This window comes from Apteryx mantelli, chromosome 4 (genome assembly GCF_036417845.1).
Source record: "Apteryx mantelli isolate bAptMan1 chromosome 4, bAptMan1.hap1, whole genome shotgun sequence".
Lineage (NCBI taxonomy): Eukaryota > Metazoa > Chordata > Aves > Apterygiformes > Apterygidae > Apteryx > Apteryx mantelli.
In genome coordinates this window covers 48,159,690-48,442,728 of record NC_089981.1, presented here as the reverse complement: position 1 = coordinate 48,442,728, position 283,039 = coordinate 48,159,690, and the positions used below count along the sequence as shown (strand labels likewise).

General features: G+C 39.9%; 6 protein-coding genes and 2 pseudogenes across 6 annotated transcripts; all 8 read left to right on the top strand.

The window, feature by feature from the left end:
• Positions 1 to 200: 200 nt before the first annotated feature.
• On the top strand, positions 201 to 28,063 carry LOC106498154 (cytosolic phospholipase A2 zeta). Its single transcript, XM_013959296.2, has 20 exons — positions 201 to 311; positions 4,519 to 4,591; positions 6,108 to 6,244; positions 7,647 to 7,775; positions 9,601 to 9,641; positions 10,276 to 10,318; positions 11,932 to 11,998; positions 12,652 to 12,821; positions 14,954 to 15,067; positions 15,576 to 15,613; positions 16,554 to 16,689; positions 17,439 to 17,575; positions 18,732 to 18,954; positions 19,556 to 19,670; positions 20,900 to 21,037; positions 22,895 to 23,002; positions 23,954 to 24,148; positions 24,494 to 24,660; positions 25,301 to 25,487; positions 26,801 to 28,063. The coding sequence occupies exons 1-20, from the start codon at positions 201 to 203 to the stop codon at positions 27,028 to 27,030; spliced, it is 2,559 nt and encodes an 852-aa protein (XP_013814750.2). The 3' UTR covers positions 27,031 to 28,063.
• Positions 28,064 to 30,916: 2,853 nt separating this feature from the next.
• On the top strand, positions 30,917 to 55,327 carry LOC106498104 (cytosolic phospholipase A2 zeta-like; annotated as a pseudogene).
• Positions 55,328 to 60,069: 4,742 nt separating this feature from the next.
• LOC106498105 (cytosolic phospholipase A2 epsilon-like) lies at positions 60,070 to 84,319 on the top strand (annotated as a pseudogene).
• An 8,536-nt stretch (positions 84,320 to 92,855) lies between these two features.
• On the top strand, positions 92,856 to 126,479 carry LOC106498170 (cytosolic phospholipase A2 epsilon-like). Its single transcript, XM_067296474.1, has 21 exons — positions 92,856 to 92,882; positions 93,347 to 93,382; positions 98,929 to 99,001; positions 103,148 to 103,284; positions 104,118 to 104,249; positions 104,875 to 104,915; positions 111,362 to 111,404; positions 112,011 to 112,074; positions 113,431 to 113,573; positions 113,734 to 113,823; positions 114,592 to 114,629; positions 116,361 to 116,496; positions 118,316 to 118,452; positions 119,767 to 119,989; positions 120,878 to 120,992; positions 121,797 to 121,934; positions 122,211 to 122,318; positions 123,128 to 123,319; positions 123,797 to 123,966; positions 125,287 to 125,473; positions 125,977 to 126,479. Exons 1-21 carry the CDS (start codon positions 92,856 to 92,858, stop codon positions 126,183 to 126,185), a joined length of 2,439 nt encoding a protein of 812 aa, XP_067152575.1. The 3' UTR covers positions 126,186 to 126,479.
• Positions 126,480 to 130,143: 3,664 nt separating this feature from the next.
• LOC106498182 (cytosolic phospholipase A2 epsilon-like) lies at positions 130,144 to 156,350 on the top strand. The gene is made up of 20 exons (XM_067296475.1): positions 130,144 to 130,170; positions 131,690 to 131,762; positions 139,597 to 139,733; positions 140,125 to 140,256; positions 142,409 to 142,449; positions 143,390 to 143,432; positions 144,022 to 144,085; positions 145,607 to 145,767; positions 145,999 to 146,091; positions 146,756 to 146,793; positions 147,537 to 147,693; positions 148,215 to 148,351; positions 149,073 to 149,295; positions 149,611 to 149,725; positions 150,423 to 150,560; positions 151,257 to 151,364; positions 153,112 to 153,303; positions 154,066 to 154,232; positions 154,992 to 155,178; positions 156,112 to 156,350. The coding sequence occupies exons 1-20, from the start codon at positions 130,144 to 130,146 to the stop codon at positions 156,348 to 156,350; spliced, it is 2,472 nt and encodes an 823-aa protein (XP_067152576.1).
• Positions 156,351 to 160,831: 4,481 nt separating this feature from the next.
• LOC106498151 (cytosolic phospholipase A2 epsilon-like) lies at positions 160,832 to 195,020 on the top strand. The gene is made up of 20 exons (XM_067296476.1): positions 160,832 to 160,861; positions 163,122 to 163,194; positions 175,786 to 175,922; positions 179,654 to 179,785; positions 180,339 to 180,379; positions 180,832 to 180,874; positions 181,622 to 181,685; positions 182,394 to 182,557; positions 182,841 to 182,933; positions 184,248 to 184,285; positions 184,937 to 185,072; positions 186,341 to 186,477; positions 187,366 to 187,588; positions 188,154 to 188,268; positions 188,792 to 188,929; positions 191,008 to 191,115; positions 191,670 to 191,864; positions 192,399 to 192,565; positions 193,733 to 193,919; positions 194,349 to 195,020. The coding sequence occupies exons 1-20, from the start codon at positions 160,832 to 160,834 to the stop codon at positions 194,555 to 194,557; spliced, it is 2,430 nt and encodes an 809-aa protein (XP_067152577.1). The 3' UTR covers positions 194,558 to 195,020.
• Positions 195,021 to 202,550: 7,530 nt separating this feature from the next.
• On the top strand, positions 202,551 to 242,156 carry LOC106498152 (cytosolic phospholipase A2 epsilon-like). The gene is made up of 22 exons (XM_013959293.2): positions 202,551 to 202,644; positions 202,846 to 202,958; positions 204,260 to 204,349; positions 213,789 to 213,861; positions 218,108 to 218,244; positions 220,173 to 220,304; positions 221,784 to 221,824; positions 222,971 to 223,013; positions 223,826 to 223,883; positions 224,313 to 224,479; positions 224,606 to 224,692; positions 226,754 to 226,791; positions 228,773 to 228,920; positions 229,793 to 229,929; positions 231,040 to 231,262; positions 232,714 to 232,828; positions 234,063 to 234,200; positions 235,912 to 236,019; positions 237,838 to 238,029; positions 238,877 to 239,043; positions 240,597 to 240,780; positions 241,948 to 242,156. Exons 1-22 carry the CDS (start codon positions 202,551 to 202,553, stop codon positions 242,154 to 242,156), a joined length of 2,694 nt encoding a protein of 897 aa, XP_013814747.2.
• A 3,318-nt stretch (positions 242,157 to 245,474) lies between these two features.
• LOC106498106 (cytosolic phospholipase A2 epsilon-like) lies at positions 245,475 to 268,563 on the top strand. The gene is made up of 22 exons (XM_013959215.1): positions 245,475 to 245,478; positions 246,616 to 246,704; positions 247,356 to 247,439; positions 251,030 to 251,102; positions 252,660 to 252,796; positions 253,193 to 253,324; positions 255,932 to 255,972; positions 256,712 to 256,754; positions 257,561 to 257,633; positions 257,830 to 257,999; positions 258,134 to 258,220; positions 259,246 to 259,283; positions 259,953 to 260,088; positions 261,217 to 261,353; positions 261,776 to 261,998; positions 262,712 to 262,826; positions 263,206 to 263,343; positions 264,978 to 265,085; positions 265,732 to 265,923; positions 266,459 to 266,625; positions 267,001 to 267,187; positions 268,355 to 268,563. Exons 1-22 carry the CDS (start codon positions 245,475 to 245,477, stop codon positions 268,561 to 268,563), a joined length of 2,583 nt encoding a protein of 860 aa, XP_013814669.1.
• Positions 268,564 to 283,039: the final 14,476 nt, after the last annotated feature.

Sequence of the window (283,039 nt, the reverse complement as noted above, 5' to 3'; positions counted from 1 at the left end):
CAAACCTGGCCAGTGAGGCTGTGAACGGGGCTGTTTGGCAAGCGCAGGCCACACCTCCACTTCTCGCAGCTCAAGGCAGCCCGGCCCTGCGCAAAGCTTCAGCCGCAGCCTGGAATGAGCAGCCCGTCGTGACCGCCTGTCCGGGGGCTCTTTCAGTCCTCTCTACTCCTGTGTTGGGTTTTCTGCTGGCTGTTTTTCCCATGTTCCACGAGTTGCTGCGGGGCCGGGTGCCATGCAGGGTGCTGCCTCTTCTTGCCGCTGTGCTTTTCCAAAGGAAGGAGAGGAAGGAGACTGGCTTTTATCACCGGCGGGTAAGATGAATTGTAGCGCTTGCTTTGGGACAGCATTCCTTAGCCGCTCTGTTTGGCAGCACCTTCCTGTTACTGCACATGTGTAAAACCAGCCCTGTACCTTTGTGATAACTTATCAAAATGTTTCTCATGGTAGAAAAATTTTGGATAACAAAAATGCTAATGTAGATTCCAGGTTTTTATTTGAGTTGGAGCCTGTGTGAGAGAGAGTGCAGAGGAGGTCTGTTTCCTTAGGTTTTGGGGAACAGAATTAAACTAATAACTGAGTACTTTCTTGGGAGATGCCACCATAATGGCTTTTTTGTCAGTGGAAAAAAAATGGTGCTCATGTGTATTCTTTCAGAATATCCTTGATTACCTTTCCTTTCCTTTTTGCTGTCTACCTTATCCCACAAGACTTTAAAGTATGGCAAAGATTAACTATGATTTAAACCCCTGTTTATAATGCAGTACAACCACAGTAGATAAGGTAGTTATAATGTCTTTGTCCTTCAACTGATTTGTAATCATTCTACTGTATAAGATGGTCTGGCCAATAACCTCGGTTTTGGATTGCACTGAAGTGTTTGTGAAGGAGCCTTCACCTGGGAGATCTGATCTCACAGACCTCTGCCTGCCTGCCTCCCCTGCCCTATGTCTAGAACTTAAGATTGAGGTGACTGTTGAATGTCACAAGATGGCTTGCTGTTTGTATGCCACTGTGCCTTCCTGTTTGCTGGGATATCTTGTTGACTTTGGTTTATTTTTTATCTTTTATTTGGGAAGTCACAGCAGAAGAGAATATTGTTAGCCCACTGTGGTTTTCATTAAGCAGGAAGCAACTGGAATGTGATGTTTTCCCCTTGGATGTTTTCCCCCTCACTTAAAAAAAAAAAAAAAAAAAAAAAAAAAAAAAAAAAAAAAACCAACAACGCTTTATTTAGAAAGCAAAGTGGTGCTGGCTTGTAGAAAGAAATTTTGTATTGACTAATTAATAGCAGTAGAGCAAAGAGTGTGGGGAAGCAGATGATCCTCTTGACTTTGCTAGTGAATTCAATACGATTTAATTTTCCAAAGTTTAGCCTTAGTTTCACATGTGTAAAGGCAACAGAAACTGAGAGCCAAGCCAGTTGTCGCTGCTGTTGTGACCCTGAGCTGTTCACAGTACTTATGTATCACCTGACTGGTTGCAAGACTGGCCTGCAGACCATGGGGGTGCTGGGCAGGTTTCAAGTCTCCTTTCCTGACTGTGGGGAGGTGCCCAGGACAGGCAGGAGTTAGCTTTTTGGGTGTAAAAACAAGCTGTTGTGGCACTCTGGCTGAAATAGAGAGGAAGGGAATCATGGGCAGTATAGTTCATTTGGGAGCAGGAGCAAGTTGGGGGGAAATAAAGCTCTCTTCAATCTGACATTTCTTTCGCTGAGGTAGCCACTTTGCCTTACTACTCCCTCCCCCCATTGAGAACCTTTCTGTAATGAATTTGGTGCATTTGTGATGAGTCCTCTGCATCCACTGAGAGATGAGGGTGGATCCCAGCACTGACATCCCACTGTTTAAAGACAGATATTCTGGGTTATAGTAGAGAAAAGACTACAGGATCCTCTAACCTGCTATACAGTCCCTTGCTACTGCATCAACACCTTCAGCTTAGATGCAAGGTGCAGACAGTTGTTAGTGGGGCTGTGTGTGTAAGAACTCAGTCTCGTACACTCATTTAAGGATTTTAAGGCTTTTTTGCTTCAGATGCACTCTCCTGAGCTCTGGAGAAAGGGCATAAGAATCAGTAAACTGAAAAGTAGAAATTGGTTGCTTGCATCTGTCATGTGTACACCACAGACCACCAGCATATAGATAGAGCTGCTGTTCTACTAGGAATTTCCCATATGCGTTTCTTGCCTACCTTTCCCAGGTAGAGCACATCTGATATTCTCATGCTTCATTACTCTGCAAGTTCACCTTGTCATGTCTTACAACATTGCTATGCCTCAGCTAAAATATAACTAGAAAAGGCAGGAGGGAAGGCTCTGACATAATTGATAGCGCAGGCTTGGGAGCAAAGTGAAACATCTGTTGCATTACATGGTTCTTATGTTCACCACACCCAGATCATAATTTATACTCAGCTGTATAATGACTGGCTACAGATCACCTTTCGTTGGAGACTGTTGGAAAGGATTGTTTCCCACCTGCTGGCATGTGACTCCATGCTGAGGCATGGCGTGCGGCAAGAGGGATGTGCTGCCTGAAGGACAGAGCCTTCATGTCCTGTGCTTCCTCTGCTCACAGTGCCTGAATTTGAGGTGATTGCTTGGGGAAGGCTGACTTCATTAGCGAAGGATGCTTAGACAGTGGTGGGGGTATGATCGTATAGCTTCAGTTGTCGACAGCCTGGAGGGTTGCAGCACCCTTAGGCCATTGGTGCAAATAATCTTTGGAACTTGAATTTCCTTCTGTAGCCCATTTCAGGACTTGGGGAGGTAAAGGGGATGGGGACAGACTTTGCCTGAGAAACTAGTCTCAGTGATTGAAGAAAATAAAGGTGATAAGGAAAGATTTACAAAGGAAGAAAAATTAGCATCAGAGGAGCAGAGCTCAGGGTGAAATTAGGTACAAAAGCATGTTTTGCTCCCAGAAACAAACAGGAAGGGACATTTTCAACATGTTAATGTTGCAAATGAGCTCTTTAAGAGTAATGATAGTGTAACTTCAATTTGTCTGCACAGACTTAATGTGGCACCTGAGTGTGAGATCTCTTAATTAGCCTATGCATGTAATTTTTACCCAGAGGAATTCTTAACTTCATTCAGTGCTCAGGGTGGATGGCACTCACTTACTGTGAAGATGTGCAGTATAATATGTATGTCTTAGTTTTACTGTGCTGTTAAAACCTTGTTTTGCAAAGGCTAGTGAATGTCTTAAAGTGTTAAGAAATGAAGAGAACTCCACAAGTATGTGACAGCTTTACCAATGTTGTGATCTGTCTTTATAATCCTGAAAATACATTTCCATTTATCAGGTAGGGACTGTTTGAGCAAAGTTCACTTTTTTTGTTGTTGCTGTTTTGTTTTTAAATCCTATTTAGTGGTATGTGGGGCCTGCTTTTTCATATAACATTTGGCACTATGCAGCATTCTGCATAAGTACAGATCCTATTGACTTCAATTGATTCTCAGTGAATATCTCGCATATCTGAAAATCAAATTTTGTGGTCTCGAGTCAACCTTGCAGAAAATGAGGAACATACAGTTAATGACCACTTATGAAAAGCATTTTTGAAAAGTGTTTTAAGAATCTAGCAGGTTTTTAGTTGGCCAGGACTGTGCCATAAATGATGGAGCAGAGGCAGGATCCCATTTGGTTCTAGTCTTACACAATATTCAGTCTCCAGTCTCTGCACTAAATACATTCTTCAAGCCGGTTTCTCTTGTGTCTTTCCCTGCCCTTCCCCTGCTGTCATGATCTTCTAGGATTCAGTCTTTTTTTTTCTTTTTTTTTTTTTTCCTCTGCATCAGGGCATTTAGATATTAATATTACCTTCCAAAAATACCATCCCAGAAGCTTTCAAGAACAAGGATTACATTTTGATCTATGCTGGTAAAACGGCACGCACAGTTACGGTGCTAATAACAGTAACAGTCCAGAAGGGATGTGAATTTAAGGATAAAATCTTTTCTTGCTCAAACAGCAATGCAGTATGTATTCCTACAAGAGAGTGGGCCTTTGATTTTTTTTTTTTTTTTTTTCCTTCCCCCTCAGCTTTTAAACTGTGTGTACATCTTCAGATCATGCTACTAAGCTTCTTGGCACATCTGCTGTTGCGCGTATATGTGTCCTTGGCAGGTGCTCTTCAACTAACCAAGCCATGCTGAAAATTATTTGGAGTGACTTCAGTCTCTGTTTATCCCTCAGCAGCAGTGAGTTAATGAAGCAATTGAAAATTGATCTGTAATTAGAGGAAACACTAAATAATGGGCATTTTTTTTCTAAAGTCTGAAGAGTTAGCCTAAGACATCACTCATTGCTGTGCTGAAAGGGAATTAAGTTTCATTCTAGCCTCCCGTGCTCTTCCTCCAGGACATTGAAAGTACTGCTTTTATTCCAAAACTGGAAGTTATTTATAGGTTATTTTGGGCTGGTTGATCTGGTTCATTTCTCTGGACTGACACTAACATGGTTTTAGACAAAGTATTGCAGCTGAGTTGTGCTGAGTTTGTTCCTGTCTTTTCAGTGGGAGAAGCACCCTTACTACAACCTAACAGTGAAAGTTCTCCGAGCCAGAAACATCAAGGGTACAGATCTGTGTAAGTATTTAATCAAGGTGTTACAAAAACTGATATTTTGTTCAGTGAACACCTGCAACACAAGTACAGTAGTATTGTTACAGGAACTTCATAATCCTACACACAGTATATTGCCTTTATTTATATCTACACAAAGGTTTCTCTTGTAAAGCATCATGTCTATTTTAAAGGCTTGACACGAGGCCAAGCCACAGATTAACTCTGTTACCTTTCAGAACAAGATCAGGTAAGTCCTGGAAACCTTTTACTTCCCTGCTCCTTTGCACGTCCTACTGTGACCCCCTCTGTGTTCCTTTGTCTGGATTCAGCGCTCTGGTCACGGTAACTTTCACCCTTGCTGCTGCTGAAACAGTCTTTCTGCAATTGGATGTAGCAACCTTCATTTCAATTCTAGCTTCTAAATGTTTATTTTCTCAATTAGTTATAGTCCTTTTTTTCTCTTGTTTGCTATTTTGTTTACATCCTTGAGGCTTTTTAAAGAGGTAAGGTGGTTGAATGATTCCAAGAATAACTGTTCTTTATTCTTCATCTGTTTCTGATAGCATGGTATATATTCCCTTCCTCTTTACACATCCATGATGAAAAAGCTGTTTGGGGCATTTGGCTTTTTAAAACTTATTTGAGATTTAAATTTTTCAGATTGAATACCATAAGGTAGTCTGCCTGCCTTAAATTTGTCTGCGGCATTCAGCATCAAACTATTTAAATCCCCTGCTGAAATGGTGAGAGCTAGACTCAAACTATAAAGAGAAGTCCTTTTTATGACCTATCTGTTCAACCGGAATGAAGAATGGCTCCCATACTTGCATTGTTAAAGGGGTCCTAACAGCAGGACATTTCTGGAGGAAGGAAAGAATCTCTTAGAATCAGTTGTTTGTGGGGGATAGCAACAGAGAAGACCCATCTCCCAGCCAAACTAGGTGAGAGTATGCAGTTATGTGAAAGAGGCTGAACTGTAGAATGTGGTCAGGTAACAGTTGTGGAGAGATCAAGAAATGGAATAGTGGTAAAGATGTTTAAGTTGGCTCCCTTTCTGTTAATAATACTGTATTAGATTCTTGGCACTGGAAGCAAAACTTTACAAATGAAAGAATTTAGGTAAAAGCTGTGTTTCTTGGGGTAAGTTCATGGCAAATTAACAGCAGAAAGTTCATAAGGGACCCTGTCAAAGGGACTGAATTGTGTGATGGCAAGGGAAGGATTTTGTTTTGGGCCTGATATCACCAGTAACCTTTTCTGAAAAGAGAAGTTCTTCCTTTTTGTACACTAGTCCCTTTTATGAAGGGCTTTATGCTTTGGATGAAACGGAAGAAAGAAATATCAATACGTAACAGTCAGTTTGCTGTTGTTTAAAGATATATTTGCTTCATTATTCTCCAAGCTTTTGTTCTCCAAGTTCAGCTTCAATTTTGAACATTTCTATGATGCAACAAGATCCAGGAAGTGAGGAGCTGATGGGAAAGAGCATGTTTAATTAGAGTAGTTCTGAGATCTATCTCTGTATTCTTTGCTGCAGTGTCCAAGGCAGACTGCTATGTGGAACTGAAACTGCCCACTGCGTCTCCAGTAGTATCACGAACTCAGGTTGTCGACAATTCGGATAACCCAGAATGGAATGAAACTTTCCAGTATCGAATCCATAGTGCTGTCAAGGTGAGGAGTCCATTTTGTGGAGCTGGTTGGGCTACGTGTGCTTGTGTGTTGGTTTGCTCTTGATATTTCATTCAAAACCAAAGGATCTTTGTTACCCTCAACGACGTTTTTTTTGTATCTAAGATGACTCACACAAGGCAGTGCCAGCAGTACCAAAAGCTCTGCCACACTTGTCCAGTGATAACCACAACAGTTTGTAACTGCACACTCTTGCAAATCACAGCTAGAAGAATTTTCCATGAATGTCCTTGTGATGCAACTCAGGAAAGAGAAGAAGTTATGATGTTACTTGATAAAGTTTAAGAAATTTGCTTGACAATGGAAGCTACTATTTCAGGATTGCTTCTACTTCCACATTGTAGCTGTTGTCTTCTTGTAGTTGTACTTGCCCTAAGGTCCTACACAGTAGGTAGCATGAGCAGCTTAGTGAGAAAAGTAGGAACTAAGCAAATTCACATCCGCGTACCACTTAGCAAGATGTGACTGAATGAACTATCGGCTCCAATGATGGAGGAGAAAAGCAAAATACAAATTCCTAGGTTGAGAGACAGTACATGTGTCTGATGCTGTCTGAGCAGGATCTAATGAAGAAATGAAAGTTTTCAGATTGTCAGCATTTTTTCTCAGAGTGGACATTAGTGGCAGAGGTGAGGAAACTATAATTTAAAAGATTATTTTTAGCTTGGCACTGTTGTTTTAAATGACGATCTTTGCTTTGCAAAGAGGTGTTCATTAACAAGAAATTATTTCTCCCCACTGGAGTACCTTTCCATAATGATTTGGTGACAAAGGTGAAGTATTAACTGACTTGTTAGCAATTTTCTTACAATTTGTCCAAAATTTTGGAGCATACAAATCTTTTTTCTTCCCCTGCAGGCTCATGAGGCCTCAGTTTGGCTCCAGCTAGGAGGCTACATCAGCACAAGTCTAAGTTCAGTCTTGTCTCCTTGCGAGCTGGCTGCTGCAGGGCTGTTGAGTGCACTGTGTAGCTCCTGTCTATTTCCATTAGTTTCTGCTGGGCTTACCTGTGTGCAGAGGTGATGCTGAGCAGGAAGCGAGGCGTCGTGTCACATCCCACCCTGACTCATGCCGCTCTGGCCCAAATTGCTCTTCCTTCCTCAGGCGAATCTGTTCGTGGCTGAGCTGATGGAGGGTGTCCCATGCACATCAGCTGGGGCGGCTCTCTCGTTGGGGAGCTCAGAAAAATTTTTAGCTAAACGTTGCTTAGAGGCTTTGTGCTTAATTATACTGTAAGTCCTGCTGGAAGTAGTAAACCCTCTTTGGAGACAGGAAAGGGGAGAGGTAATAATTAATGTATAAGACTCCTATTGCTTACAACTATCAAGATTTTCTTTCATCACTATCTCTTACACGATGCTGTTTGTTTTCTGTTTGGTTTTAGAACATTCTGGAATTGACCCTTTATGACAAGGACGTCCTAGTTAGTGATGAGCTCACTTCCGTGGTCTTCGATGTAGGGGGTATGAAGCCAGGTCAGCCTCTGCTGCGCACCTTCAAGTTGAACCCTGAGGTTGGTCCAGGTCTCTTTCCCAAGTCAGCTCTGAGGAGCTGTAGCTCATCGTTACAGAAATCGGACAGCGCTTATAGTGAATCTCTTGCAATTGCAGTGATCTGGTGTCTCTTTGCAGCCACTTTAAAATTAGCCATATACGAGGAAGCTATTATTAGATGTTGTTCCTTAGTCCATTTGCTTGGGTCTCGTATAGCTAAGGTTGAATGGTGTTCAGGATCATATAGGCTGCCACTTCTGCAGGGGCAGTATAGTTGCTGAATGTCTGAATACCTCTTGCATGTGATCCTCTGTGTGGGATCCCATATCACTAGGAATTCAGACTTTTTATCTGCTTGGACTTCAGTGTAAACAGGAGACTGGAAAACTCTGATCTGGAATCATAAATTCTTCCTAACTAGGATAAGAGACTCTCACTTTGGATGTAGGAGTACTTATGTCGTTTAAGGCAAGGACATAAGTATCTGTTGATTGTCCTGACTAGCTTGTAGAAGCCAGAAGGGGAAAATGTTGCAACAGACAATGACGGCATATATGTGCTTACTGTCATCTGAGATTTTTCTAAAATCTCTAGTGATTTTGTGTTCCACAGTTTTTTGGATGCCCAGCTAAAGGAAACTTGGGATGACTGGTCTCTTTCAGAAGATGCTGAAACACCTTTAGAGGGGATTGGTTTTTTTGGCAGGCAAGAAGGGCGTAAACAAGGCTTAAAATGAAAGGCATTTGCAGTTAGCAGTCGCTCTGGGGATTGTGGGTTTGCTTGCTTATTTGATCATATCAGTTTGCAACAAAGGAGTCTATTGCTGCAAAGGTTACCTCTGTGTTTAAGTCAAAAGCCTAAGAGTAGCTTATCTTCTCTGAGCTACTATGTTCAGTCACATTTAAACTCTGATTTGTGTGGGTGACACTAGCATATATCAGCTACTCTTAGTCCCTGTGCGCCTGCTCATGGCCTTGCAGCAAGATAGCATGTTTTACCTAGCTAAAGTCATATCATGAGTCTGATCATCTAAGCCTGCCTCAGACACCCTGCTCCTGTAGGCCTGGATTAAAGGCGAACCAATGATGTGCTTTCTTGAGAAAGCTGTGCTGTTGGTGGGGTCAGAAGCAGACTAACTGGTATGCGATTAGAAGGGAGGTGTTAGTTACGCAGTGCTATAGGCAATTTAAATGGTTTGTGAGCATGGGAAGAGGCTTAGTGGTTTCTTCTTCCCACTAACTCTGTCCCTTTTCTGGAATGCTAAATGTGGCCCTTGATCAGTTACTGTGGAACTGCAACTTCAGTAAGGAGAATTGCCCAAGTTAGCCTCTACTGAGTTATTTTAAAAGCTGTGTTATGTCTAGTACCAAGCATTTACTGTGAGCTATGGCTGGGGGAGAAGGATGGATTAAAGTCTGTATATGACAGAATAAAGGCTGCAATGAGCTAAGAGTGTAATCTGCTGAAATAACAAATGTGAGGAAGCATATAGCCTGCTGTAGAAGCTGCTCTCAGGTGGCACTGCAGTAGTGCTAGAGCCAGAAGAGGTTTTTTTTTCATTAGTGTAGTGATGGATCTGAGAGCCAACTCTTGCTTGTGTGTGCTTGTCGCCTTGAACACAGATGTGTCTGGTCAGATAAGAGATGACTGGGGTGATAGGAATGTTTAAGGAACAAAAAACCATGGCATAAATCTCAACTTTCAAATTTAACTGGATTTTTTGTAAAAGCAACAAAAGTCTTTATGATAAGTTTTTAATTGAAAAAAAGCTTAATATGTTGGAAGAACTTGTCATAATCATATTCGAGGTCAAAGATGACTTGTGTCCAACTTCTGTTTTTAAAGGCTAATGAAGAGTTGGATGTAGAGTTTTACTTGGAAAAATGGTGAGTGGTAATGAAGAGTTCGATGAACTTGTGCTCTGTGGATATGTTGTCTTAGCTACATTTTCTGTGCAGTGATAGTCTTGTCCATAAAAAAAGAAAAGGCTAATGCCTTACATCTTTCTGTGCCTTTTCTGAGTTGATTCACCAAAGGCTGATCGCAAATGTCCTTATAGCTAAAATCACTAAAATTTTGGAGTTCCTGAAAAAACACAGTTTTGCTTGTCTTTATGGGAATGACAGCACTGCAAAGGAGTGACTTTGACATTTTGGGATGAGCTGATTAGTTAGCGAAGGAAAACTTCCATAGTTAACCTTGCAGTGCAGCCACCTGAATACTTTTATGTATATGATAATCTGTCTAATCTCAGCTTTCCTCTAGAATATCAAAATAACTGAGATGGGGAGAATTTACAGCACATGCTTATAGTTGCAGAGAAATTTTTCCTTCAGTAGTGAATTTTTCACACTTTTCTGTGAAGGGAAATATACTTAGTGTCAGAGTCTAGCTTGCATAGATTTGCTCTCACACTGAGGACCTTCCTCTCCCACTTGTTATTCAGGCAGTTAGTTTGTAAAGTAGGATGAGGCAAATTAAAACCAAAACTGATTTGTATTAAATCTCTTCCTTTAACAGCTTGGATGCCCCTACCAAGGTACTGACCAACGGAGTCCTTGTGGTGAGTGCATGGGAATCAGATAATATATTGGAATTTACTCCTCAAGGCAGGTTTTTTAGTAACAAGGGGGCAGGAATCATTTAGGATTAATCTCCTAAATCCAGACATCTTGTTTCCTCTCTGACATCTAACTATTCTTGTATTTGATGGTTTAGAAGTTTCCTCAGTCTATGCAATTTGATGCCAATTCATAGGAAGGGTAACTTTTTTTAGTGGAGCATAAAGTGGCTGTTTAAAAGGATGCAGAAATTGTCTTTAGAAGGCTACTGAGTCCTGTGGAGTAGCCTGAGTTCTTTCACCTAGATGCTGGTCAGGTATTATCTACCTTCTTTTCTTAAAATCTGTTATTTCCAGGCTTTTCAGAGTGCCATTAGTAATGAGATTCAGTCTGCTTGGGAGTAGGTGATAACACTTGAGTCCTAAAGCAGGAGGCTGCTTCCTGAGTGATTTATCTATTGTTTTGGGAAAATATCAGGCTAAAAAATTGGTGCATTATATGTTAAAAGTACAGGTGCTGTTACCTGTCTTCCTTTCCAAAGGAGAGGGACTGCATTATTTCAGAACACTGTGGGGTTTTTTTGTTTTGTGAATGAAGGGTTTTTTGTTTTTGTTTTTTTTTTTTGATTGATGTTTTCTAGTAAGGAAAGAGGGAAGGCGGGAAAAATTCCATCATTGTTGAAATATAGAGTTTAAACATTTTTCAGGAAAAATTGGTATTTTCATTTCGGTTAAATGCTTGCTATCCTAAAAATGTCAACATCTAAATGTCATGGCTTCATTTGTAACCTTTTTAAAGAATTAGAAAATACTCAGAATTAAAATGAAATGAAATCTTAAAAACTATCTTCCTCGGAACTGCACTTCTGCCTTCCACATTGTTCTTGTATGGAACAATTGTTCACGGTTTTGCTAGCTTAACTTCAAATCAAAGGGTTTGTGACAAGAACTAGTAACTGTTGGAGGCCTGATAAGTGGAAAAAAAAATCTGTGCTGATGTTCTAAATTTAAGTGTTGGAGCTTGCAACAGCACAGTTCTGCAGACTATTTCACAGGAGAGAGCCTCTTGTGTCATATTTCCCTCAGCAAATCAGTCTTATATTCAAGTAGTGGAGGAGTTTCATATCTTTGAGAGCAATTATGGCCAATTAAATCTCTCATCTCCTGCCCCAGAAGGAAGCTGATGACTGGTGTGAGAGACTAAACTGCATGAGGACATGGACAATTCAGGACAGGAAGTCATGGTAGAATTTATGAAGTGCTAGCTTGGATCTGAACAGGTTGTGAATAGGTGCACATGCAGTCATTAAAACAAAACCTTGCCAGAAAAAAACGAAGTGCTGAGACCTGTGAAGAACAGGTTGCAAAAAAATTAGTGTCTGGAATAGGAGGGTGCTTTTGAGTGTGAAACAAGAACAAATAATCCTTTCCTACTGAAACAAAACTTTCTGTTTATTTGAAAGAACACTTTTGTCAGTGAGTGAGGATTTTTTTTTTTTTTTTTTTTCCTGGCAGATTGCATTAGTAAACCTGATTCTACTATAGTAGATGGATTAAGTTTCAACAAAGAAGTGAACTCAAACCTCATAACCAGAGCTGGTTTCTTCTTTTCATAGGTTCATCCTTGCTTGTCTCTGCAGGGCACTGTCAACAGAGAGGAAAAATCAAAAGAGAAGCAGCAAGGTAGGGCTGCCCGCAGAATTTAAGGCAGGTCTGCTTTTCAGCATGTCTGTCCTTTGGGAGAGAGGGGAGACTCGATCCTCTGGTTATACAGTGCATTTTTATTTACTATCCACTAAACTGACTCTTTAATTTAACACAGCATTAAAAATTAAAGCCAAATAATATTGGGTCACTTCTACTGGGCACCACATGAGAGACTTCATAGAATCCCATGGTAGTTCGGGTTGGAAGGGACCTCTGAAGATCATCGGATCCAGTGCCTGGCTCGAGCAGGGTCAGCTAGAGCAGCTTGCTCAGAGCTGTCTCCAGTCAGGTTTTAAATATCTCTAATGATGGAGTCTCTACAACCTCTCTGGGCAACTTGTTCCAGTTCTCAACCACCCTCACAGTGAAGTGTTTTCTTATGTTCAAGTGGAATTTCCTGCTTTTCAGTTTGTGCCCATTGCCTCTCATCCTGTCGCTGGGCACCACCAAGAAGAGTATGGCCTTGTCCTCTTTAACACCCTCCCATTATATATTTGTAAATGTGGGAGCTTGGGAGTCTTTGCTTGTGTCTCAGCTATATTTCTAACCATAGTATCTGGTTTTCAACATTTATTTAAATATTTCCTGTGATCTAAACTTCTTAATCTAATGTCCACATTGTCACACAGGGAGCTGTGAGGTCAAGCTGTCTGTTCCAGGGGCGTATGAGAAACAGTTGTGTATTCCTTGGAGACCTGACAGTGAGCAGGATTATGGAACCTCATTTGTCTTTCATGTGGACAAAGAAATGCATCCAGAACTGCAAGTGGAGCTGGAGCAAACTATATCTGTCCTACAGGTTAGCAGCTATGCTGGCAGCTACTGAGTTGACAGTTCACTTCTGAATAAATCCACCCTGAAGCCAGTGCCTTTGGTCCATAAAAATGTCCTTAAACATAAATTGAGCAGACTTAAGTTCATCATAAGAACTCCAAGGACTTTTTCAAATGTCAGGGACATCAGTTTTTGGTATGTTATTCAAGTAGGTATGGATATCAAAAGCTTGCATTGGAAGCAGGTTTCTTGTTGAATACTGTAGGTATGTGGTGCTGAAGCAACTATCTGTTATTAAAGTTACTCATCACTTTCCAGATACTCCTTTTCAATTATACTTAATGCTGCCATGTTGTAACTTCTCAGGTCAAAATTTTCTAGGCTATAAGCCTGTTTCAAGCTGGTTTATTATTTTCTGGTTATGCATTAGGAATTTTTGTGCAAAGAGTGAAGTTTTTCTCTGTTACTGCTTAAAAAATTTTTTTTTCTTATTTTAAAAATTGAATAAAAACATGGCAGACTTTTCTTTCCATCTTTTACATTGGGTAAGGAGGTGAACTTGGGTTAGACTTGTTCCTTCCCCAACCCTTTAAAATCTGTTCAGACTTGGGGATAAAAAATACCTGAATTTGCACATGCTCACTACATGGAGGTGTTGTCACTTTTAGCTGTTGGAATAGTCTATAACAAATCTTTTATATTAGACATTGGTAGAACACATACCTTAACGATAGGTTTATTTAGTGTTGTCCATCGCCTCAGTTTCTACTGGTACCTGTGTTGCATGGGTATCCCCTCAGAATGACTGAATATTTGCTGTGATGGCTTCTCCCAGTATGGCCAAACACCAAAAAAGAGAGCAAGGAAACTATTCTGTGCTGTCATTCATCCCCACAGGCAGTCAGGCAGCATGAAGGAAGATGCTGGTCTTGACTACAGTGGAGGTGACTAAGGATAAGAGGGCACAAAAAGGAATATGGAATAGTAGCTTTGGAGTGGGATTGATTGGGCAGAGAGCATGAGCTGAAGAGCAGAAACCTGGACTTAAGTAAGCAAAAATTCAGAGATGGGCAAGTGAAAACAGTGCAGAAGTCAACTACAGAGACACGCTCAGGTGGCAAACCTTAGCCAAATAGATGCTTGGTAGCAAGGAAAGCAAATTGCTTCAAGAGCTGGTATAGAGCCCGAGGGTCTTCAGTCTGACCTTTGTTTTCTGGTCTGAGGGAGGAGAGAGACAGTGAAGTAGTAATGTTGCTTCCCTTGTGCCTAAATATTTGTTATTGCGCTGTCAGGGAGAGCATAATGGGCTTAGAGGAGTGTTTGGTCTGATCCTGCTGTTTTTGCCAGCAGGCAGCTGGCATATCTATGAGTAGTTCCTGGTTCTTATCCCTCTTCAGTGCTTGCTCTGAGAAAGGTGACAAGCTCTTGTTTATTTAAGGTGCTGCCTCCTCCCAAGGGGTGAGGTCTATGGTGGGTGTAAAGGCTCTGGCCCTGCTAGTGAGCTGTGCGGGTTTGAGTGTTTCCCTCTGACAAGAGTTTTTTAATATGCCTTTTTAACCTAGAAATTTGCATGCAGCACTATTTTAAGAGAATTTACTAGCCCAATGTGGCTACAAGATTTCCTGATGATAAACTTTCATTTGCTCTGCTTGTAAATATGACGGTGGGTTTTTTTAATTTATTTTCATGCTCATATTTGTCCGTAGGGCTGTTATCTCATTTCCTACTTTGTGGATATTTAGCACTGTGCCTTACTGGTATCTTTTCCAAATCCTGCTCTGAAGACAGAATATTAGTTTCCTTGTGGGCTCTTTGACACACATCACTACAACTATTTTGGGAGGAACACTTCATATTGGGATACAAAAATTTTTGTGTGTGGCAGACACACGTGCACACATATGCACACAAATATATAAGTATAAATATATACATACATTTGTGTGTGTATATGTATAAAACCCAGCTGTTTGAGCTTTGATAAAGCGATGGAAATAATCGCAGCAAAGATCTAGCAAGCAGAGAGCAGGAATGGGGTGCAAGATCTCTGAAAGTCTTAGACTGTTTTTGGAAAAGGTTTAGTTATAATGATCATCATGATGTGACTTTTTTAATCATATGACAGAAAACTGAGATGACATTTTACATTTTTATTAGGATGGTGTGAACCTTGATATTGAAAAACATGCTACAGTTCTGGGACTGGGGACTGTACCGGTTAATTCCCTTCCTATTGGACAAAAAGTTGACAGAATTATTTCTCTGGGAGAGGTAACGTCAACATTCTGCATATGTTTTAACATGCTTGGGATAATTATTTTCCCTCCACTGCCTGTAGGCATTTGGAAAGTTAAGCTGTATATCATTTTTAGGAGTGCTGTCTTCTTGGAGATCTAGAATGAAACACTGAAATTATTCGGTGCAGTTCTTTAAAAATATTGTTTTAATGGTTGGGTCTTGAAAAATAAGTATAATATTTACCACTTTCCAAAGCAAATGGTCAGGAAGTGAAAGAAAAATATCAAAGAAGGGGAGAAGCAAGAAACTTGCAGAAATAAATATTTTCACCTTGCTTTTTGGGTGCATATTTATTCACTGTTTTGGCTCTTGAAAATATGTCTGAAATAGATGGAAGGGAAGGGCATTCCACAGATGTAGTTTTGTGGGTGAGTGCTATTTTGTTTAGTATGTGGTGACAATGTTGATGATGTAGCTTCTGATTAGGAGTTTCACCTGTCAAGTTACTGTTGATTACAAGATTTGTTCTTTCTTTTCCCAGGGACGAAGTTTGGATATGAGTTTGAAAGCTGAAGAGACGTGAGTGAGAAGCTCTAAGACCTCTAAAAATGAGGAAAGACCTTTACTCTTGTAGTGAAGGAGCTGTATGACTATCCCCGGTGTTCTAGGGAGCTCCATTGTCTCAGTCCCTGTCTTCTGGGATTGATCTAAAAACAAAATCTCCTTGGATATTTTTCTTGTGATTTTTACTTTGAAGATAACACTTATTGGATTGGTGTCAATCCTACTGAAATCTGAACAAACTTTCTGTGTTCCAAATACCTAAACCTAAGAAATGGGTAGCTGCTGCTGCTGACATTAAGTGGCTTTATAGATGCAAATAGTTCCCACAATATGCGTAGTGCTGTGCTAAAAAGTAAGAAAGGGCAGCTCAGTGTGAAGAGTTTGAATTATGAAATGGAGGAGGGTGAAAGAAGGGAATGCAAAGAACAGAATAGCACAGAAAAGCAAGCAGTTGGCTAATGAGCTGATAGGGTCACTGTATATATAGTGATTAACTGAAGATCCTGCTCCACTTCCACAAATCTGTAGCAAGTTTGTTTATCTGCTGTCCCCCTGCCCTTTAAATATGGAAACTCCTGTTTTAAAGTTACTCTCCCCTCACTTCTCCCCACTTCTCCCATCCTGTTTAACACAGTGATCTCAATTGCTCCTCATACAGTCCTCTTTCTTCACTTACTGAGAATCTTTTTCTCCTTTCTGGAAAATTCCTGAAGCTTAACTTGAATGACTGTTTGACACAAACTTGCATTTAGATATTAAAGAAGAGACGATAGGGAGGTATTTCATTTTTAATTCCAAATGCTGTTGTTATTCATTGCTAGTGTATGTCTAACAGTTTGATCCAGTGATTAAGTTCAGTGTGTGGAATGTGTGTTCACAGCAACTGCTTTTCCCTGGAAGTTACAAATCCTTCAGAAATCTGTAATTTTTTTTCCCCTTTTAATTTCTATTTCAGTACTTGGGATCTTGATATACGCCTGGGTTTTGATCTCTGTAAAGAGGAGAGAGAATTTTTAGACAGAAGGAAGAAAATAGTTTCTGAGGCACTGAAGAAGGCACTTAACTTAAAAGAATCCCCTGGGAAAGATGAGGTATTGAGCACAGTACTTTAGAGAGACTTGCAAAATCCTTTGGTTGTTAATTAGTTAAACATTTTAGATTTCTTTGCATGTAACCAAAAGAACTTTTCTTAGGCGTGAAACATACTCAGCATGGCCTGAGAGAGAAGCCTGCAGCATATTGGTTCTGGAGTGTCAAGTCTTATTATATTTCTTAAATTTTGAGCATCTTGGATTTTTTGGAACAAAAAATTGAAAATTCAGGATGTATGTTTGTACTTTCCTTAGCTGAGCTCCTGTATCTGGGGCTTTGAATCATGAAGGTGAAGTTGCTTTCAAAATGGTTTAATTGAAGCTCATTCCACAGGAACAGCATCCTAGTTGCTTATCTGAGGACATTGCATTGTACTTAGGTAGCCTGATACCTTGCCCTGTGATCTTTAGGTGCTGTTGTTTTGAGAATGGTTACTTTTTTTTCTTTTTTGGTTCAAATCAGTGTACTGTATGCCACACAATTAAATGTGCATGATAACACATGTAACAATTTCAGTAAGGACCTTTCCTGTGATGTTGCTGCTGTATTATAATAAGCAACATATTTCAGTGAAAACATAGTGAAATGAGTGCTGCTTAGGATCAAACCTGAGATTATGTGGAATGGGGATAGAAATAGGTATTTTACCTCTTATTTATATAAGAATGAGTCTTAAAGAGGATTAGTTCTGTAATTTCTTGGCAAATTAGAAGTCCTCGATTGTGATTCCTGTGTTTACTGCCTGCAGGTTCCAGTCATGGCAGTACTGGGGTCTGGAGGTGGGATGAGAGCACTGACATCGTTCTACGGCAGTCTAGCAGGGCTTCAGCAGCTGGGCCTTTTGGATGCTGCAATATATCTGTGTGGCGTTTCTGGCTCTACTTGGTAAGCTGCATACAATGTTGATTCCAGAAACTTATAAGTGAATACACTAGTGTTGATACAAAAATATGGTCAAAACTGCATTTGTGCCATCTATAGACAGACAGTGAAGTTAAGTGTTTTACCAGTTCTCACCTGAGAGTTCTGATGAGGATCCTAGCGTCTAAAAGACATTGATTACCACTTCTTACCCATACAGCTGTTGGCTAAGTTTATGGATCTGGTGCTTTTGCAAGCCTGGCAATTGAATTCCTGGAACTTATTACATGAATAAAGCTGCTGTGTGCTCCCTCAGAACTGACTTCAAACACATTCCCCATTTCCTTGCTGTTTCCAGGGAGATAACCAAGGTGATGCAAGTCACTGGAAACAAGTTTGTGCAGACACTTGTGTCACTGCCTTCCAAAATGTTGCATGCAGCTGAATGGAGGAATAGCACCAGCTTGCCCCTTGGGTAGGCTGGAGCAATGTGCTGAAATGCCAGACATGGCTGGAACATTTCAGCAGCTCAGTTCTCAGAGTGCGTGGCTGAAATCATCCTTCGTATAGAAATACATCGTTTTTGTGAAGTGATGTCACTGAGGAGCTGTGCAACCTGACAGTGTAATCCTCACTTCTGGAGCTTTGCCTGTTAATCTAACTCCTATGTATGTAGCATTCTTCTGCTAACCTCATGATCTGGCCATCCCTTTTGATTCAAAGCCACACTTTCAAACAAATTTAGTCAGCTGTTTATCAGGACAGCAAGCCTCCAAACTAGTGCTTCTCATTTAAGTAGACCTTTGTTCTGATGGAGGCTGTAGCCTCCATCACTATGTGCAGTAGCATCCTTGTTATCTGCTTGCCTTTCATGGTTATTGTGACCTAGAGTTAACTAATATTTATGAATCAGTTCATATGAGGTATCATATGATGTTTGGAGCATCCTTGAAAGGTAGGCTTGCAACCAAGATGAGGCTGTCTTATAGGTCTCAGGCTTTCCCCCATATTTTAGAATTCAGAGATCCATTGTTATAGTCCCTGTTTTCTCTGCAGTGTTTTGTCTTGGAGCCAGACTTCTCAAGGTTTTAGTTCAGTGCTGCAGAAGCTAACAGTATCTAGCTAGAATTCGGTGCTTACACAGATGTTATTACTGACGGTCTTAATGTAATATTTTCAGGTGTCTATCTACATTGTATCAAGACCCTGACTGGTCACAGAAGGACCTTCAAGATGCAATCAGCAGAGCTCAAGATACTGTGTCCAGCGGCAAAGGAGGGGCGTTTTCTCCTGAACGACTGAAATACTATTTCCAGGAGCTGAATGCAATGGAGAGTAGTGGACGGAAAGTTTCCTTCACAGATTTGTGGGGCCTGATTGTGGAGTATTTCCTACAACAGAAGGTAAAGGAGTTCACATTTGGATGAGTGCTGCTGTTTGTCTTCCAGGTGGGAGCTCTGCATACCCACATGTTGTGTGTCAAGAAATTAAACAATCTCCAGCTTTGTGAACTGTTCTAGAATAGGAGGTGTTACTGAATATGTAATGAGTTCTCACCTCTTTTGGCCTCAGGTTTCCCAACACCCTTCTTTAGGAAAGCATTTTGAAGTCTTCTAGAAAAGTGCTGTTTGGGGAAAAAAAAAAAATCTAAGTGTTTATTTTGAATGACTGTTGTTAAAAATGAATAACTTTTGTGTTGGGCGGGTTAAGCCTGAGAAAATGAAGATGTTGGTTTTGTAAAACTGTATTGCTGTTATGCTAGTTGAAATCAGTAATTACAGTTAGAGAAGTAACTAGCTAGTTAATAACATCTGACACTCTAAATATACAACTGCAGAAATATTCCAGCAGAACCTAACCATCTGCATGGACAGAGGGAGGAAAGGGGACTTTGAATTAGCAGCATTGTTACAGTCAGAGATGCTAAGAAGAGCTTCAGAATATCGGAGTATAGGGACCCCATTTGTCTGACTTAGTGTGCTTTTCCTTCTTCACTGTAACCAGGAAGACCCATCAAAGCTGTCTGATCAGCAAGAAGCAGTGAAATGGGCCCAGAACCCCTATCCCATCTATGCAGCTGTCAATGTGAGACCCAATATTAGTAGTGGTGACTTTGCAGGTATGAACATGGCAGGCTTATTTTTGTTTGTTTAAAATGCATTAAATTCCATTCACCTATGCAGTTCCTGTCCCCTTTTGTTGAAACACGCTACTCAATTAACAGGTAGCTGACAACAGGAAAGTTGGCTCAAGCGGCAGTTGGTTAGCACAAAAGCAATCAGATACAGATTGGAGTGTTAGTATCTTGATCTGCAAAAGCTTTCATCATGGCTGTAAGACTGAGGCATGAGTTTTAACTCAGCCACTCCACATGCTTTGCTTGAAAGTGTCTGAAACTTTCAGGTGCTGAGAGGGAAGATCCCTATAATAAATCTTTGTGTGAGTCAGAGGATTAAAGTGCTTGGTCATTAGTTGACCTGCTTTAAACAGTTAGGATCTTACTTTTGTAGTCTCAGATATTTGATTTGTGTAGGATTCAGGTAAAATGATGCATTGGTAACCTTGCAGCAAGTGTCATCAAAATTGTGCTATGTAACAGTCTGGGTTCTTGCTGGTTGTACAACTGCGGTACAAAATGAAGGCCCCTGTTCCAAGACACTTGAAATCTTAAGTATGAGGCAACAAGTGATAATAGATATAGTGAGATGGGAACACAAACTCTTATGTCCATCTGTGTACCACTATTGGTCTTTTTTTCTTTCTTTTGTTTTGGAGGGTGTGCATGTATGTGCAAGGAACAAGAATTTTAAGGCAGAACTTGGAATACAGTGAATTTGATTAGTAAATGTTTGTGGAAAGCTTTCAAGCATGAGGTGACATTTCAATAAGCAAATAATGGAGCCTGACAGAATGGGTCAAGTGAAATGTAAAGTCAATACTGTAATAGTTGTTGAGAGATAAGTAGCATGATGAAAGGCTGTGAGAGTGAAGTAGCTTTTGTTTGATGTGATGGAAAAGGGAGCCGTCAGAATGGTTTAAAGTGGGGGTGAAATAACCTGCTTATTTTTGCTTTCACAAAGTCTGGATGGAGCAAGATAGGACTTTTTTCCTAAGAGTCAAGAAAAAAGCAGATTGTATCAAATCAATGAAAGCCTGGACAAAAGTTTTTATTAATGATGAATAAGACAGGGGCTCTTTGAGAAGAGTGGCAGGAAAATCCATAGTGATGTTGAAAAGTGGAGACTCTCCTTTTTGTCAGCCTTGTGTGAAGAGAAATTGCACAAGTGTTCTCACTTACATGTACTCTGAGACAAATAAAGCTGCACTGATCTGTTGGCTCATTCTTAGAATGGTGTGAGTTCACTCCCTATGAAGTTGGGTTTCGCAAATACGGAGCCTTTGTCCGAACAGAAGACTTTGACAGTGAGTTCTTCATGGGACAACTCATCCAAAAACGTCCAGAGCCCAGGATTTGTTTTCTACAAGGTATGATTTTACAGTGGTGAATAAGAGGGGAAAATGGAAAGGAGTAACGCTGCTTTTGGGATTCATTAAGTTAAACCCCTGCATTTTTGTCCCTTCTTAAAGAATTTGAAGGGGGAAAAAATGCCAAACCTTTCTCTAAAGGTTAAGGTGCGATTTTATAGTATTATAGACTGATGTTCTTAAGTCTGCAAGCAGACTTTATTAAAGTCTAGTCCTTACTGGTGTACAGAAGCCCAATGAATGTGACTAGATTAACTCCAAAAACTAGTGCTTATGTTTTTATTATTGTTTGCCAGAGACTGAACAGTCAGCCCAACTTGTGCATCATCCCATTCCATTTAGTTATAGTGGTGCTCACAGGGCTGAGGCTGTCCACTCTAGCATGCTGCTTCATTGCATTAAGATCTTTACTCTTTCTTCTCTGCTGTCTGAAGTTTTTTCAATGGTGATTTCTGCTTGACAGAAAATGTCTTACCTTTTGTTAGCCTTATCTTTGTGTATTGGTAAAAAGGCTGCTTAAGATTCCTGGGAAAGAATACTTTATAGGACCTGAACAGAAAGAAATCTTAAGAGTGTCAGTTTAATGTTCAGTGTTAAGCTGAGACCAGTTGGATGTTGCTGAACAGGACATATGTGTCAATTTGAGATCCTTCCCCTCAATTAAAATGAAATTCTTACAGCGATAAATTACAGTACATCAAAATCAAGAGGAAAAAACGTATCAGGGAAGACTATTACTTTCTTCAGAGTCCAAGCAAATCATCCTGTGCCTCAAAAACTCTCTGCTTGAGGTAGTGGTGTTTTTAGCCAAGGTTGACCTCAGAATGATGCTTATGGTCTTTTGGTACTTACCTAAGTACTTTTCTGTAAGTGTGCTATTGTTGCCATGTTAGGCATTAGTCTCTATGGCAGTCTAAAACTAGTGCCGTGGTGTGCCCGAGTAACAAATCAATTCAAACATAATATGCCCTTTACCATGTTAGTGCAACAAGTAAGGCAAAATCTGGTTTGATGCTAGAGATGCTGCTGTTAGTGGGAGTGGTTGTCTAGGTCTCAGTATTAAGCTGGTCTCTCCAACTTGCCTTAGTTGCTCATATGCAGGAGGACTATGGAGAGTCCTTATTTGAAGCATCTTCCTTGCATGTGCCTACAGGCAGTGATGATCTACATATAAAGATGCTATTTTATTAGAATCAGTCAGGCATATGAAGACTATAAATTTTTTGTTTGTTTTTTCTTATTAGATGGTATACACAAATACTGGTGTACAAAAAGGATTTTCTCTCTGTGACTTTAGGGCACAATAGCAATTTGCTTAATGCTGGAGTTCTTCAGCCTTCTGCTGCAGGTTCAGAAGCCCTTTGGGCCCTGCAAGGGCTCCTAAAACTTTCTACTGCTTCAGTCAGGCATTTCCATGTGGCTGAAATACAGAACCTTTCCCATTTTGCTCTTGCTTGGAGTCCCTAATGGATACCTTGCTGATCACTTATCTCAGAATATTTGTATAGGATACTGTGTACTAAATCTTCTCTTCTAGCTCCCTACATCTCTCTGCCCAATCCACTCCTGATGATGCTTGTCATACAAACTTCTGCTTTAGGTCTTGCCATTCCGTTGCTCTCTTTCCCTTGCTGATAGAAGAACTTACCTTTTGTAGGTATATATGCATTAGATTATTGCATCAGAATTTGTCACATGACCCACTCAGTGTATAAACTCAAACATCACCTGATAGAATAGCAATGATAAAGGGGCGGCCCTCTCCTGTGACAAATGGCAGCTGAGTTACAGGGCTTGTAGCTACACTGATTGTGTCAAGCCTTTTGAGAATTAAATTATTCTGTATTTCTCCTGCAGGAATGTGGGGCAGTGCCTTTGCTGCAAGCTTGGATGATATCTGCCTGAAAGTGGTTGGTATAGGACTGGGCTTTCTAGATTCTTTCAAAGATGTCATCAAAGTTGTAGGTAAGAACCTCCTTTAAGTAGCTGGATTTTCTAAAACTTTGTTTTTAGAATGATCATGTAATATGGCATCAAAATGTGCTGCGTAGTTTTCAAGACTAGCATAAAGAATCATTTTAGACAGATCCCTCTTGTGCCATGTATCATTCTTTTCCATCACACACATAGTGAGGAGAGTAATTATCACTGTTCAATACACTTCCTCTTCCTCTTTTTTTCATTTTGTATCTGACCTTGATGGCTATAAACTTGGGCTAGTTCTGGGAGTTATGTTTTGAGCATATAAACTGCAGTTCTGGGGTCTTCCTCATGAAAAAAGAAAGAAGAGAAGCTGGGCTGCTAATCAGGAGGTGGAAAATAGGGTTTCAGTTCCCTTGTTCGGACTGAATTTTGTAATCTTGGATGTCAGTTTTTGTTCTTGATTTGTGTGGTGCCTCACTAGCAGTGAAAGGGAAACGTCCGAAAGGCTGCGAGTTGCTCAGATGCATGGTTCTCACCTCAGAGTAAGTAGTGGGGTGAGAGGTATTTTTTTTCCCCCCTCTCTCCTTTTGCAGCCTTACTTCCCCCTCCCCCCCCTTCTGATATTGTAACTTTAAATGCTGCTGTAAGGAGAGTTGATGACTACTGTCTTTTTATGAAACAGAAGCGATGCTGTCATGTGGTTACAGGAGTTTCATTGTGTGCGTTTGGAATTAATATGGACAATGATTTATGGGTAATGCTATTCATTTTAAATAGGGCACATAAATTATCCAACTATAGAATGTGCAACTGTTTTAAATTTCATTATAATACCTTTTTATAATGTCCAAATTATTAGAGGAAGAATTCAGCCATAGGTCAACTGATTGAACTTGTGAGTGGGGAGGAATCTGTTTAAAATGCTGGAGTTGAAAGTGCTGGAGATGAATAATCATTTGCAATGTATTCTGCCTCCTTCCTTGGCTTCTACAGATGATTGTCGAAGATTCCATTTTCGAGACCCAACATGGCTGAAAACTCGCCTGGTCATACCTGGGGGTCCCTTGTTGCAAATTTTCCAGGATTTCTTCACATCCCGGGTCACATGTGGAGAAACCTTCAACTTCATGCAGGGATTGTATCTTCATAAAGATTATGTCAATGTCAAGAAGTTTGTAGCTTGGAGAGGTAACTGAGTCTGTTTCTGGGATATATAATAATGTTAATATTCTGTAACAGGCAGTGTTGCAGAACATGTATAAGCTTGTCTTTGTTCTACTGAAGTCAGTAAATTTACTCCTTTTTACACCATAGCACAGAATTTTATCCGCTACATATCTTCTATCATATGGGGCAATCTCATCAGATTTTATAGGTCTGTTTTCCACTTTGCTTTCTGAATAACCAAAGATCAAAGTATATGTTGGCATATTCGTTTTCCTATAGCCCCAGCATAGGGTTCATCTGCTCCTTATAAGTAGAGGTATGTAATGAAGCACTGTAGTTACTTGTGTTACTTGGAGTGTCTTCCAGGCACTCATCTGGATGCATTTCCCAACCAGCTGACCCCCATGGAAGAGAGCTTGTTTTTGGTGGATGGTGGTTTTTCTATCAATTCTCCGTTTCCTTTGGTTCTTCAGCCAGAAAGGGATGTGGATGTCATCTTGTCATTCAACTTTTCCTGGGAAGCTCCGTTTGAGGTGAGAGACATAGCTGGAGATTGTTATATGAGGATAAAAGCACAGAATCATACTCATAATGGCAGCAGATCAGTTGTGATGATGAGTACACAAATACTCTAGTGAAAGAGTGTCTTAAAATAAACCCGTATGTCTTTAAAATATTTCTATGCTTTCTACTGTGAATATCATATGAGGAGATTGAAAGTGAGAACTGTAATTGGCTTCTGAAGTAAAAGTTTTGAATCTTAACTAGATCATGTTACCTAAAATAAGAATCTTTGTTTAGCTCATTAGATCCTTGTAACATAACTGTACGCTTCTAATTTAAAAGTGGCTTTTGATAATTTTCTTTATGCAAGCAAGTTATTTCTTGTAAATACAAGTGTTTATTTTTAAGTGCAGATAAGTCATGCTCGATGTGTTTAGAGAAGCAAAACATGTTTCAGCTGCAAACTGCTGATATTTGATAACAGTATTCCTCAGTTTTACTCTTGATTCTTCTCCTGTGTCACTAACCAAAGAAGTAGAGTTTTTTGTCTTGAAGTTAGATTTATGCTGTTTTTTGTGTGAAAGAATTTCTTTCCTTTTGAGTATTGTCGTTAGGCAAGCTTAGAGGTGTTGCTGATAGTCTATTAAAAGGATTTTTGTTTAATAACAGGTTTTAGAGCTGACTCAGAAATACTGCAAGGAGCGGGAAATTCCTTTTCCAAAAATCGAATTGAGTGATGAAGATGAAAAGAAGCCAAAAGAGTGTTACATGTTTGTAGATGATAAGAATCCAAAGGCTCCCATTGTGCTTCATTTCCCATTGGTGAATGACACCTTCCAGAAGTACAAAGCTCCAGGTAAGGGAACTGTTTTGTGAAAGTGCTATTGTTAAAATCTTTTGGGTATGTTGACTGGGGAAATTTTGAGTAGACTCAGTGTTTCTCATGTCCTCCTCCTTAGTGTTCCCCTGTAAATTATTAAATTGTTACTTTCATTTAAGACAGATCATCCTCCACCGTTTTTTGGGAACAAGGAGTAGGAGAAGAGGTGGGAAATTAAAAAATTTAAGAGCTGGAAGAATCAAAATAGGCAATATTTTGCTTCCTTCTGAACCTATTTCTGCCCTGAGAGTTGGCTTTGTTACTTCTAATTGTCCTAAGTGTAGGAGAACACTATAAATTGGAGATTAATTCGTAAGTTGATCAGTTTACTGAATATAAATAAGCCAATAAGCAGCAAAGCCCTGGGGGACCCATATGTATGCCAGATCACATAACTCAATACTAAGGGGCCTGTGCCCTTGTAGTGTAAGGTCAAGTGATAAGGAAAACAATCCTTGCTTCAGTTAACATGATTAATATAGATGTAAGGTCCACCTCTATCTATCAGACAAGAATACTGTATTGGAGCATAGAGTCATACCTATAATACCTGCAGACAAAATCCAATGTCCCATTAGTCCCATGCTGGGAGAAAACAGCATCCTGAAGAAAACCTTTGGAACACATAGACAAGCACATGCAGGACTGTTCCAGGCAGGTGAGATGTAAGGTATGCTGTTGGTAACTGTATTAATACTGCAGTGATTGTCAGGTTCTTGACTCCCTTTTCTTGTTGATGATGAGAAATTTTCAACTGGTGGGTTTAATATGGCTCAAGACAGTGAGTTCTATAATAGCAACAAGCAAAAGTGCTTATAGCAAATGACTTTAATAGTGAGCTTTCAACAGTGATAGTTACAATTAAGTGGCAGGGTGCTAAAAGCATGAGTTAGCATGTTTTAAAGAGTGTATACTAACCTCTTCAAGTCTGCTGAACTCAGGGTGGCAAAGTATCTTTTAGTGTAGGACAGCATTTCTAGGAAGAACTCAGCTTTGTATTTCCTATTTTGAGCATGGTTATCATGGATGCTCTGAATGATTTATCACACTGAAAATGTTCTTTAAGCTTCAACACACAGGACTAGTGGAAGCAGAAAGGGTAATAACACTTTAGCTTCAGTTTTCAAGCACTTTGGAACCTGAAGGAACTGAAATCTCAGAAGAGGAGCTGCAGGGAAACAGTTGAGGTTCAAGAGTTAGCTGTGATATCCTCCTTGCAGAATTCAACTTCAATGGCAGTCTGTCAGAGTTGTTCTTTTTTTTTTTAATATTTTTTTTTATTGCTACAGGAGTTAAACGTGAGTCAGAAGATGAGAAATCCTTTGGCGACTTTGTCATTGAGACAAAGGATTCTCCTTACCGTACGCTAAATTTCACCTATGAGCCATATGATTTCAGCAGGTTGGTGGAAGTGAATCGCTACAATGTATTGAACAGCAAGGACATTCTCTTCAAAACCCTAAATCTGGCTCTGAAAAGGAGAAAGCAGAAAAAGTCTCCAACACGAGTGGCTTCCTAGCTGAGGATCCAGACAGGCTGCAGTGTACCAGAGCTGTGTGATTCAGGACAGAATGCTGAAAACTAATAACTGGAAACTGTCTTCTGGGAAGCTGTATGCATGTGACACTGAAAATTCACTCCAAATAAGAGATGCTCTTGCAAAAACCTAAGGGATAACAGGGCAGCACTGATTGTTACTATGTTTGAAAAAATAGGGGAGAGGGGGGAATGATCTAGCCCAGTATCTCATCTTACAGTGGCTGATACCAGATGGCTAGGGAGCACTATGCAAGCGTCTGGAGATAATCTCCCAAGCTCCAGTCATCAGTGAATGAAGGACCTCTTTTGTCAAAAATGGTGGTGGTGGTTGAGAAACACTGATTTCTTCCATAGCTTTGTCTGTCTTGCTTTTTGAACCTCCATGACAATTTACATTATTAACCATTTGCTTTTGGTGAAATAGTAGTTCCCTTTTTTCATATGTAGCAACTAAAGACATGTCAAGGGATAACTGCTGCTTCCTACAACTTGGTCATCACAAGCTGATGAAATTTAAAAAAAATGCTACAAGTCTCATGCTTTTTTCATTTTCTGTGTAAGAGAAAGGGAGAGTCCTTGGAAGAATCTGAATTAGATATTCTTTTCCTTGCATTTAGGCTTGCAATTCAGCCAGATCCTTGTTCAAGGAATTTTTTTGCTGTTTGAGTCCATGTGTTTTAGAAACACCTATGTTCAAGATAGGTATACCTTATAAATGTAAATGAATAAAATGTCAGATGCTGCTATGTTGTGGGATGGAATTTACCTCACTTTGCAGACAGCTTGGAGAAAAGGACTGTGTTGTACAGTTGGAAAATACCTAATAGATGTAAGGGCTTTTTTCTTTTTTTTTTTCTTTCTTTTTTTTTTTGAGGTGGTGAACAGGCACTGTTTACATATGTAACCTCAACATAGAGCTGAATGTACTTATTTTGTATTTGAAAATCTAAGAGAGGAAGTTTGTCTCTTTTCAAAATGATGTAAGGGCTTATGAACAGGTACAGTTCCTGAATGGAAATTTACTGTATTTCTCTTAATAAAAAATAATTTTGATAATGTGCTTTTTACAATTTTTCTCACTTACACTTGTCTTGATATTTTTCCCTATTTTTAATCAAAGGTAAGCAAAAAAAAAAAAATCATTGTAATACTATAGTGCATAGTTTATTTTATTAGAACTCAGAAGTCAGTATGAGTGATATGTGGGAAAGTGACTTACTAAATTCATCTCAGACTGGTGCAGCACAGCAGTAAAACAGTCATCTCTTTGTTGTGAGACTGCCCTGTTTTGAGGAAGTGTGGCTCAAATATATTTGCTTAAAAGAAAAAAATCTGAATTTTTAGATGTATTTCAAAGAGTGACTTCTGGGTGGTTAAATTCCTAGATATCCATTTATGTCCTTAGCATTTCTTTCCTTCAGCTGAAATAGGAGAAACAGCAACTTAATGTTATCATTTTTCTTTATATTTGGTGCTGGATACCTATTTCCTTTGGATTTGGATATGTTTCATACTTGCTTTTAGCAATATTTTAAAGCATGAAAAGATTGGATTTGTTTTAGTTTTTCCATGTAGGTTTTTCAAGTATTCTAGCTTCAGCCTTCTTTCAGCCTGCAATCATGCTGGGCCTTTGCATGTGTGTAGTGTGATGGGCAATTTGCTTTGTTCCTCCTGAATTGTTGCTTTTCCTTCCAAAGTGGATCTAAATTGAACTGCATGGTTTGATTACTTGCAGATTCTCACTTAAGTTTCTTTCCTGATAGGAAATGCTTGAATACTATGGAGATATAGGTATTTAGATACTGCCTAATAGCTGGGAAGATGGAATGTGTTTTTCCCAAACTGGGCCTATTCAAATTTGCTAGACACATACAGTGGAGTCTTTTAGGACTCCAGCTTCCCTGTAAGTTCTTCTACACTAGCAGTGCTTCTCTCTTGGAACAGGTAAGAGGCCTTAATCATTTTGGTTTGCTAAACTGGTGTGTAAGTAGCCACCACAGTAAGAATTGACTGTGTTGAGATAGTGCGCTCAGCTAATGCCATAGTCCTCGTGTTTCATACCCTTTTGTAATCTGAACTAGCCATGCAGTGTTTTTTCCTTGGTATCAAACACTTGCTTATTTGTAAAAGAAAACTTGGGAGAATATCCCAGTGTCATTGGCAATATCTTCCAAAACTGTAATTTATTATTTGAAAAATCTATAGAAAGAGATTTATCATGTGTTGAGTAACACATGAAAGGTACTTAATGCTGATGCATCTCTATTCTATTTATGATAGGTCTTGTGTTCGCATGTCCAGGTGTTAAAGATTACACTTGGGTAGTTGGAAGATTATCTCATATAATCTTTAAGTTATGTGAAAGTATGGAGACTGACTGAAGACTCCAGTTAGAGGCTCTTCACAAGATTGTGTCTGTGTGGGAGGAGCCCATAAAGGGCAAATGTGTCTGCCTGGCACCTTCTGTTCAGTTACTTACAGTTAAAGAGCTCATCATATTATGACTCGAGGGAATTTCTCAGCAGGTCAAAAATTTTTTTGGTCACTCTTCTATGAGCACAGGACACGAATCATTTCTTAGAAGTGTCATGGAGTTTTATTTTTACCAAATTTCCTACTCTTGCCAGGACATAGAACGTGGTGATGTCCTTGGTCTAGTCTCTGGTATGTTGTGATTGTGGCTTTTGATCTTTATTGCAGGCTAAGTTTATCATGGGGCTCTGGGGAACGTTTGTGGCCCTGGTTTGTGGTGGCTTTGAGGAATGGAAGTTCCTGTAGCCTTTTTGGATTATTCTATAATTTCTTGCAGCTGGTGGATTTGCTAAGCCATGCATCCCTTCCGGTCCTTTTGTTTGATGTAACACAGGGTCAATTGAAATATATATATTATTTTTTAATGAATTTAGTCTTTCCTGAAAAGCTGCTTATGGACAAATTACTGTACTTTTTTTAATATATGTGCATATATATATATGTATAAAATTGTATACTGTGTGTGTGTATGTACATGCATAATGTCAGATTGCTGGGCAATGGAGGAAAAAACCTCAAGTATCTTATCTGATTCAGCAGCCTTAATGAAAGGAACTTGGAGCATTTGAATAGCCTTATCTTCAGGCTAACTCTGTGAAATGATTCATGTTTCCTCTTTCTACTTTAGGGAGAAAGTATGCAGAGGCTGGAATTGCTGTTGCCACCTGTTATCCCACGAGTGTTACCTGGACTCCTTTCAATTTCTCTTATCCCTCCTCTTTTCTGTCTCTTGGACTGTCTCAAATTTCATGAGTTCTTTTGGACAAAAACTATTTTGTGTGTGGTACCTAGTAGGGCCATGCGTGGCCTATGTTGGTGCAACTGCAGTGTTAATACTGAATAGAGCTAATAATTTAATGACTGATTTACTTTAATTCATATGATTAGACTGCGGTAGAGCTGGGTATAGGATCCTGATCTTGGTGGCTCCATCTTTTTCTCTATGAACAGCCATTCACATTAACTTTCAACCTTTCTCCTTCCTTTTCAAATCTCTATATCTAAACCGCGCTGGAAGAAAAACCCAGCCGCCCAGCGGCTGCGTGAGGAGCCCGGTCCCCCGGCGGGTGCCGGGCCGGGGCGGCACCGCGCTCCTCCCGCAGAGCCGTCACTGGCCGCTGCGTCGGCTCCAACGGACGCCTGCGGCCGTTGGCCCGGGGCTCCCGCTGCCTTCCCTCGAGGGGCGGCAGCCTCCTGCCGGGAAACTGCCAAATCCAGTGCTTTGCTCCAAAGCCTGGCTGGCTGCCTAGAGCTGCCGTTGTTCAGGCTCGCAGTTGCGGTCCGGCTGGGTAAGGCTCCCGTGCGGAGTGGGTCTGGGTGGGACGGGGTCGGCCATGGGAGCAGCACGTAGGGCTGGGAAAGACTTGTGTCACCGTGCAGTGGTCGAGGGGGTACCAGCTGCACTGTGGGAATCAACCAAAGACACTAAAGGAAGCTGAGAAGTTGAAAGGTCCTAAATAACAACAGAGAGGGTATTTTTACAGGACTTTGTATTTGTCCTGTGGCAGATCACTGGGGTAATTCCAATTCTTCATGAAAATTCAGAGTGAACTTGTCTTTACAATCTGTGGAAATGATAAGCCTTTAAATGAACTTAGATTTACAGACCAAGGTAGCTTAATTTATGTGCAAGACTAATGGCTCTTCAGAACAGCTTTTTCCTTTAAGTAAAATAAATTTTTGTAACCTTACATAAAATAATTCATTTCTAAAGTATGGAGAACAAGCAAGGGAATAAAGTAATAGAATAATACATATTGCTGTGATAACACAAGCAAAGCATGGCAGGAAGTTAGTACTTAAGGGTGGAGCCTTAAACTATTGCTTATTCTGTAGGAAACTGCAAGTGATGATTTGCAAAGTAGTAGGGCTTGACACCCATTCCTAGAGTAATGAGTTTCTCAAGGGTGAGGGAGGAATGAAGCAGTGATCCAGTCTGAAATGTCCGATGATGAGTTAGTGCATATGGCTCATTTAATTTCTCCTCACATTCCTTAAGTGTTCTGATAAACTTTTATCAATACATTCTTTATGGGCTCTATTATGATAGTATCCAAACACATTATAATCAGAAATGTATTTTTCTTCATAATGTTACTGTCTGCTGGTGAGATGCTGAGATCCATGTTTTGTAAATGAGGAAAAGTCCCAAAGAGTACAGCTACAATACACACCATGCAGCCTCAAGCCCACATGGCAAAGTGTTGCTTGTATCCAGGAAACAGCATGTTTGTCTCAGTGTAATGCCACACAGGGCTAGTTAGCTGTGAATGTAAACAGCTGAAAGCAAAGAGAAAAGTAAATCCTGAAACATCATCAGGGAGAATATCAAGTTGTGAGTTGAGAATTAAGGCATTAGGCAGCTGACATACAAAGCTGACATACAGAGGTATACATATTGAAGTGCCTCAAGATTCTTGCTTTTTTTCTTAAATGAGGTGCTAGCAAAATGAGGTCTCTGTGCTGCATAATATCAACTATCACTCTAGTTTTTAGGTGACAGGCTTGGGACAATATCTTAAATGTTTTGCTGGAAGGAGCAGAGTTGTACTGTGGAAAGGATGTTACATTAAAAGATGTATCAGGAGCATGGTAAAGAAGGGAGAGAAAGATGTTCATAGACAGATGGAGCAGTCAGGATCCTACACCCATTTCATCACCTGGTAAAACTGCAGCATGCAGCTGTAATAAGACATTGTTTAGTTTTCCTTTGCTTCCCCCTCAGGACTGGAAGGTGGCTGGATCTGGTCCTGCATGCTCGGTGTTGTGCTGCTTAGCCGGGGGTCAGCCCGGATTCTCTCCGTTCTGGCTGCCGCCCTGTTCAAGGGGAAGAACTCTCGGGTCTATGATGAGCAGGTAAAACAACCACAGCAATCGCTGGCTGGGCATCTTTGCGCACAACCCAAAACCGCATAGTACTACAGGACTGAACTTGCAAATGGTATGTTAAGTGCAGATTTGAAAAAGTTCGCTGATGTCAGTAAAAGACATACTAGTGGCAAGTCCTGCATTTTCTTGTGCATTGCAGTGTTGGGTCTGAAGTCTGACCTTTCAGTACTGAAATATTATTTATAAGAAATGACAAGCAAAAAAGAAGGTTCTTTTTGTTTTAATGATAGTATAATAAAAGTTCAGTTCATTATTATTTGCCAAAGCTATCAGGATTTCCTACCTTTTCTTATTTCCCAACATTCTTGTTTTAGAAGGAAATTTTGAGAGGAATGGGAAGTTAACTTGTCTGGAGAAAATATGTGGTCTTTTTTATAGCATTTTATAGTTTTGCTCTTCAGGAAAAGGTTTAAATGACTGCTGAAAGTCATGTAACATGCAACTCTGCAGAAAACTTTGGGCTCCTGAGATGGGTGAATGTGTCTGTGTTGGATGTGTTTGTCTGAAAATTCATACATTCCACATGTAATCTCACAAGTGATACTAAGTTATCAAAATATTTGCTGTCAAAATAGTTTTCCACATATATTAATAATATACATGTTGGGGATCGCACACCAATTAACAATTTTGTGCATAATCTGAGCTAAATCCATACAACATTAGTGTATCACAATGTATCCACACATTTTAACACAGTTGGACAAAGACAGCAGATATTTGTCAAGAAAGAAGTAAGCCTGCAGTGTGTAGATAGACAAAAAGTTGATAAGAAATAGGTCAGTTCTTCTGAGACAAGGCTGAGGATGTTCATTTTGTTCATAGTACTCGCACTAGGAATCTCAAATCATCATTTTTCTGAAGTGTTGTCTGAGATTGATAGCTCTCTCTAAACGGCAGATTGGTACCAAATTTCCCTCATGGGCTATTTGTTGTTTCAGAGGGAAACGCATCCTTATTACAGTCTCACAGTGAAGATTCTCAGAGCGAGAAACATCCATGGCCTGGATCTCCGTAAGTCTGATCCACGCTTTGCTTGTTTGTGTTCTTGTTCTGCAGACAGCCAATCTCAGCTTCTGTGGCACGTGTCTAGACTCTGACAAAAATGTTGGTTTTAAGCCTTTTGAGAGTCATGAGCAGAAAAGAATCGGTGTTAATTTTAAAGCTTTTCAGGAAATGTGGAAAACTCATTTCCACTGAGAAATTAAGTTACAAAATTGGCAAGGTGAGAACTGTGACTGTTCCATTGGTAAGAATCAGAAGTTGTGCCGGTGAATTAAATTGACTCACACTGGGATCACAATCCCCTCACTTTGCCCCTACAGCAAAATCACTTTTAGAAAAGCTTCAAAAACTGTTTTGATATGAATTAAGTGAATTAACTTGGTACTTCAGGCTTTAACAACCCTTTCTTTCAACTATGATTGCCCTTAAAAACAAACAAACAAAAAACCTACAAGTATACTAACTGCACCTTCAAGACCCTCTATTCACATAAGCAAGTGTTACAGATAAGGTAGCCACCCTAATGCGGGGTTGCTGGATTGCCTGCGCAAAGGATCTGTTTACACACAAAAACATGTGTTTTTTTTTCCATGGATGGCTTTTTTTTTTTTTTAAGGTAGCTAAGATAGGGGAAACCATAGCTTTTCTATCAGTTTCTCTGTCTGAAGCCTCTTTTCAGGTATTGTGCCTAGCTGCTAAGATTTTGTAATTAAAAACACTTGGTGTTGGTACTACTATATAAGTAAAATATGAACTTTTATGCTTTTTAAATAAAATACATTTTGGAAGATTTTTATATTCAAAATTCTGTTGTGGATGTTCAAGCCTGAAATACTGAAGAGATGATATAATCTGGATAATGGGATATGATAAGCTATGAAGAAAGTATTGACCTAATATGAAACAACTGCTCATTGTTTGTCTTCTCTTCCAGTGTCCAAGGCAAACTGCTACGTGGCAGTGGATCTTCCGACTGCATCTCCAGTCACTTCTCGAACACAGGTTGTTTATAACTGCAGTGATCCAGAGTGGAATGAAACTTTCAAATATAAGATCCACAATGCTGTGAAGGTAAAACTTGTGCTTTTTTTTGTAAACTGGCCTGATGCTACATGTAATACTTGTCTGACCTCTGTGCTGAGTGAAAGCTGAAAAAACACTGATTTCTTGGAGGAGGGTGCGGCTAGTTTTCTGCTGGTTTAGCAGGCTCAGCTGGCTCAGTGCAGCACAGGATGAGCAGCAGAGCCAGTGCCAGGGAGGGAGCAGAGCCCTGTGGCAGGGGGTAGCAGAGGGGACAGACCCTTGGTGGCCTGCTGTAACACTGGGTTAAGTCAGCTCTATGGAGCTCAAGTGTTGGTAAAGGGCTCTGTGTCCTAGGAAAAGCATTGCCTGGGAAAATGCTGGTGCAGAGAAGGGAAGGTCATGTTCTTTTAAGGGTGCTGTACTTTGGAGGAGGACAGACAGAATTTTTTGCATTTTTCTCAGAGGAAATCATTTACAAGTGAAACAAATATTTATGCAGAGCTTTACCTCTTTACAGTGCTGTGCAAAATCATCTTCAGTGTCATTGGCTCTAGTTGGTGAAAGACTTGTCTGGGACTGCACCTAAAAATCTTAAACTAAGGCAGTTCCCATCCATTATTCAAATCACTGGGTATCTTTGGTGCTTTCACAAGGAATAACTAAGTATTTGCTGGTCTGGGGCATGTATTAGGTTATCTTGTCACTGTTTAACAAGGACCTAATTAAACATAGTTTTAGTAGGGTAAATGATACTTGAAAATAAAAGAACAAAGACCAATCAATTAGGAAGAATGCTTTCATTCAGTATGTGGCTATGTTATGTTAGACTTTGTCTTTTAGACCTATTTTGATATAAACTCTCAATTTTTCTCCCTTTACAGAATATCGTGGAGTTCACGTTCTATGATGCAAACATTGTGCTGAGAAGTCATGCTGCCTCCATTGCTTTCGATGTGGCAAATATTACACCAGGCCAGACTTTTAATCACACATTTGTGCTCAGTCACCAGGTGAGACACTACCTAGTTTCTCAACAGGGATCAAGCCAAATATAGGAAGCAATGTATAATCAGAACATGATATTGATATGACACAACTATGAAAGAGGCAAATGGGATCCAGAGGTGTATGAGGTTGAGATATATTTCCAGCAGAAGAAGGGAAATATTAATGCCATTGAACAAAGCTCTGACATGATCTCATGTGCGATAGTGTTTGTGACTGGTCACCTGTGTTTGAGGAAGATGAACTTGTAACAAATGCATGGATGAGGAAGTAGAGAAAAGGAAAACCTGACGTTTGAGAGGACACCAGATGACTGTACCTTAATTTGCTTGTCACAGCAACAACTGAGAATGGACCTGTCTCTTTATGAAAACAATCTGGATAAGAGATAGTTAAAGCTAAAAGGCCAATGCAGGCATGAAAACAAATAGGTGCTAACTAACTAGAAATAAACTTAGGCTGAAAAGGAGAAGAATGTTTCACAATTTATGGTATCTGTGAAGGACTCGACAATGGTTAGGCTAACTTACTGGTGGAAATCTAAACTAGGAGCTGTTGAATGTAACAACTCATTTATAGAAAGCTATGTAAATTTTATTGAGCTATGTTCCACTGGCTATGGAGTCTTATCCTTTCTGCTGGAGTGAAACTTCTCTAAAGAGACAAATATATTTGTCTCTTTAGAGAAATTGTGAAAAAACTTTGGATAACATGAAAATATGGAGGGGGAAAAAAACTGTGAAAAATAGTTTTGCTCAGACAGTGTCACAAACACAGTATATCTTCTGGATTTGTGGTCAGAGCTCAACTGGTTGGGAGAGTAGTGCTAGACTATAAGCAAAGGCATCCCCTACTGGCTTCTTTACTTGAAAAGTAGGATCAAAATATAGTTGTCCAACATGAATTTTCAGAACTAAGGAAAATACGTTGCCTGCTGTAAAAATGTAATGCCATGCTTAGTGACTACAGGTGTTCAGAAACCCGAAGGATGAGATTTTGCTCAGATCAGTCTTAACCCTTCCAGTATAATATTGCACTTGGGAAAGGAGCTGTTGAACCACTCATTTAGCAGTCTTCCCTCTCAGCACTGTATGCATTGGGTTTTTAGCCTCCACTGGGAGAGGTGGGCACTGGGCTATAAAATGAAGTCAGCAGAAGCCTGAATATTGGCCCAGACACCTGCAGCTGCAATGGCTGTTAGGCATAAATCCATCGTACTGGTGGAAATAAAGATGTTTCACCTTTGGGCAAGTCTCCACTTGCTGCAAGATTTGTTCAGTAATTTAAATAAATGTTTGCTTCGCTTCAGTCATGCTGTAACACAGAAGTTCAGTCACAAACTTTTCCTGCCAGTTCTGTTGCTCCTGCTTTGTTTGGCAGCATGCTGATATGGCAAATGGGACACTACAGACTTTCTGGCAACCTGAGGAAATGCTTGCTGTCCTTCTAGTCTTCTCTACCTTAATCCTACTTAAGAATTGTAGCCTTGGGATTTTGGTGTGTATGCTGCTCCTGCAGCACAGTGAGCCATGAGGAAATCCATGCTGCATATGAAACATTAGGTGAAGGTAACCTCAGGAGTATTATCTTTTCAGATCAGCTGGGAGTAGCTTTTTGGTAGAAGTATCATGTTTAGAGGTAGGTGAGAAAACAGGCTACCACCTTTTCACCTGTTAATTCTCTAGAGAAGTTTCATTTTCCTCCTCACACTCTTTCTTGGAGGCAAGGTACTCTGATGGCAACAGGCTGAGACATGGAACAAAGACATGCATGTAAATAAAATGACATATCTGTCAGAACTGTATTTGGCCAGCTGTTGGTGAAGACCCAATATGAAGGCAACTTTGAGAAGTTATTGTCTGGAAAACTCAACTCCAGATGACTCAAGTTATGAAATGTCTCTTCCAGTATTCACATGATCCATGTGTTTATCTCTATCTGTCTTAAGGGAAAGGAGAAGAATGAAGAGTTGGATGTGGAGTTTTTCTTGGGAGAAAGGTGAGGAGCCTGCAAAGTGCTGTTGAATATAGATGTATTTATGACCTAAACTTGCAATTCATGGTGGTACTACTCAGTTTACTTGCTGCACAAAGGAATGTGATCATGCAGTTGCCCATTCTGCTCCCTCCCTTGCCTGAAGGTATAATTAAAGCACTGTTCTGGGAAAGCGTGGTCCTTGCTGTCTAAGGAGCAGATTAGTGTACTCAAAAATGTCTCTTATCCATTCCATTTATATAATTCTATTAGAATATACCTAAAAAATTCTCTTTTCACTTCTGACTCTCCTGGTTTAACAGTAAAAGAGCTCAGTAAGTTGCACAAAAGCAAGAGGCTGCTTCTCTAAGCCATGAAAAAATTCTTTATTGCACAAAGGAATATGGATTTTTTTTTTCTTATTTTCCCCCTCTCCTGTGGAAGACTATAGCTTCTGGCTGCGAGTTTCCCAAATACAGCAAGTCTGGAGGAAGAGGTAATCACAGCAATGAAATTGAATCTTACTTCTATTTACCCTTCATTTTCACAGCACAGATCCCCCCACTGAGGTCATCACCAATGGTGTTTTGGTGGTAAGGGATTGTTTGTGTCCTGTGTGTATTAAAGTGAATGCCTATTGTGTTCTGAAAGTGAGTGGGTTGTACAGTCTGTGCTTTAGCACTGATACGGATACCTACATCTTCTTTCATATCCATAACATCTTTCAAATGCATAAAAAGTTAGAGGCTCACTTCTTGCATGACATTGTAATGGTTCTCTACCTGTTCTGCAACAGGATGTCACCTGCTGTATTTATAATAAAATGACATAGATGAGACCTTGAACTACAGGTGTATTAACTTTATTAGCCTATTGCAAGCATAGGCTCCTGTATTTAAAGGACATGCCTTTAAATGATATTTACTCTTAGGCTATTTCCTGCAAATGTCTGAGCAAGTATCTGTAGAATGAGCTGCACCTCACAGAAGTGAAAATTTCCAGTGCAACTCCTGCAATAGGACATCTGGGGTCTCTCTTAAAGGCACTTTGAAAAACTGCAAGTGTTTGAGATGAAGAGTTTTTTGAACTTCTCTCAAAGAAAGTAGCACTGGTTAAAATTGGAAGCAAAACCTGGAAATAAGCTGCAAAAAGGAGTTTCAGGGGTAGCTGTGAGCACAGCAGAGGAGAGCGTTACACAGTAGGCATATTCTGCAGGACCTAGGGACAAATTGATTGCAAACTATTTTTTCTCTCCTTGGGTATGTCGCTTGTTAACTTCTTATCATAGAAAATAGTCTGTGTGCAGTGAGGAAATAAGCATAGCACTGTAATCAAGAGTTAAGGTCTTACAGCTCTCACTTTTAACACAGGCTCACCCTTGTCTGTGTGTCCAAGGCACTGTGGATAAAAGTGAGAAAAGCCAGTGGTTAATACAGGGTAAGTCTACCTGTGCTTTGTCATGCCCCATCCTCTTGAGGGTCTGCATGCGGAGCAATAGGGAGGAATCTACTTCCCTGGTTAGTGAGTTGTGTGAAAACAAGGCTTTCTCAAGCCCTTCTGCAGATCTGTCCTATATGGCTCTAGGAATAACTTTATTCAACCGGCTGGTTGGTGGCCTACCTACATGGGGCTCTGTTTGGATGTGTGGGGATGACAGCAGGGGGAAGTGGGGCAAATTGGGATTCTTCAGTTCCAATGTTGTGTACCCCAGACTGCCAGATCTGCCCTCAGTGGGCTTCCTCCGGAGCAGTCTGTAGTGCTGGGGTGGCCTGAGCGTGCCTGTTCTTCCAGACTGGGAAGTAGAAAACAAATGTGTGTGTGTGTGTGTGGGTTGGGTGCGTGTAGTGTGGGTTGGGTGCGTGTAGTGTGGGTTGGGTGCGTGTAGTGTAGGGTGCTGGGGTGCGTGTAGTGTAGGGTGCTGGGGTGCGTGTAGTGTAGGGTGCTGGGGTGCGTGTAGTGTAGGGTGCTGGGGTGCGTGTAGTGTAGGGTGCTGGGGTGCGTGTAGTGTAGGGTGCTGGGGTGCGTGTAGTGTAGGGTGCTGGGGTGCGTGTAGTGCAGGGTGCTGGGGTGCGTGTAGTGCAGGGTGCTGGGGTGCGTGGGTGTAGGTTTGGGGGGGGGTGGGGGTGTCTAGGGTGTGTGTGTGTGTAGGCTGGTGGGAAGTGCAGGGGTGGGTGTGGGAAGTGCAGGGGTGGGTGTGGGAAGTGGGGATGGGGGTGGTTGCAAGGTTTGGTGTGGGTGCGGTGTGTGCAGCGTGGGTGTTTGGGTGTGCGTAGCGTGGGTGTGAGGTGTGTGTGCAGTGTGTGTAAAGTGCATGTAGTGTGTAGACTGGTGTGTGGGGCGTGTGGCTGTGTGTGTAAAGTGTGTGCACAGAGTGTGTGCGTGTAAAGTGCTTAGTGTGTGTGTGTAATGGATGTGTGTGAAGTGTGTGTGTGTAGATATATGCATCTATATACTCTGTATGTATGTGTATATATACACACACGCATATATATACATATGCAAACACTTACGTATAGCTGGTAGTTGGGACTGACCCGGAAAGCTTGCTCTTGGGTAGGGCAGTGATGGGTATTTGTTTCCCAGATTGCTCTGGGAGACACAGTATGTTTTGCCAGCTGGGCCTGGGATTCAGGTTGTGGGACGTTTTGTCTAAGGACCAATGGCTGCTGTCAGAAATAGTATGTTACAGCTTTCCCTGTCTGGTTTTGTGCCCTTCACTGTGTCTGAACCTCTCAGAGAATTGTCAGGTCCACTTCTCCTTGCCTGGGTCCTTCGAGCGCTGGTCGTCCACCTCCTGCAGCGCTGAGTCAGAGGAGAAAAGGAAGGTCCCTTTTGTTTTCCACGTGGACAGAGAAATCCACCCAAAGCTGCTCTTGGATCTGCTGCAAACTACGCCTGTTATAGAGGTGAGAAACTGCCTGTGTTTCAAGCCTCCATCAAAGCCAGGTTCCCGGCTCCTGAGCGCGATCCTGTGTCTTAGTAGAGCAACTCTGTTGGAGATTGTAGGTAGACAAATATTGTTAGAAACAAAAATCAACCAGGGTCGATGCAACTCTACTGCTTCTCAAAAATATGTTGTTCAATTGAACTATTTATATCAGCTCCTGCAGTCTTGCATGCTCCTAGTTAATGATAGCTTTCTATTGGTAAATGATGTTAAGTTTGTTTATAACCTTGCTGAAATTTCAAGCTTGGGCTGTGGGATCTGTATGCTGTGCATCCATTGCAGGTTGAAATTATTTTTCAGTTGCAGGTCAAACAGTTCAGAGATTTGCTGGACAAATTTATGGGGGAAAAAAAGGATTGTTTTGCTTGAAATATGGTAATGGATGGAAGCGTTCTCAAACTTGAACTCAGCATGTCAGAAGTTGCACACTCTTATGAGAGGCTTGCTAGAAGCCAACTGCCAGCCTTGGGGAACATTCATACCACTAACGCTGAGCAGGACTTCACTACGATTGCAGCTCTTGGCTGCTGTGGCCTGGGCTTGAGCATTATAGCTCAGATCTAGTAATGGCCCCGCTATTGATGGTTCAGCAATGTGTAAGCTACCTCATCTGAATGTGGATGAGTGAGGGGATCAGGCTTCGAAATTGGCTGATAAAGGAATGGAAAAAATCCTTTCTTCCCTCTCTCACAGTTGCAGATGGTTGTGAGGGAGAGGATTGCCTGTAGACACCCTGCCTTTCTTACAGCAGAAAGAGGTGAATTTAGAATGAATGAAGCAGCAGATGTCAAGAGAAAAAGATGGCTAAGGCATGCTGTTTTGGCTAATTAAAGTCGTCTTTTCTTATGCTATGCATTTCCTGTACAAGATTAGTGAAATCTTTAAATCCAGCCTTGCAGGGGTGATTATTAATTGTGTCTCATTTTGTGTGTGCCTGACTTGTAACTTCTGTGTCTGAGCCCACTGAACAAGACAGTGTGCAAAAGAGGTAATGATAATGTAGTAGAACTGTCAAAATGCATACAGATGAGATATTCAGATTATACATGCACTACCACAAATGCAGGTTCAGAGTTGAAGCTCATTTGTGTGAGGAAGTTTGAGTGCTTCTATAAAGTGGTCTTTCAGTCTGAGCCAGTTAGGTCAGAGAAGCTGAAGTTTATGTAGCCATAGCTTGCCTTATTTTTTTTGGTGTATACTTTCTATGTTGGATAGTTTAAAGGATGTTTTGTCCTTGAACTTCACGTGGCAACATGAAAGTTCTTCTGATTTAACAGTAGAAAGAACAGCTATTTTTACATGTTTTAACACTGAATGTAGAATTTTGACTGCCACAAATTTGTTGTTGACACATATTTGGTGGCCATTGTATTCTGTTTGTAATGATGGGAAGGTGCGTCTGTAAGCGTTGACCAAAAAGTCTGTGTCTAAATTCAGTATTTTGCCTTGAAGGAAGGATGGAGTGAAGACTTGAAAATGCACACTGAGCATTTAGGAATGGCATCCATACCTGTTTCAACACTTCCTCATGGGCAGGAACTAGAGTTTAGTGTCCTGGTAGGAAAGGTAACATTTCTTCTCTTTCTATGTGTGGGGTTTTGGCTGTAGAAAATGGCTATAGCTAATATTTCATTTTCAAGTTCCCTATTGTTGTTATTATTGTCTTGTGAATTGAGGCTAGCAAATTGGCAATGTAGGGGTTGAATCCCAGACTCATTTCCCTGCCCGCCTTCTTACTCTTTTCTCCTCTTCCCCTGAGATGCTTTGGCAAAATACTACCGACAGCTCAGTTCCCAACACACTTGGAAACACGGCTCAGCCACACAAGGGGAAAAGGCATGACTCCTTCCCTTCTTCCTAGCCCACTACTACTTGTGATGAGGCAGGAGCTTGGCTCTGGGCTTTTTAGTACAGAGTGTGATTTTAAGTTTCCCGGCCCCCGTCAGGGAAAAGATAGTGCAGGGTAGAAGCACCTTGCAGGAAGCATTTGCCCCTTTGGACCATTACTAAAATTCAAACTCTTGAGATATAGGCTATTTTTACTGTGTTGGTAAATTTTAAGTTGAAAAGCACAATAAGACCTTATTTTAACCTATTTCAATGATAATGAGTCATAACTGAATAGATACATTGTCTTTTTTTAGTCTTGCTATCACAAAATAGACAAAACTATGCCCATGGTCTTTAATCAATGGATTCTGCTGTGAGACTTTGGAAATGTCCTAGAAATCTTACCTGCACACTTGGCTGGAATAGGGCTGGGAGATGAAGAGTGTGTGTGTAGATTCTCTCAGAGTGGAGAAAGACAGTGTGGCAGTTAAGGGAACTGAGGAGGAGTGAGAGGTAAAGGAAAGGGCTGAATGAGGGAGAGATGAAGGAAAAATGAAGAGAAGAAATTTTTGATTATGATTAGAGCTAAGTAGGTACTGTGGATTGGTTAAAAGCAGTGAGGAGTTTGAAGAATAAAAGTCAAGGGAAGGAATAACTGAGGGCCTTTAGAGAAGGTAGAAATAAACTTACTGATGTCCATTTTCTCTTTATTTTTTTGACTTCATATTACCCTGCCCTTTCCGACTTACCTGGTCCACAGGATGAGTGCTGGGAGTGATTCAGAAATCCCTTTTTCCGGGGATGCTGACAGAAAGCAAAGAGGTGCTTGATAAATACCCTGGGTTCAAATGCTCAAGTCCCCTGCAACTAGCCCCTTATATACCTACAGTACCTCTTAATGGAAAGCCGTTCATATGTCCTCACTGCCTCATAGTAGGATTGTATGCATCATCTCTAAGATGAAAGAAAAGAGAGGGTGAAATGATGTTTTCATCAGTTTAATAATTTGAATAAAAGTAAGCAAAACTGTATTTTAGTTCTTTATTCTTTGTTCCCTTGTGCAGTTCTTTGTGGTTTTGCTTGCTGGTGACCTTTCTTTGTGAAAGAGAGAGATATCTGTTGATTGCTTTTTTAACCCACAATCACAAGAATTATTAGGTATGCCTGTAAGCTCTAAAAGAGAGGGCTTTCTTGACTGGCTTTGGCACATCTCACAGAGGACAAAAGTTAGTGTTAGATGTCTCTCTTGGAGCTGAAGCCAGAACAGAGTTGCCTGTTCAGCAAATGAACATCTCTATTATTTTTCCATTTTTCTACTATTTCTTTATTTCAAGGCCTGAACAATCTGTAAGAACAATATGCTGATGAACACTACGGTTTACCTCCATGGTTTGCTTGTCAGGACTTGCTATGTATTCTTTGAAGTGGTACGAGAATTAAAAAATTTATCATATGAATGCTGATGAACAAAATTCCTGTTATACCAGCTCCTGTTTAAAACCTTCTACCATGTTGGCTCATCTGTGTAAAAAGGCTACATAAATTAATGTATCTAGCTTTTTTCTTTTTGTCAAAATTGTTACAGAAATCAAACTTTTTTGGTTCACAGTAACTTAGAGTAAGATGTCTGCTACACACACTGTTGAACTCCTTAAGAGTTAGATGTTCACAAATCAGTTAAAAAAAAAAAAAAAAGAAAAAGAAAAAATTAGCTTCAGTTCCTGAACATCTAAAAAAAGAAGTAAGTTTTTCACATGTAGTAGCTTCACCAACTTCTCAGACACTAACTTAAATTTTAATTTTTAGTTTTACTGATTTTTTTTTTTTTTTTGTAGAGAATAAGAGCCCTTGATAGTCCAATCACTAGGAAAAATCTTGTACTAGCATAGCCATAGGGCTTCTAGAACAGTGTCCTTAACATCCTCGTCTTTTGTTCTTGAGATATGTCCTCATATCATCTGACTTCATATCTTCAATTCTTCAAGTACAAACATTGAGCCCAACATTATCCAATTTTTGTGCAAAAATTCTACTACTTATGGGGGTAAAGCCTGGAAGCCTCACCTGCTTTTCATTGTATACCTCACTTAATTCTCTAATTAAATGTATTTTACCAGATGGAAAGAAAATCTCCCTTAATCAACCTTTAATGTGCTGGACAGATTGTATTTTGTTTGTGCGTATCAGAGTTGTGCAGCATGCATAGGTTGAAGACTTCCTTAAACAAGTGGCAAACGTTTAGACAGCTTCTGTTATGTTATATCAATTTAAAATTGCTTCATTTCTTTAGTAGTTAAGATTGGTGTCAAAAGACAAAAATGTCATTGCATTGGTATCCCACATGTGTTCCAGAGGGTGCTGGAGTGCTTAGTTCTGTATGAACTTTCAGTAGAGGTATACACCTTAAACTGCTGTTTTTCTTTTCTTTCTCATTCAAGAATAATGGCCATTTGATTGTATTTCTCTGAATCTGTGAAACAGTAAAATGGCTTATTCAGACTTGTTTATTTGTGTCAATATGATATTTTCTTATAAGAAGCTATTAGATGCTGTTGTGAAACTATTTTGGTGGCAAGCTGTTTCTCTTTTTCTAGGGACAAAGTGTGGATATGACTTTGAAGGTTGAAGAATGGTGAGTGAGTTATTCAGAAATTCCTGAAAAAGCATATGGAAAATAAATTCAGTTCTCACAATAATTTTTGTAAATTTGACAATCACTTCAGTTCATAGTCGGGCAGAAAAAATGTTTTAATATAGTGTTTTTTCTCTTGTGTACCACTTTAACATTGCTATTTGAATGAGAGCTTAGCTGAGTTGTCATGTTTTTTCTCATTGCAAAGAAAAGTGAAGTGATCTGACATTTTGGGACTGAGCTAAGGAATTTCTCCTGAAAGCAGTCATTGACAGTAAACTGCCCCCCAAGAAGCGTGAGAAGCTTTTCTAAACAGCACTCAATCCCACTTCATTTCATTATGTAATAAACTCCTTTCGAAAGGAGTTGGTTCTTAAGTTGTTGAGCTTTTTTTCCCTATTTTTTAAAGACTGTGCTATATTAATATTTTCAATTCCATCATGCACTTAATAGGTTTATTTTTTTCAGCTTTCTGATAGCTTACTCTATTTTCTTATCTGGTTTTCAGGGAAAACTTTAAAATCCTCTTGGAGATAATGTATTACATTTACAAGGTTTCACGAACTTTGCTATGATAAGAACCAGGTCTCTGCTTCCATGAACTCACTACCTATACAGGCAAAATCAAGGCTGGGAATATGAGGAAGGAAGAGGGTCACAGCCTGATAATGAAGCAATTGTTTGCATTTGTAATTAGAAGGTTCCAATTACTTTAGTAAGTGTAGTTACTAGAGTTCTTGAGCATTTTTCCAGTGCTTTGCTTGCAACTGTGCTTTTGTAACATGTTTGTATAAAATATTATATTTTTGGTTTTTTGGACTCAGTATGTATCTTTCTCCCCCTATGTCGAGAAATTCTATAAATAAGTGATTAAATAGAGCACACGTCATAAAAAATGTTCAATTATATGATGAGAAAGAACCCACTTAAAAATGCATTTTTATTAAGCTTGCCAAAGAAGTGCCTTCAAAAAGGATTTGAAGTTTGAGGTTGGAAGACTGAAATAATAAATCAGGAGAACTTATTTTCATGGTTCGTCTTGCTATGACAGCATGATTTTTTTAAAAACATACTGTAATCAAAGCATAAACAGGAATATAAAGGGTAGTGAACATATGGTTGACAACTAAAACTTACCAAAGTAAGTGCAACTCCTTCCCTACAGTTTTATTTTATGCAGCTGGTTGTAAGCTATTGAAACTGTAAGTGAAATAAAAAGTATTGTCCTTTTTTTCAGAAAATTTATTTCCTTTTTACTTTTTTCCTACTTGTGCTTTTTTTCCTCGAACGTAGTTCTAAGGATCTCGATGTACGCCTTGGTTTTAACCTCTCCAGAGGAGAACAACAATTTTTGCTCAGAAGGAAAGAGAAATCTTCTAAAGCACTAAAGAAGGTACTCAAGTTGTCAAAAGCACCTTTGAAAAAGGAGGTATGAATCTTCTTTTTCCAAAGATATCAGAAAACGTGTCTTTGTGATTAGCCTGTAATAGGAGCCAAGGACTATAGCAGAAAAGTATTATGGTATTAATGAATTTCAGTGCAATGGGAGTGGGCTAATAGAAGCCCATTGTAGGAATGTTTGTGTTTCTTGCATTTCTACTTTTATTTTTGTGTCTCATAAGAGAAACTGTAAAAATGAACCACAAGCCACAATGACCCCGGGTACATATAGATCATCATTATATACGCTACATTATGCATGTATCATGCTTTTCACTGTTCTTCATTGCTCTTGTCCTGTAGGTCCCTACAGTGGCAGTTGTGAGTTCAGGAGGTGGGGTGAGAGCCATGACTGCTTTCTATGGCAACTTGTTAGGACTCCAACAGCTTTATCTGTTAGATACCTTGACATATTTGTGTGGAATTTCAGGATCCACTTGGTATGTACTATAGAATTTAATTTGTGGTAACTCTGTGATTTGATGACCCCTGTAAGTACAGCCTTGGGAGTTTAATGTTTTCTGATGTATTTGCTCTTATCAATGAGTGTGGTTCAGTGGTAAGCCTTTAAACGTCTATCATCATTGTGTTCAGTAGCTGCTTTTTTGTTTATGAATTTCTTCACATTTCTCAAATATGGCTACAAATTTCCATCTGATACTGTGCACACCTTTCAGATAAATGAAAACTTCCAGCATAAATATTACTAACTCTGTAACTAACTCTGTCTGTAAATGCAGCTTCTGTAGTACTTGCACTTCTTAGCAGTCTTAAAGAAAGAGAAAATTGATGACTAAGAATAATAATATACGTGAGGTAATGGGCAGATGTGAACTGAATCTAAAATCAGTCTCCCCAGAGATCACAGCTTGGCACCTCCCTTGTCTCGTTCTGGGGAAGCTGTGAGGTGAGCCCTTCTGCTGGTCCCCAACATAGGGAGGAAGACATTAAAGTTAAGGATTCCCTTTTGAATCAGGAAAAAAAAAAAAAGACCTGTATTTGTGTCTGTCTCTATCTGGAGAAGGCACAAAGGGAAGCATTGGCAAACTTAACGGTCATGGGTATTTTACAAATATTTCTGCATACTAAGATGTATTTAGTGAGCTACTGAAAACCTGTGTTTTTTAAGAGAACATCACATTCCCTGAAAGTCAGTGTTAACTTTGAAGCCAGATAAGTGATCTACAATAAAACTGAGTAAGACAGCAAATTCCTTTCAAACTTTGTAAACTGCTTTCATTACAAGTTAATGATGGCAGTAAAAAAAAAACAAAAAACAAAAAACAACCCACCCCTACACAATTTTGTTCCAGTCATAGTGTAGGGAGGTTATCAATTTCTTAGATCACTACCTTTTATGCAAGTTTACTGAAAATCTGGTGACTGTTATGCTAGGTGCTTGTGTAGACTCTTTGAAGATCCTCACTGGTCCCACAAAGATCTGCAGGAGACAATTAGCATTGCTCGGCAATTTGTGACCAGCAGCAAAGCGAGAGCATTTTCTGCAGAACAACTGGTGTATTATTTCTAGCAGTTATGGTTGTTAGAGAAGGAAGGACGGAATGTCACCCTGACAGATTTATGGGGTCTCATAATAGAATATTTTTTATATCAAAAGGTAATGAGTATCTCTCTCAATTCCTAGGCAACTTTCTCTTAAGACTTGTAGAAAAGCTGACTGAAATTTTTTCAGAGATAAAACAAAAGAAATGAAAGCCTGAAATGTCAACCAAAGTGATTAAAATCACAGGAGAATCATAAAATACTCAGTGTTTTATATGTTTAAAGCTTACATAAAGGCAGCAAATCTTCATGATATTTTTGAGAGGGAGAAATATTACCCCATTTTGCTAATGGGAGAGCTAGGACACAGAGATTGTTACTTGTCCGAGATCGTATGCTGCTGAGGGACAGATAACATTAGAATTCAGGGATTTCTATATTATGGGGTAGGTGTGTTTGTATATGTCTAGTACTGTGTATCTCCATAAATTTATTGTCTGTCTTAATACCTAGAGGGACTCTTTTAGGAGACAATGATACTTTGTTTTCTTTAGTTATCTTAGTAATAGTGATGCCTGTGTCATATGGAATCTAGCTGTTAGCTCTGCTGATAGCCAAAAACTGTCAGATATTAAAAAACAAAAAAACAAAAAAAACCCCCAAAACTGTGGAAAAGCCAGATTGAGACGCTTCACTCTGTGATACCATTTAATTCATTTGCACAGCTGTTGCTCTCTGTGGTCTAGTGCACAAGTTGCCTTCTGATGAAAATTCATTCAACTATGCATTATGAATAATGTAGTACATCAAAATGATAGTTTTTCTTGCTGTGACCAGGAGAACCCACGGAGGCTGTCTGACCAGCAGGCAGCTGTGAGGTGGGGACAGAACCCCTACCCCATCTACGCAGCTATCAACGTGAGGCCCAATGTTGATAGCAGCATGTTTGCAGGTATTTGCTTAAAATTTGTAGATAACATTTTCTACCTCAGGTTTAAATATTTGTTGTTGTCCACAGGTTAAACTTGCAGTACTTCAGTAATTTAGTGTGTTCCTTTGACAACCTATAGGGTTGATGAGCAACAGTAATTACAAATTCTTGTTCATTTCTGAACATCATAAAATCATGTCCTGCTAAAATTGGAATGGGAGATGTATTTCCATTTAATATTTGTCAGTCTTTTGGTCCCCAAAACCAGTTTCAATCAAGAAAACTGGCATTCAAAAATAAAGTGGTGGGCTGAAACTGTCACTACTAAATTATGCTCTTCATCTGTACCAAATAATTGAGTACTTGCTCTTCACCATGTTCTAACCTTCCTAGTAATATCAAAATGCAGGGCTAGTGAGAAAGTCTTGTATCTAATTACAGTGCAACTCTGATAAATAAATCTCTTTTCAAGAAGTAGAATCCATTGCCATAAAAGATACAGGCCAGGAAATCTTATCTTGTGCCTTAATTAAGGGATTTAGCATCTGATAACAAAGGCAACATTGGTGTGAGGGTTATGAGTAGCTTGTCCTCACTAAATGATTACCATTGTAATAGGGAAAGAATTTAAATTTGAGATAATGATCCTGATTAACTCTTTCCCAGAATGGTGTGAGTTCACACCCTATGAGTTCGGTATTCACAAATATGGAGCTTTTACCCACACAGAAGACTTTGGCAGTAAATTCTTTATGGGGCTGCTACGTGAGAGGCATCCAGAACCCAGGGTTTCCTTTTTGCAAGGTAAGGTCTGAATCATGTGATATGCAACTACTTGATTTGGCATGTGTTAAAATAGATCTTTAAAAATTCAATATATTATTCAATTATTCTTAACAGCTTTATGCATTGTTGCCACTATAAGCAATATATACGAAAACTATTTCCAGCTCACTTAACTGAACAAGGCTTCTCTTTGAATTAGGGTATTAGGTCATCTCCAGATTTTTATCCAGTACACAATAATTCTGATGAAAGGAAGATGAGTTTGTTTCATAAGCAAAAAGCTAGTTAGTACTTGGAATGTCCCTACTGTCATGAATTTCCCTATTCTTTTTTTCAGGAGTATGGTCAAGTGCGTTTGCTGCAAACCTAGAGGAAATTTGGAAAGAAGTGGTTTCATCAAAAGTTGACTTTCTGGACTCTCTGAAAGCTGCCATAAAAAGCTTACGTAAAGATTCTTAAAATCATATGAAAAAGCCATGAACTGTTTTCTTTATTCCAGCAAGTAGTCTGTTGTCATAGCATAACAGTATGCACCAAAGAAGATATAGGAGGGACTTAAAAGAATTGCCCACTTGATAGCTTATTTAGTTCTATTTATAGGAGGTAATAGTATAAGGTAATAGTATAAGGTAACACTGACGAGAAGTATAGAGCAATACAACTCATACTCCAAGGATATATTGCTCATATATGAATGAAAACTAAAAGTGGCCAATGCTATTGCTATAAATGCTTAAAAAGGCTGTATTTACTCAACTGTAATGGAGTCAGGGGATTGTGTAACAATCCATGTTTTTAACATTTTAAGCTTGGATAATATCTATCCGTGGTGCCATCAGGCTCAAATCCTGTAGTGTCCAAGGTAGAAATATTCTTAGTTTAAATCCGTGCCACAAACTATGCTGTAACCAAATTTTAAGCAACTGGTTCTGGATTGGATTTCCACAGGCAAATGATATGTGGAGACCTGAATACCCTTATACCCTTCTCTTTCGAGGCATTACTCAATATTACTCTCATAAAGGCTGTCCCCTTTGTGTCTAAAATCCCAGGTGTTGTAGAGGGGGGGAGCAAAATGATCAGTGGATTGTGAATTTGTCTTGAACCTTGTGTGTTGTTTTTGCAGATGAGACTCATGGACATCAATATCCAGATACTTCCAGCTTTGAGACTCGGATGGTTATGCCAGAAGGAGCTATTTCAAGTTTATTTCAGGATTTCTCTAAGTATCGCTTTTCCTCTGGACAAAATGTGAACTATATGCGTGGACTATACCTTCACAAGGACTACTTGAAAGCCAAGGAGTTTGTGGCTTGGAAGGGTATGTAACACAGTACGAGCAGAAACCAAGGGATTCAGGACAATAAGGAAGAGAAGGTTAGCAGTTGGTAATAGTACATGTATGCATCATCCAAGAGTGTTCATGGAGCAGAATGGCCATAAGGGAAACTCTTCCAACTGTAACTGTCATCTTAAACATGTTTTTAAAAAAATTAGTCTTTTATCACTAGTGTTGTGGGAGCACTGTATCCATGAATACGATAAGTGAAAGCATGAAGAAAAAACACACAGTTCAAATTCTGGCTTTATTTACATCTATGAAACCATATTCATAGCGTTGTCTCATTTCAAGTAAAAACAGAATTTGAGCATGTTTCAAGTGAAAGCACCCTCATCCTATTCATTATTGGAAATCATCATATGTGAAGGTTATCTGCTTTCATTAAAAGTTGACTTCTTGTTCTTGGAGCATAAATTGATGTTTAAGTGAGCCTGGCTTTCTCTGCAGAGAAGTCGCTTAATATTTCCCCTTTAGTTTTCCAGAATGATGTGAGGATGTAATAATAAATGTGTGAGTTACTCAGATACTATTCTATAAATTCCATAAAAATCCTGTAAGGAAACAAGCATTATACTGCTTTTTTTTTTTTTCTTGTTTATTGAATGTCTGCACTGGAGTTGTCTTAATTCAGTTTTGTGGTGCAAATATAGGAATGTCATAGTTTTTAACATTTGTTGTGAACATATTGCATCGTTTCACTTTTGTTCTAACTGCAGGGAAAGTATTTTGTGTTCTTTCAGGTACTCAACTGGATGCACTCCCCAACCATTTAACACCTATGGAGGATAACCTGTATCTGATAGATGGGAGTTTTTCTATCAGTTCTCCTTTTCCTTTGGTGCTTCATCAAGAAAGAGATGTAGATGTCATCCTGTCTTTCAACTATTCTTGGGAAGCCCCATTTGAGGTGAGAAACAACTGAGCAGTTGCACGAAGATGTGTGCTCTATCTGGGATATACAATATGAGGAGGAGAGAGATTTGTTTTCCTCTGGCTGTTTCGTGATTTTTGGCAGTTTCAGCTCATTTCTCAATATACACAATTAATTAATAGTCTCTTCATATGAAACTGCTGTGTCATTTCTTTAAAATGCCACCTGAGGGAGCATTAAATCAATATTCTGTATAGTAAGTACTCTAGATGCTGTTAGCAGCTTAAGAATACATGAAGGGACCATTTCCAAGCAGACTTCTTGTGCAAGTGCTATCATTGCACTTGAATGTGTAGAAATGACCAAGTTGCATATTATACCATGGCATAAAAATAACATTTTAAAATAACACATATCATAACAAATGTTTTTGTGCTGCATTACCTATGTAAACAGTTGAATCCCTTTCTATCCCAAATGTAATTCAGGATAAAACTGTAAACATGCAGATTATTGGCACAATTAGGAGGCGAAGATCCAGTATTATAGCACAAAGATCTCTCTCTCTCGAGCTAAAGAAAAGATTTCTGAAGGCAGTGACCAATAGTGTCAGTGTTAGTAAACTGTTAGTAAAATGGCTATTAGATTTTATTAGAACTGGGATAATGGTTGCTTTGGCACAGCCAAGGAAAATGAGCTTGTATGTATTGACATTTGTTGCAGTAGTACCTAAAGCATCAGGCCAAGGCTCAACCGTCCTGTTAAGATAACCTCTTCTCAGCTGTCTTGTAAATCTGGCTGTAGCAAGACTTTAGGGTTTCTGGCCCTGAGCACTTTCAGAAACCTGGGCTTTATTTGGCTCTCTAGAGAACAGAAATTAATAAAAATCTTTATTACCTCATTGTAGTCTCATTCAATACAGAAAAGGACTTTTCTTCCTTCTGAGTTCAGGTGCTCCATAAAAATGAGAAATACTGCGAAGAACGGGAAATCCCCTTTCCACACATTGTTATCAGTGAAAAAGATAAGCAGAATCCAAAAGAGTGCTATATATTTATAGATGCTGAGAATCCAAAGGCTCCCATAGTACTTCATTTCCCACTAGTGAATAACACCTTCCAGAAATGCAAGGCGTCAGGTAAAGGAGCATGTCTGAGACTGTGATGCTGCATATTTACCACCCACACAACCGCCTACAGATGCCTAACACCCTACAGGGATTGGCCCTGCAGGGGCTACAAAACAAAAGTGGGATTCATAAAAAAGACTGGTCTAGGGTGCCAGAATATCTGTATTTAGTGACTTAAGAAAATGTTTCCTGTGCTGCTTAAAGCTATTATGTACATTACAAAAGGCACAGTTGTTAAGACTTGGGTTTTAAACACAATTAAACAATAAGAGAGTGGACCAAGTTTCTCGTGTGATGGCAAGAATTAAGATATTTAACAAATAATCATTAAGATGTATAACAAATGAACAAAAACAGAACATCTGTGGTTTTGTGGAATGCATTGTATATGACTGCAATTTTTTTTTATTTTCATAATAAATCTGTTAAGGAAAGCAAAACTAGACAATGTGACATACAATGTCACATACTGATAGTGCTCCCTCAAATTGAGGGGGGGGGTATTAAGCATGATTCCCAATACTAGTCAGTATCTTAATGATTTAATAAAGAATATATTAACTTTCATGGGTGACACCAAACTGGGAGAAGTTGTGAGCAGCTCAAAGAGCAGGGCAGCTAATCAAACTGATTATATTAAGCTGAAGAGACAGTCCGAAATCAACAAGATGACATTCAATAAAGGCAAGTGCAAAATACCACATCTAGGAAGGAGAAAATAAATGCACAGATAGAAAATATGATAAAACAGAAGTATAACTTGTGAGTTACATACAGTAGGTCAAAACTGAATGCAGTTCAACATAATGCTATTGCAAAATGGCAAACCTCAAATTTGAAGGTGTTACTGGGAAAGCCATATTTCAAATAAAAAGAAATTATTTCTATTTACTTGGCACTGTTGAACTCTGAGCTTGAACTTTCTTTTTTCTGTTCTTTAGAAAAGATACAAACAGGAGATGAAGAATAAGAATAAAAAAAAGATTGAAGGAATTGGGCTTATATGGGCTAAAAATAAATGTGGTGCCATTTTAAACAAAGTTGTTCGTATTGGCTGTAGAAATAGGGACTGTTTTTTAAGGTTAATTTATCCCCTGTGACTGGAATGTATGAAGAAAATGTATCTATTTAATCTTATTAAAAACTTGTCTGTCCATGCTAACAAGTAAAATTTTTAGACCTGTTTGGTGCCAATTAATGTCTTTAGTAGCTGTACATATTTACCAGTAGCACATATAGATTATGATAAAGTAGAGATATGCGGAGGAGAGAATATCTGCATTTTCTTATGCTTGTGTTGAAACAAGGAATATTGTCAACTGCTTTTTCTCTTTGCAGGGGTAGTACATGAGACAGAAGGAGAGAAATCATCTGGAAAATTTGCTGTCCATGGGGAAACATCTCCTTATTATACTATGAATTTCACTTATCAACCCGCTGAATTTGATCAGCTGCTGGAGCTGTGTCGCTACAACATTGTGAACAATAAGGATGCAATTTTTAAAGCTCTTGCTTTGGGAATGAAAAGAAAAGCACTAAAGAGCAAAGGGGAATAAGGGTCTTTTGCTTGTATTATGAATGGCTGTAGGGTGTTGAGTGAATGGTACCAGGCAGGAATACTCGATGCTAAAAGGATCTGAAAGTATCTGGCAGTTTTGCTCTGTAGTTTCTCAAATATAGGATCTATTAGTAGATTACAGGAACTAGATGGTTCTTGATGAAGTGTATGAACTAAACTTAAAAAATGACATGAAAATGTCTGTGTGGATGTCCGATTTACTAAACTTCTGTGCAATATATGAACAAGTGAGATTAAAGCAGTGATGTTTTTTAGTCATTCAACTGCACATAGATGTAAACAAATCTCTAGCATGCCAGTTGCATGAAGAAGTTCGTTTTCTCTCTATGAAATAGTGTCAGGGTGGCATCAAGATGTGCTAGGATAGGTGATAAAGGGATATATATACTCAGACGAGACAGGGTTGTGTTTTCTTTAGGGCTCTGTATAGTTTAATTTTGGAGTGGTGTTGTTAAATACCTAATAAGATATTAGCTGGAAAAAAAATAGTTTTTGGTGGGACCCTCATTGCTTTTATTATACCCACTCCCTAGGCGAAGTTAATACAGGTCTGCTAACATGTGCTGAAACCATACACCATTTTGCTAGGTAGCCACATCTTAAAAAATTATATGGTAACTGAAGACCCTATATTCACCATCCTGAAAAGTGGATCTCTCTCCAGCCCAAGATGTTATTTGAGTCAATCAGCTAGGGTGTTCTTTGTCAGTGCTTCATGAATCTCAGTTTTTATGGGAGTTGCATCCTGGTTATTGTTGGAGTTCTCATTGTCTTGTAGTTGTAATATCCCTTTACTGAGTTAAAATGGCCTTGAGTTTGCAAGGCACTGGCCAGTAGGAGATTTTGAAAAAGACCAAAACCACCCCATTTTGACTGGAGTGCTTTTTAAGTAGTATGTCTGTCTTTTATAAAAATAAACTAGATTTTTAAAGGGAAATACAAGGATTTTTTCTGCTGCTTTGATACTTTAAGATATTTTTCTGAGGAAGAGTGTACATAGCAGAAATGGTGAAAACTGGGCAGAAAATGCTGTCAGAAACACTGCATAAACAAACTGAAAAATGTTTTGTTGTTAATTTCTTTCTAGCTTAGTGATTCTTGGTGTTATTTGTAACTAAAGTAGGTGCACTTTTTTGGGGTCAACCCTCCATATAAGGAGAATCATCAAAAGATCTGTCTTTAGGGGACTGGAGCACCTCTTGTGAGGAAAGACTGAGAGAGCTGGGCCTGTTTAGCTTGGAGAAGAGAAGGCTGAGAGGAGATCTTATCAATGTGTACAAGTATCTGAAGGGAGGGTGTCGAGAGGATGGGACCAGACTCTTTTCAGTGGTGCCCAGCGACAGGATGTGAGGCAACGGGCACAAACTGAAGCGCAGGCAGTTCCATCTGAACATGAGGAAAAACTTCTTCACTGTGAGGGTGACAGAGCACTGGAACAGGTTGCCCAGAGAGGTTGTGGAGTCTCCTTCTCTGGAGATATTCAGAACCCGCCTGGACGCAATCCTGTGCAACGTGCTCTAGGTGACCCTGCTTGAGTGGGGGGGTTGGACTAGATGATCTCCAGAGGTCTCTTCCAACCTCAACCATTCTGTGATTCAGTGATTTACTTCAGGGCCAAAGAGAGGTTAGGAAATAGAATAAGAGGAGGTCTGTTCTGTGAAGAGGAAGTGATGGCTTGAAATAAGAAGAAAAAAAGCAGATGGGAGCAAATCTGACACTTCTGCTCTGGCAGTAGTGCCTAGACTTGCTAACATGCAAAACTGAGGCCTGATGTTTCCATCTGCATATGACCTTCAAAGGCTGCTCGGAGCTGTCTGAATGCTGAGCCCTATGCGCATGAGCCTGTCAGTCAGTGCTAGAACAGCACTTTTTAATCTTCCATTCTTGGTTATCAAAAATGGTAAGATAAACTAAATCTCTGCTAGTGAAGACCTGAGGAAGTGTTAGGCAATCAAGGGCTTCACTTCATTAATGAGATCTCTGCAAATGGCAGTGTTGCCTGGCTTTATTGTATTTCATCAGTGCTTAGGTTTCCATAAAGCTCATTCCAATTACAACTTTGCTCCATGGAGGACAATTCTTACGCCTTTTAAAAAGTGAGTAAGAAAGTGAATAAAAATGGTACATGTTACACTCATACATGGTACATATTACACTCAGCCGTTTGTGAAAAGCATTATTTTTTTTCTCTCTTCAGTTTGGACCATTCTGAAACCCTCATCACAAATGGTGGTGTTGTGGTAAAGTTAGCCTTGTGGATTGATATCTTCTCTATTTCCTCTTCTTGAAAGATGCAGAGGAAGGTGAATCTAGAGGAAGTGAGTTTGAAGAGGAGGTTTCTGTGTGAAATGACAGGCTTCAGTTGTTCAGGCATCAGGATCTAGTCATCTTCTTAGGGAAGACATTTCCACTGGTACCAATATCGAATAGCTTAATCCATCCAATTTATTACTTATGTTTTTTCAAAACATGCAGCATTTTGGTTATGTAATTTATCTTCCCAGTGATACAACTTTAATGAGCCCGTGGAGTAGCACATGGTCCCAATAGCTACCAGAGTGAAACTTAGAACAAAAGAGACTAGGGAGTAAAATGAGATATATGCTGTCTCAAGTATGTTAGAAATATATTAGAAATAGTCCTAAGTTTTAAGGAATGCGGTAGGGTAATCTTTCAAATTTCCCAAGCCCAAAGCTTTTCCCCAAGCTGTTCTCTCCAAATGAATAACACTATCTCCTTAGCTTTCAGTCTTTTTTTTTTTTAACTGTTTTTGACAATCCCATCAAGTTTCCTGTTTAGAAGTTTGTGCAATCGAGGGGAAGAATGTGAATTGTTTAATAGGTGAATATATCTGTAGATTGATGTCATTACGAAATCACATTCTATTAGGAAAGAAAGAGATTTTTTTTTTCCCTTCCCAACTATGTAGAGGACAATTTCCAAATAGCACTTATGGTAACAATAAAATGTGTATATAAACTCCTTTCTTTGCTCTTTTACTATGTTAATGACTAATGTTACTCCCTTTGGGGAAATCACAGGAAATACATAGGTGATGAAGAAATTACGTACATCTTTCCACTCCCTCCCTCCCTCCCTCCCATTCATGGTATGCCATTGTCCTGAAATACCACTTTTTTTACAATATTTATGGAGGAAAGCTAGACATCTTGCACTTTTTTTTTTTTAAATTCAGAGAAGATTGCAGGAGGGTCCTTTGTTTCTGTTCACAAGCAATTGTTATGTCCTGGTTTTTAATGCTTTGAAACTTGTGAGAGAGTCACATTTTAGCCCTGCTAGACTATGTGCCAGGGAAGAGCTGCAATGTGTGTAGATCTATCAGTTGATGGTGCTGTTTCCCTTCTCTTTTGGTTTTGGCCCACGTTCTCTTCTGGCTTGCATCTCCAGAGGAAGTTGACTTGCAGCTCAGTGTGTGCAAGGATCTCGTGAAGAGGCAGAGGAAGCTGCCCTGGACTCTGGCTCAGTGGGATCCTTTTTGTGCTATCCAGCACAAGGCAAAATGGAATTTTGCAGATGACGTTTCTTGGCATTCAGAAATCTCTCTTGAATTTACAGTCAGTCTGTGACTTACTCAGAACTGTGTTGTAAATGTTCTGCTATCAGATAAATGTGAGGAAACTTTAAAACAGACTACTAAAGTATTAATTTTCAAAACCTTTTTGCCGAGCTTTGAAAAATGGACCTATTGCTGTGCGCAGGCACGCTTACCTGTTTATATTGCAGATTTAGCTGTGGTATGAAATTACTGGGTGAGTCGAGCAGCTGAAGTGATCTTCACCAGAGTTGACTGTGTCTTGGGGAGGGCAGGAGAAATGAATTTTCTGTTTGTTTGTTTATTATTTCTGGAGAAGCTGTACCTATAAAACAATTAAACCAAAAGCTGTACCTATAAAACAAACCAAATTGGCAAAGTGAGTGTGAATTTTTTTTTTCTTTCCTTACTGAACCACGTTTTAAAGTAGTGCATGTTACTTTGAAAGCATTATCATATAATCACAATGCAATAGATACCTATCCTGATGAAAGACTGCTCCACAAAATAAAAAAAACAACCCAGCAACCATACAAAACATGCAGAACTGAGAATTCATCACACTTTTTTGCATAAATAGTAGCACAGCCAAAGGCAGAAACTTTTCTATCTTTAATGCCTGAGTCTGTGGAAAAGAAACTTAGAGTAATCGTTTGAAACATTGCCTAAGACAGCTCTACTCGACTGGAGAGTTGAAATAAGTCACATACTTCCATTAGAAATGGTTGAAAGTCAAAATTTTTATGTCATAGCTTCAGAAAGGGTTTTTTCTCTCACTTAGGAAAAAACTTTGAAATTCTAAAAAAAAAAAAAAATTTAAGATTTTTTTAAATTTTATTTCAACTGCAATTTATCACTATTAAATAGCTGGTTTTAGTGATTTAAAAATAATAATAGTTGACTTCAGCCATATTTTAGTATGTTAGCGATAATACTAGGTACTTCTGTTTGTTATCGTGTATCGGGTGCTATTATGGAAAAAGTAATGTGAAACTGTTCTAAAATAAGTCAGTCAGTCTTGGCAATTTTAATTGAAAAGTTTTATTCTGAAAGATTTTTCATACATAATTATTTGTGTTAAAACTCATATGAGTTTCTAATAATTTAACTTAAAGTAGCACTTTCGCTGAACTATGTTTCAATAAGAAAAGTTTCTTCTGAGTTTGCTTTGCCCATAATATTCCTTATATAACAACAAAAATAAGTGAGACGGTGTGAAGTGTTTTATTTAACAGTTTGCAGTTATACATGAGAGTTGGCCTCCGTTTTGTGGGTGTAATTTACAGAGAAGTTACAGTGAAAACCATTGCAGTTTTCTGTCTGTCAAATCAATTTACGTGGGGCTGCCAGAACACAGGTATGAATTTTGGGGGCTGCAGGGGCCATAGTCGTGTTAGACGGCTGTAGCTGCACTGCTGTTTTAGCCCATCTCCAGCTCACATGAGGGTCCAAACATATTCCTTTAACTATTGTATGGGGTTACTCAAACCTGACAGTGATGAATAGCTATTTTAATGGACTGTATCTTTAAACATAGAAGTAGCTGCTAAAAGAGCAACTTCTGTTTTGTGACTCATTTTAGAAGCTGGTTACTGACGTATTACTGTTCTTTATCTCTCTCACTCACACGTGGAGACTTCATACGCGTTCATACAGCTAGAAGAGACATTCTCGGTCATTGAATCATGTGCCCTCTAATGCCAGTAAGCTTGTTATAATGCAGTCCTTTTTATGTTCTCTCCAGGATCTGCTTCTACCAGGATAGTTCTCCTTACCCCTTTGGGGTTTGCCTAAGATAAAAATGTTTGATCTGTCTCCTCCTTTCCCCTAAATCACTGCAGCTGTAAAAGAAATCATGGCACATGGCACAGAACAAGCACATTATTTGTGCTTTTGAAATCAGTGAGAGGTGAAGCTGAGTCAATTTATACCACTCTGTCACCTGCCTAGGTTGATTGGGAAGTAGTGTGTTCAAGGAACACCTGCCAACTGAGAGGCATACAGACTGGGTCGTTATAGCTTTGCCTTTTATGAAAACAGAGATACCAATGGGATCATCAGCCTATTCACCTTTGGTAAGAGAAAATCAACAGCAGGGTGGGCGGATCTGCCTGGCTATTTTGGTTGAGGTTCACCAAAAGGGAAGGTTTGGGAAATTTTGCTCTTTAAATGTCAAAGGAGTCTGTAGCACACAGATTTGTTAGTACGAATAGCACATAGATGGCCTTGGTGAGATTGGGAGATGCATCCAGTCTCGCCATGGACAAATAATAGGGCCCTTTATTATTGCCATGTTGAATTCAAATGAAAACTGAAAATGAAGAATTGTTGAGTTGTAGGCTTCATCACTGGCCCCTCTCTTGGTTCCTCTTCCCCAGGGTTGGTTCATGCAAACAAATCTGCATGGGAAGACCAGAGTCAGGAGGAGGAATCATGGAAGACCACACAGCACTGTAGACAAGGTACTACCTAGAGGACAGCATCTGGGTTGCATGGGGGTGGCTGCCAGGACATGAGCAATAGCTGTGCTACCTGGAGTCTTCATCAGCCTTTCTCATTTCTCCCTAAGCTTGAAAGTTATGAGAGTTGTTATTTTTAACAATTAGTTAAGGGAATATTTGTTTCTTCTGTGAACATGTTCTCTAGAGTGGAAAGCATTCACTATGACTTGGGGGTTGGGAGGGTGAGGAAGAAGATGAACTTGTGGTTAAGATGCTGGGCAAGGAACCAGGAGAGATGGATTTTAGTCCTGAATTTACAGTGACCTCACTACATGACCTTAATCATACCTCATAACACCCAAGGCTCAGCCTTGAAATTGTTTTTCCTTGGCTTTATGGAGACGGATCAGTGGATAAAATGTATTATTCAGTGTCTCTCCCTTAAAATAATTCTGAACTGTAATTTTTATGAAAAGGAACTGTTGAAAGGTTTTGAAAGGTACTGAACATGCTACATGCTGAATATGTAACACCTTACTCCTTTTTCTGAGTGATCATTGGTTTAAATGTTAATAAATGAGCTGTAATAAAATAACATTTTTACCATCTTTTTTCCTGAGTTTCCTGAATCTGATCCCTAGCTGTACTTATTGATTTCATTTTTTCCTCCCTCTTGCCATCCTGCTGTAATGCAGTTATAATTCTCAGCATTTAGTGTAGAAGTATGAGGCTTACTGTGTTTGCTGCATTTGTGAGAGCAGAGCACTCGCTACCTTTAGTCATATGGAACAGTAGTTGCTTTTGTGTTTGCATGTTTTCTTAGTGCCTCAGCCATTTCATGAATAAACTTTCTCCAAACTATTGGATATGAATGCTACTAAAGCCGTCTGAAAAGTGAATCCTCTGTATTTGTGTTGAAAATTTTTCATTAATTCTCTTGAGCATCTATTCCTGCCATTCTGTCCATCTCCAGTTCAGAATCATTGCTACAAAAAACTCTGCTGAGATTGATGGGTTTCTTCCAAACCTGCTGCTTTTGTTGAAATGTCATTTTCTGAGAGAAAACTCTTGGGTTGAGAATTTTTCCCGTGGGTCTAAATAACATTTAGCCTGGTGACTTACTGCTTTTTAAATGGTTAATCTGGTCTTGTCAAGAGACTGACATGTCAAAAGGGAGAGATACACAAGGAAGTCCCAAGGAAACAATTTCTCAGAAATCACGATACTTTGAAGATTTAATTGCCCTTTTAAATTTAATTAATGGAGCTACTGGATGGAGCTACTAGATGGAGCTGCAGGATTTTACTTCTGGTGTTCTTCAAAATTGTCTTGTTTTTCCTCTGATTGAGTATAGGGTTGTGTGTAGCTGTGACGGGGAGTGGGAGGAGGGGGGGAGGGGGGGAGAAAAAAAAAAAAAAGAGAAGATTGTGCAACCTTCAAGCCATTCCCTTGTAGTGCCCGACACTGTGGGTTGTCAGCACATTGCTATACTTCAGTGCTTTTCCTTGGCAAAGCAATAAGATTGTGTATTTTTTTCATTTGACCATAAATCTATAACAATTTATGATACAGAAGTCCTGGATAAGCCAAGGCATTTTAATTCACCTCTTCATGCTTCTGAGCTTTTTGTGCATGTTCACAGGTAATTGCAGTTTTTATTCTTGCCTCTTTGTCTTTAATTGCATAATCTAGCACCTAGGTTATTTTATAGTATTTCTCTCTCTGCTCTTGTCCTATCAACTTTGGAATCTACTTTGTATTTGCAACCTGCCATTTTCTTGAACTATTTAGAGTTGTTGTGACTTACACCTTCTGCAGGTCTTGCTGGTCTTCCTTCAACACTTAGTTTATGTATCAATTTTGAATTTTCTGGTAATCTGGTTGCATTTCAATTAATGTGGACCTTATCTATGCACGACAGGCTCATTGTTACCTCAAATGTTGCGCAGAACTGAAGAAATACAGCCTCTTCTTCATTACATCATCTCAAATTTGAACTGAAACACTAGAGCTGCCATATAGCTAGATGGTCCATATCTGTAAAATGGAGGAATGACTTCCCGCAGGCCCCAGATTTCAGCCTTCCTCCTGGTGGTGTAATTGTAGTGCTCAGGGCTGCATTGGAAGAGCTCTGGAGTCCCACATTGGGCCGTTCACTCTTAGACCTTCCCCCCACCCCCTTTTTTTTAAGGGTCTTGTATTTTGGTATTGTGAATGATGTTACGAATGACGTCATGTAGCCGGATTAGCTGGCAGCAGTGATAATATCTTGGCTGGGGCATTATGGAAAGGAGGATATCTATCCTGTTCTGCAGCGATGTGCAGTAGCAGCTGTGGGCAGCAGCAGTCGCTGCTTGAGGAGGGAGGACATCTCATGGTCCCCAGGGCAGTGTGGTGGAAAGTGCTGCATTGTAATCTGCCGTGCTCAGTCACACTGAAAGTTAAAGAGCAAACCCTGTAGTTTGAAGGTAGCTGGATTTCATAGGGGCAATTATTTAATGTCTTTTTTTGTGAAAGCTATTGTTGTGATATTTCCTACTACTCCCTGGAAAAGTGCATTAAAACTTAAGAAACGGAAATCTGGAACCTGATAATTAAAGATAATTAAAATGGAAACATATTCACTACATTAATATGAGAATAGCCCATGATTACTTTTTAAAAAATATTTGTCTTCCTCTTTCCTGTGCTATAAGATAGTGTTAGTTATATTCTAGTCCTTTGCTAACAGTTAAGCTTTTTTTCCTCATTGTTCTGCAGGCAGAAGTGCCTCACTTATGCTGGCTCACTGTAAAAATTATAAGGATGAGAAATGTCTGTAAAGCAGACCTGTGTAAGTGTCACTGGTATTCTCAGCACAATTCATTCCCTTCTCACTCTGAAACTGCTAGCATCTTCATTGCTTATTAAAAAGACCGCTGTCACCTGAACCCAATGCTGTTATGTAACTGCTGCTTGGCTTACAGTAGTGTCTCAGGTTTTTAGGCTGCAGAAGTTTTATCTGTGTTCTTTTTTTTTTCCCTTAATCATTTAGGCTCAGTTATTCTGATTTAGAAAACAATTTAAAATAGAAATCACCAAATTCCATATAGGGAAACAAGTCATCCTTCCCTTCACTGGCTGTTTCATATTTCCCATTCCCTAATTCTTCAATGCCCATTTATCCAGAGCCTGTGCATTTTCTATCTGAAAACAGCATATTTGTGAAAGATATTAGGAAAAAATCAGTGGCTGTGTTCTATACTGCTGTATTTGTCTCTGTTGCTATTTGGCTCTGGATGACTGGTCCATTACAATTACAGTCAGGCCCCCAAACCTCCCAAAACTAAATATTTCTTTTTTTTTTTTTTTTTAAGTGAAATTTCAGAGTGAAATCATATATGAATTTGAAATTTAGCAAATAGTTGAAAATAGAGGTAAAAGATCAGAATAGTCAGAATGGTTCAGTTCAACACTGATGAAACTGACTATTTTGACTTTTGTTAAAGAGTAGTATTTTGGGGTTAAAATTGATTTTCGTTTGAACCTGACTTAAATTTAAGAAGAGAGGTTAAATAACTCTAAATCCAGAATTTTTCTTTGTCTAATGAAATATTCAGTACAATTTGGAGATTCTTTTTTCCTCCGATTGGATGAAAGAAATAATAAAAACCTACTGCCATGATAATTACACATCTTTTTGTTAATACAGCGAGTCAAACTGATTGCTGTGTGAAGCTATGGCTGCCAACAGCTTCATTTCAGGAAGCCCAGACAAGAAGTGTACGCAACTGCAAAAACCCTGTCTGGAATGAGACTTTCCACTTCATTATACGAAGTGCAGTTAAGGTAAGATCTACCCCTGTGTTAAAAAGTTGAAGCTTCACATGCTGTGTTCCACACTCAGTGCTTGTGGTGCAAACTGCGCTCTAACAAGAGTGTGCAAATAGAGCTGTGCTGATGGTGGGGATGTTTAGCTACTGAACACCCGACTCTTTGGAAGCACTAATGTGGTGGGGTTGCTCTGACCTTCCTCCACCCTGGCTTGGTGGGTGGTTGAAAGGCTTGGTTTTTGCTCGGTAGGCTGAATATTTTGCTACTAGCAGATTCCAGCGCCTGCCTAAAAGATTTCTGTATGTTTCCCCAGAAACAATTTACCAGCTGTGGTGCAGTGCAGCCAGAGAGCATGGTGCATGAGCAGTGGGGAGCGGGCATTACAGATCTCCAGCATCGTCCCTCCTGCAGTCCTGCATGGTCCCTCCACCTCTCCACCGTGCGGATGAGGTTGAGCATTACCCTCATTTAGCCGTCCATCATGGCATTTGCTGGGCCTCTAACCTCCCAGAATCTCACCCAGTGGAGACTGGCAGGTTAGCAATACCTAGTTACAAATTAGCAAGGTAATACCTGCTGTACCATACATTGATTAAAAACCTTAGAGCATCCACTTCTCCCTTTATTTGCAACCCACCCCATCCGTTTCCCTTGACCCCAAACTTGTGACCCTTTGTAGCCATAGAAGACTGGAATTTTCCAGAGGGATCACTGGGGAAAGTAGAGCTAGATTTCCTTGGCAGCAGCCTAGGACAGCAGCCATCTTGAGCTGTGAGCAGTACTAAAATTCTCCTGGTGAGTATTGGACTTGGTGTTTCTTGGGACTCCAAAGCTGTTTGTGTAGTGATTTTGGATAAACTGTCATCTTTTGGGAGGATCTGTAAGAAATCCTTACCATTTTTTTACAAACCACAAATGTATGAAACTTTTTTCATTGGCTTTTTTCAAGGTGAAAACTCTTCTTTTCCCCCATTGCCCCCAAACAAGGCATCCCATGATAATGTAGGGCATACAGTTCACATTGGCAAAAGAAATTTTAGTGCAGGCCAATGAATGAGTCTCAAAGCCCAGCTGTGAAGTTTGAGAGCAACAGGGGTCCTGTCAAAAGAGGGACAGATAGAGCTGGCCAACAGCTGTTGCAGCAGAGGGGTACAAACCTCCTGTTATCTGCCACATTATCCCTAGAGAGTGGGGTTAAAAGATAAAAGATGTTTTCGCCTCTATCAGGCTGATCTGATTAAAGTTAAAAAAGCAGGTTTGAGTTCATTAGCAGTCTGGAGTGGGTAAGTCAAATGCTCCTGAGTTTGACCTACTCCACTCTGCTTGGGCTCAGCTAACCTCAGTGAAGTACAGACCAGTCTTCAGAAGCAGGTACATGTGATTTTCTTTTTTGCGTATGCTGAGAGAGGTAGGAAGAAATGAGAAGACTTTCCACAGCAGACACTTTACGTGGGCCTAAGGCTTGATGAAGAATAGGATGGTTAAGGGAAGATACAGGTGATATCGAAAAGGGCATGAGTGAATTGCAGCCTCCTGGTACAAGTATGATTGGCTGGAACAGGGGATGACTTCTGTGCCTTAGAAGGTATTTGGCTGGTGGTGATGTTGTTACAACTGTGTATAGTGACTGGTGGGTTTTCTTTCAAAACGGTAGGTGAAATCCTGACCCCATTAATGTTGTTTGACAATTGACATCAAAGGGGCCAGAGTTTCGCCCGTAGCTTAAATCTGAGAGTTTCCTTGGCTATCTGAAAGCCTGTAAAGGAGGCAAGCTTTGTTTCCTACCAACAAAAGCTTGTTTCCTTTCTCAGACTAGTGCTTCTTCATGTGTAATTGCTATTAATCCATGAGCTGTTAGAAAATGATATTCTCCAGAAGTTGAACAAATGCCTCCAACACACATGCTGTCTTATGTACAAGCAAGCAAATCTATAAAATAAGGGGAAACAAAAGGAATAAATGCCCATTAAAATTTACCTTAACATTTCTTTAGTGTTTGGTGGCAAATGACAACAACTTTGACAATGCTGCATAAGAAGGTCTATGGATTTTTTTCAAAAAAGTGCAGGTCATCCTTTAATTATTTAAAAAAAAAAGTAATCTTTTAATTATAAAAAGTTGAGTAAACGCTTTAGACAAAGCCAAGGATGGGAACAAACAGCACAGGCACAACTCTTTCCTACCAGTAAGTAAACTTGTGAGCCTTGCTAAGGCTTCTCTGTTGCCCTGTCTGTCACCTTCTAAGCACTAGAACCCCATGAATTGCATGGGAGCCCTTACAAATTATTTAAAGGATTAGTAATATCCTCTTATATGCAAGCTTGAAGGTGTTATTGCTGTTTATTGCCACGCTTTACCTGCTTTATAGATGAACAGTTGAAGCCATTAATGAATTTTAAAGGCAAGCACAACTTAATGCTGATTAAAAACTTTTTTAATATCAACCATTCTATCAGTAAATGGACAGATTTTCAAAAATCCAATAGGCTATAAGAAATCAAACCTTACATCTGCTACTGACTTCTAGTTGAATAATACTCATCCCATGCATTGAATGAGTGTGAGTTTAGAAGGATTATGGCTCACTTGGAGGAGAGTAGAGTGCTTTTTTTTCCTGTCTCAGAGCAGTGGTAAGAAACTTCTAAAATGTCTGTAATGTTAGCAGAAATAGATTAGAGGCAGAGCACGAATGATACAAGATCTGGGCGCAGTAGTCGGCTTCCCACAGCTTAACAGTACCGTGTGTTCTTGCCCTACTGTGGGGATAATCTGAGCCCAGAGCAAATGCAAGGGAAATCACGGTAATTTAAATCTTGGTAGAAGAGGCTTAAGTTGATGTGTTCTACCTTCCATTCGTCTAAAAGTTTGACCTCTACTGTTACTTTCTACATATATGCTGAAATTTCTCAAGGTAGCAGTTTTGAATACACAGTCAAAGGTTCTTGATGAACAGAATGTGTAATCTCTACTTTATCAAATGCATGTTACCATCATGCCTGTTACGCTTTTTTTTTTTTTTTTTTTTGAACTCTTACTCACTATCAAATCTTCTGACAACTTACTCTTCTAGATCAGTACCTGGCTTTGTAGTCTGAACCACAGGGGAGTACTTAACCTGAACTAAGGCCTGCTGAAGTCATCTGGGTAACTGCACTGCTGTCTGCCTGCATTGAGTGACATGTGGGCTGCATATGAACTAATTCATAGCCCCTTCCTTTGGGGCTCTTTAGTCCCAGATTATGGCATTTACATCCTTTTCTGCCTCTCTTCTCAGAATATCCTGGAGCTGACAGTCTGTGATGAAGATACTTTCATACCAAATGACCAACTTTTGACTGCTTTGATGTAGCTAAAATCCAGCCGGGAGAAAAAGTTCACCTGAATTTTGAATTGAATCTAGAGGTAAGAAATGAAAAGACAAGGAAAATTAGGTAGATATATAAAATAATACTACTGATCAGAATTTTCTCCACAGGTAGTACCTATATTAAACATTACAGTACTCGTACACTAAGACTATATTAGAATAACCTTAATAAAGCTACAAAGTTAAATGGTTAGAACTTAGGAGATGCCAGAAATAGTCACCCCTCTATTGTGATTAGAGTTAGGTGCAAAATGGATTTCCTGTTCTGTTTTTTATGAAATTTCAAAAATGTTTCTGCTCCACATGAGAAAAACAAAGTGACCATTATGGAATTTCTTTTGAGAGAAGGAAAAACAAAAAAAAGTGAGAGGGAGGAAAAAATGAGGAAGCTGATGGTCAGAGCTCTCATCTCTGTCAGGAGAATGATAGAACAGGGATGGGAACAAACTTGCAGCTGTTTCCAGGTGCTGCCCTACCCATTAGCTAGTAGCTACTTAGGGTTGCCATCTCTCAGCTTCACCATAAATTCTATCCTGTGCTTTGAAGTATTGTGTGGGGTAAACATTTATATTTTCTCATGAAAATCCATTTTTTTCCTTCTGGTAAAAGACAGTGTTTTATTAAAAAAAAAAAAAAACAAAAAAAAAAACTCAGCAAGTTGGTTTACGATCTTTTATTACATGATTATATATTGCTTATTCAGAGGAGCTGAGTCTCACTCATTACACAGAATGGATAGTGCTTGGTGAATTAATCTACTCAGTATTTTATTCTTTTCTTGTAGGTCAGTGTGTGACCTGGGAGTTTTATTTGCTGCACGTGATTCAAAGAATATTGTGTGTTTGGTTATATTAAAGGGGATAAAGAGCTTGTTATGAAATGTTTTGGAGGGGGTGAAGTTGTTGAAAGCACAGGTGGTGAAATCACAGAGGAGGCTTGTCATTTAAAAAAGCAAAATATGTACTCAGATTACTTTCTTCAAAATGTGACACCTTTTCTACTTAAAGGCTGCATATAGTAAGATGACTTCAGAGCTTTTTCATAATTCTGCTTAGGGTTTGAATTTACAGTTCTTAGGAATTGCATATGTTCAGTTTCTTTCTAAACCACTATGTCAGATAGGTTGTCTGGAAAATGCTCTTGCCTGTTCTTTATATTTCCATTGCTTTGGAAAGAGTGTGTCTACTAATTACTCTCCTAGAAAGCTAATCACTTCCTTTACTAAGGTTTTCAGTATTCCTGTTCCAGCTGACTATGGCCTTTCTGAGAGAGGCATCATGCGACTGAGAGAGTTTGAAGTATGAATCAAGCCATGAGTTTGCTCTGAGCTTGGTGTGTGCAAAATTGACTTAACCTGTGCTGGACAACCTTAATAATAGACAGTGTTACTACCTTTGTCCATAATGATTTGTTTCATCTGCTAAGGTATCTCAAAAAGAGGGTTGAGGAGGGGGAATGGGTAATGTCAGGTTGCTTTCTACTGTGCCTGTTGCTCACTATGTGGTCTAACAAGTCTTTCCATTACCTTGCTCCAGGTCTTTCACCCACAAAAATTTGAATGGAACTTTTTAGAAAAATAATTGGGGTGTGTGTGTGTGTGTGTACACCAGGATAAGAAGGATGGGAACATAAGATAGGCACCATGTGGCAGATGTTATAAGCCAGCGTCTTCTAAACATTTTCTGCTGCTGTTTGGATAAAGCTGGAACAGATCAATGAGCCTGGATAGTACAGATTTATCAGGATCTGACACTTGATGAAATTTGCCTTGTATCTGTGTAAGGCAACTGCTTCTAAAATCCATCCCTCAAAGTTCTGTGCAAAGGGAGCACAAATGGTGGCCACTGCTCTTTTTCTCATAAAATAGAAACTTTGGGAAAAACAAACAGGCAGAACAACCAGCTGCTTGCTTATATGCCACAGGTCCAGTTCTCAAAGAAGTCACCTAAGATTTTGCACTTATTGAAATGAGCTAGTAAACATGAAAATACTCACTTTCAACTTTACTGTAGTGATGGCTTTTCCTTAGCAATTACATTATCAGATTTGGCCCAGTTTTCACAATCTCTTCCAAAGTTAAAATATGCTGTACAGCCAGACTGAAAGGATGTTTGTCTGTAAAGGTTAGTCTCTTCTGGATATGAATGAAAAAGTTTTCCACATGGAGCTTGTTGGAAAAAGATTTATATCTTCCACTAAATACTGTTTTCCTCCCTGTGGGTAATATAGAAGATATCCATGATACACGGTTTTGTGTATGGTATTTCCTGAACTGTCTGTGTTCCATGCAGGAACCCAGGACCCAGGAAATGTCTGCAGTAAAGTAATTCAGAGAGTTATTCATTGCCTCTCGTATGTTATTGATGTGTTACTCCTGTCTTCTCCTCTTGTTTGGTGTTCTTATTCTTTCTCCTTGTTTCATCCTGATTTGGCCCTTGTGCACTCTTTCCCTCACCCCCCCCACTCCCCCTTTGCAATTTCAGTCTTCTCATCCTCTCTTCTTCCCTTCTCCCTGGCAATTTTCCTCTCCCAGCTCAATCTTTTCTCCCACCCCTTGTTTCATGTTTGGTCCCCATACTCTACAAATTCTTCTTCTGCTTTAACCCAGATATACTCACCACCTGGTTCCTGTTTTTTCTCTCAAGCATGTTCCTCTGTCCACCTGTTTATCTCTCCCTTCCTCTGCGTTTATTGTCCTGTGTCTTGTCTCCACAATATATGAACAGCAGGGCTTTGCCCCTTCTGCCATGATACTCATTTTCCTCTACTCCTTGGGGTGACAGCTGACTGTTTGTAAATGATAGGGCAATGGAGAGGCATTACACAAAAGGGTGGCTTAAAAAGGCTCTGTTCATTTTAGATTATGTCACAAAGGAAGTGGGAATAGTAAAATCCTGTGGGAGAGGGTTATAAAAAAAATCATTGGAGTTCCATCAAAGGCAAAAAGCTTATCTGTTCATTTTCTTAAAAAATCTAATTTTCAGAATCGGGAACAGCTGGAAGTGGAATTTCTACTGGAAAACATGTGAGTAAAGCCTAAATGTTCCAGAATTTGTCATCAGAAAAGTTGCCATTTTAGAGAATGATAATGCAGCATTAGGGAAGTGGCTCCATATACCTAGCCTGAGATACCCTGTCCCTTCCTCTTCCCCTTGTTGCTTTTCCATCCTGAATCTGGTGAATTCCCTTCTTGAGATGGAAGTTACTATTGCAGTTACTTTAACAGTTCCAGTTCCTGTTACTATTTATAGCTGCAGGTGGATGTTCCTTTTGTAACTCAGCCTTAGGAGACATGATGCTGATTGGGGGGGGGTGAGGAGGAGGGAACATCTCTAGCAGCTGTGGGACTGTTATGTGGCAGTGAGCACAAGACTGAGGCGAAAGATGGAAGTGCTGATGGCACTCAGCATGTGGAAAAACTGAGCTCAGAGAGGTTAAATATCAAGCAAATGATTCACATTGAAAAGATAATTGATCACGTACCAACCCTTTAATTAAGCCTTTTTTTCTTGCTTTTCAGTGCAGATGTATCTGAAAACATCATTACTAATGGCGTATTAGTGGTAATCATTTTATTTCTTTTGCTTGTGTTCTGACGATGCAGAAGGACTGAAGGATATAATTAGAAGAAGTGTAGGTGTCCCTTAGGCATAGCCTTTATTCCTTTTCAGATGAGGCACAAGTGTGACTTTAAACCTTTGAACTTGGTCATGCTTGTGTACATGTGGTGCTGGGAGAGTCTTGGGTCAGTGCTCTGCCATGGTGCCAGTGAGCTGCCACTGATAAAATGCCAGTAAAAAAGGAAAACAAGGAAACTCAGAAGTGAGTAGATCTAGTGCCACTGCAAGTTTATTGCTGGGAAAAGCAGGAATATCAGTCTTGGAGCTGAACGCTCTTTTCCCATCATCTCCGAAGTGCTGTATAATGCCCCTGCGCTACTTTTTCCTCCTTTGTGCATCACTGCTCTTGAGAAGTTTCAGTTTCAGCTCAGAAGTTTTAAAATACAGGCCCATCTGTACAGTTGTTCCACAGAGCTCGTAAGCATCCCTCAGCTCACTCTATTGTAGATGGAGGTTAAAGTATGGTCTAGAAGGGGAAAAAAATCCTTCTGTTAACTGTTGGGGATTTAATTATATTTAAGTGTTAAAGGTCATATCCTCAGCTATCCTAGCTCCATTGACCACAGTAGTGCTTCCAGCTTTATGGAAGCTGAGAATCAGCCTCTCCGATTTACCTCATGTTCACAGGACATCATGGCCAAGTCTGGTGCATCCACAGGACCTCTAGATCCTCCGTGAGGATCCTGAACTTTCCTGGGAGCAGTGACCAATGATTTTATTGCTTCTGTCTTCCAGTCTCGAGAAGTTTCCCTTTTGGAAGTACAGGTGGATGCAATAAAAACGAAGAAACTTTTCACAAGTGAGGTTATTGATTTAAATGATTTGTCACTACTTTTTATGCTATGGAAGATACAGCTGAATCTAGAACATATGTGATCCATTTTATTTTCTTCATAGAGGTATCAGGGCTGCTTGGGATTTGAGGGATTTCCTGAATTACCTACTTGCTGCTAGTGAAAATCCTCTGTAGGTGGCCTGATTATGAGGCTTAAGGGAAACTATGCAGATACACTGAGGAAAACTCTGAAATTTGACTGCAATGTGACAGAACATAAATACCTGCATTGAGAACAAAGTAAAAGAAGAGAGACAGCTATCAGGATTGAAAGACTATGGTGGGAACTCAAGGGTTATAAGTTTTCAATGGCATCCACTGGTCTGGCACATGCTCTCTGTCTTGGTCTTTATTCAGACTGCATCTGCATTTACACTGGGAAGCAGAAGTCCTGGTCTAAATTCATGCTGACTGCATTAAGGCTGAAATATGCTCAGGGCATTTTTCGTTGTTATTTTTCAGTGTCAGATACAGTTAAGATTTTTCTGTGCTTTGCCTCTTGTTTTTAGGGAGAGATTTCACTTTCACAGTGAAAGGATCCTATGAAGGAAGGCAAGATGTTTCCTTAGGTCCTGGCTCCAGCTGGAGAGGCAGCGACACAGCCCTGTTCCACTATGTAAAGCACAGTCAACCCAGCCTGGAGATGACGCTGCCAAGAGAGAGTTTTTTCTGTGGTGTATGTCTTTGCTTCTGGACAGTGATAACAGCTAAAGTAACGTGTGGTAAGCATCATGAATTGGCCTTTGTCTGGTAGATTTGTACCTATGCGCTGTAAACCATTTTCTTCTTATAAGTCTTTTTTTCACTTTGATTCGGCATAGCTCAGATAAAAGGGAAAGGAGCGTAAGTAGTCCCCTGGCTGTGCCTCTGAATTCTCTGGACTTGCGAGAGAGAGTAACATTAGCAAGAGTGAGTAACCTTTGACAGCCTTTGGAATTATTTAAATGTAAGCTATATCTATGTGGTACCTGGTTTCTTATTAAAAAATGTGCTAGCTGAGTATGCTTAGTTCTGCTGAGATTTGAAAACATAACCAGTATTCAAGGAAAGAGTAAGGCATTCAGAATCGCTAATTTCTCTAAGATATATTTTAAAAGCAAATGTAGTGATTATTGTGTGCAAAAAGCATGAGAATAGACCAAAGATATATCACTATATATATAAATCTGAATAATTGCTAATACTGTAAAAAATAACCTTTACAAACTTTCAGCTCCATTTAAAATTTATGATGTTTTCACTCTTGATTTTCAGGGTGAATCTTATGATGTGCATGTGAGGGAAGAAGATGGGTAAATCTTTTATTTTGAATGATTACTTAGGCCAGCTCTTATCCTTTCTTAGTATGCCCTGAAGATAAAGGGGAGCTACAACTTAAACTAGTTCGTTATTGCAAGATGATGGAATAAAGGTTATAACTGATTTAACAAGATTAAAATATGAGGAAGAGTTAATAGATGATTGATATGTTTTTGAGCTGGTTGTTAGTTCAGCATAGGATAGGTGGTAGGTAATGATGAGATATAACCAATCTCAATACTTCCCAATATTGATGCCTAAGAATTGCTGTGTGGTAGGTAACCTTTGTCTATAATACATATAGATTTGTGCGTAATGCATTTGTAACATGTTTTTTAACATCATTATTCATTTATCAGTCCTCTGCAGGTCATTTTCAATGAAACAGTAGGACAGTGAGTAATTCACTGGTGGGCTGATAAGCAGTGATTTTTCTGAAGGGCAACATTACCCCCTACTGATTAGTTGGCTACATTGCAAGCAGTAATTACAGGCGGAAATGGTAAAGGTCAGTTTTTACTGAGTAATTACTGAGGATCATGGAACAGATGAAGGAACCTCTTGGCTGAACACCCCCCGCCCCAGAACAGTAGCCCTGGGAAATAAAGGTTTTGAAATTAATGATGCACAGGAAGCTTGTAATCATGTACAAATATGAAGGCAAACATTTAAGAGACATTTTCTGACTCAAGTATTTGCAAGTCAAGTTCCCTGTAGAGAACTGGATTGTGCTGAAGTTTCAGTAATTGCTTTGGCCCACTCTGCTGTTCAGGAAACACTTGCATAGGAAGATATTGCTAAGAGGTAACCTGATTTGAGGGCTCAGTATGATGCAGTTTGAATTTAATTAATATTTCTTGTTTTACAACAGCTGAGACTTTGATTCACTGCATTTCCTAATGACTGCATGGAATAGTTCAGGACACATTTCTGATATCTCTGCAGGAAGGTAGAAATTCAGGATCTGTGATAGCCACACACACTCGTTCTCATTTGCGCAGTGAGATCATCGTGTGTACGGAAGTAGCCTTTCTAGAAACTGGTTTATTATTATTGCTGAGCTTGCCTGATGTCTCAAGCAATAGCTCTAGAAATGGCTTACAGATAATGTTTATCTTGTGTTCTGGCCCTATGCTCTAGATGTAAGAACTTAGATTTGCGCTTGGGGTTTGATTTATGTGCAGAGGAGAAGGGTTTTATCTGTAAAAGGAAGAAAGTGGTTGCTGCTGCTCTGAAAGAAGTTCTTCAGCTAGATGAAGACCTGTGGGAGGACGAGGTGTGTGGGACAGCCTTTGGCACTTGAAATATTCTGTCTTGCTTTGAATGAAGTGGGTGTGAGGTACTTGCATGTCTGCCCATATATCTCTTCTACATCTTTTCGACTAAAGTATACAGACCAGATTCTCGCTTGTCCCCAGACTATATCCTAGAATTTCTGGCACAGAGGGTGGAAGAGGAGCTCTCACGAGGTCTGTTACAGCTCTCATTCTCTGCCAACCTCTGCCCTCACTTTGGTGTGGGTTAAAGCAGCCTGCCTGCAGGACATGAGTATAGTGGGAGCGCGGTATCCACAGGGGCTGCTGCAGTGTGAAGGAGGTGAAACACCACTGACTCACTGTGGCAAAGCAGCCACAGGGCGCCCTTAATGGAAGGGCTGGTCTTGGGGCTTTCTGGGTGCTCTCGTCACAGGAAGGCTTGTGGTGAGGAATCGTTAATGCTCAGAAACCTAGGCAGTTAAGTCAGCTAAGTCAAGTACTCATGGACTTACGATACCGAGTAAGTTAGGACTTTATTTTTTCATCTCTGACTAAATAAAAAGTTCTAAAACTTGTACTGGAATGGAGGAACAGGCTCCAAAGTTAGCTGGAAAAGAGTCACTGGGAGTAAAGGGAGGAATGAAAAAGACTGACAATATGAAGGTCAGAAAGCACAGGCATAAACTGGGAATTGCTACAAGTGAATCTGAGATGGATCCTCAGAATAAGAAAAAAGGGTTATGGGGTCACATGAATTAAAAAAAAAAAAACAAAAAACCCAAATCAACAACAAACCCCAAAGCAAGGAGAGATGGTGAAACACAGTGAGGCTGAGATTAAAGGTAATGGCATGATATATCCCTAAAACTGAAGAAATACATTGTGTCAGTTTTTAAGGACTATGCTAACTATGGGGCAAAGAGAGGATGGATAACAGAATTGCCACATATGTGAGGAAAGTTGAGACTAAGTCATGTAAAGCACTAATGTCAAGGAGAGGACAGGCACTCCACCTGCATGGTGCCTCCAGGCACACCACCTGCCTGGAGAATGGCAAATGCTGTATGTAAATTTTAAAGAAGAATTAAAAATGATCCAGGCAGCCTTTGGTCTGTTAGTCTGTCCTCAGTAATACCTGGGATTTTAAAATGTGTTTTGAGGGAAAGAGTCATGGAAAAGAAGAAATACCCAGACAAGATTCTCTGTGATTCCAAAACCAAATTATGCTATACTTATCCATATTTCTTTGATCTAAAATAGCATATCTAGAGTGCTGCACATGTAATTCTTGTGCTCTGTCAGTGAAGAAAACAGTGCAGAATGGGGTTGGTCACTTCAAAGACTCATGAGCAAAGAGCCATACTTGCAGATCCTGACTGAGCAGAGCACCACTGATCAGAATGATGCTTTCGTTGTAAGCTAAATATCACCAAAATTCATGCAACTCAAACACATGCTTAAGTGCTGGCATAAATGGGGTGAACTGAGTCCAAACCTACCTGAATCAGGGTTTAATGCTACTTTTTCTGAGTGCCAATCACTTATTTCCTCTGTTAATGAACAACTCTACCCTTGCATGCTGAACAGGTGCCGGTGGTGGCAATTGTGACCACAGCAGGGGGAGTATGGTCCATGACGGCTATGTTTGGCAGTTTTTTGGCTCTCCAGGAGTTGGGTGTGTTGGACTGTGTCTCATACCTCAGCGGTTTATCTGCCACAACATGGTAAGGAAAGTTGGGCTTGTGTCTGCTGTTCATGCTAGCAGAGCAGAGCTGGTGAAAGGTACTGCCTGGCTGAGGGATCTCACTCAGCTTGGTGCTGACAGACTCCTTCCACAGCTCCCTTTTGGAGCTCTGCCTGCCACCCATTTCATGGGACCACTTGGTGCCATAGGCTTTGCACATCTCCTCCTGTCGCTAGAGATGAATTGAGTGAGAGCTGCTGCAAGTATTACTGTGATTGCACTGAAGTGTTTATAGGAAGGGAAAGAAGAGAATGACAAGCCTGGATGGTTTATCAATATTGCCCTGCAATTATGTATAGGTGGCAAACCCATCTGTAGTTATTTTGTGGCTTGGTTACATGCCTTTCTAATGTGCCATATGTTTTACATTCTCCTGGGGGCTGTATTTGTTTCTGTCATAAAATCAGTGCCTGGCACAGAGAATGGGGGAAAAAATGTGTTTTTTAATGAACCACCTTCAGACAAAATCTACAGCTTGAAGCAGGACAATCGAAGGGTAATTTTAATAAAAAAAAAAAACTTGTGCTAAGTTTTGGGTAGCACTTTATTGCTTTTTTTTTTTTTGCTTCTGAGAAGAAACAAGATTTTTGAATGTTTTCATGCAGGAAAATATCATTGTATAATCTAAATTCTGATTGGAGCTTTGAACTGCTCTCCCAAGGTGAAAGTTGGAGGGGGAGAGCCTCATGTAATTTGAAGCAAAACTATTTAACATTAAATGTGTCATATAAGCCCATGAATTTTCATAAACCCCAGTCCTGAACCACAGATCTTTTTTATTTTTTATTAGGACCATGGCAAAGTTGTATGAAGATGCAAATTGGTCACAAAGGGATCTCAAAGGGTCAATTGATGATATCCAGCGACGTGATCAAAAGCAAGCTGCACTGTTTCTCACTGGATCATCTGAAGTACTATGAAAAGGAGATTTGTGAAAGAAAGCAAGGGGGCACAAGGTGTCTTTTACAGATCTGTGGGGACTCTTCATTGACTCTATGTTACATAATGAGGTATTACATATACATCCCTTATTTCAGAGAAATTCTAATTTTTCATGTCTAAAATTCTGGATTCAGATATACCCCAAGAGGAAAGGACCAACTGATACTAACACAGGATTTTGAACTAAAGCATTTGTTTTAGGTTGACTGGAGATGCATATACATATATATGTGTGTGTGTGTATATATATGTACATGTATGTGTGTATATACATATATGTACACACACACACATATACACACAAATGCATATATGTATGTATATATGTATTAAAAAATAACATGCAGCATACTTTGTTAAGGATGTTCTAGCTGTATCCAAAACTTCTTAGGGGTCTTTCTTTGACTTTATAGAAAAAAGTTAACATGTTAAGACTAAATGGAAGCATCTTGGGGAAATGTCTGAGCATGTGAAAAGTCAGGGCATTAATGAAACTGATTTTCCATCTTCAATTTCAGATCAAATGTCCATTCTAGCAAAAGACAGAGGAGAGAGGGCTCTGATATAGCTAAGATCAGGCATAGTGATATATAGCCATACCAGCAAACAATAAAACATTATTTAAATGGGCCTTGGTTGACTTTGCTCTGCAGCATCTCCAAGGAAGCCAAGTAGCTTTCTCTTTCCTTAAATTACCTAGGGCCTTACCTTAAATTACCTATTTACAGTGGCTGCAGAAATGAGTTGCCTGCATTCCCCTTTGGTCCCCCGTTCCAAAACAAAACCCTGGAAGCATCAGTGAGGACACTTTGGCAAGGTTCTGGAGTGTCCCAGGCAGGTGAACACGTACATATTCATGCGGTCAAACAACTGAAGTACATGGAACAAAATCTTCCGAGATATAGCAGACATTTCATTAAAGCAGTCCATGCTTAGATGCCTTATGAAGTCCATGCATCATGTTCATGTTTTTTGATGACTTTTGTTCATCATAAACAGGAAAATACTCATAAACTCTCTGATCAGCAACTGGCACTGAATCAGGGGCAGAATCCACTGCCCATATACCTGTCCCTCAATGTCAAGGATGACTTTAGCACTCTGGATTTTAAAGGTAATGATTTTTATGCACATTTTTATACATCTAAGAAGTTTCTTTTTAGGACTGGGTGAATGCCAAATGCTTCTTTTAAGTATCTAAGCTTCTTAAATATCATAAGCTTTTTTAAAAGCTTTCTTTTAATTAATTACTTTCTTTTTTCTCTATCTTCACAACTGGGTTCTGACTTGGAGGAAAAATAAGTGTCCAAATATTGTGAGAGACATTCCTGTGCAAAGATACTGCCCTGCGAGGAGTGGAGAGGCCTGCTGCTTGCAGCCTTGAGAACCACTGCTGCTACTCTTTCTTCCTCCTCTCCACCTGCACCTCCTGGCCTCTTTCCGCTGTTTGGGTTGTTGCCAAGGCATCAGTAGTCCAAGCAAGCCTTGAAAAGCGGGATGAAGGGGGGGGCAAGGAGCAGGGAGAAAGGGAAGGGCAGAGGGTGATGCCAGGCAGCAGCTCCAAGCACCCAGAGATAGATTTGAGGAGTGCCCTGAGCAGCAGCACCAGCTGTTGACCATTTCCATTGTGTTATCTGGCCAAAACAGAACTGAATCTGGTCATCCGCTTCCAGACACAACTTGCAGTCCAGTGTGTTCAGCCAAGATTTGGGAAGGTGTTGCTCAGTACATCTGAGTCTTTTGAGATTCACAAGGCAACAGTTGCCAGAGTCTGAGCCTGAACAGTAGCTGGTGTCGTTGCTGACTCTGGGGAATTAACAATACCACAGCTTGAGTAGGGCCTTAACCATCAGTGGACTTTCAGCCTCAGTTTTTCCTTCTTACTGCCAAACTGGACCTGAGCCCCAAGCTGAATGGATTTTCTCAGTGCTAGTGCAGGAGGTGTATTTAGCTTTTTGACACACAATATATTGAAGGGCACTTACTCTTTTCAAAATGTGATGGTTTGTCACCAGCATACTGAAGCCGCAATTCTTATTCCTCTAGCTTTCGATTTTCTGATTACTGGTCCTTTCACTTGTGCTCAGGTAGCTGCAATAAGTCCTTCTTCTTGATGCCTTATTTGCAGAGTGGGTGGAATTCACACCATACGAGGTGGGTTTCCTGAAATATGGAGCCTTTGTTCATTCAGAGGATTTTGGTAGTGAGTTCTTCATGGGTAGCCTGATGAAGAAGATCCCAGAATCCCAGATCTGCTTCTTGGAAGGTGATTTATTATCCCAGAAAACTGTCAACCTTATAAACATGTAGTTAGCTACACAGAGTCATCTTTTAGTAACTACTTGTCTGCAAGTAGAAACACTAGTACCAGATAACATATATGATTCAATTTAAATCTCAAATGAAATATCCTAAAGTGGCAAAATGAATTGTAGAGGAGGCAAATTCCATGGGCAGATACAATTAATTTGCTAGTTCTTAAATTAGACTAAAACAGAACACACTTGTTAGAACTACCTTTTGAAGTATTTAAAATCGGCAGCTGACTTTTATAAACACCCCTGTTTTTTAAAATGGCCTAATCATAATCCAGACATTATGTGGAATGGCATAGCATTTGGTATTCATACTCCAATTCATAAAATATCATAATTGGGAAGTTAGGATAAAACTGGATGAGTATGAAGTTATGCGTAAAAAAACCAGTGCTCATTTAAACAACTGCAGAGACTGAGTAAGGCTGACCAAGTATGGCTCCAGAGCTGTGCTCTAAAAATGCATAGTAGTATTAAGTAGAGGAGTGTTGTGGTTTTTTTTTTTTTTTTATAACTTTCCAGGCACATGGAGTAATATATTTTTCCAGAGTTTTATGGATGCTGTCTACCTCTCAGGTCATTCAGAGGACTTCTGGCACAGGTGGAGCCAAGGCATTGAGTATGACATTGGTTAGTTATTTGGATTACTTTTTGCTTGCATCTGCATTACCTTCATGCCTTTCTGAAATGTGAAGCCTGCCATTTTGGGGGCATTTGATTTTGTGTCTGGTTCTGGGTCTGGCCAAGCCTTTGGGAGTGAAGGAAAAGCAGGAGAAAAAAAGGTGCTGCTTACTGTACAAAATCCCTGGGGTGTTTTGCTTGTGGCAAGAGGGTTACCAGGAGCCCTATAGGGAGTGAGAGGCCAGGTGGGGAGCAACGGGATGCTGCTGTGAGACCGAGCCCCCCGACACCTGCCAAGCGCAGTCTGCACAACGGCATAAGCACCCACTTGCAGGCAGGGCAGGGTGGTTCAGCTGCCCAGCCTCTGCTCCTCCTGCTTGTGGGTGCCGTCTCCAGAGCAGATGGGGCCTTCCATGAGCTCACCTTTCCCCACGTGCTCGATAAGCTGTGGCAGTCTGCTGGGCACAGAGTGAAACTTTTCAGTTTTTCATTGGAGTCGTATGCTGCTGGAATATACCTGCTCTGTCCATTAGCTGTTCACGATTTTGAGCCTGTTCTTTTGGGATTTGCTGAACTTGTTAATTAGTACTTGTTTTACTTACCAGTTGTTAAAGTGCTCAGAGATATCCTTGATGTGAGACAATCAGAAATTCAGATTCACTCTTCATCATTCTTAGTATCGGAGAGATGCTCTAAACAGCTGCAGATACAAACCCTCTTCTCATCCTCTCCTCAGATGAGCAACCTTCTCTGCCCAAAAGGTCTCACGAGCAGAAGACTTGCTTGTCCATTCCCAAAGGCTGCCTTTCCAATACTCTTTGAGACTTGATGACAGGGAGGCCAGTGGTTTCAAATTATCATAATTTTCTCAAGGGCTTGCAACTACGTAATAAATACTTGGAAAATGATAGTTTCTGCATGTGGAAAGGTAAGGAGACCTCTTTTCAGATGTATCTTTGAAGGTGATTTGAGGGCTGATACAAGCTGAGACCAAGTATCAGATAAGATTTAGTATTAAGGCAAATTTTGACTGATACTGTTACAACCAGTTATGTAATTGCTCATGCTGGGAAGCTGTCTGTGGAGTTGGTTTGTTGAGTCCTGGACAATTTACTTCTGGTCTTGTTTTTGTCTTGAAGAAGCAATTGCAGGCTTGCTTCAACTCTGTTCTTCCCAGGAAAACTCACGAAAGAGCCCACAGGTTCCACTGGAGCTGAAATAACTAGCCACACAGATTTACACCAGCTTAAATTGTCACTTTGGGTGAAGATAAGCCTCAAAGTTGCTCCCTTGTACTGATCTCAGGGCTGAGCTATAGAGGCATAAAAAGACTAATACAGAAAATATGGACTGCCTTTACTTTCTTCCTTTGTTATGGTCATTTGAAAAGAAATGGACTTGCTCCTGCAGTAATTAATTAATGATATAAATTCTTTGAGTTTCATACACAGTACTCGATTCTTCTCCCAGCCAACTGAATGAAATGGATGACTACCTCAAGCTGGTAGATACAGCTTTCTTCATCAATATCAGCTGTCTGCCCATTTTGAGGCCTGAGAGGAAAGTGGATGTCATTCTGCATTTGAATTACAGCGGGGCATCACAGACCCTGGTGATGTTTTGAAGTAGTGATTCTTTATCTCTATGACTCCAGCAGCTGACTTATCACATTTCACTTTTTCAGAAAATGGTCTGCTTTTTTTTTTTTTTTTTTTTTTTTAATTGATCACATTAGCGATGCTATGCAACATTATAAGCAAAATCTTGTTTTCATTGTCAGGGCTATTTTCTACAGCTTTTTGGGACACACACACAAATGGACACACACACAAGTTTACCTATTCTGCGTATCTGTGGAGCTTTGTCACTGTGATATCCAAGTTCCTTTAATACTTCATTAAATGTGTTTAAAAAATATAATTAGTTAGTACATAATTTTGCTATTTTTTGAATGAAAACTTGGAGTTGCCTTTCTTTTACATTTGACTCTTGATGCTTACATAAGCCTCAGTCAGGTTTATTGTTTTGCCATGTTTGAAGAAACATTGAGGGGGCTATAAGATTGAAAATAGTGTCATTTGTTTGCTGCAGGGTATCAAAACATTGATTTCTAGCTGCACTGGATACAAACACTCAAGAATATGTGGTCTGTGAGAAACTGCATTTAACTAAAATTTCATGATCCAAATCTTCTGCTGTGCCCACTAATCTACAAAAATGTCCTGAATTTCATATAGTTTTTAGAATACGGTAATCTTGACTTAAAAATATACAGTGTTAGAAAATAAACCATCAGTCCTGCACCCAGGAAGTTTTAAAATCAAGGGGGCCGACTTGTTCCAGGGGATAATTATTTATATTTGCAAAACATGTAAAACAATCACACATCTGCCTAATGCAACAAAATATCAGTAATAGGCTTTGGTAGCTTTCTTTCAACCTCTCTTTGCGTTGCAGCTCTGTTCTTCGATGACCCAGCCGCTGGACCTATTCTCAGAGTACTGCTCGGAGCAAGGAATCCCGTTTCTCCTGGACAGAGCTGAGCGAGGGTGACCGGGAACACCTGAAAGAGTTCTACCTGTTTGAGGACAACTCAGAGGCACCCGTCTTGGTCTGTTTCCCACTGGTGTGTGACACCTTCCAAAAATACAAGGCACCTAGTAAGTTAAGAGCATTAATCATTTTTTGAGATTGTCTCATCTAGTTTATCCACTAAATGCATCTCTCTTCTCAAATGAGAGACCAGCAAGCTTCTCAGTTGGCTAAGTCTCCATATTCATAGTCCTGCTGTGTCGGATGTCATTTTGGCTAGCTAATCAGGGATTGAACTGAAGGATTTCAAAATTAAAAGCATGAATAGCTATATAGCTAGATATAAAACTCATCTGGAGTCTGGACCATTTCCTTTCCTTTGATAATCAGGCAGCTGATAAGTTGCATTCACTGGTAGCTTATACTAGCACTCAACAGTCTTTTATAATGAGGTATTGCATTTACATTGTTAACAAAGCTAGTATTTTCTCGTTTCTTTGTTTAAATGAAATCGAAAAATCTTAAAATAGAAAGCGCAGACAATGTATAAGAAAATTAAGGATTTGTGAAGACTACAAGCTGCTTTGTTTTCTATGACTTTTTTCAAAAGTTGCCAGGTTATTTTTTCAGTTCAGCAGTAGAATAAATTGTGACTGTGTTTTTCCTCCAGGAAAAATTACTTGATAAATTCAGTTTGAATTTATAGATACTTTTGCATGACTGCACTCCCATTTTCTTGTTCCCAGTTTAGTATGAACCAGGAAAACTTACTCAAAAACTGAACAACCCCCTAGGTACTGGCTTATTGGCAAGACCTCATGTAGTTCCATTATCCTTTTCTTTTGTCCTGTGGCATCTATTTAGGGTCCTGGAAATCTCAGCCACCTGAGCTTTCCACCTTCCAGGAGCTTTCTGATGTCATTCTTCACCAGCTGGTAGATAGGAGCCATCATCTCAATTTACCCAATGGAAAAGTTAAAAATCCTGAATCTGAAAAACTGGAATATTCTCAAGGAAAACTTTATTTTTGAGAAGAAAGCATTTTCCATGACAAAATTGTTCTGCCAGTCAATTCTGTATCAGCTGCAATTGTGCTAAATTACTGAATTTTAGTAGTGTGGCAGGTTTAGTGTCTATATCATAACTAAATCTTCACTCATCTTCCTGAGAGAATTAAGCTTCTTGGGGCTGCTACTGTTATTCTCTGTTGCCTGGTATGAGTCTCCTACCTCAGTAATGTTGTTATGATGAATTTTGCTATGTTTTTACTTCAGATGTGGAGCGCAGTCCCACAGAAATGGAGCAGGGGGGAGTAGATGTGTCCAATTGTGCTGCTCCATGTGGCACCGGTCTACTTACATATACTGAAGAAAATTTCAACAAGCTGCTGAACTTGTGCAACTACAACATCCTGAATAATAAACATTTAATTCTTCAGGCTTTGCGAACTGCAGTGGAACGAAAGAAGCAATTTAAAAGCTGTTCATTACCTCTATCATATAAACTCTGTTAAAGTATATTTTGACCAATGCCATCAGAAGGAGATATAAAGAAGTTTTGGTAACTGGCTAACAGTTAAATAATCAGAAAATACGAATCCATACAAAATGAACATCCACATCAGCTTGTTAAACAGAGAAAATCATGTCTTTTAAGTACTGTGTGTTGTGATTAATGCTGGTTCTGGCATTAAAGTCATTAGCAAATTATGATTTTTTTTTTTTAATTCACTCCACTGCTATAGTGGGTGGGAAGGCAATTTTGGTGTTATAGAGTCCAGTTTGATATATAGCAATGTAGTGGTGAGGCTTCAGCCTGAGAAAAGTCCATGCCACGTTTGGATACAACTCTTAGTGGTATGTGGTCTTTGTTCTAGAGACCAAAGCAAAGATCAAGCAAAGTCCTCCCTTATGTCTCTGCTTTTGACAGTAGCAGGTGCCAAAAGATGCTTGCACCTGGAAAAAAAGGACTGATAATTGAAGAATGGTACTGTAGATAATACCCTTGTTTTTTTCAGTGTCCTCCTTTTAGGCAGAAGTCTCATTTTCATTGAATTTATCTGTTTGACTGCCATTGAATTGAGCCTAAATTTTTGATGAACTACTCCAGGGTGATCAATATCTGATAAGTAGCTTGATTTTCTACGAACTGTTTCATAAAAATCATCTGGCTTCATCCACTTTTGCTGAACTTCTCTCTGGGCTATTGCCCACTGAATGGATTTTAAAACCAAGGAAACAACTAAGATTTTGAATCCCATACTTACTGGTTTTAGAGAAACGGTTTAGCAGCCTAGCCTTTGGCCATAACCTTATCTTCATTTATTAACCTGCTGTTAGCTCTCAGATGGTCATGGTAATGAAACTTGTGACACCAACTCTATTCACTTCTGCAACCTCAGGATGGTCATTGTGTAGCTGCTGCTACAGCTTTATTCCCACTGCCATCCAAACCACAGGCAGGTGTGCTGGAGAGTTTGTTTCATATCTGTTGGAGATAAATGTCTGTTTAAGAAGAAGTGTTCACATGGTTATTATAAGAACTTATTGTATCATGTATAAATTGATACATGTACAGTGTAATAGCTACTATTTAAATACTAAATACCCATGCAAAATCCTGTTAAAAATAGCGGTCTCATGGATGCAACCATTACAATGCGTTATTTTTATTAAGTTCCACACAGTTTGCCTACTGAGTTTATCTGGGAAGAGAGGCTTCTTGCTTCTGATACCAAAGAACGAGATATTGAGGGGACGAAGGCAACCATGAGCTTTGCTAATGACCTTTGCGAAAGGATGAAAGACAGGCTGCCACTTCAAGAGACCAGTTGAAGATGAAGGGTGGAAAAAAATTCTGTTTTTAAAACCAGAGTGCAGATGACTGGGATAATAATGAGCCATCTAGGAGTTTAAATGCCAGTCTCCCAAATGCCATGGTATTTATGCAGTAATACAGATTGCAACCATTTGAAATTGTTTTGCTAGTGTGACTAGAATTCATTGTATGCTTATCTGTATTTTTGTCAGTCCTTTCTGTTCTCCTTTGCTGCCATCTCATTCATTACACTGATGTATGCATAAAAAAATGCATGCATCTGTTTGGCAGTCTGCCATCCTTGCACTGGGAAAGTGAAATCTTGTCTCTGCTCCTGTCACGTGCTCTTCTCAGAAGGTAAATGGTCTCTGTCATCCAGTCTTGGAGACTCCTGTGTATTTAGCAGGAGATAACCATCATGCTTTGTCACCTCTATGGCAGTTCTTTTTCTATGCATCTGTTCAAAATAACATATCCAAACTGAAGTGCTGAGATAATGCTAGCAGATAGCTCCTGTCAAGCTTTGCTGCAATATGAATCAAACCAAAAAAAAATCTCCCTTTGTAAAAGGAAATTATTGCTGGCAGTAACCTTTGCCACTCTTCACAACATCAAGATGGTCCTGTCCCACAACTCTTTTCTTTTTTTCACTTACTGATGAACATCTGTCTTTTTCAACTCTGCCCTCTTAACCAGAAGGCCAATTTATTTCAGCTACTTTTTGTGATCTTGGCTAGGATAATTTGATGTTCCGTCTCACCAGTAAGATGGCAGTAGTCTTCTGTGAGCAGCACAGAAAAGCAAGATGTCACTTTAGCAGTTCAGTTGTGTTCATTATGGTTTAAAAAAATTAGCTCATGATATCATTTTTTTAAAATGTTTGTTTAAATTTTTTTTATTAAGTATCTTTTGAGTATTTTAATGCTTTTTCAAAAAAATTTTTTTTTTTTCTCCCCAGGAAGATATAGCAGAGGCAGTGCTGTTTGTGCCTGGTGTATTCCACCAACTGGTTGCTGGTGGTTGTAACACTTGGCACTGGGCCTTGAGCTTTACTCACGCAAGGTGTGGCGATGTACATATCTAGCAGTAGATTCAGAAAACTAGGGTGGCTTCCAATGTGCTACATAAAGGAGGGAGTCCATTTAAAAAAATGTGGGCCTGTTAAGCTAGCAACTGAAAATCTTCTTTGCCCAAATTGTTTAGGTTACAACTTGATGTTTTGACTTGAAGGAAAGTCAGACAAATACTAGTGTTTAGGTTGGGACCTGGCTCCAAAGAGCCAATGTCACACACGAGGCTAACGCTTTCCTGGGCTTGCGAACTTCAACCTTCTTGGTGGCTGTGAGTGTTCTCCACAACGGACTTTCATTTGATTTCTTGTCTGGGGAAGAAAAGGCCACTTTCCCTGTCCTGTTAAAGGCAACGTAAAAGTACAGGTGCAGAGATGTTTGTTCAAATGGCTTACCAGCTGCTAAGCAAAAATAACAATAGAGGGAAGAAGTTCAGTATTAGTGATGTTATTTTATATGGGAGGAGTTGCAGCCTGGTGAACTATGGGTTGGATTTTCAAAATGATTTAGCAGTGGCATAACTGCTATTAAAGATCAAGGCAGGTCAGCAACAATTTCTTTTTTGACAACACTGGTTTGTGACCTGTCACACAAGCTCTGCCAAATGTGAGGGTGCTGCCCTGGAAGCAATTAGGTGTGAATATAGTCTCTGGCGGGACTCTCTGAGTCTCTCAGGCTGGCTGTGAATGAAGCTTTACCCCCTTAATCACCTGGTGATGTGAGATGACCTCCTTGTATTCTGAGAACTGATTCAATTCAAATTGCTATCAAGGCTGTGGATTTCTCTGTAAAGGTCCTAGGCTGTGAATCGTGCCACATTTGTGCTGAAAGAATTTCTGCAAAGACTCTCCTGACTAATTAGCTGGCACAGAAAGGTGCTGGCATTCCTCATGTCTATGGGCTGACTGGATTAGGGAAGAGCAGAGGTTACTTGAACAGTTCCTGAACTGCTGAATGAAGCTGGAAAGGTCAGAGGGCCTCGGGCCTTTCATGCAGGGAGGAACAGAGATTCGGTCACACATTCCCATCTCCAGAGCACAGGGAGAGTCGGGAATAATGGTAGTGAGCTTCTGCTTTTTGAGAGAAGGGTTGAATTTGAAATTCTTGCAAAAAAACTGAAGCCAGGATTGCATATATTGAGAAATGTTGGGCCAATACTTCACCGATGACTTCTGGATGGAAAAAAAACACCCAGTTCTTTCCTGTGAGGGAGGAGGAGGAGGAGGAGTGAGATCTTTATCTCTTTATCTCTTCAAAACATTCAAGGGCATGTGAAATCATTTCTAATCAAGTTTCTCAATAGACCTTTGAAGACAAAAGTCATCCTTCATACATGTCACAATCAGGATAGTGCCTTAGTAAAAAAAAAGATATAACACCCTGCTCCCAGTCCTGTCTCTACCCATACCTGTAATCTTCTTCTCTAGTTATTATGAAATCTTGTGCCTTTCATTCTTCAGAATTTAGATTCAGATTCAAACTGAAGGTCTCTTCCCTCTTAGAAATGGGTGATAAAAACTTTCAGATTTTTTTTCTCCAACCTGTGCTTCCCGCCCCCTTAAGATCATTTGGAACATTTTGTGAATTTGTTTATTTCAACAAGTTGTATTGGTTAAAGAAGAAAGAGAACTCCACAAAATACTAAAAAATCTAAATATTTTGACTTAAAAAAAACCCCCCTGAAACACTTTGATTTTTTAATGCAAAATGCTTCGTTTAAAGTAACTTCAACTAAAAAAAGTTATACATTAAAAAAAATCTAAACTAGTTTCAGCTGAACAAAACATTTTTTACCTGAAAATATTTTTTGTAGTTTTTACTGATGTTTTAATTGATTTGTTTGTCTCAAAGATAATATCCTTTGCAAAGTTATCTGTTCAGCCAGCATCTCCCCCAAATCGTGTTTTCGCATATTTAGTGCAGCTTTCCTCTCGCTTCCATTCAGATACACCTGTGATTGTAGGCCTTTCACACTTATTCTTTAGACCATGACACTGAAAATTCTACTGATCTTGACAGCTGATTTCTTTTGGCCAAAAGAAGACCTCCGTATCTCTCCTTATGCCTGGACATCTCTGCAAAATTTTGTGCAACTTCCAGTAGAGACTTTATGCTTCCTGCCTGTCAGAACAGGAAATAGTGAGTGAATGGAGTGGTTTCTCTGGAGTCTTGATGCACACTTCTCCAAGAACGGTTTCTTGTGAAATCCTTCTTTGCATCGTATTTGGTTAGCAATACCTAACTTCAAGGATATTGTAGAATATTGAAGAACAGGTATATTGAAATATTGTATATATCAATGTGAAATTAAAATGCCAGACATGTTGATGTGAAAGATAGCTTTTTAACTGGGGTGTTGTCTGAAATTAGTGGCATGCTAAAGAATCACTAGTCAAAGTTGAATCTTTCAGAAACCAAAGTGTGTTGTGATGGGAAAGGAGGTGTGGCGCTTTTGAGCCATGATAAACATTATTTTGTGCAGAGTTTAGCGAGCTTGGTTCCACTGCGTAACTGGAATTTGACTACTTGCTCTCTTGTTTCATTGTCTGAATGAGGTCCGTGTAGTTTCTGTAGCCTGCAGAATTGTTTAAAAAAAACCCACAAAACAAGTGAAAGAGACCTCAGGAGATAGTCTGGCTGTACTTCCACAAATAAAGTTGTGAATAAAGGCAGATCCGTAAACATAGATCTGACACTATCTTTGTTAATTTGCTTTTTATGTTAATTCTGAGTGTTTATTTTCTCATGTGAAACCTGTCTATCATTTTGTAACACCTCTAGCGTGTTTTTGGATAGTTAACTACCCTTCTATTTATGTTCAAAGTGTTTTAATAATGACCAACTCCTGTTGTCATCACAAAGGCGGTACAAGTGTGCTTTTCTCTTGCAAGAATATGAAATCCACCATTAGTCATACATATATGAAAACCTGGATTATCGGAAGGTGACAAAATATTTAAGTGGTATATGGGGTAATTGTAGGATGCTGGATGCACATGTCATTGCTACCTGCAACCGATTGTGCTTAGTTATACAATTGTCTCAGTATCATGTTGGGGAGCTAATGCTTGTAATGGGGTAGTTTAGACGAATTTTGACTGCCCCAGATCAGCAAGATGTTTATATTTGTTCCACTTTGCTTTAATTAAGACACAGATACAAAATTATGTTCATGTAGATGTGACCTATAAAGTAGGTGGAGAGCAGAGGAAAATTATATTTTCCTTTTACTGTCCTTATTGCTCGCACTTTTAGAGACTGTTGGGTATTCCCTCATCAATGTAAATTCTTTCTTGTCTTCAAAGAGAAAAATGAGAGTGTAAGTAGCATGTATGTGTAGAACACTACTGGTTTTAAATTATCTACTTTAGAAATGTGATTACTAAACAAATTGAATAGTCTCAACATACGGCTCATTAGACATTGGGTAACTTCACCCATGAATTTACTTACTGCATGCTTGACAGTTGTCTTTGAAAGCCTTATTGAACTATGGAAGTACTTTTTAAGAAAAATGTGGGAAAAAACAGCATGACACTTAACCTCTGAAGCAGTAATCTTGTTGAAATATAATCTGAAGGATTATATTTCTAGCTCTGCAACACCAGTGGGACAAACTACGAAATCATGATTTATTTGGAAGCAGGTTCTTTACAGACACCAATGATTACCTTTTCCTAGGAGTAAGTGATCAGTTAAAATTTCCTTAGCAATGACAAGGACTTACTATTATGGGTGTTACCAGTATACAGTGCTTAGGTCTATCATTAACTTAGTTCATGAATGAAATACTGCTGAGGTCATAATTTTAGATTTTCACAAATCTTTAAAGACAGTATCTTCTAAAATCTTCTCTTGTGACTTGGATAAGCAATGGTTAAGGGAAGATGACATCAGCTACAAACACATGGTGATCGTGAGCAAGAGAAGAATTATTTTTTAGGGATATGCTTTGGTATGGAAGTAATGAGATTGTTTTTAGAAAAGGAAAACGTAAGCTGAACATTAGGAAAATATCCTGCAAGCAGGGTGCACTGATGCTGAAAAAAATGTTTCAAAGGGTGAAGTGGTATCCCATTTATGGATCTTAAAAGTGATGTGGGTGTACTGTAAGAGAATGTAAGGTCAGGGACAGTCTTGCATTGGCTATGGAATAATTTGGGTGGTATAAATGGCCTGCTCTGTTTCTTGGCTAAGACACGGACAAAGTAATGGGTCTGTTTGCATGAGGAGAGGATAGGGTTCCTCTGAGGGGCTTTCTCCAGGATGGTGTCTGCTGGGACAGGGAAAGGTGAGCTGAATAACCTAGTCCTTTTCATTTGATGTAGAATGTTTTACAGACATTTTTAATAAAAGCTGATTCCCACTTAAAATTTTAATACTGAGATTTTTCCAGGGAAGTATTCTTCTTTCAAAAGCTGGAAAGACCAGTTTTACAAGAAGCACAAGTAGATGATTCTCAGCTGTGACTGCTCCACCTGAATTGGTTCATAAACATTTAACAGAGATATAAATTAATAAAGACAGGAAATGAAGGGAGATATTTTTGTCTTTGGGGCAGAGATATTCATGTCCAGTGGAAATATCTTTTGGTCTTTCTTTCAAGGAATCTTTCAAATGCTGCAAGTTCAGATTAATGTCTGAACCATTTTGCTTTGATTTCAGCTTGGATCCATTTTTATGGAAGTATCAGATAGTACTGCTGTGTATTTTGGACGAGGCCTTATGAACAATCATCACATGTGCATCACAGACATTAATAGAAAAGAAACTGGCTTGTTTGTAAGAAGAGGATTTTATTCTAGCTGTGTTCCTTGGACAACTTTTTCCCTCTTCCTCTATCCATAGCGTCTTTGATACTGGCCTCTGTGGTACAAGGGAGTGCAAGTAGGTGGCATTATCTGTAGTTTGCAAGGTCACTTTCTTTACCCACATGAAGTGAAGTAGCCATCAATATGAATGAGACTGATCTGGAAAGGAGTGAAGGATACAAAACCTTTACCACCACGTGCTCTGTGCCCTACTTGGATCATCTGGTGATGCAGGAGTGAGCACTGGCCCCCTGCTTTCATTGAGCAGCGAGGAGGGAAGAGGCAGAGGAGCTAGCGTCTGGCCTTGCACGCTGCAGAAGCTGCCGGCCTGCACACACACGTGCTACTTCAGGGCTCCTGTAATGCACTGCTGTTCAAGGCAGTGGGTCACCACCTGCCAGAGTAGTAAGGAGCCAGGGAGGACACGGTGCTCAGATGTTTCTCAAGCACAGTTGGCCTGTTGGGCCTGCTGTGAGAGTGAGCACATGTAAGAGCCCTTTGAAGTAGACACTGAGGATGGGTGAACTGAGCTCTCTGGGCCCACGCAGAAGAGCACAACCCTCTCCCTGCCTCACCCCTCCGCCCCCAAGTTCCCATCTCCTGCCTAACTCCTCCCTTCCCTGTCATTGCATCTAAAATCAAACTGTAAGCTTTTCTGAACAGGGTTTATAGTTTTTTAGCTATACTGTAAATACCCAGTGTTCTTTGGGTATGTGGTGAGGTCACTGAGTGTAGCACAGAAATGCATCTTTAGAGCAGTATGGGTCCTGTGAACCGTAGCACAGCAATGAGTTAATTTACCGTGCCTCTCAGGCAAACAGCCCTTGCTGAAGTACATGCTGCTACAGGAAAGCTACTGGAGGTATCAGAGTTCCATGTTTGGAAGGTAGCTGGTATCTCTCCCCACTACCCTGTAACACTGCAGTGGCAGTGTAAAGATACTCGGGGAGCTGTAAAATAATTAGCCACAAGTGCTTTGGTATCCCTTGTGAGTTAGCCATGTTGCATAAATGTAAAAGTTCTCAATAGTAGTAAAATATGAGTAGTATTTTCTAGAAAGCAGCCTGTGGGCAGAAAGAGGTTTTGGCACTCCCTTTCTCCCTTCCCCCCGCAAAATCACAGTAGGTAGAAAAGAAATTGCTCTTTATTCTGCTGACTCAATTGACTTGCCCTAATAGGCTGCAGGAAGCAGGGAGGGGATAGTTTAATGACTGGAAATAACAAAGGGGTGGAGCAGCTGAGCCTTGTCATAAAATCCCTATTCCTCCACCCCTAATCTGCATGAAGAGGTCCTGCCAGCTGTAGGACTCGGTATCTTTTAACATTGGATTTACATGCAACGGGGGCTGCAATGGGATTGAATTTAAGTTCGAATGAGGTAAGCCAAAGGAGACCATAGCTGACAAAGTAGTTAAAATTGCCTGATAGTCCAGTTCAATTGATCGTTGTAGACAACAAGCTGTTTCTGGTATAGGGGCAATCCATGGACAGCAAGTTCGCTGCTCCTCAGATCCCATGGTTGCAAGGACTGTTCTCCTAGTCTAGCTTTATAGAGAACCCTGTGGCATGTCTGCATTTTGGAGTTATGTCTTAGGGTTAGCAATGCTACTTACTGTGCTTCCTTAGCAAATGCTTTGTGTCAAGGAAACCAGAAGGTGGCACAGAATTTTTGTTATGGGGTTGGGGGGAAGTATTAGTAAACCACCTAATGACTGTTGTTAATGAGCATGGCTCTAAGTATGGTTTTGAATCTGAGATTTTTAAATGTCAGCCTAAAATAAAAGTTGAAAAAGCTGTAGTTTAGTTTTGTCTTTTAACTCTTCCTTGTGTTGTTTTTTCTAGACTTTTACCAGCACCTCAGCGCAAGCAGTGAGAGCGGTAGGTAGTTATTAGATGGCTCTTCATTAAATGCTGTCCAGTGCTGAATATAGATCACAAGAAAAAAATGTTAGGAATTCAGTTGCTTGGGGGAAAAACACACTGGAATATTTACTGAATGCTGAAAGGTTGAGCTGCAACTTCAGCCATATAGGTGAAATATTGCCTTGTTTCTCAGTAAACTCTGTCAAGTCTGACCTCTGTTTCTGATGCTTATGACGCTGCCAGTAAATGTTGCACTGTATCTGGGCATGTTCATATTCACATCCCCCTTTTATGTTTTGATTTCTTTGGATGAAAAACCCACTTGTCTTGTGCATCATTGTTTCATAGGAAAGGTGTGTTTAAGTGGATCTTTCAATTATTTTTGCTGCTCTTGTGCTCCTTGTAGTTTTTCTTTTCATTATAATGCTCTGTCATAGAACTTGAGATTCACTATGCAATACTGTGTTTAAAAGTACAATGTCAGAACAAGTGAAGCTGAGGAATAAGCATATTAAGTTCTGCCTTCTGACAGGCCTGATCTCATTAGCCTGGTAGGAGTGTGAGCAGTGCCGGATGAGAACCTTTCTGAATGAACAAGAATGTGAAAAAGAGCAATAAGGTGTTTTGTAAAGACCGAGCTGAGGACCAACTCATCATTCAGACGAATGAAGACTTCCCAGGCAATTAGCAGACACTCATATGAATGAGTATTAGAATAATGGAAAATGTCAGATAGGGTGTTGTGCCCCAGTGAATGGCAACAGTGACAGTGACAACGGGATGGGGCTGTCTTTGAATATTTTTAAATGGGTTCAGTGCTGGCAGCAGCTGTTGCAGGCTCTCTGAGGTGTAGTAGGAAGGTGAGTTCTTGCCCCTGCTTCAGTGACTATTGTGGTTTCTCAGGGTGATTTGTTCTGGGCTTTGGTTCTCCATGGTCCTACTGTAGGGATTGCTGCCATACGGGCTCTCCCCAACAGCAGTAATTTGTCCTTGCTTCATGGAGGTTTGCTGTTATTGGCAGTATCTCATGACTGATTGTGCCTGAAGAGCTGTTTGTTGCCTTCTCTGTTCAGCCAAAGTGAAATGCTATGATAAAGCAAAGACTCCGCAGAATTTTTTTCAGAAGTATCTCTTAAAAATGATACTTCAGGGCTCTGTGTACAGTCCCCAAATCCTAATAAAGTGTGGTAGTATCATAAAATTGTAATTGTCACCCCTGTAAATTCAGTCTGTGTTTAGAAAATCAAGATGTGTTTATTTTTCCTTAGTGCTTTTTCCATTGCTAATGGGTCTCCAGGCTTGAGACCTTTTGCAGTTCACTGGCATTAAATTATACCTCCTGTCTTTAAAACAAAACAAAACAAAACTTGAAGTGGCAGAATTGACCTGAACATAGTAAATACAATATGCAGTAAGACCTAGAGTCCCATCTTTCTGTATTGATTCTTCAAGGCTGATAGAAACAGAAATCACTAAACCTGTTTTTTTTTTTTTTTTTTTTTTGCTATGGAATTCTGTAGTTATGACAATAAGTAGGTAAACATAGTATATCTGATTTTTTTTTTTTTTTTAAATGTTACTCTGTAGTTTAAGGAAACCACAGTTTTTATTATCAGAGTCAGTTTCAGGGCAACTCATGCAATACATATGATTTAAATATCCATCTAGATTAAATGGTTAGTGTAAAACATTTTATGGAAAAATCTTGGTAGTGCTGTTAACCTGAGAGGCCAAAAAAATTACTACTTTTTTAATTACTCAAATATTCAAAGACTACTCATATCAAAATAATATAGGCTGTCATGGTATCGACATAAAGCGATCTTGAACTATGGAAATGTTTGACTCAGTTTCTCTTCTAACATTTGAACTTATTTTAATGTGGAACTGTAGTGGTGGACTTGCAAATAAGAAAAGAAAAGTCATGTGAAAACTGCAATCTGAAGCCACAGAATTTTACATAGCTCTCAAAGAAATACCTTGATTCACTGCTGTTTCCTTTACGTTTATTCTGGGACAACTCTAGTGAGTTCTGCTGATTTAATAAGATCCAGCTACAGGATATTTTAAAATGGATGAAATACTTTCCTTATACTACATGATTTGTATTTGTTTTTTATGCATCTGACCTTCCATGAGGTCAGAGACATGGTAAAATAATGAAATCCTGCCTGTCCTTGAGGCTCCAAAACTCTTTGAAGTTAATAGGTGCCACATACGTGACAGAGGTCAGAAACAAGTCTGTGATCTGTGTATTATAGTTCAGTCAGTCTTTCTGACAAGACTACTTTCTTCATTAGTCTTCATGTTTTTTAAATTAATAGTAAGAATTTTATTCCTTTTCTGAAAAGAATACTAAGGAAAGAGTACTCTGGCCCAAATATTATATTGGACATGGTGTTTTACTTTGCTATGTTTCTCTTGATATAACTTGGAAATGTCTGTGCTTCACTCTGTTCTCCTCATGAAAAAATTGTCTATTTAAGAAGGCTTTTGAAATAGCATAAGCCTGGAGTTTTACTGAAATTGAGCACTTAGAGCCCAGTTAGGTAACTCCCATTCATATGGATGAGTGCTCACATATGTGAACAGTCCCACTGACTTCACTGGGAATAGATATGTAAGGATTGCACAAATCTGCCACAGGACTTAATTGAACTTTTATCTGACGTAGGTAGGATAGTGTGACCAATTCCTGCATTTGTAATCTCATATATTTAAATAGTTTCAACAGTGATTATTAAAATGCCTAGCTTGTGTTTCCGGTTTATGAGGTAACGATCATGTCTCAGACCAAGTAAACACAGAAGCTGAAAGTTGAAGTGTCCCTAACAACTGACCTCAGAGGCTTCTGGCTCCAGAATTTACTTAGCCTGTGATATGGTCGTTGTCAGATTAAAGGGAAAGACACAAAGTCATTGCCTATTAATAGCAGATGATCTAGTTTAAGATGGGCCCCGCTACAGTTTTTGTGTGTGTGACTTTGAGCAAGTCACTGAGAGCGTGATCCAATAAAGTGTTCAGATGTCGAGAAGTTAGGAGCTACGAGGCCTGACCTGTAGGTCCTTAGTGCAGGAATGAGATCTGTAACCCTGCATGAGGCACTGAAGATTGACTTCATGTGCTGGAGAGTTAGGTACACTGGAATGGGAATTGTAACAGCTGAGCAGTGAACTGCATAAATACAGGTAGATATTTTCAGCTAGTAGAGAAAGCTGAGCACAGGAACACCAATCTTGTATCCTAGCTCTGTGTAAACCACTTGCTCGGGGCTTGACAGGAGGTATCACTATTTGAAATGCACAAGCAAAGTAGAGGTCTAGATCCTTCTTTTCAAAGACCTGAGCAAAGGTTATTCGTTTAAAATGGTGTCCTTTTACAATATATCCTGGTATATATAGCACTTCCCTGGGATGGGGGATACTTCTGCTCAAGTCCATTTTTCTATATTCAAGGGATGCAAATCTCAGCTTTCCTGGGTAAAGATATCTTCTATCTCTTCTGCTGAAATAGCACTGCTGGGGACAAAAACATTCAGGAATTATTGGGTGGGAGAGCAGGGACCAAGCATAAACCTAACGGCAGCAAAACGGTCAGTAGGTCTGGCAGGGATAGACAAGCGTTGTTTTTTGGTCCCTGTGCCTATGACTGCTCCTGTGTGTTACCCTGTCCGACTGAATGCACATACAAAAGCAGTACTGGCAGTCTAACTCCTGCATAGCTCTGGGTGTGATGTCTTTTCATTATTTTTGACTGGAAACTAATCTTTCTTCCAAAAGGAGTGTGTTTGTCCAAGTTCTCCTTTGTAGCCATAGAGATGCTGGAGACAGCAGAGCAGGTGCAGGTGTGAAGTGTGTGGGCCAGCTGAAACGTCCCACAGCTGACAGGGTGCTTTTAATCTGTGCTGTGTAAAGCTGGGCCCTGCAGTAGAGTCTGGACAGGTTGAGGTAATGCAGAACAAATGTGCTGGTATCAGTGACTGTTTGACCCTCCTGCTGGTAACTCAGGGTTGCCAATCTGTGCTGTCCTTCAATGCTGCCTCCTCAGGCCCTTTGCTGACCCAAGGGGAAATGTGAGAGGGTTATGCCAGGGGCTACCGATGCCTCCTTAGAGGCTATTTTCCACCTCTGCTTATCAGGGTGTTATCCATTAGCTCTGCTTATCCATCATCAGTAGTTGGGGGCTTCACTAGTGAGGATGAGGATCAGCTTCATTACATTGTGTTAGAATTCAAAGTCGTATAAGGGGCGCATTTACTTAACACTGTGCCATGTGTTGTCAAACACTTAAAAATAAGACTTCTGCTACAGCTGAAAAGATGAATGGTCCTGCAAAATATATAGCATGTATGAAGGAAACGGCAGCGAGGTACATTTTTTAGCAAACATCAGTGGATAGTTTTCACTTTTGCTTCTTATACAGGCATTTCATAAGCAACGTAATAAAACAATTGTATTTGTGTCAGGACATTGTATGTATTCACTTGTTTATTAAGGCATAATATGTCTATGAATATAAGAATGAGAGTTTATAGGCAGAGTTAATATCTTTTCAGAGATCAACTGGTATAGATAGATAATGATCTATTGATAGATATAGATAGATCTAAAACAATCAGGAGATTTCAAAGCTAAATACCAGTTTTAAACAAGTGTTAAGAGATAAATTATATATATACATTTGTATATGCACACATATATATGTTATAGTGAGACTGTTTCTAAAAGGAAATATGGTACCTATGAAACAGAGGAGGTGTTATCATGGGAGAGGAGAGCGAGAAAGGTTTTAAAGTAGTTTTCTCCAAGGCGAAAAGGGGAGAGAGTTAATTTATAGCCTGAGCAATATGAAGACATATTAGTATGGGCCATGGAAGTTACAAGGTATTGTAGAATTAATACCCCTGGTGAGCCCAAGGTGTCTGATATCCAGTAGAACTACGAGTTTATTCCCAGGATCATCTCTGGAAAACATTTTGTAGCTTTTTGTTGGGGATCAGGGCTGAAGATCAGAGATGGATCCAGAGATTCTTCATAAGAAATATTTCCTTGCTGGTAACTCTGTTTCTGTTCTTTTAGATGGTCTGTGAGAGTTTATCCTGTTGTGTGGTGGTCACTCATTTCTACCTACACAATTACTGTGGTGGCATTTGGTGTCTTAGAGACAGAATATTATATTCCAGGCAGTGGGCATGTGAGACCCGGGGATACTGATGCGTGTGCTGTAAGGGTGTTTTTTGTGATGAGTGTGGAGTGGTGATAGGAAGATCTGGTACGTATCTAACTGAACCCTGAGCTTCTGTTCTCAACTGGTATGTGGTTTTGAAACCTGCCACTGCTATTCCAGGCCTGATAAGGCTTCTGTGACAAAAATTTATCCAGGTTTCCCAGCTGCTCCAACTGGTTTGATTAAAAGATAATGGCTCAACCTTAAAAAACTTGTTTTATTCATGTCCTTAGAACTTTAGGGCTACAGTATACATCAGTCTATGACTATAAACTATAATCCTCATATTCATCGCAGTGTTTTTTGTGATTTTTTTTTTTTAAATTTTTGTGCAGAGACCGGTATCTCCTTTCAACTTACTCACTGTAAAAATACTAAGAGTGAAGAATGTCCGGAAGGCAGACCTGCGTGAGTACTTCTGCTATTTTCAGATGTTTCTTGTAGTTCCTTAAAGCAATGAAAATATTTGAAAGTTATTGGCCTTAAATAGTGTAGAAATACCAAGATATGTTGCTGAAAGTTCACAAGACGTATTTTTATTGTGATGTTGAAGCCATGCTTTCTGCTCCTAAATGTGAAGAGGCTAATTCAAGCAAGGTTGATGCATTTTTTCCTCAGGATTTCAGACCTCACTACATAAGACTTATTTCATAGCCCTGTGACATCAGGGCTAGCTGCTCATCAGAAGGCTGCTTTGTACTTTTCAGTAAGAAACCTAAGCTTCCCCACAGAATTCCTGGAGAGAAGATAGGAGAAGACTAAAAATGCAAATGTAAAATCAGTAGTAGTAGGAAAGCTTATGAAATAACAGAAGTACAAGCATGTGCGTTCTATTACAATTGGAGACTCTGTAAATACGCAAGAAGAAATGATAAAATTCAGTATGTCTGGAAATTTTCTTAACCCAGAGTACCAAACAATTTACAAGTCAGAAAAAAAAAAATACTAGTGTACTCCTGTGAAAGTCTTAAAAAGAATTTAAGAGTGGAATAGTGAGGGAAAGTGAGAGAAAGATGTGCAAAATAGAGGCTGCAAGGGAAATGTCACAGCTGCATCATGCAACAAGAGTTAACAGTGAAAGGAGCCCAAGATAGAAGAAATCTCCCCAGCAGGGAAGTCTACAGAGTGCTAACGCTATCTGGCCGAGGAGCCCCTTTTAATGACTCACGTTCCCTTTCACAGCAGCCTAGCGAGCATCAGCTTGTTGAATGAGAGTGTAGCAGCAAATTTAAAATGAAAAGCCTCAGATAGAACAGGACTTGCAATGGGTGGAAAGAGCAATTTGTTCACTGGCCAGATGTGAAGCTGTCTCACCCAGAAAAGGAACTGGTTTCATGCTGAGTTTTGAAAAGTTCCAGTCACTGGAGAGATTTTGAATGGTGAAGCTGCTGTGGAAAAGAGGCTAGAAAGGCATGAAAAAAGGCAAAACAATGACAGGGAATAATAAAATTCCAAATCTAAAGACCACAAGAACAAAATGGAAAGATGTAAAATTGAGGAAAAAATGCACAATATTTTCACCAAAACCATGCTGAACGTGGCTCAAAATTGTTTTGGTAGACTCAGAATTTGAAGTAGCACATCACAGTCTCTAAGAAAATCAAGTGTAAATTTTATTTAAGGTATTATTTATTTTGAGATTTTAACCAGTATGGTGGGTCAAGGGGTAGAGGGAAACTGTATCTGAAGCTGAATTTGGTGGTTGCTGTTCAGAAGAATGCGATTAGAACTTGCAGAAATAGTGCTTACCAGGGAGAGTATTTTTGAATGAATGCTTACTTGTGGTATTCTGTGCTACTTGCTCCTGCATCTTTTGCAATGTAATGCTAGCGTAATTCTGTATTGGTTATCTCTTATTTTCCAGCATTGTAGAATGTGCTACGGTTTGCTGCATACTTTATTTACTCTATAATCTTAATACTTCTTTACTCTAAAAATGACAATCCAACTTCTTTTTTAGAATATTTATAATATTATCATATTTCATTTTGAAAATGGGATTCGATTCATTAGATGAAGTGAGAAAGCCTTATAAAATGTAAAGTTCTGGATTTCTTAGAGATTGAAGACCTGTCTACACATACAGAAACATACGCTTAGTTGTGGGATTATAGTTGCATGCACTCACTTTTATTTCACAAAAAACAGACATTTAAATGCCTAAGTGGTGATTTCCATGAACCAAATATGTGATCTGAGCAGGCAGACACTGCAATTGCGTCTGCAAACCTGCATGCACAGTTGTGTATGCATTTGTGTACTCCAGCAGGCTGGCTGTGTATGCCGCAGTTCACTGTGATTGTCCTCTTCAGAACAAATTGCTCACAATTGCTCCTTACTACAGTGAATAATAAATTCTTTCTTCCTGAAGCCTCCTGGTTTATCTGCAACAAAGTATTACCTTACTTCCTTGTGCTCTGATCTTGGGAACAGATGAACAGCTTCCTTATCTTCATCCCCTTGGCACGCAACAAGTTCAGAATTTGGGGTTGGCTTCCCAGGGATTTGTTTAGAGTGGTTTTGGCAGAGAGATTTGAAAACTCTCCAGCAAAACTATTTTCTCAACAGAAAATTTATTTTCTGAGGAAACCTGTTTTATTGTAAAAATATTCATATTTTTTTTGTCTGCAATAGGAAGGATATGGCAGACAGGCTTTACATTTTCTGAGACTTTAAAATGATATTTCCTCAAAACACCAGTGTTTTCAACTGCAGGAAAAATACCCCTTTTTTGGCTGGTTGTAATGGTCACAATATGCTGCTTGTTAGAATTCTGAGTTAAGATTTTATTCCTGTGGCTCAGCTTTTCTACTTTTCTGATTAAACTGGTGTTTCCTATTTCAATGTGTTTTTCATATTTTCTTGTTAATGAAGTGTTTCTGCTTAATTTATTTAAATGAATCTTTTTTCTCACACTTTGATTCTCACATTCTTATTTACCACTGAAAAATAAATATGCTTTAGAAATATTTATCCCTACTGTTGTTCCAAAGTAAGATAATTTTAATAGATTTAGGTATATGCCTGGAAATCTAGACCATCTTTTGGACCCTGATACTGACTGCATTATGGGATCTTGGGCAAGTCATTCAAGTTTTCTCAGTGTACTTATTTATGTCACAGTGTCAATGTAAGGATTAATTCATCAATGGGTGTCAAATTCTTTCAAAATGGAAGTTCTAGCATTAATCACCATTAATCAGTTACATTTTCATTGCCTACACTTGTGCCTCTGCCAAGTATCTGATTGGTCAATATTGGCTATGGGCATTTTCTGGGAGCATTTTTCTTCCCACAGTCATCACCAAGGTGTTACTGATTGTGATAGTATGATTACTACATGATAAAGGTAAAGCTTGGGAAAAATACAGCTAGTAGAAAAATCTAAATCTGTAGCCATTTATAAAAGATAAAGAGGAAATACATGAAGAAAATTGTACTTAACACCACATAATAACACTGTTACAGATTTTGCGCATGATGCAGGAATTAATTACGAGTTGAATTGTTTGACTACTTCTGACTCACAAGGTTCTGGTGAGAAACAGATGACAGGTTAAGCACTACTAAGGTGAAATAGGGAGAGCATGTTTTGCATTAAACATATGAGACAAATTCTATCTGTAGACAGACACCTGTATTGTGCATATGTAAGTCTCCCTCCCTGGAGATTCTCCCTCAAAATGTGAGGGGTCAAAATATGGAAGGAGCTGATGCCTTTGGTGGCACTTGCAGCTTCCTCTCCCAGACATGAGTGAGAGCAGGGTTTTTCCAACCTGCAGGTAGGACAGTAAGAAACAGCAGGATAAGCAGTAACTTAACATTGGTCCTGAAACTGATTTTGTTTTCCAAAAGACTTTTTGAGAAAGTCAGAACTTCTAAATTTTGTCAAAGACACGAAAGAATTTCTGTTGAAAGTTGCACATTCTGATAAGGAAAAACAACCTTTTTGGCTTTGACAGGGCAGCATTTTGCTTTTTGGCAGAAATTCTTCATTTAAACCAGCTCTTGGCTAAAGGCTTCCACCGAGCTAAGATACTGAATCTGGGGAGGAAATGTTGGAAGACTAGTATCTCTCCAGCCCATGTTGAAGGTTGTGAGGTGGGTTGCCTGAGCTACAGAGGAGCCATCCTAGGAGTGACGTGATTGCATGTGGGAGAAGGTGCATGCTGATAGATACTCTCATGTGTTTGCAGCATTAACTTATTCCCTCCCCCAATCATTTGGACCATCATGAATATATAGCTATATACAGCATTGATAGGTGTGCATGTACTGCATGTGGAATACAGTTTTTTTCCAATAAGAAGTAACATTTTAAAAGGAAAATAAGTCTGATTAAAAGTATAAAAGTGGGAATGAGCATGACAAATATGTGAAGATGTTTTCTGTTTTCCACTAAATGACTCATTGTATTATTTACTCCTTAGTTTGTATATTTTAGGAAGAAATCCCCTCTGTGTTATCTCTGTCTTATTAGGGTTAGATGTGTACACTGCAATAATCCTTTCACTCGCTATAATGTCAGTCTCTGTTTACCTTTTCTTTATACAGTCACCCTGTCAGATTGCTATGTGACGCTGTGGCTGCCTACTGCCTCAACTGAAAAGGTCCGGACCAGAACCATCAGGAACTCCAAGAACCCAGTCTGGAACGAAGCTTTCTGCTATAAGATTGATCGCCGAATCAAGGTAATGAAGATAAACTCTTTTCACCATTCACCATCTCCAGATAGTGAATAGATAATGCACATCTACACTAAACCAGAAGGAATTTGGTTAGTCTCCAAACACTTCAAATGCTAAAGATTCCTCAGAAAATAAGGTCACTTGCATCCTCTCCGGTATTGTTCTGTTCCACTTATTGGTTATTTGAACATTTACTTTTCTGAAGCAGCAAGAAGCAATTAAATTCCCTGCAGACTATGGCCTCACTATTCTATTCCCAGTCTTGTCATGTACAAGTAAGACCCAACGTAAAGATCACATTAAAATTACAGTAAGGTAAATTAGTTCTAGGTATGGTGGAAAGGAAATCTTTTAAACCTTTTTATGTGCGTGTCTGTGTTTTATACACTTGGAGAGAGCCAATGGCCATACAACAAATACAGAAACATGTAATACACCTAATTATCACAAATTTGTGAATGTTCCATATGCCCTGCCCATCTTGTTTCATGTCCCCAAGCACATAGTCTATCATCTCAAGTCCCAGGGCAAATATGAGGTGAAGCTACTTTATTTTCCTGTCATCTTGTCAGAGAAATGTTCCCTTCCCCTAATAAAATTAGGCAACCTGAGCTCTGCGATAGACAAGCCCCCTTCTTTTAGTATGTACAGTGATCATAAGTGTAAAGTTTAATACTCCCAAATCTTTCCCCTTCTTTTCTATTTTACCTGTTCCTCTTTCCCTTGTTCCCTAAAACTGCAGACTAAACATGCCTTTTTCTTGAGATTTTTCTGCCTTATGGAGCTCTTTGAAAGATTGGATAGAGGTCTGAGAAATTCTTAACCTCATTTTGCAGAATGTGCTGGAGCTAAAAGTCTGTGATGAAGACACGATCACCAGGGATGATGAACTCTGCACAGTTCTCTTTGACATAGATAAACTCACTGTAGGACGTACTGTTCGGGTGAAGTTTCAGCTGAATCCACAGGTGAGCAATGAAATCAGTGAGAACCAACACAACTTCTTTTTACCACCTAAATACATCCTTGTACAGTGTTTCATTATAGGAAAAATCTACCTGAAATTTTATTTTGTTGCTATTATAAGACAGACTGTGGTCTATTATAAGAAAGATCCCTGTGGTCCATTCTAGGTTCTTTGGTGGGGTGGGGTGGAATCTGTTATTAACAATTCAGGGTGGAATCACCTAGAAATAATTACCCTGATGGCATCATTCAGGATATTTCTGTCATGGTTTGTTAGCTGTTGGCTTGGGTTCTGAATTCTTAGCCAGGAATATAAAAGTTGCTAATTTTCTAGTACTGGGAATTTAATTCTAAGAAAGGACTGATTTAACAGAATAGCCATTTCCCAAGTCTGTGTGCTCATATAGCACTTAGGTTTCAAAATACTGATTTTAGCAACTTTTTTTTCAGTATCTGAAAGTTTAGTAACTTCAGATGGCACCATGGTTTCTTTTTTGCAAATTATTCAGGGAATTTTCCAAGTGCTATCCTAAATACGTATTTTACAAATGATATGTAATAAATGTGGTGAAAGCTATTAACAGAAATAAGTGATATGCCTTTCTTTCTCTTCTTCCCCTTTTTCAGGCACGTGAGGAGCTGGAGGTGGAGTTCACATTGCAGAACACGTGAGTAGAATCCTAAATTTTATATAAACTTGTATTCAGTAGAAAAATAATCTGGAAACTTGGTTCATCTGTGATAGTGCTTTCTCTGAAAGCATTATCTAGATCTTTCCATTCAAGTCCAGTAAGTTGCCATTTGGAATTCCAGAATACACATTTTTAGATTTTAAATATCTGAAAATGTTATTTTTACCCAGTTTGACTGCTCCCTGCTGGGCACCTGCTTCCTCAGGTGCTGTCTTTGCCATTAGATTTATATGCGACTACAGTATCAGTCTCGGCTGGGAGAAGAGCTAAATATTCTGCATAAAGAAAGGAGCAAAGATCACTGGGGGGGCCTGAGGGCTGAGGAACCAGAAAAACTGGAGGAGCATCATCAACTTCACTTGGTAGGCTTGAAAGCTGTTGGTGGAGCTCAGGTGTTAGGGGACATGTTAGCTTCAGCTAATTAACACTGTGGAGAAATCTGGGAATCTGATATTCTAATTGGAGAGGGAGTCTGATGGAGAATGATGGGTATTCTAGTCCATCCCCATAATAAGCTTTATGACTCTGAGGAAGTTATTTGAAAGGATTGCTGTTAGCAATTTGATCCATGTTATTGGACTGAAAATGTTGTGCCGTTGGGACCTCTTTAAGGCATTTGGGACACTTCAGAAGGCCTAGCATGATAGTATATTGGTGGAGAGTTTGAACAGTGTGTTTATTCCTAACAGAAGGATAAATTAAGAATTGCTGGAGAAAAGGCAATACCTCAATGTTATGAATGGAGAAAGATCTCCTAGGGTTCACAAGCAAAAAGCCATCAAAGTTAACAGAGCAGCCCCAGAATCTCCTATTACAACCCCTGGAAAGTCACCAGTATGGACGGTTTATGCTGTTTACTGTGCATGAAAACTGGCAGAAGGCTCTGTATCAGCAGAATAAATGTGGTGCCTATCACAGCTTAAGAGTGCCCTGAAATCCAAAATGGTAATGGGGAATGGAGCTCCAGGAGATGTCCCAAATAGCCTATCTACAGTCTTTCTTTCCCTGCAAGTTAGAGAATGGCTTATGGAGCTTGTACTTGGTAATCCTGCTTGTTGATGAAGGAGGTCCAGGCAGGTTGTCTGGCCTGAGTATTATGCACTGGTAGGCTTGCATACAGAGATGAAGGCTGGAATCCATCTCAGGATATGCAGGCGCCGGTTCTGTGTCAAACGGTTCTGCTGCACCTTGCAGCTAGGTACCTCTCACTGGGGGCATGCTCAATAGATAGAGATTTAGCAACTTCTTCTGATTCTGAGCAAGACTTTTGCTGGTCTGAAGATGATGGTGGAGACTGCACAAATAAGAAGGATCCTTGACAGAACCATAGTCATGGGTCAGTAGCTACAACAAGAATACTTGTGAACCATTTTTTTTTTCGTTCATAGAATGTGATACCTTAGTGACTAACGTAATATTTGTGGCCTGAAGAAATCCATGCACAAAGGGAAGACTTTGCTGCATCATAAGGCAGTCAGGTCAGGGAATGTAACTCTAAGGGTTCCAGCAGGTTGCATAAAAAGCAAGACTCTTCTCTAAGGAAATGAGTTTTGTGTTGGAAAGTGGATAAACATTTCCCCTCCTCTCTCATTTGCATTTCTTGCATATGTGTGTGAGTTAGTGCTGTTCTGCCCATCAGCCAAGTCTGGAATAAAGGTGCAACTACAGCTGGGTTAATTAAAAATTGTTTTCTGGAGAACTTTTCATGATCTATGATCTTGGAGGAGATTGAGAGGGTTTTTTCTCCTCAACATAGGAAAACCTGACATAAGGAATAATAAAATAAAGGGTTTGAGGACCAAAATTAGAGACCATGTCTTGCATTACTTGTGATAGGTCATGGAAAGGTCTGAAAGCCTGAACTGAAGTAGATGAGATGAGTCACCAGAAAGCTATGTACCAACCCTACCTCTCAAGTTTAACAAGCTCAGCAGGTTTTGACAAAGGAGCAGAGCCCAAGTGGCCAGACAGGAAATCTCACTGGTCCAGAAAGGCGAGCACTGGAAATAATATCCACTTTGGAAGAAGAGCTGGCTACTTCTCACATTGACAGCAATACCCAGATGGAGAATTTCAATCAGGAAAAAATGTGGACATTACACTGTGGAAAGATGGATGTATGTTACTGACTCTGGTTCCCTATTAAGATGCTGAACTGCTGTAGTACTGGCAGAGACAGAAAATGAGACTACTTTGCTGAAGGGAAACTGAAGAAGCCAAGCTCTATAAATTGAGATTTGACTGTTGAAGTCTGTAAGGAAAACTGGTTGCTGCTGAACCAAACCCATAGAGGGGGCACAATGAAGCCCCAGGGAAAACCACTGAGGAAAAGATTTCTTCAGAAAGAAATCACCAGATATCTGGTGATCTGAGAAACAATTAGAAGACTGTTTAAGTTCCTCTTCCCATAACTCTTAAGCCATTTTAATAAATTAAGCTATCCTGAAGGCACTGCTGGGCTGGAGAAGAGTTGGCAGAGTTTAGAAATAATTTTAAGTGGGTGAGAGCCAACCATAGTGCTAACAAGGGGCACAGCTAACCATATGGGACAGTTTCTACAAGTCTGATACTGTGATGGGAACAATGAGAACAGAATTTTTTTTAGGTAAATATGGCATCTTCTCTGAAAATGTAGTTATAATCCCCCTGACATTTTGTCTAAAGCAGTTTACTACCTTTTACTTCCCCATCTTCAGTCCAGGTCCTACTGATTACCAGTCGGAAAACTTATTATATCAGCCTGTTCTTTCTTTTCAGCACTTCAGATATCATACATGAAGTGTAACCCTAGGCCAAGAAAGTTTCCTGGGTTGCACCTACAACGGTAGCTTTGTCACGCTCATATTTTGTTGACCTCACTGCAAAGATTGTATTTTGGGTTACTTTTACCAAAGTACATTATAAATATTTGCTCCTGAATTACCAGTGGGCTGTACAAAATTTGGTTCTTGCATTCGTTCCAGTTATCTTGGATTTAAAATGGAAGAAAACTGTCATTTTGGTAGTTTGTTTTCCACAACTGCAAGATGAGTGCCATGCCTAGTTTTGCCTCACTCTTACGCCATTGCCTGCAGTAACTACAAACGTACACCTCCTTGCTGCCACTACCTGTGGCAGGCTCTGAGAACCCGATATTTGATCTTAACAACACAGACAGGAAGGCACGTTCCTTCCTCCAAGTGCCTTTTCACCAGCAACTGAGCCAAGGGATTGCAAACACCTGCCCAGTGTTTTTTAGGCCCATAACATGAGCCCAGCTGGCGTGAGAGCTGCTGCCCTTGAGCAGCAGTGACAGAAAAGGTAAGTCTGTTGTACACAGGTTGCTCATTTGTATATTTCAGTGTTTTTTGTGTTATTCTGTGATTTTTTTTTCCAAGGGTAATGTGGACTCTCCCCCTTGTGTTTCCCCTGGTAGTGTCCAGCAACAGAACGAGCCTTTACGAGTTGCTGAGGGGACGGGATCCCGCTGGACTAGGTGGCTTCGCTCGCTCAACATCCCCCTTCCCTCTGACTTTTACTGAAGCCTGAACCCTAATATTAAGTGGCCACAAAGGGACTTCTAATGAACTAAAAGGTACTTTGAATTTCCAAGGGAGCTGGAGGGGTTCAAGGGGGCCAGGGTATTGCTGGCTCTGCTGATCATCTTTTTGGCCTCTTCCTGTCTTTCAGATGTCCCAAGTTGAGGAATTTCATCTGAAATAATACCTAGAAGAATGAAGGACTATTCTCATACAACCTTTCATCTCAATTCCCCTTCCCTTTTCTTTTTTTCAAATGTGAAATTGTTTAAAACAAAGCCCCCACACAAATGTAAATAGATGTACAAAAAGTTGTATAAAATTTTAATGTTAATTATTGAAATATGGCAAAAGCATGATTTTTAGAAAATAAAAATCTTTTTCTTTCTGTAGTTCTGCTGTATTCTTTTGAAAAATTCCCCCTGCGTTTATGGGGAGCAGCAGATCATACCAGTAGTTTGGTTTGGGCACTGTTGAGGAAACTCTTAGACTGGGCTGAGGCTTGATCCATTTGGGGGCTAGTGTACTGTTTATATTTACATTTGTGACAGGAAATCACATGGCCTGAAGGAGTTCTTATGGTAAAAGTTTTAAGTCAAGGAAGAGCATAGCCAAAGTGTCTTTGAGGCTAATACAGTTTTCTTGTTTTTCAAAAATGTTTCTCTTTCAGTGTTGAGAGACAGTGGGTCTTTCTGTGATTCTTTTCTGTTTTCATAAAACAATGGCACTTGCAGGAGATGAGAAACAAGTGATCTTGGAATAAGCTGTCTCTGTGTCTGTTTTGGACCACAGAGATTTTACACCATCATCCATGTTTCTCTCTGTGTAACCTGGAACAGGAATCAAGTTGTCAGAAAACTCAGAAAAGTAGCCTATGCGGAAGCCACGTAGTGTGGCTACTTCCTGCTAAGAGGAAGCTGGATCTGACGTGAAAGAATTAAAATGTATACATTTTTATCCAGAAATCTAGATTCCCTAGTACTGTGAAACAGAGCACATTTGCTTACTCTAAATATGAACTATAATGTGAGAATCTGCGCAACTGTAACTTCCCCTATACAATATTAACTGTTTCATTACAAGCCAGCCAAGATGCATGCTGATCTAGCAAGGAAGAAAAGATGGTTCGGCCTATATCAGGCATTGTAGAGGCACAGGATGGGAAGTGATCCTGTAGGTCACTGAGTCCACCACAGTCTTAGGCACCCGTGCAACCTATGATTAGGATCCCCAGGAACTCTGTTCCTGGTTTTCACTGCTGCAGGCTGCAACATGCTCCCAAATTCTCATAGGAAGACTGAGACCTTCAGTACAAAAGGCCGGAAACCGCAAACTGCAATAGGCTTCAAGGAGTGGACAGGAGTGTTAGTATATGTAATGTGGGCTGTGTAGTATCAGGATGTTTGTTAGGGAAATTTCCAGCTAATCCTAAGAAGTGGACTTACCCAGTGCTCCAGAGGTAGGCAAAATATTCAAAGGTCCCTGCCAATCTGAACAGTAAGAGCTCCTCTGCACTGAGCTCAGCTTCATGTCTCTAGCTACAGCTGATTTCCAAAGCTTCAGAGAAAGGTGAGTGCTTTCCCTCTTCTTAAAAGAAGTGTGCATGTCAACAGGGGGAAAAAAAGACATCTTTCTGGTCTGGGCTGTGACCAGCAGAAGCCCTGAGACACAGGATAATAAGAGTTCAGACCACAGTGCAGGGTGTAGCCAACAGCTGGGCTTCCTTATGGCAGTAGCAGCAAGGCTGATACCTGAAGGCTGATAGCACCTCAGCCATCAGTGTTTAATGCTTGTATCATCCTTGCTCTTCCTAGGAGCTTACCAAGCTGTCTTGTGCAATGGTGAAAGGTCTGTAGTGTTCTTCCACCCTGTTTGAAGGTCATGCCTTAGACCGTCTCATTATCCATCTAACTTTATACTTTGCCATTACCAGTAACTCAAATAATACTGCACTCTCCTGGATATTTACCTCCATAAAGAGACATTTTTTCCTGTCTTTCCACCTCAATGTCAGCAGGCTAGGCAAGTTGAGATCTTTTAATATCCACCCATACTGTTTATCTGCTCCCCTTAATTTTTTTTAATAAAGTGTTTGAGAGCTGTCACACCATGTGACACGTAATGCTATAACTTTTTGACTATAAAAAAATAAGTAAGTGCAGAATTTTGGGTCTGGAAGAAATCTTGAATGATAACTGAATCCAGTTCCCTGCAGGGAGGTAGGAACACTGAATACATTTTGCCCTGATAGATGTTCTTTGAACTCATTTTTAATACACTTTCAAAAAGAGAAAATCCTACAAAATTCTTAGGTAACTGCTTCCAATCCTTAACAGTCTTTGTCACTGGAAGTTTTTCCTGAGTGTTCTTTGTGGCATTTAGCCAGTTATTTTTCTTATCTTAAAGGAGAACATTGATTTGGAAATTAAACTTCAGACTGTTTATGAAGTTTAGAATTTTGGGAGGAGTCTTTGTCATGGAAAATTTTGCAAAGTTATTTTCCTGTGAGTTTATACTGAAATCTGATAGTGTGTGGTAAATCTTCCCATGGAATGGGAAATAGAAAATATTTAACACAGCCAAGGGTAGATGTAATAGTCTCCAGCTCTCCTCGGAATCATTACATGATTTTTGAAGTGAAAAGCAGGTCTGAAATACCACAGCAGTAAAAAGCCCAGCTTCATATTCTGTCATGAGAGAAGTGCAGAAAAACAGGCCACTCAGACCACCTGCTGGAATTTTGCCTCCTAACAGCCTTAAAGCATGTGTGAATGAGAACAAATATTAAAATTGAAAACATCAAAGTTGGTGGGGGAAAAACGTGTAACTTGTTAACTCATGGGCTTAAATATTTAATCTGAGTTATTCCAACCATGACATTGTATTTTCCATTTTATTTTTCAGTCTGGACTATCCTGATGGCATCATTACTAATGGAGTACTAGTGGTAATGTTCATTTGTTATGATCTTTCCTATGAAATTGTCATATTTTTAGCTGTGGAAACTTTGAGTTGTGTCCCAAAGCCAGTACTGTCAGCCACACTGTTCTACTGAGAAGAACAGTAGTTCTTCTTTAATTGGCATTAAAGATCACTGGTTTCCTATTGCTCCAGGGAAATGACACTTTCTGCCAAAGGCAGGCAACAATACAGCTGTCAGCTATGATGTGCCCCTGCTTTCTGCTATCAGTTTGAATTTCCTACCAATTATTCCTACATTATGCCCAGAACTAGCAGGGGCTAATGAAGAAAGTGATAAAATGCTAATAAAAAGTCCCATACCTCAAGACACCTGTTATTTTGAATACGTTTCACCCTCATCATTTCATTGTCTCTCACTTCCAAGCTGAAGCAGCTCATGAGCTATTGTTCCTCTTTACTTTCCAACCTGGGAAAAATACCGTGTCAGTATTATCATCATGTCATCTAAAGAGATAATAATAGATAATAATGTTACTCATTGATGAACTAGAGGGGTTGGTTGAGAACAGAATGAATCACTCACAGTGACATTCACACTATTCTTTTCTGTCATTTATCCTCTCTCTTATAGGCACGTGAAGTTTCCTGTTTGGAGGTTCGAGTGGATACAGGGAAGCTGAAGCATCAAGCCACAAGTGAGGTTATTGCTTCATTAACCTATTGTTTCTGTGTTGTGATTCAGTCATTATAACAGGAGTTGAAAAATTAATAATCTGTTGTGCATGTTGCCCTAGCTGTGTCCCGTGATACTTAGTTTCACCATGCCCCACCTTGCAGAAAGATTATATCAGTCAAAAGTCAAATTATTTAAGTATTTGGTTCCCAGGCAAATCTTAAGTTTATGCAAAAATAATGCTATATGTACTAGAATTAAAAATTTGGAATAAGTTATGTTAGTTATCTTTGTGTTTTGCTTGTTCAAAATGGAAATTAATTAATTTGGATCTTCTTTTAAAATTATCTTATGATTACATTCTTGTATAGAAATCTTCCCTGTATGCTTAATTTGGGTTTGAGTATGTACAAGGTTTCTGTACATTGGATTCTGAAAGAGATTTTGAGCTGCTTGAGCAAAAATAATAAACTTAAGCTCTTGAGTTCAAATGCAAATGTCTGCACAATTTACAAATCACTGCCAAATCAGGCTTTTGCTTGTAAAATTAAGTCCTAGTAAATATAATGAGACTTTTCAATAGCCTTTGTAAGTTCATTTGAATGAGCAGTACCTTGTGTAAAGCTGCTTATGAGGTGAATCTTGAGAAATCATGACTGTTTCTAGATAATTCATGAATGGAAAATTAACCATTTTGAAGCAAATGCTAACAATGGCTGAGTCACATTGTGGGAAGGTTCGGTCTGAAATGTAACTTGGTGGGAAAGATGAGTGACCTAAAATGATATACCTGTTACCCCTAATCTTGCAAAAGAACAGCATAGGATCTCTCTGTGAACACAAAGGCTTTTCTGTGCAAGCAACACAGCCTTTGCGTTGATCAGTTGTTCCAGTTTTGGTGATATGATTATTATTGAGCAGTAGTGACAGAAGGCACATCAGTCTGCTCGACTTTCATTTAGAAACATTTGGCTATTGTAGCAAATAAGACATACAATAAAATGTACAAGACTGTATCAGAGCAGACTTGCATCAAATAGATCAATCTCCTGTTCCATTTGAATAATCCAAAACTCCTTTATACTGACACTCCTTTAAATCTAAATCGTGGTTTTATTTATTCATGTAAAGCACCTACCAAATAACATTCTGCAGTATTTCAAAAATATGTAATTTCTGCATGTTAATATTTTATACAGGTCCACCAAGATGTTTTATAGTAGATTTTAATCTGCTCTAGACACCCAAAGTCTATTTAATCACCATGGTGTAAGGAAAACTAGACAAAAAGTTTACAGAGTAGAGGTAGATTTTATTTATTAGTTGTATGTGTTTGCTTGGAAGAGTTAAAATTCTTTGTTCCTGTCTCTATATTCAGATCAGGAACTTAAATTTATAGTGAAAGGATCCTATGAAGGAAGCCAGAAGATTTTGCTGGACTCTGACCCCAGCCTTAGGATCCTGGCATTTCATTGTGTCATAAACAACCAGACAAGGCTGGATATGATACTGCCAAAAGAGGTACGTTCCTCTTTTGTACATTATCATTAACTTTAAAGAAATTAGCAGAAGAAATTAATTTAAACAATGAACTGAACTAATCCTCTTTATGGGGGAAGTTCTAGAGATGACAAACCCTTCACTTTCATTTATATCCCTACCACTTTCCACTTTGTTTCAGCTGACAGATAAAAATGAAACAGTGAAAAATGGAGTCCTTTCTTTGCCTCTAAATTTGCTCCCTTTGCAGAAGAAAATAACAGTAGATGAGGTGAGTGCTGTGAACCCTTTGAAACAGTTTTCCAACAGTTATCATGATTATTTTTATCCTACTAGAAATAAAGGTATTGAATAAACAAAATCTCTGTGTAAAATTGTAGAAACATTCATTGAAAATGTTTTAAAAAATTAAAAGTTTGCTGTATTCGATTTTAAGGAAGCAGATGTTAACAGTCATTATAATAATCTGAAAATCATTGTAAACCTGCATACAAAAATTAGTTTTAAGTGGTTTCAAGGAATAAAGATGACTGACATAAGAACATGCATGTCAAAATTTCTTCTTAAATATTGAGGTAACTCTACAGTGGCTAGTAATTAAAAAAAATTCAGAAGACAAGCTTAATTTCATATCTTATCTTGTATATATATTTTGTGTATATATATATTTATGTATATATAGTGTGTATATATATGTGTGTGTGTATATATATATGGATTAAAAGTGTACTTTCATGTGTAACCTTTTCTCTGGAATGAAGTAACTCATCTGGTTCTTGGTGTTCCTCCTAAGCGTGCCTGCTGCAAGTTAGCATAACATGCAGGCTCCTTGCCCACTAACTGCCCCAAGCAGACAGGCTCATTAGATGAGGGAGAACTTGATTCCAGAACAGGGAGTGAGACTTTGGTTCATCGAACCAAAATAAAGTCCTTAGCCTTTTGAATTATCATTTGAGAACCTGAGCCTTGCCTGAGTTTGAAGGAATGTTTACAAATCTAGTGGTATTTAACTTTATTTCTTGATTTTCTTGATTTCTAGGATCAATCCTTTGACTTGTGTTTGACAGCAAGAAAATGGTAAGATAGCCTCTTCTTGTCCTAGTGTCCAGAATTATTGTAAACTAGTTACCTAGACTTTTTCTGTAGTCAGTGGAGAGAGAAAAACACTCCAAGAGGGTGCTTTATCCTGTGCTCAGACAGGTGTCTAAGGTAAGTCCAAGTCCAAGTGTAGGTGAAGTTCAGAGCATAGGAAAGTTCTGCTTGCTCAATCTCAGCCCAATAACAAACGTAAATCCAACAGAATACAGATATATATATACACACACACATATATACTATGTATACATATACATATGTACAATGAGAGTGAGTGAGCAAGAGAAAGTGTTGTCTGGGATGTTTAAACATCAGTTTTTTCATCTGACACTAAGAAAAAGTTGTTCGCTTTTAGAAGATCAAGCAAATGACCTTATTTTCTTTTCAAAATTGAACTATGATGCACCAAATTTGCTGGAGAAACAGAAGTTACTAGTATTAACCCATGAAACATTTGTGCTTGTGAGCTAATGATGAGAAAAATAATCAGAGTTTACAACCACCAGAGGGTGATGTGATCCAGAAGGTTTGGGCAATTTTGAGAATGAGTTTCTCAGTAGCAAGCACATCTATATTTTTGAAGGCACACAAACATGAATTTCCTTTTGTTTGTTTTTTGTACCTTTTTCTGCAAAATCTTTGGCTTGTGCTTCACATTTCTCAGGGGATAAAACTCAATGTGGCTCCCCATGTGGAAAAAATGGTGGGTGGTCTTATATATTTGTAGGATGAAGCATGTAAATACTTATCTAGAAAACTGTTCAGTGCACAGGTAAAAGGCATCAGAAATCAGCGAAGTTCTGAGGGAGCATAAGGACCTCTTCATACCAGATACCCAGCCAGATCAGGGCTGTGGATTAAAAATTCTTCCCAGAAGAATACATCCTTGGGGGTATTCAAAGTCTGACGGGACATAGCACTGAGCAGCTTGCTCTAGCAGACCCTGCTCAGAAGCAGGGAGGTTGGACAAGGCAATCTCCAGACGTCCCTTCCAGCCTTGACCCTTCTGTGATTCTGCGTATTTGTTCCTGCTTACATATTGGCACACCACTGTGATACTTATTATGTTTGGGGCTATAATGTAATCAAAACAATCATCAGAAGTCCATGCAGATAGACCACTGCACAGTAAAGACTATTCACTGCACCTGTCACTGCTCCCTAGGGCTGTGCACCTATTTGCTTATGTTAGACAAAGACATGCACCTCTGCAAAGCCTCACAAGTTAGCAGAGTTTCACCAAAGTTTGACCAGGTGGTCAAACTGATACCGTGGAGCTTGTCCTGTAGTTCAAGCTTGATCACACAGCTCATTAGGAACTCTATTTTTTAAAAATGTTAGTGAACTGCAAACACGAATTTTAAAACCTGGTGGCATCACTTGAATTTTCCAGGATGTCACAATGAAAAAAACCAGAATGGGTACTGAAAAATTACCCCTGAAATTACCCCTTTTGGTGATCTTTCTCTGCGTCTTGTCTTTGTGCCCATATTCACAAGAAGTCTAAAACACCTTGGAAACTTCTCTATCTTCACTGCTGCTCCTTGCTTGTAATAGAAATACCACTTTTTCTTCTGTTCCTTAATCAGTGTGCAGAATTGGAAATAGCTTGCTTTGCAGGTTATTTATGAAGTTAACTGCCTAACTGTCCTATGTATCCTGAAATAAGCTGTGAATGACATGTACACTTATTCGTCCCATGGTCTATTCCAGCTCAGGAGACCTAGATGTGCGCTTGGGGTATAGCCTGTGCAGGGAAGAGCAGGACTTCCTGCGAAAAAGGAAGAAATATGTTGCTGCTGCTCTGAAAAAGGTTCTTCACTTGGAGGAAGATCTGAAAGACCATGAGGCAAGCCGTACAGTCCCTTGTAACAACACCTCTCCAGTGATCGGGGCCTGGCCCACAAATTGAAACCACGAATAAAAATAAATAGCCTAATTAATCCTGGTGTTCTGGTGCAGGCCTAGCTTCCTAGAAAAAGAGACAGGAGCAAAAGAAGCAGTAGCTGGTCTGCGTGGGAGAGCGGGGAAGGGAGGACATGCCTTCACAGGCCCAGTAATTCCTCAGTAGCACCCCGATTTAGCCAATTTCTGATTGTTCCTGAAATTGCTCATAGGAGTCTCAGGAAGAAAGTTTACAGTGGACATGCATGGAATAATGGGGATATGCTGCTTGGGAAGTAGGGTATCCTACCTTGTTAATGGAGGCAAGGAGACAGTCGTGTCATTTGTAAGGGGACTCTGAATTGAGGTAAAGTTTGCACACAAACATCTGAATAAAAGCACTCTGGGTGGTTTCTGCAGTGCAAAGGTGTATTGTTGGGAAAACTGACTACTAGAATAAAACTCTTGAGTGAATCTTATAGAATCACTGAGATGCATAGATAAAATAGCTGATTAAAAGTGTAGCTTTAACACCTTTAACTCCTGCCTGTATATTTCAGTCATAAGTTTTGTGACTGCTTATGCCTAGTTGGATTCTGAAGACCATGAAAGTAAGAACATACCCACAGTAAGAATCCTCTTTAACAGGCAACTAAAAGGACTAGTGCTGTGGATTGTGTTTAAAAGTACATATTAAATTCATATTTTGAATTTCAGAGCAGAGAATCATATATGAAATTTAGCTTTTCAAGAAAGCTGGAAGGAACAGTTTTACATAGTTGTCTAAGGGTTTCCTGACACATAAAAAAAATGGTTGTGTATTAAGACCAAAACTGTTTTTTAAAAAGTTTACAGGTTTGCTTATCCTGGATCTCCTATTCAGGTTTTAATTCAAAATTGTAAAAAAAAAAAAAAAAAAAAAAAAGCTTTTCTCCCATTTTAGTTCTCTGTCTAAATGTATAATTAGAATTTGAACTCATACTGAAAAAGGTTAGAAAAGGTAAAACCAAAATATAACTTTTTGAAATTATTCAAGAGAGGTATTTCAATCAGGATGATTGGCTTTTTCCCCCCTTATTATTTTATAAAATGTCCTAGATTTTAAATTCTTATCAAATTTAGGATAGGAAATAGATATACCTTTCCATACAGCATATACACATCCATGCTACTCAAGATGTTAAGGAAACAAATGGTGTACTAGATTAGGAAAAGATTAAGATAAGAATAGTCTCTTACACTTGAAACTTGGAGAGAGAGGAGAAAAAAAAAAAAAGCCTTATCAATGAGTATGCTTCAGCACATAAAGTGATTACTGTCCTGAGGTCAGGAAGGCTAAGGTATTGTGCACTTTGGCTGATTACAGGGTGTTGTGCGTTCTTCTGAAACATTAATCATTGTTAGAGCCAGAATCATGGATTTCCTAATCTACTCTGGCATCATAAATCCTGTGTTTTTTATGATGGTTTCTAATAATACACTTCAAGAAGAATTCCAGGGTGATGAGGTTGATTTCCAATTATGTATTAAGTAAACTCCCCTTGCTCCTTTATGTGGATAAAACATAAGCCCTCACTGTCCCCTCAATTAGGTGGTGGCAATAGAAGCCTTCTGCAACAATCACATCTTTTTTCCCACAAAGTTATATCATTGCTTATTGTTTCTATGTAACCTTTTCTATATAACCTTTTACAAGATTTACATGATTTCTGTAATAAAAAGGATTGCTTGTCTCTAATATATGCATGGCTTTCACTAGCTTTTTGCCTTGCTATGTTGAAAAGGTGCCAGTGGTGGCAATCACAACGACTGGAGGCGGGACAAGATCATTAACAGCAATGTATGGCAGCCTATTGGGTCTCCAAAAACTGAATCTATTAGACTGCATTTCCTACATCGCTGGTTTATCAGGAACCACGTGGTGAGACTGATCTGAACAAGATTTATATTTGTTCTCTCTGCTTGATAGTGTTGATTATTTATACAGCACCATCAGTTTATATAGCACTTCCTAAATAGAAGCATTTCCATTTTCCCCATGATCTTCTCTGTGTCCCTCTAGAGTTAAGAAATAAAACATGTCAAGTAAGAGACTGATCATCGCATTCATCAGCTGCTTTTGTCACCACATTAACACAGCCTGTGCCAGAAATTTTCATGTAAATGCTCTATTACCTTTTCATATTTTATCAATTATACCTTAGACTGAATGCAATGAATTTGTCTTTAGACTGGAAATTGAAGAAAGATGGGAAGAAGAATTTATGCCTGCCATTTTCTGGTGATTCTCACTTTCATTTTGGATGTAGTAGAGTGCATCATCTTCTGGTAAAGACACATTTGGGACTAGTGGAATTAATTCTGTTGCAGACAGTCCAAAGAATGATGCTGTGTTACAGGCCTCAGCCAGACTATAGCTATTGTTGCTCATCTTAAACTTCTCTTTTCTCTCTGTGGGCATACACCAGATGCTGTCATATATGAAATATCTTTTAAGTATTTAATCCTGTAGATTCTAGCTAGTTCCATTCCTCCACAGTGTAGGAGATGTGTTGCCAGGCCTTTAGCGCACTATAGCTAAGCTTTTACAGCCAAACAGAAAAGAATATAGATCACCAAAACTACTCATCTATGCCTTGTTGAAAGCAAAGACAACTTTTGCACTGAATTATGTGCCAGTCCAAACCTTAATCTCAGGTTTATCTAAGTTATTTGCCAAAGTTCTTTTAACTTCTCTGCATTTATGTGGAGATCTGAATGTACCTGTCTGTGTTATGATTTCAAGGACACAAACAAGAATAAACCAGGACACGCCAAAGACCCAAGCACCTTTTAGTTGTCTCTCTCTATCGGTAGCCAATAATGGATGCCTGACAAAAAATACAAGACTAGAGCAAACTTGTAGTGACTGTTCCCTAGAATGCACCCCAGCTTCCAAGAGATGGGCTTGGTGATGACTTGTGGTGTCTTTGTATTTAATAGCTTTCTGTGGATCTTTTTCTCACACCAATTTGTTACTTTTGGTTTTTTTTGACCCCACATAAACTTTTATCATCAAAACCAGAAAAGCTTGGGAGGTTTTGTTTGTTCTTGAAATGAAAAGATTTCCGGTGTGCTTAATTTCTGGTTATGATGCTCATATGAACTGAAAAAAGCAAACAGGCTACACCAAGTTCTGTGAGGCCAGACCACAACATTAGTCCTCTTTCGTTATTTTCTTCTAATGTTTCTTCAGGACAATGGCAAACTTATATGAAGATGCTAACTGGTCACAAAAATTTCTTGAGGAGGCAATCAAGGAAGCTCGCAAGCAAGTAACCAAATCGAAGATTTGCTGCTTTTCTTTGGATTGTCTGAAGTACTATTATAATGACCTGATGGAGAGGACTAAAGAAGGACGTAAAACATCTTTCATAGACTTGTGGGGGCTTGTCATTGAATCCATGCTACATGATAAGGTATTAAATATTACTCCTTTTCGCCAGAAAAGTGATGAATCTCTGTACCTATAAAGGGGAAGAAAAATCCTTGGATGATGCTCAGGACTACTAATGCAGATAATTAGTCTAGAGGTTGAGTAAATGCTGTATATTCAGATCCATTGTTAAAACACTCCTCTTGCTTTAAAATAAGGTTGACCTTGAACTGAAGGAGCCATGGCATTCCAGCTCCTTAAAAAAGAAAAAAAAAATTCTGAGGAAAAAAAATATTTTGAAATGTAAACAAATCACTTCAGACATTAGATATTCTGAAACATATTCTGACTAGAAGAGGTGCTTAAAAATCTTAAATAACTTACTTCATTAGCATAATTGAACATATGCATTTATACATTGCCTTAGTTATAGGTTTTGCATATGGAGATGGGTCAAGTGGCAGGAAGGACCATTCTCTGAATATGTTACCAAGGTTTAAGAAAGATTTTTAGAAATAGCAGTACTTTTAATATAACTTAAGTAGTGTCCTTCTGGCTTATGTTCATACAAGGAAGCTTTAAATTGTCATGAGTAGTACAATATATTCTTGCATCTGCAAATACTTGGAACATATATTAAAGTATGCTAAACTCTGTTCCTTGAGCTCCAGCCAAGTGAAGTACCTTACCTTTCATCCAGCCACATATTTATTTCTGGATACTGTTTTCTCCTCAATGAATCTGCAATCAACCTCTTTGCATATCTCAAAACCTGAGAACCCTTATAGGGTAGGTGATGCTTATGGGACACTTCACAAGTCTGGAAAATCTCATGTCAGATATTTCTGACTGAAGTTTGTAGTTCACATTGTATTATTTCAAGTATAAGTTATTTTTCACCTCACTGTTAACCATTTTTCTTCAAAATCAGAAAGATGAACATAGACTGTCGGATCAACGGCAGGCAGTGGATGAAGGTCAGAACCCATTGCCCATCTATGTGGCCATCAACCTCAAGTCCAGCTATAGCGCCCAAGCATTTAGAGGTAATGGTTATGATTTAGATTGCTTCATAGCTTTATGATCGAAGAAGTCTGAACTAAGACTTAATGCATGTAACCAGCTTCAATAATTCTTTCATTTTAATCACACAAAAGCCTTTTTAAATTTCAAATAATTATGAATAACACTTAAAAAGAAAGAAAGAAAAAAAGAAAAGCAAACATCTTTAGTCTTTAGCACTTGAGTTCTCAATATTGCCAAAAGCGAAAGTGTATTTATACCACAGGAGATGCCAAGCTTAAAATTTATACTGGTCACAAAAGTATTAGAAACCTTTTAACAAAACCAGTTCTTATGATGATTCCACGTGGTCCTGTTTTGAACAATTACTTTGAATTTTTGGGTCCAGTGGAAGGAAAATCACTGTCTCCCCTAGTGTTAGTTTTTTGCTGTGTTTGTTTAATATGAACAGTCAAGAGTAAATGATAAGTGTTCTGTCACTGTTGCCCTACAGGGCACAAGTCATGCCTGAACAATATGTGCTTTTGGGTAAGACTAACGGCAGGGAACACTTTTATGGTTTCATTCAGACCAAGGCTTTTCTGCTAAAGGTTGCTGTATCAATAGACCTCACAGGCTGGGACCACTCTCCATGGATGTAAAAGAAAAATCTGTTCTTTCAACTTGTTAGTACTGCAAACAATATTAATACAGGTATAGCTGGTTGCCAGCGTACTATGAGCTAGACAGTGTATTTCTTGAGATTTGTTTCTGTTCTCTGGTACTATTCTTTGTAGCAATAGTTAAAACATTATTGTCTTTTGATGCTCTTGCTGCTGTTACTGTAGAGTGGCTGGAGTTCACTCCTTATGAAGTTGGTCTGTTGAAATACGGAGCATCTATTCATGCAGAACATTTTGGAAGTGAATTCTTTATGGGAAGGCTGGTGAAGAGGATCCCAGAGACTCGGATCTGCTACATGCAAGGTGACTATTATCTAGAGGGAATGTCAGTCTACCCAGGAAGCAGCTGGTGCTAGTGAGCACATGATCTGTGATGGACAGCACTGGGAAGACATGGGCAAACAGGTTGAGCAGGTGTGAGTTTGCATTAGTGAGGACACATGTAGGAACTATGCTCGCAGAGATATCTATCCAGACCATAAGGAAGTATCCAAGGGGAAGGATTGAAGGTATGTATTCATTAAAATTCTTTCAAGATTACTCCATCAATCAATTTCTATACGCCCTTTCACATTACAGGCATGTGGAGTAGTATATTTTCCATAGATGCGATGTATGTGTGGAATTTGGCTGTTGATTCAGAGGACTTCTGGAGTAAATGGACCAGAGACAGAGTAAAAGATATTGGTAAGATATTTTTGTATTTTTTTACCAGCAGCATCTATTACTTTCACTTCTTCTCTCCTGGAACTGTGTTTAATGCCTAAAGAGATGTTCTCTAGGTCAGAGAGAGATGAGAAAAGCAAAGCCGAAATGTCAGTTAAGAAATGTCTCTGCCTGATTTGGAAGCAACGTTGCTTCTTTGGCAAAACTTTGCCATTTTCTAAAGGGTGTAGAGACAAAAACAGTCTCCAGCAATTTCTAGTGGAGATGTGAAGACAGTATTATATAGGAACACATCTTAAGTGCCTAAGTTAGGAGAAAGTCTTCCTTAGCCCCTAATACAGTCCATGGAGAAAACAGGTCTTGCAGAGGTCTGTTCCTGAAAGCAGCCTATCTTATGTGGACTAAAATGTCTGTGGAGAAAGCTCTTTCTTGCCATTAATTGTACAGGGAGCCTGGGCTGACTGGCCTCCTAGCTTAGCTAAGTGTATATAGCTGGGTGATATTCACATGCCTTCTGAAGGTGTCCTGATCAAAGGCCGATGTAGTCCTCACAGATGTTTTGGGACTCAGCTCTCTCCTGTGCCACACATCATGGTAGAAGTGGGTACCTCTTAGGGAAGCCTAGCTTATTGCCTGAAAGTTTGCTGCTTGTGGGTAGTGTGTCATTTAATCGTGCAATGTGTCTATTCTGTATTTTACAGGCCTTAAGGGCTTATAACTATGTTTGCTTTACCTTTGGGGTGGGTGTGGGTGCTGTAGTTACTGCATTGTTTAAAATATTGATTCAGAAAGCTGTCCTAAACTTGAAACTTCTTTTTTCCTTCTTGCAGAGGAAGAACCCTTTCTATCTATGAATCCTTATGAGGTAGACACGTGTCTGCTCACTCCTTCATGTGCTCTGTCTTCCACTCTGCGAGATGTGTTAACAGGACGTCCAACCATTGCACAGTATCCCAATTTTCTCAGGGGCTTACAGATGCACAGCAAGTACCTGGAGAGTGAAGGATTTTCTACTTGGAAAGGCACAGTAATACAACATGTTTTTCCAAAACGTTTTGAGGAGGTTTGGGAATCCGTTTAGGATTTCCAGTAAAGAGGAAGAGACAAGACTGACATCTGAAACTCCCCTTCTCCCTTCCCCAAGCGGAAGCAGCAGAAACCGTATTTGAACTCCTGTTCAGTTTTTGGGGGGCGTGAAGGGGTGAAATTGAATTTGGCCATCTGTGGCCTGCATTTCAGCGGCCAAGGTGACCTCAGCCTGGGGAGACATGAAGGATCTCTCCTTTAGGGTCAAAGCTGCATGAGGTGTCCAGGAAAGAAGGAACAAAAGAGCTGTAGTGGGTCAGTTATTCCTGTAAGTCAGTGCTGCTAGTGAGCCAACAGAAGATGGCAGAGAAAATGCAGGGGCAGAATTCTCCGTTCTTCCCTCTTTAACTTTCTGCAGAGAGACAGTCAATTTCCTCTTCTATTTGTTATGACAAGAAATATTTGTATTTCAGACACAGTGATAGACTCTCTCCCAAATAAACTGATGGAAACAGCAGATGATGCACTCTCCCTGGTTGATACTGGTTTTTTCATCAATACCAGCTACCCACCACTCTTGAGATCTCAGAGGAAAGTGGATGTTATCCTGCATTTAAATTACAGTGGAGGGTCACAGACATTGGTAAGAAAAGCCATGGTATCTTTGATCTTTTTCCTTCATGGTCTTTTGATCTCCAGCATTTGTCAATTTAAACAACTAAACTTTCCAGTACTGAAATGGGAAGAATCAAATGTCTGCTGGTTTCCATCACGAGTTTGACAATGGTTATGACTCTGTATCAGAAATTCTGGCCTACAGTCCTTAATGACATCTGTCTTTCCTTCTAGTCCTCCGCCTAAACTAGGAGTCTGACACTAGATATTCTAACTAAGACAAATTGTCAAAAGAGTGAATGATAGAGTTTTACAAAGTCATTCAGGGTTTACGGAAATATTAGGTAGGGTATTGGTCTGTTTTAAGATAGAAATGACAGAGTTGCCAATATTATTGCTACACCTTCTCCCCCACCAACCTGCTTAATGCATTTTTCTATTCTGTACTTACGAAAAACAGCATAATGGATTGATTTTATAAGATGATGATGAAATGCTTTTTATTTCTTAGTAACTAAGAAGGATGTTAGAAGACAGTGACGGATATAGGCATTTTAAAATAATCAAGGTTCTTCACTGTGGTGGACTCAAGAGTTTTTAAAGAGCTGACTGAGAAGTTATCTGGACCTCTGATACAGATTTTGGTTATCCTTGAACTGAGCAAGCTATAGAGAGGATGGAAAGTCCTGGCAATATTTTAATATGTTAAATGGGAAAATCTGTATATCTCTGGACCTGTTTATCTCATGCTAATCTTAGAGAAAGGGACTGGCTCACATGGGGCTTGATTAGTAAAGTGCTATAATTAGTGTTACATACCTAAAGAGAATAATATAAAAATGAACATAGGCATATAGTAAATAGAGCTGTTAATGAATTTGGGTTTTTTTCATAGATTAAAAAGTTATGCTGTAAATAGGGAGTCATTAACAAACAATCACAACCATGCAGAAGACAGAAAGATTGGGACAGGGTAAATAATGAAGAAGTCAAAACAACACAGAATAATCTGGACTGACTGATTCCTTCTCCATACTTTCAGTATATATACTTTCCTTGCCCTTTTAAACTCATTTACAGAAAACCTGTTAATTGAAATTATGAAATCAGTCCTGTGGCTTTTGGTTCCTTTTGCAAGCTCCAAGGGCTTTCTTCTTTTGCCTAAAGTGGTGCAGAAAATAAGGTAAACTGGACCTGACGGTGTTATGACCATTACTGTATGAAACTTAAGATGTTCCCAGAGGAATATTCAAACCTCAGAGTATCAGTGTTGACTGCTGATGTTTAGAAAATCCAAGTCTCTGGGTCTTCTTTGAATTTTGATTTTTTTCTTTATTTATTCATCCAGCCTCTGGATCAGATTGCAAAGTACATTACCAGGCAAGGAATCCCATTTCCCAAAATTGAGATAAGCGAGGAAGACAGGGAAAATTTAAAGGAATGCTATGTGTTTGAAGACGCCGAAAGTCAGCAAGCTCCAACAGTGCTCTTTTTCCCTTTAGTAAATGACACCTTCAAGAGATACAAAGCTCCTGGTGAGTTATCTGTGGCTAGCAACTTTAATATAAAGCCACTGGCTTAGAGCGTCCTCTCCATTTCGTATCTAATGGCTCACTGTCAGCTCTGCCCTTCTTTCTCATGCCAGCATTATCAGCTTCATTGTTTACAAAAGTAACTGCTCTCACTGTGTCGGTTTGTCTGAACTGTGAAAACTCCAGAAGCTCTCAATTTATCTCTTGCTCAGTATCTTGTGTTCCTTTTGCTGCTGCTTTTCTAGCTTGGGCAACAAAAAATCATGTTGTCCAAGGAGCAGTCAGCAATTGCTGCTGATGATAATGGGTGGTGTTCTCTTTTGCAGCCATTTGGGTATCCACCAGCTGAAGAATATGGTGCTCCTAGACTACGTTTACATCCCTCTGGCAAACCATCTCATTCCCCCAAATATCTCTTTTCTACCTGTAATTACTTAAATAACTGATAAGAACCACATGCTGCAATAAAATCTTATAGGTAAACCTCCTTGTGGTTTTTCCCTCAGGTGTGGAAAGAAGTCCAGAGGAGATGGCTGAAGGCAATGTTGATGTCTCCAGCATCCTCTCCCCGTTTACGACGAGGGAGGTGTGTTTCAGTGAAGAGAATTTTGATAGACTGGTGAAACTGACTGATTACAATGTCCTGAATAATGAAAACTTGATTATTCGGGCCTTGCACATGGCAGTGGCACGGAGGAAGAAACAAAAGTATTAGTCACTGTCCGCTAGCTTTACCCTCCACATGGTATTTCTTGGGTTGTCTACTATCTAGTGAGATAAAAATGTTTGATGCTTGCCAGTGTTATTTGCAGTACAAATTGCATCACCATGAGGACTTGCTGGACTCCATCCCATTTAAACAGCTGTTCAGATGAACAGATTGGAATTTACTAGTGGTTTAATCCTAAATTCAAAGCAGCGAATTCAAGTTTAGTTTTGTTACCTTGCTACTTTACCAATTGATATATGTTCCTTACAAGTTAATATGTCATTGTCTGAAATATTAATGAAATACGTAGCACATTAAAAATGTGAATCAAAACCGTATTTCTATACTTTTTCTGTCTGGCAGAATGGCAGTCTCTTGAATTGGCATCCCTCTGGTAAACAGCTAATCTGTTGTGTTAGTCTTGCTTACCTTAAGTATTGATGCACTGAAGATTGTCTGATTTTGATTGTCTGTCTACTGTGAATTTTTCATTCAGCTGGCCTTCTTTACGAAGCTTTGAAGATAAGATTCTTCCTTAAGTTACCATCACTGATGTAAAAATCTATAAAGTTGTCACCATCCATAAAAAATACCCCTGAATTTGGTGATCTTTGTTTCACGTCATCAAAGGAGTCCTTTCTGCTATTCACAGAACAGTCTGCATTCAGCTTAAACAGTAGTCATGCTGCCGAAGTTTCCTTCTTTTCATTTTCTCCTGGAGTTGCTGCTGACTGTCCTGTCTCACACATCTTCACCTGTTTTAATTTTTCCTGGAACAGACAGCCTTGCAATTTCTCCCTGTTTTTCAGAAGATGGGAAGTGGTTGCTAGCTCTTTGCATTGGATATGACAGTTCAAGACCTTTTGAGCTCCCTTTCAGCTCTATTCTTTACAATTATTCAGCACTATCCTACAAATGGTCTTTTGTTGTTCAGGCTGTCCTGAGAGGTTCCCCACTGTGAAAAATCCTAGAGATGCTCTAGGGGAAGACAGTTGCCCAAGGCTCTCTTCATATGGCCCTGCAACAGCTAGATCAGAAGTTTGCTTTTTCACAGTAGCAGCCCTGCACTGTGGAGCTGTGATACCTGGAGAGACTGTACACAGCAGCTCAGGAAATGCTAGGGATTATCTGGCTATTGATAATAAAAGGCTCATACTATTGCTAAGAATTTCAGAGTCACCAGGGTGGAATTGGTGTTGAGATCAGGAGGGTCTTGATCATAATCAGATATGACCAATTTGTTTATATGGAACAAAGTTCTAAGAAATGGATGGGAGAAAAAGACTTCTGTCCTTTGGAAAAAAACAACTGATTGTGCATCCAGAGCAATTTGGGTGGTGGGAGGAAAGGAATGAGCTATGTTTTTCACCTAGGAGCATATTCATTGTGTTCGTGCTACTGATACACTTGAAAGGACATGGTGTAACCCTGTTTCTAGGTACAGTATGGCATGTTTAAATCTAGATTCTTAGCCCTGTTTGTTGTGAGGCAATTATAACTGTGTGTCAGACCCAGAACACTAGAATCACCTCACTGGATCGCTCTCCCAGGGATATTTTTGTTTTTACTCTCATGGTTTCTAGGCTTTTTTTCTGGATATGAAACACAGCAGGATGGCAGCTATTTGTGTCAGTCCTCCTACAGGAGAAAAGAAACAGCAGGGCAGAAAACCCCCCAGATAGCTGGATAACACAGTCTGAGCCTGATTAACCCTGTTTTTTCATCAGGGCTAATTATCCCATCACCTAACTGGGACTAATTACTACACTGACGTAGCTATGCTGCTTCCCAAGTCAGCCGTGGGGTATGTCTGTACTGTGTCCTGCTGGCCAGCACAAAACCTACCTTTCTTTCTCCCCTATCCTTAGATCAGTCTCACTCTGCAGTTCTTTCCTTTATGCTCTCTGATATTTTAATATCCATTATTTGAAAGAGGGCCCCAAAACTTTATGCAGTCATCCTCCATCAACCTTACCTTAAGAGGTGAATCACATCCCCATGCACTTCAGATGTCTGTTTATGCAGCCTCGGACTGCATTAGCTCTTCCTGTCACAGGCTCACACTGGAAGCTCAACCACTTTTCTGCTGAGACTGTTTTTCAAGTGATAATTTCCAGTGTATGGATTTGGCCTGCATGCCATGTATTTAGACATAAATATATTTCCATTATTTCTGTGCTAAAAGATCTGAATGAACCTGTCTTACTCTATAATGCTGCCCTATCTGCCTTATTACTGTTCTTGTGTTAGCCACAAGTTTATCTGGAGGGATTTTTTTATTTCCAGATTATTGATAAAAACACACAATAGGTTTACAATGGAGCTGTTTGTTTGCACTCCTGTTGGGAATATTTCTCTTTGAGGGTACCTTCCCTTGACTGCTACGTTTTGAGATCTGTTAGATATCCATACTTAATCTGTTTAATATTTGGCTGATACTTGTTGTGTCTAGTTCTTAAGTTAGAGTACCTTCCTGTGCCAAACATCTTATGTATTCAAATTATATCATGTCTGTGAAGTTTCCTTTATCAATTAATTCTCTTATTTCATTGCAAAGTGAAACTCAATTAATTTATGAGCACAATTTTCCATTAAATAGTTGTAATAGTGAGGGTGATGCTTTTTCAGTGCTCTCCTGCTTTGTTTACCTCTTGTGAATAGACTAGTACTCAGTTTGTGAGAAGATTGGTACAGAGACCCCCTCACACGATTCTAGAAGTGACCAGCACAGTGAGGCATTATAAATACCAGTGCAACATACAGAATAATTAAAGCTTCCAAATACATTTTCATTTAGAGCATTCATTTAGCACCTTATTTTAGATGCACAAAGTAAAAACTTTTGAGAAAGGGAATGACATTTTAAAGCTTTCACCTTTACAATGGAAACTCTCTTACAGTCCCGAATGTGGAACAGGTGGCTTGGGAATTGTTTAATGCAATATTTTTCATTGAAAAAGCTCCTGGCTGAAACAAGAAATATTTGTAAAAAACGTTTAGAAACCACTTTCATTTGAAGTTGATCTCAAGTTGAATATGACTTCTTCTTTACAAGGAGAAAAAAACCATAACAAATACATTAACACTTCCAGGTGCTTTGATAGTCAGAACGCTCATGTGGGATGTTGGGGTGCAGATCCCCGGTCTTGCTCTGAATCAGACAGCAAAGCGGCTCTAACAGAGCTCCCTGGGATTCTGCAGTCACCAAGTTCACAGAGAATTTATATACTTGTTTCTCTCCTATTTCTGTAAAAATATCTGCCAAAGAGCTTGTTTTTCTTCCATTCCTGTACGAAAATAAATGTCAAAATCTTAACTGATATTTTCTGCTAGACAAAAATCTTGTTTCCTGGCCAAGACAGCTTATTGCCTGAGAGCAAGATGGAAGTTGGGATGGGGAGAAGAACTGTCTTTTGGATGAATCTGAAAGCCAAGAGCCATCTACTCCCTAAAGGCTACAAAAAGCTACAAAAATTCTTTTGTAAGCACGCTGGTTTGTTTGAATGTCCTTGGCCAAAGATTGCCTGGTTGCCCACAGCCGAGCAGCAAGACGCACTGTGTGGTGTCAGCCTGTGCCATGCAAGGGGCTGTAGCTCGCCGGCCCTGCAGTGTGCAAAAGCCCTAAGGAAGGAACAGAGATGCTTAGAAATGCCCATGCCTGGGAAGGGAAGATCCCTTCCGGTTCTCAGTGCACCTCTCCCTACAGCGGTGAAGAAGCCCCCCCTGTGCTGTGCTAGCCCGGGTGCATGGGGAGTGCTCACCTGCTGACAAGGGAAGAGGAGGAGGAGGAGGAGGGGGTGTTGTGCAAGCGCTGGCCACGGGGCGAGGCGGGCCCTGCGTCAGGTGCTAGCACACCTGCCCGGCCTCTCCTGGCAGCTTAAAGCGTGAGGAGCTGCCTCGCGACGCTCCTGTCCCCGTCCTCCCGCCACGTTTCGCGCCTGGCCTGGACGTGGCGAAGACCACAATGGGGGCGTTTTACAGCAAGAGCCAGGTAAGGGAAGGGAAGGGAAGGGGCGCTAAGGCTAGGTGCATAGAGAGCCAGTTTGCAGCCTTTGTGGCAGAGGGAATGATGTAGGAAGCCTGGTTATTCCTGTATCTTCAGCTCCGAGAAGATTTCTTCTTCAGCACTGGGGCTGATAGCAAGGGGTGGCTTTTGCCCGGGTTTTGTGCCTGCTTTGTGTGTTCAGACTGATGAGCACCAGAACTTTAATGCTACAGTAGTTTAATTATATTTTGAAAATTCCCAGTTAAAAAAAAAGTATCTTGTTAAACGTTGTTGTCCTTCACTCCATCCAATTAGATTAGGCAAGGTAACTTGCTGAGAGAAATTAAAGAGGTATCACTCAGGTCAGTGAGGAAATTCTAATAGTGAAACTAATAGGGAAAGCCAGAAAATGAATATCACGTGAGTTGTTAAAGGTGAGCTCTCTTAGAAAATGAGATGTTTTGGGGACGTGGGGGAATGCATGGTGACACAGAATGTACTCATCTTTATATATAGAACTACAGATTTGTTGCAGCGATATTCCCTGCTCTATAGGTAGTATGCCCAAGCTGTCCCTTATGAATATGTTTGTTCTGTTACATAGTCTTGCTCTTTTTTAAAAAAAATTTTTTGTTCTTTTCAGAGATTTATTCCTTAAAATGAAAATTACCTAGGGAACATACTGCCTCACCTGCAGCCCCCATACTTTTGATTAAGTACCATGTTTGCCTGATCCTTGTTTAGGGTGAGGGAGGATGACAAAAATCAAACCAGTTTTCTGGCAGGACTATTAAATGTCTTTTGATAACCACCTAGATTTCGGTGGCTTCCCAAGCTTTCCAGGATACTCTTATGTGACCTTTGCCTAAAGGAAGATTGGATGAGCTGAATTGCTCTGAGAGAAATAATTACAGATTTGTTGCTTTCATTCCCTGCTTTTGGGAAGTTTGGTATAAGTCCCTGAAAGACATTTTTCAGGTCCTCGTTGTCTACGAGCCAGTTCTGCTCTACGTCAAACGTAACAATGGAGTTGTATGGCTATAAAGCAGCTGGTGAGCTGTATCATTACATCACAATATTGTTACTAATTCTTGCCCTGCTAGATTGTCTACTCTTAATTGTGAAATACAGTAGATATAATGACATCCTTTGAATTTACATAGACCTAGGTGAGTGCCAGATATTTTTAATAACACAACAAGGCTCACTGTCACCTATTTCTCTGATTGGGTTTTAAGAGTCAGTCAGACACCTCGAGTCAAGGGTTTCCACAAACTTCCTCCCAATGGAAAGTAGAGGGGCATCAGAGGTTTGATCTATGACTGAAAGTATGTTTTTAAGTCTGCGGCCATACCTGGCTGTAAACCTTCAGGGATGAAGGAGAAGACGATGCACAAAGAAGAACCTCAGTCCGGAAATGTGTTAGATGATTAGTATTGAAACACTTAATCCAATACTATCACCAATTGTTTCTGTTCTTTCTCCTTGCGTGTTAATCCAATGCATTTTGTATGTTGTTCAACAGACAGAACCCTCTCCGTGCAACTTGCTCACTGTAAAAATCATACAGATGAAAAATGCCAGGAAAGCAGACTTGTGTGAGTATCTTTTGTTTACTCTTAGATCATCCACATGCTTGTAAAACTACGGGGAATTTAACTGAGTGCCACAGACACCACAGAATATTTATTAAAGGAGAGCATGAGAGTGGGACAGAGAAGATGCATGACTGTGGCATGCTGAAGATGAAGTAGCATAGTTAGAGGATATTATTTATTCTTAGATCTTTGCCAGTGAAACTCTGAAGTCCAGCCAACAGTTCTAGTCCAAAGAATATCTGCACAGAATGCATATAATGCAGATTCAGGTTTACATAAGGAAACATCAAACAAAGAAAGACTCTTTATTTTCAGGAACTGGTGCAATAAGAAGGTTAGATGGGGGAATTTATACGATTCTTTCTTACAGTAATGTTCATTCTGTGCATCCCTGGCAATGGCCCAGAATATTTTCTGTGATAGTGATTTTCTGTGGATAGTAGACATTTCTCATGAACTGTGAAACTTAATTCAGCCATAGGAGATGCATCTTTCAAGGTTTAGTTGAGCACTTACGCTATTAGCTGTTTTTATTCTTAGCTATTCTCACAAAATCCCCGGAACTTGACATTTACATGAAACCGTAATACTCCAAAGCTCCATAAACTCCAAAACAATTAATACTCCATAAGTATGTGAACTGAAAGTACAGGAGAAAAAGCTATGAATGGTAATCATCTCCAGTCTGAGGATATGGGTGGTTGTCTTGCATTTATTCATGTATTCAACTAGAAAGGGCCTGAACCTAGAATGTTTCTATAGGAATCAAACCAAACTAAATTTTTTTTCAGTTAAAATTATGCAAGACTGTGGCTGTACGGAAGATGTGTATGCGCCTCTCCATAATGATTTGTTTTGAGTTTTGTTATAACTTCTTTAGAGCCCAAATGTTTATGAAGAAGGGTTTCTTGCTCCCATTTTTGTCAGAGAAGCAAGATGCTTTGTTGTTGCTGAATGTATGGAGAAGAAGAGTCTATATGTGGTTTCCCACTTGCTGACTTCTAAAGTGTGAATAGCAGGTTTGAAGATCATTTATAGGCTGGAGAAAAATCTCCTGCTACAGCTAAAACTTCTTTGAAGGTACTAACATGTGCTCTGAACTGAAAGACAGAGGCATGAAAAATACTGCTATTAGATACCTTTCTCTGAATAACCATACTCAGTTAAGCCATCTGCATGATAATGAACCTACCAAACTTCCTACCCACCTTTTGCTCATCTAGATCAATGCTTTTTGTCTTTGCTTCACAATATTTTTATTCTGAAGGGAACTGGCCTATATTTTGATACTCTTCTTCCTAATGCTAAAAAATTTTTAGGAAAAGGGACAGGTTATTCAAATACTCAAGCACTTCTGTTTCCCAGTCCAATGCACATTCCACCAGTTTATACTGCTGCTCAAAGTAATTGTTTGAATGACAGAGACACATTCAAAACACAGCAGAATGTTACTCAAGGTCTGGAACAGCAATAACAGACACAGCACAGACTTTCCATGCTAAAACTGTTTTGCCTTAAGCTGTTAAGCATAGGCTGGATATTGTCTGCAAAACAGAGCAACAAACAATTTACAATGAACGTCTCTGTAAGCTATTATCCATTTGAAATGATAACAACCAAAATATTGAGGAAAAGATTACAAACAAACCAAATATAATACCTGTAAAGGGAATGTTTTGCTTGTAGGGTACCTCCATCATATAGGAAAAAAATCCCTAAGACAAGTGTCAAATATGCAGAGGAGAAAATAGCAACAGTCTTTTGATATAAAAGAAATGCCTCCCCTGTAATGCAGGACAACTAGTGTTTTGGTATCCAAATTAGAATATTAGGAGATTTACAGATAGGAATCACAGACAACCTGTGAGCAGGCCAGCTTTTGAGTCAAGGTAACAGTCTCAGTGGATCGAAGTGTGGCTAGTAAAGACGGGGGTAGTTATACTTTTGCCTTTATGGTTCACATGCCCATAATTTCCTCTGTGCTACTGCTGGAGGTGAGGACTCCTCCCCTGCCCACTGCACCCCATTTGCCTTTGTACCCAGTACTACTTATTTTGGCCTTTCAAAATTCACAGCGGTCATGGCACTGCCTTGCATACACTTAATTGCTGGATCAAGCTTAGATTGATAGCTGTTTAATTCCAGTGGCATTTGCCTTTTGCTGAGCACAAAATTTGTCGGTTGTATTTATTGATGCATAAGTGCCATCACTGATATCACCTGTGAACGTGGTGCCTCGTTTATGCTCTCTGCCTTCCCCCTTCCCACTGAGCGCACCCACATCCCCGTCCGGCTCATCAGCTCTGTTGATGTTCCTGGGCCTGCAAACACTTGCCAGTTCCCAGAGGTGGGTGTGTGTCCCATCTGTGCCCTGACTCCTTAATGGGCTGAGACTTGGATGTGCACCAATCCAACCCACTCTTCAGCAGGGTTTCCTATTCAGAGAATTTCAAATTTCCCGCTTAGCCTGTTACAGCCCTTGGGCAACCATTGCAGCTTCAGAACAAACAAAAGGAAGTGTTTTCTCGCAGCACGTAGTTCAGCTACAGAGCTCCTCAGGGTAGGATATTATGGATGCCAAAAGCTTACGTGGGTTCAGGGCAGACACTGGAGAAGTTCACAGAAGACAAATGTGGTGAAGGTTGGCTTAGGAATCTCTGAACCATAAATTGTGAGGGCTGAGAGAGTATCATATGATGTTTGCCCTCTCCTTACACTCTTTCTAGACATTCACCAAATGTGGGGCCATATTCTCCTAATAGCATTGATGTCCATCCCTAACAAGATCAAAGATCCTTCCCTCAGAAGGAGAGAGAGAGCAGGGGCTAAAGAACAAGAAACTGGAGAGGAACAAAACAATCACATGGAATTAAAAAAGGAAGAAAAGGGGAGCATTAAGGATTAAAAAAAGAAAAAAAAAAAAAGGTAAAAGTAGGGAGCTAGGGGGACACTGAGCAGAGCACTTTCAACCCATCATTCACTGCTTCCTGAAAACACCCAAGAGCCCTCAGTAGACACTGGCTGGAGGCACTGGGCTAAAAGGACGGTTGGTCTAGCCCAATGTGGTTGATTTTATGTTCTGCATCTTTCCTTATCGACAGCCTTTTGGAAGTACTATAAAAGCATGAGTCCTCATAGTGTGCATAGTTCTTTGACTGAGACCTTCCCCCTTGGTGGGATGCTTTGATATGTTCATTCAGCAGTCTGGTAGCAAGCTCTGGGACACATTATCACAACTTGAATGGTTCTCGGATGCATATATGGAAACATTTGACTGCTGTAATCTTTGAATCTTCCAAAGGTTTATGGGTCTGGAAATAGTTAAAAAATATTCTTCAATATTTGCTTGGTGAAAGAGATTTTTTTTTTTTTCATCCTTATGGAAAGAAGATTATTTTTCCTTAGGCTTGTTAATTTTGGAAACTTCCAAATTTTGGACTTTTTATATTTTATATTACGTTCATATTATTTCAGATGCAGTATTTTATAACATTATATAGTATATTTTATATATTTATTAAAAACATATTTTATAACATTGAAACAGCAGTTCTGCTCAGTATGAGCTCAGTGCATGGAAAGATCTTTGAGATGCTGAAATGAAATATAGCCAGTGAAATACATTATTTTTCAGGAACTATTGTCCAATGTGATACTTATTACCGGAACCCACAGACTTCCTCTGGTGTTTTGTTCTCGCACTATTTTATTGTTTCATTGCTGTTTGTTACTTACTTCACCATGATATTTAAGCAGTTGCAATTATGAACCAGGACTCTATTGTTCTAGGTGCTGCTTGAAATCTAATCATAAAATATGAGGATGTGGACTGATAAAGCATGGCAAGGGAGAAAATGGAAAAAAAAATAAGTTAGCTTGTTTGGAAATATCTCAGCAGGAAACAGCACTAAAGAGGAATGTAAATGAGAACCGTGATATTATTTTAGGGATACTTATAGGGCACTCTATCCAATGTGAAAGGCAGGGTTGGAGAAAGTCTGAAAGTTGTGGGGTTTTTTTGTTTGTTTGTTTCTTTTTATTGAAGTTTAACTATTGGGTGATGGAGATTAATGTCATATGCTGCCTGGAGGCAGGAACTGCTCTTCCAGGACTAAATGAATTCTGATAGTCTCCCTCTGAAGGGCTTTGAAAGTGAAGTTTATTTTCACAGATGTAACACACACTCTTACAAAAAAAAACAAGTTACAATAATCTAAATTATCTAATAATTTACACTCTGGAAAACAACAACAACAACAACACCCTCCCCAGCCATATCTCTACTTAGCTGTGGAGCATCTGAGGAGGAAGAAAAATGCTTTTCTCAGTAGTTAATGATAGTTTATATTTCATGAAATGGATAGTTCCAGGTGGGAGGTGACATGATCAAGGAGATGATCTAGGAGAACTGTGTTTGAGACCACATAGTTTGAATCCTTTCAGTACAATAATAAAAACTATATCTTGACAGTCATAAAAAAATCTACCCCTCTAGGAGTAGTCTCAGTATGGGTGCCCAAAGGCTGTCCAAGAGAAGAAGGATACTCAGGCTTCTGCCCAAGTGACAGGTGAGCTGGAGGTCATGTCTGTTAACATAAAATAAAAAAAAAAAAGAGGAGGTAGTGGGGCGTTAAAAATTTTGGTTTAGCCCTGTTGAATTTGAGTTGCCTATGAGACAGATAAGACTTTAGTTTAAGTCAGAACACCTGGTGTTTCTGCTGTTATCTAGGATGTTATGCAGTACTGCAGCTATGGTATTTTTTAGCATGGATCGTATTTCTGTAATGCTTTCTAATGGTAAAACACAATTAAGATCCAGTCCTGCTGCCATCCTGAAAGATAATTAGAAACTTAGTATAATAGCTGGATGAAGAGACCATGCTCTCATAATACATGCTGCCACACCTGCTTTTGGCAGGATGTTGCCCAATGGTGATACCACAGGCAACACTTCAGGCACGTTGGATGACTGTTCACATGTCATGGTTGAGGGAAGTGACACAGGGTGCTGTTGTAAAGTCCTTCTGTATGCCTCACTTTTCAGCATAATCACTCTTCTTCAGCTTCCGTAGTTAGATTTTTTTATGCTTATGCATCAGGATAATGGTGATTTACATGCCCATGGCTAGTAATGGGAGTCTTGTACGTATGCATGAAGAGGCACCTGATACTTACCTGACATGATATTGCAGCACGAGTGACCAGCTACTGAGTACCAGTCCTCATATTTGCATGTACCTAGAGATGATACAGTAAAATAGGAGGCTGAGGTATCTGAGAAATGTAAAAAAGATTCTTGGGTGTTGTAAAGTGCCTCTCTCATAACATCTTGAAATACCACATGAACAAGAGGTAATGAGGTGACATCTCTGAAGTACAAAAAGCATAATCAAATACATCATACAGATGAGAGCAGCGAAGCACACTTGTTTAGTGACTGTGTCAAAAGTCACCCAGAGAAAGTCAGAGATCTAAAATGAGAAATCAGAGCTCTGACTCCTTTCTGACAAGTGGTTATTTCTGGAATGTATAAGCTACAGTACAGTAGCAGGTAATGATCACACAAATAGCAAAGCTCAGTCACAGAAAAAAACCTGGTGCACTTGTGAAATAAAACTTTGCTCTGCACAACAGATATAGCCCCACAACAGAGCAAATAAAGCATATACTAGTATTTGGGGAATGTAAATAAAATAAACTTTTGATCACTGACAAACAGATTCAAAAGAAGGATAGGAGAGTCTTTCCACAGTCATTTTCTGATCCTCCTCCTGGTGGGGACAAGAGCTAACAGCAATTTGTGCTCATATCAATCTAGAGTTTCCAATAGTCAAGAAAGACGTTCTTAGGGACATTTCCTATATACACAGAAGTTTGGGGCTATTAGAACTATTAGAAAGCCAGGTGATGTCTATGTGTTTTGGTATTTTTTATAGTTCATATATCTTTTATATGCTGAGTTTCACAACTCCCTTCAACAGACAAAGTTATTCTTATTTCAGAAATAGAGGCGAAACAAAGATGACTTAAGTCTCAGGGGAGTCAGAAAAAACCATTGGCTTCGTTAATTGTTTTGTTTCACATAAAGGACCAAGTCATTTATTCTACATTTCCCAAAGTCAGGTTTGCCAGTAAAACTTTGACTTCAAACGTACAGGAAAACCTGAGTGGGACAAGGCTAGCCAAAGTCAGATGAAGGTACGTCTGTCACACAATGGCTGGAACGCTCGAGCAGGTGGCTTTACAAATAGAGGAAATATAATGCTAATAGAGTGATTGGCATTTATGGATAAAATACCCCCTGCCCCTGCTATCTTTAGCACTTCCATAGGTACTCATCCATAGCTAGCAGATTGTGTTTGGTAATCATCCTCAAGTTTTGAGTGTGGGGTGCAATGGATTAGTTAATCTTATGATTCATGTTCACCTTCTGTTTCTTAATGGCTGACAAAAACTATTCACAGACAGATTATTTTGACCTCATAATGAAAGTGCTCAGTGATGATCTAAGCATTGTGCAATTCCGCTAACCACTATTTCATCCTGAAGCCTTGGTCCTGAACATCCCTCACCTCTGGTGGAGCTCAGGTGGGAAGCCAAACTTCGCAGCTAACCTCTTAATCTGGGAAAGGAGAATGAAAATCCCAAAGCAGACCTCCATAACACCTAGACACATTCAAATTCACAAGTCAACTTTATGACCTGAATACACCTCTAATTAAAACAACAAAATGAAAGCAATGCAATCTTGTGCAAAGAAGCAGCTGTCATCTCACTCTGTGCTGGGAAACACAGACAAGCTTTCACTTGCACATCAAGTGTTGCAAACGCCGTTATTGCTCTCTTGGACCAAGGCACAGAGATAGAGGTGACATTAAGCAATGTTATTTATACAGCTTTGCTGGCTAAAATTCTCCCTCAGGACAGCTGCTTCTCAAAGCAAATGTTACACAGTCGAACTGTTCAACGTTTTGATGCCTTTCTTACATGTGCTCATTTTAATCCACTTTACAGTGGATTAAATGTAATCCATCTTCTCCACAGAAATATACATATCTTTTCTTTTCCTCTTGTTGATGAGCTTTAGAGTGTGGGTGTGTCTGTGTTTCCCTCTTCAACTTTCCAAATGGGAAAAAGGTAGATGGAGATAAAGGTGCCTTGACAGAAGACCTGCCATCTGTGACAGCAATGTGAATTCACGGGAATCATCAGTGCAATAAGCTCCAGCTGAAGCTAGGGTGGGAAGCCAGATGTGCTAGAAAAAGGAAAGGATACTCAAAAAGTAGAAGAGGCAGAAGCTATAGCCAAAGAGCCATAGAAATATCGAGGAGTTTCCCTGCCTGCCTGTGGAAAGCCCAATATGTTAAGAAGGGGGCTCTGGCAGCTCCAGTCACGGTTGCTAAAGTTTGCTGTTCCCTGTTCCTAAAGGAAGCTGATGAGTTCTCTGTGGGTCTGTAATGTGTGCCTGCATGCCTGTGTGTGTACAGATGATTTTTCAGTGTTAAGCCCTTTGAAACCTGACACAAGCAGACAGGCTGACCGAGTATCTCTTTGGAAAGGAATGCAATGTAACTGTGTATTTTGAATGTTTATTATTTTTCCAGCAATTAAAAGAAAGTAGTTCTCAAGGAGAGAAAACTGCCTGGCTTTTACAGTGAGTAAAGCAAGCTGTTTGTATATCACTGACTTGATAGCGCCTTATCTAGCATCCTGGACTACATTGTGCATATTGTCCTGCATACAGAGCTTAAAAATTGGGTCAGTGCAACACCTTATGGGGCACTAAATGTTGTTCACTGGTTCATTGCTTTCACACCTTCCCTCTCCTAAACAGTCACCCAGTCCGATTGCTATGTGAGCTTGAGCCTGCCGACAGCTTCGGTCCAGCATTTCCGCACCAAGACAATTCAGAACAGCAAGAACCCGACATGGAACGAAACCTTCCACTTCACCATTCAGAGCCAGGTTAAGGTAGGAGTGGTGGCTCTCCTGCCACCCATTGCTGTTCTCTCTCTAGGTACTTTCAGACTATTGGGTTGCAGATGGCTACTGAGATGTTTCTTTCCCTGCCCATGAGTAAGCCTTTCTTACCACATATCCAACGTAACATATGGCACTTCCATACTGCAAGTCCTTTTGAATTCACTTGCAAAATATTTATGCTGTCTCAGTGCAGTTATTTAGCTTTTTGAACAATTGACAGGGCTCATAGAGGGCAACTGCAAAATTTTTATTTTACTGTTTCCTTTGTTTTCATTCTTGAATTTCTTTCTCCAATTCCTCCAGCTACAATGAACTATCATCTGTAGAATTTTGTTTGTTAAACCTTATACAACCTTTCTTGTTTGTTTTTTGTTCCCAGAACATTCTGGAGCTGAAAGTCTGTGATGAGGACAGTGCAACTCAAGATGACCATCTCCTTACTGTTTTCTTTGATGTTTCCAAAATCCAGCTTGGAGAAAATATTCAGCTATGTTTCCAGCTGAATCCACAGGTGTGGATAAAAATCAAAGACACAGCTAAAAGAGTGTGGTCAAGTGAGAATGTGGTTATCTCAGCTTTCCTCTCACTCTCTGGTATATGTGCCTTTCTTACTGTTCATTCAGCCCCATGAACGTATCCATCAGTTTCAGAGGCTGATGCCCATGATTGCTTTTGTCATTACAATAAATTTCGGATTCTCTTTCCATAGATAGAGTTGGCCAACAGTATCAGATACAGTTAAGCCTTGTTGCTGTCTTTGATGTCAAAATGTTGAGAGTTTACCCCAATAGTTTTAGACATTCCTTTCCAACTGGAGCTTGTGGTTCTGTGCTGTGGATTATGTTCTACTAACATGGAAATACTGATCTGCAGTCATACACTGCAAAATCAATTTTCCTGAGTGAGTTTTTTGGGAGGTCTTGATTTCATATGGTTGAAGCAATTTTATACTGAAGTTTTAAGGACAGTGTTTAGGCATACAAATAGTTTATTTGAGTGAGTGCTTATTTGATTTGATACCTGTTTTTTTGGAAAGGTTGGCTCTCTGCGCTATATTTTCCTTAGTGTTCACTCTAGGAGGCTAACAAAAAGAATAGGTTGAACTGACTAATGTAACGGACTGGAACTGAGAGTAGTGTTAAGACAGTGAGGGTTTTCTAGACATCATATCTAGAAAAATGGAAGCGTCTCACTGTACTTTAATAAAAATACTCTCTCCAAAACTAAAAAGGAGTGGCAGGCAGGACTAATTTTAAAGATTCCCTCTGAAGTGGTGAAACTAACTAACAAGTTTCTCTTTGTTTCTCTGTAATGTGAAATTTTGGAATGATCCATCAGGTCACTTCTAACATTTCAGGACACACCTTAGATTTTGAGAGGTCTGACCCTACTGATAAAATGGGAAAAGCCTTGTTCTGGGGCAAGCATATGGGTAGAATATCTGGAAACTGAAATGTGATGGAGGCGAGTGCAAAAAGTATATGTGAGGAGGAAGGAAGCAGCAGGGTATGGAGAGAAAAGCACTGCAGAAAAGAAGAATCAGAGGACTGGGAAACTTAGGGAGAGAAAAGTACCCAGAGATGAAGGGCTAAACTGAAGATTAGAAGTGGCAGGGACAAAGAGGGAACTGGGTAAGTGGAGAAGCACTTCTGAGGCTGGACAGGAAGAAGCATGGACCTCCAGAGCAGGTGGAGTAGCAGTGCAGCAGTGGTGAAAAAAACAGATCTGAAGAGAAAAACATGGTTGAACAACAGAGCAAGGACCTGTAGGAAGTCGGGCAGTGGTAGCTATGAAGGAAATGGAGCTGCACAGTGCTGATTCAGGATGGATAGGTCTGAAGCTCTGAGGGCAGGATATGAGAGGCAAAGAAATACAGGCCAGGAGGAGTGGTGGGAAAGAGAGAAGAATTGGGCATAAGGGGAACAGTGGTATAGACAACACGCTTGGCATGTGACAGAGGCAGGAATGTGTCCTACTGCCGCGAAGGAGACCAGGGCCAATGAGATAATGTGAGGGTGCACATAGCTTCCACGGTGGGGGAAAGAGAGTTGCACTGAGCCCTGCAAAGGGAAAAAAACTCAGGGAGTTACAAAAGATGAAGGTGAGGACTGTGCACACAATGAGGCTGCAAGCCTGGGCTCTGCCACACCAAACTACATCTTCCAAAACACCTTGGACTTTATATGCCCAAACAAGCCACCACGTTAGTGTGCCACCAGGTCCCTTTGCACAGGCTGTGGGTGGGGATAGTGAGAGGGGAAGTATCATGTGGACACGCCAGAGGAATTTAGTCTCCTTCATGCTGAACATTAATGGGGATCACTGAGAGCTTGTGGAAGGGGGAATGGAAAGGGAAATTGCAAGTGAATGACCAGTAAAAAATAGTGAGGGATGAACCTATGACTGGAGAAGGAGAGAACAACTGCTAAGAGGCCCTGCAGTATGTATTATATTTGGCCTACAAGGTCTAAACTAGCAGTCAACTACTATAATGGATAGAACATGGATAAACCTAAAGAAAATGAAATCCAATGCATATGCAGTAAAAAGAGGTGGATACTACTTTACAGAAGGTCCATGAACAGCACAGATTCCTGCACCCTGTAAGGTACGACTTCCTAGAAAAATCAATGCGCAGAGACTTCATTTATTTTCTTTCCCAGGGAGAAGAGGAGCTGGAGGTTGAATTCACAATGGAGAGCAGGTGAGTAAGGTCAAATATGTGATCGATGGAAATGATAAGTCAGAGGCAAGATGTTACGGATACAAAACATCTGTGTACACTTGTGCCCCCCTAATACTGTAACAGTTTGAATGAAATAGGGGGGTAACCTGGGCATTCAGGGAATGCTTGTGCCTGGCATTTAACAGTGAAGTGGTTGACAGTGCATGGTGTGTATTTATCCATACTGGGCATTCAGATACACTGACAAGCAAGCACAGACACTGACTGAAGCATAGAAATGTCTTCTGATTGCTACCATTCCACAGACCATATTGGGCATCCTACACAGAAGGAAGTTTTAAGAAGTTTTAAAACCCCTCTTGCTCCTTACTGTGTGGTCACGGATATTCGCTTTGCAACAAAAATGTGGGAAACTGATACTTTGAATTTGTTTTAGTTGTGGGAATAGATTAAAAAAAATTTTTTTTACTGTGTTTCTATGCTGACTATACAGTTAATGGAAAGAATGGGCATGTAAATCAGTCCTAGTGCTACTGTTGATTTTTAAGGTAAATGGTAATATTTTTTCCTTTTTTATTAATGGCATGTTGGATGAATTCACCAGCTTTCAGCTGTAGCTTCCCAGGTCTAAATCTGAGCAATATGGGGCAATAGTGTAATTTTGCCATCTCAGTGTAACTTTGCTTCAAATGTGTCAGAAAAGGATCCTGTCTAATATAGTGAGGAGCTTCTCTGTTCAGCAGATCTCCAGAAACAGAGCAGCCCAGATTTAAAGTTCAGACTCCAGGTCTGTGAGAGGCAAATTGGACTGAATATGAAGCTAGAATTTCTTAGGCTGTTTGCCTGTGCTGTCAGTCCAAAGACTTTTAAAAATAAAGATAAGGAAATAATAAAGAAGAGTTAGAAAAAATAGGAAAGTGCTAGTTGTGAACTGATTATTTTTCATTTTGTCTTTTAGTCCGGATCCTCCTGAAAACATTGCTACTAATGGAGTTTTAGTGGTAATTTTTATTTCATAATCCTTTTCCTGCTGTATAGCTGTGCTTACTACATGGCTGGTATTACAGGTGTCAGGCAGTTGCTCCATACTGCGGCACAAAGGGACAGGCTAAACCCGGCGAGCCGCCGCGACGCTGGCTTTCCCGCACAGGTCCCTCCAGCGACTCACGCTGGGAGAGGCTGCAGCTGGAAAAGCCATAACCTGCCCTGAGCGCTCAGTGCTTCCCAGGCTGCCTGCTGGTGCCGGGGCCGCGAGGAGCCGGGCTTGGGCAAGGCGACCGTGATCCTTCTCCGCCGGGATGCGAGCTGCGCTGGCAGGGAGCAGAGAGCGCTGCTCCTGTGGACACCCCTTCCCGCTGGGCTGCTCCTTCGGCAGGTCCTCTCCGGGCTGGTCTCCCCAGCGGCTGCAAGCAGATCCTTTCTCCTCTTTCCTCACCTGTAGAAGATCTGTTATTCCCCTCATGGAAGCCCAAGGACTCTCTTGGTTTCTTATGCCTATGCTGGTGCCTGGGCCTGGCTGTGCCCAGTCCTGGGAACCAGCACCTGGGGCAGCGCGAGTCTTTCTCCGCTTTCCCTCCTTGTCTCTTGCAGTCCCGTGAGGTCTCCTGTCTGGAAGTGCAGGTGAACGGCGGGAGGCTGAGGAAGGAGCATCCAGGTTAGTATTTCACTGACTTGCAGAGCAAGACCGGAGGCCGTTTTATAGCAAAAACATTCAGCAGAAAGAAGGCCCTGATTTAAAATTATTTTTAAATGCAAGGGAAACTCCCACTGAGTTCAAAGGACTCTGGAGGGGGCTGTAACTGGTCAAAAATATATTGATTATTACAGAATGGAGGGTGGATGCATCGTCTGGTTTCCATACAAAATACTTTCTGCTATAATAACACCTTGTTAGATGCTTACAACTTTGCAAAATATTTATCCATGAAATTGAAAATTTCTAAGCACTTAACTGGAGGAAAATCCTTGTTGTTCCTTGATGTTTCTGGGTTTAGAGACCAAGAAAATAGTCAGGAAGAAGACTGAGCCTCTTTTCTTAATGTAACTTTTAAACATTTCTTTAGGTGTAACAATACAGAACATGCAACTAGGTGAAACATGGGGCACATCATATTGCCAAAAATCCTTGTTACACATTTTCAGCAGTGTATCACTACTTGTTGAGCCTGCACTCGTGGATCTACATATTTCTTATGCAATTTTTAAGACATCATGCTCTGGCATCTCCTGATGGCCCCAATCCAGCAAAGCGCTTAAGTGCATGGATGCTTGAACTCAACTGCCATGGCCAAGGAGTCTGGTGGATTGGGACCCAAAATGTTTGAGTGGGGTAATCCTTTTGAAGGCTGACATTTATATCATTAAGTATGTGGATTTACAGGGTATATTTGTTTTCAAACCCAGATTTGTATCATTGTATATAAGGACCATTTTTCAATTCCCTGAAGATAGGTATCTGGGGGGTTATTATGTGAGGGCCAAAGAAACCACTAGACATTATTTTCGTAAGTGCTAGAAATTATTTTTTTTTAAATTACATCTTAAGATAAAGGTAAAGATGATGGGGGGGGGATGAGATTTTACTGATTCCAAGGAGAAGTGTGTTCTTCTATAGAAAAAAAGTCTGCTGTGGAAAAAAAAAATTAAATCAGCTGTAAATAGTTATGTAATGAATAGAGCAGAGGTCTCAGCAATAACAGAGTATATGGTACTGCAGGGGTGTTATGCTCATTGCAACAGTTACTATAAAGCACTTTCTGTACAAAAGCTCTGAAGCTGAAGCCCAGACACTCAGATACATGAGTCTATTTATTTATCCTATAATTTGGATACCAAAATGAAGTTGTTATTTAAGAAAAAGATATATTACTTTGTTGTGCAAGCCAAGGAGGGACACTTTAATGTAAACTGCTTTTTTTGAAGAACTTCAGTTTGAAATTCTTTTGTAGCACAGAGCACAGATTACTTGCAGCCTGTCCTGAATAACCTTGAATTCTGCTGAATTTGGTGAATACTGGTGGAGTTCAGATACACACTGGATGGAGATCTAGTCAATGTTTTGTTATAGCTATGAAGAGCAGGTAGAAATATGCAGTGTCTTTGAGTATTATTAGCTTATAAGGTGGCAAAGATTGTTTGTGGGAGTGTGACAATATATATTCTGTCATTTCTTCAGAAAGAAAATTTGCATTAACTGTGGATGGGTCCTATGAAGGAACCCAGACCCATACTCTGAGCTCCTGCCTTTGCCCTGCTTCTCCTGCCAGATTCCACTATATCAAGTACAATCAATCAGCACTAAATGTGGCACTGCCGCAACGGAGACGGCTCAGCAGGGTACGTGACCATGTGACCAGAGCTAAGATGTAGATGGCTCTTTGCTGTGTATTTCTGTGGGGACCTCTAAGACCTGTATGTGTGCAGGTCTGTGTGTATGCAGAGAATTAGTAAGCATATGTATGTAGGTGAGTCAGGGGAGACTGCCTTTACCTCCCTGCCCCCCCCCCCCCCCCCCGCCTTTTGTGTAACAATTAACTTCCCCCATTATTTTTTAACATTTTTTTCCAGTCTATATCAAGTCAAAATGAAAGGGATATGAATGAATCTGTGACTCTAGCTCTGACCTCGCTTCCTATACAAGAGAAAATAACAATAGCAGAGGTGAGAATCTCTCTTTCTCAATAAAAATCAGCCCAAGACACATTCAGTTGTGTGTGATATGATGACTTTTACACTTCAGTGATTCAACTTCAGTTAGCCATGACGTATTCTACGGGATAGGGTATGAATGACACTCTCTGTCAATGCAACTGTACAATATTTCTTTTTTTTCTTTTATTCTGGGTGTGGTTCCAGGCATGCAGTTAAACCCTATTCTGAATTTAAACTAAATAATCCTCTCAGGACATTTCTATGATGCTCATCAATACAGTATGTGAGCTAATATTAATGAATATGACATTTAAGTGTTTGCAAAGGGTGAACCTGAAACAGAAGATACAATGTAAAATGTCCATATGCCTGTAGTTCACACCACCAGCTTTCAATGAGCTTCCCAGAAAATGATAAGCAAATTAAACAATCGTCTATGAAAAGTTTAGGTGACCTAAATCCACATGACTTTGGTGGATTGCCCAGTTCTATCCAACTTAGATTGCATTGGAGCCCATTATATATCTAATAACCAAAGTCACCGCGGGCGAGATTCTGCAGCTGTGTTGCTGATTGCAAAGCTAGTAAAACTCAGTCCTCGGATGGAGTGGGGGAGGAAAATGCAGGATTAATAGTCTGAGGATGCTTATGCTGTTTGTGTTGCGATTTTCAGGACCGGACATTCGACTTGTATGCAAAGGCAAATGAATGGTAAGTGGGTCTCTCACAAGGTCTAATCCTATAATTGAGAAGTTTGTACCCCTACAAAGCCCGTGGGAAATCAGCAGGGGGCTGTGCACACTTAGTTGTAAACTGAGCTGTGTTAATCTTTTGATTACAGGCTTTTGTTAGCCAAGTTCTTCTTTTTCAGTGATGGAGAATTAAATCATGGTTCCCTTTTCCTCTCACTTTCCAAACTGTTAGTTCTGTAAGTAGATGTCACTTTGTGTGCCTGCGGATGGAGAGAGCAGGCCCACACAGAAATTACCTCTCTGTATAACACAAAGTGAAACCAAGGCACTGTAGCTGTCATCCTAATCAATTGCAGCACCTACTGACACTGGTTATCCTGTTATATGCAGATATGGTAGACACTGTTGAAATTTGAAAGATCAGTCATATGATCAAACAAAACAAGCTGCCTGAAATGCATCTCGCTTTAGTAAACAGTAAGCCAGTACACATCTCTCCCCCTGCATTTATTTAGGACCTTTAATTCCGTGATACCAGAAGTATGTTGCCACAGCATCATTACAACATCAGGACAATGTCACGCTCTGCTCTGCATTCTTGTCTTGGTAGTAGTAACACCAATTAACAGAGGTCTGTCTGTGACATTGTTCTTTCTCATTTTTTACTTTATACTGTCCATGAACCAGTCTGTGACACACACAAACTCAGCTGGAGCTGACTACAGTGAGTAATAATACATAATATTTTTGCCCTGGTCTCAGGACTCAGGGTCTGTTTTTCAGGCCAAGAAATCTAGATGCCCGCCTTGGGTTTGACCTGTGTGCTGATGAGCAGAATTTCCTGCAAAACCGGAAAAAGGTGGTTGCTGCTGCGCTGAAGAATGTCCTTCACCTGGAGGAAGACCTGCAAGAGCACGAGGTCACTGGGAAAGGCACCGTTAGGGGATTTTTCTTTCTCCTTTCCCTTGGGCCAGGAGATGAGAGCAGGCGTGGTTTCTCCCTGTGAGCACCCTCCATTCAGATGAGGAATGAAGTCCTCTGTCAGCAGCTCCTTTTGCCAAATGCAGTTTGCAGCCAAGCATGATCTCAGCCTTAAAGCCCACTGTTCTGTCTGTATGAGCAAATTCTCTGTTTCCAGCTTGGCTTTCAAGCTTTCAAGTGATTGAAAGAACTTCAAAACAATGAGTTTGGCCTATGCCATATTTTTCTTAAAAACCCTTCCAGAAGTGGCAAAATCTTTCACTGTATTCTACAGGGATGTCAAGCAACTTATGTTATTTATAAGTGCTCCGTGTTATGCAGTAATGACACTTTTCCTCCTATCTGTGTACTTCCTTTTACCAGCATTTGGATCTTTCTATTGCATGTTTTTATTTTTTTTACATGAATGTGCCTTGATGTCACTTTTCAACCTGTGCTTTCTGCCCCTCTGTTGAGCAGGTGCCTATAGTGGCTGTGACAACAGCAGGATGTGGCATAAGAGCACTCACTGCCATGTATGGCAGCATCTTGGGTCTTCAAAAGCTACATGTACTGGACTGTGTTTCATACATCAGTGGCTCATCTGGCACAACATGGTGAGAAGTGATTTTGTAAAGATGTTATCTGCAGGAATGTGCACTTGGAAATTCAATACTCTTTCATGGAACCAGAAGCTCACACTCCTGATTATATCCTCCATTCATATACATACGTACATACATACATATATATATATATACACACACACACACACACACACACACATACATAACACACATGCATACACACACACGTGTGTGTATGTGTTTATATATACAAATTTTGATACTATTTTGTGGATCTTATTGCCTTAAGCAAAACCCACGCTTTGTCTAGGGTTTTAGATCTCAGCAAGTGAAAAAAAGGGTCTCTTGAGATATTGCTTCTGTCTATGGCCTTTAAATGCCAGGGTCAGCCATGAAAGACATATAGTAAGTACATCATATATTCTGTGTCATTGAAGTAATTTATCTGTAATTAAATGAGAAAACTTTATTGGAAGTGTGAAAATAAATCCTATGCAAAATAAGCCTTCATGTTTTTTGGACAGAAACAGCATAAACAGTTGGTGGAGCTACAAGCCTTGGGTCTCAGATCAATTGATTTTAATTGAGTGCCTTTAGACTTGTATCTCTGTTCAAGGTGCGCTCAAAGGAAAGGAGTGACCTAAAGATTAAAAAAAAAAAAAAAAAGTGCCCCAAACTCTGCAAAGTATATCCTATGAATTTCAGAAATAATCAACTTCATTTCTTTTCCCTTCCAATTTCCTGCCTGCAGGACCATGACAAAATTGTATGAAGATGCTGATTGGTCACGCAAAGATCTTGGAGAAATAGTTACTGAAGCTCGGAAGCAAGCAGCCAAATGCAAGATGGGTGCTTTTTGCTTGAGAAGTCTGAGGAACTATTACAAAGAGCTGAGCCAAAGGACCCAAGCAGGACACAAGACATCTTTCATTGATCTGTGGGGACTTATGATTGAATCCATGTTAAATGATGGGGTAATGTCTATTTGCTCTCAGAAATTTGGTGACCTGATCTTTGTGGCCACTGGGAGAAATTAAAAACCTAGGAAGATGCAGCAGGATAATAACATTACAGAGATTTTTGCACAGTGAAATTCCATATGGTTGGCAGGAAATCAGTACATGACATGTAGGTAGAACTTATTTGCATTCATAACTGGGACACACAGAGGGTCTATCTAGGTGGAAATTCAGATAAATGATATCCCACATTCAAATGCTATGGTAAGTTGGTGTGTTTATGGAACTGATTATCAGTTAACCATTTTTGTTTGTTTGTTTCAAATCCAGAAATGCCACCACAGACTTTCCGATCAACGACGGGCAGTGAATCAGGGCCAGAACCCACTGCCCATCTACCTTGCTCTCAATGTCAAGGACAAAGTTACTACCAAAGATTTTAGAGGTAATGTTTCAATTTCAGGAAAAGAGCTGAGTTCATGTCTAAGGAGATACAGTCTGAGTATAGATCCTAAAAATAATGGAGGATTGTTCTAAACTCTCACTCCAAGCCTGGAAAAGTCCTATTCAGAGATATAAACAATAGTTGGGTGCCATAGGATAGATAGCAATAGTTTACTATTTCGTTAGCCTTTTTTTGGTAAGATCACCTGACATGTAAGTCTGGATGATAAGATAGTATCTTCAGACTAAACACACCATAGATCCGTGGCACTGTGACAGAAGGGCAATCCTAGGAGTCCTTAAAGAAACTGATTCACTAAAGCCTTGTTGAGTTCACTCAGTGTATGTTTTTCATGGTCAACTAATGGCAGTAAAAGCAATAGAAGCTAAACTGAATTCGAGTTCACCTTCCATGAGAAGAATTTTTCACTTGCTAGATAAAAAGGAATCTGAATTTAAATTTTTCCTTAGCCACTAAATTGTTCTTTCACCAACTTGGAAAAAGTGTGACAGCTGGTTAAATTGTCAACTGGGTCAGAGAGGTGGCTCTGTCAGTAGGGTTTGCTTAGGGTATGTTCTAAATCAGCTCGCCTGCAAGAGCTGAAGCCTGAAAGGTTTATTCAATGTCTATTTACTTTACCATTTTTACCAGTATGTCTTCTTGGCTGCTGGAGCTAACTTTATGAATGTGTTGGCAGAGTGGGTGGAGTTCACCCCGTATGAGGTGGGCTTCCTGAAATACGGCGCCTTCATTCCGGCAGAGGATTTTGGCAGTGAGTTCTTCATGGGTCGCCTGATGAAGAAGCTCCCCGAATCCCGGATCTGCTTCATGCAAGGTGACTCACTAGCCTGAGGAAATGACAAATATTTAATATAAACACAATGATTCTGGAAATCAGTCCCTATCAAGCTGTTCTGCATGTGGCAGCAGAAGTACAGAATCATGTCAGAAATGGTTCGGTACCTCAGTCAGCTAAAATTCAGCATGTCTCCTGAGACTTGCTCAGTTAGCTGAGATGGTTTTATAATTTGAGCTAAGACAAAATGAACCTAAAATGGCAAGTTACTGCATACCTTCAGAAGTACTTTAGAAGCATTGCTATTTCCCTTAGCTTGCAAAATGTTTAGGAAATTGGAAATCGGAAATCTATGAGACTTTGCAGAAGGTGATGAAAACAGTGAGAACAAATACATGGGACAAAAGAGGGGATCAGAGAAAGAGTTGTCTGAAATTGTTTCTCTGTGGAAGGAAAAAGGAGATGAAAATGGGAAAATGACAAAGTAGTATTTGTCAAAAAAAAAAAAGTACATTGTTCCAGCTGTTGGAAGGGAAAATAATTTGAAATTTCTTCTGAAATAGATTCATTCTGAACCAACTCTACCACTGAAATAAATGTCTGGGCTTATGCAAAAATTAGAGAGATATGTGAAAAAAGTTAAGAGTTGTGGAAGGAGCAAAAGGCAGTTCTTTGTGTAAAACACTTGCTTGTGTTTACCTCAGTACTCCTTATTACATTTGTCCCACTTTTTAGGAATGTGGAGTAGTATCTTCTCCAAAAACCTCTTAGACGCCTGGCATGCAGCTGACAATTCAGAGGATTTCTGGCACAGATGGACACAAGACAAAGTGACTGAAATAGGTAAATTTGAAGTACCCTTTGACTTAAGGCCTCCCTCTTCCAGGCCCCTGTGATTTGGTAACTACACACACATTTTTCATTTTCTGAGTTTTTCTGTCAGTCCCATGCTCTCAGCCTCAAGATAGGGGAGGCACTAGGAAAATCAAGTGACTCAATTTTTCTGAATAACAATTACTTTGCTTAATCTGACACCAGCATTAGTGAGAATCTTATTAGAAGTTTAGGCACCATCAGACAGACCTTGATGGAAAGGTGATAGGGTTGGATATGTATAAGACAGTCTCCAAAGTGCTGTGTCTAAAGGCTTGGAAAGACGAGCTTCTGTTAAATTCTCATGTCGCCTCTACTTGTTAGCACAGAGGGAAGTTTGAGAATTTCTTTTTCCACTTTCTATTCCCCCTGCATTGAACATCACTCCCTCAAAAGTCTGATTGAACTGAAAGACTTGGTTGAGGTCCAAGGAAGTCAGCAGACTTGAGCTTTATTACACCAAAAGGGAACAGAAGCTCCATAGAAAGATCATTCCCTGCAAATATCTTGCCTAACAGCACCTCTATGTTAAAATTCAAGCAATGAATAAAATTCAGGTGATTTGATGATGAACAGACTTAGGTGACATATCTGTGCAATATGTTTTTTGCAACAGAAAACTTATGTTCAGGCTTATATAAATAATTTGCAAGTCTGTGTTGAACTGAGCTGGCCAAAACATAAACTAAACTGAACACACTTTTTTAAAAGTCAAAATATTTAATTTCCACCTGAAACATTTACCTTTTTCTTTTCAATATAAGCTTTGAATTTCAAATTTAACCTAAATGAAATTCCAAAAGCATTAACCCACTCAAATATATAAATAAAGTGATTTTTCCTGCTTTTTGTTTGCCTGGAAAAGTGAATTATTTTAATGTGGACCCAAATGATTTTGTTTCATGAGAAAAATGATTCTTCAGTCAGATATGGCAAAACAGGGCTTTAGAAAACAAAGCTTATATTAATATAATATAAATATTATATATATAAATATAAATATATATATTTATACTAATATAAACAGAGTTTATATTTTGTCAAGAGTTTCACTGGAATTCACTGCAGACCATAGGAAAAAATAATGCATTGCTGAAACACAGATATTTAAACAAATGGAATAACATATTTAACACTTAATTCCTTTTTCACTTGACTTTGAATGTAGTGTTTGCATGCTACGTAGTTAAACATAGCTAAACACTATACTATAATGGTGACCAAACATTTAGCTATAAAGACACCCTCTTCAAAATGCTCTGTCTTTCCTGTTATGTTGAGATGGAAAAAAATATTCTTATGGGTCCAGAAGAACATCCAGAAATGATCTACAGAGGCAGTAAATTATTCTGTGAACCTGACCTGCGGATAGTCGACAATCAGCCTGACCAAGAGAAATGAACTAATCTGTCACATTATCATTTGTTCATCATGAGGAACAAACACTGTGGCACTACCATTTGTTTTATTCTCACTTTTTATTTTGAAAATTTTTGTAGCCCTGGATCAAAAGCCATTTGCTGTCTACTGCTGATATTCAGCAGGTTTTGGATTCAACCCTTAAAAAAGTGATTGCTGAGAGATTTAAATACATGATTACTACTGGTACAGTTGATGACCCTTTCTCCTCTTAGTACCTGGCCTTCTTTTTGTGCCTGGCCTCCTCTTAATCATGATTATAATTTAACGACATGTAATTTATGCCATATGTTTTTAGAGGAACAACCAGACTTGCCTGAGAGACCATATGAGATGGCAACATGCATGTACACGCCTGCAAGTGGCCTTTCCACAGCTCTCCGGGATATTCTAACGGATCGCCCTGCTGTGTCAAAATATCACAATTTCTTGAGGGGCTTCCAGATGCACAATGAATACATCCAGCATCAGCAGTTCTCTAAATGGAAAGGTATAGCGCTTCCGCTCACTCGTTGCAGCAGTCCACACCTAAGGACTGCAATTTAGTGTGGGAGATTTACATATCCTGAAGAGAATTTAACAAGTTATATGGTTAATTATTATTAACTGCTGAGAAGAGAGGTGAGGGAGAGTGAAGGAACACCTTACATCTTTCACTTTCAATAATACAATTGTTTGATTAATTTTTGAATTGTATGGTACTGCAAGTCCTTTTGGGGATGAAAAACACTGAGGTGGGGCTCCGTCTGTATAGAAAAGCTGCCTCAGGTTTAGTGCAGTTCATAGGTTTGGAAAGACCAACAAAAAAACTGAGCGGAGAGGCTGAAGGATTGCCTCTGCAACCTGGCTAGGGGAAAAAACAAGAACTGGTGGCTCAGGAAGCTGATTGTATTGGAGAAGTTGTGACCAGGCATGGCTTCTCAGCTGGGCACATGCAGGAGTCCCAGGGTAAAGAGAGACTGGACAGTGACAGTAGAGTTGTGATCCAGTGATCCTTTTTCATAGTTATGTGAAATTTAGGTCTCGGCAGTATAGGAGAGAGAGGGCCTTGGCCTTCCTTTTATACACCAGGGTGTCATGCTGTGGAAAACCATACTTTTATAAGGCGAGGGTAAGCTATAAAATAAAGCACTGTATCATAAAGCAAAAAGAAAATCCTGCATGGGAAGGAAATTCACCTTCCTTTTGCTTTCTAACTTGACAGATGTCTTTCTGCAATTTGCTAATAACTCCAAATCTTTTACTTTTTTAGACACCTTGCTAGACACTTCCCCTAATGATCTGAGAGGCAACTCAGAGCACCTGGAGTTGGTAGATGCAGCTTTCTTCTTTGAAACCAGCTGCCCACCACTTATGAGACCGGAGAGGAAAGTGGATGTCATCTTACACTTAAATTACACTGGAGGATCGCAAACCTTGGTGAGAGCACTCAAAGTTTTCTTTGTTTAATGAAGACTTTGCTTTCTTTAGCATTTAGACAGGTGTCTGTAAAACTTTCTTAGTAGAACTTAGTAACATGGTGTTTCCAAGCTTTAGAAGAAGAAGGGAAATTCCCAGAGGGGAAAATATCTGTATTTTTCTTAAACTACTTTTGAAATAGCCGTAAGTGGGATGATTGGGACGCTGTGCTTCACTAGCACAGGGAACATACGGTTGAGTTGCAACTTCCATTAAAGTTTTATAGATGATTTTAAAGCAGAAATATAGCTGCAAAAATGTTGGCTGTGATTTAGTTGCTGACTTTAACATGCATTTTCTTTAAATGTAAAAAATTTCATTTGTCCTTTTATTTGTGTATGTGGTTTCTTGACTGTTCAGAAACAAACTTTTGAGTGAAGAAGTCCTTCCCCTTTATTCATTTAAAAATGAATAAATAAAAGTTCTCTCCTTATGTAGTGGGCTCTTAGCAAGAGATCAAAAGCATTTGCTATATTTACATAAATCTGATTTGGTTAAAATTGTTCTATAGACTTTGAAAGTGGTAGTCAACCCAAATACCACCACATAAAAACACATATTTGGACTTCCACTTGGGGTAAGAGTTGCTCACATTCTTGCCTGCTTTGCAGCACTATATGTTATTTTGTGCAACTTAGAATGAATTTCTGGGCTTTGGAAGCAGCTTGATCTTTGCATCTTTTTCATTTCTTGTGTTACTCCTGTTTGGCCATGACCCAGCCTCTAGAACAGGCTTGTAGATACTTCTCCGAGCAGGGATTTCCATTTCCCAGAGTTGTGCTGCAGGAAGATGAGAAGAAGAATCTAAAGGAGTGCTACATGTTTGATGATGCAGAGACCCCAGGGGCTCCTATACTGCTTTATTTCCCATTGGTGAATGACACCTTCCAAAGATTTGTAGCACCTGGTAAGTTAGCAGTATTCAGCTATTTTATTGATCCAAGGAAAATTTTCCACTCTGAGTGTTTTTTTTTATCCCAATACATTTTTTTTCCTTTAATTGCTTGTTCCTACTAGTAAATACATTGCAAAACAGGATAACACAAACTGTTTGCCAAATCAGGTCAAATCTGGTGTATAATTTTAGTTACCAGTGTTAGTACAATTCAGTGACAGAAGAAATGTGTTCCTCAAGTAGAGGAGTAGAAGCTAATTTCTTCTTGAGATCTCCAAAAGTTTACTTTATGATGTAGCAGAAAGCTTATTTCTCAGGTTGTGTATCTTTGTAACATGGCTAGATCTAGGGAAAATTACCTTTATAGTATAGAATGGCTCTGTAGAGGGCTACTGTGCTTTCTACTTGGGCCATTCATTGTGTTGGTTGTATATCCTGAGAAATCAAAGCAATAGTATGTTAACTAAGGTCTTCATAAACACTGTCGCAGTGTCCCTTTGGACCAGTATTTTCACTGCATGAGAAACTGCTTTTGTTTTTATGATAACTTCCAGAGCTACCAATATTCTGCTTCCTCCTATACATCTCTTTATTCCTTTTGCCATTGTAGCATATGAGTTTGAGCAGAACATACACTGCTCATAAATCTGAAGGGTAAGACTTGAAGTGTCTGTGAACACTCACAGAATGACATGCTGTGACTGACAGTAGAAGGTCTTAATTTCAGTGGAATCTCTTTTAGTACCACTTTCTTTTTTCTGCTTGTTTTTTTTTTTTTTTGGCTTGTTGAGAAATTGATTTTTCAGAGATCAAAATATGGCACGTCTTCATAGCAACCACATTTGTGATCTCTGTGTTCTTGACATAGTCTATCAGAATACAGTAATTCCCTGGGACCCTACAAACACCTCAGCGGTGAAATTTACTGCCTCTTTCCTTCAACAGGCATGTCACGTAGCACTGCGGAAATGGACATGGGCAAGGTTGATATCTCCGGTTTCTGCTCTCCGTACTCAACTCGGGAGGTCTCGCTGAAAGCAGAAGATTTCAACAAGCTCCTGAAGCTGACTAATTACAACATCATGAATAATGAGAACATGATTCTTCAGGCCTTGCGCACAGCAGTGGCACGGAAAAAACAAGCTCAGAGCCAGCCAGTGTCACAAGCGCAGTCCTCTGCTTGAACAGCATTTTTCTCTCTCTTACTGTTTATCAAGACAGGCCAGAATGATATATCAAATGCATTAGCTACTTAAATGTTCTTGGTGGCTGCCATCTCTTTCTATCAAAGTAGCCTTCTCAGTGAAGACAGCTTGAAGTATTCACTTTAAAGTCATATGATTCAGTTTAGTGAGCAGTTGCTTTTTGATCATTAATTGCAATATCAAATGGACTAGTTTATGTTGTTAACCACATCTCACTGTGATGCACAAAATGCAAATATTCAGCTGTGTGTGGTAAGAAAATAGTTTTAACTCCCTCCCTGCAATCTCTTGTTATCTTGGTGGCTAGTATTTTTCCATCTGCAAGATACCGTGTCATTTTCACTGGGACTCTTGGTAGCAAATCCATGAAGCCCTCTTCAGATGCATAAGGTGGTGTCCATACAGTATCAATTAAAATAATTTTATTTGGTTTTAATAACCTGAATTAAATGATGTTCTACCTTTAAAAAAAGTTCTGTTTCCCAAATGCTTTTTTTTGTCATGAACTGCCATGTCTTATCAAGGATATTGAATATTTCAGACTTTTGCCATGCTGGTGGACTTTTGTTCTTCAATGACACCTATTCTTATTATTTAAATTAAAGTTATGTATTTGTTTTAAAGGACCATTGCCATCTCTGCTCACAGTCAACTGTGTTCTGTCTCATACCATATGTGTACGTGTTACTTATATGAAGAGCAATTTTGCTTCAGCAATTCTGGAACTTGTTCAGTGTAGTGAATCTAAATATTACTGAAACAAATAGCATGTGAGGGGGTATTGCAAGACGTATTGTGATTGCACACAAAGCAGCAGACTAAAGAAATGGAATAAGATACCAATAGTCTGTTCATAGCATTGCAGTTGTTAAATAACTGTATAATGTAAAATATAGCTGCTAGGTATGTTGCTACAAATTAAGATGATGTGATTGCCACAGTCTAACTACTTGTTTGCCCAGTACACTGAAGTGCAGTGGCCTTGGGGAAAAAGCTGATTTACATAGCATAGCGCAAAACACGACAGCACTCAAACATCAATGCTGTTACCAAAGAATAGCAGAAGAGATGCCCAAAGCATTTCCTGGGAATGTACTAAATGGTGTGTTCACACATCTGATAGATAAAGGGGACTTGGTAAAGAAAGCATAGGTAACAGGCAGCACAGATCTTCAAGTTGTGCAGGAGACCAGTTTGTAACTCAGGAAACAGTTGTGTTTCATTCTCAAGAAGCAAGAGTCTTGTCCACCAAAGCACTGATGTTGATAAACTAACACGGATATATAATTGAATGTAGTTGTATCGTAGAATAAATATATCACATTTCTTCCTATCCTGCTAATGAGAAAGTAAATCCACCTCCCCTTTGGACAGTTCTTCAGATATTATTAAAAATATTAACTTTTGGAGTAAAAAAAAAAAAAAAAAAGGTTCAGGTGTTCTGGAGCTGTTTTTTTCAGATAGGAAGGAAGAAGAGAATCTACTTAAACATGATAAAGGTCAAGAAAAGTCCAGCAGAATTAGAAGTGTGGCTTTTGTATCTGGTGCAAATGATTCTTGTAGGCAAATTACTGGAGAATGACAGATAGTCTTTTCTAGAACTAGAGCTGGTTAAGAAGTTGCTTTTAGCTCTCTTTTTGGTGACAGACTTACAGAAGTATTATGAAAAGATATAGCAGGAGTTGGCAGCTGGGAATTTCCCAAATGCCGGCCAGGACAATACTCACAGGAGTCCCTCACCTCCTTGCATGGCCTTGCCTGAAGGAAGTAGGCATTAGCTATAGATGAGTCTTTTCTCTCCACACATTTCCCAGCAAGGGAACAGTTTCATCCTTATCTTCTAAAAACCTGTCAGCTGTTTTATCTGAAAAGTCACCACTGAGCTCAAAATGAGATACCCCAACTGTCAATGGGCGTCATTACCAAATTCTTAATGCCTGTCAGGCTGTCATCATGTTTGTCAGAGTGAGTCTTGTTATTGCAGAGATCTGAGTATTGCATCAGCTTTGACAAGTCTGTGGGCTCACTTGTGTACTCTGGTTCAGTTTCCGTTTTTGACTGTTGCTCCTTGTTGGGGACTTTTTTGTCAGGATTTTATCCTGTTAGATACTCTGCTTGAATTAGCCTCTGGACTTTTTTGTAGTAAACGTGTGTTTCTTTTTGGTCTTAGCAGTCTCAGGCTGGTCAGAAAACATGCGTTCCTTAGAAAAGGGAAGCAGTTCTTCAGGGATCCATCCTATAGCTTGGTCCTTTTTTTGAATGTCCTTTATCAGAATTTGTGATACACCCTAAAATCAGACAATCTGAATGGAACCAGAAATGGTAGTTTCTCAGACACCGCTACTGTATTTTGAGTCACCTTAGTAACAGGGTTACTCATACTCAATTTCCTGTATGTTTTAGATGTTTTGTGGTCCTCGGTATCTGCTGTTAGGACCTGCTGCTAGGTCCTCCTATAACAGAAGCACTTTACACCCAGTGCCTAAGACTGGGGCTCCCTCCAGCTCAATGCTGTCCAGCACTAACTGTGGAGGAAACTCCAACAGTGTCTAAGAGTTCCCCTGGGGCAAGAAAGGTGATAGAGGGCTGGAGGTTGGTCCAGCTTTCTTCTTTGCTTGAGGTATTCAAGAGGTGCTTGCTTCTCAGCTGTCTTTTGGGGGGGCCAGCCACTCCCCTCCTCCCTCCCCACCTTATGCAGGCTCAGTGGTGTTCGGTTAGAGGATTTTTTTTTTTTTCTGTAGGCAGACATCATCTTTCCAAGCTCTGGATGCTGCCATAGCCCTTCATTATTGAGCCAAACATCCCCAAGGCAGACAGCTCAGGAGCCATCAGTTCAGCCACTATGGAAGCTAACAGAACAGTCTGGGTTTACTCACTTTCAACTCAGGTTTTTTGTTTTGGGACAAACAGCCAAGGCTGCTTGTCCAATTTGGGGTCTTTTTCCCAGAAGCAACACCAACAGGAATGTTGTTACCCTGTGTCATTTCAGGAACATCTCTTTAATCAGAGGTGTTTAATCAGGGGTGGTGAGTGTAGTTTCCTAACCCAAAGGAACGACTTGACGACTAAAGCCATGTAGCATACAAACCTCTGCATTGTGTGCTTGTCCTTCTCTTCTTACACATAACATTAAAGACTTCTGAATTACAAATGCATTGTGATAGGCCAAGGAGTTTTTAGTCACCTCTTCTGCATAATGATTGGCTGGCTGAGACTTAGAGTAGCAATTTTTCAGGCTTTTTCCTGAGAGAGAAGGAAGTTACTCCTAGGCTTCATTACAGCTTAGCAAGGACCTTTGAATTATTTAGTCGGATTTTCTGTAAAATTCTGTCCATAGAATTTTACTTGGTTTACCCCTTTATTGAGGCTTGTAATGCTTATTTCTTACTGCACAGTGTGGAATGACTTGGTTTTGGGCAGGAGTGCTGCAGACAGGGGAATAGAAAAAAAATAGGATTGAAAGAATGTTAATATGATGCTGAAGGCCTCTCACCAGACAGAATGGTTTTGAATTTTCAGTGAAAAGCTGTAAGGCCAGAACTGGCTTCTTTTATTATGCATTTTCCTCACGTGTAGAGGGGAAGACAGTGTATGAACTGTGAGAACATAGCATCACCTCCAGCAGTTCTCAATAAGTCATTTCATATCTGAGACATTTGGGCATGTTAGTAACTGGATCTGTGGAAGGGGCTATTCACCTGATAATCTGCTGCTGCAGTTTTCTGCCAGGAAATGAAAAAAGTTGGTATAATTTTTATATCATGGTTTAATGACACTGAACATATAGATAGTAGCATTTGAGAGGAATCAATGTATGCTTTGATTTGCTTTTTTTTTTTTCCTTGTATGATCAAGTTTTGTGTTTGTGACAGGGTTCTGAAAGTAGGAGAAAATTACAGCAAAACTGATAAATATACAAGTAAATGTGGGGAAAATCTAAAAGCCAGTAACCTCCCTCCCCCACAAGAAAAGGAAAAAAGAAAAAATGTGGTTGAAGTGGAGGTCTTTCAAAGTTATTTTGTCTGCAGTCCTTTTGGCTGTTGATTGGACTGCTACAGAACTGCTGTTTTCCGCCACCCTACACGTAACTACTATTATTTCCTCTGATTTGTGAATCTTTTAGACTACAAGCTCATAGGTATGCATGCATAAGCACTATGTCTTATCATTCTTATCTTCCTTTGCTAATAACTCTTAGTACCTTGGCGTGTACAGTCTTCCCCCAACACATATCTCTGGTGTGTAGCTAGCAAATAACCTCAGCAAAATCATCCCCCGACCACCACCTTGTCTCTTCATGCTTTCCCTTGCAGGCAACAAAGAAGGTGGGGTGAGTGCAAGCCTCTTGCTCCTCAACGGGTACTTCCTTAAAGTCTGCAGAGGTGCTTCATGAGTCACTGCCAGCTGTTGCATCTAATACCAAAGTGACGCCTCTGTCTGACTTGTTTGCCGCTGGGAGCATGATGGGCTCACACTGGAGTGCTCATGAGGTAAGACTGAGGGAATTCAGACCATAGCTTATTAGAAACTAAAGCCATCCTGAGGTGGGTTTGAGATTGTGATTCTGGTGCCTAGAGGACTTGGGAGCTGTTAGTCCAGCTTGATATATGTATGTATGCATGTATGTCAGACAGACTGATAGCTTTTCTGATATCAGTTGCTCTGCAGGGGCATTGTGCAAATGCAGGGAAGTTCAGCTATAGTGGGTGATCCACATGGAGGTTGTGAAGCAGTCTGAGGTGCTTCACAGGAGCTTGCTGAGGACTTGGGCTGAATCTGTGATTTGGTGCAAGCTTTAAACATGTTGATCTTGAAGAAGGCTCTTCATCAGCATGGCATTTGCCAGCTATGAGTATTGTCATAGACTGTGCCCTTGTAGCTGTGCCAGCAGCCACCTGGTAGTGGAGTACATAGGGAAGTCACTGTTTAACAACAACAAATAATCATAGTCAAAAAGATTGTTCTAGTTTGACGTTTGTGCATGGCTGATACCCAAGAAAAACTTGATCTGTCCTTATCCAGTGTGTTTGAGAATGTTTTGGGTCCTCATGGAACAGAACCAGGCAGAAAAAGCCCTAAAACTCACTCTTGAGCTCCAGGGAATCTCATGCACTGCCTCTTCTCCACCCTGAAACTAACTTATTATTTGACCATGAGCAAATTATGTAATCATTTTGTGCCTCCCTTCTCCAGCTGTGAAATGAAGGTTAGAGAGCTTCTCCGTCTTAGAGGGATGTGTGTTATCATACGTGTACATTGATGTCTGTGAGGTGCTCAGAGACTTCAAATGTGGGGCCCCCGTGGCTTAACAAATAGACAGAGTGAATGCCTAACCAGCCTGCTTAAAGAAGCACTAAGGATCTACAGGGTCATCCTTTCAAAAGGAGGAGACACTATTGAGGAGAACGTAGCAATGACCTTAGTGTGGAAAGTGTGTGCAAAAAGCAAGGAATGGGGCCATGCTGTCTGCTAGCCCTCCCGTCCCCCAACACTTAAACAGCTTTGCTGAGAAAGAGTAAAGCTAGAGGTGTTGGTGATGGAGGGCAGGAGAATTGTTCCAGCCAGAATCTGGATCCAGATAGAAGACATTAAAATATGTCTCTCTGTTTTGGAGTGAGACATGAAATATGGATTCAGGTCTGCTTGAGAGAGGAGCTTGTACCTAACTTCTCAGTTGGGTCAATTTCTGAGTGGAAAAAGAAGAGGAACAACATAATCTCCCTAGAGGGATTTAATGGAGTCAATTTTTCTAGGCAAAGAGTGGGAGAGGGATTAGGTAATTGTTTCCAATGAAGCAACAGCTAAAATTTCAAGTTGTAAAACCTGCAAGAATTAAGAATTTGTTTGGATTGTGTCTAGTTATTTGTCTTTCCTTTTATGTTTGATATTCCAATCAATGATTTTCCTGTAAATATCTAAAATCTGGTATGGATGGGGAAGTTCATTAGCATCTCTTCATAAACTATTTTATTCTGTGTAAAGATTCTGCTGCATTTGTATTGGTAGTACCTCACCCAGTAAATAGTTTCATTTACCTCCACGTGACTAGTCATGATGTTTTTCGACATAATCAAGACATTGAAATCTGCAGCATTGTGATCACCTAAATTACCATAGATTGTTTCTGTTTCCTAGCAGTTCTTTATATCCCCTCCATTCTCCTCCCTCACCAAAATATCTGAGCACCTCACATCGTTCATGTATTTGTTCTCCACCATTTCCAGGACCTGTCAAAAATGCATTCCCAAGAAAAATTTAAATGTAAATTTGGATTTTTAATTAAATAAAATTAGCTGAAGAAAGTATTTGCTTTCCATGGGAAATTCCAGCTCTTCATCAGAATTAATAACCTGTTCTGCCTTTGTCTACAGATGTTTCAAGAAGGGGCTTCTCAAGCACACTCGCTTTTTGCTAGCTCACTTTTTCAGCTCCATTACTAATAAAGGATACTTTTGAATTAAAAATGTCCTGTAAGGTAATGCAAGCATCAATTTTATTTAAAACTGTTTTACTATGTTTTTTCTCCTATCAATGGCATCCGTAGACAGACAGAAATATTTCCTCTTTCTCTGACTCTTTTTATAACTCTGTAAGGATATGGTTTAAATTTCAAAGCAGTGCAAGTAGTGCATATTCCAATATTGCTGCACTGCTTTGAAAATTGCAACATGCACTTTGGGAGGGCATATTTTATAAAGCATAAGCAATTTAATATTCATACAGGTGATCATTTTGTGATTTTTCTTGCAGAATGAAGAATGTCCATGCAGCTCCCTCTCTGTAAAAATTGTAAGAATGAGAAATCTGAGAAAGGCAGATCTGTGTGAGTATCAGTCATTCCTTGCAGTTCCCAATAGTTCAGTTCTGAAAGCAGTGAGTGTAACTGAGCACTGTAACTTGTACCTGTCTATAAAGTGTCACTGTGGTTTCCAAAATTGGTGCATATTTGAATTTGGACTATTCTCAGAATACGTTTTGTATCAACAACATCTTTCAGTTTATAAAAGTGTAACTGCTAATGGCAATATCAAAAGTCTACTGTAGTATACTGCAAACTGTCTTAACTAAACTGGTAACAAACTTCAGCCCTAGTGTGGTTGAGCAAATTTAGCTGCTAATGCTCAGTTACAGTTTTTGATGCACTGAAATGCAGGCCTCTGCTTCTGGGCAAAAAGGCCAACACTGATGTTGAGGGGCTTCTAGAGGTGACAGGGTAACACTGGAACTATGGTACTGTCTTTTGTACCTACTCGCAGGACCTTTTCTACAAACAGCAGAACTCTATACAGGCACTTTTGTAATTGCTTTAAAAAAAGGCATTATATAGCTTATTGTCATACTTGTTTTTGTCAAGTATTTAATGAACCTGCTTTGAAATACCAGACTTCCAAGGCAAAACCATTAAGACTGAAATATTTCTGGGGTCTTGGTGGAATGGCTGAAAGTAGGGTGAGGAGAGAAAATCTGAGTGGTTACTCAGGTAGGAGAAAATAAGCTGGATGCATATGGATTCAGGACAACTGAAATATCTGTCAAAGACAGGAAGGACAAGATGGGAACACAGTGGAGAGAGAGGAAACAAATGTGTATGTTTACATATTGAGGAATATCAATTGAACTGAGCAAACTATTCAATTTTTGCTTTTCTACTGTTAAGCCTACCACAGGAGTATTGCTTTTGCTAGAGAAGAACACATCTGAAGAGAAGAATGAAAAGTTAGTTCAGTTCCCTCTGTATCTTTTTAATCCAAGCCTAGCTGTTTCCTGGCATAAATGACAGCAGCCCAAGGGGACGTCTAAATTACCCTGACAGTCAATAGCCTCAAGGGAATCACCTGCTTTTTTCAAACCCAAGCTCCCTGTACTAGAAGTGCATGGGCTCTTGCTCTGTGAAATGCTCTGGCTGCCCGCAGCCGCGGCAGAGCCCTGCCGCAGCAGCTCTGCGCGTTGGAGCAGAAAGGCAGCTGCCACGCAGGGAGCAATCTGGCCACCTTGTTCCTCTCAGAGGAACCGAAACACTGTTTTTGAGCTTCCCAGAGAAAGCGCAAAATGTGGGAATGCTCAGAGCCTGTGCCGCATTGTAGCAAATTTTTTTTTCTTGCATGAGGAGAGAATAGATGACCAAATATCTGCCTCTGGCCTTAAAACCAGGGATGTTCATTTCTTTCTCAGTGTTTCATAATGTTTGGAAATGGTATACTTTATATTCTTCAGTTCAGAGAAACTTCCAGAGATCAAAGGCTGTTTTATATATACTAGATCTTTATCTTGAATCTTCATTTTCAACAGATGTTTGACTATAAGTGTGAGGCTATATCCCTGGAGACTTGCTTCCAAAGCCAGATGTGGGGGAAGGCCTCTGCTAGTGAGAGCTAGAAACAGCAGGCGCTAGGGGCCAGTGTCCAAGAGGAGCAGACTGGTCCACTCCCCATCCCAGCTGCCTTTCTTATATCATGCAAGAGTACCACATGTTTTTCTCCCTCTGAGAATTGGGAACAAGTTACCAGTGACACAGCAAAGAGGCAGTGAGGTTTTACCAGCACAGTGCCTTTGTGCTCTCTCAGAGCACTTAATTTTAGTGGAGATATGCCAGGTAAGATACACATCACAAGAACTGAGATTATGCAAGCAGTATTACAGTTAATTAGAAAAACTGCTTGAGAGTGTAATAGTAATCCGCTGGTGGTGGTGGCCATTGGACTCTTGACAGAAATGTTGTGCAGGGAGGCTTTAATACCTAAGTGATGAGAGAAATCCTCAGAGGAAGAGATCCAAATACAGTCTTCAGAAATCTCTGCCACAGAAAAGAGAGGCACTGACATGCACAGCAAAGTTCATTTTGTAATTTATGCCTAGTTCAGAATAATTTGGCTGAAGTGAATTTATTGGAAGTGAGACAAGTGAAGACTTTGAAAGCAAATTGGGGGATCCCAATATGCATTTCATTGCACATTATAGGGGAAGCTCTAAGTCTTCATAACACCAGAGATGACATCCTGGTGCCACTGAAATAAGAAGAGTTTTCTGTGCAACTTTCAGGACTGATCATTTAAGTTGGATTGTCATAGTCCTTTGTGCAGCATGCAAGACTGTACCTGCTGTCTTGCTCTGGGAAATTGTAAAAGCTTTCTCTAAACTCATGGCTCTGCCCTCTTGTGATCAGGGAGAACCTGAATTCCTGAGCAGCTCCTACTGAGTTCATTTAATACAGTATACACTCAGCATCTCTTCATGGCATCTCTATACTGCCTACTATGCCCTAGTGCACAGGGTGATCTCCACTGAACTGAATTCATGCTCTTGCCTTTTGCCAGGAGCCATCTATTACCTACACAGATAAGATGGAATGAATAAAAATGAAAGGCAGAAAGGAATCAGGTGCAATATAATTAGGAACAAAAAGTTTTAAAGAATAGATTAATCTGAGTGTAGCAACAATGATTTAAGAAAAAAGTCAAGACAGCTATTTAAAATATACAAAAATAATGACTAACACAACTAACTGCAAGTGGGAAATATAACTGTTCTATTCTTCTTTTCCTAAAATATATTTGAGCTTAATATATTTCATATACTTACAAATATTTGAATAAATATATGAATTAGATGACTGATATATTTCCACAGAAAACATTTTCCAAAAAATCACTTTTGAGGAAAGATTAATCCTAGGAAAGTAAATATCTACAAAAATACAGATATATAGGCCTGAAGTTATTTTGAGGGAAAGAGATGATGAGAGAAAGTTGAAAGATGGCATAGAAATAGTTCTAACTGTAAAGGGTCATCAGTGCTTTGTTGGAGTCAGTGGTTTTTGGAATGCTGCCTGTCAAATACAAGTATGGTTTGCTTTTCTTCAGCTGTGGCATTGCATAGTTATGGGAGAGTTAGCATTCTCCTTGTGCAGGATCGCTATCTATAATCCAGATGTCCTTAGATTTTGCACATGTCATATATAATATAGGACTTGTTTTTTATGTTATACATCATCTGTAGCAATCATCTATAATCATGCTCTCCAAACCTTTTCCCTTTGTGTTGGATAAAGGGTTTCACTTTTACATAGTGGTAGCATAACAACAAGAATTAGGTTACTGATGTCTGTTGAAATCTGATATGAATATGGCTTAATGCTTGTTCATTCATCAAAAGACTTTGTTTCTACATGATGCAGGTTATCAGGCAGCTACAACCTAAGTAGTACATCTTATTCCCCAGACACAGCTGTTGGATTTTCTGAGCATGTTTACGTTTGGCTAGAGTTTCCTTATCAAAAGTTGTAATAATAATGATACCAGGTCAGTCCAAAGGTTTGTCTAGCTCAGCAGCCTCCAGAACTGGCCTTTGGTAAATGCTTTTGAACAGAGCTAACACAGGGTGATACTTTTCCCTGCCATACTGTCCCAAGAGATCTGTGGCTCGTGAGGTCTGTGGCTCAGAGATCTGGCTCCAGAGTCAAAAGTGATGTCTGCATTTAATAGACATACCCAAAATGCTTGGCATTTGGAGGCCACTGATGGATTTTACTTTGGTACATTTCAGCTCACTGTGCATTTGACAGAAACCCAGATGCTCTTCCTCAGTGTTACAGGAAAATACCAAGCCCTCTATCAGGATGCTTTTCTTTGTGGAGGTCTATGTACTTATATTGTTGATTAAACAGTTATTGACATTCCCTTTTGCTTTTTCCCTTGCATGGGCAGCAGAAATGCCTGCTTGAGAAAAGTTGGTCCTTTTCAGGCTGTCCTGAAAAGTTGGGGTTCTCTCTCGCACAAGGACAAAAATCTCCTTGTATTTCTCCAAAACTGGCTAACAATGGATTGTTGGCAACTGCGCAGCTACAATCATCTCTTGCTTTTAAACTGCAAAAGCTTTGTCACTGTCACAATCCTTCATAAATGTATACACAGTTGCAGCAAAATCTGGATTCACTGCCTGGACAGTGCTATTTCTTTGTGACTGTACAGGATGGCGCGTGCAGAGTTTGGAGAGAAGTGTTCAATTGGTTGTAGTCTGAACATTGTCATCCGACTGGGCTGACTTGAGGCACACACAAAATAGGGAGCTGTGACGCCTTTCTAGGGGCGGCTACCTGGCTATGGCTGTCTCCTCCAGGCAATGAAGAGCTGGCCTTACTGTTGCTGCTGCCCCTGAGAGAAGTTAGCTGCCAGCTGAAGCCAAGACAGATGATCTGCCTGTCCCAGCAGAACCATCAGCAGTGTCAACACAGAAGCAACAAGCCATGCTGTCAGGGCACTCGGCCTTCCTGCATTCCCATCGCAGTGCACAAGGACATGAGAATGGCTGTGCTCGATCAGCCCAAAGGTCTCTGCTGCCCAGTGTTTTAGAGTGGTTCAGCAAAACAAAATTTCTGCCTTTGCCATGGCTGAGAGAAATTCTAGGACAAGGTCCCTTGAGAAGGTGCACTGCCACCTTTGCAAGGCATCTCATGTGTGTTCCTTTAATCCTAAAAGCAGCTGAAGAGAAGCACTCGGCAATAGGAATCTGAACAAAGGCAGAGAAATAGTGATGTGGATAATTACAAAATTGCAACATGGCCTGTCAACAGTGATTTCCTAACTAGTTTAGAAACAAGCACATATAAAAGCAATTGTTCATCACCATAAACTCCTCCCTGTGATGTCACATCCCGAAACGAGACTTTTCTTACTGTAATTGTAGGCTGTTTAGATCAAGATCAAGGTCTAATTGCATAACTACTAGAGCGACTGGCAAAATGGAGGACTTGGTCTTGATTAATGTTTATCATAACAAAGTCATAACCACAGTTAATAATATGAAAAACAAATGAATGAGTGATCTCAATGAATGTTATATGAATCAGCTTTGCAGCTGCAGTTGTTTGTAATCTCTGTTCCTTTCTGTCCAGCCTTCTCTTTGATTTCATCTACTCATGTTATTCAAGTCTGCTCTCACTTTTCCTCAGTTCATTGCTACCATCTAAATACATGCAAAAATCACAGTTTCCCTCAGAACATCCATTTTCTGTTCTTGAGTCTAAGAGATTATTTCTAGGTCTTTTTCTCCCCTTTTCCTCAAGCCTTAACAGGCTGTTGGCACAAACTCCAAGATGCAGTGTGTTATATAGATAGTATCAGGTGTGAAAAGCATGTGCTGTGCCTTCATAACATCATAACCTGCCACTAAAATGGACTGTTATACACAATCCTGTAGTTCACTAATATGTTGTTATTTGTTTAGGGATCTTGGTCAGGGCACTTCCTTGAAGCTGTGGAAATGATTCCATCTCCAGTGCTAAGTGTCAGTGGATTGTAAGGAGGCACACATGCATCTTCTTATAGCTCTGCTGGACTTCCGTATACCCTGTGTGTGAGAGAGTAGAAAGCTGTTTTGGTGGTTGAAGGTATTATGTGGGATGTTCCCCCATGCCTTGCTGCAGACTCTTGGTGTTACCTTGGACAAGATGAGTTTCCTCAGAGCCTTAGCAACTCATCTCTAAAACAAGGAACACAACAAGGGCATTGGGGGCCTCACAGGGACATTAGGAGAAAAAAATAATTGCTGACTGAAGGGCTGGTTATAGGAGTTGTTTTGTCACCTTAGATAAATGGCTCAGGCTTGTCCCTGTCTCAAAGGCAAAAGGTAGGAGTAGCTACCATGCTGTAACACTGTATCAGTGTAGGTGGTATTGAACCTGTTGTCCTTCACTGGATAGGGATGAGCTCAAAAGCCTTCATGGTGGTACTGTGTGTTCTTAGTAGACTTCTTTATCCTTCTAGGTCAGAGGAGACTTCTAGTGAACGAGGAATTGAAACAGGTCTTAAAATGTTTTATAAATTCTTAAAATGTCAAAACCTGTTTTAAAACAACAGGTTTGAAAAGGGCGGAGGCAATGAAAATGAACAAGGAAGAAGTGTGGGTGGAGAAGAGAGGCTGGGACAAGCAGGAGATAAAGGCAGAGATCTAGAATCTTTTGGTGGCTTGAGATCCACTGCACATCCATGTAGAGGTTCACAGCCCTTTACTCCTCCTCTGCTGTGTGGCTTGCAGAGCTAAATGGCTGTGGCTTTCTGCTCAGGACGTGACTCTCTTGTTTGTGCTCAGAAAGGACCAGCAAACCTGGGTGAATGTTATTGCAAAAGCTGAGACATTTCATGAAGTGCTGTGCTAACAAAATAACACAGCACAATACTAGCACACAGTTTCTTTCAAACATACCTAGGCAACTTCAGCAGTTGTGAACTGGTAATGATAATGAAGCATGTGTTTTGATTTCTGAATACACATTCTTTGTTTACAAATTTCTTGGGGCTAAGTCATGTCACGCCTTCTCACCACTTATGAAACTAAGTTTAGCATTGCCTTTTCCCATTTTTACAGTTTCCCACATCTTCTTTAAAGTTATTGTACCTTATTATTTAACATCCCTGATGGACACCATATTTTCCCTCTATATCCTGCTTACTATTGCATATGTTGAATTTAAGACTGAAGTGTACTTTGCTGGATGCTGAACACTAACCACAAATGAAATATCAACAGGTCTGTGTCTACAGTGCTGTTATTTATTATGCGGGACATCCAAAGAACTTCATAAAGAACATAATAGCTGATACAAATATTCACTCCTTGCAGGACTTGCTTTAAGATTTTTGGGGTAGTCCTTTGATGAGGAGAAGAAGCTACAATTTCTCATCTTCAATATTTTAATGTGAAAAATACATTTAAAATACATTTTTTTTCATTGATTCCCAACAGATTTTCCCATGAAAACTAAAGAACCTGTAGAATCTATTCTAATTCTATCCTAGTTGCTCCAATGCCATAAAGACAACAGTATCCGAAGATCATCTAGTTGTACATTAAGCAGTATGACTGAGATCTGTAATCAGTAATTCATTCTTTTCCATACCCTTTGGGCAGAGTGCAGATTTTTGTTTTATGTATTTGTGCTTTTTTAGTATTCTTTTACATGTGTCTAGAGAAGATGAAGTACATTGCAGAGGTGAGCCTTAGACTAACAAGCAATGTCATAAAGCTTGTGGTATGTCTTAGTCCCTGTGAAAACTTATTCTGAAGACTCAGAGCAGTGCCAGGGAAAGCCCTACCCACAGGCAAGTTTCACAGAGCTTGAGGACCTTTATCAGTGATGGTCCTCAGAAAGGAGCTTCAGGCAACCTTTTTTACTGAACTGAGGCCTTGATTACATTGTAGATAAGGGCCAAGAACCCAGATGTGATCTGCTATTATGTAGGAGGCCAATGTAAAGAGCATAGGATATTTTGATGTGGCTGAGGTAGCCTGCATCGCTGAAAAGACATGTGTGAGTTTTGCAGGAGACTACAGCTTCTCTCCCAGGTACTTTGTGTTGCTGCATTCTCAGCAGGAGGTAACAAAGTGCGTTATCTGCTGGCAAAGGTTAGAAGAAACCTTCACTCACAAATGTTGGTGCTGGTGCTTCTATTATATTCTGCTATTAAATTGGGAATCTTTTTGAAGGTCTGCCTGGCAGAGGTATCCATCATTTCCTGTTTATTCAGGACCAGTCTTTACTACCTTTCTTTAAGGAGTTCCCTTTTGGCTAAAGAATGGAACCTAAACAAGAGGTGTCATGGGTATAAATGTTCTTTGCAAGTCAGATAATTTTTCTTAGTGATTTCATTCATTCTTATTCACAGGAAAGTTGCTGTAGACTCCTAGATCAATTTCAAAGTCATCAAGGATTTCAACCAGAAATGTTAGCTCATTTAATTTCACTGTGAAAATAGGATTAGTTGTAATCTTGTGATTAAAAAAAAACAGTCTGGAGGCTGTGTTTTTCTCTGTGGCTTACTTTGATGTGAATGAAACTGATGATGGCATCTTTGTGGAAGAGACAGATATAAAATCTGAAGACTTGGCTGCCAGAAGCAAAGCACATGTTGGGAATACATCCAAATCATAACATTTACATCAGGATGAACAATTGCTGTAATCTAAGCTTTTAATGCAGACCGAACGAAGTCTCTATCAAATAAAACAAAATAATCAAACTCTACACTCCATGTATGTTACACCTTGTAGGTCCAAAATTTAGTTCATAAAATGGTAGCTGACATTTACAGACTTTGGGCTGAATTCTCAGGCACACAAAGACCTGTTTATGTTGTGGAGTAAACACCCTTGCTTATAGCTAGTTGTCCCAGTATGTTATGAAATTCCTCTTATCAAACTAGCTGATCAGCACTGTGAGTAGTGTCTTTATTTTTGTCTTAGCTGGTACAAACTATCATGTGAGGGAACCTTCTAGTGAGGCAATGAGGTGACTTATTGCACCCTAATTTTATTACTTAGTTACAATGATAACCTTTATTATTTCCATGCTGTTTCCTCAGACATAACTCTTCCATCCCAGCCATAAAAAACATATCTATCTATCTATTTTTTTTTTAAGTGTACAGGATCTATAATCAGCTCCTGTGGATTATCAGTGCTAACTACTTCCTGTAACTGAGGCTTTGGCATATACTTAACCTCACTCATCATGTTTGCAAATTCTTTCTGGTTTTGGTTTATAGCAAATCCAGAGAAAGAAGGACACCTCATGCCAGTCAGCTGACCTTGTTCTCATTATCATATTGAGCTACATCTTTTTGGCAGCTTCCCATTCAGTTCCAAATTTCACTAGAAAGAAAAGATATGTAAGAGAGATGTCCCTGCCATAAAGTTTATTTATTTCAGCAGAAAAAATATACTAGTTTTAGCTAAACTTGAAAAACATTTTTGTTTTATTCCTTTATTTGATGAAAGATCAACATTCTCCCAAGAAAGGAAACTTGTGAGTGTTAATTTGATGATTCAGCTACTTCTGCTATTGATTTTGTTCCCACCACTATTTTCTTAGAAATCTGAGGCAGTTCTGTGCATTGCTTCTAGCTTGGCTTCCATGATGTTTCCCCTCTAATAACAGTTTCTTTAGATGCCCAGCAGTTCTAACTACCCACCATGTCTGCCTCAACAGTGTCAACTTTCGGCAAGGATCTAATTTGCTGTTAGTTTATTTTTAAATGGAAACGGAGTATCTTTCTAAAACTTATTCTCAAATGATAGATGTGAGATTGCACCACAAATTGCAGGAAGAGGGGCTGAGGTGGAAAGAAGGACGCCTGATCTCATAATAATACCTCCTGGCATTAAAATGTGTGACTTTTTGGTACCTACGTCTGACTCCCTGACAGTAGTGAATCACTGGCAATGCTTAGTGATTGAAAATCACTAAGTGAATGAAAAGTCTAAAAATGGATGTACCTACAAAAATCCATGGTTTATAGTCGCAATTTGCCAAAAGAGAACATATGTAAGGGTGACTTAATGACGTCTTTGCTTCTGTTGTTATGCACAGATCTTGCAAGAACTACATGTATCCATAATGTTAGTTAGGTAATATAATTTATCCCCTGTTGCTTCATAAAGGAGTTGGGGTGGGGAGGAGAAATTGTAACACAGCTGTCTTATGGGTATCTCTGCATCGTATTGTGTTGCTTTTTGTATTGTTTTCTTTTGAGGATTTAAAATATTGAGATAGTACATAGAGGCACTAGGTATGGATCTAAACCTTGTTACTTGGACACTGTATGTGTTTGGAAGGAAAAGATGGCAAATTTTCCAATGACCTTGCAGTCTTATTTTATATGTGTAAAGGAAGGAGGTTTGCAATTGCTCTGGAGGCAGTGAGACCTGTCAGCACCCATGGATTATCTGGGAATCTACCACTTGGCCTGGTGCACAGTATAAGAATTTCTATATCACATGCTGTCCTCACAGTCAAGGCTGCCAGGGAGGCTGGTTAGTTGGTTCCCATGTCATATAATTGATGAGCCTTGATTATTCTGTTTACTGCCTTCCAGCATAAACATACGCATCATGTGGCAGCAAGTCCAGATTCCACATGATACCTTTGAAGGTTCACCTGGGCTGGTCCTCTTTTCCTGAAGCAAGGACAAGTCTACCTTTTCTGTCACTGTTGGATACATGTTTGGATAGGAATATCCTCTGAAATGAGACACCCAGAGAATTTATAGACTCCCTCTCACTGGAGCTAACTCTTTTACAGCTGGAGCTGTTTTCCTAAATCTGTCTTTGTTTATTTCCCCACCGTCACAGGACACCTGCAGATCTTCTGATCATTGTCATCTTTGTAACAGTCATTCAGGCATTAGAGGACAGAGTATTACCATGTCATTTGTCAGTCTTTTTTTTTTTTAATGATCAAACCCAGTTCTTCAATTCTTCCAGCTCTTGCTCATATATCAGGCTGTCTAAGCCAGTCCTCTTTAATCTGCCCATGTTTAATTTCAACAGCTGATACAATTACAACCTTTAACAGTGGTTAAAGTGGGAGGAAGAGAATGGAAGCGAGCTGACAGAAGGCACTGCGCATCTGCTTGTTCCTATCCAGGACTCCGAGCGTATGCAAAGAAATCTCAGCAACAAAGATTGTCTCCTGCACTTTCCTTTAGCATTGAGTATTTGGGATCTGGTCCAAAGATTAGCTAAATCTGTGTTGTGTATATAATTTATCAGATAATCCCTACAACAGTACAGTTTGGCATAATTTGTTATTCTTCAGGTAATGGTCTGGCTGCAATTGGCTGTTTACAGATTCAAATTTCATTGCCCCTATCTGCATTCTTTTCTTGGGCTATGCTGAGACTCAGGTCTCACCAGCTACTGAGTAAGCTGCTGTTATGTATGGATCATCAAGTTGTGGGACTTTGGTTTGCTCTTATTAAAGGTGAGCAGACTTGTTATAGACTGGACTGATTTCTCAAGTTTGCTGTAGGTTTGTTGTGTTCAGAGAGGATGAAGGATTGAGTTAAGAATTCACCACTGTCCTATCTAGATGCAAGATTACAAGTCACAAGTTTAGAGCTGGCTTCTCTGATACTCTGAAATTAATAAACACCTATCTTTTAAAACAGGATTCTTAGGTAATATGTATGACAAAGAGATATCACAGAACATAAATGAATGAATTCTCTGAAAACACAAATTTATTAAATGTCAATAACTAGCAGGTATAGTTACTGAAGAAACAGCTGTTCCCATTCTTATCTGCTTCTCTGGCACTGTCTGAGGACATAACTATGCAAAGTCAATACTTTCTTTTTTGATGGTTAAAAGTCAATGGAGGGCAAAGAATTGTAGAAAATATTGTTGTGAAAAAGCTAAAGAAATGATTTTATAACCTCCTTGACCAACAAATTGTTACCTAAAGGTACTTTGCACATGTTCTGTATTTTAAAGTTGTGGTAGTAAGTCTAAAAATAGCATAATATTACATTAAAAAAAAAAAAAGGGGGAAGTCTGCATTTGTCACATTAAAGTCATTTCTTCCCTGCTGTGGAAAGTAAGGGGTAAGCTATCAAATGCATGCTGAAAAAGTGGAAGATGTTTCATGCTCAGATTCTATCAGAAGAGTTAAAAGATAAATCGTGCATAAAATGGTTCCAGACACGCTTTAAGCCATACCTATTCACAAAAGTAACACCACAAGTTTAAAGCGTAGAATGAGAATCAAGGGACTGGTAAAGCAAGAAAAACAAAGTAAAATAGAGAAAGCGCTCTCTTCTTGTGCGTCCTGTGAAAATAATAATAATAGTGGTTACTATTTGTATGTTTTTAATCATGGGAGGTCAAAGCAGATTACAAAAAAAGGGAAGGATCATTATTGCAGTTTTATAGGTGGGGAAATGAAGATAGAGAATCAAGATAAATTCAAGGGGAAGCAGTTGCACAAGGTGACTTAGCAGGCTGGAGCAGAGCTGGGATCAGAGCCAATGCACCATGAGACCTTTTCCAGCAGCTTACCCACTGACTGCATGTTAGAAGATGTAGTCTGTTCCCTCATTACAAGGACTGGCCTACAGCTGTGTGTGGGCAGCAGACCGGAGAGGGCAGATCCTTTGTACTCAGTTCCTCATCAGCTTTTCTGTTTCCCTCTCAAGAGCTAAGGACAGTTAGCCACTTATTTTCAGTATGATTTCTTTTTTGAGAGTACCGATCAGAAAAAGCTCAGAGTTAATTAAATATTTTGCTCTTTAAAAAAGTTTTCATAAAATGTCAACTTTTTCTTCACTATCACAGAGATCTGTTGATTTGCTTTGAATATGGGACATATAAATAATATATTTTTTTGTTAAATAAAACTATCTCTGCATTTGTTTTTGTTATCAGCTCCCCTTACTGCAGTAACTTCTTTGAATCTCCATTTAGGACCAGAGCTTCCACCTGATCACCAGAACAAGTAGTAGTGCTATTCATTAATGTGGGACAAATTATATGAAAAACAGTATCTCCTTTATGCAGCTTACTGTCTATACAGTGCTATAAGCCTATGCTCTTAAATTTTCATGGAAATTTGTTAGTTACAATATATATCTTTTAAATACAGTTAGTCAAACTGATTGCTATGTAAGCCTCTCCTTGCCCACTGCTTCCTCTGAGACTGTCCGGACCAAAACCATCAAGAACTGCAAAGATCCAGTGTGGAATGAAACATTTTGCTTCAGGATCCAGAGCCAAGTAAAAGTAAGGTGCAGAGTGCATTTGTTTTTCTTTTGGGGCAGAGATCTCATTGTATTATCAGTATCTAGGGTACCTAGAGAATACACAGGTGTGAAGGATGAGGGTATGGGATATGGAGTAAGATGCGGTAGAAATTTAAATTTTATTTTGAGCTCAAGTCACCAGGATATTCCACATCTATTCATAAAATGTCCCATCACTTTTTTTCACTTCAAGTAATTCAAGTAAGAATTCAGAGTAAATTCAGAATTCAGAGTAAATTGAGCTGCATAAAAGACATATGAGCTAACTAGTAGAAGAATCACAGTGCTGTACTTTTTAACTGCTCCTTTAGAACTACCTTGAGTAAAAAAAAGCACTTTAAAGATTGCAAGAGAAAAGCAGCTGGGCTTTTACCTTGACATAGAAATGTGAGAGTTTAAGCAGCTTTGCAAGTCCCACCAACCACTCCCTCCAAAAAGCAGCACCTACATCTGCTCTTCCTCTCATCATTTCAGAGTCCAGGTAACCACGAAGATAAGTGATAGGTTCTAAATCAAACTTACATTGTGCCTGGGGCAATCAAACCCTGCTTTATGACTTGCATCCTTAATTTCGTGGTGCTAGTTACAGAAAGGGGCAAGAGCACCACTACCAGGTGCCAAAACAGCAGGCCAATTTCCTGTCTCTCTTGGACATCAGTAGACTACTCCAACAGGGCATTCTATGTGTTACTATGTCAAAGGGTCTTCCATGAACAGTTCTTCTTTCCTTTGGCTATGGAAGCTGCCAACACTAAAAGCCCTCAAATTCACTTCACTTCCATATAGTTAGGTGGTGTTCATCCTGTTTAGCACAACTTTCAACTTTAAAATGTCTACCATTCTGTGGCATATGGCCAGTGTTTTCCTTGCAAACCTAAAAAATTCCAACTTCTTTCAAGATACCACTGAGGCACAATTTCACTGAGCCCTGCAGACTTAGCATGAAGGCATAAAGGCAAGCTACAAACATTGCAACGTGGGAACAAACACCCGCTGACTGATTTGTAACTCTTGCACCAGAACACTCTCGCCTTGCAATGCCTTATGGCTGACAGGTCTTTCAAAACTGTGACACCACATGTAAGAGATGAAAAATATCTTGGAGCCAGTGGCCACAGGAAACTGCTGAAACTAGTCCCTGCTGGAATAGCATCTGGGAAGATCCTATGTTTACTTTGAAACTGGAAGTAACTCTGCAGCAGGAGACAAGACATACGGCATTAGCTTCAAAAACTTTCAGTGTAGCAACAGCAGTGGTACTGTATTGCTGTGGCTTTAGTGTGGGCTGCACAAAACGTGTCCTGGGGATTCAGGACAACCAAACCATTCTAGTGTGTCTGCACTGCAGCCTCACTAAGTTAAACCTCTCACGGACTTCTTCACATATACACTGCAATTACACTGCTTGTTACACTGTGAGAGGAGTCGGACTCTGCTGGTCTGGTTATTTTCGCCTCGCCTGTCGTGTATAGTTCAGATATTCCTCTTGCCAAAACATGGGAGCTAGAGCTCAGTAAAATCACTTAATACACTATCACTTTGGAAAAGAACAAAATCTTGATGCTTGGGTATGTTCAGCTAATTCCCATCACAAGCTGAAACATTTATTGAAATGCATCTGTTTGGATGAACTTCTGAAAAAAATAATCAGTGAAGACGGACTTCCTCGGACTGCTGCCGTGAGACAGCTCTCCCTGTGGTGCATGAGGGCTTCTGGACACACTGCCATGGAGCTGGGAGGCTGGATGTCCTTGGAGGTCCCGCTCTGGTAGACGCTTGGTGCCCAGTGCTACTGTGAGGTGCTGACACCTGGAGGGTCCTGGCTCGAGCCCTCATTTTAGGCTTTGAGGCTCCCAGCACAGCCATGCTCACTTTCAGTTAGTACATTTCCAAGCCAAATGTTGATCTAAATTCTGTAGCAAATAATTATGCTTTATATACCCTCTTTTAAGAGGCACTAGAAGCAACAAATTGCCCAGAGAGCCCTTTCTGCTTCCCATGCAATGACTGCAAGTTGCAGCATCTGACCTACCTTAGTGAATCAGCATGTCACATACGTCATTCCTGGCTAGCTCTGAATAAGTCAGGGATTTTAAATCAATCAGTCACTAAGAAAATAAGTCAATTAGTTTAGCCAAATAATGACAGCCTGTAACAGAATCATAGCTAGGAAAATTGATCTGCTATCCAACATAAGCATTCCTTCTACAAATTACAAATTATCACTTTTAAGCACATTCCCTCCATCACCTTCTGTAGTCTTTGCAAGCTACTTATGCCTGGTATATTTTGTATATTTCTATCTTGTCATTCTTAATCATCTCCAAACTAATACATAGGCATTTTAAAATCTCTTTCCTTTTCCTCTGAAATTATGTTCTACAGCTTATTGACCTAATTGCAGTGGCTGCTTTTCTCTGATTCTTGTCAGTAGGTTTCTCTTAATGAGTTTGGTGGGCATGAATCTTGTATTCCATTCCCTGCCAGCACCGAACAGAGAATTTTATTTGTCTGAACCATGATGCTCTGCATTTACATATATGCCCTTAAATGGCAGCAGCCTTTCTGTCTTCTGACAGCAAACTGCAGACTCAGGTTTACTACTGCTTGCCATCCATCACTTACTAGTTTCTTCCAGAAATGAAAGATGTCAAAATTACCCTGAATATTTGGATTCTGGATGATCTTCTTTTAAGTGCACTTGTCTATTCAGTTGTCTGTCCAGTTTAGTTATGGTTCTTCCTGTGATTTATCCTGAATTTTTAAGGCAACAAAGCTCATGTGATCACTTTTTTTATGCATGTGTTTGCGCATGAGACCATGTACAGTTCTGTTTGCGTGTCCTTAGTAAGCATTTAACCCATTGGCAAGTTTCAGTTAAATCTGACAGATAGGTAGCAATCTGTTGAGATAAGAGTTTTCATTTTGGCTATATGGAGAGAGACCCACTTTCCCCACTGAAAAAATAGCTGTTAACACTAAGTTGCTTAGCCATTCTGTTAGGCATCTCTGAGCCAGCCAGCGTACATATAGCTACAAACTGGCCACAGAATGTGCTGTTACAGGCAGGTGATACAGGAGGGAGAAGAGGAGCACTGTGCAGTAGGAAGAAGGAGTTGGGGTTTGAGAGATGTAGGATATAAATCCAATGGAAACAAGCCTTTGTTCTGCTGCTTTCTGTGTACTTTTTTCATCAATTTGAAAAAACATAGCAGTTTCCATAGATTATGTGGTGAGTATTGCCATGTGATTCATTTAATAACTTACAGGAAATAGTTAAATAACCAAGCAATAGTTATATAACCCTTCCTTAATGTATTTTAATCACTGTTTATATCTGAGGATCTATATTCTGCAGCTAGCAATAAAGTCCTGACCACTAAGTAGTTTCCTACAGATTAGAGAAAAGTGGTGACTTCAAACCAAATTAGATGTCAAACCTTGATTCTCAATATGGAAACTGCATATTCAATGATTTTACTAGACTTTGTCATTTAAACTGCTCTGCAGAGGAAAATCAGCAACAAAATCAGCTATAAAAGGTTCAGAACATATTTCTTCAGATCTGTGTGGATGAATATTTTGGACTTGCTGTCTCACTTCTCTCCATTCTTTCTCTGTCTTCCTTAATATGCTAAGCACATCATACTGTTCCTCCAGCTGCAAGGGCTTAGAATAGGAACGTTCCTGATTCTCTACCTCTGTTCCCAGAACATCCTGGAGATGAAAGTCTATGATGAAAATGCAGTCACTGAAGATGACCTTCTCTTCACTGTCCTCTTTGACGTAGCTAAAATCCAGCTTGGAGAAACTGTTCACTTGACTTTTCAGCTAAATCCACAGGTGAGGAATAAAACTGCCTTGGCCACAGGAAGGATACGTATTTTTGGTATTACCTCCTAAATAAGTTCTTGTAAAGCAATTGTAGGTGGAAGGGTTTATTTCCTATTGTACTGCATGCACCTTATAAAGTACCCTCCAAACCTTTCTCAGCAGAAAGTACTCCTTATCTTGGACTTCATCCTGAAAGTTTTGACTAGCTCCTTAAACCTCTTAGCAGGGTTTTTGATACCAGAGTTCTCTCTTGTCTTTTTCCTGACTCTGATGCTCAAATTGCTGGGGATTATCTAACTGATCATTCTGCTCTGCCTCACAACTGAATGGACAAGTGCAATCAATTACTGTCCATTAGCTGAGGGCTGACATTTACCAGTGTAGGAAAAATAACTTCTAAAATAACTCCAACTCATTTGCTTTCACTCATCTCAGCATATCATAAAAGAGGAGGGAAATTGGATTTTAAGAGCTATTTCAGGAGCCAGAATAATTACTGACAAGAGTAGCTGGTGAGAAAGAAAATGATTTCAAATGCTCAGTATTAATTCATCTTTTACAGACACAAGAGGTGCTGGAGGTGGAGTTTGCATCAGAGAGCATGTGAGTAAAAACTGTATGGGACAGAAGAATTGTACTTTGAAAAAGCAAGCAGTCATAAATACAGGTAGGGTTTAATATAATATAGTTTAAAACAATTAGCAGAAACACTGTGCTCCTTATCTACCAAGAATCATCCTGTATACTAACCTACCCCAACATTTCCTGGAGAAGGAAGAGGAGGAGGAGGAGGAGGAGGAGGAGAGAGAGGTGTAATAAGAACTGCAACCACAATGCTTGTTATTACTATTCATTACAATTACCTTTAACAAGAATAAGGAAGCCACATCTCAGATATCTCCTTTGAAAACAGCAATGAGTTTAAAAATAAGTGACATATTAGAGACTGTACTGGGCAAGGCAGCCTGTAAGGGAAGTGTTATTCCTGCTGTTCATTTAAAGTGGCATTTAGCTCAGATTAGTTCTGATTATATATATTTTTTTCTGTCTTTCAGTCCGGTTCCTCCTGAAAAGCTTGTCAATAATGGTGTATTAGTGGTAATTATTCATTGCTTCTATTTCTCTTCTACCTTATGTTCATTTTCATACTGGTGGTGGGACCAGTGAGTCTGGGAGGGGCCCCAACACCTCACTGCAGACAGAGCTAAAGGAGAGGTAGATAGAGAACTGAATGCTGTGTTTGCCCTGGCCACCATCACACTGTGGCCCTGGGATGCCCACAGAAGTGTCCTCCACCACCAGCTGACAGCAAGCCTCTTGGCTGAGAGGGAAGTGCTGCTCCACTGACTTACTGTGTCTGTATCATCCCCTGCAGGGACTACTCATAGCAACCCCATCACAGCCGTGTTTTCCCCACCTCTGTAGGATGATACAGAAGTAGCTCTCTTGAATGCTCCTGACTGACTGTTTAGAGGAGGTAGCAGCAGACTGTGAAACTTCACCAAAGGCAGCTGTCTGCAAGGAAAGCCTTGTGATCTGGCTGACCCGCTGTCCCACCCTCGTGAGGCCTCTGCATGCTCCTGTTCCTTCCCTGGTTATTTTCCCTCTGTTCTCAACCCTAGAAAACCTTAGGATAGACCACAGCACTGCCATTTTTCTTTCAGCTAAAACCCCGGCACGTCTTCAGAGTGCCTGTGTCATTCCCTTATCAGCCTAAGTAAACAAAAGGTGGACAGTTTTCTGGATCCCGGGAAGCCCTGGCGGCAAGGCATAGATAGCAAGGAAGTGACTCAGATGTGGCATGTTTTGTATACTTAATTCTTTAATCTTTCATCCCTGCTACAGTCTCGTGAAATTTCCTGCATGGAAGTCCAGGTGGACAGTAGATGGATGAAGAAAGAAGCTTCAGGTTAGACTTCAAACTAGAAAGAAAAAATTTTTTTTTATAGTAAATTAAAAAAAAAAGCATAACTAACTCTTTCAATTTTCATTTTTTTATGTCAAAAAAAGCGCTACAAGGAAGGAAACACAGTGACTGTGGGTTTTGAACCCTGTGAAGTAGAAGCAACTTGGATATTTCAGAGCTTCTCATTTTCTGTCATTTTCTCATCCTGTAATTTTCCTATTTTGTTCTTTTAGTCAGAGCAAAGGAATTGCGTAGTTAGGAATACATGTGGGACCATAGATCCAGCAACTGTACAATGTATGTCTGTCTGTGCTGACTAACTATGAAAACTGGACTTTGAAATTAGAGCGTGAAACTAATTAGTGCTGTAAAATAGAATTAAATAAAATTTTCTATATCAATAATTTATTTTCTGCTGAATTTTCCTTCATTGCTGAGTTTCTACAAGGGCTTCTGCTGCTGCTATGTGAGCTCTTCATTTCTTTTCCTTTTCCTTTTCCTTTTCCTTTTTCTTTTTCTTTTTCTTTTTCTTTTTCTTTTTCTTTTTTCTTTTTCTGTAGTGCTCTTTGTTTGGATAATTATTATTTAGAGTCTGGAAGCTTTTTAACATTGTTAGTGGCTCATATGTAAAAACAGCTTCTAAGTGATTGCTTTATGTTCTGTTTCTGTAATCATAATCATTAGTTTCTCCATATGCTTTTTTTTTTTTAGAAAAAGACTTCTTATTTGCAGTGAAAGGATCCTATGAAGAGAGGCAGAAACTTTCACTGCGCTCTCCCCTCAAGTCCGCAGAGCCCATTGTGTTCCATTATGTCAAGTACAGTCAATCAGAACTATGCATTGCAGTACCAGAAAAAAAGTCACATTTCTGCTTGGTACGTGATCATTAGCTTAAGTAAGCACAAAAAACCTGATGATTTTCTGTACTTATAACAAACATCAGTGAGGCAACTGGAAAGAATTTGTATTTTTAACTAAAAATCGTCTTGCATGATATTCTGCCCTGGAAAAGCACAGTACCCACTAAAACGCCTAAATATTAGATGCCAACTTGGAAACTGCTGGATATTGACCCTGTCTGAAAAAAATAGGTTTGTAATAGTGCTTTTTTGTGGTGTGTATATTAAATATTTTTCTACATTATAATATATTTTTCAGTGTCCGTCAGGTGAAGAGAAAAGAGACTGCAATGCAACCCTTACTATTCCTCTGGATTCACTTCCCTTCAAGGAGAAAGTAGCAGTAGCCAAGGTGATTGATGCCAACTTTTTAGAACAAATCTGAAGATATGATCCAAAGAGTGATGGGCTTGAGCTAAATGGATGGTTGTGAAGTAGAGGTTTAGATATATAACTGCTAGTCCATCTCATTTATACTCCACTGGGAATTAGAAAACTATGCCAAAATAATAACAGGTTATGCTGGGGGTGTGAAGGAATGTAGGACAGGTATAGGGCCTTTAAGATACTCTAGCTATCTCATGATGATTGTCCTATGAAACAGACTATATTAAATAACACTGTTTAATTAAAACTTGCACACAGTATAGCAGACCAGTCTCAGAATTTATGGCTTGTTTGATGATGTATGTAAGATGCTGGCAGTATATGATCCTCAGGCCTGTCTGTTTCTTACTACCTTTGTGCTCCAGTGTGCTACCTCTCATAAGTTTTTTATAGGACAGAAATTCCCAAGGCTGGTATTGCCACAGAGGCCCCACGTTATTGAACCACAATCTCAGCAGGTCCTGAGCAACATGGAGGAATTTTACACTTCTTTTGGAGTTATTTCCCAGTAAAAATACATTCATAGTGTGGCTGGAAGTGAATTCTGCTGTTCGTGAGCTGGTACTTAGATGGGATAAATTTACATTCCTAAATAAAAAGTGTTATAGACCTGTAAATTTTCATCTGAATGGAGTAGAAACAAAAATCAGACCCCCAAACATCTCAGACCAAATATTTACCAAAATGGGAGTATTCAAAGTATTTGTAATGTTATTCAACACAATTCAATATATTCTTTCGTGGCTTTGGAGGATGTCCTGAACCCCTGGATATGGCCCCATAGTGATAGTTTAGGCTCACCTGCACCTATTAAGGATTTCCTGACCTTGTCTTAAGGTGAATGTCTGTTCTGGAGCCTGGTATGGTGCTGTGGTCTGTTTGTGAAGGGGTGAACTCCATCTATATCCACTGGTGCTTATGCTGCTCCAAATCACAGCCCGACATTTGAAAGAGGGATTTTTGTGATTGCCTAGAGGTCTAACGCAGTTCAAAGTGTATGCAAACACTGAGGCAAGACTGGGGGCAGCTTGGTGGAGTCGGTGATGGTGGTGTTTGCTATATACAGCTCTGTATATCTAAAATGGCTGAAACTTTAGGATAAAATATTTGAGTGAAAATAAGGTGCACTTGTAGAAGTTTTAAAAATTATATGGATTTTCTGATTGTTTTGGCTTTGGGCTATAGTAGTGCTCTCAGAAAAAGTGAAGGGTTTCAATGCTGACTGAAAGGAAAGGATAAAACATAAAATCATCTCCAGTACTTACATTGTGTTTTTTAGGATGAAACAATCAATTTACATGTGAAGTCAAATGACTGGTAAGAAAACTTCTCTTTGGGTTTTGTGGTTTTGAATAAAGATGTTGGCCATCTTTGTTGTCTTCTTACCTCTTTATGTATCTAAAGGAGATAGTATTTAGTCGTTGATTTCATTTACCTAGGGGAGTGTTAGTTATCTGTGACTAGAAGCTAGATGTTTTTAACTGTGCTGGCTGAAATTTCCCATTATCTGTGTTACGCAGCAGTCCAGGTTTGATGGGGAGAATAATCTTTTCTGGCTGCAAAATCCCTGGAGCTACAAGCTTAGAAAAATATGCATTTATTCTGAACTTTCAAAAAATTCAGAATATTTTTATATGTACAACCTGGAGGCCTTCATCAGGCAACAAATTGTAAATATTCCACTGTTAATAGTATCCGTATATAGATTGTAGTGTTTGTTAGTTCTCGAAAATCAGCATAGAAGTAAACAGTATTTCCACTTTTTCCATAAGATTTTACAATTTTTTTTATCTCTCTCAGCCTCTTCTCCACTTTGTCTATGCCCTCTGCTGATGTGCCTTTGTGGGGCTGTAAGACTGGCTTTTCTTAGCCTAGTTACAGAGTTTAATACTTGTAAGTACAGGTCCAGACATTAATTGATCACATAAATAGGCTTTCCTTACTGTTTCACCCTGGCCTATATTTAAGGACAAAAAAATTAGATGTTCGCTTGGCATTTGATCTATGTACGGAGGAAAAAAATTTCCTACAGAAACGGAAGAAGTTTGTGGCTTCTGCTCTGAAAAAAGCCCTTCATTTAGAGCAAGAGCTACAGGACCACGAGGTATGTGGAGCACTATTTAGCTTAGACTGTGCTGTGTAAATGTTTTATGTTTGTAGCCGGTAGTATATTGTTCCTTAATGAGCTCTGATGTATTCAGTGTCTCATGTTAAGCATCCAAAATATTTAGATGAAACAACGGGAGAGCACGAGTGGTATCAAAACTGCTTGCTATACCTGTTTACTGAGAAAATAACCATGAACCAGAATGTTTTTTTCTCTGCCTTATTTCTTTTTCATCTGTAACTTATAGTCCTACTCTCTTACCTGAGCATTCAGACACCAAGGCCCTAAAGAAGGTATTTTATATTATCAGATTTTAGGGGGATACCTATTGTAGTGATACATAACAATGATAAAGTTTCTTACTGCAGACTTTCTTTTGGTGCTCATCATCTCAGCTGTATTGTCACTGTGACAGCACAAAGACATTCACATTTTTCTTTCATCTGTCTGACTTGGAGCAATTGTCTTTAGAAATCATACATCATTCTGGATAACCCTGATACATCAGTTTCTGTTTGAAATTTAAGACAAGCATAGATCTCAGAACATATGAACCACAGTTCCTTCAAAAACAAATCTGAGTCTCAAACTCCATTTTCCAGTTTAGACTTCGAGTAAAAGAAGTATTCCAGTCTTTCAAAATATCACTTTGATTTTTATGTTTATACCTTAGAATCACCTTATTTTTTTATGACACTGATAAGAGAGAAAAATACAGTGCTCCTTCCAAGGAGACATTCCTTAGGGTCCATAGATGAGGCACAAGATACTTCAGCATTTAGTACTGTTTAAGTGTAAATCAGGTTTACATGCAATTAGGCCTTGTGGTTCATCACTGTGATTAAGTACTCTTGGTACTTCATGACAAATATAATCCAGTCATTGCACTTATAAGAGAGAATGAGATCTTCTGGTTCTCAAAATGCAGCTGTCATGAGATGATGTTCCAACTAAGGAAAATGCAGTCTAATACTGAAGTGCATTGAAACAAGAAGTTATGAGTTGTTTCAATAAGCCAGCATGTAACAATTTAGAAGGCTGGAATCTTTTGATCAAAAATGTCAAAACTAGCAAATTGCCACTTTTTTTTTTTAATTTCTGTGCCAAATACCAGCATTTCATTTTTTCCTCCCCTATTTTGGGAAATACTGAAATGAGACACTGTCTTGTAGGACATAAATTCTGTAATTTACTTAGCTCTAATCTGATGTACTGATGTAAGCTAAGTTGTTGCTTACCAACTGCTTGTGTTGATGTGTAAACAGGTACCAGTTGTAGCAGTCATGACAACAGGGGGTGGCACCCGGGCACTGACATCTTTGTTAGGCAACCTGCTGGGCCTTCAGAAGCTGGATCTCTTAGATGCTATTTCATACATCACTGGGTCATCTGGCTCAACATGGTAAGGAGATCCTGAACAAAGCTGTCATTCGTCACCTCTGTAGTTTGCTCTATGAAGAGATTTATTCTCTTCATTTTGGTAAAAGAAAGCATACTTTTTTAGTCTCAGGCTCTTTTGTTGTTACATTGGGATAGCTTCTGAAACTAGGATCACATTGTAAAATATTTCACTTGTTTTTATCATGTTGGAGTTTTCAATTTCTATTCCAAAATTGACTCTATCCTAATTTTCACCTGCCTAATATTTGATAGTTAACTCACAATGTTTAGCATGTTGATTTAGTTAAATGCAGTAACTTATTTGTTCATACATGATAGATTTTCTAGAATCTCTAGGAATCTTTATATAGCCACACTGAGAGGTTCAAATAAAGACAAACAAGCCTTCCACAACAGTTATTTTATTTCCTCAAGTTCTGGGAATTTCTAAAGCCCAGCCTGAAAAGGGAGATGAGGTCTCTCCCTGGCCACATCAGCAGCAGGAGAGGGGAACAGTGAAATGATGGAGCTGCTCCCCCAGTGCCTGAGCCAGCATATGGCCTGGACATTGCTAATGGGGAACAGCTTATTCCCTGGCCTCTTGCTTCACCTTTAGAATCTTTCCTGGAAGCTGATGTGGGATTTGAGTGACCCTGGTGGCAAATCGTAGCTTTGTGTGCAAAGTCTGTGCCCCAGATTGCATGGAGGGGCTTTTCACAAATCCTCAAGTTTTGCTATGGATTTGGAGGTCCTCTAAATCCAAAAATCTTTTCTCCTCCTTGATAAACTGAGCCCAAAAGGTGTTTTCAATGGATCTCAAGTAGTTCAGTTGATGTAGTCCTTAAATCCAAGCCTAAGAAGTGAATGTATATGTGAGGATATGATAATGTATTTCCTTTCTTTCCCCTAGGACCTTGTCGCATTTGTATCAGAGCACTGACTGGTCACGCAAGGATCTGTCTGGACCGATTAGTGAAGTCCGGAGGCACATGACCAAGTGCAAGCTGAGTTGCTTTTCCTTGGAAAGCTTTAAGTACTATGACAAGGAATTAAAGCTGCGGAAGCAAAAGGGATACCAGATCTCTAGCATTGATTTGTGGGGGCTTCTACTGGAAAAAGCATTAAATGATGGGGTACTGTGCATATATTTTCCCTGTTACTGCACACCATTGTATGGAAAATGAAACTCTAGAGACTGGTGCTGACCTAATAGTATGCCAGCGTTATCCAGGCAGATGATTTCTCCTGACTAACAGGGGATTTGACCCCATGTGTCTCTCAGCACATAATTACCAGCTCCAGAGGTGCTCAGTAGAGCAGGGAACCTATGTCTCCTTCTACCTGTATGAGTATTTGAGCTCCTAACAGCAGAGTTCTGCTCTTGCTTTCTTTTTCTCTTTTTATCCCTGTAAGAAATTAAATAATCTGTACAAAATGGGTGCACTTACTGGGAGGAAAGAGAGCCTGTTTTACCACAAAATGTCCTACAGCTCATCAGTAACTTAATGAGCTTATGTGGATGTGTAAATGTTTAGGTCATTTTTTTTGTTAAAAAAATGTATGGACACAAAATGAGTGAAGAGAATAAGAAAATGTAACTGGAAACAAATACTTATTATTCTTTAATCTTGCAAACCCAGACACAATGGATGAGAGGTCCTTAGTTATACACTTTGTCTTTTTTTGGTCAATTCACAGAAAAATGACCATAAACTTTCAGATGAGCGACAGGCATTGGATCAGGGTCAGAATCCTCTACCTATCTACATGATCCTCAACATCAAAGAAGATTACAGCCTTGCAGAGTTTAAAGGTGATGGCAGAACTGAGTTGTACCTGGGCTCAGTTGATGTATGAATGACTTGCATTATCAGTTAATAAAGGCCCTGCATCCCCTTGCACTTCTGAACTCCAGCACTCATGTCCTCTTCCTCTTTCAATTTCTTTTATGCCCAGAATCTCTGAGGAACTCAGCTTCTACAGGTAGGAGAAATTTGGGGAAAGCTCTTTAGGACAGCCAAGACACACCCAGGTCAGAGCCTTGGTTCCATATGTAGAGTAACTTAAGCCAATTCTTTCTGGTGTAAACTTCATTTCTGTCTTATCTGGAGAGGCTCTTTGGAAAGTTCTGTATGAAAACCTTAAGGAAACATTGCTTCAGTGAGTGGCTGAAACTAGATGAATGATAACTCCTTACCCTGATGAAAACCAGTCTGTGATCACTCTGTTGATAGGGCTTGTCCTGCAATTGTTTCCTTTTCATTTCAGAGCTCTGCCTGAAAGGAGGTAGGGATGGGATTGAGATTTAAAAGTCCGTTTTGTGTCTCTACTTGCAGAATGGGTGGAGTTCACCCCTTATGAGGTGGGATTCTTAAAATATGGAGCCTTCATTCGTGTAGAGGATTTTGGCAGTGACTTCTTCATGGGTCATCTGATGAAGAAGCTCCCTGAATCAAGGATCTGCTTCATGCAAGGTGATATGCTCACTTGGGAAAATTTGGATTGCATAAAAATGTATTTGCTATAATACAGTTTCTGCACACTGCAACCAGTGCCCTGCAGCATGCAGGACTGAAATATAATGTACAACATGTTGTTCCCAATTCTGACTAAATTCCTCAGACAGTGACTGGAGATGGAATAACTGGGTAGAAAAGTGCTCAAAGAAAGTTTCAAATAATGCTATTCACTTCTGCTTTTCAGGTGATTCTTAAGTCTGAAGTTTCAGGGCTGTTTAAGAGCATCTTTTTTTTTTTTTTTTTTTTAAACAGCTCAGCAGCAGAGTTTTACATCGGAAATATTTGTATATTGAAACTGGAATCCTAAAGCCAAATTTGTCTACGAATGGGCCTATTCTAAAACAAAATGCAATGTTATTGCTGAGTTTTTTATAAAATACAGCAATTTTGAATAGTTTCCCAATTGTTAATAATATTTTTGCAAGTTTAATAGTGTTCTAAATCCTTTGTAGCTTTGCTAGCATGATTAAATCAGTGAGTTTTGCCATCCTTATCTCAGTAAAGTGGGTGGCTCCCAATAATGGATGAAAGACAGCTTTGAGGTTTTTATGCAATTCTTCTTGATTTAATTTTACATAATGCTAGGATTCTCTACCACACCCCTTTATATCCTGGTTCTCTGGAGTTAAGTTGTCTGTAGAAGAGTCCTTAAACTCCGAACAGTAGATGCATTACATGTAAATAAGCATGATGCACTACAGGACACCAAGGATACCAGCAATAGCCATGTCCAGTAAGAAAATGGTTTTTCTTACAAGCTGAAAAACCTATATAACCAGCAACATGGTGTGGTATTCCTTATCTGGTATGCAGAAAACTTGTACTCCTCAATGTATGATGCAAAAGGAGTCCAGAGACACATTAGTACAATCATGAGAAAATATCTGGGTATGAAGAACAGAACCTTGTGTTTAACCATACAGACAGCTAATTCTCAGAACTTTAATAGCTATGCTTGGAGCTTTTAGCAATGTGATGAGTTAAGAAAGAGGTGACTTAGGAAGAATACTGTAGACAGCTATAAAATCCTGAATCAAGTGGAGAAAGTGAACAGAGAATTTAAATTCCCTGTGTCTTACTGTATGAGAATAAGGGGCACAGAGTGATGCAATGGGAATTGGGTCCAGACCAAACAGAGTAAAATCATAGAATTCATTGACAGGAGGTGTCACAGGAGCCACAAGTATAAATAGGTCCAAAAGGGGGAGGACAAATTCATAGAAGGTAAGGCCATTGGTGTCTCTGAAACATAGCAGTTTAGATGCAAGACTTAGCATTGGAAGTACAAATCCAAAAGATTCGTGAGATGCTAGGACAGTACAGTAAGGAAGAAATCCCTTTATACTTGCCATTTTCTCATTTTCTTCCCTTAAGCACCCTCTGCTGACCACTGTAAGCAGGAAGTAGATTATGGAGCTAGGTGGGACTACTGAGCCATTCTTCTGAGAACTCGTACCTCAGTTGCAGTTTTGCAATGATGATGGTGTGGTCTGGGCATACCCAAGGTGGTCTGTTAGCAAAGAACCCAGCATCCCCAGCCTGGGCTCAGTCCTGATCCCAGTACCTGAATTTGGCAGGTGACCCCAAAGACATACATGTATTTTTAGAAAGGATAAGATGGAGAGTTAGAGTAACATTGCCACCTAGTGATATAACATACAAGTGCCCCCTTGATTTGCAATTAAAATGTACTATCAGCTATAGCATGATGGTTTAAGGATACAAGTGAGGTGTCATTTGGTGGAAGAGGTAATATGTTTTATAAGAGCAGTGGCTAGAGCTGGAAAGAAGGACAACAAATTATAGTAGCTAAAGGCTTGGCGCAATGGTTAAAACCATTTAGATTCTTATCTGAAGACAAAATGTAAAAGAAATTGCTACAGATTTTAGTGAGAGATTGGAAACCTTGAAGCTTTCCTAGACTTGTTGCAAGAGTTAAAAGGTTATTTTTTTAAAGTCTGTAGAAAAAGCAAAGAGATGTTTTCCATTAAAATGTTTCCAAAGTGGTCTCTCTCTTCTTTACCATTGCACAGGCCTGTGGAGCAATGTCTTCTCCTATAACCTGTTGGATGCCTGGCATTCGTCAGATCCTTCGGAAAGATTCTCACTGAGGTGCACCCAACCCAGAGCTGTTGATGTTGGTTGGTTATGTTTCTATTTCTGTTTTATCTGTTGTCTTATGAATCTTTAAAAGTTATGTGCAATTGTACATACAAATATCGTGCAATTTTTATGAAGGCTTTTTATATCTTAAAGGTGGGGCCAATACTGCACTGCTTTTTTACTCTTAGCTGTCACATTGTTAGTGATATGTAATTGGGTTTCTGCTTTCATGTCTGAATGCATTCTTAGCAACATTATTTCCATTAGTCTCCTAATCTTGGAAGAAACAGGTCCAGATTCTCAGCCTCCACTAATTTACACACAGAAAATTCAACTATGGCTTCTATCAAACAATAGATCACTTTTTCCAGCTTTAAGGAGTTTGTTTCCACTGTCATTTTGTTTTCTAGGGAATATGCTTTACTGAATGTTGATTCTCTTCTTGTTCCTACTTTGAGATTGATATGATTGTGTGTTGCCACATTTCATTAGGATCTTTTCTCCTTTAGCTAATGTTAGATGCCTTTGGTATTGCAATTATTACAAAGAACTGCATCAAGACAATAATTTGTTTGTATCCTCTACCAATCAGGAGAACAAGAGCCTTTTCTACCAGCAAGGAACAATGAGTTGGAGACTTACTTGGTGACCCCTGAATGTGGCATCATGGGTATTGTTCGACAGTTCTTGACAGAGAGGGTGATGGTTTCAAAGTTCTTCAACTTCCTAAAGGGATTCCAGATGCACAATGAATACCTACAGAGCAAAAGCTTTTGTATATGGAAAGGTGAAAAATCCTGAATTTTGATTTTGCCTGGGTAGATGGTTTGACATTTTTATTAGTGAAAAGAAGGTAGAAGATGATTTTCAATGAATTTCAATGTAACTAATTAAATGTCATCCAGTCAAATCAGCTGGACAGAGCTGAACATCCTTAACAGAAGTGACTTTTTAATCTCAGTCACTTTTTCAATGAGCCTCAAGTGAATTTGCAAAACAACTCCAATTCTGGCACAGCTCTGTTTTTACTGAAATTAGAATCTAAACAGATACTCCAAGAAGTCCCTTTGTTCCAGAGAAGGGCAACTATTGCTAGTCAAAGATGGGGGAAGAGCTGCATGAGAAGGGAAAGAGATGGTCTTTTTACCTTGGACAAGATCTCTTTTTTTCTGAGTCAAGGCTGAGCTTCAGTAAAGCAGCAGGGTCTTGCAAGAGCAAAAGCAATGGGGAGACAAGTTACATTTTATTCCTCTTTTGCTAGCCAGCCAAGAGATCTATTACTTCTTCAGTATCACTTATCAAAAGAAATATTTCCTTTTAGATACCGTACTAGACAATTTCCCCAACCAGTTGACACAAACAGCAGAGTTTCTGTGCCTAGCAGACACAGCTGGATACATCGATATCAGCTACCCACCACTCATGAGGCCAGAGAGGAAAGTGGATGTTGTCCTACACTTAAACTATTCTTCTGGATCACAGACGTCGGTGAGAGCACTACTCTGTTTTCTCCAATAATAACCACTGTCTTTTAGCCCTTTTTAATTCCTAAGGAGTCACAATAGTTTATATAGAAGAAACTTACTATAGGAGAAAAAAATTCTTGTCTGACAGTTCCAGTTTCTAGATGTCTAGATCTCATGGTGATGCTAATATACCATGGCAAATTCCATAAAGAGAACAAAAATAGTATCAATTTTCTGAAGTTTTTATTTTAATCAAAGCTATGATAGCTAATTGGCTATCTCCTAGACCCATGTGCTACTGAGACCTCAATACAGCTGGCTACATCCTCTCTATTGAGTATTTTTCTGGAACCAGTACCACCACTTAGGAACTCATTTTGTTTCTGTCTCATGATATCTGAAGATAGACACATGCAGTTGGATTAGAAGTAACTTGTCCAGTTGTCTTTAGTACAGGAACTTGTTATTTTTTTCAAAGTCATGGAGAAGAATGTCCTTTGATATCATATTTGCTGTTTGAAATACCAGCTAACAACTTGGTCTAGAATTCCTGTTACTAGGTATGGATAAGACAGAGCTTCTTGAAGACTAGAGATGAGTTTTCATAAGTGCCGACCAGATTCAGGAGCAAATGTCCTATTTTCCAAAGTGACTGACACAGCTGCAAAATTGAATTAACATTTCAGTCAAGATGTTTGTGCCATGATGCCTACATCACTTTTTATAGCAATCTTTAGGCATCTAAGACAGTTAGGGACTTTTGAATATTTCTTGCCAAGTTAACAAGATGTCTGTACCTTTGTGAATCTGCATTTAAAAATGTACCATTTCAGATTCCTGGCCTTTCTGCTGATTTTAGGATTTTCTCCAGTAGTGGGCATGTTTCTGTGCTCTAACTAGCTGGGCCAACCCCTGTCTGCAACTATGAACATTTTATTTATCTTGCAGATAGTTGCTGAGGAGGAGGTAGGACAACAATCAGGAGTTCAAATTAGAGGCTGGGTCTTGAAATGTTATTCTGTTAATAACTAATAGTTAATATCTCACAAAAGAGACAAAGACCAGAAGAAACACTGATAGCGAGCACCAGTCTCTGATCTTTGTGAGGAAGCCTTTGGTGGATGTGTTGAGCACTGAAGAAAGTCGGGGGAATAGCATTTCCAACTTTTTTTTTTCTGTCTAAATGCAGCCTTTGGAAGAAGCCTCTCAGTACTTCTTAAGGCAGGGAATCCCATTTCCCAAAGTTCACCTGAGTGACGAAGAGAAGAAGAACCTAAAGGAGTGTTATATCTTTGAAGACAGGGAGACCCCCGAGGCGCCTATTGTGGTATTTTTCCCGCTGGTGAATGACACGTTCAGGAAGTACGAAGAGCCGGGTAAGCCACGGGGGCAGCCAGTCGCCCCGCTGCTGCTGGATGGATGGGAGGCAGGGGTCCTCCTGGGCCGGGCGCCGGCCTCCCTCTCTGCCCCGGGGCCTTGCTTCCTCGGGGGGGGGGGGATCCCAGAGGGGCGGGCTGGCGCGGAGAGGCCTCGTGCTGTGCTGGGGCGCCCCGTCCTCTGGGCAGCGGGAGCAGGCGCCGAGGCCCGCGCTGCTCTGGAGGCCACCGGCCCGCTCCGGAGGCCGCCGGGCTCCTCTGACCAGCCTGGAGCGGAAACACTAGATCCTGCTTGAAAGACGAGTGGGAGCTAAATCTCTCAGTACAATTGCTGGAGAGAAAACCTCCCTTTTTGCTAAAACGGACCATGACTTAAAAAATGCTGGGACCACAGAAGTGTCCTGTTAACGGTCTGTCTTTATTTGGCAGGGGTGGAACGCAGCCCGGCTGAGATGGCCCAGGGTAACGTGGACGTTTCCAGCCTTTTCTCTCCTTACTGTATAAACAGCTTTACCTACACAGAGGAGGAATTTGACAAGCTGGTAAAACTGACCAGCTACAACATTCAGAACAACAAACATTTGATTCTTCAGGCTTTGAATTCAGCAGTAGAACAGAAAAAACAACAGAAAAAATAAATGCCATTCCAAGTTTCAGAAAGATGTTTGGATCATTTTTTTTTCCATGCAAAAAAATCAAAAACCTGTTTGTGAATGAACAATACAGACTTTGGAAAGTACTAAGATTTTTTCTTAGCTTGTGGTTCCTCTCTGCCAAGCTGCAAGCCAAGATAAACCAATTAAACAAAATAATGATTAGCCTCATAGGTGCTTATTTAATTTGATTTTCACTGTTGAACATTTTATATGTCTGCATGTGTGTGTGTGTGTGTGTGTATATATATATATATACACATAGGTATGTATACATATATACACTAAATGAAGAGTTGCTAGGAAATATGGGACATATTGACAAGCTCTTAAATACATGAATGGAGGACAGCAATGCAAATTCTTTTAAAATTTACTACACTGGTAAAAGTTACATGTAAAGTGCAGATAAATAAGCTACAGATGTTTTACTTATTCTAAACTTAGTACAAACAGAAAAATATGTAATAAATCTGGACAGTTTTAAAGAAATACAGAAAAGTGTATTTTATTTTCTATTTCATGTCAGCATGAAATTTAGTTGCAAATAACATGCAAAACTATACATAGAAATTATAGAAAAGAGAGTTCATGTGGAAAGTATATATTGTTTGAATTTACAAATTTTATTTTGGTTTGGAAAATCCCCTAGAAATGACTGTTCCAAACTGTGAGTCAAGATCAGCTCTTATGGTGCATGTGTAAGTACCTAACCTGGGGTTGTGCTTTTCAGTAAGGACCCTTGGCTCCAGCTCAGCATCTACTTCCCATTAATTTCAACAAGTTTAGTGGTAGTTCCCGTTATTATAATGTAGGGATGCTATGAGCATAAAAACATTAAAATCTGGAAGACATTCAGATTTTGTGGTAATGGGGCAAGCTAAGTGTTCTATGCTGATACTCATAATTTACATTGATAGGTAATTATATAACTTTTTCAGTTCCTAAATGTTTACAAGCAACAGAAGCTCTTTTCATTGAGCTCATTTTTGAGCTGAAGACCAAAATAATTATTTGCTTTGTGAAGGATTTTAATAATGCAAATACTCTCTAAAACTGTTTCATTACAGCAGAGATGTTGATCTAAAAGAAGATAAAATGTTTCAATCAGTATCATCTACTCTTAATTACTTCAAATTTGAATGAAACTCAGTAACTTGTCTATGTTGAAGTAACATGTATTAGCACACACACAGCTATGACTGGTACATTATGAATTATGCAATCATAGTGAAAATAGAAAATAAATCCTTAAACAAAATCCTAAATGAAATGTGAAGCTCTAAAAGGTTGAAAATTTCTCTTCTCTCTGGCTGTCATCTCCTGTTTCTCACTTTTCCTTCTAGCATTCCTCCATGACTTGAAGCCCTCATCTTCTTCAGACTCCCACGCTCATCTTCAATGACTTCACCTTCCTTAGCGATAGTATGTCCTTCCTCCAGCTGTCTTTTCCAGGCTCTCACACCTCTATGCAATTTGCAGCCCTGGTTTAAATCTTCAGTGCATTAAAATGGCTGTTTACTTGATTGTGTTCATCAAGTACTCCTCTCCTTGTGATCTCTGCTGCTGAATCACACAGTCCCTTTTGGCATTGCCTCTCCTCTGGTCCAGGCTCACACACAAACATGAGGAGCCATTCCAGCTCTGACCTCCCTCTCAGGCTTCCCAGTTCATCATTATGGCAAAACCGTTTTGTGTGACACGTGTTTGCTACTTTTCCCATCTGCTCATCTTCCAGTTGTAGTTTCGGGCACCTTCAAGAGCTGCAAATGGACTTCCTTTCTGTGCCTTCCAAGGCCTTTAATGAGGCCAAGTTTGAAGAGGTCTGCCTCTCTTTTTCCATTCCTGCCCTTAACTAACTTCCTCTCACTTCCCTTGCTGGTTATTTTATTTTATTTTATTTTATTTTATTTTATTTTAATTCATTCTGAGCATGCCATTATGGTGTCCTTTGCTTTGCTGTACCAGTCCCCCAGGTGCAATTCCCACCTCAAGGCAATCTGGCCAGATCCACAAGCTGGCTCCTAGCGGTGTTTCAGGTATGGCTGAAGTTCTTGGACAAGAACTGGATCTTCCTGTCAAGCCTCCTCTTGTAATCCTCAAACATCCCATGACTTTCTTCTTGCAGATTCACATCTGCAGCTTGCTCTCTCGCCTGACCCGCAGCCACCTGAGTCATACAGTGAGGTCCTCAGTGTGACACTAGAAAATACCTGTTTGTCCTACATTGTTGTAGACCCTGAATAAGGTCTGGCTTGATCCTCTATCTAGCAGTCCACCTCCTTGGACACTGGGGGCTTTCACCCAGAGATCCCGTAGGCAATGATTCTGAGTCAGGGGGAGGACATGGGCCCCAGCTTGCCATACTCAGTAAAGTCCCATTGCACTGTCCCAGTGCCCCCAGCTCCTGTCTGTGGTATGTGCTCAGCTGCCCTTCAGCATGCTCCAGCTTGTGTGCTGCATCCCAGCAGACAAAGGCATGTTGACCCTGCAACCAGTACACAAAATTATGTGACTAGATGGCCTCACTTAGCAGCCTGCCACCTCTAGGCTTTCCTTCTCGTCTAGAATAGACATTCAGGGGAATTTGTTCCTTCATCTCTGAGATATTGTAGAGGTTGCTCTGGGTGACAGTTTCTCAGTGATGGCCTGTTCTTCTGAATCCCAACTAGTCAGCACTCCTGCTCCATGTTTAGCAGAGGTGTTTTTTTTTTTTTATGACTTAGCAGGTTGGTTAATTTATTGGCCTCAGCTTGCTTTTTATCTTTAAATGTATTAATTAATTACACAGACCACTTACAGAATATCCTGGTCATCAGTTCTGCTTGCAAGCTAGTGTGAAAGCTTTGTTTGGTGTTGTTTTCTGGCCTTTTTTTGTTTTGGTTCAGCTGCTAATTGACTGTGCTCAGCCTCTGGGCTGTACTAAAGCATTGAAGGAATGTAGGTGACAGCTACAGATGTGAACTTTTAAAAGCCCTTTTGGTTTTGCAGATTGAGAGTGCCCCTTTTTACAGGAAATAGGAGTAATTTCATGGAATTATCCCTTAAAGGCAGAAAGCAAACAAGAATAGAAGTAGTACTGTAAAAATCCAGGCCCATACTGTATTACAAATATTAGCCTCAATAGGGGTAACATGATTTTTCTTAACTATTTTAAAAGGCAAAATTCTTGGTAGCTGTGCTGATAGGAACTATAAGCATTAATATAGTGACCTCCTTAATTCTAATGAGTAAGTTTTGCATTTTTTCTGTGTCTGGCTTTTATTCTTACCTATTCATTATCTGTAGGTAAGTGAAGGGATTACCATGCAATTGCATCCTTGCCCCAGCCCTTATGATTATCACAAAGATGCATCAAGAACTGGGCAGCTCAGTGTGGTGAGTCAGCCTATAAGAACCTAAGAAAAGCAGCACTGGGAATTTTGAACCCACTTGCAAGGCGTGAGGGTACTTGGATAGTCATGTTGAGTGAGTGCTGCTGATGAAGCAGAAACTAATGGCATTCTCAGGGTACTTTAGCCACAGTATTATTTTGTCTGCTGTGATGGACAGTGCCATTTTATACTGTTTTAGTTCTTCTGTAGCCCAAAAATTGATCAAACAAAAAATTATTACAGTCTGAGTGAAGTGAGCTATTCATTTCTGAGAGTACCACTTGTTTCATTTGCATTACAGGAAATGTGTCTGCCACTGAGAATGTGAGAAAATACGGATGATAGAGCAAGATTCCCTTCTGAGAAACCCTATGCCAAAACTTATTCCAATTTAAAGTTCAGCTGTGTATGTACAATATCCTATCATCCTACTATAGTGATAAGCCTCAGAGGAGGCCACCGGGGCCTCATTTCTAGCAGGTTTGATTTCCTCATGCCCTGATCTTGGTACGCTGGTCAACAGGTAGCAATGGGTGACATATGTGTGTCTTTTATGCCATGGAACATTTGTACCTTCGAGCTCCTCCTGAAAGTCATTCTCTTGCAGGTTTCCTACCAAAACATAGCACACCCTCTGAATTCATAAAGCACCTCCCAAAACCTCTCCCACCTCTCCAGCTCTTCATATCAAAGCTCTGGAATATCTTTTTATGTCTCCAATTTCTTTCTCCTTGGTTCCTGAGGCTCCTTGGTTCCTTTTCTCTCTCTTTAATTGCTTATTTTAGTACTATCACCTTTTCTCCACACAGTTGGGTGTCTCACCTGGGCATTGTGACATGATCCTAGCTACTCTAATGGTTGTAGCTTTTCATGCTGATTCCAAATATGACCAAACTCATATTGTTCAGACTTGAAGCTTCTGGAAGCTTCAGACTTGAAGCTATTGCAGTGTGGAAGAGACATGAGAGAGAAAGAGGAAAGATAAAGAAAACAGGTTAAAAGGCAAGGGAGGGACAACTGGAAGAAAGAAAAATTGTTGTGTAATCTCTGAAAGAAAGTGAAAAGGGAATTACAGCTATGTGGTATTGAGATGGACAAAGGAAGGGAATGGGTGTTTTAGGAATTCAAGGAGTTAATAAGAAAGGAAATCTGGAAAGAAATGCAAAGAAGAAAATGAAGAGGAAATCAGGAACAAAGAGAGTGGAGACAAATATTTAAGATGAGATAAAGGTGTCTCCCTCCTCTGCTTTCTTCAAAGCAGTCTTGGTAGGCTGTTCCCTTAAAAAGAATAACAAGCAAAATCCCTAATCCAGAAAACATGATGGTATTAAATACTACTGCTGAGACTGTGACTGTAATTCTCTCATTTTGTGCCACACAGATTCCTAATACACATATTCTAAATGCTTTCCAGCTCCCAGATTTCTCCTGTTTTGGCTAAGTCTCCCAGGTTAATTTTCTGATGACTAGTCCTACGCACTGGGAAAAGAGGGTCACCTGCACCCTAGAAGTAGCATTTTGCTGCCAGCTGCTGCTTACTAAATGAAATGTTTGCTCCCCTCCTATTTCCTATCTTCTAGCAAGGTAATAGAGTTTCCTTAGAGGCTGATAACTATCAGGTAAGTACCTGCATGTTTCTACATATAGTAGTGCTCACTTTTAAATCTTAAGCAATTAATAGTTGTTTCTTTACTTTTGCAATTTCTGCTGCTGCTCAGCTGGCTGACAACTAGAATTATTCCAGCCAGTCTTGAACCAAGCCATGTTCCAAACTCCTTGACCTGTAGTCATTTTGGTTTGTTATCTACTTTGTAAATGTACGCTGAAGTTTATTTTTGAGAGTTGACAGATGATGTAATACCTCACACAGACCAAGCTCTGTGGGAGAAGGTATAGGCAAAAATGGTATGAAAATGTCTTAGGATTCCTTAAAAATTAATGTCTTTTGGTTATATATGCACAAAGATCTTCAAAAAATCCTTAGCAGAGCTTTAATATGAATATCTGCTCTGGTTATTCTTAAATTTTGATCCATTGTGACTACTGATACCTGAGTTGGTGGCATGTAACCCACAACCGAATTGGGGAAATCAGAGAAAGCAACACACAGTTCAGACTGCCTTCGTCATCATTAATGATGTCAATCTCTACTGGGAAAGTGATATGTCTCTGTATCAGAACTGTGTACCAGTTATACGCCTAATAAATGCACATGTATATATGTAATGGATACAAAGCTCCATACTTTTCTCCGTATGATCATCATATCCTCACAGGAATATATTATAGTATTTTTTTAAGTCTTGGCTTAAAGGCTTGTTTTAAAATTTATTTCCCAGAAAATTCCTGCTTGCCTTTAACAAGAGTAAAGACAACAGATAGCATCAGTGCTCCTGTCTCCTCTCCTACTCCAACTTTCCTTCCTTGACTAACCTCACAACTGATGTACTAAGGCATTGCTACTCCTGTGGGAAAAGCCGGAGTACTCATCTGACTCTGCTCTCCAAATGTATATTTTTCAGAAGTATCTAAATGTCTGTGCACAGTGAGGTGGTCACAGCCAATCCAGGCTATATTTCTAGTTTGCCAGAATAACCCCAGGCTCATTTCTCCTGGTCTATTCAAAAACTAAGCAAGCAAGGCATTTAAGAGGGATACAGGCTATCAGCAGCTCTGGTCAAGCCCAAGAAGGTGCAAAAAGAAATTAAAGACACTTTTGAACTTGTTAAAACCATAAAGAGTTCCTCATGGAGGTTCATTTCTCCACAGCATACCTGTGCAGTCTGAAGTAATACAGAGACCTCTGCCAAGTGATTAATTCTTCTCTGAGCTATGTAGTATGTGTGATTAAGAAGCCTAAGTATTAGAGAGACTGCAAGCACTGAAGGAACAAAGCAATGTGCTCTTTGCTGTCAGGGCAACTGTAAATGAAATAGTTAACTGTAAAGGAAATAGGTTATTTTGCTTTATCTGTCTTTAAATTACTGAAATATGAAATGTAAAGAAATAAAATAATAGCACTTGGAGACTCCACTTTTTATTTTATAAATTGAGACCCTTCAGCTTTGTACATTCAGATTTTAAATTAGATCACATTATTTCAATTGTTAATGACAGCCTCAGAGTTTTCTTTTGTACGATGTTTCTTGCAGAGACAGTCAGGTGGGAGCAGAATAACCTTGGCTACCTGGCCACATAAATCCTTTCAGATGGCTGAGTATGCATATAACTGGGGAATTAACTCCACAGGCATGGAAATCTGTGAGCAGAATCTACGTATGCTTCTCCATCTTCCCTGAGGATAGGGATTCTCAGCTTTCTTAAGATTCATCACCTTTAGAGGGGTTTCTGAATGAACATCATCATTTACATTAATGTTTGTCTGGACTAATGGGCCTTGGGAAAGCTGGCCATGTCTAATAGCAACTGTACTGGTATTTTCAGCATCTCATGGCAGGTCTTCCAAGGTCAGGCAGGTTTTCTTTTCTGAGGAGGTTAAAAGAAAATTAGATGATTGTTCTCCAAATTCAGCTGCAAGAAGAGTTTTCAAGGATGCAGTTCAGAGTGTCCATGACCTGAGGCCAAAAGATGCTCTTGCACTTCAAGTGTGGGCAGAACTACTTCTCATACTGGGAATACAGATGCTATGACACAGCCTACTGTTACCGGAGCTGCTAGTTTGTTATTCATTTGTTTTTCTGTGTTTGAAGATAGTAATTTCTTCTGTGTATGCACAGAGATGTTGGTGTGCTCCTCTGTTCACACTCTTTGGTTGAACAAAACCTCTGTAAAATGAAGCTGAAACACTAGATACTGTATTTGATTAATTTATTTCACTTGATATGGGTTTTCTACAATTGCTCTGTAAAATTCAACTGACTTTTTCCGGAAAAATGTACAAAAATGTAACTCTTATCTGCTCTGCACAGTTATTATATATTTCCTTGCCTTTTTGTCTAGTATAAGGTACTTTCAGATGCAGTAGTAGCCCTAGGTAATGCTCGTAGCCTTAGTCACTGGCCTCAACAGCTCTCTGGTAACCCCTACAACTGTTCGTCTCTTTCTCCCCTGTCGTCTTATCAATCACATGCAGTTTTGGGCTCCTAGTCCATGTCACTTACTTACTACCCTACCTACTGCTTGTCTTTACAAACCTAAGACTCAGCCCTATGTCCTTATCTCCCCACGCCTTCGCTGTCACTCCTGGTACTGAACAAGAAACATGAGCCAGCCCACAGGGAGCTGGGAGCTACTGGTCCATGCAATAACCAGTTAACTGGTGGAGGTGGCACTTTCCAGGGGGAGGTTATCTTGTGGCAGAGTCAATGCCTCTTTGCAGGTAGTTACATTCAGGTGTCACTGACTATATGGAGGTTTTCACCAAGGTGGAAAGGTAAGGATCTGCGTACAGGTTGGTCACTGGTAATTATTTACACACAGGCACTTTTTCCATGGCTCAGTTTCCCTCACGCAACTACATATGACCTGCTGTGACTTACAGCTTGATGCAGTTCATGTATGGCAGGTGGGAAAGCTCTGGTTTAGAAGGGATAGGTCCAGATAGCTGTGCCCTTATTGCTTCTCCTCCTCTGCTCTGCAGAGCGATGTGGATTATCATTCACCGTGAGGAAAGTTGGCTGCAGGACAAATTCGAATGCCACTGGGGAGGCACAGGCTTCGGGATCCGGCACGAGGAAGGCATCCTGCCCCAGCAGGAGTGGGCGGGCCCCTTTTGCTAGCACGCTTCCCCTGAACAGCTATGAAGGAAGGCTTCCCCAGAGCAGTCATCCTCCACGCTCAGTCCTCTGTGGCAATGGGAGGGGATTCCTCTACTCATAGCACTGAGATGGGTGGGGCCCCAGGTAATTTTATAAAATAACTTGTCATTGACTCCTACAGGAGTAAATCCTGCAAACACGTCTCAGGAAGAGCTGCCAATGGAGGTGACAGAAAAAAGACATTTTAAGAATACAGGAAAGGCCAGGATAGCATCAAGTACCAAAGCACCGCAGGTAAGAAAATAGCTTTAAAAGTTTAAGTTATGTTTAAGATACATTTGACAGAAGACAAAATCTTGCTTTGAGATTGCATTTATACACAAGCTACTGTACATACTTACACTCAGATGGGACTAGACAATGTCTCTGCCTCAAGGAATTTAAGTTGAAATGCTCTTTTCCTTGAGATCTGTAGCAAAAGGTCTGCTGACTACACCGGAGCCAAAAAATCTCAGCTTTTAGGTGAAATGAGAGCAGTCAGCCTGGCAAAGGGGACAGAAAAAGAAGAGAAAGTCCAAAAAAAGAACGGGGAAAGGAGACAACTTGAAGATAACAGGGGAGCAAGTTATCAGCCTAAATCAAGACCAGGACTTAAAAAAAATGTTTTCCATACTTCACATTTCTTTAGAAAAAAATGACTAGGTTCATTTTTAGTAGACTTTTTTCTTCCATAATCAGATGTTATTTTTGTTAAAAATTGAATACTTCTGTATCAATATTGATGGCATTTTGATATATTTTGATTGGTAGGTCAACTTGATGTTTTGTTATTGGAGAAGGGCTAAGGGTAGGCTACGAAATATATTTAATTTTATATCCATATTTCCATTTTGTTCTGAATTTTACATTTTGCTTTGCGTTCTCTATGTCATTTCAAGATTTGCATTTAATTTTAGCACAGTATACATTATTCTCTGTGTTCTTTGACTGGATGAAGACACATTGTTTCAGGAAGTACTCTGAAAAAAAAATAAAAGCTTTTGACATTTTTCATAGAAACTGTCCTGCAAAGATGTTTTCCTATGAAGCATTACAAATAGGAGCATCCTACATTTTGAAAATACTTTTGAACTTCTGTTTCCTGAAATGTTAGATTTAAATTTTTGCAATTACAACGTTTTGTGAATCAGAGATCCATTTTTTTTTTTAATCTAGATTTAATTACTCCTGAGAGAGGGAGCAGGTAGACAAAAGATCACGTTTAAAGCAGAGAGCAAACCTTTATTCACGGAATAAATATAAAGGCACTTGGGTTTTTTTAGTGCCTCACAACTAAAATGGTTCTCCCTTCATTGCTTTGTTGACATGGTACCACTTGTATGGATTTTGTACCACGATACCCAGTAATATCAGTGTGTGCAGAACCACCGTGTGGTTTGTTCATTGTTATGAGAACAGCAACACAATGGGGTATAACCATCAGCCATTCTTTTGGGAGTTTCAGCATGAGTTACTATAAGTAGGAATTAATAATCTACCCTAGAAAAACTGTTGTGGTTTGAATGTTATCATTTATCATTCCTTTCTGTCATCAGAACCAAAACTTTGAAACCTATCCTCTGGGATATGCTGCACCAGAAAAAGGAAATGAAGAAAGTACTGAGCCAGACAATGGTGATTTCAAGGTATTATGATAAGAGAATTCTGAACCGAAAAGGGCTAAGGGTTTTTGTTGCTGAAAGGGAAGAAGCCTCAGATAGACTGGCTGCTAACCAGTGGTTTGAATAAATAAATAATCATGGCAGCAGTTCAAGTGTTACAAGGGAAACACCCTTAAGTTTATTGTTTGGATAATTTTATTCTGTTCACGTTTGTGATTTTCAGAATTGCTTGCTGTATTTTTCTTCTGTGTTTTATTGGAAGTGTACAGAATATCTACTGTTTTAATCGCTCCCTTTTTTGTAAAGAAAAACCATCAATGGGCTTTCCGTTCCACAGTGCTTTTTGCAACTGAATTGACTGGAAGTAACAGTGATATATACAGCTTCCACAAACATAATCTCTAGCCTAGCAGTTTGTATAAGGCTGTTAAAGATCCTGGGTTACTGATCCCTGATTTCCATCACTTCTGTACTCCTTTGGAAGAAAACTGTAACAGGGGGATTCAGTGAAATGAGTGAAGTTTGTATGCAAGCGTTATTTCTTGTGTTTGAAGAAGATCAGTCATAAGTTTATTTTTGTTAGAAATTACTGATTTAGAGGGTTCTCATTCAGCTAGATTCTTTGCTATCTGTGCAATAAATACAGGCATTGTTTTGTATCAGAATTAGAGAAATTTAAATGAAGATATAACTCATACTTAACAATGTTGTCCCAAGAAGTGTCTGATTCTGAGCCCGACAATTCTGTGAAGATTTGGTTGATAATCCATGCAGATGAGTTATACTGAGCAAAATGAAGCTGAAGTAGGAGTTTTTTCTGGAACTTGAAATGATACTGTAAATTGGCAAGAAGGTGAGCTGGGTATACGTGTAGGTAGTCCTAGTACAATGTAGGCATCAAGAAATTAAATTAAATTCTCATTTTACATTCCCAGTATTTTTACTTTTTCCACATATGCTTTGTGCAGTTTAGCCTTCGTATTTGCCCATTATTAGGATTTATATTTTAAAATAGTCAGTGGCACTAAAAGATTTTGCTGTGTTTCCTCAGGAAATGTTCTGTCAGTTTGTAGTCTTTTTGCCTTGTACATATTTATCTTACAAACTCCAGTATCTCCAGACTGTGGAGATATTGAAGCTTTGGACCATGTATTAGATCAAGGATTTTTCAGATAGTAAAAACAGGCTGAAAAACAATGAATCCATAGGTCATTAGTATAATGCTTCCTGCTTAAAAGCAGTAAGGAACCTAAAATCATGGAGGGAGAAAGCAAAGAGATTTGAACTCCTGTGTTATAATTACCTATGATAATTATACATATGACAGGCAAAGTCTCATCTTCATTTCTTAATCCCACACAGTGATGTGTTTGTTTTTCCATTATCTGCTCTGGAGATGGGCTTAGCTTAAAGACAATTAGGAGTGGTGAAATCTAGAAGAGGTAGATGTGACAGAAGTGGACCAAAAGAGGCGCCTTATGTGCATGGAATCGTGACCTTCTTCTAGATCACTATGTTGCAGCTGTTGCTCACAGAAAGATTATTTTTCACGTTTCAGAATTGCAGAAGTTTCAAAAATTAATGAAAATCCATTGATGAGAGACAGACTTGTTGGTCTTGTATCGGATACATGCAAGTGCCAGTTTTTTCTTCTGTGATCAGAACTCAGCACTATATTCTATGTACATGAATGAACACAGCTCGGTTATTGCAGCATATCGTGTTTTGTGTGAAGGACACGTGCATGTTCTTATCTCTTGCTCAGTCTTTCTTTCTGAAGTGTAAATGTTTCATCACTGAAACATATGAAGACTTAAATATGAGAGTCTCTGCCTGCTAAGGTGAATAAGCTGTTAGAAACATATCATAGCATATTGTAGCAACTGAGCATGCTTTATGCTGATTTTTATCTGCATGAAAAAATCTATGTTATTCAGGTCTTGACTGTTACTTTGTCCTGTGCTACAGTAGCAGGTCGAGCCAGCTCTGGCATTCCAGGCATCACTGCATATATTAAAACATTTGAGGACTGCAGCTGCTCTCATACAACAATTAATGTGGGGAAAGGGAGGGGGAAGATTTGGATGTACAGTTCTGAACTTGGCATAAGCCATGTCTTAAAGAGGGGAAGATACCTCATACCTCAGGTCAGTGGTATTTCTTCCCTGCCAGGCAAGGGCTCCTGGTTTTTGCAGAGTTTATGCAGCTGTGAGAACAGTTTAGCAGGAGAGGAGCAGGTTAAACTCTCACCCCTGTGCAAAACAGGAGCTCCAGATTCTGCTCAGTTTTGAAAGCTGGAAGCAGATCCTAAGATCACGGGAACAGTGGGGAGCTGCTACCCTGTGTGGAGAAAAGACCATCTGGTAGGAGCTAATGACTAGTTCATAACCCAGGGAAGGCTGGAGCCATTACCTCTGACACAGGCCAGGCTTTGTCATAAGAAGCAGCAGCACCTGCTGCTGCTGAGTATGGATGCGAGGAGTGTGGGGAGTCAGGAGCCAGACCCGAGGCCAGTGCAGGAACTGGAGTACTAAGCTGCTGCCTCTCTAGGGGCAAGGGCCTGATGTCCAGGGGCTGCACCTCCAGCAACACCAGCTCCAGGCTCAGCAGCAGGCATTTCTGTTTGTTCAGGAGGCAACAACATCTCCTGAGCCACCCTGAGTTCCACAGTGCTTGCAAGAATGCAGCAGCGGCAGTAGTTCTGCTCGGCTGCAGAAGTGATTCTGAGCCTCCCTCAAAACGGTGGTATGAGGATACCTAAAATGCAGACTGCCCAAATGATGCACTATCTAGTGCCTCCCACTTCAAACAAGGAACCTCTCAAAGTCAAAGGAGGTCACTTCCTAACTTTGAAAAACGGTTTGTCTGACCTACCTTTGACATCAAAAATGTAAAACATCTACATTGGGATAGACCCCAAGATTTCCCTGAGAATCTGTAGTGATGCATAAAGATTTTTGGAATGTGAAGCATTTGTTCTGGGTTAGTGTCTGACTTAGGATGAGACTCCAGAAATGCCTGACAGCTGTCAGATGTAAACATCTGTTCTACAGTTACCTAGAAATAGGCAAGGTGAGTCCCAGCCCTCAGCCAGTTAACCCTCAGTCTAATTTCTTTCTCTCATATTTGTTCTGCTTGGGAAGGGCAAAACAGGATAAGAGGCCTGGACCATCTGTCATATGAGGAAAGGCTGAGAGAGCTGGGACTGTTCTGCCTCGAGAAGAGAAGACTTAGGAGGGAATCTTATCAACGCATATAAGTATCTGAAGGGAGGATGTAAAGAGGATGGTGCCAGACTCTTCTCAGTGGTGCCCAGAGATAGGACGAGAGGCAACGGGCACAAACTGAAACACAGGAAGTTCCACCTGAACATGAGGAAAACCTTCTTTACTGTGAGGGTGACTGAGCACTGGAACAGGTTGCCCAGAGAGGCTGTGGAGTCTCCGTCTTTGGAGATATTCAAAAGCTGTCTGGACAGGGTCCTGGGCAACCTGCTGTAGGTGACCCTGCTTGAGCAGGGAGGTTGGACTAGATGATCTCCAGAGGTCCCTTCCAACCTCAACCATTCTGTGAGTCTGTGACTGTGCCTTTCACTGATAGACTATCCTATTCCCTTGGGTAAAATTCTGTGTATAGAAATAATTTTGCATGCACAATTTAATTCTCTATGTTTTCAAATGGACCTATTTTTTCAAATCAGAAAAAATCCTGTTGTTAAACATCTGGAGACACAAAGAAACGAAAAAGCACAATATTAATCAGTACTGAAAGTGAAATGCAAGAAGCCTGGGTTATCTGTCAAATAATAAATCTCTGCTGAAGTTCCAATCACTGTGCACTAAGAGTATCCATGTCGTGTTAATCAATATTTGAAATTCTGTTTTTTGGAAATATGCTTCAAGTAGGGAATTGGAAATCCTGTGCACAATCTTATTCCTGGAAAGTATTCAGAGTCCCCTGATGGATATATGTATGAGGAAGAAATGTATGAAGGAGAAATGATCTGAAAGACACTGTTCTTGGGGCCCTACATATACATCTGTCATGCTCTTGTGGGCACAGATAAATTTTCCCTGCTGAAACCAGGGTTATCATGGCTATATACATAAAAGGAATGTTTCTACTCAAGTGTGGAAATGTTTGAATCCACAAATACCCAACCAAGATTCTGCTAACTCTGGTGAAAAGCAGGTCTGATTAAAAGGAACTGCTGTTACTACAGCGGGAGGTACAGCTTGTGAAAATCAGACTGGCAACAGTCATCAATGCAGCTGGCATCTCTGAGCTTCTCAGGGGCCAGGACAGCCCAGTCCGCAAGCAGAAGAGGTGCTGCAACCCGAGTGTCTGTAGGAGGCAAAGGAAGGAAGCAATTAGAGCAGCTGTTTTTCCGGTGTGGAGGCTGGGTTTGTCGGGAATGAGGAAGATCCACAGAGACATGACCAAACACAGCAATCAGTTGTGCTTAACCCGCACAATGTGCCACAGTGGGTTCTCCTGTGGTGGGAGATAAACTCAATCACTTGCTGGGGCATGGCTTGACCGAGTGATTTTCAGTGCCTGAAGCATCCCAATTACAACTGCAAAGAGACCTGGTGGAAACTTGAGGATGCACATTCATTAAGAAAGCCTAATTCACAGGTAGCTCAAGATAGGTACTCCTCCACACACCACCAACTCTAGATACTCTGTCAGCAGCAAAGTATTTTGACTCTTTTGGTGTCTGGCTACCATCTAGTTAAATTAACACCTGGAGATGTAGACAGGAGTGCCTCTGCAACATCCTGTGAGTGACTGCATCACAACAGAATGCTTTTCAGGGTCAGGAATGCAGGGGGACATCAGTAAAGGTACAAAAATCATCTTTGGATGGCTTTTGTGTCAGAAGACACAGAAATGGATATAAGTAGTATTATTAAGTGACTGCAGGAAAGGTGGAGAGGAAGCTCTTTTCATGGTTTTTATAGACAACACAAAATGTTTCAGTTTGATCAGTAGAAATGGTCTTTTTCAACTATTGAAAAGGTAATTTGATTGTCCTCATGGTTTTTTAATTTCATCTGATCTTTTCAGGATAGCCAGTGGAATAGGATGCAGTGTAGCACTGAAATAGGTAAAGGTACCAGCACACTTTGGCACATAATTTTCTGTGCTTCTTCATCACACTTTTTCATCTAGCGCTGAAAGAGGCCACCTCCACACAAAACCCGACAGAATACATTCCATATTTCATGTAGAAAAGCAATAATTTAACACTTGCCTGGAAGAGAGCTGCTTTATGATGGTGATATAGTTTTCATCACACCCATTGAAGATGAATTTCAGGATCTCTGCACTATGTTTCTCTTAGCTTATAAGGACTCTGGAATAAATATCAGTCTAAAAAGGGCAATAATCAAGACTCAGGATGTGTAGGCTGTCCCAGGAGGTTCAAGTGCAAATTTTCCCTTCTGGAATCAGCTACACTGGATGACTGTTCTCTGTCTTGGGAAAGCAGTTACCACAGTCTGCTAACCGACTGAACATCTATGGCAAAACAGGGGACTAAAACTCAAAAGCAAAATATGCATCGATATTGGCATATATTTGACCACACTGTCATAAAACTGTGAAACTGGGGCAAACTACAGTATACATGGTGAGTGTCTGTAACATTGACATCGCAAACTGGGAAGATACCGCTAGCAATAGCCTATGCTGGAAAAGTCTGATAGAGGAAGAAGCCCAGAAGCTGAAAAAGGCACTGAAAGAACAAGTGAAAAATGTAAAGAAGACAGATGATCCTTTTGCCTCATGGGCTCTCCTCTCATTAGGGAAGATTGTCATTTGGGAGCTCCACAGCCCCTTGTGATATGACAGGATGTATTATAGCTAAACTACTCTAGTATTTACACCATTGCTTCTCAAGATAGATGCATGCCACACATACCTACATCTGAATATGAGCATGACTTTATAGAGGGCTGGAATAGACAGACCAACAGACAAATCCGCATGGAATGCAGACTACCGGGAATCCTCAGAGTGCTCACTATGGTGAAATTTCTGTTTGAACTTCTTACTAACCTAGTGGGAGAAAGTTGGAATCATCGGTACCAATGGAGATATAATTTACTTCCACCAATATAGTAGCTTGGGGTCCAGTTTCATACCACGCTATTCTTTATAATAGGAAGTGATGGAAAAGTGGAAGAAGAGAATAGGAACTCTGGCCTATGCGTGATGGAGGTGTCATTTGGAAAATCCCAGTAAATCAATTGATTTCTCTGGAAGTCCGAGAAAATAGCAGTATACACCGTGCTAGTACACTGGCAAAGGAGCATGCTGTTATGTTCTTATATGCATGTGTACATATAGCACACATGCAAACAATTTTGGAAGCACTGAAATGAAGACAGGTTGACAGATGGAAAATCAGTAAATCAGTCACAGAGTGAATATATCAGTATTGAATTTATCAAAAGCAAAACCACAATTTGACAGAGCTAAATGAGTGTTGTACTAAATCCTTGTTTTGCCCAGGGCAGAAATCTGACTGGAGCCTGTTATTCAAGCTGTATTAAAAACCCCTACCATGTGGTACATGCTGACATAGCAGTACCCTTCTTTGTAAATGAGATTATAATAGGTTTTAAGTGAACAGAATAACAGAACTTATATCCTTTGTTTTGCATATGCATAGCTTGTATTTTCTTTGTTTGTATAACTAGATCCTAATATAGCATTGTTACAATTGTCACAGCTGCTATTTAAATACATTTCCTTTTTTGAAGAAGTTAGTTACTGGAATTAATTAAAATAGCAAATCATCCTGGGAGCAATAGAACTAGTGAGGCCTGACTACCTGATGATTTCTGTTCTGCTTGCAGTTTTCTATGTCCTCCGCCAACAGGGCTGACCTGTGCTGTGTGTTGACTGGCCACTGGGTGCAGGATGGCTGATAGCTGGCTGCTTCCTTTCCTTGGGTAAATGGCTAGTTGTATGTTTCTCTCCCCAGTGGAAGCACAGCTCTAGATTTCCATAGTTTCTGTGAAGCTACTGGTTTTTTGGTGAAACTTCAGGAAGCTTTCTGTGAAACCCACATCTCTGAGTTGACTTCCTCACATCAGATTTCTTTGAGTATGGCCAACACATTAGGAAGACGTTACATGGGAAAGAAGGGACAGGTGATCAGATGGCAGCAACTGTGTAATAATGATTAAAAAAGAAACAAGCTGCACTTTCGTAATGTCTCTTATCTAAGAATCTCAAACTGCTTGGCAAATATTGAATCCATCAGTTCTTACTCAAGCAAGAGTGCCATTTGCTTGAGGAAACATACCTGGAACCGATCCATGAGCTGGTAGCACCTTGCACAATCTCAGGGTTCTCTTGAGATAAACAGTTGCATTAATTGCCATGTTGCTTATGCAGATCTTACTGAACTATGAGTTTCTGCCTTCTAGGGTAGATGCTGTGCTCTAAGGTGCCCAAGCTCATTCCAAACATGTGAGTGCGGTGATCCACCTTTGCTAATTATCCGGCTGAGAGGATGGGTTAATTAACTGGGTGGAGAACTGCATTAATATCATTATACTGTTTCTGAAATGTGAACTAGTGTCTTTGCATGGGGTAGCACTGAAGATATACTACTCCACTAACTGCTGTTTGCAAATTTTGCAGCTTCTCTTGCACTTTTTCTCCTTCCAGAACACATGAAATAGAAGGCAGATGGATTGCTGAGGGTGAATACCATGCAGAAGTACTAAAAGGAGGCAAACAAAGCATTTTTGAGGCTCATGGAGGAGGCAGCAGGAACTCTTAAGATCTCAGCACAACATTATTTTAACATAAAATGTTTTAGGGGAGAGAGGAGAGGATTTTAAACACACACAGAAAAAGTAATTTCTTGTAACAAAAGAGGCCTAACTGTCTTCACAGCTGAAAATAAAGCCCTTTTTGTTCTGTTCTCTTACCAAAAAAAAAAAAAAAAGAAAAAAAAAGGAATTTTGGCAACAATACACATATTGTTTTAAGTGAGGTTCTTCCAGCCATTCTTTATCTGCCTTGACATCTGCTTTGTCTGCTTGCTTACAGTCGTTCTAGGAAGTCTCTGAAGTTTTATAGAAATAGAAGGATGCTCCTAAATGAGAGGAAATCAGCTGATAAAAATAGCAGTTGTCAAAAAGAATGATTTGGAGGGCTCTGCTGTAACCATTTATGCAGGTGGAAATGTTTCTAGGAGTGTGAGGAAATGGCCATGTGTCACAGTCACTGGAAATGCTGATTTATTTATGGACTTTGTTAGAGTAGCCTTTTGCAGATACAACTGAGCTACAGACAGCTTTTTGGAATGAGCCAGCAGGAAATCACCTTCCTTAGAAAAAGGAAATCACATTATCCTCTATTAATAAATAGGAAGAGGTTCCCACAGTCACAAAATCTGGAGGGACTTGTTTTATGGAAGGTTATGGCTGAGATATTCAGAGGGGCCAAAAGAAATTAGACACTTTCATTTTATAGGGTTTTGTTGTTGTTTTTCTTTTTTTTTTTCTCCAAAGGCATCCCATATCTAATTCCTTAGTCTCTAAATTATCTGTAGATAATTCTCAGTTGTTAGGTTACCACATGGTCGTGATTAACTAAAGTTCCATTCAGATTACTGTTCTTGTTTTCCCCATATAGTTGTAAAAGAAAAAAAGGAAAAATTGCAAGAGGCCTTTTCTGTGTTTTTGAAGCATATGATAAAAATGCTTCTCTAGGTACAGTACTGAGGGTTTGCCCTGTGAGAGTCAGCAACAACAGATGTTCTCAGCAGAGTTCTTTTTAGTGTGATGGGACCTAACAGATGCTTATTAAGGTGATCTTAGCTTTGAGTAAGATTATACCAGTATTTTGACAGCTCCATCACAGTGGTCATCAGTGCATTTACTCTGTTCAAGAGACTTCCTGTAACTATGTTCTGGAGGTAATATCTCAGCAATTTCAGAGTGCAGGAGTTTGCAAGCATCTAGCATTCAGTATCAGTTGACATGGATTTATCCCTTTCTTTTCTGCTATAATGATCAATCCAGACTCTCAGAGCAAAACACACTAAAATGTTAAAAACAAAACAAGGCTTCTTAAATAGAAGTTTATGTCAAATACAATGAAACCACATCTGGCTTAGAAAGTCCTTAAGCTGCAAATTGTTGGAGGCTTGGAGAATGTTCATGGGAAATATCACTCTATATTTCTCTGTCCCTTTCAAATCCTCTTGTTCTGTGGTCAGATGACACAGGCTACTGAGCTCTCTTCTCTGACCCAGTACAGCCACTCCTCCACTGTGTTTTTAGGTTGCCTTGTTGCAGATTTTCATCTGCAAAACAATGAGATGGCTGACACAATTTTACTGACTGTATTGTTGTTTTATAACATTTGATTAGGTTGCTCATTTGATATTTTTTCCGTTGAAGGTTAATTCATAGTCCATATCATTCTTCTCCAGATAGAATCATCTCCCTGCTGCTTGCTCACTGTAAGAATCATACGAATGAGAAATGTCCAACGGGGGGATGCTTGTAAGTAAATCTACGGTTCCAACAGATGTTTCATTTTCCTGAAAGTAATTAGGGGATAACTGAATATTGTAAACACCCTGCATTGAGAAAGTAAAAAGTTGATGGTTTCATTAGGATATATCCAAATAACTATTATTATATTATTATTTTTCAAATAACTAATTATTTGAGAGTTGGGGTCTACTTAATTCTGCAAGGATAAATAGTTAAATGAGAATATGTGTATAGCAAGGAGACAGCATATTGTTCAAAAGAAGTTAAGTGGTGTCTCAGGGTACTGGCAACATGTTTTCTTTTATAATTGTATAGCAACCTCTTGCAAGTATTTCTTAAATAATCCATGACTTATGTAAATAAATTGTTATAAACCAGGTTAGTCCTTGCTGCTGTTAAATTGAATGTTATTCCAGTGCTTGCTTTGTCCTGGGTGGTTTTAAGAGTGAATATTATTTGAGGGTAAATACTTACAGAGGAAGGAAAATCTCTGGACTGTATAGATGAAAAAAGACTGTATCCCTGCGCCCACCAGTCAATTTATGCTTTTTTCTAAAATACCTATAAAAGATGTGATTCATGAATTTAGCTGTACTTTCAAAATTATCTAGGAAGTTTAGTTTCTTAGGAGCAGAAATGAACCTGAGGGATTCCTACGAAAATACTGCTCAGTGTTGCTAGTGCTTGTAGCTGTGCACATTTGAGCAGCATGGGCTCCCAAAGACTTTATATTTCACCCTGAGTCATGACCATTTACCCATAAATAAATTGCATTCTTGCCCTGGCCCTTTCCTTTTGAGTTTCCTCTGGCCCAAGGGATACAGTGGTGTGACTGGTGCATATAAAAGCCTGGAGGAGTGGAACAGAGCAAACTCCACCAGCAAACAAGATAATGGGACCAAGAAACCCATTCCAGTTCAATAGACCTGTTTGCACCTTGCCAGCCCCTTGACATTTCAATCATTTAAATGCTGTTATGACAATGTATTGGAAACGAACAAGAAAGAACTTTCTAAAATCATTACCATCAGGCTAATGTTATTGTTAATTACCCTGGAATGACTGTCAAAAAGGATGCTGATGGAGGTCTGAAATTCTTGTCTCTTTTAATGCTTGTATAGCATTCTTGTAATTGTGCAGGTGTGTGAGTCATATTGCAAGAAAGTGATATGAGCAGGAAAGGAAAATGCCCCTGTTTCATTAAAATAAAGAACATGGATTATCCCTATGCACTGTGATGCATTTGAAACAAAATATACCTGTTAACAGCTGATTTTTTTTGACTCAGTACAGCTATGTGACCACCTGTAAAAGGATCCAGAAACTAGCTCTAGGGTGAGTGTGGAAGGGAAAGGGTGTAACCCTGCAGTCTCTCTCGATTTTCCTTTTTCATTTTGAACTGTAGCAATCTACACCATAGTCTCTTGCCCTGGAAGAGCCAGGGAACACATTGGTGCAAGAGGGTAGTGTAGAGCAGTATTACAACCATGTGATACCTGCAACTTAAAGGCGGGTCAGTTTGCTAGAGGGCCAGCACCTACCAGGGAGACGTGTGTGAGCCTTGGTGCAAAGATACTGCAGTGAGTTATTGTATACTTCAAAGAACCTTTTAGGACATAAGCCATGCTTCTAATGACTAGGGCTAAGCTCTCCAAAGAGGAGCAAAATGTAATATGATGTTACCATTGCCAAAGCCAATACTGTGCAGTGTCCTTCACATGTGAACAAAGAGTTTTACTCACTCTGGTAACCAAGAAATCAATTAAAGTCAGCATTAAAAGAGAATGTTCTGCATAGACAGCAACACTAGGTGTGGAAGCAGCATAGCGTCACCTGAAAGACCAGAGTCTAGGTTTACCATGCAGCACTGTTTTCCATCTTACCCCATGGCTGTCACATGTTTCTATGGGGGATGTATCAGTGGACTTCCCTATGTCACACCTCTGAGTGAGAGATATACTAGCTATATCCCAGGTCATAACATAGGGTCACTCTCTCTGTACCTGCACCTCCCTCCCATTCCATGGTTGTGGCACATGTGTAATGATGCAATAAACCAGAAAAATTTCATCAAGGACTCTTTTAAGCTCGTCTGCTTGTCGAATGGTAAGACAAAATCACAAATAACTAGGTTGTAGAAAGAGCTTGTGCAAACAGAACTGAAGCAATACTTTGAGTTAAATACACAGCTGACTAGTTTACCTACATCTACTCATATAATTAAGGATTGTTTGATACACTTTGTATCTCAACGTACATTTGATACACAAGAATGACAAATCACATCAGTAGAATAGAGTACTTTGTCAGTGAAGTAGTCACTGATCTCTAAGTGATAAACCTAGGGTCATATAGTAGTCATACAGAATTACATTAAAATACTTTTAAATCATTATCATTATTTCTGGGATCTCCAAACATTTCTGAATACTTATTTTTGCAAATTTTGCAAAATTTTTCAGAGCATTACTATCTGCATTGAATTTCCTCCCCCTTAAAAAAAAAAAAGATTAAAATAAAAAACACAAGCAGACACACAGAATCAAACCAATGCAGTTCACTGCCAGGGATGTATTCACTAGGCTCACTACAAAAGCTTCTGATACTTCAGGTAATGAAGTAACAAGAAAAGTTATAGAAAGGAATAATGATTATCACAGATATGAAACAGCTCATATATCCTGAGAGATAAAACAAGCTACAGGTTTTAAATGTGAAAGAGAAATGACTATGAAGGATATGGAAGCTATCTATACAAAAATAAATAGGAGGGAGAAGGTGAATAAGGCGTGATTTTTCACTGTTTTACACAATGTAAGGGCAAAGGAGCACTCAATGAAATTATCAAGCAGGAAATTTAAAACAAATGAGAGGAATATTTAAGTTAGCTGTGGAACTCATTGCCACAGGGATGTATGGGCGTTAAAATATATCGTGAAGAAATTATTCATGGAGGATAAGTCTAGCAAGGGCTTTTAAAAATGATATTCCAGATGCAACTGGTTTTGGGAGATCCCAAACATAGGAATGCCAGATTGAGATAGTGTATCAGGTGAAGTATTGCTCTACACTTACCTTGTTTCTCCTGCTCTGAAGCAAGATGCAGAAGGGCTAGAACCTGACAGTGAAGTGACTAAGAATTTATTTTTTAACGTGATGAATAAAATCTAATGTTTTTTTACTCTGCCTTGTTTTGGGAAAGCGATAAACTCTTTCAGTTGAATCTTTCCCAAAATATCCAGCACAAGACTGACATGCCTGCTGGAAGCTTTCAGACTGAATGCTAGAATTTGACAAGTTGTAGGTAATTAAATGTGATGTCTTAGGACAGAAGGAGGGCAGCCTTAAATCTAGGTCCTAAGTCAACTCTGTCTATAAGTGGAATAAAGACATTCAGTTCCTTAGGAAGGAGAGGGCACAGATGGCACACTTTGTTTCTCTTTTAGGGAAAACCTATGTGTACAAACAAGGCAAAATGTATAAGGTAGCCAGACTAGCCAGAATGACTAGACCTACGCTTACTGGGGAGACATTTAGGATGAGCAGCCAATGTTTTGGATTTTAGCAGTCAGCAGCTTCAAGTTGCTTCAAGCAACCTCCTAGCACCTTGCTGCAATATGTATCATCTGTGTACTGCAGTGTCTGCATCGTCTGCTAATAAGCAGGCTCTTGTTGCTGTTGGTTGTTCATCTCTGCCCACTGGAATGCTAAATACCCTGGCTATGTCTCCAAGAGGTTAATGCTAAATGGGCATGGCTGTAAGAAGGGAGCAGGATGCAAAGGGTATGCAAACAAAATGTCTGAAGTGACAGACGTGTCCTTGGGAATCACAGTTCCAACAATCACCAGTTTGTGAGAAGCCTGTCTTGCCATCTGCCTGCATCCAGCTTCCTCCACATCATAGAACAGTACCCCTCTCCCTGCTCTCAGTCTGAGTGTGGCACAATTGCAGTGTAGGGGAAACAAATGCCATTGGTGTAATATCTAATGTTTTGACCTGTGGGTTTGAATACAGAGCAGGAAGGGAGCCTGTAGTAGTCTTTTTCCTTCCCTGTAGGATTTTTGTTCTTCAAGGAAAGAAAAGGATCAACTCTGAATGCTGAAAGTGAGATTTCCTCTTAACTAACTCAGTCAGGAAGAAAGTATGGGGAAGAAAACTAAGACAAAAGAGTGGTGGGAAAGTAGGAGAAGTGTCATGTAGCACTAGTTACTTTGCCACATTAACAATTGTTCTGTCTCTCTTCCTATTCAGTAAGCCAGGCTGATTGCTATGTGACATTGTGGTTGCCTACTGCTACATGTGAAAAGTCCCGCACCAAAACTATAAGAAACTCCAACAACCCAGTTTGGAATGAAACTTTCTACTACAGAATCCAGAGTCAGGTCAAGGTAAAGAGCCAAAGTTATATGTTTTAGCTGCCTGAAGATTTTCAGTCACACACATATTTTTCTATCTTTTAATTTTAAATTCAAATAATTCAAATACATCACCCCCCCCCCATTTTTATGTCACTTTCTGTTAGAAGGCTGCCTACTTGGCTCCTGGGGCCACACTAATGTTATTAAATCAAGTTAAACTAACCACACTTTAGCACTGAGGCCAGCTGAAGTGGAAAAAGCCACATCCAGACTACCAGGCTCTCTTGCCTTCCTAAACAGTTTCTGCATGCATCCTGCCTATTGGGAACAGTGCATGGTTGGTCCTATCTGTCTCCTGAACTGTGCCCAGAAATTGCTTAAGAGATAGCACATGATAAGGTACTGTGCAAACAGTTTAACAGAAGAGATGATTGAGTTCCCATGCTTGGAAATGTTCACTGGTGCTGTTTAAATTGCTCGTAGAGGTATAGCCACAGGGTCCAGACTTGAATTAGGACGGCAAACCTTAGATCTTAAATAAGCAATAGTGATTCTTCAGCGTTTGTTGGAAACTATGAGAAAGAGCAGAAAGCTTCCCTGGAATTCAGACTTATTTTAGAATTCCACTTTTACATAGCCTTCCCTGCAGGATCTCAGCTGGTATAATGTCGAGGGAAACTTTATATCATGTGAAAGTTCTGTGGAACTCATTTTTGCACTGGCTTCTACTTAGGAACATGTAAAAAAAGTTTGGTGTGTAACCAGCAAGTCCAGCATCCTGCAGCTCTGGTACCCTTTAACAGTGGGGGTGTGCAACAGCTGGTAGTACCCACTTCTGATATTTCCCCACTGTACCTCTTCTGCAAAGAAAATGACTAAGCTTTCCATCCATCCTGGAGCACTGAATGACTGCTTGTGGGCAAAAACATTATGCTAATTCGAATAAGAAGTCAAGCTTCTCCTATGTCATGGGAACAAAGTGGCTGTGCCTCATGGACAGGCTGTGCAGCTTTGGAACTTGCCTCCAGTTTTCAAGCACAGTCTACATCATATAGCTATTATGCACTGAGTCCACCCAGGTGGCTTTCCAGTGCTAATAATTTTTACTTGGTTAACGTGTGCAGGTCTCAGCTGGCCAGTGCTTTATCTATGACAAGCAAGAGCAGGACTCCATAGGTATTGTACACTGTCAGTTTGCCACTTTGATCAAGTAATTGAGAGCCTTTTTGACTATATCTATACAGTTCTGGTTCTGCTATTCTTTCTGTGGATTTCAGATTGTTTTCGATAGTGCAGTCTGTAAGAACTCGGGCTGTGTGTGACTTTGTGCCTGCACACAGTGTCTCCAGCATGTATCCTGGGAAGTGTGAGAGAAGCACGATACTGGTGTCTCTGGGCTTCCTGGGCAGCTTTATGAGCCAGAATGAATGAAAAGCTGCTCTTTGCTGTTACGTATCTTATTGGTCTATCCCTCATGAGATGGTTTAGGAAGCAGATAATTTTTGTATTTTCAGGTGCCCCCCCATATAAACAGGTTTTCACAGGACAATGAGATGAGGAAATGATTTTATTGAAGATGGTTTCAGTCTGCGTAGCCTGGTATGGTGTGTCAGGGCTCTGGTCGTGGATGCTGGCCCAGTGTTACTGGTGGGCCAGAGACTGAGCTCTGTACTGAAACTTTAAGGAAACGAGGCTTTTATGAGTCAGTGCAAGGCTGATGCAGATTTGGGGAGCTGACTAAGCTGTCATGTAGATACAGCCAATGTATCACTCATGTTACAGTAATTAAGCTGAACTGAGGAAGAATCTATGTTTGATTACAATACACTTCTCCAAAGTGGGATGATACTTAATTCCTCCACTTCTCTTCTCATGCACATCCCCCAGACTCCTTCTTCGCTAGACCCAGTAATGTCCAGACTGCCAAAACTCTAAAAACCTTCTCCTTCTCTTCCCAGAACGTGCTGGAGCTAACAGTGTATGATGAAGATTTTGTTACTCAAGATGACCCTCTCTTCTCTGTGCTCTTTGATACTGCTAAACTTCCAATTGAAAGAAAAGTTTTCCTGTATTTTAAGCCTGATCCAAAGGTGAGATTTGTGAGATCAGTGTCTGTGAGATCTCACAGGTAGAGGGCACACTTATCTGAGTTTTCAAGCCTGAACTATAAATTATAATGAACTTCTGTTTCCTGGCCTGTGTATTGCATTGCTCTGCCCTACTTCTGTATCTCTGGCTATGCTTATTGAAGCTCTTCTTTGTGGTATCTTCCATGAAGTAGTCTGTTTTGGCTACAGGTACTTGAAGGCTGGAAGTCAGTATTAGTTAATTCTCTTGGCAAAGTATCCTTGTTTTATTTCCTGGGGCTGAACTCAGATATTGTTGTTCAAGTTTGTCACTGGTCTCGCAGCTATGTGACTTTAACATTTAGATCAGGCAGGGATTTAAAACAAGACAGATAAGAAGCCAGTGAAGTTATACAACGCTTTCAAAATCTTGGGGTGCACTTTCTGAATCTGCCATGGATTATTTATCCCAGTAATGGATGTTTGAATTGCCATTTAAAATATAAACAGAAAAATGTGGCTATCCTAGTCAGGAATCTGTATTTGAAAGCCTGAGGCCCTCACAAAAAAATCTTAAATGATTAAATAGAACATATGGCTGAAATGGTGTGGTGCAGAGGGGAGGCATCTCTCAGCATCACCGAGGCTGCTGCACAGTTGTTGCAGCTGGAAGATAAGGAAAGATTTTTTCCGTGTAATTCATACACACTGCCCTCTGCCCCTTTGATTGTACCTGCATTCACACCAAAGGAGTGCTGGGCAGGAAAGCTGAAGTTGTCCCTGTGTGTATCCCTGAACTGTCCTTTGCAGTGCACTGTAATGATATCTCAGCTAGCGCTAAAACTAGCTGATTCACATATCAGTTAGTGCTGTTTTGAAGGTCTGAATGACTAATTTACTCTGGTTCCCAGTTTCCCATCTATAAAATGGGAATAAAAGCCTTCACAGTCTGTGGGGGAACCTTTGAGCTCTGTGGATGTGATCCATCAAATGTCTTGCACAGAGTTTCTTGCTACCATAGTCAGATCGCTTCTGGTACCCAAACTAGGTCACTTACAACCAGCTCATACGTATCAACACCTCCTTACAGGGTGTTGCATAGCTGTAACTCTAAATCACTCACTAATAGCAGTCTCTGTTTACTATGTTGAAGTGGTGGGTGGAAAGGACATTTAACTTCCAAGCTAATAACAAGGACAGTAACTCATGGGGGAACAATGGCAAGAAAAGGAAGGAGAAAAAAGGTAGAATTCAGAAGATGAAGCAAGTTGCAAATTGTCTTTCTGGAGCAACTTCACGCTAAGAGATAAAAGTTCAGATTACTTTGAAGATACATTGTAGAAGGAAGGAGGTAAGGAATCATTAGATTATCTAGTCTGAAATATTGCTTCAGACCACCCAGTCTGGAAGTTTGTCACAGGCTGTTAATATTGCATACCCAGTTTAAACAAGGGAGAAGGCATTACATAGTGACTTTGTTTAATTTCTTGTTCTCATTCTCAGGCCACGGAAGAGCTAGAGGTTGAATTCAAATTGGAGAGCATGTAAGTGATGTACATGTTCATTAAAAATATAAAAATCATTAAATGCTAAAACACAAAAACAGCATTAGAAGCCATGCTCCATGTGATTTCTGTAAAAAGCATGCCAGACTTCTCATACAGCATTACTATGTTTTCTGCTGGAGTGAGATACAACAGCTGATTCCTTCCACCAGTTGGTTCAGTTGTTTAGTTGCTTTTAAAGAAGCATCTCCCAGCATCATTTCATCTTTCTGCAACATCAGACTATGCCTACTCAGGGGCATGTCAGAAGACTTTCTGAGTGTGTATGTGTCTGTGTACATGTTCATGTGTGTGTCTGTGTATGTGTGTTAGTCTTTTCATGTATGTTCCAGTTTATGAACCGAAAAGACTCCTGATGCTGGATGGGCTGGTTAGTTTTCAGTGTAGCTCTGTCTCCTCTGATTGTCCCTTGCAGCACTGTTTTGGTCCTAGAAATTCTGTTTTCTTCATGCCCAACATAATGACAATGTGTTTAAAGCTCTAGTACAGAGATTTTTCTTCAGCATGGTCAGCCTGCTGTCCATATGAGTTACCTTTTTTGTCCCTATGTTGCCATGAGGTAACTAAGGAACAGCCAAAATAAAATGACTGACCTAAGGTCAGCAAGCAAGCCAGTGGGGAGCCAAGAACAGAATTCAAATCTCTTGAGTCCCAGCCCGGCATGGCTCCACATCATCTCCTGACTTCACCTGAATGATCTGGAAAGCTTTTTTTTCATGTAATTTATACCCCCTACCCTCTGCCCCTTTGCTTGTATCTACATACCAGCATATACATAAAGCTGAACTTCCCAGCAGGGGTGTGCTGATATATTAGCATGTTGTTGATATGTATTTTCTGTGTTATACTGAGGGAAAAAATTTGACTGCCTAAATGAAGGTTCCATTATAGACAGTCATGGGATTGCACTGCAAAAAACTAGCCATGATAAACATCACTTGGCTTTGGTATAGGAGTAAGTCCCTTTAGAGCATTCCTTAGTCCAAGCAAGTGCGAGAAGGAGCTTGTTGCTGAAGTCCCTCAGGCTCTCATTCTTCTAAATGGGGAGAAAGAGAAACACCCAGGAAAAACATGACTGGGCATTTGACTGATCTGAAAATCTGTGTTTTTCATTTTGTTTCTCAGTTCTGGTCCTCATGAAGCCATTGCTACCAATGGAGTCCTAGTGGTAATGTGTCTTTTTCCTAAGAAATTTTCTGTAAGTATTTTCTTAAGATAAGACAGGCCACAGAAGCTGTAAGCTATTAGACACCCAATAGGCCAGCTCTGTCTCCTTCTTCCCTCTTCCTGTTGAGATAGTTTGAGAATGAGGTATTTTATTTCTTTGATCATTTGTGGTATTCCTTTATTTCCCATATGTCCTGTATTTCAAATCCCTCCCCCCACCTCTCTCTGGTACCAGTACTCCTTTAAAAATGTGCTCCTATTTATCAAAACACAGTGGTTAGAAAGACTGTGAAACCACTTGCTGATAACATACCCAGCCCTTTCCTCCCCTGGGAGATGAGTCTTGAGTAATGGTAAGCACTGCACTAAATACTGACCTATCACAATTTCATTCTCTGAAAAAGGACTGAGTGCCACAAAAAAAAATTAATAGCAGTGCTTCTTCAGGAAGTGCTTTACACTGTTGGCTCTTGGTCTCTCAACAGACATCTTTCATTTATGTTTTTCCTGGTTTAACCCTTTTCATCTGTGCTATTATCCTGAAAATTCCCCTGATTTTTCTTTCATGGTATCCTTCTCATATTGGGAGAATCATGTGTCATTTTCACTGGAGGATGCTCTACAACTCTCTCCAGAGCTTTTCCCTTTCTTTAGTCAGTGGCTACTAGGCAAAAGCCCAGAAATGCCAGGGAATTAGGTACTTCAGGCAACCGGATATGCCCAAAAGCTGAGTGCGCAGGATTCAGAGTGCTCTGTAACCAGGTCAGAGTGTGATACCCTTTCTCATGCATTCTTATTCTCCATCTGTTACAGTGTCGTGAACTTTGCTGTTTGGAAGTTGAAGTGACTGAGAAGCAGCAGCAAAAATCAAGTAAAATTATTGCTTTGTTAACTACTTACCAATAATCACATGTTCCTTTCATATAATGAATAAGTGAAATAAGTAGTATCTACACTATTCAGTGCACTTAGCACCAGGCTAATGCATTAGGTTTGTTAAAGATTGTAATGACTACATCTGGTACTCCCTTTTGTTATATATCAATAAGGTCTATTAGAACTACATTAAAGTTGAAATCTCAGTTGTACACAATGGCAAGAACAATTTTCTATGAAAATAGTTCCAGTTTTGCTCCTTTCCTTTCACTGCTAGCACTCCCTTCAGAGTGCTTTACATTAGATAAAGCTGTGGTTCAAAATCTACAGCTCTGCTGTCACGATCCAGCTTTTAATCAAGCCAGGACAATTTTCTGGCTAACTTAAACTAATGTTTCTGCTGTCCTTTGTTTTGCTTTTTTAGAGAAAGAGCTCTCCCTTACAGTGAAAGGTTCCTTTGAAGGGACCAGGGACATTACACTGGGACCTGAAGGAGTTGCCAGCCCTCCAGGTCCTACCAAGTTCCATTATATCAAGTATGCGGAGCCAACACTGGATGTCATGTTGCCAAAGAAGAGGCGCTACCACCCTGTATGTTAGAACTGGCCTTAATAATGAACTCAACATGAGTCACTCTCTAGAAAGTGCGAGGGGGTGGGGGGGGGAGAGGGTAAACCCTTTACTTTTTTTGTAAAAAAAAGCATGTTGTTTTTCCAGCGGACCTGTAAGTTCAGTACAGAGACAGGTTCCCCAGTGGTGATGCTGAATTCACTGCCCATGGGAAAGAAAATGACAATTGCAGAGGTGAGTATCACTTCTAGCTTTCAGGAATAAAAGGTTACCTGGGTAAAAATCATTCCTTCTGTAAACCTCCATAATATTGTCCTGCAGGAGTCCCTATAGATGGGTTCTAAGAGGGGCAGAATTATTCTGAAATTTTCTCAGATCTTGAATGATGAGAAGCTCTATTTCTCTGGCTGTTTTCTCCAGAGAAGCCTGTTGTCATGTTGTCCCTTCATTATTCTCCTATACGTGCCAACAGAGGATACAGAGACCAGCAAGGATGTCAGAATGAGATAGTTCCTTCATTACATCTCTCCCTGTTTACCCCCAAATTTACTGACCCCTCCATCACTTAGAGTCCAAATAGAAAGTTGCCTCTTGGACATGAGCTAGGAAAATGTCAAAAAATCTGCCCCAAATAAACCTTATGCTTCAAAGGACTGTGTATGAAAAAACCTTACTAAAAATATTAAACATAACATATGAATGCTGAATGTATGGAGAGTACTGCTTAAAATAAAAATATATTCAGTATAATTTTGAATGCAATTAATAGAAGAAAAGGATTCTTAATTAAAAAAAAACATATTTCTGCTAAGAAACACCTACAGGTTTCCAGGTTATTAGGGACAATCTCATCCAAATTTTAGGTATTATGTTGTGAGAAAGTGAGACAGCATCAGATTACAGGGCTATAAAAACATCGCCTCAGAACAGAGGAATTTTTATCAATTAATTAACACTATGAAGGTTGCAATATGTAAATGCATCATCAGGATGCACCTTGTTTTGTCAGCTGTTCCAGTGCTGGCTAGGTCCAATTTCAGTCTAATTTACTTACTCAGTGGTTATTGTGATCTTGTATAAGTGGTTATCATTAATTGTCAAAGAGGAAAAGCTCATTATTTATACAGCATCTCAGCTCTCAGCAGTTCCGCTGATTCCTTTTCCCTTAATGCTTTTTGCTGGCCTACTTAGACTGAAACGTCTTATCTATGTGTAAAAAAACGCTTGTTTCTATAAACCAAATTAGAGATTATGAAAAAAAAAAAAAAAGGAAAGAACCTGCTCAGAAATCTACTGCCCACACTGCCGTCTGCAGCCCGGCCTCCCCTGCGTACCTCCCCTGCCTGCTCCTCGGGCAGGAGCAGTCTTTCTCGCTGTGTGTTCGCACAGCCCATGGCTGGGCTGCTCCGAGCCCCCAGTCAGCGGTCTGGGCAAGGGAGGTCATCCCCCTGTGCCAGGGGCTCTGGGGGACCACGTGGCTGCTGTTACTAAGAGAATACCCGTGCCATGGCCTCAGCTTTCCTTTAAAAAGTCAAGACTCTGAGGCGCATCCGGGAAAGCCCAAAGCTGTTTCCCTTCCTCCTTTTGCTCAGTTTGGCAGCTCCCCCAGCTCATCTGTGCAGCCGCCCTTTGCCGCCCCCAGTTTAATTACCTTTGCTGCTCCTTGGGTTCACAGAGTAAGGGGAAGAGCTGTTTTTCTGTGCACAGTATGATTTTGGACTCAGCTGTGTTGTCCATCTATCTCCGTCTCTCCTGACTTTTGTGCTCGTAGCCATATATCCCCATCAGGTCATGGTTACAGCCAGTGCTGTCCATTCGCTTACCCATTTGGTTAAGGAAAGACTTGATTTTAATGCAGAATGAAATCTTGGCAGTAGCAAATGCAAATGCGCAGTCTGATAACTGAGAGATTGTGGTTTGGATGTCAATGATCTGCTGTGTATCCCATGGGGCATAATGAATGGGAAGTGTACGAAAATGGTATTTGAGGATGCTGCAGAAAGGCTCTTGAATAACACAGGAAATGCAGTCTGTTGCTTGAATCTCAGGTGCCTTCTGTGCCAAGATTATTTACGATTTCTGTGGCCTGGAAGCAAGTGGGATTTGTGAGTAGGGATGTTCCACTAGGGATAAGTAAATGGTTTTGAAAATGTACGTAGGGATATCAGACACTTGGCTCAGTCATTTGCAGACCTAGTTGTGGACTAAATAAAACTCTGTCTCCCAGACAGAAAGGGAGAAAAGAAACTTTAAAACCAAAATAAGAAATCTACAGTTTATAATTTTGTTTTCCAGGAGAAAAGATTTGATTTGAATGTGAAAGCAGAAAGCTGGTAAGGGATCTTCTTCTATTCCTGAAGACTTTGTTTTTCAATTTTGCCCTTGTCTTAGCCACATAGAAAAGAAACAAGCAAACATTCTCAGTCTGGAAACTGGAACGTGCTTTTAATAAAATGTAAAATGCTTTTGCAGAACATTATATATAATTAGACTTAGCAGGATTTGATCTAAATCAATACGTGTCGATAAATGTATTTATTTTAGCATTATCCCTTCTCCTCTGACCAGAGAATACTATTGTTGATCAATTTCAGTGTCTGAAATTCACAAAAAAGACAAAGTTTTGGCTAGAAAACCATAATGGAGAGGAGTAAACATAGAACTTGATCAGAAATTACAATGAACAAATTATCAGCATTTATTTTTTTCCTAAGTGTCAGTATTCAATAGAAATAAAACTTGTATTCTCTTAGGTCTAATGATACTGTATATTTGGTAGAAACTGGGGTAGACAATGTGGCAAATGATTGGACATCTATACCCATACTCATTAATATGCTGCAGTAAATATTAAGGTGTTTTGTGTAATTCATGACCATATATAACACACAGAAATAGGCAAACTGATCTTTTCTTTTGGAGGTTGACTGGGAAATAAAAAGGAAAAATTGTTTCATTTTTGAAATCAGAATTTTCTATCATTTGTTTCAGAAAGGCAAGTAATCACTGACAACAAGAAAACCAGTGGTATTCCAAGACAGAGAAAAATGCTTCCCATTTATTTATTTTACATTCAGATAACTCTAAAAGCAGTTTGTTTATATCCTGATTTCCCATGGAAACACAGTTATGCAGCTCTGCCTAACTTAGTTCCCCTTGTGTATCTTCCATTTACCAATACAGCTGTAATCCTCTGGCTGCTTTTATGCAAATCTGACAAGGGGAGGAAGTCCCATAACTAGTTTCACTGACATTATGGACTCTGTAGTAGAGACAAGAGGCTCTGTAAGAGGCTTTCTGTCACGGAAAGAAAAAGAAAAATCCTGCTACTTTCCAATGCTTGGCCATGGCTAGCTAGGCAGCCAGGGAGTCCATGGGTAGCTCTGGCCTGGACACAAGCCATCAGGTCTCTTACCTTTGAGAGCTGTCTTGTAGGCATGGGGCAGAAAGAGGTTGAAGGGATGTTAGTGCACAGAACAGCACAAATGCACAGGGAAATTAGCTATAATAGTGGAGATATTTAAGGAATGACTTACTAAACTTCAGATTTAATGCAAATGAAATCTTCCTCTGAGTAATCTTACGTTGTATAATTCTTGAGTAAAACCTGACCTGACAACTTCTAGAGTTGAGGTGTGAAACAGCTTGTGCAAGTACAGAAGCATGAGAACAGCAGGGGTGAAATCCTACTCCACTAAATTCAGCAACAAATGCCCATTCCTTCAGGGCCTGCTTGTCACTGATTTCATCCTTATGCTGATTCCAGAACAGGGTTACATGATCAGGCTCACCTCAGAAATGGGAGGGTTTTTTCTGCCGATGCAGTTCTGCATCGGTGCTCAGCCACTAGAGGGGGATGCATTCACACTAGAGTTGCTCTAAATTTGACATTTCCTTCTCACTGGAAATGCCAACATTTGAAATTTTATTTTTATTTTAGATTTAGAATGAGAGAACATACGTTGGAATTTCAAGTGAAATGAGAATCAATAGATGTATTTTAGAATATTTGCACAAAGAAACACAGATATTTTAATTTTAGAGTATTCATGTTAATATTTTGTTTCATTTTTAAATGCTGTATATTATTTCTTGATCAATTAGCAATAAAGGGATGTAATGCCACTGATCAGTCTTCCTGGTTGAAATATGCTTTCTTAGTTTTAAAAATAGTTATAATATTCTCTCCTGTTCTCCCTCTCATATTGCATCAACCTGCTTGAAGGGAAGAGTGTTGTAGATTAACTTTGATCTGAGTCCTAAGATTGATAAGGGTGTGTTAATACGTAAAATATGTACATGTGTTTATCCTAGTAATTGCTCATGCAACCAAGACCTGGACATGCGGTTTGGCTTTGACTTATGTTCAGAGGAGAAGGATTTCCTGTGGAAAAGGAAGAGACATGTAGCAAATGCTCTGAAAAATGTTTTTCACCTGCAACAGGACCTCCAGCAGCATGAAGTATGTGTTCTGGGGAGTGGGTCTTGACTTTTCTAGTGTCTACATGGTCTCTTCTAGATTAATGTTGAGCAAATTGGACCAAGCGTGAGTATCTGTTGTATAAATAACAGCTAGCACATTTATCTTAACTACTGTCACCAAGTTTTACTATTTCAAGAAACGCTAGTTGCATCTTATATGTCCGGTAAAATAAAATTTGTTAGATTTGAGATGTGTTGATCTCTTCAATCCTATTCTATAATTGGCTTGGTTCTTAAATACTTTGGGCCTATTAAGTACATTACATAACAAGTATTTTTTCTATTGTTCAAATTTAATCATTCTGTGAGAGTTTAGTATCCTAAAGCATGTCCTCTGAGTGCTTCTTAAAATATCTTCCATTTCTTCCAATTTTGAAATTCCTCAAAATTAATATCCTCCATTTTAAAGCAGCTTCATGATACTGAAAAAGAATAACCTTGATGAGTGTAATTTAGTAACTTTATGTGAATTTTGTGGATTTTTTCATGGGGTTGGCATGCAGATGTAGTAGTAGATGTGCAGAATAGAAGGAAGTGACAAAGGAATGAGAAATGTGGAGAAAATACATTGTTTCATCCACGGAAGGTTGACTTCTTGTTTGTCTGTGCCCTCATTTGCCCTAAGTAGAGATGGGAAAGAACCCAGATTTGGGTTAATCTCTAATCCTGTATTTATGAAAAGTAAAGCAGTAATAGGAATCATTGCACCATTTCTGAGCCTTCCCTTCTGAAAAGGGACCTGAGCTCCGAGCTCGGGAGCTGGGCTGGGAGCAGTGGCCAGATCCAGTGTCAGTCTGGGGTGCCACATTGAACATTGCCCATCTGAGTGTCCTGTCCTCATGTGTCCAACAGGTCCCTGTGGTGGCTATCATCACAACAGGAGGAGGACTGAAATCCATGACAGGACTCTACGGCGGTCTACTGGGGCTCAAGAAATTAAATCTCTTGGACTGTATAACATACATCAGTGGGCTATCTGGCACCACATGGTAAGGACAGCTTGCACAGAAGGTTTTATTGGCTCTGTTGAGGGGTGAAGCTGCTACAAGGAGCTGTAGTCACAGGGGCGCTAGTGGCCACCAAGAATGAGTCTGTTATGGGTGTCAGCAGCTACTCCAAGAATTATAGTACAATCTCTTTGCATTTTAAAACAAGTTTTAGGTTCTCTACACTTGAAAGTGAGCTTGAAAAACTGGCTTGGCCAAAAATAGATGGAATCATTCTGAAAGCAAACAAGAGTGGGAGGTTTTCTTCAAACATCACAGAAACAAACTACTTCTCAGTTGCAGGCCATTAAATATCACCTTGATCCAAACCTCTGATTTTTGATTAGTGGTTCTTTACTGCCCTTTTCAACTCTGCATTTACAGCAGTTAAATATGTCTATGACAATTATACTTATCAAAATGGATTCTGAGGAAGCCGTTACTGGGGATGTAATTCTGCCCATAGTATCATGTATGATCCCATCTCCACAGATGTCCATTGTTCCCAATAACTTCTGAAACAGGCTCTGCTTTTTAACTGGTCCTGTGGAGAAAACTGTAGGACAGCGTGCATTTTCCCTTGCAATCTGTCAGCTTGGAAATGGGCTGAGTTTCCTTGGACAGTGTTATGCCCTGTTCACAGGATCTACAACTGTCTAACATCTGATGGTCCCATGTAGAGGGTAACATGGAGGATGACATTAAAATACAGCATAGTGATACTGTAAGATTGACACTTGAGTGATATAAAGCCAAGAGACAGCAGCTGGTCTGAACTGATTTATGTTCTAGAAAACAAGCAAAGAAAATGTATTATAATTTTGGGCCTTATTTATGCTTCCTAGATGAACCAATGTTCACCCTTAAGGTACTACTGGGTCTATTTTAAAAAAGTCAACAGCACACAAAAAATACATATACTGCAATCTTCAGGACCATCTTTAAAACAGTCATAGAAAATCTGGAGTGTTCATTCTCCAGAACAGAACAGCAAAAACAAAACAAGCATGAACAGTTACCAATACCTGTGTATACCTCTGTCCCCAAAGGCAGAAAATTTAAAGTCTTCTTTTGCTCCTTTTTATTTTTGTTGCCTGTATTATGTTTCTCCAGGACCATGGCCAACTTATACAGAGATGCCTACTGGTCACAGAAGGACCTAGACTGGCATATTTGTGAAGCTCAGAAACAAGCAACCAAATGCAAAATGGGCTGTTTCTCTGTGGATCGCATGAAGTACTATAACAAGCAGCTATGTCAGAGGAAAGAAGAGGGATACAGGACATCATTTATAGATCTTTGGGGACTCATAATTGAATACCTACTAAATGATGGGGTATGATGTATATTCATTTTCTTAGATAATTTTTTTTTTTATGAGCAGAGAGGAAATTAAGTCATCATAGTTCTCCATATCAATAAACTCTCGGACTTTCTATTTTCTTCAATAGACTGCTTACAGAGAAATACATTCCATGTTAATAAATTACATTGTTTATGCAGCCATTCGGAAAGTGTAATTAGACTCTTGCTGGTGTTTAAATAGAAATTGGACGCAGTCTCAGGCAAGTCTGCCTGAAATGCAGATTACACATGCAGAAAGACTTCAAGATGCAAAGCAGAACAATCTCAGCAGTGTGAAAACTATGTGAAGCAGGCATTGGTAAGAAACAGCTGGAGTGCTTGCTGATTTGCACCCACTGACATGTAACATGAGGTGCAGGTACACTGGAGGCAAGTGCATATTCTGCTTTTGCTGACAAGGGTTGCTCAGACAGTAGCTGGTTTAAGAAGTATTAATTTTTACAAGCAATAAGAAATTTGCTTTCATATTATTTGAAGTGTTTTCTACCCCTTCAGTACAGGTGTACATTCCCTCTTCTCTCCAGTTAGACTACAGTTCAAAAATGGCTGATTTGACATTCAGGAAGTAGGAATGAATGAGTGGCTGAGGATAGAACAGATATGTGCTCCAGTGGGGACAAAATTGTTTATTTATTGCAATTATTTATTTATTTTTATATATATTTATATATTTTTATATGTTTATATAAGTATATATTATATTATATATAAGTATACTTATGTTTATATGTAAACATAAATATTTGTAATTTATTCCCTGATACTCAGAGCTCCTGGTAGAGTACAGAGAGGAATATTACATATTAAGCAAAGGTATAAGTTAAACAGATGTCTCTCTTTTTTCCTTAGCTCTATGAGGTCTCCCTCACAATCTAGCCAAGTATCTTTCCCTTTGAGCAATACGCACTATTTTTATGTAACCATTAACCTCTGCCAAATCTTCAGGAACTAGTGGCTATCAAATTTGTCAGGCAGCTCATGAGACTTTGATATATTTCTTACAAACTTTTTCAATGAGAATAAGCTTTTCTAGAAAAGACGTTAGGTGGGTTGCAAGTATTTCACTTTCAGGTTCCAGTGGCTTGTTCAGGGTTAGACCGTGATCATTTTTGTGCACTGAGAAAGGAAACTCCATGCTGACATACTCAAGGGTTTCCTTCAGCCTGAGGTGAACAAGCACTGCTTGCTACTCTCTTCAACCTAAGGAGCAGCTTGCCCTTGCCCCTTCCTGGACAGTACTTTCAAGTATGTGTAGAAGTATATGCAGAAGTAGATTTCCCTCTCCTCCTTTTGGGAACGAGTGTACGAAGTCAAGCTAGATCCCTGGGGAGAGCAACCTGTTACTCCGCAGGTGGAGCTCAGTCAGGTTCATCATGCGTTGTTTCCATGTGTTCTCACACAACTATTTTTCTTCAAAACCAGAAAGATCCTCACAAACTTTCGGAGCAGCGAGAAGCACTGTGTGAGGGTCAGAACCCATTGCCCATATATGTGTCAGTCTGTGTCCGGAACAACTATAGCACTCACGATTTCAAAGGTAATAATGATGTTTCGGATCCTGTGGAGCTAAATTTTGCCAATGGAATTCCTGTTTTTTTGGTTTTTTTTTTTGTGATTTGCTCTTCACTGCTTGGTAGAACTTAGAGACAGCAGCCCTGGTGTGTTAGCTGCTTTATGGAGAAATAGCCATTGCCTCAGGCCATATGATTTTAATGCAAGAGCTTTTTGCGATCATCATTTCACCTCTCTGAGTATATGGAATTGAAATCCTGCCAGAAAGGCCATTTTTGAAATATTATCTGGTCCAACTAAAATAAGAAAATATTGGAATTTCCAAGAATTAAATGCTGCTTTTTGTCAATTCCATTATATTTTAAAGATGAAGAAGGACTGCATAGTTATGATAAAGCTTGGGAAAACATCCAATGTAGTCCCAAGTGAATCTTTTGTTTTGCTCATTGTTTTGGTTATTTTTTCCATGATGAGAAGAAGCTGGAGGAGAAGAGGAGGAGAAGAAATTCAAATCAGATTTTTATGGTTGAGGTGAAAAAATGAAGCATTTCTGACTGAAAAGGAAATTATGGTCCGTTACCTTTCTGTTACAGACTTTCCTCACACTGCAGTTATATCAGACAACTGTACTTCACTTGGAGTGACATCCTAGAAAGTCAAGGTGAAGTTCTGTCTTCCTTAGCACCACACATAAAGAGTATAGTTGGCCACTTATATCAAACTCATTTTTTGAAAAGCTGAGTACCTCTGTTTGTACATATCTAAATTATTCAAAGGGAAGAAAATTAAATGCATTCTATTCTGTTAACTGTATCCATAACAAAGGAAGTATAGATGTAGCGTATGTAAGGACAGAGTGTAACCTAGTGCATGTCTGGAGAATCCTGTCTTGGTGCATTCACATGAGGTGTGTGAAGGCTGGAGTCTTCCCATGCTTGCAGTGTGGATCTGGTGCCACTGACAGCACTTCCACCATGCACATGTTGCCCACAGACACAGCAGGTTTGCAGCATAACTGCTCCTGCCTCCTTGTATTTGAGGAAACTCCATAGCAATGATGTCTGAGTGCAGTTGCATGTAACGATCTTTAAATGCCTGACCCTGTAGGTGGTAGTTGATAAATAACATTTTGCGAAGACAGGGTAGAAAACAGAAGGCCTGTTCCACTTCAGACTGGTTTATGCTCTAGCAGCCTCCCTTTTCACCCTCAGCCGAAAAACTGAGAATGCTCTAAGTGTTGCTTTGTGGCTGTATTGCAGAATGGGTGGAATTCACCCCGTACGAAGTGGGATTACTAAAGTATGGAGCCTTTATTCGCACAGAGAATTTTGGAAGTGAGTTCTTCATGGGACGCATGCTAAAAAAACTCCCAGAATCCCGGATCTGCTACCTTCAAGGTGATGTATTGCAATGTCCTGGAATAAAGGCAGTTTGGTACGGTACAAAGCTGTGAACCAGAGGGTGGAATTTCTGGTCTAATGTACCGAACACTGGTGCGGTATCACCTGCCAAGAGATGGGTGTGTGTGCTAATATGTCCAAAAGACTGTCGTAAAAGATCCCTCATCTTTTTTCAGTTTCTTATCACTCGTCTTGGTATCCATAAACTGTGATAAAGCCACTTTTAAACATTCTGTCTTATAAATGGAATAGATTAAGCTCCTTAACTCTTTCATTATAAGGAATGTTTCCCATTTCTTTGGTTATTCTTCCAATTCTTCTCTGAATGCACTCTGATTTATGACAATTTTGACACTGCAGGAAACATGCAGCAACGGATCCATTGAGATGTTTATATTTAATCCTAAGCAGAGAATCCAATCTACTAATGATGCAGGTAGTCCAGTGTTAAAAATGAGATGAGAGAATATTTTATGTATCTGTTTTTATTTTCTTGGGAAGTAGTAGGAGTTCAGTTTTTGCAACTCAAAGCATGCATAAAGCTGTGCTAAAAGGCATGTATTGTTTAGAGCTAGTCATATGCAGGGTGTCAGCTGAGCACGCCAGCGGGAAAGCTTGGTGGTAGCACCCACTGTTAATTGAGTCAGTTCTCCAACGATCAGAACTGAAGGGTCTCTACCCTGAATCTCTTTGATTAGTTCCTGTCTTGTGTTGATGGGACTGTTGGGTTTAGGGCTGTGCGTAAAGGTAACAATATTCCTTTACTGAGGAATTAGACTGGAGTAGTTAGAATCACAGACAAACCCAACAGATGAATACAGAACTGTGCAAGTTCAGTTTCAGTTTTCTTTTCTTGTACTTGTGCTCCTTCAAAACTCCTGGGTTTCAGTGAACATGCTGTGATATTAAATAGTCAGTAATCCCAGGAAACATCTTTAAAATACTGCCTCTCTGGTTGACCCTTTTCTTCCTGGTCCACTACATGGAAATTCATTTTCTAAATACTGTGTATACTGTATTTGATTACCTATCCCTCTGAAAGTTAGGAAGTCTGACTGCAACAGACTAATTAGAGCCCATATTTAAATTTACAACAGCAGATGACATGGTAACATTGCAGGGGTCGCATTTTGTCAACAAAGCCACCAAGGGTCCCTGTGGAAAGTAAGAGGGGGGCAACCCTGGACGGAGAAAAGAGTGTGCAGTGGAGAAGGAGCTAGCTGAGTCTGAGAGTCTTTAACTGTTAAAAGTGCAAGGTTTTCACTTGTGATTCCAACGGCCAAACAGCCAGTGCATCGCTCTGTAAAAGGGCTCATGAAAGCTGACCTGAAGCGTGTGCAGAGAAAGAGAATCTAAAGTAAGGAAGACAAGGAAGAAAGGATGATTTTGCAATATCTGTGTTACTGTGAGGAGTTCTTATTTTGCTTCTCAAGAGTGTCTTTTTCACTTTTACTTCTCTACCATTCTTTTCTCTCTTTACAGTGCAGCAGAACCATGCAATAGATTAGGTACAGTACTGACTTCAGTGTGAATTTAACTCTTCAGTCAGAGCCAATGACATGGAAGATCAAGAGGAATTTAACAATTTAAAAATTTAGAAATACATGAATTGTGCTGATTCAAAAATTAATCCAAAAAATTGAAAGAGGGAAAAAAAGGGCAATTTCCAGTTCAAATATGTTCTTGTGTTCACTAATTCCCTTTATAGGTATGTGGAGTAGTATATTTTCTGTGAACCTATTACAAATATGGGGACTGTCCCACAGTTCAGAGGACTTCTGGAAGAGATGGACCCAAGACAAAATAGAAGATGTCGGTGAGAAATTCTTAAAGTTTTCACTTGTGGTGATGCCTTTCTGCACCATCCTTTCGACTAGTTTAAAGGCAATGTTGTAGGATCCTCCTAAAGGATAGTGACTTCTTCTCCCAACATGTGGGCTTAGGGAAATACTGTTGTAATTATTAGGCTTATGTCAGAGTCCAGTACTCTCTGACCAGGTTCTTTTAGATATTCCACACATACGGAGAGTGCAATGTTTAATATAAAAGTTTATTTCGAAGATATTTGATGTTACACAGGATTTTTGATTTAGCAGAGTGATTCAGCGATATACTGAAATCACAATTCAAGTGTACACTTATACAGTTCAATCACAATACTAATATGATTGCCATTACCAGTCTCTATAATATGCTCACTGTCACGATGCTGGCGTCCCCAGTCGCTGGAAAGGAATACGTGGGTTGAAGCCAGCTCAAGCCCATTGTTCTCTTTGAAATTTCTCTGTTAGTTGTTCAGGTTTTATACCCTATGTTGGGCTGAGCCATGTATACACTTCCCTCATGCTGGTCTGGCTAATCTCAGGGAGACAATCATAGTCTTTTGACCAACTCAGGAAGAAACGCTTATACCAGTTGATCCACTCAACAGTCTCATCTGCTTATCTAACACAAAGGTCATCTTCTGGTGCCCTATGTGTTGAGATAAAGTCAGTTCTCTGTGCAACAGTGGTTATTAATGAGTCACATCCTATATGATTCCAGAGCTTCATGGGCACCTCACCCTTGCCCATCTCCTCTGAGTCTTCTTCCATTGTAGGGGTTATTGGTCAGTCACAACTTACTAAAACTCTTCTGGTTAAAATGCTCAGTTGTTAAGAGCAAGCTTTACAGGAGTTGCACATTTCTCAGAAAATGTGGCTTTGCCCCTTCTGTCTCAACCATACAGAACCAAAAATCAGTAGCAGAGAATAGTTATTTTACTGCCTGTACAGAGAATAAACCTGAATATCAATTGGCTAATCGATATTTCCTGAATTTTTATTTTATTACTCAGTACAGTAATTACTGCATTGGATTCATCCTGGCATGAAGACAAATGAGGCCCAGAAGCTATTTTCTGAAGCAATACAGAAACCACAGCTTTATTGCTAAATCATTTAACATGATGGTAACTGCAATTATAGGCATCCCGAAAATAAAGAAATATATCTGCGCAATCTTGGAAACTGCCAAGTCTGTCTTGTTGCATTGTCAGCTACCTGGTCTGGCAAAGCAGGTTGTGATTTCAAGAAACCACACCTTGTGCCATTTCTTCTTTTCACCCGCATATGATCTTGTGTAGTCACCCTGAAAATTACCTATAGTTTCTAAGTATGAATATATTTTCTACATTTTCCTGGGATGCACTTGTTTTGTTGATTAAGCAGATGCTCATGTAACTACAGGTCATTGCTTTGTAGAAGCCTTCACTGTTACAGTAGACCTTATGGTGTATCTTTGTTGCCCATCTGGCTGAGCATAAGGGTATGCTCTAGCCACTTTTTCTCTGTGCTTGTCTCTATTTCATGATATTTTCCCATGAGGATATGTAACTTTTTGCCTGGAAATTTATTGAATTATTTAGTTCTATTAAGGCGTCCCTTTTCCAAGACTAAACACAGCTTGATGAACCATCTCTAGGCTAAAGCTTAAGACCATCAACAAAGCTTTCTAACAGTGGCTGCTGTTCTTCAGAATTATTTTTCGGCTAGTGAGTCCTCTCAGAACACACTTAAGATCTCTTAAGTATTAGGCCAACCAGAAATGAATATGAATTAACAAACAGTTTGCCTATTTTTCTCCCCTCCTCTAGTTGAAGACCCAATATTGCCTACAAGACCCCATGAGCTAAGGACTCGCACATACACTCCTCCTGGTCCCCTTTCTAATGCTCTTCGAGGTGCCTTAACTGACCGCTTCTCAGTTGCCCAACATCACAATTTCCTAAAGGGCTATCAGCTGCATAATAACTACCTTGAGAATGAACACTTCTGTCGATGGAAAGGTAATAGGAACTAATATTTAACAGGCATGAATTTCACATGGTTTTTGGTGGAATTTAGGAAAGAAACTTGTAAGACTTGAAAAAAGATTGCTTGCGTCTCCCAAAGGAACATTTTTTATTTCTGAATAGAGAGAAGAAACTAAGAACTCAGTGCTGCCAAACATTTAAGTATGGTTTTAAATATAAGCATGTGTTTATGTGCTTTAGCTGAGCTCTCTCTGGGCCCAGAGAGGAAGCGTAGACTTGCTGCTGAGAGAGTGGAACTAAGGTAGCAAAGAGCAGAGAGAACATGGGAGAAATCTTAATTTGGCAAGACTGGGCCTCTAACTTCATATGCAACAGGAATGTCATGGAAAATATGACCCTATGAGAGAAAGCTGGAAAGGAATGGGGCTTTGTAGTTTACAGAAGAGAAGACTGAGAGGGAGACATAAATCTTTAAGCATGTTAAAAAGGATGGGAATATTTTATTATCCATGTCAATGGTGGATAAAATAAGGAACAATGATTGAACTGAAGCAAGGGAGATTCAGGTTAAACATTAGGAAAAAACTTACTGGTGGTGATGAGTATAGCAAATTACTGGAATAGATTACTTGGGATTCTCAGCACAGAAGATTTTTAAGAATAGGTTAGGCAATCTGTCAGAAATGCTGTATAGTCCTGGCTTGGCATAGAGAAGCAGACTTAGATGGCCTCTTGAAGTCCCTTCCATGCCTATTTTACAGTTCATTGTTGTGACAATTAAATTAAACCAGGTGTCTGGAATAGTCAGTTCAACCTTGCAGTTTTTTCCATCAAAATATCCACAGATCTTTTCTTATGCCAAGAAATGTTTTCATTTCAGATACTGTGTTAGACACATGTCCCAATAAACTGATGCAAAACCCTGATCACCTGGGCATGATAGATGCTGGATTTTTCATCAATACCAGCAGCGCACCTCTTTTAAGGCCACAGAGGGAAGTGGATGTCATCATATATTTAAGTTACACTACTGGATCACATTCATCGGTGAGGAGGATCATGTTATGAAATGCTGTCTGTCCTTTTGCTTGTAAATGTCTAGCCTGTAGAACCTAGAGACACTAGTTATTTCAGCTGTTCTCTTTCTAACTACTATTTCCTTTTTCAAATGCTAGAAGAGATTGGTGATTCAAGGGAAGAAGAAATTTATCTACTAAGAATGGTTTTAATCTCCATTTCAGAAGCTCTGATGTTACTAATTCATTTAAATACATCTCACTTCACTAGCACATTATCTTGCTGTTAGAGAACACGCATTAGAAGCAGCAGAGAAGGAATGGGTTTGCACGTGACAGCTGAGAAAGAAGTTCTTCCAGGGTTATGCTTTTCACTGTAGTAATTAATATTGTTCCTATTTCTTCCTGTAACTCTTGGAATCTCCCTTGCTGTTTTATGAACATATTGAATTATTCAGGAGAACATCAGCATGCTTTTTTCCAGGATGATGGAAAGAGCCTCTTATGCTTTATGCTGAACCAAGCAGGTTACCAGACAATGCACAGGAACATGCATAAATATGAGAATTGATTTCTTATGACTTAAATTAGAATATAAAAGAGATTAGATGGATAGTCAGGGGCAGAACATTCCTAGGGCTGGGAAATGAGATGCTACAGGGAAGATCAAATAACAAGCATCTTCCTGCAGAAACTCAAGTTTCATAGAGATAAAGTTGCTTAGCTGTCTATAAAGCTCTGCAGAAAAGAAGTTTGGGTCTTTATACCTCAGAAATTGAGTTTATTTAGAAACTTAATTTTACCCATCTTGGCCAGCATGGGTGGAATTACATTTTGTGAATGAGAACAGCTGTGCTACTGTTAATAAGCCATATGATGCATAAGACATACGTGTAATGAAGTTTCATTTCAGCTTCACACCTTGTCTGAGATTAGACTAATTTTTTGAAGAAAGGCTGCTGGGATTTAAGCATATTAATAGAAACTGTTTCCTATTTGATGATGTCTGCTACTAGATGCTGTATAGTAAATAGCACAGTACATAGCGGGACATGATGTTGTTGCATTAAACATTTCAGGGAAAAGGCACAATATAGCCTAGTACTTCAGAGAGGATGTTTTTTCTCATTAAAATACTAATCTCAATAAACACTGCGCCATAATGCCTGCACAGACATAGACATAACTGAATGTACAAACTTAACTTTGTTATCCTCTGGCTTCCTGGCTTCCAAGCACATAATAAGTTCTCTTAAACATTTTCTTACTGTTGTTTTCTTTTCTGATTAATTCTATACAATATATTAAACACAGGGTCTTTCCTTTACTAACACTATGTGATTTACTCTAAACTTCTGCAGATTGATTCTATCTGAAACTAAGTATTCTCTATCTCTGAAATTCTGTTTACAGCTTGTGATCAGTATTCTGGTTTCTACGTGTGGTAACTCTGTATAGAGTAACTCTTGGTGAGAAGGAATCCCCATGGACCTAAATCACTAAATCTTAATGCTAGATAACCCTTCTTGGGCTTTAAGACAACCAAGTTGAATTCTGACGCTGATTGTTTCTGTGATATTCCAGTCTCTGAACAAGGCCTGCAAATACTACTCAGAACAGAAAATCCCATTTCCCAAAGCTTCTTTGAGTGATGAAGATAAAAATCTAAAGGAGTGCTACGTCTTCCAAGATTCAGATTCGCCAAGATGTCCTATTGTGATTTTTCTTCCACTTGTGAATGATACCTTCCGAGAGTACAAAGCACCTGGTAAGTTTTAAGTGGTGGCAAAGCATTAAACAAAAGACAGCATTATCAGCTTCCCTGACTCTGATACAGTCTTATTTCTCCACTGCTGGCTCTCTTTGCTGGCTGGATTCATGTGGGATCACTTTAGCTAATTAAACTTCCTTTTCCCATATCTGCCAAAGTTGTTATGTTCATTCATGTCATCTTTGGCCCTAGGAAGGAGAGACACAGCCCTTGCTTCTGGCTGGTATTTACCTTCATCTCTTTCCCACTGATAACACAAAATGTTGCCAGCTATTGTAAAAGTTTTTCCTAGGAAAAGTATGGCTCACTCAGGTATGTTTTCCCCTGCCTATGTTGTCTGTTGCTCAGGGATTTAATCCTATGTTTGAAGAGACATAGTGTCATGTGTGAATGGTGAGGGAGCAAGAACTTGGCTTTCAGGCTAAACTCCTGCAGTGTCAAAATCAATGTGTGTCTTCTTGGTAGTTATCTTAGTTGTCATTTTGCTCATTGTGCTATGGCTGGCGTTCTTTTTTTTTGACACAGTCAGCTGCTTGGTATTCTCCTCCTTTACTGCCAGTTGCGAGGATGCATTTACTTTTCTTCTTGGGTGGCAGGCAGGTAAAGTCCAAACGCTATTTTGCCTTCCCATAATCAAAGAGACATCAGAAATGCAAATGCAGAGATGGCTCCAGGTGGCAGGTGTCCCAAGACTGCAATCTGGATTGCAGGAACTTTAAGATTTCACATGTTTCTATTTCTCCTTTCTTGCTTAAATGCTATTCTGTTACTAGCAACTCCACTCTCTCAGACAGGGTCCACAAAGGTCCCTGCTGCTCAGGGTAAGGCCAACAGTGCATTGATAGCTGGCTGTTAGAGCACCCTTTCAGACTGATGTTCCTCATTGAACCATGGCTTTAGTAAACAGCTGTTCATCAATAAACTTCAGATACCATTACAATGCTGTCACTCACATTTCCCTTCTGCCTTCATCACTTCAGGCACCTGATGTTCCTTTGACTAAGAATGGTGATGTGTGACCTGAATCATTGTCTCATACCCAGAACATTTAAATCCCATGAATTCTCTCCCAGAGAAAAGTCTCCATCCTTGGGCTGCTGTGGGCAGCTTGTCATTGACTAAGATAAACTCAATGTCACACCAACAATTTGTCTTTTTCTCCAGGTGTAAAGCGCTGCTGCTCAGAGATGGAGGGAGGACAACTTGATTTGACCAGTCGCTGTTCCCCCTACTGCATGTTTTCAGTCAGATATTCTGATGAGAATTACCGTCGGCTGCTAAACCTCAGTGAATACAATGTCCTGAATAACTCTCAGATCATTATGCAGGCCTTGCATATAGCAATGCAACGGAAAAGACAAAATATGTGCTAATCACCGATCCAGTTGCCTGTATCATCGTGGAGGAGTTTCTCATGCACTAGCGCATGAAAGGAACAAAGCTTTTTGAACACTGGCTGTTCTGCACTACAGAAAGAAACTACTCCAGGTGGCTCAGAGGGGTTTTTTCGTTCCTATAAAGTGGCCTCTCCAGGCAATCAAAGACATTGCCTATGAAATCTTCATATATGCTTTGTTCCCTAAATTAAGGTTGTCTGTAGAATACACTTTACCTAAAATCCTTATTAGATTTTTAAAATAGTGTTATTTTAAGTTATTTTATTATTGTGTATGACATATAGGAAACATTTTATAACACCAAAGTGCTGCAGTAATACAACCCAGCTAACACACCTACAGGCCATAAGAAGAGGGTATGAACTTCTGCTCCCTAAAATTTTTCTTTGTTGAACACAATGCACACCCAAACCTGGAAAATGAAGAAAATCTGAGATACTTCTTTTCCCCCTTCTAACCTGCCTTGCATTGCTGATCATCTCCCTAGTGACTCTATTTTCCTTCTCCTTCCTGCTTGTAATTCCCCTGCTGCTTGGACTTTGTCCCGTTCATCTATTGATACCACCTGCAGCAGAGCCAGGCGTATGAGCCACAGCAGTGCTTCTTCCTACCTATGCGCACCAGTGTGGGAAGGGCATATGAAAAAACACCACTTCTGGCCTGTCCGCTTTGTTCCTCACACTGTATGGTAAGGGTGTAATATCAGAGAGCGTCCTGGAGGAGCTATGCGTTCAAGAGCACTGCCCAGAGAGCAAGAAGCAGACTATTGGAGCTGGAAGCTGGCACTGGATCCCTGAAATGAGTCTTTGGCAAGTATCCTGAAGAGAAGACAAAGAGGTTGGAAGTGTTACAGGGACAAATGTCTGTGCACGCAGTCAGATCTGTGAATTACATCTGTCTCCTGAGCTCTTTTGGACTGTGAATGAATCATATATACAAGGAAAGCAGCAATCTCGGAGGAAGTGGGGTAGGGTTTTTCACATGCAATTTTTGTTCCAGTGAAAGGTATAATTTGAACACATCAAAACTTTTTCTGAATTTATGTCGGTTTTGATTGTTTTGTGTTGAAAGGATATGAAAAAGAATCAAAATTTTATTTTGAAGTTTTCAAAATAAAACACCCTGGTTTTTTTTCCCAGCTGAATTACTTCTCTTACTAAACTTCCTTTCTTAAATTTAAAAAAAAAAAAGAGTGCTTGAAATGAAAATAGTTTACTTCCACTGTGTAGTGAAAACCCTTGTTGTTTAAACCACTGCAATTTTAAAAAATATTTTAGGACATAAATCCATTAACAAATATGCTGCTTTGCTTTGTTCTAGTTGTTCAAACTGTGCACAGAGCAGGAGTGACTTAGTAGTCTGCAACAACTCAGACCACCTTAAAATGATGGAATCTAGCAACAAAAATACCAGTAAAACTCATGGACCTGTGGGATTCTTTATATTCCCTTTTTCTGGAAGATGTCTTTTCTGAACTGTTGAAAGTGCTGAGGGTGAGCTGTAAAAATAATAAATCCATAACAACCACTGCATTCCAGAAGCAAGTTAAATTGAAAACACCCATTTTTTTATTAATAAATTTTGTGTCCTAATGACAGTTGAGCAAAATTTTTGAACAAAGAGTTTGTTAATGAAAAAGGGGTTACCAGGTCAACCAGACATCCTAGTTTGGGGCTAAAATAAACCAGGGAAAGTGCTTGAGTAAGTTGAAACATTTCATGTTAATATTCTCCAAAAAGCTTTATTTTGAAATATAACTTCCTTTTATTAGCTTGCCTACCTCTTCACCCCGGAGAACCCAACTTGAAAATAACAGGCTTTATTTACAGCCAAATAACATATTTGGCTTGGTGCAAAATGACACTCTGAGGATTTTCATTTTCGCAAGAAGCAATGACAAATTATCTTTACAAATCGGTCACAATGACTTTTTCCAACACTTTTGTCATTTAGGACATCAAACCAACCTGTAGCTTTTTGTGCAACTAATTGTGTCTAATATTGCAAGCCTAAAGATCGGGCATAAATGGTAATGTTTGGAACTCTTTTGAGTTCTGAACAATTATGCACTTCTGCTTTTTTCTTCTTCTATGGTAGTTTCACTAGTGATAATCTGAAATCTATCTGCTATGTGCTCTGCATATTACCCTGGGAATTGCCTCCCTTTGAACCTGAAATCCCTGCTGTGAAAAAAAAATAAATTTGGTCATAAACTCATACCACCTCCAGATCTGAAGAAATGTTAGTTTCATGCAAATATTTCATGTATACAATATTGCACAATAAAGGCTTGTTTGCAAAATTAAAATTCTGCCTTGCTCCACATATTCAAGCATTTCAGTAACATGCTTTAGGTTCACAGTGTGTTCCTTGTTCCAGTAAAAACAAAACTGTTGTTATTTAGGCAAAGAGCATAAGAGAGTACCAAATACTTGTGGTGAGCACAACGAGTAAAAAAAAGTCTCAGAGACAGATTTCACAGGGGACAAAGTGAGCTGTAGTCCCTCCCTCCTGCATTAGGTCTTCCCATGAATATATATGTCCCTGGACCATGTGACAAAGTTACACATCCATTGAGGCCGGCATGCTGTCTGATATGTGCTTAATTAAATTTAGTGTACCTATTTCTGCAGAACCACCTGCCATGAGACAAATAATCCTGCTGGGGCTGCCTCTGATGTGGATTACAAATCTTATTGTTGAAGACAGAAGAGTAGTTATAGCGTGGCTGTACCTCATACCGCAGAGAAGCAGCCTGCATCACAGCTTGGCTGACGCTCTTGCTGATGGACACTCGTCACACTAATGGGTCTGGGACTGCATGGTGGACGAGCAGGCGTAAGCTCTCCCTTTGATCTGGGAGGCTGTGATCATCACCCCTGGTGTGGCCACCTGCCGCACCTGCTCAGCCCAAGCTCTCTCTAATTCTTTTGAAAGGCAGGATGATGCAGCCCCGCGATCAGCTCCTCGGGACACTTGTCAGCCGGCAGCGCTATAAGAGCAACTTTCTCTGAGCTCTGTCCTGGCAAACAGTCTAGTTTATAGCTTAGTCCTCCAAGCAGGTATAATAATAAAGCATTGCCTTTAACTGTTACTGAAGGACACAGATGTTGTCAAAGGTCTTCTATGACTTAATGAAAAATGCATTTCATCAAGCTATATAATTGCAGCTAGCACATAAAGGAAACATGCCATGTATGTAGACACAATTCTTCACAGTCTTGTGAAATAACGTAGCCCATAGCAAAATTTATTTTACCAAGTTGACCATGATGACTGCTGATATTATTTGACATGGGTATGTGCAAAGGGGAATTGAGCTGACTAGTAACAATATTTAACAATTAAGCTCAAGAATGCTCAGGAAATGTCTGACTTTTTGCTCATAGACAATATACCAGGACAACAGGGAAGCCAAAGGACTTCCTCCCCGCAGAAATTGTGTTGACCTGCTGAAGATATGGCAGTTTTTGACTGCTCTCTTTAATCCTTTTCTAGTGAGCTGTGAGCCATGCTGGTTTCCACAGTATGGGTTCATTGGGTGCTACCAGAGGTGCACACAGCTGTCTCGCAGTGGTGGCTGGTTTGTCAGGTTTACAGAAGAGCTGTTCCACCAGTGCAGAGGATAGTGTGGAGCTGGCATCGTGTTTTGCCTCCAGTTAGCAGGGTTCATTGGGTCAGGCACAAGTGTTTAAATATAGCTAGATTACGACCAGAGTCAATCCAAGCCTGGAAGTGACACAGAAGTATTCATGGAGGTGGAGCTAAGCTAAAGAAAGTCATTGCTTCAGGACTCATTGTCTAAATTAAAAAAGTAATAACGAGCCATAGGAAGGAAGGGGAAAAGAAGAAAACCACCTGAGGAGAGATCCAGCCCTGCTGGACTTAGGCTGTGTAGATATAAAACACTGTATGAGTGTCTCTGCTCTGTGCTCCTAGACCTGGGATAGCAGGGGTATGTGGTACAGAAACCCCTGAGCTGGCTTTTGCCAGAACCAATTTAGTCCAAGAGCAATTGTATTGTCCCTGTTTTTCCATTAGCTGTTGTGTCCTACTTACTATCACAGATAACCTAAATGCAATTAACGTACTGTTGTTGCATCTTATTGCAACGTTTATATTCCTGCAGGTTTGGGGACTTGCTGACTGAAAATACAGTGTTCAGGTAAAATGGCATCTTTCTCTTAACTTTAGTTGTAAACCTGCCATTGGCCAGTATTGGGCAAAGTGACTCAAACAGCATACTTCCAGCCATTGTACAGCCAAAGGCATTTTTTCCTACTTATTCTGCCATAGGATTCAGTTTCCTAGTATAAGAAAATGGGAGGGGAGTGGCTGGGTTTAAGAAATCAGACAGAGGTGGGGCTCTGAGTCAGTTCATAAAACAGTTGCTCACCTGCATATGAGACATTTAAACCACTGGTGTCTCTGGAAGCTGGGAGATGTGAAATTGCCCTGCCACTGATAACATTGGACGTGCACGTAACAGGGACCACAATGGAGCAAGATGGCATTTTGTCTCAGGTAAGAAGGGCGCAGAACAAAGCAAAGGTATCTGAGATGTCAGCGACTGTGCTGTACACAGCGCAAAGATGGCACTACTTGCTTGACCTACCACTGACTATAAATGACTCTTTGCAAAAGAAGAAGAAAGTCAATACTTCTGGAGCTCATTATCTAAACAACAAAAAAAAAGGATAGCAAGCCATAGGAAGGAAGAGAAAACTACTTGGGGAGTAAGATTTTATTTAAAAGGCAGCCCTTTTGCATATTTTGAGTTTTCTTCATTTCAGAAACATGATATATGTAACCTTAGAAAGAAGTACCAAATAGCACAGAGATGAGCTTCAAGGAGAAAAATTAATTACAGGGTGTGTTTACTGGAGGCAGGTTTGCTGTTCCTTTAAGAGGCAGAGCTAGGCGCAACCTTCCTCCCCATGTGTCACCCGAGGGTGGACCTCACCTGTCTGGTAGCCTCTGCTCAGGCTTGCTGGGGCAATCCTAACGCCAGCGGTGGCACGGGGTACAACAGGGAGCATCCTTATCCGCTGAGGCTCTATGAAGAGCACTGGCCATGGGCTCTCGTTCTCTGTTTCGCAGTTATGAATTCATAACAAAGACTGCTTTTAAGAGACAGGATGATTTTTCTGGGGGTAACTTTAGCCCTTGTTGCAGGAGCTGATCACGCAAACCAGTCCAGTAGGAGACGGAGTTATGCAGCTGCATCCTGATGGGGAACAGTGGACTTCTGCTACCAAGGTACTGCAAAGGAGAATTTCAAAAGAAAACTTTTAGAGGGACTTTTCTGCTGGGTGGCGCCAGGGTGAGAACAGATGGGTTTCACCGTCTGGTTAACAGTCTAATTAGCTACCACAACACATCCAACTTCCTCAGTGAAACACCCTCCTGCTTATCATTTTGATCACTTCACTTACCCAGTCTTGCTTCATGTTAAAGTCCTGGTGTTGTTTTCTATCCTTGGTATAAGGGGAAATGAAACTTATTTTAATAACATTAGTATTTTCTAAAAGGATGGGTTTGAATGGGCTTCCTGCTAAGTATGTCTCACTAAGGCGCAAGGGCAAATTTGCTGCCAGTGCAGTAATAATAGCTGTGAAACTGTGCCACTTATACCCGCAAAGAGTATGGACCAATCTTGCAGTGGATTTTCAACACCTGATTTCCTGGGTTAAGCTTACTTCTGGCCTCTACAAAGAAAGAAAGTAAGCCCTATCACTAGTTCCCAGGGAACTTCAGGCATGTTACATGAAATCTTTCTTCTGGGAAATCAGAGAATCAGATTTGTTTAAAAAGGCATTTTTCCACCAATAAAATAACTCCTTATGACCTTTGCTTTTGCCATCAGAGAGTGTATTTAGTGTTAGACAGGATGAAAGCACTTTGCTCTGTCCCTTTACGTCTACCACTGTACTTGGTTCTGGCTCAAGAAAAACCCCAGTAATGGCTGTAAGGAATGAACGGAGCCTGCTAAATTGTCCAGGATCTCCCAGAGTATGATGGGCTCCGTCTGTGCTCCTTAGACATCAGTGAATCATGGAGTTTATGGGGACAAACTAGCAAAGTGGTAAAGGCAGTGGGCTGCCAATTTAGAGGGGCCTGTCTGAACCCCACTCTGCATCTCTATAGAAAGCCTGAGTGCAGGGAGCTGGGTATGATTTGTACTAATGTTATTTTTGTACTGGGTGCAAAAAGTGGCACCAGCCAAAGGAGTTCCCTGAGGTCCTTTTGACTTTGTTATCTCTAGTTTATTGCCATTTATTAATAATTAGGTACTGTCCTTTCTGTTTTGAGCTGAGTTAAGATACTGAGTAACAAGTATTGTGCTTGTGGTTGAAGAATATTCAATCTTTCTGTTGATTAGTTGAATGGAAAGCTGAAGATAAGAAAATATATTCTGAAGTACAACTCCCTATAATTCAAGGATCATTAAAGGTTTAGAACAATGAACCAAACCTCTAAAGCTTTTTTAGGCAAAACTCACCCCCATGACAGAATTGTGTCTGTTCATTATTTATATCTGCATGACATTAAGTAAGATTCCCTGACTATATCAGGATATGTCCACATGCTTGAGTACAGGCAGAGCTTTCTTCAATCTGAGATCCCTCTCTGATGCTTTTAGGTCACCACAGGCCATGAGGGTGACTCCAGGGGACACTGCTCCTTAAACTGATTTGAGCCCTTCCAGGGGAATACCTTCTCCAAAGCCAGCCACCAGCAGCACAAGCCCTTCCTCACATCACTCTTCTGGATTCCTGACTATGGCTGCCTCTCCAGCATCCCTTCAGGGTGTAGCTCCCTTAAGGTGGTCTGTGCTTCCATTTTGCATTGATAATCCATGCTTACCTGCTTTTCAACAACTAGCAGGCAGCATAGTAAAAGCTTTATATGGCAAAAATAAGGTCAGGGAATCTTATCAAGCTGAACACAGAAGGCTTACATTAAAAAAAAAAAAAAAAAGTGTTAGGCACCAAAATACACTCAGCACAGGATTTCTTCTTAGTTGCTTTCGGTTTTCTTCACCTCTGCTCTGTCCTCACTGAAATCTTAGAGCATCAAGGTCTTAAAGAGTCCCCTTGCCTTTCTGGTGGCTCTCTGATTATTGAAAATTTTCTGTCTGTATCTGCCTCATTTATATTCCCTTGGAGCTAGATTTTAGACACAAATGCAAGTGCCTTTGATGGTCTTATCCTGAGCTAGTTTTTGTATACTTAACAGTGTTTTGACATCCTTGATTCACATACCCAGTCATCCAGTATGTAACTGAACACAAAAGTTGCTGCTGGCTCTTCCTAGGATTGGGTGCTTTGGTTACTTGAATGCTACTTTTGTCTTGTTCTTCATTAACCTGCTTGCTAACTGCCCCCCATCTGGACAGTATATATTCCTTAGCCCCAGCTGCAAGTATTAATACACTCAAGTTAAATATTACTTGAGACACCATGTAGACATATATTCCATCGAGTCTGTGACTAGTGAGGCATCTTCACTTTTTACAGAAGGTAAACCTGGCACATTAATTAACACAGAGCACGCACCAAATTGCTTCGCTTGGACAGGTTCAGGCAGAGCAGAAGCCCTGCTCTCCTCTCCTGTGGTACCTGTATCACATGTGCTTCTCAGTGGCACTAATGAGGTCAGCATCATCCTAGTGTCACTTCAGGACTGGCCCTGGCCTTGTACAATCATTTTGCAGTACAAGTGGAGTCAGCAGGCAGTGTCACGACCTGTCTGTGTGCCTTCAGTGGCACTAAATACCTTTGGTTATTTCAGAACCTCTGGAGTAACATTTTCCTGCTGATTTATATTCTAACATATCATGTCTTTTTCCCTTTTCCACAATTCTAAAAATGAAAGATTAGATGGAAATAGAAAGTAAATGTATTTATTGGTTTATTCTATGGTAAAAGGACAGGGGGTAGGGAAGGGCAAAAGCATCTTTTGGGCTCCAATGTGAGAACAGAAGAGCAATTTGAGATACTAAGAAGTGAAGCACAAGGCCTTAATGTGGAAGACATGGGCTGGTATGAAGGAAGGAAGCCAAAGGAAAGTGGCAAGAGTTGCTTATACAGGACCAGGTTTAAAACAGTGTTTTCCCTTTCTACATGTATTTCAAGCAAAACAGTGCAAGGAAACTCCAAACATGAAAGGCTTATGTAGTCCAAAACTAGAGAAAAAACTTCTCACAAGAAAAATTCAGAGGTGAGTTCAGCTCAAGAGAGGCAGTTACGTCACTGAAAATGAGAAAACACATGCATAGTGAGTAGCACAGTGGGATGCAAAGTAGAGATCTCTTCCTTTGAAGTTAACCACAGTATGAGGATCAGAGGTTAGCATTTAATGCTGGGGAGTACTGTATGTTTAAAAGAGCTTTGATGAGAAAAAGAGATTTCATATGCCAGGACACAGAACATGGGTAATGACTGGATGGGAGCTAATCCCCACAATGATAATTTTATCGCTTGCAGAGAACATAAAGCAGCTTTTCATTTCCTGCCTTAAAAATTCACCAAGTGACTACTTCTCCCAAGTTGAGTCTGAATCTTGCCACTTTGCACAGCTGGCTTTTAGTTGGAAAGCAAAGAATTCTTCTATAATAATAGAAGTCCACATCTCATGTTACACCAGTAGAGAAATCATTTCAGTCTAGTACTTGACTGAAATATTAGTATGAAAACAAATGTATTGGCCATTTTGTAATCATATAGAAAAGTTCAACTGTGTAAGTTGCTTATGATTTGGATAGCTCACTCCCAACCATTTCTATCTTCTAAATATGCTGTGTACTTTTAGTATTCATTCCTGTCTTTCATATTTTTTTTCTGCAGATAGAATTATCTCCATGCTACTTGCTGACTGTAAGAGTCATAAGAGCAAGAAATATCCACCAGGCAGATGTCTGTGAGTATCGGTAGCACTGTGTACAGTCCCTTTGATCTTCACTGTTGGACTAGCTAGGCCTGCTCCAAGGAAAAGTGCTTTCTAGATTTCTGCTGTGGATGGAGAAAGTCCCCTCACAGGCATACCATTTTCAGCAATGAGCATACTTGTTGGTCCTATTCTTTGTTTTAACCATATTCTGCATGCCAGCACAGAGATGACTGAACAAGGTTTCAGCTGTGCCTATTCCACAAATTTCTCTGCATCCCCAAAGGGAAAAGGGAGAGCAGTTACTGTCTTTAGAAATCAAAAACTATGGGAAGGTCTCCTGTGGTTTCCTCTGGAATATATTCATGTAACAGAAGATCAAACTGGTTGGAATAAAGAAACAATCACTGACAATGAAGTAAACTCATCTCAAACTTATTATGTACTCAAAGCTTTCTCATAAGTAGCTAGTCCAAAGTGCTGAGACCGCCCTGATTCCCTGAGTACCAACTTTCCTAGATAAAGCCTCATTAGGAATTGCTATTTTCTGTAGGTTCATTTCTGACACCTCACATCTGAATTATAGAAGAAGATTATAGCTTTACTTATGCAAAAATCGAGAAACATTTTTCTTTGTGTTGCTTTTTTAATGTTCTATCTGGCTAAAATCAAAGCAATCACTTTGCTTCCTTAACCCTTGCAGAAACAGGGAGGTATGGTTGTCTCAAGCTACTACTTGAAGGAAAGGCTTGGAAAATTAGCCTCTGCTATGTGCTCTTCATACCTAATTTTATCCCCCTTCCTCTTCTTTTTTCCAGGTGTCTCTTGGTCTTGTTGGCTAAAGTATTAGGACACAATTCTCACAAATCTCTTCAGGCAAATTGATATATTATTGCAGCTTTGACCTTGCACCTTGTCACCAACTACAACAAATCTAGCACATGACCCAAATATCCTAACACAAATATCACATCTAATTTCCTTTCAAGCCCGTGGACAAAGTCACTATGACCTCACTAACTAGTAGTTCCTATGTATTAATAAGCCCACAATGCAATTCATTTTTTCCAAGCATGTACCTGTGTCTAAATTCTTCTGCTTGCATTTCTGCAGTGCTAAAACTCCTCAACATTAATCTATGTGTGTGTTTATTTGTTCTGTGCAGTCCCACTTCCACATTTCACTTTGCTGGTTTCATTGCAGTTGTCCCTTTTGCAAGAGCTGAAACTGCTCCCAAATCTGAAAAATAAACTATAAACAAACTGGCAGTTCAAGTGACGGAACAGAGTGCCACAGAATTATTTTTTTTATTCTGGGCTAAATTGATTGATTGATGACATATAAGGAGAAAACCCTTCATTTTTAATGCATTTATTATATCGCTAATTGTGTTTATTCAGAGAAGAATCATGTCCCTCTTCTTTTTTCTCCATTCCTGTTACCTGAATTGTAACATTTCTGTTGGACAGATATGATACCAGGTATCATAGTGTCTCTCTTTTAGAAAACAAAGCTTCATGTTGTTCAGTTCAGTCAGTCTTCTAGAATAAATTCTCAATTTAGATGTGTTTGTGTTTTTCTAACATACAGTAAGCCAGACTGATTGCTACGTGAGCCTGCGGCTGCCAACTGCTTCAACTGACAAATTTCAGACTAAAACCATCAAGAATTGCAAAGATCCAGTTTGGAATGAAACCTTCTACTTCAGAATCCAGGGTCAGGTCAAGGTACAGAGCAGAGATTTCCCTGTTAACTGTAATCTAGGGAGCAACAACCAGGTTTCATCCTTTTGCAAAGGGGACATAGGTAGTTTTCTTGAGAGGCAGAAAAAGATGGAGAAATATGTGAAAATAACACATGTCCTCATGATGTTATTCCATGCCAGGAAAAACAAGTATATTATTCAGTCACATGTAGAATATGACCTTTGAGATGTCTATAATCTCTTCTTATTACTCCTCACAGGCAGATAGGTATATGCAATTCATTTCCCCTCCACCTCCTTCCTGCTCTCTTTCCTTCTTCCTACTCCTTGCAAAAGTTGAATAAAAAAACTGTCCCCAGGATCTTCTGCTTTGAATGAAACCTGTCACATTTCTAAAGTCTTTCCCTTCTCTTCCCAGAACGTGCTGGAGCTGCGGCTCTATGATAAGGATGTTGTTACTGAAGATGATCACCTCTTCACAGTGTATTTTGATATAGCCAAACTTTCCCTGGGAGAACAAGTCTTCATGCACTTCAAGTGTGATGCACAGGTGAGGTCTGACATAAGAAATGGAGTTGGTTAACATGAACATTTTCATCTGCTTTTCCATTTAAAATGTTATTTGCAGCATTTCTTTTTTCTTTCTTGTGTATGTATTGCCCAACCACATAAAAGGAAGTTGTTTTTCACTCTGACTTGGGAAAGCCTTTTCACTCCTGGATCTGCAGGAACAGTGAAGAGTTTTGTGTTGATGTGTTTGGTCACAGAGGCTAGTAAACTTTAACTGTCTTTGCAAAGTCGTCTCTTTGCTGAGCCTGCCCCCATGGAGGATCTTAGACGAGTTTGTCCGTACCAATAAAAGTCACATGATGCTTTTTGTCATTACTAGTTACTTAACCTAGTAATTAGCAAGTGATGACTCTGCGGTCGGAACCAAATGTTGAACCAGACTAGAATAAAAACAGTTGCTAATTATAGGCTGTGACAGGGGTGTTCAAATAACATGTCTAAATCCCATCACTCAACTTGGCAACATGAAATATTCCTATTTAGAATGTCCAGAGAGGCTTTGAAAGCCACACTTGAAAATTTGGGGCCTATATCATGCAGTCATTTCCTGAAGTGATAAAAGGTGACATAATGTGTATCTGCAGAGGAGGGTCATCCGAGCAGAGTGCCCAGCATCAAGGCCTTTATCCAGTGTCTGACTGTGCTGCCACTACCAAAGCTGAGGTGCAGAGAGATGTGAATTTTTGTTGCTCATCTCTGTGGAGAGCCTTCGTGTACTGTTAACATCTACCAGGGAGGCCAAAACAACAGCCATGGGCAGCTTGTGTAAGGAGGGATGTCCTGTGCTACTAGGAAAACCTTCTACCCTGTGTGAAAAGCACAAGGAACATGGTGCGTCCTCTGGCTGCAGGGGCTGCTGGCTCCATGCCTTGTCACTGATCTGAGCTGCATGCAGGTCCATCACATCACCCTTATTGCATGTGTGTGTGTGACCTGGGACATCAGTGCGTCGTGTCTAGCCAGCCCCATGTTTAGCAGGGGAGCAGTACTGCATTACGCAATAAAGGCCAAGTATGTATCTTGGGGATCTCTGCTCTCTGCTGGGAAAGATGAAGTCTTTGCAGTGAAAACTGTAGGTGACTTTGCAGAAGTTTCTTGTGTATTTAGAGGCCTAGTACAGCACCTTGGCAGGGCTGCCCTGAAGCCTATATTTCAAGGATGTTCAGTGTCAGTCCAAAGAGAAGGGGCCTCTTGAGGAAGCCACTGGTCTCCCACAATATTTCTGTGACAGCAGCAATGCTGACCAACAAAATGGTGCAAATGTAGTCTAGGCTGCTGCTTCTAGCTATCTGTCTACTTCACTGACCACTTCGTTCCTTTACTGGCTTCCCAGGGCCTTGGCATGGTACAGTGTGGTTATTCAGCTACTAGCTGCAATTTGCCTTTCCGGAGCCTGTTTCTGAATTCATTTTGGCCAGAGGGCAAGATTCCCTCAGCCTTGTCCAGCAGCCCCGGTCTTGTTAGGCTGGTTTCTTTATTCAGGGACACCAGTAAATGCCTGGATAACTATGTTCTAGCAACCAAATACCAGGATCAAGCAGACAGAGCCTGAAAGATGAAAAGGCATATCCCACCTTCCTGTACACTTGGTCAGTCCCTCTCCTTTTCCAGTTCCCTCCTGTTTTCTTGTGTGTCTGTCATCCACCCTTCAGTTGGTTAATTACCTTATCTACACACACCCAAACTCCTCTCTGCAGTTCATTATCTTTAAATGCCTTATCTGAGCATTCCTTTCACTGCAAAATACCAGAGGAGCAGTGCGTAGACTTCCACTAGCCCTTTGATGGAACAGAAGCATTCTGCCTCTTATAATCTGATTATTATCCAGGTGATTATGGGTAGCATATCCAAGCCTTTCATTACTGCATTTGCACAGCTACAGTAGTTAGAATTCATATTTTTGAGGCCTTCATCACACTGTTTTATCCTATATTAGGTACTTTTGTATGTCTTTAATGCAATAAGTACTTTTGCCCCCACTAAGCACATAATTAATGTGGAGTACAATTTTACCTTTCCATTCATCATCCTTTCTGGCCCACCTTTGTTTTACTCTTTCCTGCACTGTCTTCTGCCAAGGAACTCTACTCTCCTCCACTATCAGCAGATAAGGCCTTAATGTTAGCTATCTCTTTGCTCCTACGCCCTCAACATGTTGCCAAACAAACTGGTTATCCTCTTCTACAGCTGCTTTGCATGTCACCAGTTCTTCTTCTTACACCAGAAGGATTCAACGGTTCCTAGCAGGAGACCCTCTTTCTCTTCTCACTGGCAGACTCAGTCTGAGACAGCATCTTGCTCTAGTCTGTCCATTAGGCACCAGGGGCTCCCAACAGAAGCAGGCAAGCTGACTTCTTTTCTGTGTGAAATCCTGCCATTACCAACATCCAAAATATTTGCATCAAAAAATAACCTTGAGGCTCAAGCTACACACGAATGAAATGACAGGTGTTTGTATTTTACATGCTCTGCCAGTCATGAATAATGCATGCACATCTACCTTATGAGAATGAAAACTTGCATTATGAGAACTTCCAGTAGACTAGTGACAAATACATTTCCCCTATTTTTTTCTTAATTTTTCCAGAGAAAAGAGGAGCTGGAGGTCAGATTTGCATTGGATAATATGTGAGTAAATGTCAAAAGTAACATAATATGCAGCAAAAAATCCCCAACAGTTCAGAGGCATGAAATAGTCTAATATAATTGTCCAAAATACATTGTTCCTTGCTGATGTTGAAGACAGGCATGGTTTTCCATGGAATCCGTGGTATGTGCTGTCTGACTAATTAGTGCATGCCAGGATGATCTTCCATGAACTCCAAGCAGACAGGGAGAATTACCTAAAATCTCTTTTTGTTTTTTTTTAATTTTTTCTCTCCTGTATATTAGTTAAGACTAAATTACTGGGACTAGTGTTCATTCTAGCTTCCTGGTTTGCCTTTGAGATTAGCTGGGGGATTTGCCTCCCTTTATGGCATAAAAGTATGCTGAAATAATGCACTAAATTTTGATCTAGAGCCCTTTCTGTCCAGTCATTGGACAAACTGCAATTCTGGAAAAGCTGGATTCACTGGAGTCATCTACAGGCTCAGCTTGGGGCTTAATAGAAAATCACTACATGGTTTGGCCCTATAGTACTTTTATTTTGCTGAGCTCCAGGACTGGAATAGCTGGTATGATGATGATTGTGCCTTGACAGAGAACTGTGAGGAGACTTGTACTGCAACTCTCCTGGAATTTTTCCTTCAGATCCAATACACAACTAAAAATAAGCAAGAACAAAATCAAGAGAAGGGTGTGACTCATGAATTATACTGCAGTTATACTGAGTTATTAAAAAGGTAATTTTCTTTCTGTTTTGTAGTTCAGGCCCTCCTGAAACCATCATTACTAATGGAGTACTAGTGGTGAGTGTTATGTTTTGTCATCTTTCTTGTCCTATTGCCACACTTCTTTCACTTGACTCTCAGTCATCATGCCAACATGCTCTTTGAGTAAGCAAGGCTAGCACCAAAACAATGTGATTTCCCTCTTCATCATCTGCATCACGATACATCCTCATGTGTGTCACCTGTGGAGAAGTTGTGACTGGAAGAGCTGTAGGATTCCCCATGCTAGTGTTCCTCCAATTGCAAAGACAACACAAGGAAGTGATTTAGGTATAAGCCCTATCCTACCAGGTACCTTACAGTGAAAGACACAGCCGTGGGTGTAATAGTGAGCTGTCCCTTGGATATTGTTGCTCCAGAACTCCCCATATTGCCAAAGAGATGGAGCTTATCCTGTCCCGCCATTTCCTGCATTCATACCTGCACATTGCATGCAAGGACTTTCTGACCATGGCACTTCCACCTTTATTAATTAGCTTTGTTTCCTCAGTATTTTTGTTTAAATTAGTCTTTTGCATCTCTGTTAGGATCCCAAGAGTGCTGTTATTTAGCCCGCCCTTACCTGCTCCGTTGGGCAAGCCCTCTTTCTCCACACCACAGCCATCTGCCTTGCAGTTGCTGCATCTGATTTCTCAGCGACTCCTTTCGTTCAGCCAGAATCTGAAAGCAGGGTTGCCACTGAGGGATAAGTTTTTGTCGGGAAATTAAGTGCACGGCCTGTAAAGCACTCATATTATCTGCAGTAGGAGGTTAGAGTAGGAAACACAATCTCAAACTGAAAATTTCTCTGTCAGGAAGTATTTTATTGTTCATGTCTCTTACAGTCTCGCAAAATATGCTGCTTGGAAGTTCAGGTGGTTGAGAAGAAGAAGAAAAAGCAGAAGAAATCTGCATCAAGTGAGGTTATTTCTCTTTCAGCTGTTTTTAAATCATGAGATGCTAATGTTATGAAGGCAATTGGCTAGTCTTGTTGAAAAAATTTTTAAAAACCCACCCAAAACAAGAAAACAGCCTCCTAATAGATTTTGAAACTACTTTTGTTTCAAGACAGGTAACAGAATTGTTTTGTATCTGCTTTTTATCACTTACTTAGAAAAAGAATTCCTCTTCAAAGTGAAGGGATCTTATGAGGGCGCCCAAGACATCACAATGGGATCTGACCCTGTCTTTAGCTCCGCAGCTCCTACTACTTTCCACTATGCCAAATATAAGCAGCCAACACTGGATGTTACGCTACCAGGGAAGAAACCTCATTCCTCCATTGTATGTTTTAACTGGACTTAATAAAACATACTAGTGGCATGTAAAATAACATGCACCATAAACAGTAACATTAATCTCTCTCTGTGGAAAGAGAGTAACATTTCTGATGATATAAACTTGGATGTATTTTTCAGCACTCCTGTTTGTATGATAAAAACGCAGGCTCCCCAAATGTGGAACTTCATTCCTTTCCAAGTGGGAAAAAAATGATCTTAGCAGAGGTGAGTACCCGCTGTTTTGTGGGAGAGGTTAAGAAATCTGAGTGTTGAAGTTTGCATCTTCAATAGATTGTACAGTCCCTTGGAGCCCCGCATCCAGCTCTTCCCTGTCCTAGGCAGTGTTCCTCCCTGCCTTAGAGAAGACTGGTCTCACTCCAGTACAGCCTGGTGACTCTGTGCATGGGATTGGGGGGCCCAAGCTCATTGGGCTGATGTAGTTTAATGGGAATAGTGAGTCTGAAGAGCAGAGACCTCAGTTTCTGCCTTAGAAGACTGGGAATTTTCCTGATTCACTTGATCATTTTGAAACGCTCTGACGATTGCCCAGTACTTTCTGATGCTGAAAGCATGCAAACAAAAATGCCAAAATTAAAAAAAATGGTGGGTCATTAGGTGATAAAGCCAGGTTGTATCTTGCTGTGTTTGAATGGGTGCAGGAATATGGGGAATCTTGTCAATCTGTCCTGATTTTACTTTATGCTCGATTTGGAGGCACTGCTGTTCCCCTCCTCTCACGCCAGTGGGGCACCTGAACTAATGGTGGAAGTAGTGCCAGTCTCTGCTGGCATTGACCATGCTTTGTAAAGCACCTTTAGATCCATGGTTAAGCAAAATACTTACAGAATCAAAGGATTACTGTTGTGGGGCATAAACTGTGGAAAGTGAAAAACAAATGCTGCTGTGTAAAATAGTAAGGTCTTTTTATCCTTGCTGTCTGCCTTGTGATAGCCTAAGAGAGGTGATATTTATAGGGAGGGGTAAGGTATTAATTATAATTACTTTTCTCTGTAAACAGCAACTGTCTTAAGATGTTAACATTTACTAGAAAGCATTGGGAATTACTGAACAACTTAACTTCCCTGACAGTAGCCCATTGCGGTCAATTTGCATAGGCTGCTGGATTATTCAGAGCCCCTGGTTTGCTGGGATTGCTAGGACAGCACACGGTTAAATTCCCTCTAAGGCTGCAGGGGAGGAATGCTTAAGCTGATTATCACACTTACACCTCTCCCATGCTTGCTTTCCAGGATAAAGGATTTGATTTACATGCGAAGGCAGAAGACTGGTAAGAGATCTGTCCACTCTTGGAGGATGTCTTCCTTAGCCAAACTTTCTCTCTTTGCTTGTTGCTGGGGAGGATGCATTTACAGCAGGACAGTAGGTTATATGAACAAGTGATCTAGAATTCACTTGCGCTGAAAACTGAAGCTATATGTGTAAAAGTAACAATACATGTCGATAATCCATATTGATACAGGAATGATGCATAAAATAGAAGAAATAATATTATTAGCCAGTTATCTTTGCATGACTGTATTGTTTTTATCCTCAACACAGTTTTTAATCTTTTCTGTAACACTACATAACAGTGCAGTTGATCACCTAGTATTATTGATCATGAAGTAGGCATGCTTTGTGGCCTATTTCCACATAAAAGTAAGAAACTTTTCATACAGCTGTCAGTACTGGCTAAAATATGACAGAATCCAGCCAGCGGGTCTCTCAGAAGTTAGCTGCATGACTTTTCTCAGGTTTGCTTTTGATAACTCCTTAGAAATTTGACTGTCCCTTCCCATCATTCTTCCATGCAGCAATGTGTATCCGGGAGTGTAGGAAAGACTCTTCCTGTAAATGCAGTACTTTATGGAATTGGTTGATTTACTTGTGTTGTAAATTCTGAGATTGTCCATCAATAATAAAATGGAATATTCCTTTTTCCTGATCTCTGCTCCAGCCCAGACCACCTTGATATTCGTTTAGGGTTTGACCTCTGTGTGGAGGAGCAAGATTTTCTACACAAAAGGCAGAAGTGTGTTGCTGCTGCTCTGAAGAAGGTCCTCCAGCTGGAACAGGATCTGCTGGATCATGAGGTCTGTAGGGCAAACATTCAAAACATCTAATGACTGCTTAGCAGTAGGGACATAACAGCAGTGGGGACGCCTTGTATAATATTGAATATTCACTATATCCACTATATTCACTATATCAGGTTGCACTCACTTGCTCTTCTGTTCTTTACATCAGCCACTGTTGTTGTCTAGATCTTCCCCTCTGCCTTCTCCAAAACATCTGTTTTTAGTCCCCACAAGCCCTACCCTGGCTAAGTCCTGAAATCTGCATATCCCTCTCCTGTTTGCACCTCACTGTGATGGGAATGAAGGGTCCCAAATAATCCATTTTTTTCCAGTATTATCTGATTTTCTTCTCCCCCTGTCACCATCGCAGTCCAGCTGTATGACTTTTCTTCCAGTGCCATTTTCCCTTTGTCCTTCACCTTCCCATGTTTCTGCAAGCGTTGCTGTCAAGAAGAGAAAATTGGTACAGTTCCTCTATGATCTGTCTCCTCCCTTTTCTTATTTGTCCCACTTTCTCATACTCTTCTACTTGCTGTCCATCTCTGATCCTTTCATGTGTCACTACAGTTTGACTCGGTGAAGCTCCTTACCTTTTTTTCCCTTTGTTACCACTTTACTCTCCTCTGCATATCCCTCCTGGACTATGGCTTCTTTTCCTTCCCAATTCAAATATTTTCTGTTTTTTCCTCTCTTCTCACCCTCTTCCACAGTCTTTACCCTATCATTATTATCCTTGTTGATAATCCTTCCTCTTTTTCCTTGTACCTGTGAGATTTTGTTTTTCTTCCTGCCTTTACAATTGATGCTCTCTCGTTTACTGTTTCTTTTGTCTTGGATGAATGTATATTCTTCTGTTTTGAACCAAACTTCTGTGTTGAATGCATTCGAGAGAAGTGTCAGTATTTAATTTAAAATTACTATTACTATTATTCCTATCCTTCTTTGTAAAATAGATGGTATATTTGGTTCAGTAGAAACCAGATGGAAAGAAGTCTGTGTCTAGGCATGTGCGGTGTGAGTTTGTGCCATCCTGCTTCAGGCTTTGTGTAATAGAAGGTCTCCGTCAAGAGCCTGACATCCCACTCCAGGTCTACCTGCAGCCTCTGTTTTACACCAGCCTCTTCCTTTTTGTGTGTTACACAGACCCCAGTGGTGGCGATCATGACAACAGGAGGAGGGATGAGATCTTTGACTGCGCTGTATGGCAGTCTGTTGGGCCTCAAGAAACTCCATCTCTTAGACTGTGCTACCTACTTGACTGGCTTGTCTGGTACAACGTGGTGAGTAGGACTGAGCAGCTCTTCCTGTGAGTCTTCATCATGTCACTGATGCACTGAAAGAGGTTAAAGCTTACATGCAGTAGCCAGCCTCTAACACCTTCTTGGTAGTCCTATTTTCTGATCTTCTTCTGTGTTGACAAATTAAAATCTTTTCATGGGGGAAAGGCACACAATTTGCAACAGCATGAAAATAAGCATCTTTTAAAAAATAACTTATGGAAATTTGCTCAAGTTATTTTGACAAGGAATACTGATTGTGACTTTTAAAAGGGAACATGATAGTTTCTTTGGGAACACATAATTTAAGACAGGAAACTTTTACTGAACTTTAAATCAAGGACTTAAAATAGAAGCATCAAATGTAGCTGTTGCCTAATTCAGACCTCTTTTTTTCCTCTTCAATATATATTTCTTTTTCCTAGGACCATGTCAAACTTGTACAGAGATGCTGACTGGTCACAAAAGGATCTTGATAAGCAAATCAGTGAGGCTCGAAAACATATGACAAAATGCAAAATAAATTCCCTTTCCATGGAGTATCTGAAGTATTATAAAAAGCAGCTATGTCAACGGAAAAGAGAGGGCCGCAAGACGTCTTTTATAGATCTCTGGGCACTTGTCTTGGAATCTTTGCTACATGATGGGGTACAGTATGCCATAAAGCAGAGTTTACAGTGGCTCACAATTTTCTGAAAATTAATTTCTGGAGATAATATTTTCATTTTTGTTCTGAGAAAAGTAGTTTGCTACAAGACTCTGCCTGTATGCATATGTGCAGTCATTTTCAAAACATTTGGTGGCAGTATTTTAAATATCCATCCATGGTGGAAAACATTATTCTTGCTTGTGAGGTTCTGGATATTTTTTTCTGAGAAAACTCAAAATTAACATTTTGAAAAAACATGGTAGTTTTACATCAAGAATTACTGTCATAGTCTGCAAGTATTTTGTTTAGAAGTAGCAAAATTACAGTCAGTATCTTAAAGCCCATGAGAGAGAGTAACCTGGTCTGCAAACTTTTGAAATATGTGTGAAAAGTTTTACATAAATTTGTCGTGTAACACATCACACTAGTTTATAGCATAAGTATTGCTTTCTGTCCTTGATCATTTCCTTCCATCTTCATCTTAAGGGGTCATCAGATAGTCTGGGATAAATAGTTATCAAGAGGTTGCAGATATTTCAGTAAGAGGATTCTCACAGGAAGTTTGGAAAATGTGAAACATTTCAAAGAATTTAACCCCAGCACATGTTATACATTAAAAGGCAGGAATTTTACAGCCATTCAAGCTTTGATGCAGAGAAATCATTCCTGTACTAATTTTTGTCACAATGTAACCATGTTTCTGGAATTACAGAAAGACAATCATAAACTCTCTGATCAGCAACAGGCCATTGATCATGGTCAGAACCCATTGCCTATCTATACTGCAGTCAATGTCAAGAACAACTATAGCACTCTGGATTTCAAAGGTAATTAGGAGATTTCTGAGTCTTTATATTTAAAAGGGTCAATCTGGGGACAGTCTCTTTAGTCTGAAAAAAAAAAAGCCATCTCAATTAAAGACCAGAAACTCAGCTGACATATATTGACATAATATCCTTGAGTTCAAGTGAAATTTTGACCTTTTACACAGGAAATTGAAAAATATTTCAGAGACTTTTCTTGTTCACTAGTTTTCATTTGTACCGCACTCATAATTCATTGCTATTGGTCAGAAATATTAGATTGAACTGTAGAAATCCTTTTCCTTTTTAACTCCTTTTATTCCCATGACAACAACATCACTTTTATCTACAGCTAAGGGGTCATAGTGAAACATTGTTCTCTTCTTTATGTCCCTTTTCACAGAATGGGTGGAGTTCACCCCTTATGAGGTGGGATTGCTAAAATATGGAGCCTTTGTTCGCTCTGAGGATTTTGGCAGTGAGTTCTTCATGGGTCGGTTGATGAAGAAGCTCCCTGAATCACGGATCTGCTTCTTGGAAGGTAAATTATTGTCTTGAAAACATCTGAATAATTGTTTTTAATTGTGAGATATGTAAATCAAGAATGAATAAAGCACTGGTGCAGTGGCAGGGCAGTTTCATTGGAGAGAATAAATATCTCTTCTCTGAGTTAATACTTAGTATCATAAATTCAATTTACTGTAAAAAAAGACAATTCAAAGTGGCAAATAGTCATTTTGATCTTTAAAGCTAATTTTGAATAACAATATAGTACTGCTTCCAACCCAACAGCAAAATCCAGGCCCCTGGGAATCCATAATTCAGGTCATGCTACTCCAAAAGAGCGATGTCGAGAGCAGTTTCAAGCATGCTGTCTCTTGCCTGTCTCACGGATAGTCTTGTGTGTGCTGCCCATAGACAGTTTACACAAGCCTGCATGCTAACTCTCTAATGCACCAGGGTGTGTTTGAACTTGCCAGGTCCTACCTACTCTGCAGAGTCTGCTTTGGCCACACAGGCTCCAATCTCCATATAGTCTGGGCTAGGCTGGAGGGAAAACAGTAGTCATATTCAAAAATATTTTTCTGTTGACTTAAGAAGAGTGTGGATTTCAAGATACACATCCAGAATTTAATTCTGAAGCATAGCCTTATGCAGAACTCTAAACTGAGACAGCAACTATATAACATTAAAGCAAAAGCATGTAAAAAATGCATTGAATATTGATCAAATAATGTTCTATAAGAAAACTGCAGCAAAGGTCTATAGGTAATCATTCAACAATGCTGTTTTTCTTGAGAATCTGACATCCTGTATGTAATTATGTATCCCAAAGTTTTCCAGACAGAGAGACAAGTTGATAATTTGTGACTCAGTGGAAATACAGCCTTCTCTTCAACTGGCTACTTGAATTAGAGTTAGGGAAAAAATGTGCCCTTCCAGTGTAAGTCTACATTGAACCTGCATACATTTGCACTTCCTGAATGAAAAATCAATGAGAAATTGTGCCATAAGGAATAACCAGAGAAATTGTTTCTCAAGCTCCAAAATACATGGTCAAAATTGTTCCCTCAGTGTTAACAGACTTATTCTTAGAAAGGGAAGTCTAGAAATGCAGAGGATGGACCTTGCAGTCTCCAGATGTGGGCTGTGTTCCTTCGAGGGTGTGCAAAAGAGAGGAAAGTTCCTTACATCTGCACACAGAGACAGAGAGAAATATTTACTAACTCAGTAATTTGGAATGGGGCAGAGGCAAATGCATGCACAAAATAGAAGAAATGGAAAAAGTTCAAATGAAAAATTGTAAGATCATATTGTAGTTAGCTCCTTACCAAAATAATTCCCCATCAAATCTCTCAGATTGCAAATTTTCATCCTTTTTTTTTATACAAACCTTGTTTTTTTTTTTTCTGGAAACGCAAGCTCATTGAATCACATGAATTCAAAAACATCTCACCTTTTGTTAAAAGAAAATATGCCCAACCCCAAATACCATAAGACAAAAACTGGATACCAAAATGAGGTTTAAAAGCCAGCAGCCAAATTAAAAGGACAGAGCATCCATTTAAAACAAACCAAAGAAAAACATAAAACTCATGAATTTTATTTCATGATAACAGTTTTCAGCTTCATGATATGTGAATGTCTGAGCTAGAAAATTCTTTCCTTTTACAGGAATATGGAGTAGTTTATTTTCATTGAATGTGTTATATATCTGGAATTTGTCCCATTCATCGGAGGATTTCTGGCACAGGTGGACCCAGGACAAAATAGACAATATAGGTGAGCTACCATCCTTTTTCCTTAAAGTATATTTATTGTTAGATAAATTTAATGTTAGATAAATTATCATATCCATCTGCTATGTGACATATTCACAGTATATTTGGCATTTTATTTTAAGTGTTTCCTCAAAGGCAACAGTGCCTTTCCAGAAGGAATTGGTTTCAAAGTTCCATATTGTAAAGCATAATTGGTTAGTCTATAGGACTCCAGTCCTGTGATCGACATGTTCATTGAGGGCTAAACACCAATTTGGGCAGAAAAGTAAAATGTTCAGGAATAATAAGGTTGATTTGTAAATGATTAATAAAGCCCAAAAGATTTCAGCTATGCAGGAGTTACTGTACCAGAAATAAGTACAACAGTCATCCTTTTCCAAAGCCTGCGTTCAGTCTGTTCCAGGACTATGTGGATGTCTGGTGCAGATTTTTACCAACTGACTGAGGCTGGGTCATGTTTTCTGTCCAGATCTGGACTGTGTAAAGAAATTTCATTTTCATTTTCATTTTTTTTCAAAGTGCTCATGAAGTCTTTCCATCCCAGGCCTTTTAAATATATAAAACACTGATTTTTATTACTTAATTTTATATTCATGGGGATTGCCTTATTCTAAGCAGGTGAAACTTAACAGTCTTGCATTGTGCAGAGGAAGAGCCTCTTCTACCACTAAAGCCCCATGAGCTGAGAACTCGGCTGTTCACCCCTCCCGGCCCCCTTGGCAGCGCTATTCGTGGCACCCTTACGGACCGCCTCTCCGTTGCCCAGGAGCACAACTTCCTAAAGGGCTTCCAGATGCATAAGGACTACCTTGAGAACAAGCACTTCTGCAGATGGAAAGGTAAGAGAGAGGTGAGAAAATCAGGGAAAGACCAGTGTGCCCCGGGAGAAAATAAACAAACAAAACAAAACAAAACAGAAACTCACGTTCAGTCTCAAACCTGTTCTCCAAGGTTTGAGACCGTGGTTATACAATTAGATCTGGGAGTTGTGGTATACTGGGATGTAGCATGCAGCAGAGCAGAGCTCCATGCCCGTGCTACGCCGGTGGTATAAACCTCCTTGGGCAGGGCTGTGGGGTGCTGACGATGGTCCTGGCTTTCTCTGTGCAGAAGAGACGCTCAGTGGATAGGCACAAGAAACCCCCTTCGTGAGTGTTGCCACTGCTCATCCAAAACTGAGTGTGGTGGGATCTGGGAAGGCAAAATAGCAGGGATTTGGCAAAGCCCCTCCCCAGAGGGGCTCTGCAGTCATGGTGTAAGGGGGGAAAACAGGCCGGCACAGCTGGAGGGTGAGAGCTGAATGACCCTGTTGTCTTGGACAGGTGACTGGTTTTGCACTGTTTCACTATCAGCAAGAAATGTCTTTTCTTTTAGACACTGTGTTAGACACATTTCCCAACCAGCTGACAGAATCAGAAGAATATCTGTCTCTAGTAGACACAGGATTTTTCATCAATACAAGCATCATGCCACTTTTAAGACCAGAGAGAAAGGTGGATGTCATCCTGCATTTAAATTACAGTGCAGGATCACAGATACAGGTGAGAGAAATTGAAGTAGTCTGTATTTCTTCCCTAAAAGCCATATGCCTGGCAGCTTTGAATGCTTAGGTGTTTGCTTAGGTATTGCTCCTACTAAAAGTCTTAACTACTAGCATTTTTAGCTTAAGGCTGCAGTGCAATACTTCATTTATAGGCTGTATATTCTCATTTATTTTTTTTGTATGATGAGAGTGTTTTGTGCTAAGAACTCAGGCAAAGCAAATACCTTCTCTCCACTGATGCAATGCTTTCCAACAGGGGCTTCAGAACTCTCTCACAGCTAGCCTGAGAAAATTTCTCATTTGTTACTGGACTCCAAGAAGTCCTGGGGCCAGCTTCTTCTTTAAATCTTAGTATTGCTGTTTGTTGATCCAGGCTTTGGACCAGACCTGTAAGTACTGCTCAGATCAAGGAATCCTCTTTCCCAGGGTGGAGCTGCATGAAGAAGACAGGAAAAAGCTAAAGGAATGTTACCTCTTTGAAGGGGCTGAGACTCCAGGAGCTCCAATATTGCTATTTTTCCCACTAATTAATGATACTTTCCAAAACTACAAAGCACCAGGTAAGTAATGAAGTGTTAAAAAAAAAAAAAAAGAAAGGCTGCCAGCATGGCCAGCCTATTAAAAGAATAAATTTAATTCTCCAACTCCTAAACTTCACTGTTGGCTCATTTCAATATATCAAGCCTCTCTGTTGCCTAAGGTTACCTTTTTTACATTTTTCCAGTAAAAGAGATTGCACTTGTCCCTCCATGTTTTCCTTTATCTTTTCCATTCAGTTACTTTATAGTTAAAATAAATTCTAGTCAATAAAATAAGTAAAATTTGCAGGTTTTTTACTGAATTGCATACTATGATAAGCTTCCCTTTTTCTTTAGTAGACCCTTTGTTTTAAAGCTGGCCTTTAATACCAATTTAAAACAGACTGAACCATTCTACTGTGCCTTTGAGTCCTGGCAGCTTCTTTTTATTATAAATTAATCTCCTCACTGTCAGGATTCACTTTTCCTCTTTATAAGTAGGATGTACTTTCCTTTTGATGGGTCAATGTTTCACATGTTGTAATGCATTCTGGGGCTGCCACTTTCCTTTCACTTCCATTTTTTTTCTTCAAATCCTTTAACTTGCAATAAGTGTCCTTCTCATTTGAGTCACATACATGTGAAGTCCTCATGGCCTGTCCTGAGCAGACACTCATCATGTATCTGCTCTGCAGTGTTAGGGTGTAATTGCAGCTCATCATGGAGCTGATGTGACTGGCTTTGACCTATCATCTTCAGCAAGTGCCAGCCTCACAGCTGTAGCAAGATGGCACCTAGTCTGGGCTCAAATGCTTGAGTACTTACCCAAGTTCCCAAGTCAGATTTCCTGCCATGGCCATACTGTTTCAATCCCCAGACTAGTTGATTTGCAGGTAACTTTGGTATACCTATATGAGCTACAGGCACACCTGAAAACTGCAGTGTAGACCCATATAAGAGGAATAATCACCATTCTTTTCCCCTAGTCATGTGAAGCAGTTGATACCCACCTGAACCAGGGACTGAGCTGTTTGTTTGAAAAAGAAATATTTGTTTAAAAAATAATTTAAAAAAACCAACAAGACTGATGTGGATTATGAACTCTCTCTGGAGAGGGACATCTCCTTTCCCTGCTCTGTTAGAGTTTGCTTGCCGATAACCAGAGTAATTGCCATCCCACAGCTGTGATTTGTTACACATTTCTCCTAGGTCAGAAGCGCTCTGAGTCAGAGATGGAGGACGGCAAAGTTGATCTCTATGGCTGCTGTTCCCCTTATTCAACATACTCAGTCAAATATACTGAGAAGGTATATGATCGTCTGGTTCAGCTGGGTGAATACAACATCCTGAATAATGAAGACCTCATTATGCAGGCCTTGCGCACAGCAGTGGAACGGAAAAGACAGAAAAAGAAATAAATCACCATCCTACTTCTCAGACAAGGGAGGATGCTGTTGTGTCCCTTAACCCACTGAGAGACTGATGCTCCCTTAAGATGGGCCAGCAGGCTTCAACAGATTCCTGTTCAACCCCACGAAGCGGCAATCTCCGATGACCAAAGAGATTGAAGAGAACCCTTTTTTCCCAAAGAATTTCACTGCAACAATTCATTGCAATTCAGCCAGGATAATGGAGTACAATTCATTATATGGTACAGAGTTGGGACAGCCGTGAGGATGAAGGTGCTAATTGCCTTCAGAAAGTGTTTGAAATGTTTAAGTCTAATGTGTCCAGGGCAGACCACATTAAAAGCATACTTTATTAACATAACTTGTGTTTTGTGTTTGTGAGAGGGTGGCATGGCAAGCAGCAGTCTGTGGGCCAGGGCTTTGACCTGTGCCATGGCACACTGTAGGAAAGCGTTTAGAGAAAGAGAGGCACAAGTCATACAGAACCCTGGGGACATAGGTCACCTCAGAGTGGTGACTTTGGGTGGAGGGGGAGGAGGCGCAGGCCCAGGGCACCAGGTTGACAGAGACAGCAAAACAGTATTGATGAAGGTCTCCACTGCTTGACTGCCATGCTCCTCTGTGTATTTGTTTCCCTGCTTCTTGGCTCCCCATCCCTCTTCCCACTCCCGGCATGAGAGGTGGTAGCGCAGTGAGTACAAAACCAAGCAGAACAGCACAACACTCTACTGGCGCTGACCCCCTCAAAACCAAAGCAAGGATGTGCAGGTCCCAGGATTCCTTGACCCTGCCTGCCCTTGCTGTTGCCTTTGCATGGACTTTGCATGGTCTTGGTGAGAGAAGGAAGATTTTGTGTGTTACAGCACACAAAGAAGACATCCTGCTCCAGGAATGTAATTTTTTCCTCTTGAGATAGCAAAAAATTATTTTACCTATGCTACTGCTATGAGCCTTCTGCCATTGTGCCAGCTGTGGCAGTGGAGGAGACAAGGAGGGTGCAGACCTGCAGAGATCCCTGATAGCTCTGGGAAGGTTTGCTATATCAGGCACATCCTTTTGCATGGCATGGTGCTGCAGGAGGGTCTGTGCCTACTGAGCTGTAATTCCTCTTCGGCTGGCTCTGCATCAAACCCAGCAACAACACAAACATATTATGAATTGTCAGTGACTTTTCAACCAGGCTAATTTTGAACACAGAAACATACTAAGGAAAAAGTCTGTTATGTGTTTAATTGCTTTCTATTCATAAGTTAACCATTCTTAATGTGTATTTTCTCTTTTGTCACCTCTCCGGCTAATTTTTAATGTACTTAACAATGCAAAGGTGTGTTGAGTTTCTCACTGTGTGTAACAATACTGCAGCTACAATTTGTAGCCTACTAAAAACTGCTATGGTTATATTTCAGCATTAAAATTCTTTGGATTGCAGAAGGGGTCTAAGCTTCTGGCCATATTTCAAGGCTGATGTCAGGATTTTATCTTTACTTTCCAAATGAGCAGATAACAGTACTTCCAGCATGTTAGGCTGAGTCATGTCACTCTGAAGCTTTAAATAGCATCATCAGAGCCTGGTAGAGGGGGCAGGACACAATGTTTCTGTAGGACATGACAGCCAAGGACAAATGTTCTGTGTAACTCCCCATTTTAAAATACAGGATAGAAGGACGGACAGTGATGCAACAGATAATTTAGCTCGCATTAGATGGGGAAGAGTGTCTGTGAAATACCTGCCTTGTTCCCAAATATTTTAGTCAAAAAAAGTGCTGAGAGAGAGCCTCAAGGGGCTTGGGAAACCTGTCCCAGAATGCAAAGGGTGACCACACATGTCAAAGATGGTGAAAAACAGGGTCTGTGGCCTCACACAGGAAAAAGATATTGTAAATTATCACATAGGAAGATCTCTTCCCTCATCACCCCTAACTCAGAAGGTGCTAATGCCTCTCAGAGAAGAAAAAAAACCTCCTTATTTTCAGAGATATCTTGTTTATGTCAGAGAAATCAACTTATTGTTTCTGGGTCCTACTCATCTGGAACACAGCAGGAGACAGGAACATCAGGACCCTTGTAATCCCCTGGCTTGGGGTTAATTTAAACCTCTTCTTTGTGACTACAGAGTTATATGTTTCTAAAAATCATAAGTTATTTCTAGGCTGAAATTCCTTTTGGTAAGTAGGGATTCTTCCTGTATTCACTACTACAAGAAGCAGTTTCTTGTTGTAAATAGAGTTTGTGCCCAGACTTGTGGCTGTGAAGCATTTTTGTTAAAATCCACATGCATCTAATGCATTTACAGACTAAGCAACATAGTTTGTTACTCTTGGAAAAATCTAAAATAAACTAAATCATCATGTGAGCAAACAGAAAAATTTGCTACTTATCCTTTGGATGTGAAGTATAGAGTTCCCACTGACAGGCATGGAGATAACATTTTCCTGTAAGAAAAGTCTCAGCCTGTAGTCAAGCTTTTATTTTGGTACTGCCAAAAAGTTGCAGTGTTAATAGTGTGGTTTGTATTGGTGGGTTACGGACAGGTTCTAGCTCTCAGCCCTTCTTCACTTTGCATTTACCCCTCTGGAATGAAATTCTGAGAGTTCATCTTCCTGTAGTCAGTCTGTATTGTTTTCCTCATGACCAGTTCACTTCCTTCACAAAGCCAATGTGAACCTCTGAAGAGATGGCTGTTATGGCTACAAAAAGGTCAGATATAATTTCCTTCCAGAATATCACCAGCGCTTCAAGCTTCAGCTTTTTGTATATCAGGGAGGAAGCTGGGGTATCTCCCATGTAATTTTGTGCTTGACCTTTCTTCTGGGATGAAGGTGCTGTTCCCCAGATTTCTAGTCTCTTATAAATGACTGTACTCATTTATAAAATGTCTCTTTTTAGGCTGAGATGTTGTAAAATGCTATATTTATGGTGGCCACTCATCAAAACCTCTGGTTTCTGATGCCAGCAATTTGTATCTTCCAAAGGCATTGCCTGAGCTCTGTCAGGCAAGAGCTCTGTCAGAGGGCATTTTATTACCCTTCAGCCCTTCTAAACTGATATTTGTATGGCACAGGTGAGTAAGTTTGTGAACCAGTCTGCCTAGTATGCGGTAACCTTGCCTTTTAGGCAAGGCTCAGTCAAGACAAATTCCAGATTCAACAAGCCTGGAGGAAGCGTCTCGCACCTCTCCAACCGGAAACCAGAACAGGAGTTACAGAAGGAAGCAGCAGTTGGCTGCAGTATGTAGGACTGGAAGGCCTTAGAATAGGTGAGAAAGACTGTGAAACTCTGGAGGGACAGTTAGGCTGTTTGGATTTCTTTGTCTTTGCAATCCTTGTTTCCAAGTACATAGTAATAAACCTTCAACTAAAGTTTGAGGGGCAGTTTTTCTGGGCATGGTTTTGCCACTGTTGCTTGCCAAATGGGCCTATCAGCTTGCCCTTATTTAATCAATCCATTTTATAACACTATACAGAGCCCTTGAATTGTTTAGCTCCTACTAGTTGGTCTGTGGATTGAAGAACAGGGTAAAACAGTGAACACAGTTTTGTATTTGTACAAGATTATTCATCTTATTTCTCCCCATAAACTCATAAAAGCTGGAAGTACCATTAGATCACCTTATTTGACTTGTTAGATGTCACAGCTGTTACCAGTCATGCAGTTACTTAAATGTTAATCCTGATCACCTGTGGCTGACCAGTCTGTCTTGAAGAAAAGTGACCTCTCTTCTTTCAAAGATATAGAGAATAGTGAAGTTGCCACATTTCATGGAAATATCTTCTAATGGGTGATCCTCTTCCAGCAAAAAGTGTGCACCTTGTTCCCCATTGCATTTAGTTTGGTTTTGGGGTCCAAACATTAGTTACTGTTAAATCTCTTTCCAGTAGCTTAAAAGCCATTGTATAAACACTGTTTTTCCCTTATGATAGATTTTATAAAATATAACAAAGTTATGCCACAGTCTTTTTTTGGCAAACTAGGAGATTCAGCTCTTCAAGTTCTCACTATAAAAGTTTTCTTTAATTGCTCGATTCAAATCCCTCCAACTTACACTCCCTCCAACTCTTCATTGTCCCTCTGTTACCAAAAGGCCCAGACAAGAAAGAGTCTCAAAGGGGGGGGGGGAATGGGGGGAACTGTTACCAGCTCGGACCAGAAGGAGTCTCAACAGGAGCCTCAGACAAACATACCCAAGGACACCGGTGCAGCTGGGAATGATACACCCTGAGAAAGCACAGATAAACCAGCAGAAGCCAGTGGGAACCAAGGTTAAGAACAAGACAGCTTTTCTCAAACAAGGAAGCAGGCCAAGTTGAGACCAGGTATGGAAAAGTAGAGCAAAATTCATGGCAAGACACTGAGTGACACCTCTTCTGACACCACTAGGGACCACCAGAGACCACCAGAGACCCCCCACAGAAGACCCCCAGAGACTCAGACCGCATGCGTAATGATTATGTAAATGTAGTAATTAGTTCTAGGAAATAGAATGAATATGTATAATTATTCCTGGAAATTTAATGCATATGCATAGGATAGAGCAATATAAACTTTAGATGATGTGACACACGGTGTGCATGTTGGGTGGAGCTATCCCCTGTGTACCCAGCACCATAATAAAGAGAATGCCTGCTTCTTAATGCTACATTGGTGTTAAGGAGTTTTTCTCCTGATTTCAGTGACACCTCTATCAAATGCAGATTCCAGTATCTTCTCACTAATGCTGTACTTATAATGAGGTGAAAATTGCTTTGTTATTCTTATATTCTTCTATATAAATGACTTCCCTGTTTGTATATACAGAAATCCAGTTGTCTTCATTTGCCATTAGAGACTTCTGCAGAGCTGTCTGTCTGGTATAAGTTAGTGAGTTACTGTTTTCCACGTTACAGTCCTCCCTTTCGTAAGGGGGAGTAAATTGTAACATACATTTGTCATTCCTTTAATCACGACTTCACACTTCAGTGCATTAAAATTAACTGTGGTTAATGAGGTCTAGTTTATCAAGCAGGTCAGACCGTTCTGTATGATTGTTCTGTCCTTAGTATTACTCAGCACTCTCAGTCTTCCTCTATTGCAAATTTTAACTGTCATTATGTCATGCTTATTTTCAAATTGTTCATGAAAATGTAGAATAGAACAGTAAATGCTTCGAACTTTCTCATAAAAAACTTTTTGCAGTGATATTTCTCACTGAGGACTAATTTTGAAATCAGGTAAATACTTTTTTGAATCTTGGATAGAATGACAATGCCTAACAAAAATGTACTATCTTTATGCAGTAGCCTAAGGGACAAAAGCTTGCAATTGGAACATAGAATGAAATCACCTTCTCATGATAAAAACCTATTTTTCATAAAACTATACTGACTGGCTTATGAATCTTCCAGGAGGTAGCTCAGGGATCACCAAAGCTGCTCATCATCTTACAGGGAATCTGTGGCTAATGCCAAAGATTTCTCTTCCATGCAGTTGCCTTGCATCACTGGCTTATTAGCCCATGCATCTTTCTTAGGAAGCACTCTCTCATTTTTTGGAGATCCTTTACAGTTTTATTTCACTCCGGTCACTCAAAGAGAGCTCTGTACCTGGGTCTACAACATCAATGCATACATAGGAACAGAACACTTCAGTCTTGGTAGTCTATTGGCATCACCTGCAGTACATACCTAAGGTAAGGAAACTGAAGAAGAATTTATGTGCATAACCCAAATATGAGTATGACTTTCACAAAGCTTCACAGTTGCCTTTAAAGAAATAAAAATAAATGTGCAATTATATCTGCCTTTACTAAGATCAGCTCCCAACAATTTCTCTGTCCATGTATATCCTAGCTATGAAGTTCTTAAGCTGCTTACCCAACTGTATGGCTAGGGATTCAGTTCTTTGCAAGCCAGGACCCTTATTTTTGCCTTCATGGAAAGGATGATATTTGATATTTGGAAAGATATCATTTTTACTCCAAATCTCCCCAGGTGTTTATATATATATGAAATTTGGCTGGGTGGAGTCATCTCCTGTCCAGATAGTAAATAGAACCAGTTAATGACTGTCCTAAGGCTAACTAATTATAAGTCATCAATCTTTTGGGGGGAAAAACACTCCCTTACGGGGTGGAGTGCAGTTTTCAGTGTATAATTGCTTTATATGCTGAAACTTGTATTTCATATAAGCATGCATACATCAACATATGTTATACAAAACATATGAAACTTAAATGAGAAGAATGCCTGTGATTTGAACCTACCTCTTAATTAATAGCCATGCCTATTTTGAGTCATTTCAGGGATGATGATGATGCATTTGTTGTGTATGACTACCAAACCAAATTTTGAAGAACAGCAAGAGAACCAACAGTGATAATATTCTGGTAGTCTATTTTCAATTGATCAGATATTATACCCACTACTCCACTGGCACCATGGAAACCAACCTACTATCACCCTATCCCATCCCTCTTGCTATTTTCGAAAACTGGTGCAGCATTCACTTTCTTCAAATCTTCTGGAGATCTCCAGTATCCCAAGACTTAAAAAAAAGATGAACCACAGGCAGTCAGGAATCTTCCTCGACTACCGTTTGGGACTATTTGATAAGAATGCTCTCTGTTTAGTCTTAATATATATTGTTTAGTGGCTATGTGTCACAAAGCGATTCATCATATTCGCTGATGAAACATGTAATGTTTCTTCTTTCCAAACACAGAACTAACGCTTTACTAGCACTCCTGCTTTAATTGCATCATTAGTAATTATTTTGTTATCTCTGTGATGCAATGAGTCTAGCAGTGATTTTTTTTATATGCACTTCCTTTATACATACATATGTGTGTTTATATATATATATGCTTCTTATTATCACCCTGGCAAATCATGGTTTTCAATTTATTTTGAAGGTTTTGTTTTTCTCATTTTCCCATATGCTGTGCATTGCTTTTCTCACATCCAGCTGCTGCTTTCTTATAATCTCTGAAAGAGGCTGGGCTTTCAGCCAAAACTGTGAAATTAGGATAGCCCATATCACACTGCTGAGATTTCCTCAACTTCAATGGGAGCAGATAGTTAAGCCACTAGAGACAGCCAATTCTCTTAGCTCACCCTGACCTTCCACTTAACACTGATTTGTAGCATGCAGCTAGAATGTTGGGTCCGTAAAGCAGTATGGATTCCTCTTTGTCAATCGTAAAGGGTTTTTTTATCATTAGCTATTCTGACTTGATCATCGACTTGTACTTGCAGATATATAAAAAGCAATTTGTTTTCCTTTCACTTTGTGTCTGTGCAACATGATCCGAGTGGGTTTTAGTCATTACATCACATAGGGTCAAAATATTAAAACCGTGTGAGAGTTATATGTAATAGCTGTTTAGACAGGCTTCCACATGCTTTAGTAACATGTGGCTCCCCTATGTTTATTATAATGGAGCACTTGCCACTACAAATTTGTCTTTCCTTAATTTGTGTTTTCTTGACCTGACCTAAGAGTCATGCTTGTCTTTGAAGTCTGTAGGTTTTGGCATGGTATCATGTTGCAATGGTGATTTAATTTAGCATGTAATAGGACGTACTTACATAGTTGCCTATCTTGATCTTAAGAATGTTTCTTTCCTTACGCATTTCTGAAACACTTCCTTAAGAGGTTTTGCAATTGTTTCTTTAAAGCCTTTCCATATAGAGTTGTTAACATAGTTTAATCTTTGTGATCAGCCCTTTTGTGAGTAAGTAGCTGTGCTAGATTCCTTAATAGGTTTGTATTTTGTTCAGCAGGAGCATCTGGAACAATAGCTACATTCCTTTGCCTCCCTACCCCTAGTGCTCCCACACTCAGCATCCTAACAAACTGGGAAGCCTTTTGGAGCTCCCTGAGAAGCTGCTTTGCTTTGGTAGCATCTGAACAGGCTCGTGCATGTAGTCTCGCTGAGAGCACATCCCATGAGCAGCTGGTGAGAGGCATGAACAAGAGCTAGATCTGTGATGGCGCAATAATGCAGGTCAGTAGGGTGTCCCTGTGATTCCTGCCTGAGCTTGGGCTTATTAAACACTGCTTACATGAGCTAGCAGGTGCCCTGGAAAGGCTGTCATTCCCTGCTACCAGTGACAACACACTGTATATAGGGCAAGATACACTATTGCTGCCATGCACACCTCTTCAGATGGCACAATGGGTCACAAGGCTTGAAGTCAATGTGGCAATGGGATGTGGCATGACTTCTGCACATGTGGGGAGAGATTGTTTGCAAGAGCTTCCAACATAGCAGGGTCTTTATCACACAAGGAAGAGGTACCAGGAACTTCAGCACAGTGAAATTAGCTAGAGTGAATGCATCACCTAACCCCATGCTTCCTCTTTCTTCTCCACCTGCAGGTCGGACAGGAAATGCTCACAGTGTTTGGCACCTCTTCCCTGCCTGGGTGCTCCATCCCTCAGAATACCCTTTACCCCTAATTTGCGTTTTCTCCCCAGGGCTTTCATAATGGAGGCAGCCACCCACCCCCGGTTGCAGCACCCCAAGGGGCCGGCAGCAGGAGGAGAAGGGAGAAGGGTCTTTTAGGGCAGAATCTCTCGGCTGTTTCTGTCCCAGCTGTTTGGTTACTCAGGAATGCCTTCAGTCTCTTGCAGCCCTGCATCAGATGTGGGCTCTGATCTAGCAAGGCACTGTCCTATCCTGTGCCGGAACATAGAAAATGTCAGAAAAGTTAGGAATTTCATTACAGCAAAACTTGAGTCCTTGACATATTGAGAAGAGCAGTCTCCTGGTGTCTGCTGAAATACCTGGCTGTGTCTTTCTTGGCTGAAATCACTATGCACTCAGGAAGATGCCATGCTGGCCTTTACACAGAGGAAGTAAAAGGGATCCTGGCTGATAAGGTGAGAAGCTTTGAGGAACTGCCAGAGTCAGTGGCAAACATGTCATCTGCGCTGGGGTCCCCTGAACTAGCCTGGGATTCTCAAATAACAATGCTGATGGGAAACCCTGGTTGTCTCTCTATAGTCAGCAAATGCACACTCTCTTGTCCAACACTTATGCATGGACTATATTCATATAATATCTTTTTCTCCTGAAGCTAATGGAAATTTAAAGCTGACAATAACATATGATGGCCCATATATTAGACAGGAGCAGGAGACTCAAAGGCATACCACACCAGCACTTGGTGATTTAAATTGGATCCTTCCCTACTACTGAGTGAATATTAAGATACCAACATACCATTAACTTACCACAGCTGAAGAAGTTGAGAAACCAGTTGTTTCAGGATACACTGCTTTAGCAGTTCCAACCCATTTTACTATTTGATGAGAGAATACAGTTACAGATTTTATGGTAAGAACTAAGGTCCCGTTTAGGGCATGCCTTGCAAAGAGAGAGATTAATTCAAGAACTGTATATATTAACTTGGGAATAACAAGTATTGCACTTAATACTGCACAGGTCTCCTACTAGTCAAATATACCAAAAGAGAGATTACTTTCTCCATCAGAATAACCAGACTTTCTAGACTGCAGGAATTTGCAGATGTGATTTACTGTTGGTATTTGTCCAGGTATCACTCGGATTGTTTATGGAATATTTGTGAGTTAGGGTTTTCTCTGAGATTGGGGAAAGTTTGTATACAGATAACAAGAAATATCTATACCCCATAATCATAATGGGGAGGAGCATACAGAGCGTTCCTAAAAGCTAGATAATACTCCTGGTGGCCAGAAACACCCTTCTTTCTGCTAATCGAACTTTATTGTCCAAATTTTCACAAGCCATTCAGATTTTTCTGTCCTAATTTATTCATGTTTGAATGTATTTTTCTCATAAGGACCAATCTGATTATCTTTTTAAAATAAAGGGTATATGAGTCATTAGCAGCAAGAATAAACTTCAGTTGTATGATGTGGATCAGGCAAAGCTGCATAGCAGCTACCGTATTAGGGCATGATTCTGTGAATGATATTTGGTATTGCTTTCATAGAGGTTGCTATGATCTCTGGATTTCTGACATGAACTTGAACATTTCTGCTTTTATTCAGACAGGCCACCATGTATTATTACTTTTAATATGAGTGAAGCTTCATACTGCTAAGAATCAAGAGAGTTGCACTTTCCTGTACTGTATGCTTGGGGAGCAGAAGATGGCTGATCCTAGTAAAAATAATCATCAACTATCAGGAATAAAGCAGCGACACTTTTAGGAAAGCTGGACCTTCCCTGTGTGGCTAGAAAGGTTGTCTGGGAAGTCCAAAGGGAAGATGCGCTGAAGCAGGAAGAACTTGTGACACTCCTAGAGCATGATATGAAGGGGCACATAGGATGAGACATAAAGGAGAGCGCGTAGGCTGCAGAGGAGCTGGAAAGGGCACAGAAAGAGACTGAAGAGGGTTACCAGGAGAATAACTAAGAAAAGGGCAGAAGAAAACATGTAATCAGCTTTGACTGTTTATTCACTCTTAGCTGCCACTGCAGTAAATCTTTGAGCAATTATCTTCAATCCTGTCCATGTGTTAAAGCAGTAATATTAAAATTAGCCTAGCTCAGTCACTGACTGTAGTCTTAGATCTTTTTGATTGTAATCTTAGACACCATCAGACTAGACAGGAAAAAAAAAAGTCATGTATGAAATGACAGTCAGTTCACGGCAAAGCAACTTTGGCTGTTTTACATTTTCACCTTTCTAGTAGCTGACCAGTTGACTGACAGACCCCAAAATTGCCATAAATGTGGATATCTAAGGGTGGCATGGCATGATTTTTCTCCTCCTTGAGCTGCACTAAAAGTATCATCTGACTCCCAGGGCTCTGACCCACAAGTAGGGAGTGAGTTACCTTTGGATAGCTGAAGCACATCTCTCCTTTCTGTCCTTCTCTTAGACATTTCCATTTGCCCCAAACATGTCTCGGATGCTCATGAAGCAGCTACTTGCAGCCTGGGGTACCATAGAAAACTGAACTTGATGTTCCTGCCCTAATATACCCAACCATGAACTGTCACTGCAGTCCTGAGGTAAGTTGTCTCTTTCATGATCACAGGGGCCTTAGGCTATCCAAAATTAAAATATGGAAGTTTGTACTCAAAAAGCTTTCTGGTACTTTTACAGCATTGCATTTTGCATTCTCTGCTAACCTGGATATCAAAAAAATCTTCTATTTGTTATTTGAACGGATCTGTGAGAGGTTTTTTCATTTATATGCTAATAGAGTTTTGCCCAAAGGTGTTTTGCCGCTTCACATTGCAACACTGTGAGTCACGTGTTAACAACACAACCAAGTTCCTCAATGTCAGGTTCCCTCAGCATCAGTAACTTTGAAAACAAGTGATTAAAGAGGATATACTGATTACTCAGGGGGGGATTCATCTGACCTACCTTTAGCTATTCAAAAGCTAAGTGTCAAGTATGAGCTGGACATTTAGGCTTCTTCTACAGTCAAATAAAAGAGAGAGAAGAATTTAATATAGATGGGCATAGTCACTACCTGGCATTGCCATGTCTCCTTTTTTCCTCCATTCAATACAGAGGGAACATAGATAACCAACTTAGACTAAGTCTAACTTTTTGATGACTAAATTTAGACAACATCAAGCTTATCATCAGTGCATGTCTTGTGAAAAGACCTTGTTTGCCTCAAAAGGAATGGTCCTTCATAGTGAAAATGAATTTGAACTTTGAACTAATTTAGGAAATTCAATACCAGTGCCAGCTTTCAGTCAAAGGTACACCTAGCTACATCTGACTTGAGCTTAAAGAACAGGTATTTCATATTGCGAAGGCCTGAGTCAGGAAAGAAGAGTTAGTTGTTAGGCAACAAGCAGCTCTTAGTCACGTTCCTGAGGGATGCTGGAGTTTTTTTTCCCCCTCATTTCCTTTTGTCTTAAAACCAAAGGTGCACTATGACACATGTAAATGAAAACTGGCTCTCATGCAAAAGCCTCACAACCATTAACTTCCATATATTGTAGAAACAAGACCTGGAGCTAAAAACCTTTGTGGGTACAATTATAATGAAATTGTAGCTAACGTTCTATTTCCTCCATTGTGATACTGTACTTCTATACACTTTAATCAAGAATACAGATAAGCTATAGCAGAATAAACAGAAAATGCGGGTGCTTTTGTATGTACATGCACTTTTCTCTAAACTGTCTCCGGTCATCATTTTTACAGAAAAAAAAAAGCAAAAAAAAATTTTTAGAAACACATAAGTGTTCATGCTAAGCAAAGCATTGGTCAAGGGGTCTGGGAAACGCTTGTGACCACTGCTCTGGAAAGCTTCAAGCAGGGGATTGTGGCTATCCTTTGCCTAGTGCTGTAATTTATCTAATTCTGATTTCAGTTAGGCATTTTCTGTTCCATCAATAAGCCTTGACACGATGAAAATGGGAATGGGAGTGTCTAGCAAACCTTAACCTTGCACAATGTGAGAAGGAAATGGTGGTTATTTAATAAAAACAGATATAGAAAATGTAGATATAAAATTAAACATAAGAAATTAAACTTTTACAATTAGGGAATATTGCAGGCAAGATGATCAAACTGTCTTAACTTGTTATCCTTCTTATCCACCTTTTCATCTTAATTCCTTTGTGCATATAAGAAATGTATGTAATGAGCTGGAATGCTGGAAGTGACTGGGTTTGTGTCTAGTTTCTGTCAGTCAGGGTTCTTGTACAACACTCACCACCACACTCAGAGCGGCTGTGATTTCATACTTATGCAGGTTTCTAATAGGAAGCATCATGCTTTGTCATCCTATTAATCTCAAGTCCTTTCATAAGCACTGCCTCTAATCATTTGGGAGGGTTTTCAATATAGATGTGTGCATGCCTAATGATGTTTGCATAATGGATTAGAAAATTTAATCATTGAGCCTCCTAGAGGTCTGCTGAACACATGCAGATCTTTACTACACCAAAGGTTCATAAAATGAGCAGACTCAGCCCATTAAATTCTTATAATCTGCTAGAAATGTCCTGCCAGCTGATAATTTAAATAAAGTTGCTCAGGAATCTGAAAGTTTTTTTGCATAACAAAATGACAATTCTGAACTGGTGCAAAACAAAAATGAAAAATCTGGATTTCCTAGAGATTTGAAATGGAAAAGTGATACATTACATTTTAGGGAAAAAAATGTTACATATTAAATTTCTTCCTTCTTTCACAGAATGACAGAATGGTTGAGGTTGGAAGGGACCTCTGCAGATCATCTAGTCCAACCCCCCTGCTCAAGCAGGGTCACCTAGAGCACATTGCACAGGATCGCCTCCAGGCAGGTTTTGAATATCTCCAGAGAAGGAGATGCCACAACCTCTCGGGGCAACCTGTGCCGGTGCTCTGTCACCCTCACAGTGAAGAAGTACTTCCTCATGTTCAGATGGAAGCGTCTGTGTTTCAGTTTGTGCCCGCTGCCTCGCGTCCTGTCGCTCGGCACCACTGAAAAGAGTCTGGCTCCATCCTCTCGACACCCTCCCTTCAGATACTTGTACACGTTGATAAGATCTCCTCTCAGCCTTCTCTTCTCCAAGCTAAACAGGCCCAGCTCTCTCAGCCTTTCCGCATAAGAGAGATGCTCCAGTCCCCTAATCATCTTTGTAGCCCTTCGCTGGACTTGCTCCAGTAGTGCCACATCCCTCTTGTACTGGGGAGCCCAGAACTGGACGCAGTACTCCAGATGTGGCCTCACCAGGGCTGAGCAGAGGGGGAGAATCACCTCCCTCGACCTGCTGGCAACACTCTTCCTGATGCACCCCAGGATACCATTGGCCTTCTTGGCCACAAGGGCACATTGCTGCCTCATGGTTAACTTGTTGTCCATGAGGACTCCCAGGTCCTTCTCTGCAGAGCTGCTTTCCAGCAGGTCAACCCCCAACCTGTACTGGTGCATGGGGTTATTCCTCCCTAGGTGCAGGACTCTGCACTTGCCTTTGTTGAACTTCATGAGGTTCCTCTCCGCCCAACTCTCCAGCCTGTCCAGGTGTCTCCGAATTCATTTATTTTGAAGTAGAATATTATAAAAACAACACATGTGCACAAATCATGATGAAACAGCATTTTTCAATGGAAACATATTTCTTCAGGAAAATTCTTTGTATCTTCATGCTTGAGTGTCCTCCTTCCTAGTGATTCTCCTTTTTTTTTCTCTCTCTCTTTCCTTAAGCCTTTTTAGCATTCAGGTCCTCAGGAAGGATAGTGTTTTCTCACATTTTCCCTAAGCATATGTCTCCTCTTAGAATATTGTTTAGATCTTCTGTAATTGTATACGTCTCCAAGGCTGCACCTCAGCTCCAAACATAAGATCACAGATTAAATCTCTTCCTGGCTCTCCCCACTCCCCCTGTAAAGCCTGGGTCACACCTAGCTCCTCTCTTCCATACTGGAGGGAATGAGAAATCTCTGCTGGGTAGAGGAGAGGTAGAAGAGACTGGATATGTGGAAAGAGTAGGAGAGATGTGAGGAACAAGTAATGTGTTTAAAGACCTTTTGTTGATGGGAATACAGGTGGGTCTAGA

Bases quoted from the DNA above. Each gene is read 5' to 3' on its own strand.
- LOC106498154 (XM_013959296.2), top strand. From the start codon at position 201: ATGTTCCACGAGTTGCTGCGGGGCCGGGTGCCATGCAGGGTGCTGCCT. The intron at 24,661-25,300 runs GTGAGAGACATA...GTTTAATAACAG, and splicing joins CCTGGGAAGCTCCGTTTGAG to GTTTTAGAGCTGACTCAGAA. The intron at 25,488-26,800 runs GTAAGGGAACTG...TTATTGCTACAG, and splicing joins CCAGAAGTACAAAGCTCCAG to GAGTTAAACGTGAGTCAGAA.
- LOC106498170 (XM_067296474.1), top strand. From the start codon at position 92,856: ATGGGATTGAATTTAAGTTCGAATGAG. The intron at 103,285-104,117 runs GTAATGAAGATA...CTCATTTTGCAG, and splicing joins AGATTGATCGCCGAATCAAG to AATGTGCTGGAGCTAAAAGT. The intron at 112,075-113,430 runs GTGAGGTTATTG...CTCTATATTCAG, and splicing joins GCTGAAGCATCAAGCCACAA to ATCAGGAACTTAAATTTATA.
- LOC106498182 (XM_067296475.1), top strand. From the start codon at position 130,144: ATGGGGGCGTTTTACAGCAAGAGCCAG. The intron at 146,794-147,536 runs GTAAGTGGGTCT...CCCTGGTCTCAG, and splicing joins TATGCAAAGGCAAATGAATG to GACTCAGGGTCTGTTTTTCA. The intron at 147,694-148,214 runs GTCACTGGGAAA...TCTGTTGAGCAG, and splicing joins AAGACCTGCAAGAGCACGAG to GTGCCTATAGTGGCTGTGAC.
- LOC106498151 (XM_067296476.1), top strand. From the start codon at position 160,832: ATGATGGGCTCACACTGGAGTGCTCATGAG. The intron at 180,875-181,621 runs GTAATTATTCAT...TCCCTGCTACAG, and splicing joins TCAATAATGGTGTATTAGTG to TCTCGTGAAATTTCCTGCAT. The intron at 188,269-188,791 runs GTGATGGCAGAA...CTCTACTTGCAG, and splicing joins CAGCCTTGCAGAGTTTAAAG to AATGGGTGGAGTTCACCCCT.
- LOC106498152 (XM_013959293.2), top strand. From the start codon at position 202,551: ATGTGGATTATCATTCACCGTGAGGAAAGTTGGCTGCAGGACAAATTC. The intron at 231,263-232,713 runs GTATGATGTATA...CTTCAAAACCAG, and splicing joins AATACCTACTAAATGATGGG to AAAGATCCTCACAAACTTTC. The intron at 234,201-235,911 runs GTGATGTATTGC...TTCCCTTTATAG, and splicing joins CCGGATCTGCTACCTTCAAG to GTATGTGGAGTAGTATATTT.
- LOC106498106 (XM_013959215.1), top strand. The intron at 262,827-263,205 runs GTAATTAGGAGA...CCCTTTTCACAG, and splicing joins TAGCACTCTGGATTTCAAAG to AATGGGTGGAGTTCACCCCT. The intron at 263,344-264,977 runs GTAAATTATTGT...TTCCTTTTACAG, and splicing joins ACGGATCTGCTTCTTGGAAG to GAATATGGAGTAGTTTATTT.